The sequence below is a fragment of the Dendropsophus ebraccatus genome, chromosome 13 (genome assembly GCF_027789765.1).
Source record: "Dendropsophus ebraccatus isolate aDenEbr1 chromosome 13, aDenEbr1.pat, whole genome shotgun sequence".
Classification (NCBI taxonomy): Eukaryota; Metazoa; Chordata; class Amphibia; order Anura; family Hylidae; genus Dendropsophus; species Dendropsophus ebraccatus.
Genome location: NC_091466.1, coordinates 49,176,525 through 49,464,882, shown reverse-complemented (window position 1 = coordinate 49,464,882; position 288,358 = coordinate 49,176,525). Strand labels below are relative to the sequence as shown.

General features: G+C 44.5%; 7 protein-coding genes across 13 annotated transcripts; 3 read left to right on the top strand and 4 right to left on the bottom strand.

Moving 5' to 3' along the window:
- Window positions 1–45,860: 45,860 nt before the first annotated feature.
- Window positions 45,861–129,950, bottom strand: KTN1 (kinectin 1). 6 transcript variants are annotated; one of them, XM_069950380.1, is made up of 47 exons: window positions 129,841–129,950; window positions 106,495–107,049; window positions 104,278–104,430; window positions 103,472–103,657; window positions 101,916–102,046; window positions 99,751–99,864; window positions 98,408–98,548; window positions 94,611–94,717; window positions 94,396–94,528; window positions 93,383–93,470; window positions 90,009–90,160; window positions 88,238–88,306; window positions 87,638–87,675; window positions 87,236–87,326; window positions 84,443–84,511; window positions 83,749–83,786; window positions 82,056–82,146; window positions 80,461–80,529; window positions 79,897–79,934; window positions 78,382–78,472; window positions 78,023–78,091; window positions 77,903–77,937; window positions 76,758–76,848; window positions 75,779–75,847; window positions 74,803–74,840; window positions 73,439–73,529; window positions 72,857–72,925; window positions 72,283–72,320; window positions 72,051–72,141; window positions 70,497–70,562; window positions 69,945–69,985; window positions 69,331–69,421; window positions 69,163–69,240; window positions 68,772–68,809; window positions 67,935–68,025; window positions 60,575–60,661; window positions 57,143–57,226; window positions 55,962–56,042; window positions 55,510–55,599; window positions 55,326–55,418; window positions 53,461–53,532; window positions 52,093–52,176; window positions 49,927–50,010; window positions 49,238–49,321; window positions 48,238–48,330; window positions 47,996–48,116; window positions 45,861–46,370 (listed from the first exon to the last, which is right to left on the bottom strand). In XM_069950380.1, the coding sequence occupies exons 2-47, from the start codon at window positions 107,015–107,017 to the stop codon at window positions 46,366–46,368; spliced, it is 4,296 nt and encodes a 1,431-aa protein (XP_069806481.1). In that variant the 5' UTR covers window positions 107,018–107,049; window positions 129,841–129,950; the 3' UTR covers window positions 45,861–46,365. The 6 variants fall into 6 exon arrangements, with proteins under 6 accessions (XP_069806481.1, XP_069806482.1, XP_069806484.1 ...); XM_069950381.1 differs by having other exon boundaries at window positions 90,015–90,160; XM_069950383.1 differs by lacking the exon at window positions 49,927–50,010.
- Window positions 123,126–164,728, top strand: TBPL2 (TATA-box binding protein like 2). The gene is made up of 7 exons (XM_069950386.1): window positions 123,126–123,577; window positions 160,077–160,462; window positions 161,093–161,180; window positions 161,262–161,353; window positions 161,965–162,132; window positions 163,534–163,628; window positions 164,644–164,728. Exons 2-7 carry the CDS (start codon window positions 160,101–160,103, stop codon window positions 164,721–164,723), a joined length of 885 nt encoding a protein of 294 aa, XP_069806487.1. The 5' UTR covers window positions 123,126–123,577; window positions 160,077–160,100; the 3' UTR covers window positions 164,724–164,728.
- Window positions 164,729–166,157: 1,429 nt separating this feature from the next.
- Window positions 166,158–189,494, top strand: ATG14 (autophagy related 14). Its single transcript, XM_069949174.1, has 10 exons — window positions 166,158–166,420; window positions 176,014–176,076; window positions 177,672–177,714; window positions 178,552–178,633; window positions 182,041–182,278; window positions 183,033–183,262; window positions 183,548–183,665; window positions 184,231–184,321; window positions 186,703–186,788; window positions 187,277–189,494. The coding sequence occupies exons 1-10, from the start codon at window positions 166,191–166,193 to the stop codon at window positions 187,581–187,583; spliced, it is 1,488 nt and encodes a 495-aa protein (XP_069805275.1). The 5' UTR covers window positions 166,158–166,190; the 3' UTR covers window positions 187,584–189,494.
- Window positions 189,495–196,983: 7,489 nt separating this feature from the next.
- On the bottom strand, window positions 196,984–222,388 carry FBXO34 (F-box protein 34). 2 transcript variants are annotated; one of them, XM_069950581.1, is made up of 3 exons: window positions 222,184–222,388; window positions 201,199–201,354; window positions 196,984–199,930 (listed from the first exon to the last, which is right to left on the bottom strand). In XM_069950581.1, exons 2-3 carry the CDS (start codon window positions 201,264–201,266, stop codon window positions 197,824–197,826), a joined length of 2,175 nt encoding a protein of 724 aa, XP_069806682.1. In that variant the 5' UTR covers window positions 201,267–201,354; window positions 222,184–222,388; the 3' UTR covers window positions 196,984–197,823. The 2 variants fall into 2 exon arrangements, with proteins under 2 accessions (XP_069806682.1, XP_069806683.1); XM_069950582.1 differs by lacking the exon at window positions 222,184–222,388 and adding an exon at window positions 216,854–217,018.
- Window positions 222,389–231,175: 8,787 nt separating this feature from the next.
- On the top strand, window positions 231,176–245,190 carry DLGAP5 (DLG associated protein 5). Its single transcript, XM_069949301.1, has 20 exons — window positions 231,176–231,327; window positions 233,678–233,935; window positions 234,257–234,471; window positions 235,935–236,021; window positions 236,098–236,194; window positions 236,293–236,388; window positions 236,547–236,665; window positions 237,079–237,311; window positions 237,389–237,519; window positions 237,600–237,659; window positions 238,479–238,536; window positions 238,669–238,763; window positions 238,978–239,138; window positions 240,735–240,827; window positions 241,633–241,855; window positions 241,979–242,165; window positions 242,900–242,960; window positions 243,294–243,540; window positions 244,386–244,441; window positions 245,039–245,190. The coding sequence occupies exons 2-20, from the start codon at window positions 233,692–233,694 to the stop codon at window positions 245,114–245,116; spliced, it is 2,541 nt and encodes an 846-aa protein (XP_069805402.1). The 5' UTR covers window positions 231,176–231,327; window positions 233,678–233,691; the 3' UTR covers window positions 245,117–245,190.
- An 800-nt stretch (window positions 245,191–245,990) lies between these two features.
- LOC138770552 (galectin-3-like) lies at window positions 245,991–255,302 on the bottom strand. Its single transcript, XM_069949656.1, has 8 exons — window positions 255,295–255,302; window positions 253,888–253,955; window positions 253,659–253,711; window positions 253,228–253,245; window positions 251,144–251,563; window positions 250,658–250,740; window positions 247,926–248,091; window positions 245,991–246,284 (listed from the first exon to the last, which is right to left on the bottom strand). Exons 1-8 carry the CDS (start codon window positions 255,300–255,302, stop codon window positions 246,129–246,131), a joined length of 972 nt encoding a protein of 323 aa, XP_069805757.1. The 3' UTR covers window positions 245,991–246,128.
- An 8,395-nt stretch (window positions 255,303–263,697) lies between these two features.
- LOC138771012 (galectin-3-like) lies at window positions 263,698–280,482 on the bottom strand. Its single transcript, XM_069950413.1, has 6 exons — window positions 280,389–280,482; window positions 270,664–270,680; window positions 267,110–267,544; window positions 265,692–265,774; window positions 264,668–264,833; window positions 263,698–264,002 (listed from the first exon to the last, which is right to left on the bottom strand). The coding sequence occupies exons 2-6, from the start codon at window positions 270,676–270,678 to the stop codon at window positions 263,847–263,849; spliced, it is 855 nt and encodes a 284-aa protein (XP_069806514.1). The 5' UTR covers window positions 270,679–270,680; window positions 280,389–280,482; the 3' UTR covers window positions 263,698–263,846.
- Between the last annotated feature and the right edge of the window lie 7,876 nt (window positions 280,483–288,358).

Sequence of the window (288,358 nt, the reverse complement as noted above, 5' to 3'; positions counted from 1 at the left end):
GACATGACTGGGGGGGTTAACTAGACTACCAGGGACATCACTAGGGGTTAACTAGATTACAAGGGGCATGACTTGGGGGTTAACTAGACTACAAGAGGCATCACTGGGGGTTAACTAGACTACCAGGGACATCAGTAAGGGGTTAACTACAGCTACCAGAGGCATCACTGGAGGTTAACTCTGGTTACAGGGCATCACTAAGGATTCACATCAGGTACAAGGGGCATCAAAGAGGATTACCTACAATAGCAGGGGTACTAGAGGAACAATACTTTGCCTTGCCCCGGGTGCTGCAAACCCACGCTACTAACTGCTGCGCACGGTATGCGGCCCTCGAATGATTTTATTAATGCCCGACCGGCCCTCGACATGGAAAAGGTTCCCCACCCCTGCATTAAATGGTCAGTCATTACCACAGAAGTTGGCGAGTACATTCGACATACATCTTTAGGCCGGGTTCACGGAGTGTATGGCAGTGCAAGACATAGAACGACCGTTGTCTGTGAACCGCAGTACCAGCCGGACGAACTTCAGTTCTTTTTAATTGGAATGTGGGCGCATTCGGTTGTGCCCACATTCCAATTAACCATTGCAGACAATGTACATATATTGTGCGAACTGAGCCTTAAAAGGAGAAGTCCAGCCATAACAAATTGCTGTCAGGCAACAGGGGCAGGGGAGAAAATGAGTATGATTGATTTCTTACCTCTCCCCGTGCACGCAATGCGCCACCGGACAGACCCCAGGACCCCTGCCAGAAGGCATTCTCCCCTTGTAATGACGATGCAGGTGAAAATGACTGACCCGGTTGATGGACAGCCTGCTCAGCCAATCAGGAACTGGAATGCCTGGAATGGTGTCACTGACTGGCTGAACGGGCTGTCAATTAGCTGGTCATGACATTGACAGGAGATCACAGAGCATGGCAGGGGTCTCGGGCCGGTCAGATGGCGGATCGTGGGCACGGGGAGAGTTAGTTTAGTGCTATTTGTCCCCCCCCCCCCCCCCCCATCTCTTTAAGGCCGTTACTTTATAGGCAACCAGTCGACCTATCAGTATGTGACCTGTCATTGTGAAATTAACCTAAGTAACCAGAAAGAAACCAATGCATGTGTGTACAAATCCAACGCAGATGGTAAAGACAACATCATTCTAATCCCAGCTTGATCTTCTCCTTTTGTTGTACGTCTGGTTTGTGTTGGGGAGTTAATGGACTAGTAAATCTAATAACAATAATTTTCAGTTTGGATCAGGTCCATCTGACGCATTTGCATCTGTGCCTTTTTGTATTCTGCCAGTCACTATTTTTTCCTTCTTCACAATTAACAAATTGTCTAATTTTTAGGCACCATTGATCGGGAATCTATATGATAACATTACGCTATTGCGCGTGCATGGAAAATGCAAGGCTAGCGGTTATATAGGGAATACAGATTGTCCTGTAAAAGGTATAATTACCGAACATCCTGTAGACCATTGTTAGTTCTTGACTACTTGCTAGTTACACTCATCTCTATTCTTGACCTGTCTGTACAAAACAGTCAAGCACAGAGACTAGAACAGTGGGCTGGCAGGGAAGCGTCACGTGGAGCTCTGGTTGCAGTATTTAGAACGTTTAATTGGCTGATCAAGGAGTTCTCAATATTCAGAAGTGCAGCTGTCATTTGCTCTGATCACACGAATAACCACATTATTGCTATGCTCACATGTGTACTAACAATGGTTGTTCCCCGTGAACGGCCGCTGTTTAACTCTACCTACGGCTGGAATTAATAATCATTATAGGTTTACATTCCTCTGCCTTATATGTTGCAGTATAGGCTTGTTAAATTATAATGTAGAGGCTCTTGTGTAGGCCTTGTGCATATCTATTTTAATTGGCTACAATATTTATTCCTATTTCCCCTCTTATATGGTTTCTTTAAGAGTATTCTCATCTTAGCTAATATAGTTATACCTTTTTACTTATATTTATACTTATATATTTTTGCAAATTTGTCTGCTTCAACCCAAATGTTGGGGGTGGAACCTCATCACCTCATTTGCTTTGAGTCCTATGTAAGTGCAGTAACAGACGAATCAGTGACATAGAGGTTCTATCCAGTCACTCATTCTAAAAGAATATCATAGATAGGAGATACAGCTGCAGCCTCTCTCCTTTATTCTATTTTACTGTAGCGCCTACACTACACTCAAAAGTGCATCCATTGGTCCATTGCTCCAAAAGGGTCTGGTGCGGGTATACTGCAGCATACACTACTTATTGTAGCTTAGTGTAGTTTTAGATTTATTTTTATACCTGTTAGCATCGGGTATGGCAAAAAGCAGTCTGACAAGACACGGACAGTGAGCCCTAAGCTGACCACACCCCCTGTCCCTGCCTACCTGCCACAAGACAGCCCTAGGCAGCTAAGGACAACCACGAGAACGGTCCCTAGGTTGGTAAGGTGTGTCACAAAACAGAGACAGACAAACAAACACAATAAGGCGAGGTAAACAGTCCTGGTCGATAACAGCGGGCAGCTAAGGTACAAAAACGGAGGCAGTTGGGTAGTCAAGGTCAAGCCAAAATGGTAAGGGCAGGCGGCAAAACAGAGAAGTCAGAGAACGAGCAAAAGGATCAGGAGAACTACAAGACACAGCAAGAAAACGCTTAGGCTAGCAGGAACACTTATAGCCAGCACTGTCTGCTAGGCTTACACACTACTCAGTCCAACAGCTGATTGAACCAGCCCCTGATCCTCCACACAGCTCACCTGCACAGCAGGAGGGTTAACCCTCAAGCTGCCAAGGGATAACAAGCACGACGGGTAGGGGTTGAACAAACCTAAAATAGACCTGTGTTCAGACAGGGTTTTGGAACTGCACTGAAACAACTCAGTGTCTTCTTGGCCGCACAACCTGAACCCGAGGTGTGCCAGCGTACAATACTGACAATACCGCTTATACGCTGCAGTTGTATTTTTATCCTTTTCCCAAAAAGCAGCTCCCAAATCCACAGGCTTTATGCTGCCAGAAATCTGCACCAAAATCCACACATTTTGATGCAGCTTTTCACTGTAACGAGTTCAGTAAATAATAGTGTATAATGAGTTAATAATAATTTATCCATGGAAGCAATATATATATGGTCTCCTACAATAGTTCTTTAGGCAAGAATGTGACTGAGCTTGCCCCCATTTGAAGTCTTGTTTTGAGCTTTTTCACAGACACATTGTACTATTAGGATGTCAGAAGTGGCTGTCGGATAAATTAGGCTCCTGTGGCATTATTACAATGATTATGATCATTACAGACCTAGTGGGATTAACATTCCCTCCAGGGAGGAGATTGCTATTTTCAGACAACAATCAATTTTCTGTACATACTTTCCAATAGCAGGATGCTGTGGATTACAGAACGAAAACATTTTCCAACCAAATCAGGCAAGAACTAGAAATGTTGGCAAATTCCAAACTATGGCAAAAAAACGGATGGTAGATGTGCCAGCCCTGCATATGCTAACATCCCTTTGGCCTCTCGAAATCATAAAATCTAACCATGTGGACTAATAACATGCTAGATAGAAAGAAATTAGAGATGAGCGAATTTACAGTAATAATGAAGCAAAGTGCTTAGTTATCTCTGCAATCCGCTCATCAGCCGGCTGGCTCTTAACTCCTCCCTGGGAGCTAGGAAAAGCTGGATCCAGTCCTTTCCTTTATTATTACTGTAAATTTGCTCATCTGTAAAATAAATTATAGAAAGAAATAAAAAGAAATGATTGATAGATAAAATCTGGGGAAATTGCAACAGGATGCTCTATGTCCTATGGCTCCATACAGCAAGATACAGGCTGAATTGAAAGTAATTTGTAAACATGATTATTGTGCACAGTGCTGCACTATAATCACTTTTCATCTAACTTTATAGGTTCATTTTAAGAGCCTTACATACAGCTGGGTTGCAGTACTAGGCATAACCACACATACAAGTGCCTGTAAAAATGTTCATTCACTATAAGGCTGGTGCGGTAACCATGGATGATGAGGTGGTGTTCAGCTGTGCAAAATATTGTGTACCTCTGACTTGTCATGGTGGCCAGGAGTGGTATGTGTCCACCCCTGGGTAGACCAACAGGGTGCTCTATGTCCTATTGCTCCATACAGCAAGAATCAGGCTGAATTGAAAGCAATTTGGAAAAATGATAATTGTGCACAGTGCTGCACTATAATCACTTTTCATCTAACTTTACAGGTTCACTTTAAGATCCTTAAATATAGATAGGTACCAGGCATAACCATACATTCAAGTGCCTGCATAAATATTCATTCACTATAGGGCTGGTGCGGTAACCAGGGATTGCCAGGTGGTGTTCAGCTGAGCAAGATGTTGTGTACCACTGAGGCACTTGTCATGGTGGCCAGGAGTGGTATGTGCCCATCCTTGAGTATACCAACACACATCTTTTTAAAGTTGGAACAGGTGCAGGTGTAGTTTGCAGAGTAATCACGGAGGCTCAGGTTCAGCTGTGGCTGCTTTTATGTTTATTTTGAGTTTATCGTGAAAACAACACCAACAAATAATTATACAGCATTACAAATAATATTAAAAGGGCATGAAAAACACATTTATGATCAGATATAATGACACCCACTGATAGCTTAAAGAGGATGTACCATCAGGTACATCCTCTTTAATCTGACCCAGGGATAGAACGGCGCCGTCACGCCCCGGTTCCAGTGTACGGCGCTGCTCTATCAACGGGTCCCGGCCGGAGCTGAAGCACAGGAGGCGGGCCGGCCCTCCCCCAGTGGGAGGGAATTCCCTCCCCTCTATGACGCGGCTTCATTAGAATCAATGGAGCCGCGTCATACAGGGGAGGGGGAGTACTCCCACTGGGGCGTGCCAACCCGCCTCCTGTGCTTCCGCCCCAGCCCGGTACCCATGCATAGAACGGCGTCGTACACGGAAACCAGGCCGGGGTTCAAAATACGAACTGCAGCGCCGGCTTCCACCGTGCTATTCCTGGGTCAGATTAAAGAGGATGTACCATCAGGTACATCCTCTTTAAACTTCTATTGCAGCATAGGAATTGTGCACTGCGGCATATTTTAATATATAAGGAAAGAAAAGTCTGAGTGAGTTTGACAAGAGAGCAAACTAAACGTAATAGCATTGTAATGAAATTTAAACTAGGAAGGAACTTGCAAACAATTTTCAGAAATAAGACTTGTGCAAACAAGCATTTACTGTATTAATACAAGAGCAGATGCTAAATGCAGGAAGGAATTTTGCTGGAATGACTTCTTGTGCCCTGTTTTCACTTATCCAGATTATGTATTTGTGCTCCGCTTGTGTTTTTGATACTGATAGCGTTCTGTGTTTTCAGCAGACGGGCTTAATATGCACGTGTTATTTGGTTGTAAGCAAATGTTTCCCTATGCATGAGTCTGTTTAGGATTTACAGTTTGCTACAGAACTGTATGGAGGCCAACCTTGGCTATTACTTTGGCTGCTCATTAGATATGAAATACGATCTCTGTGATCCAAACATATGCAGAGAGGAGTAGAGAGGCAGCCTCCCCCGGAGGTCATCTTTAGTTCTTACCAAAGAGGTCAACCGAGCAGGATAACCGCCTTATATTAAAGTGTACCTGTCCTTGTGTGGGTTTTTTTTTTTCGTCATTCGTCGTTAAGGGGTTAAAAGACCATGTAGACTTGTTTGGGCAGTGTCTGCGATCCTTTTTTTATTTTTTAAATCTTTTGCTTTGGCAGCATTTATTTCCATTCCTCTGCTCGCCTTATCTGCAGTCCTCCTAAACTCTGTGGGCATGTACAGGAGGTGATGTAGCCTGCCCTTGCAGCCTGCCAACTAGGGGCGTAGCTAATGTCTCCTGGGCCCTGGTGCAAGAAGTCAACTTGGGGCCCCCCCTTCCTCGACCAAGCGATGCTATTGCTGTGTATATATATTTACCAAGACTGATATTACTACTGAGATTACTACTGATTACTTACTAATAATACCAGTACATAGGAAGGAAATATTATCACTATACATAATACCGCCATACTGTTACAGACCAAATCCAGTATACTAACACCACCGCTGCCACTGAATAACCCACTGTGCGCAGATCACTATCACCTTATCCAGTCATATAGAGGTGGACGCAGCTCTACACAGGTTCATATACACCATATACATTATAGCGCAGTTATATTTAGTGACTCACAGGGGATGTCTTCTCTCATCAGAGTTCTTCCTTTTTCATCTTCTCCATATGCCCCAGGCCATTATGAGAACTTCTCCAAGCCACAAATCCACAGAATCTGCCAGACAGACATATAAGACTCCTCACTCTGGCACCATCCTCATCTTTATACAAACTGCACATCTGTATTGGCCCCTTTACACCCTCGTTTAGTGGCTAGGATGACTCTATGTGACCCCCTTATAGTATATGCCCTCCCTCTGAGCAGACCACTATAGTACATGCATCCCTCTGTGCATGCCCTATTGTATATGCCCCCCATGTAATCCCCCTTATAGATGCCCCCTTTGCAGTCCCCCCTTATAGATGCTCCCTGTGTAGTCCAATCTCCCCTTATAGAAGCCCCCTGTGTAGTCTCCTCTCATAGATGCCCCCAGTGCAAAGCAGATTAGAAAAAAAACCAAAACCTACTCACCTAACAACACACTCCCCCTTCGGCTGTCTTCTCCTCTTCTTCCCTGGCTGGTGAGCAGCTCCCTGGGGGTGTCCCCGGGATTCCCGGGCAATGCACATACCAGGGAGCTCTGTGTGCGCTGGGGCTAGTACTTTCATCACAGGGAGCGTCTCCTGACTCGGAAGTGCTCCCGCCCCCGGCACACACAGAGCTCCCTGGTATGTGCACCGACCGGTAATCCCGGGGAGAACACCAGGGAGCCGCTCACCAGCCGGGGGCAGTCGGAAACTGCATCTTGTGATCGCAAGCAAAACACTGCTTGCGATCACAAGATTGGGTGATATGACGGGACGCCCTGCTGGCGGTCCGGATCACAGCAGCGAGCGCTGCGACCACGGTAGCTACGCCACTGCTGCCAAGTAAGGGCAGTAGAGGAGTACAGTAAGGAAAACTCCAGGAGGGACAGTAACTGCAGCACAGTAGACCAACCCTTGGCCAACAGACTGGCTCAGATTGCAGGGGCAGAGCAGAGGCTCTCTCGGGCTTCCACCCGCCCTTCCTGCACATGGCCTGCCCCCAATTCCTATTCTCTGTCCTGATCTACCCATTACTAGAGACACAATTCCCCTAAGAGGCGGTCAACAACAGATGACAAGGAAGACAGACAGTTAGGGCCCAAGAATAGAGGGAAATTTATAAAACACTGCTCTATCGTAAATTTTGTATGGGGAGGGAAATTATTTCAAATGACTGTGACCATTTAGGAGACGTTACTCTGGCCAATAATCTCAGGCCAAAGACTCATCTGTAGCGTCTATAATACCAACAAAGGAGAAAGTAGTGGGGAGACTAACAGTAACTTCTAAACTCAGAAACTTTTCTTTTTTTGGGGTGGGTGGGGGGACTTTTTTTTTTTCAGGAAAATGCAGAAGTTTACAACAAACAAGTAGCTGGTGAACGGATTCCACGTCACCCAAGTGTAGCAGCCACTTAAAAGAAGAAATGGCTCCACATGCTGAGTTAATCAGAGGTAAACATCTAGTTAGCTTTTTAAGCCATTGTGTTGCAGTCACAGCGTGAGGAGGACAAACCAGCTCCTGCCAGCTCTGCACTATGCTCTGTCCTTTTTATATAGTCTGGAAGTCTGACAGGTGAATGTCCTGGAGGTGCCATGCTGTGCCTGGGCAGGTCAAAGACATTGTTAAACTGCAGCCGAGGTACTAGTTACATGCAAATCTGGAGCACTTCCTGACGCACAGTACAAACGTATGGCAAAGTCAGAACCTAAAGTGCTTTCAATAACTCTATGTCCCCTATTATTACATATGTCAGATGGAATACTTCATCTGCAAAGGAAATGTACTTTTGGGCAGAGACAACTGGGGTAAACAATAAAAATTTACAGCATATACTTAACCCTTTCAGGACCATGGGTCATTGATGCATCAATGTCCAGGTCGTTTTTGGACATCAGCTTATGGGATCATAATGATCCCATAAGCTGATGCTCATAGCTCTGTTCCCTGCCGCTGTTAGAATATTGTAACAGCAGCAGGGGAAAGAGGGGAGGGGGCAGAGCTCATGGCCGCGAAACCGCGCTCCCAGCCTTACCTCCCTCCTGTTCCCTGCTGCAATCTGTACCTAGAAACCAGAAGAGCCCCAATGGTTACCAGACGGAGAATTCTTCCTCTGTAGAGGGAGAATTCTTTGTCTGAAGCCCTATAGATTCTGCAGTCATGCTGACTGCAGTATCTATACGGTTAACCCTCAGCACCAGAGCACGGCTCCAGTGCTGAGAGTTGCGGCAGGTCCCTAGCTATTACTGATAGCGGATGCCTCAGGCATAGACTGCAGCGACGTTAATTTACAGTGCAGCGGTAGGAGGCGTTTAAAGAGTTACTCTCGTCTATAAAATGTGCTGTTTCTGCAAGACATTCACTTGTAGAATTGTCTGACAAATCCCGAAAGTTCACAATTCTTACAATTTTTTTTAAGTATTTACCACTATCTAGGAGTAGAAAAACATGGCTGCTTTCACTGTCACATGCATTGAAAATGAAGCCAAAAATTGGCAAAAGTGAAGCTATCGGTGTCCTGTGTGGAGTTTATTCATAGATTGTGTTTATCCTAAATCGCCTGTACAAACAAAGGAAAAGTAGTAAAATTTATACTACATCTGGGATCCTTTTTAACAGTCAGGTCAATCTACCAAGTCAAGGGATTCATCCCCAGTGGGACAAAGGGCCTAAGCCGAAGTATCCCATTGGTACCTGCTTAATCTTCTTGGGTAATCTTAAGAGGTTAGCCTTGCCCAGTAGTTCAAACCTAGAACTCATACTACCCAACCTGACAGTCTCTGGGCTGGTTTGGCAAAAGGTGGTCTTCTATACAGTTCAGTTCTTCTAACCGTGAGTACAAGGATTTCTTCAGTAACAGTAAGTCACACTCTACACTATCCCAGGAGAGTATTTCACTACTTAGGCAAGGTCCCCAAGACAGCCCCAGAACCTAACTAAAGTCAAGCTATGATTCTTCTACCCTTATCGTCTACTATCAGTCACTACCTCAAGCACATCCTACACTTGTACCTGCACCTAACGAGCTGTTTTCACCTATTTTGCACTGAAGTTGGGTAAAGCCATTGATTGTTTGAGTGCTGCAGTCTGTGCTCATTTGTCCACTGCACCTGCAACCACACATTGTGCTACCCTTTACAAAGCCCAGTGCCAGTGTGTCCTGGGGTGGGTAGCACCACTCCTGGCCACCGTGACAAGTGCTCAAGTGCCCTAGTAAAACACCAGGGCACTTGGACAGGAACTGTCCAGAGAAGGAGCAAATCCCCCTAGAAAACCTCTCCTGCTCTGGACAGTTCCTGACATGGACAGAGGTGGCAGCAGAGAACACTGTGTTAGACTGGAGGAAATACAACACTTCCTGCAGGACATACAGCAGCTCATAAGTATGGGAAGACTTGAGATTTTAAAATAGAAGTAATTTACAAATCTGTATAACTTTCTGACACCAGTTGATTTGAAAACGTTTTTCTCCAGAGTACCCCTTTAAATGAGACGCAGCATAATCCATTCAGAACAACAAGACAATCTTTGATCCCACAACTCTGTCATGGCCAAAATCACCATGTATCCTTAGCCTAAGACCTAAAGTCATCTGTAAGCTGAAAGACACTAGTAGAGAGGGAGAAACAGGACAACAGCATGAATAATACCTTTATAATTATATTTAATAAATAATACTTTTTTCGGGCATTATCAGATTATCGGGGGGTGTTGGGTTGGTTTGCATCCCTGAAACTCTGCAGTATATAGCACCTGTATTGTACGTTCTGCATATGGCAATTACATATGCAAAAAAGGAGTCTGTGGAGCCTCAGTTGCGAGTCTTAAAACCCAGGAATAGCCAGATATCCCTAGCCTGTTGTCACAGGGTGCCTCCATGATGGGGAGAGCACCACACCACCCTAAAAGGTAGCCCCTTAAGTCCCACTCGGTTGCGAGTATTGGAACATAAATAGGGAAACAACAGGGTGGCCCCTTTTGTGTCAAAGTCTAACTCAAGGTGCGAGTATTGTGACACGACAAGGGCTTGCCAAGGCAGGCATCCATCCACAGACAGCTGTTTTGAGGTATTTGCCCCTCATCAGCGTGGAGCAGGATTCTGGCTGGTTGGGGCAATGACAAATCAACCAACAAAACACAGTAATCACTGAACTCAAGGAGAACAGTGAAAAAATTCCAATCAAGTACTCAATCAAGAGTCTCCACTGATGCCCCCAAAAATTTTAATATGCAAAAAAGGAGTCCGTGGAACCTCGGTTGCGAGTCTCAAAACACGGGAATATCCAGATATCCCTAGCCATATGGCAATTACAAACTGGAGCTTCACATGTATACACTTTGTATTTAGGAAAGTTCCAGGATGTGATCTCATAAGGAATGCTCTTTATTTTAGGTTACCTGCTCTAATAAATCCATGGCGGATATACATGAAGTATGGTTCCACTTTGAAATCACTAACACAAAGAAGGTCTATGTTAGCGTAGTATACCTGCTTGGAGAGTATGCAGTATGTCATTAGCAGTTGTAGAGGATACATGAAAACAGATGCAGCTTGTGCGATAGTGTGAGAACTTCCAGCAGACATGAAATACCCTGACAAGTGCCAGACATATGGCGAGCAGGTGGAGTGCACACGGCTCTGACAGCACACTTCAGCTGAATTTCATTTACGTTTCTCTTTTTCCATGGTAGAATAAATAATCCTTTAATCAACTATCTGTAACTATCTTCCTGTCCAGCTTCCCAAGAACTCCATGAATGCTTCCTACACCATGATGAGAAGAAGCAGCATCCACCATGTCAGTGATATGGCTTTGACCCTGGTGCCAGGTTTCTGAGATATGATGTCCATGGTGTCACCGATGCGCAATAGTTTCTGTAGTTGCCAACAGCTAGAAAGCCACATGCTGGAGGGGTCACATATGGCTCAGAGTCTGGCGTGAGGATACTGCTCATTTCTATAAAATGCAAGACAATGTACTCTAAAAATATTACAATGGAATTCCACCCACAATACGGAATTTCAAGTAAAGTTCAACTAATCCTGCAAGTCTAGGTCACCAATAACTGGATTATACAAAATGTCAGAAACTGTATATTTAGGCTATGTTCACACAAGGGGTTTTATCATTGGAGATCTGGAAGAGAATCTGTGACCGAAATTTAAGGAAGACCCAGCAGTGCATTTGAAGGTTAAAGGACAACTCCCACTAAAAATTTTTTTATCTTATTTAACACAAATTACAAAGTTAAATAACTTTGTAATGTGGTTAAATACCCGGTCTGGCCCCCTTCCACCACTTTCGGACCCCCGACCCCCCCCCCCCCCCCCCCGGAAGTTAAAGAATGTATACATTACCTATTACGGTCGTCACAGTCCTCTTCTCCCGGGCGGCATCTGGTGACGTTGACGCCAGAACCGGGGGGCTGTCCGGGTCTTCTACCTCCTCGGCATCTTCATAGAAAGTGAATGGGATGGAAAAGGCTGCTGGTGCACATGCGCACCAGCAGCCTTTTCATTGGCTGGAGCGCGTCACATGGCTTCCAGCTTGCTCAGCCCTGATTGGCACTGGCAGCCTTTTCCATCCCCTGGACCCGGAAGTCAGAGACATCGCTGGACGGCGGCGACGGAGAGGCGGACGGCGTGCGAATGGAGTGGGGATTGTCACCGGAGGGATGGTGAGTATGGTGTCTGTGTGTGTCTGTGTTTGTTTGGGTTTTTTTTTGGGGGGGGGGGGGTCCCGCGGGAGTTGCCCTTTAAGGCTATGTTACTACACAGTAATTTTGCTCGCTATTTTGCAACCAAAACCAGAAGTTGATTGAAAACACAGAAAGGCTATGTTCACATACTGTTGAAATTAAGTGGATGACCGTCATTTAATGGCAAATAACATCCGTTATTTCATAACAATGTTTTTAAATAACACCAATTATTTGCTATTAAATGACAGCCATCCACTTAATATCAGCAGTGTGTGAACATAGCCTTTCTGTTTTTTCAATCCACTCCTGGTTTAGGTTTCAAAATACTAAGCGAAAATACTTTGTGGGGACATAGCCATGTACTGCAGCATACTCCTGGTCTCTATGTCATGTAGAATGTCTTTTTAAGGTGACAGTAGTGCCCACTTATAAAGGGGTACTCTGGGGATTTTTTTTTCTTTCAAATCAACTGGTATAAGAAAAAATCTCAAATCTCAAGTACTTCCAGTACTTATTAGCTGTTGTATGTGCTGTGGCCCAGGTTGCTGGGACTGGTATTGAACCTGCTGGTGGGCTCTGGTGTTTTGGGGGCTACTTGTCACGGTGGCCAGGAGTGGTAACACCCACCTCCGGACACATGGCAACCAGACCTTGGTTAGGACTAATGTGAGGTGTAGGTGCAGGTGCGGTGATAGAAATGAGTTCCACTTTACAACGTACAAAAAGTACCTTTAGTGCAATAATGGTAACAAACAATGCTCAGGTACTAAAAATCAACAAAAGTGAAGTGTTTAAATAGTATCTTGAAAAAGTCCTTGTACTTACGTATAGATGAGTCTCAGTTATCTGATCTGACCGCCTTCTGCCCCTCAGTGTTGGGTTTCCATCCTGGTGGGTAGCACTAGTTCCACGCCTCTGTCACTAGGTGGAGCTAGCTAGTAGTATCCTTCCTACTCAGCCAAGCATAAGTAAATAGAAAGCGGCTAACTTGTATTGTGCTCTACTGCAGTACAGTCTTAGTGTTTCTCTACTATCTTTAGGAGGTTGACTGTCATGAGTTTAAATAAAAGCACAGAGTAGGCAAGGGGGGGGGGGTGCTCCCTTGTCTCCGGCTCCACTGGGGGTGAAGTCTAGAAACTCATGGAGGGTGAGTCACTAGTGCAGGAGAACAAGCTATACACATCCTACCTGGCCTGAAGCCAGGCACTAACTAACTGAACAAAAGGGAAGTGCACACTATAGAGGTAAAGTGTGTGGAGCTGAACCTAATTTTTGACTGCAGCTGTGCTGTGGTGGGAGTGTGACACCTAGTGGTGTGAGTATGGTACAACAGCTTAGTGCCCTACCTGTGATACCTGATAGAGACACTTTAACTTAGGTGTAAGAAAAGACAAAAACACGTAGTGGGTTGCTGCATATGTCCTGCAGGAAGTGGTGTATGCTTTACAGTCTGACAGTGCTCTCTGCTGCCACCTCTGTCCATGTCAGGAACTGTCCAGAGCAGCAGCAAATCCCCATAGAAACCCTCTTCTGCTCTGGACAGTTCCTGACATTGCCAGAGGAGGCAGCAGAGAGGACTGTCAGACTGTACTGGATAGACTTGAGGTTTTTAAATAACAATAAATTACAAATCTATATAAAACTTTATGACACCAGTTGTTTTGAAAGAAAAAAAAAAAAAAGATTTTCCTTTGGGTTCTAATCAGTCAGCAATGCTGCCATCTATGTAGGCCTCAGGGAATAATTTATGTATAGTTTTATTTAAAAAAAAAGAAATTATATATATTTGTACAAGAAAATTAAAGAATGGAAAACATAATCTAAGGCTATGTTCACACATAGTATTTCAGTCAGTCTTTTGGTCAGTATTTTTTCAACCAAAACCAGGAGTGGAACTGACAAAATTATAATGGAAAGATGTGCACAACTTTTGTGTTTTCAACCCACTCCTGGTTTCTGGTGAAAAAAGACTGACCAGAAGACTGACGAAATACTATGTGTGACCATAGCCTAAAGATGCTGATGTAAATAAAAATGGTGTCTATCTTGACATATGTTTATTGTATGTGGGAATATATTCCTAGATATCACATAATTTTAGTAGTCCATAGTGTCCCTGCATATAATGGCCACATGTCACTCACTCTGCTGCATGATAAATGGACTGCAGTGAAGTTTGACTGGGGATACAATGTTACACTCACTTCCTTTGTTTCCTGACATGATGATGGATGGTCCACACATGCCACAGACCAGATACTTTAGTACTTCAATTAGGATGAGTCCAGGAGAGTTATGGAGAAATCAACAAGTCCCTGTTGTATTTCCGGCTACTGTAAATCCATTACTACCCTCCTGGGCCTTTGTGAGAGAGAAGAAGTTCCTGTCTATCAGATGAGTTACTAGAGACAGACCCTAACAACCCCAGAGGAATAAGAATAACATCCAGCGGGCCACCGAGTGCAGTCAATATGGAGGTTGTAAATACCAGAGAGTATAGTGTATCTACATAGTCCCCCTCCAATTATGTATCTCAGGGCTGGCTCCATTTTTGCGGGCCCCTGGGACGACAGAGCCAATCATCCATCCATCCACTATGCACAATCACTTGAGAAACCACTAACATACACAAACACACATTACTGACACAGACATTTAATGACATACACATTACTGACAGACACACTGACACACACACTTACTGACAAACATCACTGAATTACTGACGCACATTACCGACTGACTGACACACATTACCCACTGACTGACACACACATACAAACACCACTTACAGCTCAGTCTTCTCCCTCTTCCTCTCTGCCCAGTCAGTCAATCTCCACACTGTAGTATTAAGGACCTGCTGGTCATGTGATCAGGTCCTTCATCCCTCTCTCTGCAGGATACTGGCAGGTCCTGCTCTTTCTCTGTCTTCTGATGTTCAGCCTGCTCCCCCTGCACTACAGTGAGAGGGCTGAACTTCAGAACACAGGGCCCCACTCCCTCTCTAGGCCCCTGAAGGCACTGAGGCCCTGGCATTTGCCAGGGTAAGCTTTGTGCTGATGCTGGCCCTATTGTATCTGTCCTGTAATACCTACAGTCTACCCTTTATATCAAGATCATAATGTTTTTAAAACTAGGGATAAGCGATTTTACAGTACTAGTGAAGCTAAGCACTTTGCTAGGCTTAGCTGCCTTGGAACTCAATACCACGCCATGTCACTCCAGGTGTTGGGAAAAGCTGGATTCGGGGCCATTTCTAGGACCGGGCGGGACGGGCCACTGCACGGGGCGCCGATATCTAGGGGGCGCCCGGCGGTGCCCATGCACTCATGGAATCATTGGCAGAAAGTGACCCCTCAGATAAAAGAAGACATTAGCTGTAAGTCCCTGAATGATGTTTTTGTATTCAGTAGAAATTTATCTGTTAGGGGTGCAACACCACTCTATGCCGTAATACACACACTGCTTCTTCCTAGTAACTCGAATCCTTATAACCCCCCCCCCCTTCCTTCCCCAGGGCTGAACTGAGTGAGGTCCAAGGGAGGTTATCAAGATTTGCCATGTTGCCAAAGTGCCCTAGAAACTGCCCTGGCTGGGTCCACTCCTGGAGAAATGGGAGAGGTTTTCCAGGCACCCAGAGTGGAACGTCATGGAGTGGCACAGAGTTCAAAGTCAACTGGCTGACAAGCCGACTGCCGAGCCTAGCGAAGCACTTCACTAGTACTGTATCCCTATGAAAACTCATAAACCATCAAACATTAGTACAGCGGTGCAAAATTCTTTCTGGGACCGCGCAAATCACTCAAATTACTGAAATGCAGACAATTGGTTCCACACCCCAAAAATAATATTTTTTTTATTCTGAATAACATGTAAAACAATTGAAAAAACATTTAAAATCAGCTGAATGTATTATTTTATAAGTTACTGTACAGTATAGCAATCAACGTGTGGAGTATAATGTAAATTAACTGCATAGACCTGATAACACAGCAACAGTTTGTAGATACAGGATGGAACTGCAGATCCCCATAGTGCAGTAGTGTAGTACAACAGGATACAATAGAGAGACAGGGCTGCTGTCAGAGGTCTGTGTGGACAGCGATGGGAAAGGGTGTGTTCAGAATGGACCAATCAGGAAGGGAGAATCACAAAGCTGTGCAGGAGGACAGTGACAGAAACTTTTCTATACAGCAGTGTGAATGGCTAAGTGTGAGTGCAGGCACATTATAGCAGGAATGGAGAGGATGGGAAACAAAGGGCTGTGGAGAGCATGAATCTGCTATGATTTGCAAGGGGAGGAAGACTTCCTGGGTCAGAGTACAGTGCTGTAGACCACGCTATGCAGATCGTGCCCCTCCCCCACTTCCCCTCCCACTCAGTACAGGGAGCTCTTAAACCAAAGCAATGCTCTTAAACCAAGTTACAATTTTGAAAACTGTGAGCTCTTCTTGCAAAACGCTCTTAATCCAAGTTAATCTTAAACCGAGGTACAGTGTTTTCGCAGAAAAAAAAAACTTCATAGACCCTACTAAGGAACCCTAACTAATAGAGGGGATTCCCTGGGCAGAATTCTCATTTCTCGGCCAAAGTCATGAATGATGAATGGACATTGTAAAATGCTTCTTTCCCATGTGGTGGCGCTACAGAAAAAATACCTCTTACTGCCAGGTTTCCCTACGGATTGTTAAAGGTCCCTTTTTTGAGATTGGCTTATTGACCCTTCTATCAAGTAGGAAATATCCAAAGCCAATAACTTCTTTAACAGTTGTAATGTCTTCCTATCAGGGCCGGCCTTAGGGTAGATGGCGCCCTGTGCGAAACTTTTTGGCGCCCCCCCCCCCCCCGTCCCGTTGATACCCCATAATAGTGACAGACTAAATCCCACAGCCTCCCACCCCTCCAGACAACCCCCTCAATCAAACCACAAATGTGGTGGGAGGCTCAAGGAATTAGATATGATCTAAACTAAATCCTACTACAATGAGCGCCACCTCTAAAGCCAAGCCCTCTAAACCACCCGACCCTGATAAAGGTACTTACCCACGCACAGGAGGACAGGTGCCTCTGTGGCCGTCCGTGGCTTTCCTGATTGGCACTCCTGCAGACAATTGTACACAGGGGCGTAGCTAGTTGTTTAGTCTAGGGAGGGGCGAGCAAGTCTGAGTGGGCCCCCAACCGATTATGTTACCCACAGAGAACATAAGCAGGTTGCCAGGCCTATCTATCTAGTTGGGTGACCTCCATCATACTGACTACAAGATGCTGTGAAATCTGGGTAACCTCCATTATACTGAGTACAAGATGCTGGAAAGCTGGGTGACCTCCATCATACTGACTACTATACAAGATGCTGGAAAGCTGGGTGACCTCCATATACTACTATACAAGATGCTAGGAAAGCTGGGTGACCTCCATTATACTGACTACAAGATGCTAGGAAAGCTGGGTGACCTCCATATACTGACTACTATACAGGATGCTGGGAAAGCTGGGTGACCTCCATTATACTGACATACAGGATGCTGAAAAAGCTGGGTGACCTCCATTACACTGACATACAGGATGCTGGGAAAGTTGTGTGACCCCCATTACACTGACATACAGGATGCTGGAAAAGCTGGGTGACCTCCATTATACTGACATACAGGATGCTGGAAAAGCTGGGTGACCTCCATTACACTGACATACAGGATGCTGGGAAAGCTGGGTGACCCCCATCATACTGACTACGATAAATCATTGCCAATCACAAATACCATATAATTTTATTAGCCCAGGCCCCAGGAAAGACTCCTTCCAGCGAGCAGCATATGGCAGTAGTATCAGTGCTGAGCACAGGCTGCTGCTGCTGGCTCTGGTTCATAGCATGGACAATGATATGTCCCAGCACACTGAGGGATGTGGCTGCTGCTATGGCTATTCTCACTTTAGGCCCACTCTCTCCTTTATCTCCCTCTCCTAACCTGATGCTTCTCAGCAGGGTAATGAAGGCTCTGTGCACTCAGTGTCCCGCCGGGACCGGGGGGCGGGACTTGTATACAGGGGGCGGAGCTTACCAGGACATACTCGGAACAGTAATTTACCGGGTCCCCGGGTAAAGCTCGGTGGGCGGGGAACGCCTCCCTACTGGCTGCACATCTAACAGACTTAGGAATCTCTAAGCTACATGTGCTGCCTGTGTGCAGAAGCGCCCCAAAGCAACCACCATGGGAGGAGGGGAGGCGGCCAGCTGGGGGGGTGCTCCGGCAGACACACAGCACATGTAACTTAGAGATTTCTATGTCTAAGTTATATGTGCAGCTTTCTGTCTGCCAGAGCGCCCCCCCAGCTGGCCGGGAGTGATGTGCCCTGTGCAATTGCACAGGTCGCACACCCCAAAGGCCGGCCCTGCTTCCTATGCTCTACCACCAGTTACCATACGTTCTATGGAGGTCCTGGAGAAAGCCTTCGTTGGCTCAACACCTTTGCCATTGGGTGGCACAGACTTGTATAGGGTTACCACCCTTAAGAGGAACTGCATTGTTATTAAATCAAAGATGGTAGCAGGCGGAGGATGACAGGAGGTGGGAATAAACACTAAGGCAATATAATGGGACACTTTTAGCTCTGTATCTCAGCACTAGAGATGAGCGAACCGGGTTCGGGTTCGAGTCCATCCGAACCCGAACGTTTGGCATTTGATTAGCTGGGGCTGCTGAACTTGGATAAAGCTCTAAGGTTGTCTGGAAAACATGGATACAGCCAATGACTATATCCATGATTTCCACATAGCCTTAGGGCTTTATCCAACCTCAGCAGCCATCGCTAATCAAATGCCGAAAGTTCGGGTTCGGATGGACTCGAGCATGCTCCAGGTTGGCTCATCTCTACTCAGCACTTTTAAGTTTTCATATGGATGTTGCATAGATCCAAATTTCCATCATCATCATTGTCTACATATTAACGTGCACTACACAAGTAAGTCAGCAATGTTCCTATATTTTCCTAGGAAAAGTCTTCATTGCTTCATCTGGGGGGATCTAGGTGCTGAGACCCCTAATAACTATTAGATGAGTGTTGTTGATCTCTATGGATCTTCAGCAGCATAGAGAACAGGGAGAAACAGCGCTCAGATTTTCTCAGCTGGCTCTAACAATGAGTGGGGGTCTTATTACTATTATTATAAACTTTGGACATGTCTCCAGGACTTGTCAATTTTTTTTTTTAAATGACAGTTACACTGTAAGTTACATTATTCCCTGATAGCAATGCAAAACCTACAGAGCACACAGGAGGAAGAGCATTCATGGGGACACCATCTAAAAGGAATCTAGTAGTTTAGGGCATCCTGACCTGCTGATAGAGCCTGATAGGGAAAGTTAGACAGAAAACAAGGCTACCTTTACGTGAAGCAACTCAAGGTCACTGCAAGGGGGTTGCCGAGTATTCATGAGATGAGAGGCCAAATGAGTGCATCGAACGGTAAAGGAACGCCCCAGCACACAGAACAACCTCATTTGCATACTAAAAAACGATTACTCAAAACAGGGCACCAGTGGTATTAATGGGGAACTCCAGATAAAGAAAACTTGTTTTTCATTAAAAGTACATTAAAAGTTATATAGATGTGTCTATACAATGTATTACCATATCTGTACGGTTCTGCCACACCGGTAGCTGATAGAAATCCAGGAAGTGAAGAAAACTGGCCTCTGTGCCAATCCACATTGTCTCCTGCTCCCACTGCTCTCCCCCTTAGGAGACAAATATTCCATGCCACTGTCTCACATTGTGTGTGTTTGCTGAGCACAGGCTGATGATGCAGACAGGGGTCAGGGCTTGATGTCACAGGTGGCTTGGGGAATGGGCAGGGTGGAAGACTGTGATGAACAGCTGAGTGTGAGCAATGCATTCTGGAATCGGTCTAGTACGGTGTAAAACTGTACAACCACACAATACAGAACAAAACCCCCCAAAATAAATGGATTTTGGGTAGTTTCAAAACTTGCTTCTGCATAAGGTTCATTTTTTACCTCTACCTGGAGTTCTGCTTTAAAGGTAGCATAGTAATTTATGTAACATGTCCTATGAGAGTCCTTACTCCAGAAAAACAGCCCTAATCTTCTGCCCATTGCCTGTTGCTAAGGTAAATGTGTCTCTAGTAACAGCTAGAGCAGGAGAAAACACAGACAGTGGGAGTGGGCTAACCATTTGCTGTGTGCAGGAGAAAAAAAAAAGCCTGGGCTGGGTGACTTTACGCTAAACCAGTATGCCTGCTTAAGATGATCCACGCTAGTCCTGAAAGATAAACCAAGGCTGCAATACAGCAATGCAGTGTAATGTCCCTCTCCCTTATTCCTTTAGCAGGGAGGGCGAAAGTGGGCGTAGCATAGCAGCAGCCCGTACATGAAGGGGTGGGCAGCAGGAGGTTAACAGGAGCAGGGCAGGTGAGATGCACGTGATGAGCACGGGACAGGGAGCAGGGACTAGGGACGCTATGCTGGGCCAAACAGTGGTTAGGCTGATTTAAAGGGGGTGTGTTTAAGGGGGCCAAATATATAGGAAAAGGGGAAGGGGTTACTCACTTGCTCCTCGTGTCTGGATAGGGAAGCGCCCGCCCTATTTCTTGTGTTGACCGGTGGGTGGTTGGCTGTATGTTGGTACTATTCGTCGCGGTAGCTGGAGGAGGGGTGGTCGTGGATGGCACCGTTTGAGGAGGTGTTACAAGTTTTAGTAAAAGGTAGCAACCCCCTCTCCTTTATATCGCAAGGAGGTTGGGGACATGGTTGGTGGTTTACCGGTTAAGCGGTGTGTTGTGAGCTTCCTTAAGAACCCGGGAAGCAGTGTGGACATATTTGCCAGCCCTGAGTCGGTGAGGTGTGACTGGTGATCTAAGGTTTTCATACTGCTGATGGGCCATCCATGACCTCCCTGATTATGTGCACTGTGTTCATCTGCTGTTAGGGAGGAGTTATTTATGGATAAGTAATGTTATTATATGTTATTTATTGTTCAATAAAAGACTGCTGTGGCCGTTATTTTCCAACGTCAAAGCAGGTGTTCTGTTGTTATTTAGGTAAGTGGGAAAGGGGGAGTAGGTTTGGTAAAGGTTACAAATACCCTGGGTATGCCATACCCCTAATCATGAAGTAGCAGCATCAGCTCTGTGCTTAATGTAACCACTTCCTCTTTGTGCTCAGATCTTTCTTTTATTTCTACTCACATAGCACATAGCCAATGCATCAGTAACCCCTTCTCCCCACACATGCCATGTATAGTACTGTACTGTATAGATCTTTAGGGCCTCAGAGCAGTTTCTTTTGGTTAAAGTCTTACCCACAGAGGGCAAAATGTTTTTCCACAATGTTCCTTTAAGCGTAAAGTCTAACACAAGAAGTATTCAGGCGACAACTTTGTCCATTTTCCAGAAAGGAAGTTCCAGTAAATACAGGTTATATCTACCAGTGAACTTTTCATCTCGCTCGCTTCTTTGGCTTTCCGTCTTGGCTGCCTTAAAGCAGAATGGAATATGACAGTAATAATCTTCAATCAATAAATACATCTTGATATTTTCTGTTTGCAGCAAACATCCCTTTCTGGCACTAGATAGCTGACTTGATATATGGCAGGAAGGACCCTCAGTATTGCACAGGGGTGGGGGAGAGCTGGTGATGTATGGCTAGGGAGACAAATGGATGGGCTGAGTATTATGGCAGGATCCCATCTATATATTCCAGGCACATTTGCATGATATATGGGTAATAGAGGGGAAATCGCATTCCACAAAGTTTACAATCATGAATAATAAGCACCTCTTTACTTGCCATTTGAATGCTTAACCATCTGAGCATTTTATGAGATGAATATGTTAAGGCTGCTGTGTGCATTTGCTGGAGACTTTCTGCCAAGTCAAATCACCAGTTATTGATCTTGTGCAGAGGAAACCTTCCGTTTTGCTGAAAGACGGGTCATTACTCTGCAGATTTTTTTTACAGCACTCCGAATAGATAGATTTCCCCCACCTCATAAATACCTGTGATTTCTCTAATAAAGGGAAACACTGCTGTTAACCTCTTAGAGGATTAGGATATCATCTTATAATGGTTTGCAGCAATAAGTTAATGAGAATGTTATGAAGAGGAAATAATAATAATTTTACACTATTTGGAATATTAAAAAGGAATATTAAAATTGACTCTTACATAGTCATAGCCACAGAGAGACTTTTTAAGAAAGTCCTATAGCGATGTGGGCGAGGGGTTGGTCATGCAATTTTACTAACAAAAAACATTGACCCTCTTCTTATTTCTCATAGACAGCCAGTGGTGTAGCCATAGCGGTCGCAACAGGGCCTGCCAGCCAGAGGCGAGTGCGGGCCCCGCCTATGTCCATTCTCTGGTCTTGTGTGTGTCTCTGTGTGCGTTTGTGTGTGTGTGTGGTGAGCCAGTGTTTACCGTTCTCTACAAGGCTGGCCCCCAAGGACAGAGTAGCTTGTGTGTAGGTGCTGGTGCAATGATCAAGGAGTCCCAGTAAAATAAATAAACTTTTTTTTTACTAGTAAGTCTTCGGTGATACAAGATAAATAGTAACTGTTGAGATACAGACTTGCGTTCACCAGATCTGTACTGAGAGATACAAAGCTAGAAAGTAAGATAGCAGTGCTGACTTGGCTGCGTGCTGAGAAGAGTAGAGAGTTCAGAGTAGTGGAGAAGAGTTTGTTTTGAGAGTCCCAACCCAATGTAGTACTGTGCTCCGCTGGAACTTTAGAAGAAGAACACTTAAGAAGAATACTTGAAAGAAGAAGTATACTTGTGCCCATGTTTCGGCCTTTGTCACTATACCACCTTTTGTTGTACAGACCCTCAGTTATAAAAGTTGTCTGGGTTTATAGGAGGAAATACAGGGTTAGCCAGACACTCCACCAATCCTCCTTGTGGGCACTAAATTATGAGTCCAGTGGGCGGTCTTAGTGATTGACAGCTATGCATGTATGCACACTCATTCAGGGAAGGTTGTTAATCACAGAGCAGGACCGCCCAGTTATAGTAAATATTCTCCTATATAGTGACATATCACTCTTCTCAGCTCCTCCTCCTATCACAGGATACTGAGAGATCAAACTGCATATTGAATATGACAGATTACCTTCACAAATATTCTTCAAACAAGCATTATATTACAGTGTTGTTTACCACCAGAACATTATACCACCCCACTTATATAATTCATAAAGTATCTCTTGTTCTCTGCTCACCCTCAGGCGTCTTAGAAGTTAGGAAGCAAAGTATAAGGAATGTTTGAATAAACCGTGCAGTATCCTAGAAGGAGAATGTGACTGTCACAAGGCAAGAGGTCAAGCACTTTTCTACATGAATAGAGTTTATGCTGTTGGCAACATGACAGGAAAGGGATCTAGATTATTCTAATGTCACATTCCTGCTTATAAAGTGTAAACATAGCCGATATCGCTGATGACAGATACTCAATAGTGACTGAGAATGTTATCGAGAACCTGTGCTGGTCTTATATCCGGTTATGTTGGATAAACAGAATATTTCTCTGTATCAAATATTTTTAAGATCTCGTTTTTGTTTTTTTTTTTATGCTCCCCCCCCCCATCCCCCCAGCCCAACTTCACCAAACCATCTGGTCTATCCAGGGTCGTCTTAACAGTATTATGGGCCCCTGGGCAGAGGTGCGAATTGGCCCCCCCCAACCGCCACCATCAAATCCCCCACATCTTTGCATATAGTGCCCACCATAGTAGCCAATCCCCCCATAGTAGCCAATCCCCCCCATATAGTGCCCCCCATAGTAGCCAATCCCCCCATATAGTGCCCCCCATAGTAGCCAGTGCCCACATAGTAGCCAGTGCCCCCCATAGTAGTCAGTGCCCCTCATAGTAGCCAGTACTCCCCATAGTAGCCAGTGCCCCCACAGTAGCCAGTGCCCCCATAGTAGCCAGTGTCCCCCATAGTAGCCAGTGCCCCCCATAGTAGCCAGTGCCCCCCACAGTAGCCAGTGCCCCCATAGTAGCCAGTGCCCCCATAATAGCCAGTGCCCCCCCACAGTAGCCAGTGCCCCCATAGTAGCCAGTGTCCCCCATAGTAGCCAGTGCCCCCCATAGTAGCCAGTGCCCCCCACAGTAGCCAGTGCCCCCCACAGTAGCCAGTGCCCCCCATAGTAGCCAGTGTCCCCCATAGTAGCCAGTGCCCCCCATAGTAGCCAGTGCCCCCCACAGTAGCCAGTGCCCCCCATAGTAGCCAGTGCCCCCCATAGTAGCCAGTGCCCCCCAAAACAACAAACCAGTTACTCACTCGTCCGGCGGCCCCAGCAGCTGATGTCTCTTGTCAGCAGGCACTCCCGACATCCTCCGGCACAGGCAGCGGGGTACAGAGAGACTGCCTGTGCCGGAAGTGACCTGCTGCATGACACATCCAGGACACAGGCAGCGTCTCTGTACCCCGCTGCCTGTGCCGGAGGATGACGGGAGTGGCGCGCTGCCGGGAGAGGAGCTGCTGGGGTCGCCGGACGGGTGAGTTCCTGGACTGCCCGCCCCTTCTATCGCCGCTTAGCTGAGTCGATCAGAAGCCCAGGAAAGTGCTGCTCATTGCACTTTCCTGGGCTTCTGATCGGCTGTCAGCTGAGAAGCGATAGAAGGGGCGGGCGGAGGGGGTGGTTCAGGGCCGCTCACTATGCATATGCTTAGTGAGCGGCAATAGAGGGGGCGGGCGGGACGGCTTCCTTGCGGTCTTCAGCACTGCTTGGGAGCCGTCTTTGCTTTATAGGACGCACTTAGTTTTATAAGTGCGTCTTATAAAGCTAAAAATACAGGTCACAGAGGGCAGGGGCCCCCTAGGATGCAAGGGCCCCCGGGCAGCCGCCTACCTTGCCCAATGGATAAGACGGCCCTGGGTCTATCACCTCCATTTTAGTCCTGCAGCATATAGACTATGCCTCACACTGGCAGTCTAAGGGTATTATTACACAGAACGATAATCGGCCCTATCCGGCCCTATCGGCTGGTCATTGATATAGTTTTGAACCTATAATTGTCGGCCATTGACCGAGCATCGCTACTTGTAATAGCGGTGCACGGCCAGCGGCTGACGATATGCAAACAGAATACTTTCCAGGATCCAGGGCTCCTCCTGCGCTCTGCTTCTCCCGTGTCCCGCACGCTCCAGCTTCAGAGCGGCCTCTCTCAGCCGACAGGCCAGGACTGCCGCGGCCTGTGATTGGCTGAGCAGCCTGTCAGCTGAGACAGGCCGCTCTGAAGAAAGGGCTGCAAGGACATCGGTAACGATGTCCATGCAGCCCTTGTTAAACGATTATCGGGCCGTGTAATGGACGTGTCTCTTAACTTGATAAAGGGGTCCTTGTACCCCGAAACGCGTTGTTTTATTTGAGATATTAAATGTACTTTAACAGAAGTACCAACATCTGCTTCCATCTGTAACTGCCGCTCAGCGCCAAGAGGGGGTAAATCCTTTCTTTCACCCTGCCACGGTAATTGAACACCTTTATCCTGAATATCCCTGTTGGAACCCAGTGGCTCTGGACCCCTCCAACAACACACGCTCCGGGCAGCTCCGGCTCTTCATTCTTCACTGATAGCGCATATAGATGTTGTGCTCTTAGTACAACATCACAAGGTGAGCGTATATAGAAAAGTACCTGTTCACCTTTGTCTCCCAGATTTCACTCTATGGCGCCCTGCTAATTTCTTTTCAGCCACTATATGATGACAGGAGCAGGGAGAGGCATCGGTGTCAAGATCCGTACTATGACCGGTCCTATTTTTTTCCTGGCAAAGATCATGGCACGAATGGTATGCATGCACACATAGGATTTAATGGGCTCTAAAATTGTCCCTGGTCGCGTCTCATATTATACTTTTTTGCAAAAACATTAAGCAAGCTTGCCTCCTTCTAATATGCTATTCTCTCTCCCACATTGTTGACAGCTCATTGTCTAGGTTACAGACTACCACTCTGAATATAAAAATATATAATATTATATATTACAGTGTATATACACTTAGGGGGACATGTAGTATGAAAAGGCATAAATGCCTTTTTTAGGCGCAGATGGGGCAGATCGGCGTAAAAATATTTGCAAATGGTATTTTTGCAAACATTTTTTTTCACATCTGCCCCATCTGAGCCACCTTCACCAGTGGGGGAAGAGAGGGGGCGTTACACGGGGGGGGGGGGGGGGGGGGGGGGGTGCGGCAGCACGCAAAGGGGGCGCAGCCTCTGCGCACGCCGCATTTATTATTTTTCCGGTGGATTTTCTCACGAACCAGCTCTGTGCGACCAGGATTTATGTAGAGGCCTCTACACAAATCCTCTGAGCTGCGGAGACATTTGTAAGCCCGGCGTAAAAAACGCTGTACTTCATAAATGTCCCCCTTAATATCTATACATCTACATTATAGAAATATATACACCAACCAGACCATTGTTTTTAGAGCAGAGCGGTGGTCTGTAACCTAGACAATGTTGTGTCAACAATGGAAGGGAAACAGGAGAAGGAGGCGAGCTTTCTAAATGAATGTTTTTGCAAAAATATATAACCTGACAAATCCTACGAGATCAACTAGATTAGTTGAGAACACCCCTGTAAGGGTATCAGCCTAATTTGATACACTGACATTCTAAAGGCTTTAGCAAAGAACAAAAGAAAAGAAGGATGGTACGAGATCTACTACAAATGGCCCTTGCCGAGGTTAACCTCGTGCCCTTTATACCAAAGGGTCAGAAATGGATATACAAAATAGAGAAAGTGGTGCAGTGAGGTCCTCAGGTGTTGGCCAATGTTGGATAATGATATTGTAAACACTAGAGTATAATTAGAAGTGGCAGAATAATAACACAATTAACCAATGTCACAGTATTAAAATCATTTAGTAGTAAGAGATCGGTAGTGTACACAATTATAGAATATAAACACAATAAATAATCATATTTAAAATGTATACGAGATATAAACAATAAATGTAAAGAAAAAATTCACAAAAATGAATATGCACTAAAAAAAAAAAAAAAATAAAAGAATGGGAAAAATAGAAAAAATAAAAATAAAAATAAAAAATGAAAAAATGAAAAATGTCAAATAAAAAATGAAATCAGGTGCGGGGATCGGATAGGTCTCAGTTGATAGGTCCTGATATAACTAAAGATTTCATCCAAATGATCACTTAATCAGTTAGTTACAGTATTTGATTAGCAGCAATGTATATACTGTATAGCTGTTATGGAGAAATTAGTTGTGAAATCGTGATGCCGTAATTGGATAATTCATCGTTTGTCGGCTTACACGTATAGTCTTTGATTATGCCGGTTCGGGTGAAGTATACAGTTTTAGCAAATAGTCAGTACCAACAGTTGGTTTATTAACTGTATTCGTGCTCTTTGTAGTTAACTGGAGAGATACGCTGTGATGCGTGTGGCGGTAAGTTATAGTATTCCAAAGCCGCTAGCTCTGTTAACTTTTGATATAAGTAGGCCACATTGGGTCCGTAATGATAGAGTTACTGGAGAGTGGTAACAAATAATAATGCAGTGTCATAGACACATCTCACCCGTCCTGTGCGGCCGCTCCGTTTCGGACTGTGGAGGTTTAGATGCGAGGTTCGTCCTGGCGGCAGTGGTCCTTGTGCTGGCTGTATAGCGCTGGGAGCGCAGGTTGGCGCTCAATAAGTAGATGAATCGTCTTGCGCTTGCGCAGATAGGACTGTTGCCCGCGGGACCTCGTGTCAGGTTTAGCGCCAAAAAATTCAATTTCTGTGCTATTATTTGTATAGATGATTTGAGTGATTCAAATGGATGATCATAGGAAATAATATATATGCAAAAAATGGGCTGTATAAAAGGTAGCTGGACGCGTTTCAAAGCTTTCTTTAGCTTTTTCCTCAGCAGCAAAGCTTTGCTGCTGAGGAAAAAGCTAAAGAAAGCTTTGAAACGCGTCCAGCTACCTTTTATACAGCCCATTTTTTGCATATATATTATTTCCTATGATCATCCATTTGAATCACTCAAATCATCTATACAAATAATAGCACAGAAATTGAATTTTTTGGCGCTAAACCTGACACGAGGTCCCGCGGGCAACAGTCCTATCTGCGCAAGCGCAAGACGATTCATCTACTTATTGAGCGCCAACCTGCGCTCCCAGCGCTATACAGCCAGCACAAGGACCACTGCCGCCAGGACGAACCTCGCATCTAAACCTCCACAGTCCGAAACGGAGCGGCCGCACAGGACGGGTGAGATGTGTCTATGACACTGCATTATTATTTGTTACCACTCTCCAGTAACTCTATCATTACGGACCCAATGTGGCCTACTTATATCAAAAGTTAACAGAGCTAGCGGCTTTGGAATACTATAACTTACCGCCACACGCATCACAGCGTATCTCTCCAGTTAACTACAAAGAGCACGAATACAGTTAATAAACCAACTGTTGGTACTGACTATTTGCTAAAACTGTATACTTCACCCGAACCGGCATAATCAAAGACTATACGTGTAAGCCGACAAACGATGAATTATCCAATTACGGCATCACGATTTCACAACTAATTTCTCCATAACAGCTATACAGTATATACATTGCTGCTAATCAAATACTGTAACTAACTGATTAAGTGATCATTTGGATGAAATCTTTAGTTATATCAGGACCTATCAACTGAGACCTATCCGATCCCCGCACCTGATTTCATTTTTTATTTGACATTTTTCATTTTTTCATTTTTTATTTTTATTTTTTCTATTTTTCCCATTCTTTTTTTTTTTTTTTTTTTTTTAGTGCATATTCATTTTTGTGAATTTTTTCTTTACATTTATTGTTTATATCTCGTATACATTTTAAATATGATTATTAATTGTGTTTATATTCTATAATTGTGTACACTACCGATCTCTTACTACTAAATGATTTTAATACTGTGACATTGGTTAATTGTGTTATTATTCTGCCACTTCTAATTATACTCTAGTGTTTACAATATCATTATCCAACATTGGCCAACACCTGAGGACCTCACTGCACCACATTCTAAAGTCTTTGTTGACCCTGTCGCTGCAACTTCATTATAGCTATAGTACTCCACTATTGCCTCGCTAAACCCCGCACCTTACAACTAGAGTTCTCCTAGTAAACAAAACTAGAAGACAATGATAGAGTATGACTCACGCCCAGCAGGCCTGTTAGTCCCTAATATAACATGCACTGGATGGTAGTAGCAAAAAAGTGGATTATTTCCATGCAAATATCCATTTTTGAAAATCTTCAGCTGGCCTATCTATGCTTCTTCCAGTTGTCAGCTGCATACAGCAAAAACAGGAAACACGGGATTTGGAGTTCTCTATCTGTAAAACAACCTCCCGACCCCAATTATACATTATACAGTTTTAGATGAAAAAAAAAAAAACGTGTTCTGTGCTGAACATCCAAGTCGGAGATATCTTTATGCCTTCAGCCAACCACAGTGAAGTTGATTCACGGAGATGAAGTGGCAGCCTGGCACTCGCCCCTGGCAGTCAGTAGTATTTCAATGGCCTGCAGTAGGCAATTTGTGGCATAATAGGCTGTGTATATGCTCTACTACATTTTATAGTCAGAAACAGTAGCAAATGCATGCGGTTTATCGGATATTATGGCCGTAATCCCAGCAAGTTTCAGAAAGCTCCTAAGTTACAAGTCACCTTCACAACCTCCTCACTCATCCTCTGACAGCTGGAACGGCTTCATTATTCCTGTGGCATATAAAAGAAAGCAAAATGCAGCTGTTCCTGCGCTCGGTGGAGAACACTAGAACATTTGTATTTGTCTGGTACTGACAACTTATATATATATATATATATATATATATACATACATATATATATATATATATATATATATATACATATACACACATACATACACACACTTCTATATATTTATGGACTATATATATATTGCTTTGATGCTTAAAGAGTCACTGTCGTATTTTTTTCTTTGGTTGTTGCAGAAATCAATAGTGCAGGCGATTTTAAGAAACTTTGTAATTGGGTTTATTAGCCAAATATGCCATTATCTGCATTTAAAAAGCCTTTTCCCAGGTGCCCCCCTACTTCCTCTTTTCCATTCACTGCAATAAATCTGTAAAAAATCTAAAAATTATGACTTGTTGCATCAGACGTACCCAGTCTGTTCTTGGGAGACGAGGAAGGAGGGAGTTAGCCGACAGCAGAAAGCAGATAACAGAGGATTACAGGCAGCTGGGTGACAGCTGTAATCAGAACTCAGAGAGGTCAGTGGTGACTGTCAGAGGAGATAGAGGGTGAGGTATTTGTACATTAACTCTTTGTTGTCCTGTTTTGGTCTTTTATTTAGCTCTCTCCATAGGAGAACAATGAAGACAGGGGGGAGAGATTCACACTGCTTTTTCATAATAAAAATGCATTTTTTGGCTAATTAACCCAATTACAAAGTTTCTTAAAATCGCCTGGACTATTGATTTCTGCAAAAAAAAAATTCACGACAGTGACACTTTAAGACTAAAATTAGAGCTTAAACGTAAGGTAAAATTTGGCTGCAAAAGTCAAACCTTCCCAATGGTTCTACTGAACTTGACAGGAATCTATGGCGATCTAAGTCCGGCGCAGTAGACCCCTAGGAGGTCCAGTTATTGTACTCACATTTTGGCCATAGGCTTATGCACATGGCTGCGTTACAGCTCTGTACAATGGTCAGACAGCTGCTCGTCTGCAGAAGTTGATTGACTATTACTTATGCTCCATCCCAGATGGCCACTTCCTTGTGTCGCTCAACAGGGGGGAGAGAGGAATAAGCCAAGACATTTAAACCCTAGAAACAATAACTAACTTACTGGTTTTATTGAGGATTCAAGACAAATGTTACATGTTTGCAGCATTTGGTAAATTCTAAATATAATGTGTGATTCACCGACTATAAATAATGGTACTGAAAAGACAATGGACGCCAATGCAACCTGGCCAAATGCGGGTTCTTGATGTTGAAAAAAAATGGGAAAGCAGCTGCAAGCATTCATTCACTTTAATAAAAATTTAGTAATTCTAGAAGTTCTCAGTAGAGCCACCAATAGGTGAGAAATATGCAACATGCCAGCCATACTTTATACAGGGATATTGGTTAGATTATTATATAGCAGTCCCTAGAACATACATTGACCTTAGGGTGTGCCCATGCTCGAAAAAGGAGAATCCAAGATTGTACTAAGGTCAATTGCATAGCAAGCAGATCAGTACCGTAGCAGGGTTTCAGGAATGGGTGTGGGTGGGTGTGGGTGTGTGGGGGGGCATTATGTCTACCTTGTAGAATATAGTACCCCAAATCTATGCATGACCACTAATTTCAGTAGTAGCTGCCTCCTCAGAATGCAGATACAGTGAAATACAATGGTTGGACAGGCCTGCTCTGCCATCCTTCTTAGATTGCTACATGTTGGCCAGTACCGAGAGCCTATTTATGCAGCTCTAGCACCGTCTGGTTTCTCTTTTTTCTATGTGGGAACTCCAGCAGAGTGGCAAAGACACAAGGGCAGTAGCAGTCTTTGGCACCAAGCACCCCAAGCAATCGCTTGGGGCCCCCAACATCCAAGGGGGGCCCTCACGCCCGGCTCTTCTCTTGTGCTCAAGACCGCTAGACAGGGCAGCTGCCCCGCTCGCTGCTGTGATCTGAACTGTAGATATAAGCACTCGTAATGAGCGCTCACAGTTACATGCAGCAGCAGCACTGACAGGGCGGGAGCCATTGGCTCCCTTCCTGTCAGTCACTCTTGTGGCCACAGGAAGTGTTTTACCTGCGGTCACAAGTGGCTGCTCTGTCCTTGTGGTGTCGTTGCTGCAGTGACTGCATCGGTTGCTGCATCGGCGCCAGGAAAGGGGGAGCGCGGCCTCTTGTGACAACCCTTGCGGCCACAAGAGTGAAGAGAAGAGGAGACGCCCGGACCCCAGTGAGTATAAGTGTTTCTTTTATTGTGTTATATACTATATGGGAGGGGAAGCACACAGGGACCTGTGTAACTAGGGGAGCTATATAACAGGGAAGACAAAGGGGGGGGGGCTATAAATAACTGGGGGAGCACACAGGGAAGCTATAGACTACTGGGGCTTCACAGAGGGGTCTATATACTACGTGGGTCAGCACACAGGGGGTCTATATACTACTTGGTGCAGCAGAATGGGGTCTATATCAAAGTGGGGGAGCACACGGGGGGGCTATATACTACTGGGGTAGCGCACAGGGGTCTACATACTACTAGTGGGGCAAACAGGGGGTCTATATACTACTGGGGGAACACACAGGAGTCTATATATTACTGGTGAGGCACACAGGGGTCTATATACTGGCAGCACACAGGGGGTCTATATATAACTGGGGGGGGGCACACAGGGGTCTATATACTACTGGGGCAGCACACAGGGGGTCTATATACTACTGGAGGAGCACACAGAGGTCTATATACTACTGGTGGGGCACACAGGGGGTCTATATACTACTGGGGGAACACACAGAGGGTCTATATACTACTGATGAGGCACACAGGGAGTCTATATTTAACTGGGGTAGCACACAAGGTGTCTATATACTGCTGGAGGAGCACATAGTGGTCTATGTACTACTGGGGGCGCACACAGGGATCTATATAATACTGGTGGAGCACACAGGGGGTCTAAATACTACTGGGGGAACCACACAGGGGTCTATATCTAAGTGGGGGAGCACACAGGAGGTCTATATCCAAGTGGGGGAGCACACACAGGGGCTATATACCACTGAGGGAGCACACAGGGAACTATATACAAGTGGGGGAGTACACAGGAGGTCTATATACTAGTGGGGGAGCACACAGGGGGTATATGCAACTGGGGGCAGCACACGGGGTATATACGACTGGGGGCAGCACACAGGGGGTTTATATACAACTGGGACAGCACATAGGGGGTCTATATACTTTTGGGGAGCACATGGGGGGCTATATATAACTAGGGGAACACACAGGCGTCTATACACTACTGGGGGAAGCACACAAGGGGTATATACTACTGGCGGCTGCGCACAAGGGGTATATACTACTGGGGGAAGCACACATCGGTCTATTGTTGTGGAGTGCGTGTCGAGGGGGGGGGCAGACATAACTTCCCTTTGGCGTGGCGTAATGCTGTGCAGCTGCCATGGCCCGGGTTGCTGGAACAGATGTTGGGCTTGCTGGTCGGTTCTGATGTTTTGAAGGCTACTTGTCACAGTGGCCAGGAGTGGTAACACCCACGCCCGGACAAACGGCATCTAGACCTTGGTTAGGACTAAGGTGAGGTGTGAGATGTAGGTGCAAGTGCTGCGGTAGAGATGACAGAGACCCACTTTAAACAACATTCAAACTTTACTTTTAAAAGGTTTCTTAGTGCATAACAGTTACAAACAGTGCTGAGGTACGCCTTCTGCCCCACAGTGTCAGGTTTCCATCCTACTGGGGTAGTACAAGTCCCAGGTCTCTGCTCTGGGTGGAGCTGGCTTGTAGAACCCTACAAAGCTGAGCATCTTGCCAGTAGAGAGTGGGTTGCTGGAACTTTGCTGTACTGCAGGTCCAGTCTTGAATAATCCGCCCCTTTTACTAAGGTGGTTGACTGTCCTATTTTAGCAGTAAAATCCACAGCGTAGGCAAGGGTGAAGACTCCCTTGTCTCCGGTTTCCCTAGGGGTCTTGTCTAGCAAATCATAGTGGTTGGGTAACTAGCTGTGGAAAAACAGGTCTGCTCTCTTCTCTCTCTGAAACCAGAATATCAAGAAAATGCAGACTAAAGAGACTAGACAGTGTGTGTAGCTACAACCTAGTGTTAATTGCAGCTGTGCTGTGAGAGTGTGACATCTAGTGGTTTAGGTAAGGAACAGCAGCCTCCTGTCCTAACCTGACACTAGAGTGAGCCACTTTTACCAAGGTGTAAGAAAAGAAAGACACGTAGTGGGACACTACACAGCAACCATTGCTGCTGCTGAACTGTGTCTGTTGGTTGGTAAGGCCCAGAGCCAGCAGGCTTAATGTGACAACAGTGGGGTGTCTAGACCACTAGGTGGCGTCCCCTTATTGGCACTGGTGTGGTGACAGTGGTAAGGACCCAGTGGTGAGGAACCAGGTGGCCATGAAGCTGCAAGTTGGCTTATACAGTGTGATTTTAAGGTATACTAACTACCTGCTAAGAATCTGTAGATCAATGTATAACCTGTAGATATGCGGCCATATCTTTACAAATTGAAGGTATATGGGTAACTTTCATGTTTACCGGTATCTATTCAAGATCAAAATACCCCTTTCCTTCTCTTATCACATACTCACAAGCTCCACAACGTAACCACGTTATCAAGCAATACCTTATATCTCAGCTTCCTAGACCTCTGCTTCTGTTCTTTGCCACTTTTGACCATTGGTTACAAATCCATTCAGCTGACTAGGGTTCAACATATCTGGAAATACACCATAAGTGCCCCAAATATTTTGAAACCTTTCATATACAGTGGTACCTTGGTTTAAGAGTAACCTGGTTTAAGAGTGTTTTCGTTTAAGAGCTCACAGTTTTCCAAAATTGTGACTTGGTTTAAGAGCTCCCTGTACTGGGTGGGAGGGTGAGTAGAGGAGGGTCTGCATAGCGGAGTCTAAAGCCCTGTACTCTGACCCAGGAAGTCTCCCTCACCTTCCAAACCATAGTAGATCCACTTTAGGCTGGGGCTTACATCAGGGGACAGGACTGTGGAGGTAATCTCTCCATAGCTGTAACCCCTCTCTCCCCGGACAGAGAATGCTGCATGTATGTGCCCACATCTGTCCTGCTTATTCCTTCATGCTCCCTGCAGTCTCCGTCAGCCCTTGTGTTTCCCATCCTCTCCACTACTGTACAGTAACTTATATTATAACATATTCTGCTGTTTCTGAATGTTTGTTTCATCTATTTTACATGTTATGCAGAATAATAAATCATTATTTTTGGGGTGTGAACCAGTTGTCTGCATTTCTATGATTTCTTATGGGAAAATTTGCTTTGGTTTAAGAGTGGATTTGGATTACAAGCGCGGCCCAGCAACGAATTATGCTCGTAATCCAAGGCACCACTGTATGGACTATAAGCTTTTATATAAGTTTAGGTCCTTTACCTTTTACATTTTTTTCATAAATATTTTTTCATTAAATTATTGCATAGGAAGTAAATTGCAGAGTACGTCATACATTCCTTCGCTTGGAGAACACTGAACAAGTGGAGGAACGGCGATAATTTACTGTTGTGGAACAAGGTTAATGATTAAGTTTGTGCAGTTGTTAACAATCAAGCCTATTGAAAAGGTCTTTGAGGACCGTGAATGGCCATGACATACAAGGCTCGTGAGAGCAAATTGTGCCGGAGACCTGCTCCGACCGATGCCGTTGTCATGGCCACAAAATCTAATACTTCTATAGCTCCTAGACTGACGCAAAAGTCTCATTAATCTGCATTAGTCGTACTTTATGCGCAACAGGTGACTCACAAGGATCAGAGTCCATTTCAGGACAAAATGTATCTGTTGACTGAGGATCCTTTGGGTAGTCTGCCATTTTTATGTCAGTGAATTGTCGTGATGCCGACAGGTCGGAGTATAACATCAACAATCATTTTGCCTTTCCCATTGGGAACCTCAATGACTACCCCCTCCTCCATGTCAGATAACAGATAGATATGAAGTTTGAGAACTTGGGCTATTTCCATGGTTTTCATAGATAATAGAGTTGTGATGCACATGCACAACAATTTTAATGGGTGACTCTGCTCCCTATCCTGGAGATTGTGTACATGTGTGTGTGTGGGGGGGGGGGGGGGGGTGCAAAGTGGAAATAGCCCTTTAAAGAGGTTATTCGGCCTTAGAAAATAGTTGGGGTATCCTTAAGATAGTCCATTGTTTTACAGTAGATTGTAACAATGTTTGGATAAATAGGTCCACCCACACAATTGCTAAGTAAATACAGATAATTTAGGATAGTAATAAAACCAAACAGCAATGCAAAAAGATACAAAGACGCTAGCAATAAGACAGCTATCCAGGTGGGAGTCTCTCCACTGGATGAATATCCAACAAACATGAGAGTCGTTGACTTGTCTCCACTGCTCTCCACCAATAGGGAGCCCCTTGTAGTGTATAAGCAGAGGTGGAGAGAGACATGTACTGAGCCTACTTTTAGTTTCTGGTCATAGTATAAGGAGAGAACAGCTCAGTAGAGTATCCTGTGTTTTCCAGGGCTTGGCCCAGCAGCCAGTGCCTAAAGTAAGTAAGAGTATGCTGTTTCCTGTCTTCAAGTTCCAGAAATCCAGGCTATGGCCTACTAAAGCTTCAAGGGTTTAATTACCACAGGTGAGGGATCTAGACCTGTCAACACTGAGGGGAATTATCGCTCTCAGGTCATACCAGTCTGTACAAGGACTTCTAAATGTATGGAGAAGTTGCTGTATGCCGACGTACCCTGCTGTTTCTTGCTCAGTTTCCTTGGCATAAGTTGAGGAGGTAGTTCTGCCCAGTCATTCAAACCTGGGGCCTGTACTACCAAGCTTACCACTCTATGTAACTGGCTAGCATTGACAGATCATTCATAGCCGCAAGTACAGGTTAATCTCCCATTGTTTTCTATGAACACTGCCCAATTTTTACTGTAGCAAGGTTTTGCTGTTAGGAAATTTCTTATGGTAGATAAAGAATTTGGCTTTACTATTGTTACGTGTTATAGAAAAGAGAAATAGTTATCTCATTCTGCCGCTTGTCACTTGGCAGATTGATCGTGTGCTTGAGCAGAAAGTCAAGAGACGTGAAGTTTGATTTTCTGTCTTAATGCTGCTCACATTCATTTGGAGAATACAGGATATAGGTAGAGCAGTGTATACACAGAGTCCTGATGTATCTCCCCTCTACAAGAACTCAATCAATTACAATGGAGCCTATTGCCCCTGAATGGTACTGCAATCCTGACAATCAATACAAAAGACAAGGAGGAGGGGGGGGGCACACATTTTGGAAAAACCGCATAAGTCCAGGCATATATTAGTCGGAAGGAACAAAGTCCTGGATGGAGCCCAGTGCTGGTGTGTCCAATATTTGCAGAATCATTTTTACAATATCTTCTATTATCATTGGAATTGTATTTATCAGATGTCATTTGTTTGTATGGAAGCCACAGCCTAAAGTAAAATGGAAGCGTTTTCTAATCTCATGTTACCCAGTCGATAGCTATGGCTTCCTTCTTGTGAAAAAAAAAGCAAACATTCCCATTCACTTAACCACAAAACAATACTCAGCTCGAGAGCAAAGCTGATTTATCGGATATTAGGCAGGATCAAAATCAGTAGTAAAGGCCTGCCATGAGGCTAGTGCAGGTGATATTTCTGTAAGGTGCCCCCTGTAATCATCCTATAGGACCTTGTTAGTTTTGTCAGTTTCTAGGGAATTTGGCCAACACAGTGAACTGTATAAACTCCACCCCACTGTGGTCTACTGAAATAAAGGCCAACAACATTAATAATTATAATGTCAATAACAAGAACAATAATAGATCAGTTATTACTAACCTCATCAAATCTGCCAATTTACCAAGTCAGGTATAGAAGTTTTTTGCCATGTAAAACTACAGCTCCGAGAGCCTCCAGAAATACATCATTAGCAGGGCCGGACTGGGGCTGAAAAGCAGCCCTGGCACACAATCCCCCCCAGCCCACATATATATCCCCGACACACACCTATTGCACCAACTATGTCAAGCAGAAATTTTTTTTAGCTTTACTACTGTCACATCATTTTCTTACTTTAAAAAAAAGTCAATCAGTGACTCACAGGTGACGTCTTCTTTGATCTGAGGTGTCACTTTCCTTTTTCTTTCCATCCGGCGCAGACCATCATGAGGATTTCTTCTAGCTACAATTCATTTCTTCTGAACCTGCGAGACAGACTTCTTAGGCTCCAAACTTTTACAACAACTTCCACTTTTTTGTGTCATGTGCAGTAAAGTTAGTAGGTATGTGGATTGCCCCCTGTATGTAGGATCCCCTGCTGTGCCCCCATATAGTAATAATGCCTCCTGCTGTACCCCCAAATATTAATAAGGCCTCCTCTGCAGGGCCCCAATAGTAATAATCCTGGCCCTGCCCCCCCCCCCCCCACACCCACACACTTCCCCACCTGACCCCCCCAAACACTCACACACTACCCCACCTGACAAATCCCCACACTCACACTACCCCACCTGACAAATCCCCACACTCACACTACCCCACCTGACAAATCCCCACCCTCTTATTACCCCACCTACCCCCCCACACACACTCACACTACCCCACTGTGACCGCACTGCAGCCTGCTCTGGCCGCCTGTCCGAATTGCCTTCTGTTACAACAGCCCGCCCCTGCCCACTGCTTCCACCGCAGCGTGCTTCTCTCCTCCCGGCCCGTCCCGTCCCACGCTCCTCTTCTCCCGGACCGCTCCTTCCACCGTAGCCGGCCCCAGCCCGCTCCTGACGTGCTCATCCAATTAATGTGCAAAACAGGAGTCCGTGGAGCCTCAGGTGCGAGTCTCAAAACATGGGATAGCCAGATATCTCTAGCCTGTTGCCACGGGGTGCCTCCATGATAGGGAGAGCACCACACCACCCTGATAAATAGCCCCTTAAGTCCCACTCGGTTGCGAGTATTGGAACATAAATAGGAAAACACAAGGGTGGCCCAGAATCCTACTCCACACTGACAAGGGGCAAAAACCCCGAAACGGCTGTCTGTGGATGGAAGCCTGCCTTGGCAAGCCCTTGTCATGATCGCAATACTCGCACCTTGAGTTAGACATTGACAAAAAGGGGCCACCCTGGTGTTTCCCTATTTATGTTCCAATACTCGCAACCGAGTGGGACTTAAGGGGCTATTTATCAGGGTGGTGTGGTGCTCTCCCTATCATGGAGACCCCCCGTGGCAACAGGCTAGAGATATCTGGCTATCCCGTGTTTTGAGACTCGCAACTGAGGCTCCACGGACTCCTGTTTTGCATATTTAAATTTTGGGGGGCATCAGTAGAGACTCTTGATTACTTCATTGGAATTTTTTTCGCTGTTCTCCTTGAGTTCAGTGATAACTGTGTTTTGTTGGGCCATCCAATTAATGTGCAGCAGGAACGTGGGGGCCGCTGCGGCCGGCTGTGATGCACGTACAACGTGTGCGCCACGCTCCTGCTCAGAGTTGATTGGAGAAGCATGTTAGGAGCGGGCCAGGGCCGGCTACGGTGGAAGGAGTGGTCCGGGAGAAGAGGAGCGCGGGGCGGGCCGGGAGGAGAGAAGCACGTTGCGGTGGAAGGAGCGGGCCACAGCGTTTTTTTTTGTTTTTTTTTAAATTGTGCAGCCCAGGCGGCCCACAGACTGGTAATCCGGCCAGCCCAGTGGGCATTTGCCCTGCTTGCCAGATTACCAGTCTGGGCCTGATCAATAGGGTACGTGCACACTACAGAATCCCGATGGAAAACCAGTTGCGGATTCTGCAGCTCACGGCCACACGCATTTCCACCTGTTCCATAGACATTCTATGCACGGGCAGATTCTGACATCTGTCCAAAGAATAAACAGGTAATTAGAGAAAGCCATTAAAAGTGCCAAAATAACTGCTGAAAAGCAGGCAGTCTTTTAAGTGTTTTTTTCCCAGCAAAATATGTATCAGAGGAAAGCCTAATACAAATGGAGGAGGCCATAGAGAGGTGCAATATGTCGCCAGTTAATTTTTTTGTTGTTGTTGTTGTTGTTGAATCATGCCCCCTAGACAAGGACGGGGAACCTGCTGCCCTCCTGTGGTTAAAAATATACAGTCCAGGCATGATGGGAATTGTAGTTCTACAACAACTGGAGAGCCAAATGTTCCCTATTCCGGTCCTAAACCAAACCACCATACAGAGCACCACTCAGGGTACACCAAGTGCGTGAAGCTCCATGTGCATGACCCTTACCCAAAAATGATTTTGGTCAGCTGCCCACACATAAAAAAAAACCAAAAAACTTTCTGTAAGTTCTACAATAAATCAAGCAGATAGAATGCGCACTCTTGGGATCCCAGAATATCCTAGTGACTTGGCCTGATGAGAGCTCAGTGCCGGCCTATAAATAACAGAAATGAGCAGTGATGCAATTTACAAAGCACCTTCTATCGATCTGGGAGGCTCAGTGTTTCCTGACAAAGCAAGCCTTGTATCAGCACAGGCCTGACAGATGGAGGAGGGTATGAAACGTGTAGTGCCCAGGAGAACCATCCTACAATGACTGTGCACGGTGGGGGACATCATCATAATCACTGACTGACCTCTCCTTGTCACTGGACTCTCCACCACAGACATGAGGTTGACTGACTGGGATCCCACTTTGTGAACACTGGTGATGTCTGGCCCGCTGACACACATTTTTTGCATGTCTGGTTAATTACAGTTACTATGGCCGAGATCATCTGAAACCAATCAAATCAGGAAGGGTATGTTCATACATTGTGACTGTGGTTTCCTACACTGTGGGAATATGCTCTCGATTTAGGATGTGACCACATGCAGCGGAAAGTAACCTACACCAAACCCTGTGGACTCCAATACAGACTGTGGCAATTAAATTAAAAAAAAAATCACTTTAAAATGTTCTCTGTTCAGTTTTTACAGCAAAACTGAAGATTTTGTGCAGATTTTGACTGCTCTATTGAAGTCAATTGGGAACATCCACAATGGATTTTAGCTGGTAGGGCTGGGTTCACACAGCAGCATATTTTTTTTTAGCATTCCCTTGACAGTATAAAATACATATATAAAAAAAACTGTGAACCCAGCCTAATGCAGCCATGTTTCTTATCATGGTGATATAGCAGCAGGACATTGTGCTCTTATATTGAAGCTATTCATTTCCCTTTATTTGCAAAACCATGATGCCATAAAAAAATCACTATATGTGCATCCAAGTGTTGCAAAAAAAAAATTCCATAGATGCAAATGCTCCAGAATCAACCATTGAAACTATATTGCTGCAGAGAATCTGTGTACGACAACAGAGTATATTTAGATGCAACAATCATGTCTTTTTTTTCCAACCACAATTCTTGTAAAATTCTTGTAGAACAATTAAAAACACATGATTTGACCGTTCTGTCTGAATATAGTCTTCTAATGACCTAATGTTATGCTTTAAAGCCTGCCCAAGAGAAAAAGTTATTAACATTGACGGTTCCTTCTATCAGGTTTCCCCCTAGTGGTAAATTTTAAAATACAGCCATGCATATTACCCCCCCCCCCCCCCCCCCCCATCCTGTGGACGGGGGATAACTTTGTCAGATGGAAAGATCCTTTTATTGGAGGACGGAAAAAAGTCGGCTGATTTTTGCAGGTGTATGGCCATCCGTAAGGCCAGTGTTAGATCTGCCAATCAGATCCCAGTAACAAGCACCGATCTAGTACATCAGGGATGTCAAACTCTGACCCACTGTGCCATTATTTTTGGCCCGACAGGAAAATCTATTGATTTCCTAGAGTCGGCCCATTGCCAGGACATGGCAACAAATTATAATATGGGTGGTCTGTATTATAATCTGTTGCGATGTCCTAACTTCTAGGGCGCAGGCACTTTCAGACCAGTGGCCTAGAACCCACCCGACACAAGGAGTGAGTGGATGAGGTTACTTATTTAATAGAAGACAGCATTGCACCCCTGCACAGGTAGCATGGTGACATCATCACATATACTTCCTGTGCCGGGCGTATTCTGCAGCCAGAGGATCTGCATCGCGGGAGTCAGGAAAGATAAATCCAGCCCACTCGGGGTAGAGGGTTGGCTACTATATGGGACACTCTTGTGGGGGCTGGCTTCTATATGGGGCACCACTTGGAAGGGGGGGGGCCTGGCTTCTATATGGAGCACCGTTATAGGAGCTACTATGTTGGACGCTATTGTGGGTATTTAGCATATCATTTATTGCAGTGCAAAGTGCTAGGTGATGCACACAACTCTGAAAGTGCCAGAAATGCTGCTCAAACACTTTAATAAATATCATGGTCAGCTTGCAACGTTATCCAAGTTTTAAATTTTGTCCCACTGTATATTTGAGTTTGAGCCCCCTGTTGTAGACCATGGCTAAGCCACCATACAGGGCTGGTTGCATGAACGATCACTGTATTGTTTGTGCGGTCCTCTTCTTCCATCATTAGTTGGCTGCACATCTCTTATTACACTGAAAGATGTGGAACAAAACAAGCAAACAAGGCGGCCTGCCATAACAATGCAACCAGCTGATGAAGAAGCACTTTCTTGTTTGTTAGCTGATCATTGGTCCAAGTAAGTGCAAGACGCCAGGCATGTGTGTAAAAAAAAAAAAAAAAAAAAAATTTGCAATGAGACCTTGCTGATTACAAGAACAAGCCAGGAGAAGTCCATGCTTACCGTCTTTGCCTCCCGTTCTGAGTATGTGACCAGGACATAATCATAATGCAAGTCTATGGGACAAGCTTGTCTTAACCCCTTTAGGACTAGAGCCAATTTTTTACAGTCCAACCTGTCTCACTTAATGCGGTTATAGCTACGTGATGCTATAACTTTTCTTTTTATTTCTGTGATTGTTTTTTTTTGTGACATATTTTACTTAAGGTTAGTGGTAAATTTTGTGAAAAATGCTATTTTTTTTATGAAAATTTTAAATGTTCTGCGGTCACCGTACAGGTTTAATTATGTAATAAATTTATTGCCAGCTGGCAATACTAAATATTTGTATTTTTTTTTTCCAACATTTATTATTGTATTGAGAGCTATGTGAGAGCTATTGAGATTATATGTGATTTTTTGTTTATTATAAAAAAAAAAAAAAATTTTCTTTATTTTATTTTCCCACCATGGGGACTTTACTGTACAATTGCCTGATTATAGGCATATTGCATTACAGTGCTGATCTGCACTGCAATACAATATGCCTGTAATAGGCAAAGTTGATCAGACTTAGCCTTAGGCTGAGCCTGATCAGCTTCCGTAGCTGTGACACCAGAAAGCTTCGGGAAAGCCCCCTGACGTCATAGCTCCATCGATGGGGGAAGGAGGGAGGCTTCTCTCTTCTTGCAGCATTATGGGTGCAGCGATCGCACTGATTGCAGCACCTATAGGGTTAACTTCTGAGATCTGGGCTCGGCCTGGATCTCGGCAGTTGCGGTGGGTGCCCAGCTATCACTGACAGCCAGGCCCCCCTGCGGGTGACATGGGTGTAGCTCCTGCGCCCGTGTCATCCCTGTGACGTGCCGGCACATCCATCTGCCAGAACAGTGTGCAGATTTGGGCGTGCTGGTACGTCCATTTGAGGGAAGGGGTTAAAAGGGTTATACAGTACTACAAAAACATGGCCACTTTCTTACAGAGACAACACGACTCTTGTGTCTCCAGGTGTGGTTTGCAATTAAGCTCAAATCACTTCAATGGAAATAAGTTGTAAAACCTGCAGCCAAACTGGAGACAAGAGTGAAGCCGTCTCTGGAAAAAAGTGGCCATGTTTTTGTAGCGCTGAATAACCCCTTTAAGCACAGAGCAGGTAGAGCAACACGGGGGCTGCAGGAGCCTCTCCCAGCTTATTATTGTGATTGGTCAAGGTCTGAACACTTTGACCAGTTAAAAACTTTTGACATGCCCCTAGAAAATGTAATATATCTATTTTTTGACGGACAAGTACCCTTAAAGTAGATGCACAGTCTCTACTAAACACTAGTGATATGGCGACTGCAAGAAAACAAAAGGTCGGCTTATAAGCAGAACCCTGTGAACGGAGGGGGATCTGCTGCAAAATGCATTACACAGTAAGCAAACAGATTATTAAGGAGGAAAGTACGGAGCTGCTTTGAGTCACACTGGTCTCAAGGGGCCAATTTAATAGGGTCATTTAAGGACAAATCTAAGTCAGGAATCCTTTTAGATGGAGGCTATAAAGGTTTGGTTAATTATTAGGGCCATTAGCTGGCACAGCCCCATTCACATTCCAGGACATTGGCACTAATAGCATCTCAATCGCTTTGTTAGGACCTTAGGCCGCTTGTTTATAACCTGATCACACGCTGGAACTATGGATTGTGTTTAGTAAGTGAATTAAAGAGGAACTCCAGGCATTGCCTTACCGGGACTGATTTAGCTCGATATATACGTGAAGTAATTACCTGGTGGTCTTGTTTTTCTCACATAGATTGCAGTCTTTCCTGTAAGAAGGCAGCTGCTTATACACAGCAGCCAACCGATAACACAAAGCCGCAGTGTAAAGTATGGGGGAGGGACACCAACACTCTTATGAAGTGACTGTAAAAAGTTGGCCGACCCCAAAGATCTCCTGATGTGTGAAAGGTTCCCCGACTATACTGAAAGAAGGAATCGGTATGTTGTAATACAGCTGCTGTACCCTTTTGTTTTACAGGAGATAAGTCACTGACGATTGTGTCAGGCAGCACTCTGTCTCCCCTTTCAGCATGTCAAATATTCATGTGTATGAGGTGAATAAGTGAGATAGTTGTAAGCCATACATACATACATTTAGCCAACAGCTATTGAAGCTGCATGGACATCTCAAAGGGTCAAAACTTTTGACTTCTGGCACAGAAAGAGACTGTCCCATAGACTTACTATAGGAATCAATTTTAAACTACTTAGCATGCGCTTCTGGCTTTGTTTTAGCAATCGGTTGGGGTCTGAACACCCAGACCTCTACCGATCAAATGTACCCATTTTATTAAAGCACATGTCAACTTTGGACAATACCTAAAAGGGCCTTTGCAGGGTGAGATCAGTCAGCTGTAATCTGGGGGAAATCTAATGGTGCGTTTACACAGACATTTATCTGACATATCTTTGAAGCCAAAGCCAGGAACAGACTATAAACGGAGAACAGGTCATAAAGAAAAAGACTATCCTCTTTTCAAATCCATTCCTGGCTTTGGCTTCAAAAATCTGTCAGATAAATCTCTCTGTGTAAATGCACCATAACAGTAATCAATTGCCCATCTAGTATGTTGGTCAGTATTTTTAGCAAAAAGCAGGAGCAAAACGGACACAGACAAAAACAATTTAAAGATCTCCTGGCTGTGGCTACAAATATTGACCAAATGTCCCTGTGTGGACCCTTGGGTAGAACGCCCCTGGATTCTGTTGATTTCTGTGCCATCCCTGGAGAAGGGTCACCTTTGAGTTAACAATTTTGTTTATATTGCCTGCTTTGAGCTCTGCCAATCCATAAAGTCGGCCGCATTTCGCTCTACAGTAGGGTGCCCTGGGCCACGTTCCAACTCTGACATATGCTTTTGGCAGACATGAGCTGGCCTGATCTTGGCCACATAGGGGAGGGGGACGACTTGTGAGCTGAATACAGCACTTGGCTATCTTCAAAAGTCCCATAAAAAATTTATAGCGTGCCACTTCCTTAGGGGACAAGGAACCTCCATCTTGATTAGTGGGGGGTCCCAGTGGTGAGAACCCCACAGATCTGCTATCCTGTGGGGAGGTGAAAACTTACTGTCAATTAAAAAAAAAACAAAAAAACTTTTGACCTATCAAATGTTTTGATCGATCAGGGTCTCAGTGCCGAGACTAAAAATAGTAAAAGTAGGAAAAGTATGCGGCAGGAAGTGAGGGAGTGAAGCGCTCAATCCCTCTCATTACAGGGGACAGTCTATGGAGCCCATGACCCGCAACAAGATGGATCGAGTGGCAAGCCTGGTAGATCAGCGGGGGGTTCGCACCCCGACCTTTCTCCAGTATTTGTCCAACATTTTAACACTTTAATCTTGGGAAACCTTTTTAACTCCATGTATATTTCAATAAGATTTATTAACAAACCCAAAGAAACCCTTTAACAATTTAATTCCCCCTTTTTGGCAATATTAAAAGAAAAACATTAGCAACAAAAAAGGAGTGTTTTATTTGAGGATGAAATTAAGATGCATCTCTACTCCCAAAGTGGATTTTAAGTAAAACAGTGTACAACGTCTGTAATAAAAGGATATATATTTCATACATCATCTTTATCATAGTTGAATCTGAATAAATCTGTATTGAACAAAAAAAAAAAAAAAAGGATAAAAAGGTACGTACACGTCTTTACTGCAGCTTCAGGAATGTAAAGAGCTAAATATCCAAATAGGATTTTTTTTTTATTCCGTTTTATTTTGCTATAAAACTAAACTGTCTGCAGAGCGTCTTTTTTTCTTTTTTTTTTCTCTTTTAATTCTTTATTATTGTCCTGGTTCAAATCAGTAGTTTAACAAGAATTAGAAAAGATGTAGCTCTCTGTTCAGTGTTTCTGACAAAGTAGAAAGGGTGAAGACATAAATAAGGCTTTAATTTTGGCAAAATTTAATTACAATGCCTCCCACTACTTCCTCAGTGGAGAAATCCCTCGGTGGCTTCATCCTGGTAAAAGAAACAAAAAGGTGTTAATTTATACAAAGTTGTATTTAAAAAAAAAAAAAAAAAAAAAAAAAAAAAAAAAAAGAGGTAATCACGTCTGAACTAGATAAAGTAGAGATCTTATTAAAGGGAAACATCTAAAAAGGGAAAAACCTTACCTGCTGATATGTTCCTATAGGGCATGGGGCACTGAGGATTAAGGTGAATTTTATACCTTCATCCCCAATGTCGTTATCCTGTTCTTTGTAGCTTATTCCATATGGTAATGAGGCTGTTTGATGCGCTGGGGGCTGAGACACAACCCTCAGTGCATCGGTCCGCCCCCTCTAATGAATATTAAGGTGGTGCTCATCATTGCAGAGCACCAAATTAATATTTATTAGAAGGGGTGGGCTGGCCAGGGCAGATCGGTGCACTGAGGGTGGTAATCCTGCCCCCAGAGCACCAAATTAGCATAAAGATTAAACTACAAAGTACACAGTGTGGAGAATGAAGGTAAAAAAAATGACCAAGCCCTTTAATATGTGTCCAATAAATCTATCAATCCTTCTCCTTCTGTGCCCCACTCAGATAAAGTCCACTGAGAACCAATGTTTTATAGAAGTTACAGATCACCCTAAGCAACAATAAACCCTTCTCTGTATCTACTGAACCGCAGTAAAAAAAAAATTTGAAAACTCTAAATGATATTGATTGCTGAGGTCAGAATCAGGTACGAGCAGTTATGAAGTAGAACAGCCTGGTCTTCTAGTATTCTTATAGGGTGATTTAAAAGGAGTACTGAGCTCGACACTGGAGATTTGAGTGCTTTAATAGGACTGAACACTTCGGATCCTATAACACTGAGCGATTTTTAACAATTAACGACTAACGATAAACAACCGCAAACGGGATTGTTTATCGTTAACCTGAAACTGTTTACCATATTACACAGAACGGTGGTCGTTAGTTACGATTGTTACTATGATCGTTATTGCGATTGTTACTATGATCGTTTACCAGATCCCAGAAAAACAATGAACAATGTGAAATTACAGTGAACAATTAGTGAACAAATTGAGCGAAAGAATGTGGAATTACAGCGAACGATTAGCGCATGATTAACAATAATTTTAGGTTCAGATCTAAATCAACGATACACGACACACAAACTATTTTTTGATCATTGCCTGAAATTACACAGAAATATTATCATTTAAATTCGAACAATATAACGATTTTTCGCATGATAATCGTCCCGTGTAATAGGGCCCTAAGTTGCAGTGCGGTAAACCTTCATGACATTGTGAACTTAGAAACATATAGGTCCATCTAAAATGACCCCATCAGGCCCCCATAACATAGGCCAATTTATGCTCGTTTATTGGCGGATCGAATTTTGATGAATGCATTAAAATAATCATTATCCCCATGTAAACGAGTGATGTGTGGCGGACATTGATGAAATAAAGGGCCGCACATATGATCCAGTAATTGTCTGTATGGATTGGCCGGCAACTGACTGAACCATGAGAAGACTTGCTAAATGAATGAGATCAGTGCTCGCCATAGGTCCTGCTTGGTCCATCTTAAAGGCCCTTCAGGGTGTAGGTTTACACAAGTGTTAATGCAATTAAGAGCTTATTTACCTATTATTTGATAGTGTTCTTGTCCCTTTGTAAGCTGCTGGTTCACCGCTTGAAGACATTGCTGTAGTTGAGTCACGGTCTGACTTAAACTTGAGGACATTTTCTGCTTCTGCTGTTCATCCTGAAGGAAACACAAGAATGTAAATTCCCAGGGAAAGATGGAGAACATGGCAGCCATAGAGGATTACATGGATATTCTCAGCCCTCTCCCATGGATCACTGCTCTGTTGACCCATGCTTACCATTTCTGGAGCGATATCACTATTCTCTATGACGTTAGAGTCTCCCGTGCCTTTTAGTATTTCTAGCTGAATGAATTCTAGAGATTTCTGAGCCTGGAGAGGACAAAATCCAGAGAGACACAATAAAGGGCACTTGTGCAAAATATCTATCTACATAGAAACGTAGGAATAGTACCAATCACAGAATGGGGAAAAAGAAAAAACAACAAAAACACACTTGAAATGAACGGTTTTGGCCTAATATACACCCAGAATCCTTATTGACCATTTCATGTTTAATAAAGGTGTTTGTTGTATATGTGTTTACTATGTGCCTCTAAATGTTCCCTGGGACTGCAGCTGTCCGTTTGCGCTGTGTTCTTGTTTTGCCAGTTTATGAGGTTGTCTCGCTCCCCCATTATGCTTCATGACTGGCTGTGTAGGTCACATTAGAAGCAAGGGGGGCCTGGGTGATGGTAAGTATACAGCCTTCTATTGTTTTACTGCACAGGGAGGCACATAGGAAATGTTTACATTTCCCTGGAAACCCCCTTTAAATCAATCCTATAAATTAGCACCATTGTTTACCAGTGCCAGAATATGAACTATTCCAGGACTTGAATTGATAAAATGGCATATACCTGGGATATAGATACATTTGAGCAGTGTGCCACTCGTACAAAAAGCTAAGCCAATATATCTCACTGGGTCCATCCTTTCTACTAATGACTATGTTTAGTCCACTTCCTGAACACATACTTTTATTATGCAGTATGCTATGGTTTTAACTTCTGCAAATTAAACATATAAACACCCAAGGCGACAGGTTGGACATAGACAATACACTAGAGCATGTTCAGTCTACTATAGTGAACAGGCCCACCGCCATATCCAAACCTATATCTATCCTGTGATAAGTAATTACTAAAAGGGGCAGACTAGATGGCCCAGGTGGGGTTTTTTTAAACCAAAAATATTCTGTGTTTCCAAACCTTACGTGACCTTTTCTTGCAGTACATACCTCGTGCAGATCACTCGCTACTTTCTGCCTCTCGGTCTGTTCTCCTTCCAACTTCTGCAAGGTTTCATTCAGTTGAGTCTTCAGCTTTTGTTATAGGCAGAAAAAAAAAGTTAATTTACTTGTTTGTGGGCATCCTGAATGCGATGGTGAACACCGAGACATGTATATTCAGTGCCCAACAAGGGTAGGGGGTCTGATACCATAGACTGTGCATGTGGACTAAATGCTGTCAATGTGTAGAGACCAAAGGATGCACAATTTTACTAGTATTATACGGTTTAACCAGTGGGATTGTGTATTCATTGGTCATCAGATGTGATCAAGGTTTTGTCCACATACACAATCCGCTCAGTGGGAGCCTACCCTAAGATCTAGGGGCTTATTAGTTTCAGGAGTTTTGCGTTGAACCCATAGTGTTAAGTATACCAGGACAATGCAAACAAATTAGAGGTAAGAGGGTTAATGCATTCTACCTGCCATCCTGCAATGTGGATGCATGCAATGTGTTAACCACCTCAGATTTATGCTGAGTAAGAGGATACGCATGGTGTTTAATAATGCATAAAGGTAACACAAGCAGAGACTGAAACCTTGACAGAGGGAGAGCTCAACAGAACACCCGACAGGATAGATGAGCGGACAGGTAGGAGTGGGGAGCTCAGATACACGGAAGAGAGACTGGGTCTTACCAAGGTCAGCTCTTCATTCTGCCTTACTGCCTCTGAATAAGAATCGTCAAGCTTTCTCTGCAACTCAGTCAACAGATCTTTCAGCTGAAACGAAGTTCAGAATTTGTAAAGGAGCTCTGTAACCGCGTGGGTCACATGGGACGATTTAAAGGGGCTGTATAGCAACTTACTTCACCACATAGGCTGTATTGCAGCTTTGTCCCATTCGAATGAATAGGCAGAAGAAAACAGCCATGTTTTTTAATCCTTTACAGAGCGGGTTTATTCAGTAGGGACACCTGAATTTTAACCAATTTTGGATATAAGGGGACTGCATATAGACCAGTTTGGTATATAAGTAAATGCTATGAGCGTTACTTATATATCCCGATGTAGTCACATGGGCGGTCTGGAGCTTCTAACTAGTCACGGCTGGGGAGAAATCTCGCCAGCAATCACGCCTCTTCATCAGCGCTAAGAGACAGCCACTGTGTGCCGCTGCTCACTCCTATATGTCGACGCTCCCAGGGAGGTCGGTTGCTAAAGAAGTTTCCATCCAGCTATGACTAGTTAGGACCCTACATAGGTAGGATTTACAAAGTAAATTTCCGGGACATATAAGTAACGCTCACATCAGTAACACCCAGGGTATATAGGAACATATTTATAGCTTTGACAGCATTTTTCTTGTTCCTTTAAACCAGTGCTTCTCAAACTGTGAGGCGCGCCCTAGTTTTTGGTGAGGCCCAGCTGAGGAGCCAGTTTTCACAAAGTAACTATAATCTTCACAGTCCTTTTTCTGTTTGCAGAATTCTCCATTTTAACAACATTATTAATTTATTTTGTACTTGCTTTATTAGTATATAGGGCTTGGGAGGTGGGTGAAACGTAGCCCTAGCATTGTTTTCAGCTTTTAAATGGACTTTCACCACAGATAGTGAGGCCCCGCCACCCTCTTGGTCAGTCTGCTTAGGCCCAGGCATTGCCTTGGTCTGTTGGGTGAGGCTCCAATAGAAAAAGTTTTGAGAAGCACTGCTTTAAACAATGACAATCCAGCAGCATCTCACAAATATCGGGAAACTGCAATCACAAGCCATGGCAGTAAGTACAGTCTGTGCCCCTTCAGCACAGGCCACATGAGGGATTCCCTATATACAGGGCAGGGTATCAGAGGGTTCTTGATTATTGCCAGACTGATTTTAGAGGGATTTTCATATAGAAAAAAAGTGTCTCCAGGAATTGCCTTATATGCAATGTCTATGATACAAGGTTAGGTTATCCTTTGGCTCCCCCCAAAGGTAAACCCACACTTCAACACCTTTGTCCAGCTTTTAAGTGATATTGAGGGCATGGAATGAAAAGTGAGACGCATAGTGTAAACAATACCTCAACACCTGAGCTCTTTGTGTAGTATTTAAAGCGACTCTGTACCCACAATCTGACCCCCCAAACCACTTTTACCTTCAGATAGCTGCTTTTAATCCAAGATCAGTCCTGGGGTTCGTTCGGCAGGGGATGCAGGTATGGTCATAAAACAACTTTTAATCCTGCAGCGCTGTGTCTAACGGCCGGGGCTTACATTTGTATATGCATAAGGCTGGCACCACCTCTCTGTAAGCCCCGGCCGTTAGACACAGCGCTGCCGGCTTAAAAGTTGTTTTTATGACAGTAACTGCATCCCCTGCTGAACGGACCCCAGGACAGATCTTGGATTAAAAGCAGCTATCCGAAGGTACAAGTGGTTTGGGGGGGGACAGTCTCGCATTAAAGGGCCTGTCCAGTTCGAAAAAACTTTTATATACAGATCTACAGAGTGTAAAGTTTTTCCAACAGCCAGGAAACCAAACTGTTCCCTTTGAATTGCAGAGACTATACAGACAATGTACAGTCACTGTATTGTTTATTGAGACATTACAGGTGCTGCCAAATAAAAAGATCATCAATGAAGAGGGTTTCCTAAATATAGAGGGATACAATACATGTGTGTCCAGGAGCTGCTTCTCAAATTCCTAAAAATTCAGTTTTGTCCTCGTCTTAGTTAATTCTGTTAAACAGCAATCATCTACCCTCCACAAGGGTCATCATACACTTTCCTATATCACCAAATCTATATATGACTATATAACAGGGACAGTAGAATTTACTGCCACGTCTCACATCTTTTTTATTTTTATTTTATCTATTTACCTCTCGCACTTCAGACACGTAAGTAGCTCTTTCACTTTCGGCCTTTTCCAGCTCTATTTCCAAATGTTCTTTCTCTTTTATGAACTAAAAATAAAAATAAAAGCCAAAATGTAAAATAAGTGGCTTAAAGCAACTCTGTACCCACAATCTGACCCCCCCAAACCACTTGTACCTTCGGATAGCTGCTTTTAATCCAAGATCTGTCCTGGGGTCCGTTCAGCAGGAGATGCAGTTATTGTCATAAAAACAACTTTTAATCCTGCAGTGCTGTGTCTTAACGGCCGGGGCTTACATTTGTATATGCATTAGGCTGGCACAACCTCTCTGTCCTTCCTCCCCACCCTCCTCATCATTAGGAATGCTCCAGACAGATTGTCTCCTATTCCCCACCTGTGTGTATAATGAACATGGGCTGGATTGTTAAGACACCTGTGCAAAGCTCAAACAGCAGTAAATGTTACTGGAGCATTCCTAATGATGAGGAGGGTGGGGAGGAAGGATGGAGAGGTGGTGCCAGCCTAATGCATATACAATTGTAAGCCCCGGCCGTTAGACACAGCGCAGCCAGATTAAAAGTTGTTTTTATGACAATAACTGCATCCCCTGCCGAACGGACCTCAGGACAGCTATTCAAAGGTACAAGTGGTTTGGGGGGGGGGGGGGGGACAGATTGTGGGTAAAGAGTCGCTTTAAAGGGACGCACCACAGACAAAGAATAGCTTAAAGGGGTTAGCCAGCTAAGAAAAACATGGCTCCTTTCTTCCAGAAACAGCAATACTCTTGTCGTCAATTTGGGTGAGGTTTTGCAACTCAATTCATTTTTAAGTGAATAAGCCTAATTACAAAACCACACCCAAACTGGAGACAGGAGTCCTGCTGCTTCTGAAAGAAAGTGGCCATGTTTTTAACAGTCCTGTAAAACTTTAAACCCCCTTAAATCCCTATTACTTCTGGGCTTATAGTGTCAATGTCGTCTTTTTTTTTTTTTTTTTTTTGCAGAAATCAATAGTACAGGCGGTTTTAAGAAACTTTGCAATGGGGTTTATTAGGCAAATATCTTCATTCAAAAAAGACTTTTCCCAGGTCCCCCTCTCCCTTCTCTCATCCACTGCTCATTATCAGGAAATCTCAACTCTTTTACAGTCGAGCCCTGTCAGTTCTATGAAGAGGGGAGGAGGGAGATTAGTCGCCAGCAGAGAACAGCGGGACCTGTGTAAAAAGCCAGCATTCAGAGGTCAGAGAGGTCAGTGCTGACTTCAGAGGAGATAGCCCAGTGATGTAGCTGTAAGTTAACTCTTTGTTGTCCTGTTTTGGGGCCTCATCTCCCTCAACCCCTCCCCTCACCATAAGAAAACCATGAAGACGTACATTTTCTGACTCATGACTCCGCCTTTTCAGCTGATCCAGCTCCTGCCCCAATGAATGAACAACTGCCTGTGCCTAAATGCAAAACATGAATCAGTATAAATCCTAAACTGGAAGCTTAAGAAATAATATTCCGTAATGGTTTAGTAGTGATCCATAACATAGTGCCAGATCTACACCTGTGACAAAAAAATGATACCCCAATGAAGGGGTAATCAATATTTGCATACTTTTCCCAGGATGCAATGCCCTCAAGACCTCCTACCAGCTGGATCTCCCTAAGAAGAACCAGAATAGGAACTATTGCTGCAAGTTGTACTGTCCAGTAACATAACCTGACGATAGAAAACCCCATGTGGCCTTCTATAATGTAAAGCAGGCCCCTCTATTGGTATAAGGCAATGTAATCTTCTTAAAAGCAGATCTTGCATTCATTTTATTAATATTGCCTTATTAGAAAATGTATTTTGTGGAGCAGAGCAGCCATTTTTAATGCACCTGTGGATTCTAAAAGGAAACATGGGGTTTATAGCAAAGCTGCAAAATGAACACATAATATAAACCAGGCAGCAAGTCTTGGACATGACATCAGATTGACAAATTAAAATAAAATAAAAAAAAAAATGAAATTTTAGTTGAGATTTTCTAGACCGACTGAGGCTCATATGGTTCTTATTTAGAACTGGCTGTAATACAGTTATTTTTATGTCATTGTCCAATGCTGAGGCTACAGCCCTGAAAGTCTTGGGTCTCCTTTACTTTGCAATGGACACGTGCTATACCGCCCTGTGATGCTTGCTAACATCAACATTTTTGCTGTATTCACAACAGTTATATATTACAAGTGGTAATTGTTTTCTACACTGTGTTGGTCCCCGATCCATGGCTCCTTAGCTGTTTAGAACTATAACTTCCATCATGTCCTACATGCCTATATAGAATCAGTCTTTAACCTGTGGCTCTGCATCTTATCCATGCATCCGTTGTGAGCCTCATGGACCTCTATTGATGAAGATCTAGTTAGGATCTCTTTAGGCTATGTTCCCACAATGTCTTTTATGTGAAAAATGTCTGTCTATGTCATAGGAATCAATGTAGTGTACGTACATTGAATCCATTTTTCTGCAGATCGATTGTAAGGGCTGCTGCAGCCGTTACCATTCGATCTGCGAGCCAGGATCAGCATCATTGCGCCCCTGAGTCCCAGCCTTACAGGTAACGCTGATCAAGCTTCCCCAATCGGATACGGGGAAGCCTGATCACCGCCACAACCACCAATGACTGTTTTTAACTGCATTTAATTGCAGCTGTCAGTGATCTAATAGCTGCTGTCCCCGGCTGCACATAACAGCCAGGAGTGGCGGGATACAGAGCGGGGTGAAGGCGTGACCCCTCTGTAAATCCCAGTAGCGGACACCAGCCATACGGGTATGGGATGTGTCCTTAAGGGGTTAAAAAGTGTACCTGCCATTAAAAAAAAAAAAAAAGTCCTAGAAACATGTCAAAAGTTTTGATCAGTCAGGGTTTGTCAAAGTGTTAATACCCTGATCAACTGAATGAGCCAGAAGAGAATCACATAACTGAGCGTTTCTCTCCCTGCTCTCTGTGTCTGCAACTGAGACATTGTGAGTCTCTGAACACCCAGATCCCAACTGATCAAAACTATCAACACGTCTCTGTAGAATGTCAAAAGTTAGTGTTTTTTGTTTTTTTTTGTGACAGTGCCTATATATACTCAAACTTTAGGGGAAAAAATGGACAAACCATTGGCTGCCTAACATATACAAGTGCCTCCCAACTCCTGCACAATAACTGATGTATTGCATTGTCTATAGACAGAAACCAGCAGCATCAATGGCTCTACAAACCTCTTTCAGTTCATTCTGAGACTCCTCTAGCTTCACCTTCCACCGTCCTTCCTCTTCCTCCACACTACGCTGCAACCTCTGTAAAATTCCTTCCTGTAATAAACACGACAGCAAGTTACACAGAACGGCAGACACGTCTACTATAGAGCAATAAAAGTCACATCACCGAAAAAAGAACACATACCGTCTCTGCTAGCACAGATTTGTATTTTTCACACTCCAGCTGCAACAACGTGTGGATTTCCTCCCCTTCCTTCAATTTCTGCTCCAACGCCTAAAAAAAAAAAAAAGTGATTTCAACAGACTGAAGGATTAAACCAGTAATTGTACTAACAGGATTTCTATCACCAGATGAATAATGGTCTTAAAGGACAACTCCGGGCAGGGCGATTTTTTTGTAAAGGTGTCGGGGAGTGGCGATACATGACTTCAGAGCTGAAGTCGGGGAGGTGAGGGCAGCACGTTATTTCTTTCGGCCTCCCCGGCACCTTCATAAAAAAAAAAAAAAAACCTGCCTGGAGTTGCCCTTTAAATAGTCTTTTTCACAAAATACATTTATCCCCTATCAAATGATGGCTGAGTGGGGTGGGGGTGGAGGGTGATATATTCCATGTTATAGGGAGTCCTGACACTCACTTTAGCCTTCTCAGCTCCGCCACTTTCAGTCAAACATACTTTTGCAGCTTTCTCGAATTCCTGGATCCATTCATAATGTCGCTAAAAGAGAAAAAGAAAAAGAAAATCCTTTAACAAAGTAAAATCTTTGGTTTCATGGTTTCCTTACTAATATACGGCAAAGCTTTTACTTTATGATAGGGTAAAGTTTATAGTAATAAGTTCATTAAAAGGGTTTTTTAAGCTAATGTAATTAATGGCCTATCCTCAAGGTAGAGGATCAATTGTTGATCAGCAGAGTGCCAACACACAAGATCCCCGCCGATCAGCTGTTTGGTGGCTATAACACAGTGAACGGGGTCAGAAGTTATAAAAGCCAACAGTTTTGAACCTGTCCCTGTGTAGAGTGGATATCCAACAGCTGATGGGCGGTTGCCGCATGTTGGCACCTTCTGATCAGCGATTGATGCTCTATGGGCCATCAATCACATAAGCCAGGAAAACCCTTTTAATAAGATATTTAATGCTGAAACTGGATCCTGGTGTCTGAGGGAAGCCCATGAATCCCTCTGCCACATAAGATGACACCAGTATTATAAATAGCGCATGCTAGGTGGGGGTCATGCAACAGTTTTTGCATTGGGTCCACACACAGAGAGGAAGTGCAAAATGGGCAGAATGACACAACCCCCTACAATGGCTCCGGAGATCAGGAGTCAGCATTTTACATGAAATAAGCAGGGATAGTTTAGTAACGTTGCCCCCTCCACCGATCTTTTTCAAGGAAAGCACATGACTTTTGAGTTCCCTAAGTGAGATCATAAATTGGAATAGCTGGACTAAGAATAACAGCGCTGTACCACAGACGACAGACACATACATTTGTATGACTGCACGTTAACAAATGTGCACCTGGACATAGCAGTATGTATTTTAGGACATTATTTTAGAACAAATTAAACTAAATGGGGGCCACATTCACAGCCCTTAAAGCTTCAATGTAATTTCACAAAACTTTTGACACGTCATAGACCCAGGCCGATCAAAACTTTAGAGTGTTTAGATCCGTACTGATAGGGAAAACGCACTGGTCTAAACATGCAGACCTGGACCGATCAAAACTTTTGACATGTCTCTATGACACGTCAAAAGGTTTGTGAAAGGACACTTTAAAATCTGTGATTAATCAGTTTAATTCTTACCAAACCGCCAGAAACTGATACATTGGGGAAGATCTTCTGCAGGATTTCCCGGGCCTCAGTCTCCCCTGTGTTCTGCTGTCTTTCCTGGAATAAAACAATATGGCACCATTGGTACGGACACATAAGGAAGCGGCATTATAACATAGATATGGGTAAAACACACAGATGTTATGTTGTAGAGGATATGAGAATCAAACATATGCATTAGCTAGGAAAAAAAATACATTATGCTTCAACATGCACATGAAACCTCCTATAATTCCTCTAAGATGTCAGTACATCCATTCCAGCACAGCAGATAAAAGAACAAGCAATCACTGGCATCACTCAATATAAAAGGTTATACCAATTTAACTACATACAGAGAATGCAACCTATGGGTTAGCATCGGTTATTGTTCTGTATGTGAGTAAGACATACAAAGTCAACCAATAAAAGCATGCTTACAATGACCATTGGCATTAAAGATTTTAGACCTGTCCTGTTTATTCTCTCGACACGTCTGTGTACCCATGTGACTGTTCTAGTCAATCACAGGCATCTGTCATATACAGCACAAGGTTGCAGAAGCCAGTGATTGGCTGCACAGGTCATGTGGTCATGCTGAATCAATAGGGCGAGCTTTTGTATTTTACAGAATTTTCTTGCTTTTGTATTTTGTCATTTGTTCTCACACATTCACCTTAAAAGTACTATCCATACCTTTATTGCAGTTGTCCGAGGCTGCAATCACCTAAAACAATACTTTTTATTTCCACACTGAAGTGTCATAGAGGTGAGGCCAGGGCACTGAAGTGTAGCTAAGTCCCCTTGGCCACGCCTCTATGACTCTTCAAAGCAAGAATAAAAAGCATTGCTTTTAGGTGATTGCAGCCTTTGACAACTACATTAGAGGGATGGATAGTCTCACGGCGTACATAGCTAGGTAACCATGTAAGCAGTTTGGGATGCCTTTTCTAGCTGAGTTTCCCTTTAAAAAGTCACTGTCACTTTTAAAATGTAAAGGGCCTATTACATGGCCTAAATTTTGGGAGCAAGAGAGTGTCGACCTGTCACAAGCACAGACAGCGAGCGGGTAAGCGGAGGAGGAGGGGGGGCAGGGGGCTACCCGTCTGGGTAGCCCATAGAAGAGAGTGGCGGTCTGTTGCCACTGCTGCCATTGCACAGAGCGACGGCCAGAGCCTTTTCACATGGGCCGGCAAGCTCTACATAATGAGTGCCGATACCCGTGATCGACCCCTGTTTACAGAGCCTTCAGACGGCTTGATGAATGGAGTGGTCGTGCCACACAAACACTTCCTAATCGTTTAAGAAGCTATTTAAACTCATTATTATCACCTGCACATCCTCTATTTACTTGGGCGATGACTTCACTGGCTGCACAAAACATGCAATCAGCTGAGAAACCACCATTTGTGTGTTGATCGCTGGCACTTTTACACAAGCAAATGTCTGGAAAAGGCTTTTGTAGAAGTGCTCATTCACCCAATATTAATCTCATGTAAGAGCCTACAGCCTAGTGGGCTTTACACTGTGTCCTCAGGTTGTGTGCGGTACTGCAGCTTGGCTCCATTAACTCATGAAAATGAGCTGCAGTATCACATACAAACTTTATTCGTGCGATTATCTGTGTAATAGGGACCTAAGCGGTCTCCTTATTAGATGTTAGTGCAATCACCAAAAGCTGAGTGGAGTCATAAGAAACTCTCAAAACAGAGAGATCTGGGTACTTAAAGGGAATCTGTCACTAGGTTTATGCTGCCTTCTGCTGAACAGATCGGTGTATTCCTTACATCATTCTGTTCCGCCATTCTCCTAATATGCAGGAGAATAGGATTCTTGCCACACCCCTCCCCCCACTGCTGACAGTTGGATGCCTATACACAGCATGGATAGATAACTGCCAATCAGCAGCTGGTAGGCGGAGTTTTGTGCTTCCTATGAATAATGAGGACTACTGGGCTCATGCACATAATGCAGAGGACTACTTTTAGTAGGATGATATCTCTGAATCAGGAATCAGCTGCACAGAACAATGTAAGTGATACATCATTCTGTTCAGCTTCTCTGTCACTAGTTTATGCTACCCTGAGATAGGACAGTCTAAACCTACTAACAATCTCTCTTTAAAGGGGTATCCCATCACAACCACAACCAAGACAGATCATTACACTCGACTCCCTAATCTCTGTATAATGCTCCTAGCTATTTTATGGGCCCCAAACTGCTTCCTATTGGGCCTAAAACCTGTGTGTATGTAAACCCTAGTTAGGACTATAGATGGAATAGTCTGACAGATCCCTTTGTAGCAACCAGTTACATCCTGTACATAGCATGCAGCAGTTGTATGTATACCGCTGTACACACACGCTTAATTCTTAATATAGAAAAAAAGTGTTAACTGTAAAGACTATCCTTGAATTTGCACAACACATATGTACACACAGACATGCCCATGAGGAAAAGAAATTACGAGGACAAAACAGATGAGCAAGTGTCAAGAAGGAAGAGAGACAGGAGGAAAAGAACATACAGTCACGATTGGAAGAATCTTGTTTGTAGCCAATCATGGCTTTGCTTTGTTACCCCCCACTATGATGAGGTGCACAGACACGACAATAAATAGTCCCTCTGCTGCCTCACCACAGTGGGGACCAATAAGAGGACACGACTGCTCTAGTGGTGGCTTTACCTGGGTATTCATGTGGGAGGGACTGCATGCCGATACTGCCGTCAGTACTCATCCTAAAAAAAACTAAATATGGCCGACACAAAGGTCCAGCAATATTGGAACCATGGGTTTTAAAAATATCAATTTTATGTTATACCCTAAAATTAGTTGGTTGCATCATGTTACTTGTCATGATCCCCCTACAAATCACTAGTCAGAATAGAGCAGAGATCATACAAACTCACTTCCGCTCCATTCATTGTCAATGGGACTGACAACCGTCGACTATGAATGAAACGCTGCTGCATACTTGTGCCCATCGCTCCATTCCTATGCACCTGTTCTTTTGATTGTGAAAAAATAGCATCAACTCCTATTATATGGTTAGGGGATAGATGAATTTGGTGGGACAACACCTTTACAGTCTCTGTCACAAAAAAAAAAAAAAAAAAACTTCTGAAATGTCACTTTTTTTTTTTTTTAAAGTGACAATGACACTAAGCTCCCACGAGCAGTGGATTTGGAACTTTATACAGGTCAGAGCTTTGTTGATCTGATGAGCAAAAAAAAAAAAAATAATTCTCTTAAAAAGGTGGAGTTTTACTTTATGAATGCAGAGCAGTTGGGTTCATCATGGCAGTATTAGCATGTAGTCTTATAAAATCCTTTCCACCATGTCAGAAACCAAGCTAAGAGTCATCAGACAGAGCAGCCGTGCCCGGGTACAATCTGCGCTATGTCCCCACCAGTAGCATTACAACCTTGGCAGTCTTGTTGACTCTCTCTTGTAGCATTTTTTCTGTTGATGCCAATGCCTCCATTGCTTTCCAGTTTTTCTCCCGAAGGTCCTAATTGTTTTTAGAAAGAGTTATTTCAGTTGACCCATGTACTAAAACGTCTTCATAGTTCAATCAGTAATTTGCATTATAAGGGGCTCATTTTACTTTTTCATGCCCAAATTCATCAGACTGTACCAGTGTATCACACACCAAGGCCAGACATATGGAATACTCCTACATGGGTAAGCTGCAAGATAGCAGCCATGACCAACGCTTCTTTGCGAGCAAAAGGTACTTACTGACATGATAGCTGAATGGAGATACGGCTTCTGAGCAACACAAGTGTGATGTCATTAGAAATGGACAAAGTTGTTAAAGGGGTTATCCAGCGCTACAAAAACATGGCCACCTTTGCCCTACTCTTGTCTCCAGCTCAGGTGTGGTTTGCAATTAAGCTCCATTTACTTGAATGGAACTAAGTTTCAAACCCCACCCAATCTGGAGACAAAAGTGGTGCCATGTTTTTGTAGCACTGGATAACCCTTAGGTATCACCACTTCTTGTGTATACAAAGTTTGTGTGCATAATATATATATATATATATATATATATATATATATATATATATATATATATATATACACACACTCACGGGCCACTTTATTAGGTACACCTGTCCAACTGCACGTTACCACTTGATTTCTAATCAGCCAATCACATGGCGGCAACTCAGTGCATTTAGGCATGTAGACATGGTCAAGACAATCTCCTGCAGTTCAAACAGAGCATCAGTATGGGGAAGAAAGGTGATTTGAGGGCCTTTGAACGTGGCATGGTTGTTGGTGCCAGAAGGGCTGGTCTTAGTATTTCAGAAACTGCTGATCTACTGGGATTTTCACGCACAACCATCTCTAGGGTTTACAGAGAATGGTCCGAAAAAGAAATAACATCCAGTGAGCGGCAGTTCTGTGGGCGGAAATGTCTTGTTGATGCCAGAGGTCAGAGGAGAATGGGCAGACTGGTTCAAGCTGATAGAAAGGCAACAGTGACTCAGATAGCCAACCGTTACAACCAAAGTAGGCAGAAGAGCATCTCTGAACGAACAGTACGTCCAACTTTGAGGCAGATGGGCTACAGCAGCAGAAGACCACACCGGGTGCCACTCCTTTCAGCTAAGAACAGGAAACTGAGGCTACAATTTGCACAAGCTCATCGAAATTGGACAGTAGAAGATTGGAAAAACGTTGCCTGGTCTGATGAGTCTCGATTTCTGCTGTGACATTCGGATGGTAGGGTCAGAATTTGGCGTCAACAACATGAAAGCATGGATCCATCCTGCCTTGTATCAACAGTTCAGGCTGGTGGTGGTGGTGTCATGGTGTGGGGAATATTTTCTTGGCACTCTTTCGGCCCCTTGGTACCAACTGAGCATCGTTGCAACGCCACAGCCTACCTGAGTATTGTTGCTGACCATGTCCATCCCTTTATGACCACAATGTACCCAACATCTGATGGCTACTTTCAGCAGGATAATGCGCCATGTCATAAAGCTAGAATCATCTCAGACTGGTTTCTTGAACATGACAATGAGTTCACTGTACTCAAATGGCCTCCACAGTCACCAGATCTCAATCCAATAGAGCATCTTTGGGATGTGGTGGAACGGGAGATTGGCATCATGGATGTGCAGCCGACAAATCTGCGGCAACTGTGTGATGCCATCATGTCAATATGGACCAAAATCTCTGAGGAAGCTTCCAGCCACCTTGTTGAATCTATGCCACGAAGAATTGAGGCAGTTCTGAAGGCAAAAGGGGGTCCAACCCGTTACTAGCATGGTGTACCTAATAAAGTGGCCGGTAAGTGTATATTATATATATATATACACACTGGTGTAAAGTAGAACAGGCTCAGTTGCCCCTAACAACCAATCAGATTCCTCCTTTCATTTTCCAAAGAATCTGTGAGGAATTAAAAGTGAAATCTGATTGGTTGCTAGGGGCAACTGAGTCAGTTCCACTTGTATACTGGAAGTGTCACATGACTTTATTAAAGGGGTTATCCAGAGTTTAAAAACATGGCCACTTTCTTCCAGAGACACCACGACTCTCGTCTCCAGTTCAGGTATGGTTTTCAATTGAGCTCCATTCCTTTCAAAAGGAACAGAGTTGAAAACCCCACCCAATCTGGAGAAAAGAGTTGTGCTGTCTCTGGAAGAAAGTGGCTTTTTTTTTAAAGGATGTTAAACGTTTACACAGGAAGTGGTCCTACACTTAGTCAAAGGAAGTGATCATACCTAATTTACCTTTGACTCTGTTCATTTCTCAGAACATCACACTAAGGCTATGTTACCACACAGTAATTTTGCTCAGTAATTTGCAACCAAAACCAAGAGTGGATTAAAAACACAGAAAAGCTATGTTCACACACTGCTGCTGAGTGGGTGGCCGTCATTTAATGGAAAATAGTTGCTGTTATTTTAAATAAGCAACCATTTATTTGAAATACTTGCCATTATTTGCCCTTAATGGCGGCCAACCACTCAGTTTCAACAGTGTGAGAACATAGCCTTTCTGTGTTTTCCATACACTCCTGGTTTTGGTTGCAAAATACTGACCAAAATACTGTGTGGGAACATAGCTTTGTATTTATTGATGCACCTTTCCACAGCATTGTAAGGCTTGACAAAGTTAAAGGGGTTATCCAAGCTTAGAAAAACATGGCCGCTTTCTTCCGGAAAGAGTAACTCTCCTGTCCTCAGTTTGGGTGAGGTTTTTGTAGCTCAGTACTATTGAAGGGAATGGAGCTGTATAGTAATACCACACGCAATCTGAAGACAGATGATGTGTTGGTTGTGCAAGAACATAGCTATGTTTCTTCTGATTCTGGATAACCCCTTTTAAGTTGACTGTAGAGATCCATGGTGTAAAAATGAGAATAGACCTGTATCTACTGCCAATACTGGAAGCTAGATCTCGTATTGTGTTGTATGGTAAAGGGAAGGGGGTCTCATTTTCATAATCCAATTTGAAACGCTACTTTGGGGGGCTACACTTGTGTGAATGGCTCTTGTGGGAAAGAAAAGTTTGAGAGAAAGAGCAGATTCCAATCCACCAAACAGGAAAAAAAAGATTAACATTCACAATACAGAACAAAACCATCAGCAGACTTCATTTACAGGTTTAGAGAACGTGTGAAAGACAAAGAAATGTAAGGGCTATGTTTCCCCCTTTGGGCACATATGGGGCAAGCGCGTCCATCTTGTTAAATAGACAGATGCTAATAATGATCATTATTAGCGACCATCTAGGTTACATGACGGACGCCTTCCCCGATAAGTTCCCAAAGTGGAAATATAGTCTAAGGCATTCGCATCTGTGCTCTCAACTTTGTTTTACTGTTCCATTGTAGGAGCAGACAAAAAGATCTCAAGCTTTCACAGACCCATTATATGACAAGCACTGGTGGCATCCCATGGATCCCACTAACTGAAAATGTGTGTTTGTTTGTTCTTTAGGGTTTTATCATGGTGTCCATTGTTTAGATGAAGAAAAAAAAAACAGGTCAGTATTAATGCAGATGTAAAAAAAAAAAAGTATTTAAAAAATTTAAGTACTGTCATTTAAGTACAGTAACTGTGTAAAAAAGACACCTGTCACAAAGCTGCTATGCATGTGTAGTTATAGGGCTCGTGCCCGGAACTTGGCTGGCATTAAACCTATCTTCCAGGGCCACTGTTTGCTCTTTGTAGCAGTACCCCCTTTTGCTTTAAGGGGATTTAGATAGTATTCCCCTTTATTCCTTCCTTACAAATGAATAAATAAACCAGTGCTTGGTTTGATCTTCATTGTTTTTCAATTTCTTACCATTTTCAAGATATCAATATTTTAACATGAGAATAACAGCGTGTGTGCATACCTAAAGCTGGCCGTACACATTAGATGGTTGGCTGGTCCCAACAAAATCGGTGGTTTCAGTCAACAATAACTAAAGGCAAACTAACCTAATAGCTCCCTATTGCAAATGGGGCACTTATGATGAAGTTAAGTCTAGAGCGGTGACTAGACACGGGTGGGAAGCCACCCAGATGACTACCTCCCGCCCCTCTCCCTGCCGCACCCCCGGGGATTAAACTTAATTTACTCCGGTATAAAGCTGCTGCTGCAGCCACGGCCGGTACGTGCCACGAGCTGCACAGGAGCTCTATACAGTACTGTAGAGAACCATATCAGCCCAATTGGGCTGATTTTTAACAAGACTGATTGATTGAATGGGTCTTGCAAACATGTCTGGCAATCCAGACCCATACCTGATGGGAACAGCAGATGCAACAGGCTGGACCTATTGCTTGGAGAACAGCACTGGCTTTATCTAGTTGCCCTCTGGTGTACCTGCTCCACATCAAAAAACATTGCATGCAATTATTTTTTTTGATCCGGTATCTGCACACAAGATGGCAAATTGACCTGATCGCTGGACATATGTGAACATAGGTGAACACATGTTCCATGTATATTGTAGACAAAATTAAAAAGGATTGGTACTCACAAGGTAGCGCTGCCTCAAAGTCCAAAACAGACCAAAAGATTAAATCAAGATAGTGCAGATAGTGGTTCATGCATGAAGTCCAGCACATGAAAAGCGGATCCCCATAGCGCCGTAGAGCTGTACAAAAGGGGAGGAGGGATCCGCTTTTCATGTGCTGGACTTCATGCATGAACCACTATCTGCAGCACCTTGACCAGCTTCATGCTGTGGACCATGCTATAGCCCCTCCTTTTTTGCACAGTGCGACGGCGCTATGGAGATTCTATATCTGCATGCATGATCAAAATACAATGGCCGCTGTTGGCGGCGCGAGTCCCGAGGCGCCCCTCACCATGCGGCACTATTTACAAGATATGCTGCGCTTTCATATAAGTTTATTTGAAATGTTAACTGTAATTACAGGTTAAACATCATACTGTTTTATATTTATTATGTATCTTTCTATGAATGCGATTGGCTACATTTTTAGTGATGTGTTCCCTCTAGTCCCCTCCCCCCTCCCCTTGAGAAAAGTGCAAGTGGAGGAGGAAAAATACCAAAAAGTCCTTTTGGGGACCAGCGCTGTTCCGGAGAATTCACAGCCACGATGCAGATGTAGGAAAAGTGGAGTTTATTGTAAAAGCACAGGTATTACGCGTTTCAGAAGACACAGCTTCCTTCATCAGAAAAAGTGCACTTTTTCTGATGAAGGAAGCTGTGTCTTCTGAAACGCGTAATACCTGTGCTTTTACAATAAACTCCACTTTTCCTACATCTGCATCGTGGCTGTGAATTCTCCGGAACAGCGCTGGTCCCCAAAAGGACTTTTTGGTATTTTTCCTCCTCCACTTGCATTCTTCCCACGGGCCCCATTTTCTTTGGGAGTATCCCGGTGAACCTATCCTAGGACTAGCTTGCAGCTCCGGCAAAGAATACAGTATCACCGTCCAAAAAACCATCGAATACCCCACACAAGGGGTGATATGCACAAAGCCCAAGGGGCGAAAAGGTGAGCCTTTAATCACTATCCTTCGCCCACGACACCACTCCTTACGGTATCACACGAGGCGCTGCCTCTTGCCCCTTTTTTTTTTTTTCCTCCTTCTCCCTTGAGAAAAGGGGTGTGTTTGCCGGGCTTTTTCCTTTTTAAACTGCATACTCACCGGACTATACATACTGCACTGTTCTGATGAAGGGAGAATGTTTTAACCTCCTGAAATGCGTAAACCTTGTGCCTTTACAATAAATCTTTTTCTTGATTTAATCTTTTGGTCTGTTTTGGACTTTGAGACAGCACTACCTTGTGAGTACCAATCCTTTTTAATTTTGTCTGCCTTGTTATACGGGCCCCACCATTGGGAGCATCCCGTTCTTTTGGTACCTGTGGCTTGCAGTCCTCTAACCGTTCCTGACCTGTATGGATTTTGAGCTACCTCATTGGGGTGATATGCATACAGCCCAAGGGGCTTAAAGGTGAGTGCAATCATCTAACTCACATACTCCTGGTTCCATCACGGTGAAACACGAGGCACCGGCGCCCTTGTTTTTTCTTTTCTTTACCATGTATATTGTGGGATTCACCATAACTTTAACCCCTATAAACTGCAGAGGTGAAATCCACAACTAAAAAGTTCACATCACAGGCCTATTCCTAAGCAGAACATTTTTTGCAACATGTCAGTAAGGTTTGTAAAAGGAGTACAGCCACAGCGTTGTAGATCACCATAAGTTTTGGCCTACTACATCTCTCCAGTGGTAATATAGGGGGAGGCGGGAGTCTTAGAATGGGCATACACCATCTAAACGTGATCAAAACCATTTCAATCAAAAGAATCGTAGATCAGGGGACATTTCCAATGAAGACTATTTAGAAAGTTGTTCCATTCTGCATTCAGTATAGTGCATAAGTGGGAAAAAAATGTGGTGCAAAGGTGCCGACAGCAGAGGAGGAAACAGCTGGATGCCGTTTGCTCCGCTGCAGTGTTAATTAGATTTTTCTAAAAATATATGTTTAGTTGAAGAACCTCCTGATTCAATAAGGGTAAATGGCTGTCCTCACAGATTGTAGCTGATCACAATGCCCACAGCAGGATTTACCAAGAACTGTCTGGTAGCTAGACACGCTTAGATGGAACATAGATCCAGGCTGTGATGGGGGAGACATGTGGGAAAACAGGAAGGAAATACATTGATGCACTTGTTTTCCATGCTTATTTTAAAGTAACTATAAAAGAACTTCTCTAACGCTCCCATTTAGTCACCTATACATGTATTGGCATTTATAGCACTCGCCTACAGCAATCACTCACCATTAAAGCCAGCCATACACAAGGTTAGCGGTCGGCCAAACACTTGTCTAGCCCATAGTTACTTCTTCCAAGGTCCGGCATACACATGAACAGTAGATATGGCTGACAGAGGAGAGGGCTATAAGCGGCTGCCAGATACTTCTGGCAGCAGCATTGGACACACTGATTCCAGGGCCACCTTGACCATGCTGTCTGAGCAGAGTTCCCATACACACAAGATTGTCACAAACATGAGAACAACGCTGGATGAATTATCTTGTGTGTGTGCATGACCAGTCTAATATGGCTAAGAGTACAAACACACACACCGTATACGCAGCAGATCTGCAGCAGATTTGATGGTGCAGATTTCATGCTGTGTTCAGTTATTTAGATCTAATCTGCTGCGTATCTGCTGCGTATCGCAGCAGAAAATACGCTGTGTATACGGTGTGTGTGTTTGTACCCTAAAGAAACATTACCTTAAAAAAAAAAAAAAAAACACGACAGAATGTCTATGTACTTACATTGTTCTTCTTCCGTTGCTGTTCTACTGCAGATTTTTGGACTTCGAGCTCTGAGAGCAGTTCTGTGATATACTTGTCTTTTGCTGCAATCCTAGAAACACCCACAATAAATCAGGTTAATAATAAAATCAAATACAGTATTATAATATTCTTCCCATTACCTTTTACAGCCGGGTCCTTTTATACTACAAGGGCCAGGTTATAACTGCATAACTCTGCATGGATTTAAAATCTGGCTGAAGCCCCTAGATGAAAGTTGTCCCTGATGGTTTTGGTGACACTGACTGATCTAATGTGTTTGTAGGTTTCCCAACTTCCCTGGATCAGATATGCTTCAATCAGCATGCATGTGTATGAGGAACTTCAGCCGTCAAGCGAAAAGAAAATTCCAATGTGTATAACCACCTCAAAGTGACGCCTAAACCACGAGTCATCCGGGTGGTCCCCTGCAGCTTCTCCCCACCAGCCGCCTTTTTTTAAAGATCTCTTCATGTTCTGATATAGAGAGAAATCTAAATCAATAATGGCTGTGGGTGCAAGAAGCCGCCTCAAGGGACCACCCCAATGACTTATGTTTCAGGCAGTATAATAGTGAGAACAGGTTCCCTTTAAATACGTTTCTTTTGCTTTAACAACTTTGCTACCTTAGCAACATATCTGTCTTCTCTGATCATCAAAAGGGTCATTCAACGTTTATACTGGGACCCCTCTAAATCAGCCAGAGCCTGTGTAAGAAGGGACTCTCGCTCTGGAGGACCTTGCATACCCCTAAAGAAATAAACGACTCTAATGTGAACATAGAGTAATGTTGATTATGGTGCTGGACACTTCACTTACGCTTCTATTAGTTCTTCCCCTTTAGCAACTGAAGAAACCTGAAATTGGTTAAAAAAATAAAAAGTTACCATAAGCAAGCACATCCATCACCTATTATTGAAACAGCCTACAAACCCTGTATAGTCTGATATTGCAGTCATGCTTTCAATAACCTTTGATATGTCCCTTACTTGCTAAAAGTAGCAACAAGTATGGAGAAAATGGATGGCAATATAACTGCAAGATCAGACTACACTGTGAGTAGTCTGTTACCATGGAGACACAAAGGTCTGCATAAAAAAAACAACAACATTTTTTAAGTTATCAATCCCAAAGACATTCCTGGCCCCTCCAAAATTCACAGTGAATAGAAAGAAATTAAAACATTGAAAAGTATGTGCACAATTCACACCTGTTGCAGCTGTTGATCGTGCTTCTTCTGTAGTTCACAGGCCTGAATTCTCAAAATTTCATTTTCTTTTTTTAGACCCTATCAAATAAAGGAAGAAAAAGTACAGTCATGGTGGTTGCCAGCATCATGGCTGCCTTCTCTCTGGCTGCTCTAGGCTTTTAAACTTACTGTTAGTTCCTGAGTTGTGAAAGTTATATTTGCTTCTTTCTCAGAAAGAGCAGTCTCCATGTTCTTGATCTTCTCGTTTTGCTGTTCCACTCTGAAGGTAGATAAAAAATTAGATTAAATTAAATTATTTTAAACCTATACATTTCACAGACATAATATGGTCTTAGACAGGGTGATTATTGTGTAAAAAATCGTTACATCGTTCAAATGTAAGTGATAATCTTTCTGTGTGTATGCAGGCAACAATCAGATGACTAACGAGAAGTCGTTTGTAGATCATTGAAGAGAAAAAAAAAAAAAGTGGCCAGTGTCAGGACTGTGTTTTTCAGCTGTGTGCCACATCGCTGCAATATGTGAACATACCCTTACAGGGGTTAGCCCAAGACCAGATTAAAAATGATCCCTATCTACAGTATAGGGAATAACCAGCAGATCGATGGGGGGTCCAACCACTGGGACCACTAACAATCACAAAAATGGAGGGCACCTGTCCCCTGAGTGTATTGGGGTGGTCCCAAACTCTCTCTCAATGGCTGATATCTTTCCTCCCATCTCTACATGTGTATGTGGGGATCAGGAGAGACTGCTGTCAGCATAAACATGGAAACACTTACATCCTTTGAAGCTCCTTCTCTCCTGTTGATGACGAATCTTTCTATGAAGGAAAAAATATAATGGTCACCAAATTGAATTGTATGTAAGATCATCATCTCAGGCATCTTTCATATGATCTGTGCGCCGTCTGTAGCCACTGACCCGTAGTTATGGACAGCACTACAGAAAAGTACCTGCACTGCACAGACCTATTCATTGAAGTGTAGTGATCTGTGCCGCAATTGTGAACCCAAACTAGAATCTGTCCGTTTTTTTGAGGCATGGACATGTAAACTGGGCCACTCAAATGTATGGGTCTGTAGTGCTGTCCGTAACTGTGGAAAGCCTAAGGAACATGCGAAAGAGGCCTCACAAGGAGGATTTAATTCCCCAGTAACAAGAATGGTAAAACAGACAGTGTATCATGATTCCCCAGCAGCAGCAGCTCTGCTTCAAGCCATGATAGAAGCAAGTTACTAAAAACACTTTCTTATTACCAGTATACACTAAATAGTCATTTCAATAGGACTTCTGTTTGCTCTCCTTAAAAAAAAGTGTACAATGTGCTGTACCTGCAGGAATTGCTGCTTAACCTCTTCTATGTGGACTTTTAGCTGTTGACTTTCCTTCTGTAGACCCTAAAAAGTATAAATCAGTTTTTAAAGAACCTTCCTCATCAGCAAGATATGAACATATATATTTTAATTGTGTAATCTTAGGCTGGGTTTACATATATAAGTTTGCATAGGGTTGCGTTTTTTGTCTAAAAACTGACCACAACTGATGTCACAACTGATGCCAAAAATGCATCAGTTGCCATCAGTTTTTCTATCCTTTTCATTAAAAACCATCAGTTGCCATCAGTTGTCACAAGTTGCTCTCATAAGTTGACATTTTTTTTCCCCAGTATGTTTTCCTGTCATTTTCAATGGGATTTGCGGGGGAGCACACGGGGGGGGGGGGGGGGGGGGGGGGGTATATACTAATTGGGGGAGCTCACAGGGGGCTATATACTACAAGGGCAGAGCGCACAGGGGGCTATATGGGAGGGGAGAGCACACAGGGGCGCTAATTGGGAGGGGGAGAGCGCACATGGGGAGCTATATACTATTGGGGGAGAGCGCACAGGGAGGCTGTATACTAATTGGGGGAGCTCACAGGGGGCCTATATGGGAGGGGGAGGGTGCACAGGGGGGCTATATGAGAGGGGGAGAGCACACAGGGGGGGCTAATTGGGAGGGGGAGAGCGCACATGGGGGGCTATATACTACTAGGGGAGAGCACACAGGGAAGCTAAATATTACTGGGGGGGGCAACAGGGGGGCGATATACTACTGGGGGACCAAGGGGGGACTAGGGGAGGGGGAGAGCACACAGGGGGAGAGATGTTTATTTTGTGCTACTATTTGCCTGAACGCCGGATGCTAGAGCGCTCTATTCGATTGAATTGGTGCAGCGCCGCATCGCCGGAGTGGCAGTCTGCCAGGACGCTGCAAGATGCGTCCTAACGCACCGACGGTCCGGCGATGCGGCGGCCACTAGTTCACCGCCGCACATTTTGAACGATCCCATTGAAAACAATGGGATCAGTTCAATGATGTGTTTCCCTCCGGCGCTTTTCTCCTGCACCGGAGGGAAACGCCGCCGCACTGCCGGACATATGTAAACCCGGCCTTACAGCTAGGAACACACTAAACTTATCCTTTTTTTTTTTTTTTTTTTTTTTAACAATTTAAATAAGTTGGACTAATAAAAAAAAAACCGCATGTCTAGACATAGATTGCTATGGCGCCCTCTGCTGTTATCATCTCATATTAAAAAACGTCATAATAATAATAATAAAACAAAAGAGGACAGAATGTGTCTGTGTTCAGGAGGGATCTGCCCTATAGGTGTGAGACAGGACTAGGCATTGCAAGCCCAGACAATCTACCTCTGATCAGAGCGGGAGCCGTCTCTCAGGAGTCATACCTATACTCAGGACAGATATATTGCAGCCTTTTTTTTATCTATACAGATGCTGCAGCACCTCCATACATGCCAGTGCCCCTGGTACTCCTGGTAGGAAGTATTAGGCACTACTTTATCTTACTCATGGCAATGGCTTAGAGAGAGATTAGTGTTACCTCAATTTGTCTTTCCTTCTCCAAGATCACCTTCTCACGTTCATTAAACCGTTCCTCTATTGCCCTTAAACTGTCCTCTTTGCCCTTTAATCTAAAAAATATCAAAGACAACATCAGACTTGGCCACATGCATCTAATTTTACATACAAAAAACTCAAACTATGGTTATATATTGCATAATTCTCTTAATTATTCCAGTGATTTGCATAAAAATAGGTGTTAATATACATACTGATTCTGAAGCTCCTGAACTTGTGTAGTAGTGGAGACCTATAAGAAAACAAAAATAGCGGCACTAAACACAAGCCTGACAGAAAATAGTGGTGCAGTGCATAAATATATATGAGAGAAAACGCAACAGACAAACTAAATACTAAATTGAGCCCTTAAAGGGGTAATCCAAGATTAGAAAAAACGATGTTCCTACAAAAACAGCAGCTCCCCTGTCCTCAGGGTGTATGTGGTATTGCAACTCAGCCTCATTCACTTTGGAGAAACTGAGGAAATGATGAATATGGTTTGTAGAAGAAAGAAGCCATGTTTTTCTAAGAATGGACAAACCCTTTAAACTGCATCAACAACATGTCAAAAGTTTAAATAAAAAGGTAAAATTACAATGGTCATTTAAGGTCAGTTAAAAAAAATATCCTGCTGCAGATCTACAACAAAGTGCAGCAAAATCTGCAACATATTAAGCATTCCTTCCCTTAAAAAAAAAAATTCTGACCCATGAGAAGTTTTGCTGGGTCAGGATCTCTTTGTGACCATGATATTTCTGAATACGGCACACTCATTTTAGGCATTACCTGTTGAGCCTTCTCAAGCTGGCTACTTGCCAACGCTTCCTTCAGGGCTTCTATCTCTTTAGTCAATTCCTTTACAATGAATGAAAACAAGACAAATGGGAGACTAGACCACAACACAATGGCATGCAATACAAAGTGGAAGTGCAGTAGCCCATTCACAAGGTTTCTTTCTTAAAATACCAAAAGTTTTCTTTTGCTTGGCAAAAAAAAAAAAAAAAAATCCACTTTTTACTATTATTAGTGACCAATGGTCTAAAGCTCATCTGATGAGACGGATGAATGAACTACAATGTGATGCACAAGAATATAAATAATTGTAGACCTGGCATTATCATAATAATATTAATGTACATGGGCGAATTAGCCAAAAAAACCAAAGACCTACATTCTTCCAGCTCCTCATGCAGGTAGGGAGTATGAATTTGTAAGAGATTATCCCAGCTCCCCACAAGATCATGGCGATTTGGTGATGTTTTCAAGGAGTTCTCTCATAGAGACAGTTAAACATAAATGCACAGGTTGGCTATATGGCAGCCAAGTGGGGCACCTCTAGAGGGCAGTAGCGTGGATGTATGATAATACCTGTACAGTTCTCCCCTCCTTGTCAGCTCGCATCTGCTCAGCTTGTAGAAGTTCTTCTACAGACTTAATCTTGCCATCCTTCTCATGGATCCTTAAAGATAAACCAACATTTTACACAATATAAAAATAACGTTTCATATCTGGTAACTACACAATTCTAGCTTTGAAGTTTCAGCTCTAACCAGTCATGTTAGTGGCAATGATTGCAGAAGGCCATTATTATACAGCAACCAAGAGAGGTCATATAGCTTTACGGACGCAAGATGTCATATATGATCTTAATACTCAGGGTCCAAATGGTTAGTTAATACAGCAAACAGAGCAGCCAACAAGAGCAGATGTCTAATTGTCACAGGTAATCAGGAGTTGCCGGTATGCAACAGCATACAGCAATATGGCTTCTTGGGATACATGTGACAGTATCAGTTATACAGATTGGTAAATTACTTCAATTTAAAAAAAACCTTAAATCTTCCAGTACTTATCATCTGCTGTATGTCCTGCAGGAAGCGGTGTATTCTTTCCAGACTGACACAGTGCTCTCTGTTTATCACAGGAACTGTCCAGAGCATTATCAAATCCTCATAGAACTCCTCTCCTGCTCTGTACAGTTTCTGACACGGACAGAGGTGGCAGCAGAGAACACCATATCAGACTGAAAAGAACACACCACCATATAAATACTGGAAGATTTGAAATTTTTAAATAGAAGTAATTTACAAACCTGTATAAGTTTCTGACACCAGTCGATTTTTTTTTTTCACTGCCGTACCCCTTTAAGGGTCATGTCATGTGGAGACATACTGTCACATGTATCCCAAGAAGCTGTGTTCATGTGGTGTGTTGAGGTTGCATAAAGGCAACTCCTGATCACACTTAGCTGTGACAATTCGAGATTAGAGATTACACACACAGTGTAAGGGCCCTATTCCACGAGACGATTATCATTCAGATTATCGTTAAGTTGTACGAATCTAAGCGATAATCGTTTGGTTGTATAGCAGTTAACAATTAACAACCGAACGAGAAATCGTTAATCGTTCAATAAGACCTGGACCTATTTTTATTGTTGCTCATTCGCAAATCGTTCGCATTGAATAAGACGTCATTCAGTCATTTGCAGTAGTGACGAACGCAATAGCGACGACAAGACGACCGCAAGAACGATCGTAAGTAATGATTATCGTTCCATGTAAATGGGTGAACGATTTCAGGTCTTTCGCAATTGTGGTCATTTGGATCATTCATCGTTAACGATTATGCGAACGATAATCGTCCCGTGGAATAGGGCCCTTAACGGCAAACTATATTCCTTTCTGACAGGTTAACGTCTACAAAAATAAACAAATAAAACAGATACTTACACATTTTTCAGATCATCAACAACAGAAGTGAGCGTTACCTAAAATAACAAACACATCACTGAATTACAGCAAAAATATACAAAGTTAAACCATAACACATGTAGTACATAGAGTTCCATATGACTCCTGTAAAACGGTTGTCCAGTGCCATAAAATAAAAAAAAAAAAAAAAAAACACACACACTTTTAAACAAAATAAATTATTTGCAAAAATTTGCCACCCTCGTATTTCTACCTTGACTCCGCCACAGTCTTGTTCTTCCACTTAAAATGAATGTACCATCGTATTATATGGTTTCCACACACAGCACCGGTCCAGCCTGAAGCACTGGAGGTGGGTCCACCCGCTACCAATATGATGAAACCCCCTCCCCTCAGTGACGCGGCTCCATTGATTGAAGCACTGGAGGTGGGTCCACCCGCTACCAATGTGATGAAACCCCCTCCCCTCAGTGACGCGGCTCCATTGATTGTAATGGAGCCCGTCACCGAGGGGAGGGGGTTTCGTCACACTGGAGGTGGGCTGGCCCGCCTCCAGTGCTTTAGGCTAGGCCGGTGCCTGGGAAAAGATCAGCACCATGCGCGGGAACCAGGTGGTGGTTCAAAAAAAAAAAAAAAGAAAAAAAAAGGACTGTGGCACCGGCATCCCTGCGACTATTCATATGAAAAACTGATGGTACTTTCACTTTAAACCTTCCTTTCACCCCTAAGCATAATAACTGTTTCCTTTACAAGGGCCAGCAATTCATTGTTGATGACAGAAGAGCTGGAGATCAGCTGTTCAATGAGAAACCTCCTTTTTGTCAGCTGCCCACACTCAAAAAATCATTAGCGGCCCGCACATCTTCGCGAACAACATTAACGTCCAACTATGGATTTTAGTTATCAGGCCACATGATCGCCCATCTGCAAGACTGCTTGAGACTTGGAAAGGCTCTACATATAAGCGCTGATGGGCCAATGTAAAAGCGATTACCTGGTCGTTGTGTTGTGCCTTGAGATTCTGCAAATCCATTCTTAAGGATGCATTTTCATCCCTCAGCAACTGCATTAAAAATAAATAAATAAAATAAATAAATAAATGAAAAAATTAATGTTGAACCCAACAAACCATTCAAAAGATCTATAGAAGTCTATGGTAAACACAGAAAGCAGTTCTGTCACATATATCTGTGTAATAAAAAAAAAAATTATATATATATATATATATATATATATATATATATATATTTATTACAGATGTCCCTGGCATTATAAAAATTTTTTTTAAATGTCACAAAGACACTAAAAGTTGTGATCAGTCGGGATCTGAGCGTTCCGACCCCCTTGATTTCCAGATATAGCCCTAAGAAGAATGCATTTCTGTGTGTTCAATCCCCGGACCTCTGCACCTGGCGAGAAAAGCCCCAGTATAAGTCTATGGAGCTTGTTTCAGTGACATTGAGGATGCAGGAGGCCAGAGAGGGAAGTCGGTGGGGCTCTAAAGCACTTTTGACATGTCTCTATGACAATTTTTTTTTTTTTTTTTTTTTTTTTTTTTAAATGAATGGGACTTTTATATTATTTATACTGTTGATTATATATAAAATAAAGATTTAAAATAAACATTTGCTTCCACATGAGAAAAGGGTATATGACTATACAGAGAAGCTTTAGAAAAAAAATAAATTAAGCTGCCATTTAATTTTTTTGTTAAACTGATTGGGAGAAATCAGATTATATATGCCAGGAACTATGGGAATTTATGACCTTCTAGATGCCGAAGTAAATTAACTGCAAGGTTATGTCCACACAAAGTACACATAGGGGGAGAATGTTTAGCCAAAACCAGAAAAGGATGCACATTCTTCTACTGTAGGTTCTCTGCGTCTGTTCCACTTCTGGTTTAGGCTTATACTGATCAAATACTACATATGAGCCCAATCTAAGTATAAAGCAATGGTCTGAAGAATTACCCGTAAATTCTCTTCTTTGTTGGCCACCTCTATGAGTCCGGCCTCCAACAGCTCCTCAACGGTCTTCAGTTTTTCATCCTTTTCTTGCACACTTTAAAGATGGAAAATATTGGGAGGTTACCATAGAATATTAGACAGTATTTAGCCTACGAATCACTACAGATCACTTCTGTAACTGCCTTTCCCTAATAAATGTATTATTGGAGATTTGATTACCGGTGGCGGAAGTTGTTGGCTGCCTGGAAAAGACGGCTATAGCCATAGGCCATATCCATGTTTACCAGGACTCCCTAGAGTTGCAAGCAATTTCTTCAGCCACCGGTAATCAAATGCCAACGAGGTTTGCTCATCTGAATTATGAGTATGACTCCATTTACATGTGACCTGTAAACTTCCCAGTACTGCCAAGTGAGATCATCAACAGCATATTACTATAATATAACTAAACAGGCTACTAAATATTACATAATACCTAAAAATTACATAATACCTAAATATTACATAAGGCTCCCATGAAAGGTGAACAATACGTTCACACAAAATGCATAAATAAATTCAAAGCTATCTCCAACTAGTTGAAAATTTCTGCTACATTTAAATAAAAGAACGTTTGACCTCTGCTTGCTGCAAGAGACAGTCTCTATTTTATAGTCTAAGGACAACTGCAGCAATACTGTAATCACAGCTAGCTGGAGAAAGAAGCCTTTAGCCAATCACTTCTCCCTCTAACAATTTCACTATAATCAAACAGGGATTGATATATGAATCATAGCTGGTAGGGTGAGCTGAAGCCACCTGTGACCGCCTCAATGACTCATGGTTCGGGCAGTAAAAGTAATAAAAGGTCCCCTTCAAGAAGAAGTCAAAAACAGGGTAACTAGTCATCTGGGATACTGCCCAGCTGTTCTGGGCTTGATTGATAGAAGTCTCCTTGTGTATAGGGCGAGTACTATCAATCAAGCCCAGTGTAGCAAGTAGAAGCCTCCTAGGACCACCAAGATTGCCAGCCTCCTGGTTCCTGACTACAACATTTCAGAGTAAATCAGTTGTAATATGGGAGTCTGTCCCATTTTATTCTCCCTGTGGTTCAGACTGCACAAAACTGATGACTGGTTCCAGTTAAGGGGGGGATAACAGAAAGTTACCTCTTCTCCAATTGAACAAGCACTTCTTTATTTGTCTGAAGAGGAAAAGACAAAACAATAAGTCAATGCTATATAAACTTACCGCAAAGTATGGAACACAAATGGCGTGTGCTCCTTTACCTGGTCTTGTGACTGCTCCTGCAGCTTCTGCACCTGTGCCTGTAATTCTTTATTAAGATCCTGCAGAGCCTGACATGAAAAGGAGATTGGTTTTACATGATTAGTCTTGAGGGCGCACTTATTACAGTGTCATGGTACTTAAAGATCAATGTGATCAATAGTAGCAAAGTTCAAACAAAAGAGACAGGTTACTGTCTCTCCTTGCCCATTGAAGTTGGGTTTATAGAAGGGGCATATGGATGTCCCCAGTCTCGGACTATCCTCTATGAGCTTCAGCAAAGACAGCAGGTAGTAGTGGCTCCCACATGATATCACTTATTCCTTGCAGTAATTGTAAGCCAGCAATATACTGCATATACCTTGTGATCCTGGATAGTGTTGGTCACTTTCCCATGTTCAGCCTCAAGTCTCTCCTCCAGAGCTTTGATCTTTTCATTCTTTTCCTTAATACTGAAAGTGGGGAAGGAACACACACATTTAGTGAAAGTTTATAAGGAACACATAGAAACACATAGAAATCCCTGCTCATTCTATGTTAAAGCAATACTGTATTTACCAACCCCCAATTGCTGGTACAGTCCGTTTGATTATAGTAAATCATTCCTGGTCCTGTCTTTTAAAATGCACCCAATGCCTTAGTTAGAGTAAGAAATTAGCCTAGAGTGTCTATGTCCTAGGCCTGCGACGCCTCTCCTTTCTTGCTGCCCACCCTAATCATTAGGGACATGGCTGGGAGTGACTTACTTATATCCAACAAAAAATACAAGCAGTTTGGGGAGGGTGGGGGGATACAGTATCACATTAAGGAGTCCAGTGGACAGTGTCACTCAATGGACTGGACCCTTCAATATGGAAAGATCAGATATTTCTAGATATTGGTTAGTGATATGAAGCTCAAATTATATTGTCATAGGTTTTGGCAACAGCTAGAGAGCCACATGTTTTGGGAAACTGAAAAAAAAATTATGTTCACAAACTGAAATTCTCAAAGCCATCTGTAGGTGGCATACCTAACCAACTTAAACTTTCTTGAAAGGGCATATATCACCTAAAACATGTACTTTTATTGTAATCTGGTTCTATTTTCAGACTATTAGTGACAAGCCTTACAGCCAGACTCATGGACATGGACTACAATAGACAGTCTGTCCCTTTCAGATAAATGTGAAAGATAACTGAGCGTACTCTGTAAGCTAGTGGTGTCACATGATGCTGTACAGATCACTTTACAGCAGCCTCCTCTTATCGCTACAGACAGAACAAGAAGTCTCAGCTAAGTTTTAGTACCACTGGTGAAAATGAAAACTACAAGATTATATATTATAATATAGAAAGTTCTTCTGAAGATGTGTTCACAAATTCAGGTTTTTAATTGCAATTAATTGCAATAAAGCCAGGAACGGATCAGAACTAAAGGACACATGTAAAGTAAATAAGACTACTCTTCTTTTCATATGAATTCCTGGATCTGTATTCGATAATTGTAAATAAAAAGCCTGAACGTGTGAACACGTCCTTAGTCAAGCTGTTAGAAATTCTAACCCACTGCTGCACTGGTTTCTGTTAAAGCTGGATAACAACCAATGGCGGACACCATTGACGCTCCCATATGGATACCACCCAGAATTCCCAGGCTCCATAATAGCAGATCAGATCTGCTTATCCCAATCCAATTATGGATATGTTGTTCAGAAATCCCATTAGGGAGTGGTACATGCGGGAGTGGTACATGCGGAAGTACTACTTGTCATCCAGAGACTTTCTTATAATCTGAGCTTCACACATTTCGGTGCCATCATCACTCATTTTTAAGGTTTCTCATGCAGAACAGAAATAAAAATATGGGTTATCATAGAAGTCTGAAAAACATATACCTCTTTTCCAATTGTTCCAGCGTCTGAGCAGCAGCAGACTGAAATAGAACATTAAGACTATTACTATATTAATAAGCTGGCAATGCAAAACACAAAGGGTAAACTAAGGTGATTATCTGAAGGTTAAAGGTCATCCCTATCCACAGGGTAGGAGAGAACTATCTGACCAGTGGTGGTCCGACCATTGTGACCCCCCCACCAATAATAAGAACAGTGGATCCTTATCCTGTAAGTAGAGTAGCAGTGCACGCATTCAGCCACCTCTACATTCAGTCTCTAGAGGGCTTTTAAATGATGACAAGTGCTGAACTCAACTATATCCTGAAGCTCCATAGAGAAGGAATAGAGTGGTGGTCAAACATGCACATTGCTGCTCCATGCATTTGGGGGGAAAAAGTTGACTGTGGTTCTCGGACCCCTGCTATGTTCAAGTACAGAGCAGGGTCCCGTCCCCTGTGTACTATATATTGTTACTAGAATGCATGTGACTATAGCACAGCATGGCAGCTTCTCCACAGGTGACCCCATTTTTCAGTATGGAGAACATATCTGAACCCTCCTGACCTGTTCACTCTTTGCAGACTGAATCTTCTGTAGCTCAGCTTTTAGTGATATGTTTTCTCTCTGTAGTGTCTGAAAGAGAATGAAATGTCAGTGACAGGTCCATCAATCATAGACAGATGACAACTATAGCATGATGAATGACCAAGGTGCCCATAGAGAATAAAGAGAACCAGCCTTCAATGGTATGGCGCCAACAACAAACTTGAGGCACTGAATGGAGAAAGGGCGGTGTAGTTATGAAAAAACATTTGCCCAAGTAGAATAGCTACGGCTTACGAAGAAGTGGGCTGCAAGCAGTGTGACGCTACAGCTTCCAGCACTTACTGATGGTTGGCAGTAAGACCATAATGGGAGTTGTAGTCTCAAATTTGAAGTTAGTGATCCTCTTAATGACCACTGATGTACCTTTCTACAGCAGTCATTAACCCCTTCAAGACCGAGCCCATTGATGCACAGATGTCCGGGTCAAATTAATGCAATGTTCCTCCTCTCCTTCTAAGAGCCATAGCGGTTTTATTTTTCCACCCACAGGGCTGGTTGGGGTGTCGTTTTTTGCGCCATTATCTCTAGTTTTTATTACTATCCCATTGGTGAAACAGAAAAATTTTGATAGCTTTTTATTATTTTTTTTCTGATATATAATATTAAAAAAATCAGCAATCCTGGTGTGCTCCCCCCCCCCATTTACGCCGTTCACCGCGCAGGAACAATAATGTAATATCTTAATAGATATGTAATATGTTTATTAAATTTTTTTATTTATTTTTATAATGGGCAAGGGAGTATATTAAACTTTTATTGGGACGGAGTTTATGAGAGGTTTTTTAATACTTTTAAAAACTTTTTTCACTACACTTTTTTTTACCCCCACTTGTTTTCACTGTAAATTATGCAATCATTAGATTGCATATACTGATCTATGCTATGCCGCAGCATAGCATAGATCAGAGTTATCGGCGATCTGTGCATAGAGCCTGCCTGAGAGCAGACTTTATACACAGATCACTGAACTGACAGGACGGAGGTAAGAGGCTTACCCCCACCCGTCGGTACATGCATTTGGAACCCATCCTGCACACATCAGTAACCCTGTCAGTGCAGGAATATATACAGTGCAGTGCATATATACATTCCTACTGCACGAGGTAAGTGCAGTAGGAACATATATAAACAGATTGCTGAGGGGAAGGGGTTAAAGATCTTTATTCTAGGTTGCTGGCTTTTTTTACAGCAAGCCTAGAATAAGGAATTGAGGGCCCCCTATGCAGAGATTGCAGGTGCTCAGCAGACGTTTCTCTGTTTATGATAGATTAACTCTATATCCCAAGATCAGATTGTGACCACGAAATGTAAAGGAACTGTAGTACTTACCCATTGGCATTCGGATGACTTTGTCTTCTATGCCAATGGGTTTCCACAGTAGACGGGGGGCCTTGTGCCATGGATGCCTATGTACCCGGCAGTGTCTGCAGTCTTCAGACCCCAACCAATCAAAACTCTACACATTTTACACAAATTTTAAAAGTTTTTTTTTTTAAATGATAGGTACACTAAGTATTAAAACGTTCTCTATTATTAGACAGCTCATACATTACCTTTAATTCCTCTCCGCTGTTTGCAAAATTAGCTTGTTCCAGGGCAACAGCATCCTTCACTTGCTTAATCTCCTTGTCTTTCTCTTCAATACTGCAAAGACAATAAGATGCCCGGATTACTGATGGAGACGTCACATATAAGAAACTCTCTTTAAAGGGCATGTGTCACTTACATTTTCTTTCAGTCAGAAACTAAAACTTCGAATCTGTATCTATTTTCTGACTATAGTTTTTATTTTTTTGTACAATGTTATGGCAGCTGCAATCTTGCCTGAACTGTTCTTAACAGCATTTAGTGACATGCTTTACAGCAAGACTCATGGACATAGACAACAATAGAGTCTGTCCTCTTGAGGTGAATGTAGAAAAATTACTGAGTGTACCCTGTGACCTCTGAAGAGGTCATTCCACAGTGAGCTGCTACTGTCTGCTAGCCTCCAACTACTGGTGTCACATGTCGCTGCAAAGCTGTACACATTACTTTACAGCAGCCTCCTCTAATCCTTACAGACACAACAGAAAGTCTTAGTTAAGTTTTAGCCCCAGTGGTTAAAATGAAAACTGCAAGATCTCAGGATTTTATAATATGGATAGAAAAATAGAAAATTAGAAAAAAAAAAACACCACAAATTCTTTAAAAATATGTTTAACATAAAAACATTATTTGAACAATAAATCATTTTCTGACAACACATTCCCTTTAATGTAAAATGGTTCCCAGTCCCTTTTGATAGTACTTTGGGTTCCATTATGGTAGTTTTGACAGGAAGAAGAGTGCTGCATGCCATGATATTCTTCCCATAAATTACTAAGTAAGGCTTCAAACAGTATTGTAAAAGCAAAATGAGTAATATGGTATCAGCATGACTACTCCTTCCAGGAAGACGTATTACTCAATGATGTGCCATACACGTTTGGCCTCCTCATCGGGTTATAAGTAACTAGACAGGAAGTAGCAAAAGGAGGAGATACATGTACAAACATAAAAGACTGACCTACTCCCCATCTCGTACAGAACACAATGCCCTGTCCTTATGAAGAGGTTCTTTATCACGCTTTAAACGGGTAGTGCGGCGGTAAAGAATTATTGACAGAATAACACACATTACAAAGTTATACAACTTTGTAATGTGTGTTATGTCTGTGAATGGCCCCCTTCCCTGTGTTCCATTTTAAGAAACTTTGTAATTGGGTTTATTAGCCGAAAAATACATTTTTATCATGAAAAAACTGTTTGAAGCCCCCCCCCCCCAACTGTCTTCATTGTTCTCTATGGAGAGGGTAGGGGTGGAGGGAAATGAGGCACCAAAACAGGACAACAAAGTTAATTTACAGCTACTACATCACTGGGCTATCTCCTCTGAGGTCAGCACTGACCTCTCTGGACTCTGAATCACAGCTTTCACACAGTTCCCTCTGTGTAATGCTTTGTTCTCTGCTGCCACTAATCTCCCTCCTCCCCCCTCCCCACTCCATAGAACAGACTGGTCGCGACTGATGTAAACCAGTCAGGATTTCCTGATAATGAGCAGTGGATGACAGAAAGGAGAGGAGGGGGAAGGGAGGGGGACTTGGGAAAGTCTTTTTGAATGCAGATAATTACAATTACAAAGTTTCCTAAAATCACCTGGACTATTGAAACATGAAACAGTGACACTTTATTCTTTACAGAAGAATCAATAGATGTACTTACGTTTTCTGCAGCTGTTCAGCAATGACTGATGCTGAAGCCTGGAAAAAAAGAAGCTTCATGTGAATCAACCCCAATGAAAGGTGCATGAAAATACAGAGATTACAGGGTAAGCAGGCTCACAAGGAAAGGCCTACCAAATGCGTAGGTTTTATGTTGCATTATTGCACAAATTAAATATTACTGTGTTCATATATATATTTTCCAATAAGAGCCAGCTTCTATTCAATGTAAAAGCAGCACAGAGGAACACATTGGACAACTCTGATACCCAATGTAAGCCTTGTATTATTACAAGTGTTATAAAAGCTTCTTCAAAATACAGCGCCACTCATGTCCATGAGGTTCTGTGTGGTACTGCAGCTCAGCGAATAGGACTAATGAGCAAAAACATATGGCAAAATTCGTCAAAGATAGCAGGTAGGCTTTTCTACTCATGTAAAACCTCTTCTATAGATAGATACGTTCACTGTACACAATGCACAGAGAAGTATCAAGTTTAGAGGCATTTTAAGATTAGAAGCAGAACCCCATAGGGAAACCATCTAGGTATCCTGTGTTCCAAAGAGTTTTACCCTCATACAACTGGAAAGGAGAAGGCTAGCTTGAGGGTGATGGATGTCTCACAAGGCAGAGTCTTCAGCAAGTCATCTCACCATGTAGAAATGTCTACATATGAATAGATTGGAATTCTTACCTGCACTTGCATTTGTGCAATGTATTTCTGTAACTGAACGTTAAGTGATTCATTCTGTTTCCTAAGATCCTGTATATATGAAAATAAATAAGAATAAAACATTCCATACAATTCTATGCAAAACAGATATCAAAACTTAAGGCTATGTTCCCACAATGTAAAAATATGGGGGGGGGGGGGGGGGGGGGGGGGGGGAAACGTCCGTTCTTGCAAAACAATGGTGGTTATTAATTATCATGGTCATTTATAACCATTATTTGCTTTTATTTTTATAGTGTGGGAACAAAGCCTAAAAGGTATATTCCCTCGAGCCTGGGCCGCAAGCACTGACCATATAAGTGCAGGTCCTACTTTTTGCAGTTCAGTCTCCAAATACACGAACATCTAGAGTCACATGCATTTGGCCAGAATAACAGAACCTATAACACTGGCGTTTGCGGATCGGCAATTGTGGACAGCAAAAGGCTCTCATATAAAGGAGATTTAAAGGGAATCTGTCAGCTCCTGGGCCCTACCTGAGGTGCTGATAGTGTGCTGTAGCTGGCAGCCCCCAGTGAGCATGGTGCCTTTTTGGTAATTTTCTGTGCAGCAGATTATGTACAATCTTATGTCTCCTACTGTACTAAAGAGTCACAGAGCAGTTGTTCCTGCCACACTCTGGCATGCATCCTCCTCCCTCTTCATGAATAATCAATGCTGCCCGGCCTCCTACTAGCTCAGCTGTCAGATTGCAGATCAGAAACACTCAGGTATAATTGAATCTCTTCTCCCTGATGTGTTGGAGCTGTGGTATAGGGGTAACTCACCTGTCTAAAAACCAGCCAGCAGTTCATTCTCTGGTTCAAATCCCCTGATGGAAATTAAATACGTCTTTTTTTTTTCTCATTATTGTAACGTTTTTAAGGCTATGTTCACACACAGTATTTTTGCTCAGTATTTTGCAACCAAAACCAGAAGTGGTTTGAAAACACAGAAAGACTATGTTCACACACTGTTGAAATTGAATAGATGGCTGCCATTTAATAGCAAATAATTACTGTTATTTTAAAACAACGTCCATTATTTGCCATTAAATGACGGCCCTCCCTTCAATTTCAACAGTGTGAGAACGTACCCTTTCTGTGTTCTCAATCCACTCCTGGTTTTGGTTGAAAAATACTGAGCAAAAATACTGTGTGTAAAGATAGCTGTAAAAATGATACAATAATGAGAAAAAAAAGACATTATTTAATTTCCATCATGGGATTCAAACAAGAGAATGAACTGCTGGCAGGTCGCTAGACAGGTGAGTTACCCCTAGACCACAGCTCCAACACATTAGGGAGAAGTAGGAGTACAGTAGTACAGTAGGAGACGTGAGATTGTACATAATCTGCTGCACGGAAATTTACCAAAAAGGCACCATGCTCACTGGGGGCTGCCAGCTACAGCACACTGTCAACACCTTAGGTATGGCCCAGGAGCTGACAGATTCCCTTTAAGAATAATAAAGGGGAGAATAGACAAGTTTAATCCTAATTATTTTTTATGTAAAAAGCAAAACCGCACACATAGTTCAGTAGAGATAACCTCGCTTTTCATTCTGATCAGTGGCAAGATAGTGGTGAAAGGCACCACCATTATATAAATAAGGGCCCTATTACATAGAGCGACAATCTGCTGAATCAGGCCGATTCAGGCAGATTTCGATCCGTGTAACAGAGATCAGCCAAAGAGCTGATCGCTGTCTTTTAGCAAGTTTAACAATCATCAGCTGCTGACTACGCATCACTACGTGTAATAGTGATGTGCGGCAGAGTTTAAAGCAAAATGATAAAGAAGTATACTTACCCGCCAATGCTCCCCAGTGTCCTGCTTCCTATTCCTCACTCACTGCAGCCGCTGTCTCTGTAGTGACAGCCCACTCAGCCAATTATTGACTGGCTGAGTGGCATGTCACTGTACAGAGCTTCAACGGCGGCTGCGGTAAATGGGAAACAGGGTGCAGGACGCCGGGCAAGCAATGACAGGTAAGTATATTTATTTTTTTCTATGTAAAGGAAGGGCTGCTCAATCATTAACGATACCTGTGCAGTCCTTGCTGCACGACAGTCAAGCTGATTAATAGGCTCTGTAAGCAAGCACCAAGCTAGCAGATCGGCGCCTGCTTACTGTGTTAATTGGGCCGTGTAATATGGCCCTAAGGAGGGATCAGGCCATTCACAATAGGTGATAGTTACAGCTCTTCTCCTGCACAGATCACAGGGCATGCCTCTCATGCAAGTCATGTCGCTGCTACACAGTAAATCTATGACTTGCTGATAACTTAGGCAAAACTGTCACCATAACATTTACAAAAAAATTTATAATTCTGCACTCAGGAAATAAAAACATATAAGAATTAATATAGATCAACCATTAATTTCACACCTTGGCCCACGCTACTATAAACACTAGATGATAGGGCAGTCTGACAAGACCCAAATCTAAGAAGTTTGGCCACTATAAATAGAACCTGTCACTATGACAGGTTCCCTTTAAGTATCCTAATAGCCTGTAAGCTCATGCATGCGAGTAGGGACCTCACTCCTCATGTACTGTATGAATAATTATATGTATATCTCTGGAATGTCTGATATTTGTCTATGTATATACCCTCAGAAATGTAAAGTGCTGCGGAATCTGTTGCCGCTATTTAAATAAAAATTATTATTATATATTATTCGAATATTATGAGTTAGTCCAAGTTTTCTCTTTGTTCTTCTTTTCACACACACCCTTTTATTACCTATAGTAAAGAGAACAATTCCCTACCTTGAGTTCTTCTCCACTGTTTGAAAAATTAGCACGTTCCAGAGCCAAGGATTCTTCCATCTGTTTTATTTCCATCTCTTTCTCCACAATCCTAAAAAAAAAGTAACAGATCGTATAAACACAAAGAAGACACAATCACAACTATTCAACAGAAGACAGGAAGGAGAGCTAGATGTCTGTAGATGCAAACAGAGCAAAATCTTTATAGGTAGCCTTGGTTCCATATAGCTCTATAGGAAAAGTAGATCTCTCTATAGATAAAGGGAGCGGAGTGAACTCCTATTGTGAAAGCTGCAACATGCGCCACATTAGATATTACAGTCTGTGGCCAGGAGGCATTTCTACACCATGTAGGTCAGGAGCCCAGACAAGTCCAATAATATTCCATCTAGCAGCACTTACTTTTTCTGTAGTTCGTCCACTAGGACTGAAGCAGTAGACTGCGAAGGAAAATAAACTTACATTAAAAACAATGATTTGGAGAAAGACCAAATAGTTACAAAAAATTCAATGAATAATAAAGGTTTTGTTTTTTTTTGTTAACTAACTTTTACTGAAAATTAAACATGACTCAGGCCTGGGGGCCCCAAATACAATGTTCATCACAAATTCCTTAAAGGGAATCCTCCACTATGTATCATCCCCAGTTGATAATAAAGGGTCTTATGATGATAAACAATGATCAGCTGTAATCTGTGGGGAAACAAAAGCACTAAGCGGCGTGCGACTGGTGTACTCGCCACCTCGTACGCCCCTAGTGTTTATTTTCTCTACAGTGCCACCAGCAGGGGAAAAAACACAGAACTAGTCAATTCAGTAGGCTGTCTATGTAATGCAGAACAGGTCAGGTCCTCCAGAGCAAGAGACACTCTTGGAGCCAAGGCATGAAATCCTGAACAGCGAACATTTCAGAATACCCAAGGATAGAATGCCTGAGTACATAACACACGTTCACAAAAATCTCACAGGATTAGGACACGTATCTATTGGTTGGTATCTTACCTGAGCCTGCATCTGTGAATGGTATTTCTGCATTTGAACATTCAGGGATTCATTTTGCTTCAATAAATCCTTAGAATGAATTGGAAAAAACATAAATGAATCTGGCTGTATACATAAAATCTCCAACGTAGATCCAGCGCAAGAGATTCATCCACATAAGACAAACAGACCAATTTTACATTGTTAGCTATGTCACCTAAAATGTACGGTTTGATTGGTTGGGGTCTTGGTGTTCAGAACCCCATGGATTTTTAGCACACATCAAAAGAAGGGCACGGTTAGACGCTTCCCTCTGTAGCTCTGTGCAGTCTTTGTCTCAGTGCAGGAGATAGAATAGAGCCTATTGCCTATAGAGCCTGCCTCATCAAGCAAGACTGAGATCGCAGAAAGCCAGGCCGTGAAGTGCACAGACACATGCTTCTCCTAGGTTGTTCGGATAAACTGTGGGTCTCTGAATACCCAAATCCCGACCAACTTTTGATGTGTCTCTGCAACACGTCAAAAAAGGTTTTTTTGCTAATGACAGGAACACTTTAATGATATCATCTACCAATTTTGTGCAAGCAGCTGCTACGCTGGCTAGATCCACTGCACCCTTCTAGATATACAGAAAGGGGGCCGTCAATCAAATCAGGCTCTTTTTCTTCATTAAAGTCTATAAAACAAACAAATCTGATCTTTGGCTGCGGGGGGTGGAGTGCACTCCCCCCGGCTGTATCTCAGGCCCAGTGCGATCAATAACTTTAGACATGTCATGTTATTACAAATGACAATATTGCTTTAAAGTTCTACTTCACTTCATTAATCCATCTATTAGAATGTTGGACCTCCTTCAGCCTCCAGGACTACAGCCATGTATCATGGCATAGATTCCACTGGGTGCTGAGAATTTCTGGGCCCCCTGGACAGCATTGCTTCTTGTTGATTAGATTAAGTATTGACATGAACAGCCTGTTCTAATACTAGAGAGGACAGTATATGACATCCTGGCCCTGGCTAGTGAAGCACTGATAAAAAGGCCTTGGCCCAAGTTGCAGCGATCACTGGATTTTCCCTGTCTAATGTAGATTTACACTGAAACTGATCGCTTCATATCCTGCTACATTCTGGGGTCACAGGTTTAATCTCCATACAGGGGAGTTCCAATTGTGAAAGGGCAGTGGGATCTAATACAAGGGTTATTCAATGTACTACTTCAAAGGACTACACCAGGACACAGAAAAGGCCCTGTGCAGTAAGTATAACATATCGACTCGCCCTGATTGCATTGTGGCAAGCCAAACCCTCCATTGGACCACCGATGAACGTATTTAAAAGTCATTTGAATGCCGCTGTCAGATTTGACACCAGCATTTACATGATTAAGTGGGCGGCACGGGCGATCGATCCATGGCGGTTACCAGCTGATAGCAGCCAGGGGCAGCCCGGTATACAGAGGTTTCAAAGTGGTGCGGAAAGGTGTTAAGTTCCTAACAGCATGGAAACAAGGATGAAGAGGACAAACTTTCTTAGAATCCTCTAATCTGCTGGTAGTTTTCCTTTAAGACTTTACACAGACACAAATTATTTCAATTTCACATTAAAAGGGAAAAACCATAAGTTAATAGATGGAAACAGGGCTATGGAGTCGGTAATCCAAAGTTCTGACTCCATAGCGCTGGACGAAAACAGACCGTGAAATAGTGAAAAGATACCATCACCATAACCTGAAGGTACAGCACATGCAAATGGGAATATGAAATGTTCTTGAGGGATCTCCATAAGACAGTACCTGCACCTGCATCTGAAGGCTGTCATCCTGCCCTTCATTCATTAGCTGCATGATTCTCTGCTCCAGCTGCTGGTTGGTCACTATGGTGTCTGTGAGTTTGCTGTGTAAGCTCTGGACCTCAGCCTCCTTGGACATGAGCTTCCCCTGAAGATCTGTCAAAATGAAGAAACATGAATCAAAGCACTAGGAATAACCTATAGAGATCACCTATAGATAACCTATAGAATAACCTATAGAGGTATGGGTATTATCAATGCACTGTGTATGGTGAATCAAAGCCAAGAAACCAGATAATTTTGCACCTTAATGGAAGGGGGTCTGCTGTGCTGGGGGAGAGAATCCTAGAAGGGGTGGAGAGGTTTTTAAACTAGGGATGTGGAGGGAGGACAATGTAGTGTGTAATGTAGTGGCAGATAGGTTAGAGAGGGGACAGAACATTGAGGAGGGAGGAGAAGGGTCCTGTGAGGGGAGGATAAGAGCAGTGGATAGGGAGATCCATATGTTGCAGATGAACAGTGAGGATGATTGTAGCCAAAGCACAGTAATAAATCCTATTTCTTATAATGAAGCGGTTAAACTCAATGGTAATATAAAGTGTATGGTTACTAATGCCAGAAGTCTAGCCAGCAAGATGGGGGAGCTGGAGGCCTTGGTTCTGGAGGAGTCCATTGATGTGGTTGGTCAATATTCAGGGATTTGCGTTATTATATTAAAGTGAGTGTAAAAGATGCAATAGTGGGCGATGACTGTGACGATGTCGAGCATTGTGGGTAGAACTACAGAAGGAGGTAAAGAGTAAAAATAATTCTTGGTGTAATCTATAGACCCCCCCAACATTACTGAGGAGGTAGATGGCCAGTTGAATAGACAAATAGAGCGGGCTGCCCGGGAGGGGACAGTAGTGGTAATGGGGGACCTCAACTACCCAGATATAGATTGGGGTCACGGTTCAGCTAAAACCACAAAGGGGAGGGAATTTCTTAACCTCCTGCAGGATAATTTTCTGGGCCAGTTTGTGGAGGAGCCAACTAGAAGTGATGCCTTGTTGGATCTGGTTATTTCTAACAACGCTGAGCTGGTTGGGGATGTCACTGTCCATGAACACCTGGGGAATAGTGACCACAATATAGTGACTTTTAGCTTAAAGTGTAGAAAAGAAAAAGATGCTGGGAGGGCAAAAACTCTTAATTTTAAAAGGGCCAATTTTCCTGGGTTAAGAGCAGAACTTCAGGGCATAGACTGGGAGCGGCTGCTGTCACATACTGATACAGCTAATAAATGGGAAATCTTCAAATCCACATTAAATAACTGTACTGCCAAACATATTCCTATGGGTAACAAATATAACCGGTTAAAATCAAATCCCACATGGCTTACAACCGAGGTTAGAAGGGCTATAAATGACAAAAAGGGGCGTTTAAAAAATACAAATCAGAGGGGTCAGCTGTAGCATTTAAACATTACAAAGAAGTCAACAAAACCTGTAAAAATGTAATAAAAGCAGCAAAAATCCACAATGAAAGGCAGGTAGCCATAGAAAGCAAAAGAAACCCCAAAAAATTCTTCAAATATCTTAATGCAAAAAAAACCAAGGTCAGAGCATGTAGGACCCCTAAATAATGGTGAAGGGGAATTAATAACTGGGGATCAGGAGAAAGCTGAGTTACTTAATGGCTTCTTCAGCTCTGTATATACAAAAGAAGAGGATGGAGCTGTTGTGGGTGGGGCCAGTACTGAGGTGGGTGGGGCCAGTGCTGCTAACACATGTAATGTACTGAACTGGTTTACTATAGATATGGTCCAAGATAAATTAAATAAACTCAATGTAACCAAAGCTTCAGGGCCTGATGGATTACACCCCAGAGTTCTGTAATTTCTCTACCCTTGTATGAAATATTCCGTGATTCTTTGTTTACTGGTATTGTGCTGAGGGACTGGCGTAAGGCAAATGTAGTGCCAATCTTCAAAAAGGGCTCTCGAACTTCCCCAGGTAACTATAGACCTGTAAGCTTAACGTCCATTGTGGGGAAACTATTTGAGGTGCTTATAAGGGACTACATCAGGAATATGTAGTGGCTAATAGTATTATAGGTGATAACCAGCATGGTTTTACTAAGGACAGAAGCTGTCAAACCAACCTAATATGTTTCTATGAAGAGCTAAGTAGAAACCTGGATGGCGGCGCGGCTGTGGATATCGTGTACCTGGATTTTGCAAAAGCGTTTGACACAGTTCCTCATGGACGTCTGATGGAAAATTTAATGTGTAACTGGATTGAAAACTGGCTTAATAATCGTACCCAGAGAGTGGTGGTCAATGATTCCTACTCCGAATGGTCCCCGGTAATAAGTGGTGTACCCCAAGGGTCAGTACTGGGCCCTCTTCTGTTTAACTTGTTTATTAATGATATTGAGAATGGAATTAACAGCAATGTTTCTATCTTTGCAGATGACACCAAGCTTTGTAGTACAGTACAGTCTATGGAAGATGTGCAGATATTACAGGATGACTTAGACACACTGAGTGTTTGGGCGTCCACTTGGCAAATGAGGTTCAATGTGGATAAATGTAAAGTTATGCACCTGGGTACTAATAACCCCCATGCATCATATGTCCTGGGGGGAGTTACTCTGAGAGAGTCGCTGATAGAGAAGGATCTGGGTGTACTTGTAGATAATAGACTACAGAACAGCACACAATGTCAGTCAGCTGCTTCTAAGGCCAGCAGGATATTGTCATGCATTAAAACAGGCATGGACTCTCGGGACAGGGATATAATATTACCGCTTTATAAAGCTTTGGTGCGGCCTCATCTGGAGTATGCTGTCCAGTTTTGGAACCCGATTCATAAAAAGGATGTTCTAAAGCTGGAGAGGGTACAAACGGGCAACTAAACTAATAAGGGGAATGGAGCATCTTAGTTATGAGGAGAGATTAAAAGAATTACATTTGTTTAGTCTGGAGAAGAGACGTTTAAGGGGAGATATGATTAATTTATTTAAATATATAAATGGCCCCTACAAGAAATATGGGGAAAAGATGTTCCAGGTAAAACCCCCTCAAAGGACAAGAGGGCACTGCCTCCGCCTGGAGAAAAAAAGGTTCAATCTCCGGAGGCGACAAGCCTTCTTTACCATGAGAACTGTGAATCTGTGGAACAGTCTACCCCAGGATCTGGTCACAGCAAAAACAGTAGAGGGCTTCAAAACCGGCATAGACAAGTTCTTAGACCAAAATAATATAAATGCATATGTATAGAACCTATCACCCCTCCCCCTTCCCTGTATCCATCCCCTCCTTGGTTGAACTTGATGGACATGTGTCTTTTTTCAACCGTATTAATTATGTAACTATGTAACTAAAACTGTACAGACCTTGCTGGCCCATTTCTACATCAGACATCCTTTTCCTTAGGTAGCTTTCAACTTCTTCCCATCTCCTCTCGGCCTCTTGCATCTGACCCTGGAACGCAAAAAAAAAAAGGAAGAGTATCACAAGAACGTGTGCCATTATTTATCCTGAAGCAGTTAATTGCAGGAACCAAGCAGCAGTCTATACTTACCAGCCATGGTGCTTGGGATCAGACACCTGGTTCTCTGGTTGCTACTGTAATATCAGGACACCGCGGCTCTTCTAAAATGATTGACAGCCAGAGAGCGCGATGCCTGAAGATACAGCCAGCGCGAGGACTGGAGAGCCAGATACCAGATCACAAGCAGGGCAGCTGGTAAGTATAGACTGCAGGATGTAATTTTCTCCCAGCTTCCTGGTACTTCATGACCCCAATAATGGATTGCCTGCTAAGCCAGTCATGGACTGCAGTAATGTCCCGCCCTAGTAAGTAATTGGCTTAAAGGGCAATGCCTCTATGTTGCAGCAGCAGGCTGGCAGCTGTATATAATCTGTAAGGCAGTGCTACGGGGGCATGGAGATGGGTAAGTATACTTTCTTTATCATGTTCCCACATGCTGGTGAATTTTTTTTAATTTTTTGCAGGACTTCTCCTTTAATGTTACCTAGAAGAGGCCAATTATTTCCTTATTCTAGACAAGCCTTCTAAGAAGCCTCCAGGCAGGGACTCAGCAGAGGTTCCCTCCACAATGTTGCCTTCTGGGGTGTCTACTATTAGAAAGTACTTTCACATAGGTGTGGCAGTGTGGGTTTTCAGCATTACACAAACAGCAATGAGAATGGAATCCAGACTGTAACAGTCCCGCAGTTCTGTGCATAGGGGATACTGAGAGTGGAATACCCACTTAAAACAGAATAACTGATCAGAATAATGATGGGGCTCTGCAATCATATACGCTATATATACCCAAGTAGGCCAGACACTGAAGCATCCTCAGTATTTAACATAAACATTCCTACGTATAATATATAGCACCTTCAGTCCGGCCACAGTCTGTTCGTGGTTCTTTTTCTGCAGCTCTTCTTGTGCCAAGCTACTGTTCTTATCATTGAGTTCTTTGACGAGTCGGGCATAGTCCTGACGCAGCTTAATAAGCTCATTGGATTGCCTTGAAAATGAAAAAAAAGAGGGTAGTAAGTATTAGCATTAGGATCATGGGCAGTATTAGGTAGTCACACAGAAGAACATACTTGCTTTCCATCTGGTTGGTGGCGGAGCTCACGGCGTCTCTCAGAATACCATTCTCCTGTTTCAGGTGGGCGATCTGATTCTCCAACTGCTCGCGGACCTGCTGAAACTAAACACATACAATATAGTTATTGCCTTTAACAGCATAAACATAAGGCAGGGTTTCCCGACCTCTAGCTTCCTAGCTGCTGCAAAACTACAACTCCAATCATGCTTCCTCTGCCTTCCAACCAGAACATGATGGGAGCTGTAGCTTTGTAACACTGCTTGGGTAACATTGATAAGGTAAAAAAAAACAAAAAAAAAACCCCAGTGCAGCATTCATTTAAAGTCCAGCCATATTTAAAATCTGGCAGCCGGCAGGAGCAGGGGGGGGGGATTTGATCAGGAGTAGGAACTTAAAGGAGTAGTGTGGTGCTAGCTAAAATAATAAAAAAACACTTATAAATTTGCTGATATGGCCTACCATTATTCAGCCACACTCCTGGCAGCCTGGTGACATTGATACCGCTATCCAGTCTGCTCCCCTGTTTTTTTTTCCAAGGTATCCCGCACTTCCTGTTTTGCTGCCGTGACGTGCGTTGCCGAATTCCCATGGTGCAGCGTGTGTCACGCATCAAAGTCCCGGCCCTCTCTAGCCTCCCACCTTATGTATATTTCGCCCACCTCATTTCCTATATCGCCCATCTCCTTATCCTAAACACTACCCCCACCCCTGCATTACCCGCCCCTCAAGCTAGTTACACTCGCTCCGTATGCTCTGGAGTCTGTGCATTCACCCTGTTACTGTGTAATGTATATTGAGGATTCCACAGTGACAGGGTGAATGTACCGAGGCCACTTCCTGGAACATTGCAATAGAAACACTTTCTGATTTGATGAATGGAATCACCGGGTGCCTCCCTCAGTATGCGCTCTCTGCGCTTGCGTGCAAAGTGTAGACAGCACATATGTAGCAGAGACACTTGGAGATTCCCTACAGGAGACACCGGGGATTCCCTTACACTAAAGTAAGCACACACAAAGGGCTGGGATAGGTTGCCAGCAGTCACGTACAGCGTAGCTTGCTTGGCCAATAGTAGCCGAGCAAGGGATGTCACATCGTGGGGGCGAGCTAGGGACGGAACTATAGGTAAGCTGAACAGGGGACGAACAGCCCGGCCACCCCCGAAAACGTCACGCAATGGCGCGTTGACACAAAATGGCTGCCAGGCCTTTGGCACCTCATGTGGTGCTAGATCCATAAAAAAGCTTATCGCTGCACTACCACTTTAACTCTCCCCGTGCCCATGGTGAGCAGTGGGACTGGCCTCGCGACCCCTACCGGAATGCCTGTCTCGGCTGACATAATAACCGCTGAGTCAATCAGTGACTGGAGTGACGTCCCGCTCCAGTCACTGACTGGCTGAGCAGCCAATCCATCAGCCGGGTCTTGACAGCTCCGGAGATCCGGAAGCCCGGTGGGGGTCCCGAGGCCGGTCCCGCCACTCACCACTGGCACAGGCAGAGGAAAGTTCCTACTCCTGATCAAATTCCCCCCATGACAGATTTTAACAAATGTCCGGACTTCTCCTTAAAGCTGGAAAGTGTACTTTGAAGAATGATGCATGAGGTTGATGACAATATAAAAGATAAATGATGATATAAAGGATGAATGATGACGATTTGACAGTTGAATAATATTAATGACGACGATATAAAGTACAAATGAAGGGAGAAGGATGAATGATAAAGACATCAGGGATAAATAATAATGATGGTGACATGAAGGATAAATCTCGGATGATGACATGAAAGATACATAATGATGGTAATGATATGAAGGATGAATGATGATTGGATGGATGAATAATGATGACGTATAAAGGTTGGCTAATGACAAAGGATGAATGATGCTGATAATATGAAGGATAATATCAAGGATGAATGAGGATGATAACGACATGAAGGATAACAATTTGAATTATGATGGACAATAATGATATAAAAGATGAAAAATCACATCAATGATAGTAATGGAGGATGGATAATGACAAAGGATGCATGATGCTCATGTCTAACGACTGAATTATCACGATGCACAATGACAGTGATAGATGATGATTATTTAGGCCACCAAAAATTGTACATTTAATTACACAGTATATCAAGTTTTAATACCAAAATAATTTTAATTTATTGCTAATTTATGATTTCAAATGACAAATCAAAATAAATAAAATTTATCAAAAAATTAGGAAACCACAAAAACATTCTGGATTACTAATATACTAATATTATACAAAGGCAAAGCTTTACTTTATAAACATCCTAGCACTAAAATCCCAACGCACCTCCCATAGACACCCCTTATTTCCTGTATCAGTCTATAAGACAACATGGAGTATCCAAGGGAGGCGTCGGGTTATTTATAAGCGCATGTCTACACACCCAGGTACGCTGAAGGATGTCTCCGGGCACCATCTGTTCTCAGCTTACATTTATAACCATGGCTCAGCTTCCTTTAATACCAAAGCAGAATGTAACATCTGTGTGTGGGGATATTTAAAGCTGCGGCGTAAGTCGTAGACTAGGGCTATGCTAACAAATGGGAAGTGCTAGACAGGAGACAATGGGAGAAAACTTCAATACTACTATGAACCCAAATTCATACTATGTATGGCAAGTGGCTTAGATACACCGTAACATTATAAATTGTACAAGTTCAACCTCTGAGACCCCAATGACCCTGACCACCCTAAGGAAACTTGCACAGAACTCTTCTCCTAAGCATAAAGATGATCTTGGAATAGTAATAGGTCTAAGTTAATGCAACATAACAAAAGACCCAGTGGGCACAAGGTCCAGCGCTCCCCAGCATTTACATAGCTTTATATGTCTGGCATGGGAAACAGACTTATTAATACCTTGGGGTGTTAAAGAGTAACGGACGTGATCTGTGAGACAGAGGTCAAGTACACAACGCACATAAAACAGGTCGAGGGCCTTAAACTGGGTTCAAACAGGGTTCAGGTTCTATGGTATGAGTATACTTTTGGGATAATAGCAGTAAGGTATGTCATTGTATACAGTGGTGTATACTAGTGACTATTCTGGACAATTCCCAACCCACATTGTGTATATACACAGAAAGATTAGCAAATTATTTTATGGTCAGCGATCAATCAACACATGAACGACTTCTTGCTAGTCGTTTGATCGTTGCCAGCATACTCACACGGGTAACGGAGATATGAGCGCCCGAAGCCCGGTGCGTGCGCTCACAGGAGAGTCCGATGCCCATAGAAAATGAAGAAGCATCGGACTCCCATTCATTCTCTATGAGCGCCGGACTCTCCTGTGAGCACGCGCGCCGGGCTTCGGGCGCTCATATCTCCGTGACCCGACCAGATCAGGAAGCGGGACCCGGCGGGATCAGGTGAGTATAGGGGGCTAAAACGGGAGGTCAGGAGCCTGTCACCCCGGCACGGGGGTGACAGGTCTCCTTTAAACTAGATTTTGCGCACAATAATCACCTCATGTAACAGGGCCCTAGTACTAGTAATGCTTACAGGTTACTTCTTTTTCCTATAGCACTACGGTACAGTAGTGAGGAACCACCTCACTTACTTAATGTTCTATATATGGCCATGATGGGAACAAGCTCGGACCAAAAGGTTTGAAATTGCACAGATCAAATGATGTTTAAATCTAGTGTAAAAATATGTGCATGCACGCATGACACGGCCACTAGACTATTATGCATTAGGATTACTTAGACTACTTGCATTTCTTATTCCAAAGACTTTTATTTTCTTACTTTATGCTGCATTTGTTGAACCTCTTGATAGCTGCTGTGTATCTTGTTCTGGAAAGCTCCATGTTCTTTCTCCAACAAGTTGATGCGTTCTCTGGCTTTTGCTTCGACCAGGTTAGATTTTTGCTTCTCCGCTACAAATTCCTAAAAAAAAAAATTAATAATATAATTATGAATCGCATCCTATTTTTCCCCATGTAGATTTGATGAAAATTTTTACTGCAGAGGGGATGGAGTCTGAAACAATGAATATTCTCAGCAAAATTGACAAAAGATTTTTTTTTTTGTAATTTCAACGCATTGATTTTTAAAATTTTGTTTGACTGACATTTTATTATATTATATATTATTAATATTTAACTGTAGAGAAAATTTATATATATTTTTTTTAATATTCCTGTCACTTTAATATATACAAAATAACAAGATTAACTGCTTTGATGAGTGGGGAAAGAAGCACATGGCTGAGTGCTTCACTCTCCACTGTCTATGAGACAGAGACTAGATGCTTCATGTGGTATACAGGTCTATCTTGACCATGTGCGATGAAAACTCTTAACCACATAAAAAAAGTTTTTACTTAAATGACAATGCCTACCTAATGGGTTTTCTGGGTATTTTACAGAATAAAATGTCCGTTTAGCAAGGTGCTGAGAGAGCCAATAAACAGTCAACAGCTCATATCCATTCATTCAGTATACGCGGCTGTACAGTTGCGGCTGTACAGAGCAGCTAAACAGCAAGGGAGCCAAGTGTCGGCACCCCACTGATGATGTGCTCTGTGCAGCCAGGCCCATGTGTAGTAGTGGTGCTGGGTTCTTGCAGCACAACTCAAATTAAAGTGAATGGGATCTGTGCTGCAATAACCCAGCACCACCACTAAACGTATATAGCCATCTACTTCCCCCTTGTCTATTGTGTACATGCGGGAGCTGTGGCTACAACATGCTCTGCCCCCCGTTTGTATCGTAAAAATACCTTGTGAGACTAGGGGTAGGAAGTGGAGCACCTGAATGCAGAACAGGTAAAACCTTTGCTGCTCTACAAATATACCCTTTAAGCCATACTACCCATAGGCATCGCATTACATTGCAATACCACTTCCTACAAGCATGGGTTCCATGAGCTTTCTTATTCAAGTTCAGAGTGAAAACCAGTCAATGTGTTGTAGGTAAAAAGCACACTATGCAATAATATAATGCACCCAGCACAACAGCTAAATAATATTTTACCATGAATAAATGTACATGTGGTGTACGGGGTAACAGCACACATGCTTTACCACTGCCGCATTCACGGAGCGGACTAGGTCTGTACCAAAAGAGCATCATGGAGGAGCAGGTTACCTGTGAGAGTTGCCGGCACTGCTCCTTTACTAAGGCAGCCTCATCTTTAGCAGCAGAAAGCAACTTTTCCTTTTCCTGTAACTGAAGTAGTGCGGCAGAATTTCCCTTATTTGCCTGAGAAAAAAAAAGAAGAATAGAAAACAGAATAAAACATTTAAGATTTTAACTAGAGTACAGTCTGTAGAGAAGCAGTCATGAGAGAAAAACTTGGGTTTTCGGTCCTTCCCATTACACTTGCCAACAATAAAAAGAAAACAATAGGAGAAGAATGTATTCTGTGAAACTTCCTACAGACATTGGCACAAGCCGATACACAAAGCTGGAGTGCGCCCAACAGAAGGGAAACCCACCCACACTAAAGAGTTCAAGTGTTATTTAAACCGGAAACACCATGTCATTGTCACTGGGGACAACGGGCTGAATGTGGAACCCAGATATTTAACTGCTCAGAGTCAGGGACGGTTTTATACCAAAAAAAAAAAAAACATACTGTAAATGCAGGACGATAAGTGTTCACTTTACATCCATCAAAACTTTTCTAGAACAAAAGTTCTAGACAGTGCCCATTTAAAGGTGTATTCCCATCTTAAAGTGATGATACATCAAAACTCTGGGGCAACCACTGATCCTAAACATGGAACCCCAGACCTTCACTGCAGCCCCTGTAGTGTCAGGATTGGTGAGCAGGAAACAATGATATACCTTAGCAGAGACATTTAGGATACATCAGTGTGTTGGAAAAGTAATACATTTCTGATCATGTTAAAACCACTAGAACCCCTGTGATTTCTAAAAGTAAATGTTCAGAAATCCACAGATGCAGATTCTGCTGTGGATGAGCAGGTACGGCTGGGTTCAAACTACATTTTTGTCAGTTTAATGGATGAACGGGTGAAAAAAAAAACATCTGAAAAAGCGCAGGCATTTGTGTGCATCTGTTTTGATCAGTTTTTCCTATTTACTTCTGTTATTAACCCTTTCACGACCTGGGGTCATTGATGCATCAATGCCCAGGTCGTTTTTGGACATCAGCTTATGGAATCATTATGATGCCATAAGCTGATGTCCCCATGTCTGCCCCCTCTCCTCTGTCCCCTGCCGCTGTTACAATCTTGTGACAGCGGCAGGGGAGAGAGGGGAGGGGGCAGAGCGCACGGCCGCGCGCCCTGCCTGTATATAAACCCGCCGCAGATAACACAGGCTCAGCTTCTGCGCCTGTGTTAAACTTCTATCGTAAATTGACGTCGCTGCAGCCTCAGGCATAGTGCAGTGGATGCGTTCTGATCCATTTTTTATCTTTTTTATAATGGAATCAAAACAAATGCAGACAAATGCATGTATTTTTCAGCAGTTTTTTCCATTAAATGGATCAGTTCAAGTTTAAACGCAGTGTGAACCCAGCATAACACACAAAAATCTGTGTGCAGATTATTGCTGCAGTTTTTAATGTCCATTGAAGTCAGTGAGGAAAATCCCCCAAAATTCCCTGCTCTCAGCAGATTTTACATGGTGCACAGATTACTTCCCATGCAGGAAATATACTAAGCAAGTAGAACAGATGTGTTACCATATATAACACTGCAGATTTTACCTGTGCAAATGCAAGTAAAATCCACAGCAATTATGTCACATGCAAAGTTACCCTAAAAGTGACACCAGACAACAGTATAAAACCCTGTACAGTAAAATATAGTTAAACTTTGAACACTACAACTTATGGGGTTATCTGGCTTTGAAAAACTGATGCAATCCACCTAGAATAGGCCATCAATATTAGACTGGCAGGGGTCCATCTCCCAGCATTCTCACTGATCAGCTGTTTCACGGGGCTACAGCACTGATGCAATCCACATCAATGCTTACAAGTACTTGTCTGTTCATCGCTGTACTATACATAGCAGTGGTGCTGCAGTGCTGTACAGTTCACTTGAATGGAAGAATACTGCCCCATTGCTGTCGCTCCTTTGAACACCTGACTGTCAGTGTTGGCTCTCCTGAGGATAAGACAATTTTTCTTTAAGGCCGCATCACCCCTTTAAGCCACAGAGACCACAGTTTAACATTGAGATATGTGAGAATATCTAGCTCACTGTTAGCTTGGCACTATTCACACTATCCTTGACAGAGCCTTTCTATCGGACTATGAATACTATACGTTTTCATACCTTGTTGACCATCTCCTGTACAGAACTGGACTTATCCTTCAGCATCTCCACCACAGACATTGCCTCGTCGTCTGAGAAAATAAGGCTCTTCATGGTAGAAATGAGATCTTTAAACTTCAGCTCTACATTTTCTTAAAAATAAAAAAGAGCAGATGTAAATGAGATGTTATGGATGGCTGACAGAAAGAAAATTTATGGAATGCTACTGCTTAAAGGGGCCATATCAAGAACACTAGCTCTACCATTAATACCAGTCACAGAGAGGTGGGGGTTCCTGTTTTAGCAAATGAAGAACAAGTTAAGAACAATGAAGGCATTCACACTTTGCAGTTTGTGCCAGGAGTTGCGTAACTTTCACAGTAGCGCATTTTTTTCTATTGTCTTCCATCTGCATCAACTTTAATGCTTATTGCTCCAGTCCCTCACTCTACAATGCACAGCAAGTGGCTCCAGGGGAATCAGAAAACAATCTGACTTCTCTGTCACGGTTGCTTTAAAAGCAATGGCAGTAGACTAAAGATATGTATATGTTGCAGTGAAATGATAGAATCAGGGATTTGATGAAATCCCGGGAAAAAATGGAGTGTCCCTAGGGAATTGATCAAATCACTGACCCCTTTCAGGGAAATGATGGAATGAACTCTATCATTTACCCCACGACACAGAATTTGCTTACCGTCTCGCCTCTCTGCTCCCCATCCGCCACTTCTCTGCTCCCCGTTCTGTTCGTTTCCTCTGCTACGCGCCTCCCGCTCCCCCGGCCTGTCTGCTCCGCTCCCCATCCGCCCCCACCGCCATATGGCTGCCAGGGAATGAGTGCCGCTCTGCTCCCCCATCCACCACGCCACCATATGCCTGCCAGGGAGGAAAACCACTCTGCTCCCCCCATCCGCCGCCGTATGCCTGCCGGGAGTTCCTGTCCGCCCCCCCCCCCCCCCCAAATGCTATACACCTGCCGGGAGTTCCTGTCCGCCCCCCCCACCCCCACTATATGCCTGCAGGGGAGGCATGCAGCTCTGCCTCCATCTGCCTCTGCTGCCAAACACAAAGCGGGGCCACTCCTCGGTTGTTCATTCCGTCATCATTTCCCTAAAAGGGGTCAGGCATTTGATCAAATCCCTAAGGAAATGATGGAACGGCACGTTCATTCCATCATTTCCCAGGTTTTGATCAAATCCCTGGATTCTATCATTTCACTGCAACATGTATAAAGGTTAGAAAAACATGGCTGCTTGTAACATTGGCAGCGTCTCAACTGGCAGTGTCTGGTACTACAGCTCAGTCCCAATCACAGAACTAATTTTTACCATAGTTAAAGGGGTTTTCCAGGATTAGAAAAGCTCAGCTACTTTCTTGCAAAATCAGCACCACCCCTGTGCTCAAATTGTGTATTACAACATGGCTCTATTCACTTGAAAGGAAATGAGCTGCAATATCTCCCCCCCCACACACACACACACACACACACACACACACAAACTGAGGACAAGAGTAGTGCTTTATCCAGAAGAAATACTAAGACTTTTTAATACTAAGACATAAAACCATGTAGTTACCTTTGCGCTCACTTTTGTCGGTGACGTTCTTCCCTTTCTTGCCGCCGCTCTTCTGAACCACTTCAGTTATCACCACTTTCTCGACACTGGCTGCTTCCTTCTTCTCCACCACAACCGGATCAGAGTTATCCATCAAGGGGATATATAATGTTGGCTGAATTAGTGGTTCATCTATCAAGGCTGGAACTAAATGGCAGAATTTTGATATAAAAAGCTATTAGCATACAGATTAATCAGGAATTGGGTCTCTATATTCACTTTACATGTATGATTTCTGGTTAACATACAGGTTAAATGGATGCCCACTATGGGTGCCATACAGTGGGCACTCAACCATAGGATCCTACAGGTTTACACTTGGGAATACTAACTATAGGGTGCAATTCAACGTTTTATTTTACTGTATAATGCTGTATGATTTTTCTAGGTCTTTTCGCATGTATTGGTCAGATGGACACTCTTTCGGCCTCCCTCAAGCTCCAAACATACCTGCCGAATGTATCGGTAGGGTGATGTAAATGGAGCCTTACATTTATAGGGGGAGATTTATCAAACATGGTGTAAAGTGAAACTGGCTCAGTTGCCCCTAGCAACCAATCAGATTCTACCTTTCATTTTCCAAAGAATCTGTGAGCAATGAAAAGTGGAATCTGATTGGTTGCTAGGGGCAACTGAGCCTGTTTCACTTTACACCATGTTAGATAAATCTCCCCCAATAGTTTCCCAAAGTTAGCAGGCACACTATTTGGGGCCCTATGTATTGTCACTCTGCCCCCTTCTACTACTTTTCCCTGGGTACTACATACCACTTTCTACTTTCTGCTTCTTTTTCTGTGCAGTCTTCTTTGCAGACACAGATTCCTGTGGCTTCACCTCCGCAAGGGGAATGACAGATTCTTGCTTCTTCGAAGGGGGTACCACTTGTTCAGTTTTCGGCTCTGGGGTGACAGGGGAGTCATCTGAGAAACACAAAAGTGACATCTTATTACTGTGCTTTGCAGGTGAGAGCAGGAAAGGCGTAAAAAAAAAAAAGTGAATTTAAGTGAACGATTGTCGCAAATTATTCTCTGGAGGGGGATATACGGTCATATTCGACAACTGCACATAGAACCTTCTCTGTTTAACAATGGACATAACAGGATTCCTGAAAGGGGATGATATTTTGCTGGCCCTTTAAAACCAGAAGGGCCATGTGAAAGTTCATGCCCTCTGTGCGCTAGTAAACTCTACCTTCCATATTTATCCATGATGCCCCTTCTTATCCTGCATAATACCACATGACACACCGTTTCCTTTCATCAGCTTAGCACTAAGGAGCAGACTTTCCTTAATGACAAGACGCGTCATAAGTGATGACGGCCTTAAAGGATTAAAGTATGAAGAACCTTGCAGTCAAAACTGTAACCCCTAAGTATGCACTTCTTTTTACATTTATACCCATTCAATTATTCTTTCAGAGGCCTTCTTAACCCTAACACCTCAATACAGAACCCTTTATTTAATGGTGCAAAACAGGCGGCCAATATTCTATGTATCTGAAGTCAAACCTTTTATGTTTGGTTGGTACACAAGTGCAGAATTACAAATTATGTTGTAACTTAAAGCTTATCAGTCCTTTCAGTATAAGCTGTTGTATGTGTACATGGGGAATAGTAATATCTCTGCTCATTATATACCTTGTTCATGGCATTTTTCACCAGATTTCATTCTGCAGACTCCATCTCTGCAATGAGGTCTCCTCTACACTGCACACATGGAAGAGGTGACTGATTCTCTAAATCCTTACAGCACATCCTTAAAAGCAGCAAGGAGGACATTATAGAACAGCACTAAGTAGTGTAAGCTGTGAATCCAGCATATGCTACAGCCCTGCCCTGCGTGTGTCTCTCTCTCTCTCTCTATCTCTCTATCTTTAGACGCTCCCTCTCCCCTCCCCACAGACTTCTATAGAAAGCTGTAATCAGATACTTTTATAGGGTGATTGACCCCAAAACACATTAAAGGGCTATATTACACAGCCTGATCCCAACTGTAAACGAGTGCCGATCTGCTAGACCAGCGCTCATTCACTGAAGCGTGAAACAAGCCGTCATCTCTCCCGCCCTGCCGGTGTTTGCCACGTGGGTATGTCCGCACGCCTGTCTTTATGTATTAATAAACAAATTGTGGTTTTGCAGGTAATGGTGAGTGGAGCTACTTTTTCTACTGCTTATTACTAAACTTGCACTGTGATTTAGCTAGCACCACTGCCACGCTCCTATATTCAGGTGTTGGTGGTGAAAAGCCTGTTCTGTTTTAGTGTTGGTATCCCCCCTCCTATCTGTACGGTCACTCTATGACTTGATTGGGGTATGAACGCCTAGACTCAGATCTATCTATTTCCTTGTTCTTGTGTTCAGGTTTTTTTTTTTTTTTTTTTTTTTTTAATTAAAAGCTCTTTCCTCCTGAACCCTTTTTAATCTTTTAAAGCTTTTGATCATGGTCCCCCCCTTTGCTCCAGACTGTACAGAATTTGAAACTGGCAGCATGGATATGCATACGAGTGCTGAGTTTCCCATTGCTGATCACATAAGTAGTCGGTATCGTCCACACTGCTCTGTGTTCCAGCGTGATCATGAAAGACAACATTTATTCCCAGGCTGACCGTGTCACAGGGCAGGAGGCTGTGCGGGCACAGACACACCTCTCTGACACTGTCAGCCGGGGAAAAAAGGTTTTTTTCCCCATGAAGACAACGAATCCCACAGCAGTGCGAGCGGTAAGTACGCACTGCTCATGTGATTGGCAATGGGTAACTGGGAGCAGGCACATATGAATTCCCATGCTGCCAGTTTACCTTTAAGTCTTTCCTGATAGATTTGATGCTTCTGACCATCCACCATTTTTGTACAGTCTTTGGACCCGTTCTATTTTATCAATATCTTTTTGTAGGTGAGGTCTCCAGATCTGGACACAGTATTCCAGATGTGGTCTCTCTATAGCTCTATACAGCAGGAACACAATATGCAGAATCAAGAGAATACCTCGTCCATTCTTCTGCTTTTTCTGTCCTTGCTTTTTCTTGGATCCAGTAGTATCAGGCGGTGGTGTCGGCTGCTTTGTTACAGGGACTGGCTCGGGTTTCTTCATCGGGACTTTTGTCCCATTGACTTCTTTCTTAACAGGCTCCTCAACCAGCAGCTTTGGCTGCTTCTTGTCTTTCTTCTTCCGCTCCCGTAGATTAGTAGTGTTGTCCACTGTAATTACAGGAGCCGGGACAACATGTTCTTCTTCGCTGGACAAAGCATCGCCAAGATCAAAGTCACGCATGGCCGTTTCAGAATCAGACTCATGAAGGTTTCCTCCATTTTGGGTTTCTTTTTTCTTATTCTTCTTTTTGTCCACTTTCTTTTTCTCAATCTTTGCGGCAGGGAGTTTTAGGTCCTTCTTCTGTTTCGCGAGAACCTCATCGTAAGAAGTCTCTTTCATGAAGAGGCAGAAGAAAAGGACACTGACCAAAATGACCACCAGTGGGACCAGGATAATAAAATGTTCGTAGAACTCCATTGTGCTTTCTTAAGGTTGTGCAGGTCTTCTTTCTGCAAGATTCAACAAAATAGAAGGAACATTTAGTTACAGTAATACGAAGACAAAAAATATAAATACAGTAATGTGGCATACAAAACTTCACACATCAGTAGATTTTGCGGACCTATGAAATGGATCGTTTCCCCACCCGGCATGATGTGTACATCAGAATACCTTTTTGATGAAATACAACTAAAATGTGATCAGAGGAGCTTCGAGTATGGAAGACATTTTGAAGGGCAAAACAAAGTGCTTTTCACTTTTACATTCAAGTAACATTGTAAGCCGGGCTGTGAAAACACCCAGGCCGATTAGCTAAGCCTTCTTATAAAGGATAACACGTTTTTACTGCACTCCATGAACTCGACAGCTCGATGAGGAGTCATAGGAAAGATGCCAGGGCATGGGAGACAAGTTTTCTTGGGCAGATCCCTACCACTCTACCATGTTTTCTCATCAGAAGTTAGAAGAGAGGCCAAAACTGAAGTTATATAAGTTGACGTAAGAGAATGAACGCAGTCAATGCCATTCTGTGCCAAATGCATATTGAATTTACGACAAATCAATATATCCGGTCCATAAAGATGGCTGAGAAATTAAAAAAAAATTAAATATCACTTCTTTATTTGTGAAAAAAGTCTTAAAGGGGTAATCCCATCTGAAAGCCACGGCAACATGCTAGCATAGGGCATCAATTTAGGTTCAGTGAAGAACCAATCTCTGTCGCCCACATTCTTTGATCTCTATAGGAGACCTATCAATCACGGACTAATGGTATAGCCTAGTGACAAGCCGTCATTTTTGGAGGAATAAATGCTCCTTAGGCCTCATACACGCGTCTGTAGTGCTGCCCGCAATCGTGCCCTTTAGGCATCCTATTTTTTGCAGCACAGATCACAGCCTATTGCGGATATGTGAAAAGGCACATAGAAACCTATATGTCAAAAGTGCTGAGACCCCCTTCGATTGTTAAACTATTGCTGGGAGAAGATGGTTTGGCAATAAGGAGAAAAGACCTAAAACCTATTAGTACCCAGGTGTCTTTTTATAGCCATTTTTCAGATCACTCTTTACACATTTTTGGTGTATCCAGCCAGAACCCATGAGGAAAACAGAAAATTGGCACTACTTTAAATTGTTGTCCCATTTTTTTTTTTTTTTACCAGCTAATAGCTCTCAAAACACACTACGTACAGTGGAGTGCAAATTTGGATTCAGTTTCCATCTAATACAGAAGCTACTACATGGTAACAGATTGTATAAGACCCGCAGGCGCCATGGCTCCACATCCCCTCCAAGCACTGCTGACTAATGTGCTAGGAAGCTCCATCCCTGTGACTGGTCTGCAGTGACTGTGCCCTCACCCCTTCTGCCCAGGCTCTGCCAGGCTCTCACTGCCTTATACAAGCAAAGCAGAGCTAAATAAAGCAAGCCCTTGTGAAGCACAATGAGCAGCAACTCAGCCATCATGAAATCCTTTTGCTCTTCACTTGATTAACCTGATCCAATCAGACTAGTTGCTGAACACCATAATCTCTGCGCTCCCAACGCCCTCTAGGTAAATACTTTTCATTCTTTCTCCACTGATGTTGGAACAGACATATGTTCCTGTACTTTCAGGGGGCCGTTCTGCTAACCTTAAAGAGACCACTATGCCCCAAAAGTAAAGGTCTTATGTCTCCTGCCCAAGGGAGGTGGAATGAGATTTTGTGACCATATTTCCAGTCCTGTATCTCACTCATATCTGGTTATATAAAAAAATGACAAGATATTAGAAATTATCTTATCATAAATTAATACTGCCTTAAAGGGATTATCCGGAATTTAGATTTTTTTATCTGCCTATTCTTAAGATAGACATTCAATATCAATTGGCAGGGGTTGGACTCTCTGTGCTCTTGCCGGTCATTTGTTTGCCAGAACAGCGGTGCCCACACAGAAAACTTAGGCAGAAGCAGACGGCTCCATTCATTGTGTGTGTGTTTTGGTCAAACTGCAGTAACCCAACTTGCCCACTACGCAATGTGTGGAGTCACAGGCTTCCAATTATGTTTCACTGTGTATGTGGGCACTGCAGACATGTCCGTAGCCAGAGCCCCACTGATCAGATAGTAAAAGGCCTATCCTGAGCATAAACATTCAGAAAGTCCGAGAATCCCCATTAAACAGGTATACAAGTCAGCTAACTACGGTGCTCCATGCATACAACAGATTTTGCATCACTCATCCTTGTCAGAAATTCATGGGTATGATCTTAAGAGTATCACTCTAAATGCTGCAGATCTGAATACATATAATAGGAGCTTATCATCCAGGCAACCCAACCCAGTTCCCACATGGAAACACATCATTAAGGGACACATCACTTTTTAACCGTGCACACTGATTTTCGAAGCACTTTATAAAATACAATACAGAATCCCATTAAAGATGATGGGATCTGCATGGAAACACAACACTTTTTTCCCCCCAGCATGCAAACTTTCAAAGCACTATATAAAACACAACATAGATTCCAATAAAGACGATGGGATGTAGTAATGGTGGTGGAATTCCCACTGAAATCTAAGTGACATTTCTATTTGTAAGCAAGAACATCACATTGATGGCAGCATCATGGGCACAATTTCCAGAGTGCAAAAACCCATCCAGCGTGGGACATAGAAGTACCAGCCAAGAAATCCCCATTCTGGAGCTGTGTCACGATTTTTCCTCATGGCGCCATGCACTCCAGTATTACAGCGTGCAACATCTGAAGATGTGCCACATACTAATGAAACTAGGCCTAGTTTACATATATCCGGCAGCGTTTCCCTACAGAGCAGTAGAAAAGTACTGGAGGGAAACGCATCTCTGAATTGTTCCTATTGTTTTCGAAAGGACAGTTCAGATGATGTGTTCTCACATTAGTACCACCGAACTGACTGCACGTGAGAACGCTGCTTGCAGACGTGCAGTCAGCTCCCTCATCCAGCACCGCATCCATTAAAGTCTATGGAGCTCCAAAAACAGCTGTCCCTGTCCCTGCCCCCCTATTAACCCTGGCCCTTGGCAGAAGGAACAGCCATCAGCTCCTTTATACAGTGCAGCACCCTTTAGGACTGGGGTAGGAAACCTTGGCTCTCCAGCTGTTGCAAAACTACAACTCTCATCATGTCTGGCATGAGGGGAATAGTAGATTTGCAACAGCTGGAGAGTCAAGGTTCCCTACCCCTGCCCATGTCCTGCTGCTCACAGTAGAGGGCTCCCGTGTGCTGTAATGCCATGGAGGAAAAAACTGATGACAACTAATGGAATAAACGTATGGCAACTGATATGAACTAATGGCAACTGATAGTTGTTACTGAAAAAAGGATCGAAAACCTGATGACAACTGATGCCTTTTTGGCATCAGTTGTGACATCAGTTGTGGTCAATTTCATACAAAAAAAAAAAATGAAACTGACGCAACTTATATATGTAAACAAGGCCTAACCTGTTTGCAAAGAAGCCCAAACCCCCTGTGGGCAGGAAGTGTTGTCATAGGGACATAAAGGATACACACTGAAATCCACCTCCCATTGATCTCAATGAGAATCTCACATCTGGTTTATAAAGTGCAGACTTCTTCCACTAATAAGGGGAAAATAGAGACGTGCTGACAGCAAGTAGTCACACAAAGATTATAACCATAGACATGCGAAACCATGCGGTAAATCTGTAGTTTTTTGTATGGAAAAAAAAAAACATATGCCCCAAAATCATTTACTAGAGCAAAAATAAAAACAGAAAAAGGTGACGCTATAGCAGGAGATTCCCCACTCAGCTTCTATATTCTTCCAGCTTCCTAAAATAAGATGCTGAATGAAATCCTGCTGAGTAATGGAGTATAATTGTGACTAGATGCCTCCTTGCAAGGCAGCTGATGACTTTAGTGGAAGTGTGAAGCCATGTTGGAAAGAGTTTCACAGGCTGTTCTATCATTCTTAGAAACCTCGCTTTGGTCAAATATAGATTTCCCTTCCTAGGGAAGTGGCCTCATCACACAAAAATAGACTGAACATGCTTCAAATGAAGTGCAGTATACATGCTTGGAAGCGACACATCTTCCCCCGGGTGTATTAGGCCCCACTCACATCATGTCTGAGCTGGACGTTCAGGGTATACAACACGGTATTATTGTAAAAAATAAAAAATATATATGCCATCAAATACCGTGAGGTATCCATGGTGGGCCTGGGATGTGGATGAAGCATACAGCACTAGAGGCTATATTCGTTCAACTTCTCGTGTGTAGACTATTTTAGTGCAGGACCTAAAGCAGGGATTGGGGAACCTTCAGCCCTCCAGCCATTACAACATTACAATTCCCAAATGGGAATTGTGGTTTTGCAACAGCTGGAGGGCCGAGGGTTCCCCATCCCTGACCTAAAGCATGGTTCAAAAAATGTTCCAAAATCCTGTGTGGATAAAGTACACATAGACTGAACATAGTAACTTGTAAACTACATTTGGTCTGTTAGTCCTGACTCCCTTTTGCCGATACCCTTATGTATAGCCTGACCATGGTGTGGATGTGGCCTTCTACACAGCCAACATACACCAGTTCACCCTTGGAGAGCTCCTGACAGATGGAACGCATTCACTTGTCAATATTAAGTATGTGGGTCTTTCAAAACTCAACCAACAGATGATATTGGTGGAGATAGGGGTTAGACATGATAGAAAATTTGTATCTGACCTCTTTGTTCTTAGACAGGTAAGCCAGGTGACTAATGGGAAAAAGGGTTAGGCGTGTTTGATTTTCACTGTTCTGGAAGGGATAAGCCAGTGACAGAGCAGTATGGTTGTGACTTTCCCTCCCCATTAAGGACATGTCAACATTTGGAAGGTCGGGAGAAAAAAAAATGCTTCCCGTACGAACAGACAAAACATCTGTAATGCGCCAACGCTACCCATAGGGCCTAGAACTGCTTCTTCAAGGGGATGTCCTATTAGAGAACATGGAAGTCTTTAGGGCTCTCGTTTTCTACATAGAACCTAATGGGATATAACGTAGCATTGAATACTTGAGGTAAAAATTACATGAATAGTGACAACTCTATTTCCTGCTGCAGTCTGATCCCAATGGGACTGACGATGACTGAGACCAAACAGCAAACACCACTCTACTACACTTTTCTTTTTTTAACAACTGAACAATAGAACACACACCTTCCTCTGTAACATCTAAAAACCTGCACAGAACAAAATGCTCAAGCTGCGAGCGGAGAAGTAAGGATGTTTTGGCTACAATATAGATAAAAAATAAGAATTCCTCTCCGGCAATGAACGCTAATGCTCGCTATGCAAAATTCCCAAAATAAGTACAATACATATGGGGCCCGGACACCAAGGCACTTACCCAACCAGACAAGAGGATAAACTTAGCCATGATCTGTTTAATTCCTAACATCCCACAAACGGACAGCTATAAAGGGAAAGGAGTCCACATTTCTTTTTTAAACCATTCTATTAAGATGAGTAAGAGACAAAAAAAAATAAATCTATGAGCTCCATGCATAAAAACCACAACATGCGATTCTTGTCTATCCTATTCAACAACTAAAGTGTCGGAAATAAGAGAAAGGCCTTCACTGATATGACTCACGAAACTCTTTTCCATTTAAAATGCCAGTTCCAAGAACATAAAATGTAGATGTACTAGAGGAAGATATTGGTGCATAGCTCCATCAGTATATTTTATACATGTTCTATCACCGCTCTATGCCAAGAAATGTGTGCATGACAAGTATACGCAATCAGAAACATCCATACAGCGGTCAGCAGAGCACTTGGCTGACAGATACCTCTCCATTCCCCCCCCCCCCCCCCCACGGCCATATGCTACCAGCTATCTCTCCGAGGACAAAAGGATCGGCATATAGAAAATGTTTGACGCCTCTACCTATTCTATCCTTAAGAGGACCCATGCATGATATTGCTAAGCGTTGGCCATTGCCTTGATAACAATCCAAGGATTTCCTCATTTTGGCCATCAGCAAGAGCCATGGTGACACGGCACTAATAACTCTTCTTCCTTTCATAAAAGATGCAAAACTACAGTGAAGCCTTATGCATTATACACCCATATTGCACATTATGCATATACTGTATAGCATCAACATTATATATATATATACACATATATATATATATATATATATATATATATATATATATATATATATCTATCATGCATCACCACGTCATTCAGGATGCCACCACACTGACCCGCATTAAAGGGGTTATCCAGCGCTACAAAAACATGGCCACTTTTCCCCCTACTGTTGTCTCCAGTTCAGGTGTGGTTTGCAATTAAGCTCCATTTACTTCAATGGAACTGAGTTTCAAAACCCCACCCAAACTGGAGACAACAGTAAGGGGAAAGTGGCCATGTTTTTGTAGCGCTGGACAACCCCTTTAACCCCCTCATGTGGCCTGACATCTTATTGCTTCTTGTTTTGAATCTATTAATGTTTTCCTAAGTGGTTGCTACTAAATGAAGTTTGCACAGAATAACAAGTGATCTGAAGACTGCTACTATACTGAGAAACACCTTCATAAAACACTGGACACCTGCCAAGACCAAGAGACGTTGGAGCCCGCAAGGAACCTTTACAAAACACCTTGAGAAGAAGAGATAATGCTCCAGATTTCTTATTCTTCAAGGAAAAAACATATAAGGAATGCACTAATACACAACTTGTGGTGAGCACCATTAACATTGTGGATAACCGGTAACGTTGTGGTTAACCACAGTAGAGGGGCCCCAGAGGTTATCTAGTATAGCTATATCAACCAAAATTAAAAAAAATGTGCAATTTATATCTCGTACAATGTCAAGAGACAAAGAGTTAAAAGCAAAACAAACGCACTGAAACAGTTGTCATAAAAATTGCTTCGTAATGGTCATCTGAGTATCTGGCAAATGTACGCAACACAATGTGGCCTATGCCAAGTAACCCAACACTCTGCCGTTGCACTTTGGGCACAACATCCACTAAGGAGGAAAAGGTTTTCTATTATTAGAATGGATCCAGTACGATTATCGGCTCAGTCATCATCCAACAGGTTACAGGGACGGAAACCAAGATGGCAGCTGGCACTGAAACTGAGCAGGGGCCGCATATATAGTACAAGAGCAGGTTAACATTAGAGCCTGGCACCATGATATAAATGGGGAGATGGGTCAGGGTTTTTCTTCACAGAGATATTGGGCTCCTTCGATGCGGGTTGCAAACTTGTGCACTTTTGGTGACCTATAACAAACTCATTCCAGGAAATCCTCCTGGGATGATGGCATGGGCGTGCTCAATAGGGTAGTAGTCAGCAACGTCTACATGGGAACATATGACTGTCACACATCCTAAGGGGCCACCCCCTTCATTAAAAAGAGGTGTGTAAAGCTATGTTCACAGGGGCATTGTCCCTTTCCATAATATCACTCAACTCCCCATAGAGAACGAAACAGTAGCTGAGCATGCAAGCTACTACTGCTTTCAATTGGGAGACATTTGGCGCCCATTTTCTTGTACAGTGGGCTTCCAAGAAGCAAGATCCTTACAAATAAACTACTTATCCCCTATACTGTCAATAGGGTATACCTTTTAAGCTGAGGATATGGACACTGTTGCCTAAAAAAAAAAAAAAAAAAACTTCTGACATGTCAGAGACATTTGAAAAGTTGTGACCATTTGGGGCCTGGGTTTTAGACCCCCCCCCCCACTAATGGCTAGAATGTGAATAGAGAAGTACATGCTAAGGCCATTCCCCCAGCTCTGTCCAATGCGACCCTGGCAGATTCCCAATTTAGGTCTAGGGGACTGACAATCAACCTCACAGAAAGCAAAAATCCTTTTCTTTCAAGAAAGTTATACAGATTTGTAATTTACTTCTATTTAAAAATCTCAAGTCTTCCCATACTTATCAGCTGCTGTATGTCCTGCAGGAAGTGGCATTTTCTTTTCAGTCTGATACAGTGCTCTCTGCTGCCACCTCTGTCCGAGACAAGAACTGTCCAGGGTAGTAGCAAATCCTCATAGAAAACCTCTCCTGCTCTGGACAGTTTCTTTCTCAGACAGAGATGGCAGTAGAGAGCACTGTGTCAGGCTTGAAATACACCCCTTGCTGCAGGACATACAGCAGCTAATAAGTATTGGAAGAGGTGAGATTTTTAAATAGAAGTAAATTACAAATTATATAAACTTTCTGAAACCAGTTGATTTGGAAAAAAAATATTTTTACTGGAGTAGCCTTTTTACACTTTCACCACCAATCCCCGATAGATCCCAATGACTTATATATGGGGTCTAGAAGGTTCCATTCTTGACTCCATCATTCTGGCATTCACAGGTGGCAGACTGGTTGCAGAAACTTCTTTGGTTTTATTCATTTGAATGAGACTTGCTGAGACACCCACATGCAGATGTATGGAGTTGAGTTTTCAGTAGCAGAATTTTTTGGAACAAGCCTACCGGGTGTGAACATACCCCCTAGGGAAAATTCACACGTGGCAGAAATGCTGCAGACTTTACCTGCAGAGCAGAACAGACGAGTAGAAGAAGTTCCCAGCATAGCTGTCAAAGCACAAATGCTGAGAGACACTGATCAATCGCCAGCACAGCTATCCTCAGGGGAGGACGGTGGGAGTTGTAGTTTTGCAACACCATAGATTGGAGTACGCTACTATATAGCATCAGGGCAGCACCAATCTTTGCAGAGAATACATTGCTTGGTATGAGGATCACACCACAGCAACATATCATCAGATCTCTGTATATTACCCAGACACAATATACAGGATTCAGATTAACTAGGTTACCTATACCGCTTTGCAGCAGGTTATGGCCTGTCTGGCCCTTCCCTGGAAATACCTTCCAGACAAGCTAGGCCTCTTCCAATCACCTCCCCACACCCATAGCAGCTGCACTCTCGGCACCACGTGCATCTCACATAGACTGGAAGGGGTTTTAAAGAGACGAATACCGGTGACTTAACAAGGAGCATGACACTCAAGGTGTATGAAGAAGCAGATTCTGCCCCAGGTTGGCGTGCTGTCAGAAAAGCCCTGCTAATAGCATGAAATAATCGAATGGACGTTAACGTAAGCAGCGGACACCATGATGTCAATGGAATTTACTGTGCATCGAAACTAAGGACGGTAACAGGCCAATATCATTGTATGTAATAGAGCCTGCGATCAGCCATCAAACAAGTAAATGCTCTAGGCCGTGGCCTAGATTGTGTATGCATTAGGCTGGCACAACCTCTCTGTCCCTCCTCCCCACTCTCCTCATCATTAGGAATGCTCCAGGCAGATTTTCTCCTATTCCTCACCTGTGTAAGCACGGCACATGGGCTGGATCGTTAAGGCACCGGTGTAATGTTCAGACAGGAGAAAATGTTCCTGTGGCATTCCTAATGATGAAGAGGGTGGGGAGGAGAGACGGAGGGGTGGTGCAAAGTTAGGGCACAGATACTGTAAGCCACGGCCGTTTGACACAATGCTGCAAGTTTAAAAGTGGCTTTTTAGGACAATAACTGCATCACCTGCTGAACGGACCCAGGAAATATCTTGGATTAAAAGCAGCTATTCGAAGGTACAAGTGGTTTGTGGGGTCAGATTGTGGGTACCGAGTCGCTTTAAACTGCTTTCAATGGCCATACATCTCCCTGTGTGGGTCCATTTACACAGAAAGATTATCTGACAGATTATCAGCCAAAGATTTGAATCCAAAGCCAGAAACAGACTATAAACACAGAACATGTCATAAAGGAAAGCCTGAGATTTTTCCTCTTTTCAAATCCATTCCTGGCTTTGGCTTCAAATCTTTGGCAGATAATCTTTCTGTGAAAATGGACCCATAGGCTACAAACCCACTTGGCGGGTCTGCAGCGAGTCCCCTTGCTGCGTATTTGCAGCAGATCCCGGCCCTATACTTTTAATGGCAGACAAACACGCAGCAGGGATGTACATCCCTGCTGCGAGTTTGTCTGCCATTAAAAGTATAGGGCCGGGATCTGCAGCGAGTCTTGCTGCAAAAACGCAGCAAGGGGACTCGCTGCAGACCCGCCAAGTGGGTTTGTAGCCTAATAGAGGAAATGATGAAAGCAAAGAGCTCCAGAGATTTATCTGGCCCTCCCCATGTGATGGTTCAGTCTTGTAACAGGGTCTTTAAAACGACCAATGATCCACAAGATTCATACAAAATACACTGTGCATCGACGCATGTAATAGGGCCCTTGGTATGAGCATTCCTGTTAACCCATTGTGATGGCAGCTTCAAAATATTTTAATTCAGAATTTACTAAATATTCTATAAGCAAATCCAAAGAAACTGCATATATTCTGAATGGGTATAGGCTGCAAGACTCCTCTGATGGCAGCTTGTCTCCCCAAGAACAATAGGATCAGTCAATGAAATCCAACATGCCCAATCCTTCTATTCTTCAATACCTTCTGTGATAGAAAATTCTGAAAGCCTTCAGTTTGGTGGCTTAGGAAGGTTTCACTGAACCTAGGGGTCAGTATTATGGCCAAAAGTCTTAACCGACTACAGGATGATGACCCAGACCTGCAGTAGGCCGGAACCTGTAGCTAAGATACAGAGTCTATACTATGCTAGTGTGAAGCTAGCCCAATGTGCACTAGCACTAGAGATGAGCGAACCAGAGCATGTGGCATTAGGATGCACCCCTAAGGCTGCTTGGAAAACATGGGTACAGCTGTATCCATGTTTTCCAGGACTCCCTAAGGCTACATCCAACTTCTTCAGCCACCAGTAATCCAATGCCAGATGAACCTGAGCATGCTCGAGGTTCGCTCATCTCTAAGGCTAAGTTCACACGTCTTTTATTGGACGTCCGTCATTTTAAGGTCAAATAACGTCAGTTATTTTGAAATTACGTCCATTATTTCGGAATAGTAGCAACTTTCAGAAAGTGCCAACCTGTACCCAGCCCCAGATTTATTCCAATATTATCCAATCCAGTTGTCTTACTCCAAATGGAAGGAATCACTGATGAATGGAGGGCTCAGGCGGAGCAGATCTACCCACATCTCCAGACCACACAAACTGTTTACTCCGTCTTACCAATGATTGCATTGTGGTTTCAGGTGTGTTGCACTTCTCCGCATTCAAAGACCTAGCCAAGCCAATGCTACTATGTACAGTACAGAGAGTGTGCCAGCTGCAAGAAAGCCACAAAGCACATGGAATGGTACAGGGCGGACTGGCTGCTATTCATCTGACTGGTAACTTTTTCCTAGCAGGAAAATATTAGCTATAATTTTCCTTACCTACTGACGCCACAATCTGGACAATAAGAAAAAGCTGAATATTTTCTACATGTTGGTCTGGAGCAATGCCATGCAAAAAATTATCCAATACCTTCAGCTGTAAAATATAAATGAGGGGAATTAGGGGAAAGTGAGCAAAGCTTACAGCAGAGGTGCAGTAGGAACTTATTAAAGGGGGATTCCTTTCTTACATCACTGGGATATGCCATTACTATATGATTGTTGAAGGTCTCTACACTAATTGTGAGACACAAGGGGCAGCAGTCCCCTCTAAGGGTATATGCACATTACAGAAATCAGGCAGACAACTTGACCCCATGCACTCCCGCCCGTCCCATAGACTCCATTCTATGGTGAGGCAGATTCTGCCGTCCGCCCAGAGAATTGACATTGATGATTGACAGAATAGGAATAGGTGGAATAGGGCCCTAAATTCTCCATGCAGTGCAGCACTCCTGGCCAACCATCCGTGCAGGACAAATACAGAAAGGGGGGCACAGCACTGCAGACCCCTTATTATCACAATCAGTGGGCATCCCAAAGGTCCAACCCCAATGATCATAAAGCATTGGCATACCCTGGTAAAATCCTATTATGTGTTTCAATGAAGGGACTATGCCCATAACCAACTGCTGCTCATGTAAACACTTGGACCTGATTCTCCTTTGAAACGCATTGTCCAAACAGACAGATACCTACTGGGGTGGGGGTAGGCTGTAGTTTTGGACCCCATTTAAGATAAGTACCACACCGAATAACCACATGGGAATTAAACAACTGGCTGCTGTATTAATTTCTATCTAAATGTGACATCAGCCCATGTAAGCAAACATCGCCAAGTATACGCATGTATGTGAGCCAATGTATATACGGTTCAGAGTGCAGAAGGAATGGGAGCAGGAATGCTCACTGACGCGTAGAGAAGTCGCCCGAGGTGTAATATTCATATGGTCCTGGCACGTGCATGCTACTCCTGTCAACTCATTCAAACCCTTGTTGAATTAACCCTTCAGTAAAGCCCCTTCGTGAACCAAAGCTTTCCACCAAACATAACCACTATTCTACTGGAATATGTTAGGGCCCTATTACACAAACAGATTATCTGGCAGATTTTAAGCCAAAGCCAGGAATGGATCTGAAGAGAGGAGAAATCTCAGTCTTTCCTTTATTACCTGCTCTCTGTTTATAGTCCATTACTGGCTTTAGTGTAATAGGGCCCTTATTCCACAGAGATGTGAAACAAATCATAAAGGGAGCTCCATACTTTACTAATGAGAATGAGGGGCCTGTGTGCCCCAGGTGGATAGGAGCCGTGGTGGGATATGTACACTATCTTCCCAGTGTATACTATAGGTCTGTCAAAGATGGCCGAGAATACATAAACTATTACACTGTCTATGGTCAGATGCTGAATTTTCTGCTTAGCTTGATCCAGTTGGATGCTGTTTGGGTTGAACAGAGCTTAAAAGTCACCCTAGGGCGACACCAGGCTGTGACCTGCAAAGTAAGGCTGTGTTCACACTACCTTTTTTTCATGCATTTTTGCAAAAAAAATGGAATAAAAATGGATGGAAAAACGGATGCATTTGTGTGCATCTGTTTTGATCCGTTTATCCGTTGACTTTCATTATATGAAAAAGAAAAAAAAAAAGGTTCAAAACACATCCTTTTTTTAACGGACACAAAAACGTAGCTGTGTGTATTTTAAAAAAAACTGATGCGTTTTGATCTGTTTTAGAATAGAAGTCAGTGGAAAAACAGATGCCCACGAATGCATCAGTTTTTTGGGTTTTTTTTTTTTGCGAAAACTGATGAAAAAAAAATGTAGTGTGAACCCACACTAACCCAGTCTCATTGTAGCATTGGAAACCAATCTGCAGGGAACACTAGGTAGACAACCAGACAAGATCACCCATCAGAATACAGGGAAAGCTTGATGACAGCTGGAAAACAATTAGGAAAAATAAAAAGAAAACAAGAACAACAGGTCGGCTAATAGTTCTGTACTTTACCCCCAGCAGACATTGCTTCCAGCAGGCACTCCTATAGGTGTGCCACACCTGGGAGTGTCAAAGTAGATAATATAAAGGGACAGGTAATGTCTATCTGTATCAGGCTTTAGAGATTACCCCGGGATGTGCCAGCGCACTGTGCTAAGGATCTGCTCCAGAAATAGGATTACACAGCAGAAGGGATTCTCTGGCAAGACATCAGTTGTATGTCAGATCTAGAATACGTCTACATCTGTCTTACATACAGTAATAAGCTCCAGCTTGGGACATGATACTAGATTTGCAATAACCCTGGTGCCAAAATATGCCAGAGATTTGTAATTTACTTCTATTAAAAAAAAACTTCCAGTATAAAAGCCTTCCAGTACTTATCAGCTACTGTATGTCCTGCAGGAGGTGGTATTCTTTCCAGTCTGGAGAGGTTTTCTATGGGGACAGAGGTGGCAGCAGAGAGCACTGTGTCAGACTGGAAAGAATACACCACTTACTGCAAGACATACAGCAGCTGATAAGTATGGGAAGACTTGATATTTTTTAATAGAAGTAATTTACACATCTTTGGCAGCAGCAGATTTGATATAATTCATTTTTTTTGCTGAACTATTATTTTAAATCTATTACAATATAGGACCCCAACTAAGCAGAGCTCCTGTTCACATCCAGTCTGAGCCTGGAATGACATCAACCATACTCACCAATTCTCAATATAAACTCTATATATAATATGAACGCTATACCCTACTATCTCAATCACTCCTATTGAGTGGCACTGTGCATGCTCAACCGCCGCTACAGGAATTAGACGCAAATTAAATCCTATGTGTGAACATAGCCATAGTAACAGTAAAAACAAAACACCATAATATCAGAAGTGTTCCTTTAATCTAGAAACTAAACCACAATCTCACGTAAGACATTGATTGTCTCGAAGGCCTTCCCGCTGACAATGTCGCTATAAAGACACATTTCCATTCCAGTTCCAGAAATGCCTCATGTTAAGAGGATAACCCGGCCTGTGGCTGTAACAGGAAGCAGCCCTACAAATACCCTAAGAGGAAGGAGGACGGTGATGCAATGGAGACGGCCGCACCGCCTCACAGTCCTGCACACACATTGTCTGGGTTCAGTAACCTTTAAAGCACCAGATGGCTGAGCGAGCACCATGGAAGACGACGCTCAAGGCCTCGAATACCCCTATTAGATCATGGCTGCCACGGCATATAAACCACAGCAATCTAATGGCATTTAGAGATTTGGTTTCTTCTCCAGCTCTCAAAGCACGTCTTGCAAGATTACATTTTCATAAGACATAGAAAATCTGTTGCAGCACGACAACTTAAAGGCGCTGTCTGCCCGCGGCGTAAGCCTATTGAGGAATAAAGAGGGGTCTTTCGTCCCGTATAGCTGACATCATGCATTATAGTGACTGCTGCAAGGGGAAATTTACTTAGTCATACCCCAGTAAGGTAACGCCAGCCCTGGGAGCCCAGGGCTTTACTAACATTACATCTATAAATCATACACATAGGCTCACATCTGTGTCCCAGGATTCATTGGGGCCTCCGTATAAGAATCCAACCAAAAGACAGCGCAAGAATTTTTTGTCCTGTCAAATAAAGTACACCATACCAGACACCTGAAAAATAAACACTAAAGGGGTTATCCAGCTATTTTTTTTTTAAATCCACTAATTTCAGTAAGTTATATAGATATGTAATTTACTTCTATTTATAAATCTCAAGTCTTCCAGTACTTATCAGCTGCTGTATGTCCTGCAGGAAGTGGTGTATTATTTCCGGTCTGACACAGTGCTCTCTGCTGCCGTCTCTGTCCATGTCAGGAACTGTCCAGAGCAGTAGCAAATTCTCATATAAAACCTTTCCTGCACTAGACAGGACATAAACATAGGTAGCAGCAGAGAGCAATTTGTCTGAAAAGAATACACAACTTCCTGCAGGACATACAGCAGCTGATAAGTATGGGAAGACTTGAGATTTTTAAATAGAAGTAGGTTACAAATCTATATAACTTTCTAAAACCAGTTGATTTGAAAGAAAAAGAGTACCCCTTTAAAGAGGTCAGTTAGTGGCCATCATCCAGTGGATCTTCTCACTCTATGTCTCATATTCTTTTGCTTTCATGTAGAACAGATAAAAAGGGGAAAAAAACAACAGCTTTTCTGAAACATGTGAATACAGCCAGAAGACCAGCAGACTGAAATGCCTTTGGGCTCGTTATAAATCAGGGCCCAAGTGCAACAGCAATTTCTCAACACCTGGTGCATTCACTAGTTAGAGCCTAACAGAATGTGGTTATCCGAGGTGGACAACCTTCAGCCCTCCAGCTGTTGCAAAACTACAACTCCCATCATGCCTGGACAGCCAAAGCTTCGCTTTGGCTGTCCAGGCATGCTGGAAATTGTAGTTTTGCAACAGATAGAAGGCTGAAGGTTCCCCATGCCTGCTATAAAGCTATTGCAACCAGCTTCTACACTGACATGTTATACTATACTACAGTCGGCAGTCTAAGTAGCTACTTTTACTTTATAGATAGGGGAACAGTGCCCTATAGAGAACCTATGCTAGAAGGCCACAGACTAAGGTGGAGATTTATCAAACTGGTGTAAAGTAGAATTGGCTCAGTTGCCCCTAGCAACCAATCAGATTCCACTTTTTCTTCATCACAAATCCTTTGTAAAATGAAAGGATGGAATTAGATTGGTTGCTAGGGGCAACTGAGCCAATTCTACCTTACACCATGTTTGATAAATCTCCCCCAAAGTGTCCAATTTATGTTTTCTCTGGGTATACATATTATAGATAGGTTCTCTATGGGGTGCTGTTCTACTATGCTGGTAGGCCATAGACTAAGTATACCATCCCATGACTGAACAGCAAGTCTTCGTCCTTCATATTTGGACCTGTTGCCCCTGTGCAAACAACATGTAAACTGGCGGCGTCATAAAAGACATCACGCAGAGCGTCCTGAACTCCAAAACTCCCAACCGGGGCCACAACCACAGAACAGCGCCGATAAATCTGCCGCGACAGGTCACCCTGAAAGATTATAACTGAACCAAAAGCTCTACGTTTTATTATGTTTCCATGACTGCACAGGTAACTGTGTCACAATACGGAATGAGGCCGCGCTGTTAACCCCTTTCCCACTGAGCGACACGACGCTAAAGTAAAGGAATGCAGTCCAAAGGTAACGCAAAGCTGAAAGCACTGCAAATGTATGCTGAGAACATGACATATACGCGAGCGGATACGGTGCTCAATGTCCTAGCATACAGGGAACGCCAGAAATGTTCGTAGCGCCAAAGAGTGCCATTTCAGAGGTATGATATTGCCAGCTTTATCCTGTTCCCCAACCTGTGGCAAAACTACAACTCCTATCATGCCCTGACACTGTACTGAAAGCCTCCAGTTGTCAGGGCATGATGGTCACTGTAGTTCTGCAACAGGTTGGAGAACGCGTCACTACAGTATAATGGCTGCATCCAGAGAACAATAGAGCAATTAAAAAAAAAAAAAAAAAATCCATCACTGCATTTTATAAGCTAGATCTAAAGGAAACATAGGTAGATCAGACAATGAAGACTTTTATAGACAGTAGTCACGTATACCTTAGTGCTGTGACATATATGACAAATGGATCCAAAGGAAAATGTCTACAGCAGGGGGTAGGGAACCTTGGCTCTCTGGGTGTTGCAAAACTACAACTCCCATCATGCCTGGACAGCCAAAGCTAAAGCTTTGGCTGTCCAGACATGATAGGAGTTGTAGTTTTGCAACACCCAGAGAGCCAAGGTTCCTTACCCGTGGTTTAAAGGATGTGTACCAATCACGCCAAGCTTATCATGGACTGGTGCCAGTCCATCAGCATGAAATACTGCTGCATTCTGCAACAATGAAAATGCAGGTCTAGTACATCACTGGCCAATATTTGGTGCAATTCCTGCCAAGTTTTACGTCCTTTAAAAAAACGTTATGGTGATGAAACTATTGATCTATATGTCATATTGGCTGCATCAGGATTATGCAGGATTTTCCATATGGGGGTCATCCTCATATCATACAGCATGTTAGGGGAACACGGATCAGCATCTGATACCAGCGTCCCGGTATAACAATTGTGTCAACCTATGTAGACTCTAGTACTATTCTTACTATCAGGAAGTTCCTGTGTGGGGGTAAAAGGACAGCGGCCCTTTGTAGTCTATTTAAGTATTGTTTTCCAATGTCTCCATACTGAACATCACTAGGGCATATCCTGCAGCAGGAATAGCATCCACCACCATCACAGGGTCGCTATATGACAACTATATCAGGGTATGTGCATACGACAGAATTTGCGCAGATTCTGTGAGGAATTGAAGAGGAAAGTTTTCTGCTTGAAATACCCTGCCTATTTAGCTGGGGCAGAACGGGACTTCTATAGGATTCCTCTAGCGGAATCCGTCCAAAGAATGGACATGTCGATTCTTTGGGCGAAACGTGGATGCGTGGCGGAATTTTCCACCCGAAAATTCCGCGATTGAGTGGAAAGTCAATGGAAAGGACAAATGTTCATATTTTACGGGCGGAATTTGGAGCGGATTCCGCATGCATTTTGATGCAGAATCCACTAGAAATTCTGCCTCTTTTCCGTAGTGTGCACATACCCTCAATGAGCAACCCACCAATGTTCCTTTACTATAGCATAGGGGTGGGAAACCTTCGGCCCTCCAGCTGTTGCAAAACTACAACTCCCATCGTGTCTGGACAACCAAAGCATTAGTTGTCCAGGCATGATGGGAGTTGTAGTTTTGCAACAGCTGGAAAGTCAAGGTTCCCCACTCCTGACATAGACTATGAAGGGAGCTTGCATTTTGTTACTCTATATATTTGGCTGACCTCCATTTTCATGGTTAGTGGGGGTGCCAGAGGTTGGACCCCTATTATTAGCTGGTTATTCACTACCCTTTGGATGGGGCGCACCTTATAGAGAACCTTATTACTTGGAGCATATGTAACATTATGGTTACCTGCACCCTACAATGTTACACTAGCCCAGTGATGGCTAACCTTGACACTCCAGCTGTTGCAAAACTACAATTCCCATCATGCCTGGACAACCAAAGATATGGCTTTGGCTGCCCAAGCATGATGGGAATTGTAGTTTTGCAACAGCAGGAGTGTCAAGGTTAGCCATCGCTGGGCTAGCCAGTCACCACCTAAACAGGCAAGTTCAGCAGGATCCGCCAGAATGTGTATGGTTTCCTCCCAACAGCAGGTGCTGGGGGAAGGAAAGATCAGGCAGATGGATTTTGACAAGCCCAATCCAGCCTTCTCCCCATTCAGAACACAAGCACACACAGCTAATCTGAGCACGCATGTGTATGGAGAGGTCTTGAGATGCTATGCCACTGTATAAAGCAGGGGTAGGGAATCTTGGCTCTCCAGCTGTGGCAAAACTACAACTCCCATCATGCATGGACAGCCAAAGGCTGTGAGGGCATGATGGGAGTAGTAGTTTTGCATGCTCAGTGTTATGGGCATGCTTGGTGTTCACTGTATGACAGTCTATGGCATTTTATTGGTGTAAGTGCCAATGGCTTACCTTGGGTTGGCCCACATGGCTGTTGAAGTATGCCAATGACCTGATTTAAAGGGGCACAAGCTATGGTGTCCAAGTACAGGGGGACAATTGTGACTGTCATCCTAATATTGATGGCATATGCTATATTGGAGGAGATATGCTATAGAGAAGACACAGGTTGGTTTATGATGACTTCCACTATGGCGCCCCCTGTAGATGATTGGGACATTCGTCACTCATTGGGAACACGTGTCTTTATAACGCGATGGGTTTGGAGACATTGCCACGTGGGTGTTGGATATGGATGGGACTGACCCTATTTGTATAAATGGTTCACCCGCCCTTCTGTTACAGTCTTAGTTATGGGTACATACACACACTGCACGATCTCTACCACATGCCCTATACCTGTTTATGGAAAAGCTGGATAGCAACACATACAGCTTCCAGTTCACACAAGCGGCTGTCACCCAGCTTTCCCAGGCTCCTGCAGGTAAATCACTGCTTAGCCTGGCAGTAGGGAGAGCTGGGTGCCAACCCCAGAATGATCAGTGCTTAGCCTCACAGTAGGGAGCACTGGGTGCCAACCCCAGGTAAATCAGTGCTCAGATTGGCAGTAAGCAGTGCTAGGTGCCATCCCCAGGATACTCACAGCTCAGTCTGGAGCACTGGGCGACACCGCCTGGGTAATTACTGCTCAGCCTGGCAGTGGGGAGTGCTGGGTGCCAACCCCAGATAAATCACTGCCCAGCTTGGTAGTCTGGAGAACTGGGTGCCAACCCCAGATAAATCACTGCTTAGCCTGGCAGTGGGGAGTGCTGGGTGCCAACCCCAGATAAATCACTGCCCAGCTTGGTAGTCTGGAGAACTGGGTGCCAACCCCAGATAAATCACTGCTTAGCCTGGCAGTGGGGAGTGCTGGGTGCCAACCCCAGATAAATCACTGCCCAGCTTGGTAGTCTGGAGAACTGGGTGCCATCCCCAGATAAATCACTGCTTAGCCTGGCAGTGGGGAGTGCTGGGTGCCATCCCCAGGGTAAATCAGTGCTCAGCCTGGCAGTATGGAGAAATGGGTGCCATCCCCAGAGTAATCAGTGCTCAGCCTGGCAGTAGTGCTAAGTGCCATCCCAGATAAATCACTGCCCAGCTTGGTAGTCTGGAGAACTGGGTGCCATCCCCAGATAAATCACTGCTTAGCCTGGCAGTGGGGAGTGCTGGGTGCCATCCCCAGGGTAAATCAGTGCTCAGCCTGGCAGTATGGAGAAATGGGTGCCATCCCCAGAGTAATCAGTGCTCAGCCTGGCAGTAGTGCTAAGTGCCATCCCAGATAAATCACTGCCCAGCCTGGTAGTCTAGAGAACTGGGTGCCATCCCCAGATAAATCACTGCTTAGCCTGGCAGTGGGGAGTGCTGGGGGCCCCAGATAAATAACTGCTCAGCCTGGCAGTATGGAGAACTGGGTGCCATCCCGGGCTGGTGGTATGAAAGAGATCGGTGCCATCACCATCTGGGCTCCCCCTGGCAGTATGGGCAGATCGGTGCCATCCGCGGCTGGGCTCCCCCTGGCAGTATGGGCAGATCGGTGCCATCCCTGGCTGGGCTCCCCCTGGCAGTATGAATAGATGGGTGCCATTCCCAGGGTAATCAGTGCTCATCCTGGCAATGGTGGAGTGCTGGGTGCCATCCCCAGGGTAATCAGTGCTTAGCCTGGCAGTATGGAGAGATGGGTGCCATCCCTAGAGTAATCAGTGCTCCCCCTGGCAGTACGGGCAGATCGGTGCCCTCCCTGGCTGGGCTCCCCCTGGCAGTACGGGCAGATCAGTGCCCTCCTCAGCTGGGCTCCCCCTGGCAGTACGGGCAGATCGGTGCCCTCCCTGGCTGGGCTCCCCCTGGCAGTACGGGCAGATCGGTGCCCTCCCCGGCTGGGCTCCCCCTGGCAGTATGGGCAGATCAGTGCCATCCCTGGCTGGGCTCCCCCTGGCAGTATGAATAGATGGGTGCCATTCCCAGGGTAATCAGTGCTCATCCCGGCAATGGTGGAGTGCTGGGTGCCATCCCCAGGGTAATCAGTGCTTAGCCTGGCAGTATGGAGAGATGGATGCCATCCCTAGAGTAATCAGTGCTCCCTCTGGCAGTACGGGCAGATCGGTGCCCTCCCCGGCTGGGCTCCCCCTGGCAGTACAGGCAGATCGGTGCCCTCCCCGGCTGGGCTCCCCCTGGCAGTACAGGCAGATCGGTGCCCTCCCCGGCTGGGCTCCCCCTGGCAGTACGGGTAGATCGGTGCCCTCCCCGGCTGGGCTCCCCCTGGCAGTACGGGCAGATCGGTGCCCTCCCCGGCTGGGCTCCCCCTGGCAGTACGGGTAGATCGGCGCCCTCCCCGGCTGGGCTCCCCCTGGCAGTACGGGCAGATCGGTGCCCACCCCGGCTGGGCTCCCCCTGGCAGTAAGGGTAGATCGGTGCCCTCCCCGGCTGGGCTCCCCCTGGCAGTACGGGCAGATCGGTGCCCTCCCCGGCTGGGCTCCCCCTGGCAGTACGGATAGATCGGTGCCCTCCCCGGCTGGGCTCCCCCTGGCAGTACAGGCAGATCGGTGCCCTCCCCGGCTGGGCTCCCCCTGGCAGTATGGGCAGATCGGTGCCCTCCCCGGCTGGGCTCCCCCTGGCAGTACGGGCAGATCGGTGCCCTCCCCGGCTGGGCTCCCCCTGGCAGTACGGATAGATCGGTGCCCTCCCCGGCTGGGCTCCCCCTGGCAGTACAGGCAGATCGGTGCCCTCCCCGGCTGGGCTCCCCCTGGCAGTACAGGCAGATCGGTGCCCTCCCCGGCTGGGCTCCCCCTGGCAGTACGGGCAGATCGGTGCCCTCCCCGGCTGGGCTCCCCCTGGCAGTACGGGTAGATCGGTGCCCACCCCGGCTGGGCTCCCCCTGGCAGTACAGGCAGATCGGTGCCCTCCCCGGCTGGGCTCCCCCTGGCAGTACAGGCAGATCGGTGCCCTCCCCGGCTGGGCTCCCCCTGGCAGTACAGGCAGATCGGTGCCCTCCCCGGCTGGGCTCCCCCTGGCAGTACGGGTAGATCGGTGCCCACCCCGGCTGGGCTCCCCCTGGCAGTACAGGCAGAACGGTGCCCTCCCCGGCTGGGCTCCCCCTGGCAGTACGGGCAGATCGGTGCCCTCCCCGGCTGGCCTCCCCCTGGCAGTACGGGCAGATCGGTGCCATCCCCGGCTCCCCCTGGCAGATCGGTGCCATCCCCGGCTGGGCTCCCCCTGGCAGTACGGGCAGATCGGTGCCCTCCCCGGCTGGGCTCCCCCTGGCAGTACAGGCAGATCGGTGCCCTCCCCGGCTGGGCTCCCCCTGGCAGTACAGGCAGATCGGTGCCCTCCCCGGCTGGGCTCCCCCTGGCAGTACGGGCAGATCGGTGCCCTCCCCGGCTGGGCTCCCCCTGGCAGTACGGGCAGATCGGTGCCCTCCCCGGCTGGGCTCCCCCTGGCAGTACGGGCAGATCGGTGCCCTCCCCGGCTGGGCTCCCCCTGGCAGTACGGGCAGATCGGTGCCCTCCCCGGCTGGGCTCCCCCTGGCAGTACGGACAGATCGGTGCCCTCCCCGGCTGGGTGCCCCCTGGCAGTACGGGCAGATCGGTGCCATCCCCCTGGCAGGAGGCCTGTGCGGGCAGCACGGAGGGGAGGGCACCGGACATCACACATGGCTCCCAGCCGCGCAGCTCAATCTCAGCCCGGCCGCCGCCTCCTCCCCCCGCAGAGGTTACACCATCCCCGGAGCAGGAGATGAGAGCGGCGCCGTGCCCTCCTCCTCCGCCCGCAGCACAGGCCGCACACGGCTCCGGGCAGGAGGCCGCTCCTATAGCCGGCACGTAGCGCCCCCACCCCCGGCTCACCTGTCCCGGGCCGCCGCCGCTGCTCACACTCCCACCGGCCTTCTGAGCGCTGGATGCGGCCGGTCCCCCCGATCACATTCAGATCCCAGCACGGGAGGAGGAGGAGGGAGAGGAGGGGGAGGGCGGCAGGGAGAGGCCGGGGAGGGGCCGCCACACGTCCGCCGCTACGTGCACCCGCTGCCGCCCCCTTAACCGAGTCACCGCCGGACTGTACGGACTACCGGAGGGAATATAGGAAACTACACAGAGCTCAGTGTACCGGATATATAGGAGGCTCCATAGAGCTGTATGTACCGGATATATAGGAGGCTCCATAGAGCTGTATGTACTGGATACATAGGATGGAATATAGGAGGCTCCATAGAGCTCTATGTACTGGATATATAGGAGGCTCCATAGAGCTGTATGTACTGGATATATAGGAGGCTCCATAGAGCTGTATGTACTGGATATATAGGAGGCAGGGCCGTATTTGTCACTAGGCACCCGTGGTCCGGTGCCTAGGGCGGCGCCCTGGGGGGGGCGGCACCCGCAGGGAACACTTTTTTTATTATTAAAAAAAAAAAAAAAAAAAACGTCCGTAGGCACCGGCCCACGGGTGCCTAGTCCGCGCCGGGGGGGGGGGAAGGTGTGACGGAGCGGCCGGGAGCAGGCTGGTGGGTAGGCTGGTTCCCTCCCCCCATGCAGCGCCGAGGTCCGGGGTGCGATGCAGGGGGTGAGCTTCCGGCACACACAGTCTGACAGAGGCCGGAAGCTCCCAGCTGCAGCCCCGCGGTCCCGGATCTTCTCTCCTGCTCGGCGGCGCTCACGTGATGTGACGTCATCGCCTAGCAGGAGAGAAGATCCAGGAACGCGGGGCTGCAGCTGGGAGCTTCCGGCCTCTGTCAGACTGTGTGTGCCGGAAGCTCAACACCAGCCCTGCACCCCGGACCTCGGACCTCGGCGCTGCATGGGGGGAGGGAACCAGCCTACCCACCAGCCTGCTCCCGGCCGCCCCGTCTCCCCCCAGCCCCACAGCGTCTGCCCGCCCCCCTGGCCCCCCTGCATCCTCAGCCTCTCCCCTGCCCCCCCAGCCTCTCACCTGCCCCTCAGCCTCTCAGCTGCTCCCCAGCCTCCCAGCCCATCCCCCTGACCCACAGCTTCTCCCTCTGACCCCCAGCCTCTCCCCCTGAATCCCAGCTTCTTCCCTGCCCCCCTACCGCTCCCCCTGACCCCCAGCCTCTCCCACTGAGCCCCAGCCCCCCCTGAACCCCAGCTTCTTCCCTGCCCCCCTACCGCTCCCCCTGACCCCCAGCCTCTCCCCCTGACCCCCAGCCTCTCCCCCTGAGCCCCAGCTTCTCCCCTGCCCCCCAGCTGCTCTCCCTTTCCCCCAGCTGCTCTCCCTTTCCCCCAGCTGCTCTCCCTTTCCCCCAGCTGCTCTCCCTTTCCCCCAGCTGCTCTCCCTTTCCCCCAGCTGCCTCCCTTCCCCAGTCACCCCCAGTTGCCTCCCTTCCTCAGTCCCCCACCAGCTGCCTCCCTTGCCCTGTCACCCCTAGCTGCCTCCCTTCCCCAGTCCCCCTGTCGCCCCAGCTGCCTCCCTTTCCCAGCCCCCCCCAGCTGCCTCCCTTTCCCAGCCCCCCCCAGCTGCCTCCCTTCCCCAGTCACCCCCAGCTGCCCCTGCAGACAAGTTGTGGTCGGAGAAGTCTTCATGATGCTGCGCCAGATGGAGAAGAAAGCAAAAAGTTAGCGACGGCAATCGGAGAAGACGTCACCTGTGAGTCATTAGTAACTGCACTGTAATCACTTCTATAGTGTACAGAGCCTGTGTACCATTGGGGTCTAAATGGGTCAGTGTATTGTTTGCGGTAGTGTACTGACACAGCCCCGCGGACACTACAGTACACTAGTGCAAACTTTTAAACTAGGACCCAACTACAAGAGCTGCAGGCACTACAACTCCCAGCATATCCTGAGGGCTCCAGACTGTCAGTACTTGCTGTGAGTTGTAGTGCCTACAGCTGTTGTAGTTGGGTCCTAGGTGCATTATACACTGTATTCTTTGTGGCATATAAGAATACATAGATCTGTGGGGGCTCAGTGCAGGGAAGTGACCCCAGAACATCACTAATAGGGGATAGAACAAAAACATCTCCCCCTATCCCTATTAGTGATGTTCTGGGGTCACTTCCCTGCACTGAGCCCCCACAGATCTATGTATTCTGATCTCCCACAACGCCTCCAGGACCCAACTACAACAGCTGCAGGCACTACAACTCCCAGAACAGTGTGCAGCCCTCAGGATATGCTGGGAGTTGTAGTGCCTGCAGCTGTTGTAGTTGGGTCCTATACACTGTATGCTTTGTAGCATATAAGAATACATAGATCTGTGGGGGCTCAGTGCAGGGAAGTGACCCCAGAACATCACTAATAGGGGATAGGGGGAGATGTTTTTGTTCTGTCCCCTATTAGTGATGTTCTGGGGTCACTTCCCTGCACTGAGCCCCCACAGATCTATGTATACTTATATGCCACAAAGCATCCAGTGTATGATGCACCTAGGACCCAACTACAACAGCTGCAGGCACTACAACTCCCAGCATATCCTGAGGGCTGCACACTGTTCTGGGAGTTGTAGTGCCTGCAGCTGTTGTAGTTGGGTCCTGGAGGCGTTGTGGGAGATCAGAATACATAGATCTGTGGGGGCTCAGTGCAGGGACGTGACCCCAGAACATCACTAATAAGATATAGGGGGAGATGTTTTGTTCTATCCCCTATTAGTGATGTTCTGGGGTCACTTCCCTGCACTGAGCCCCCACAGATCTCTTTATTCTTATATGCCACAAAGCATTCAGTGTATAGGACCCAACTACTACAGCTGCAGGCACTACAACTCCCAGCATGTACTGACAGTCTGCAGCCCTCAGGATATGCTGGGAGTTGTAGTACAGTAGTACAATCCTATGATAACTGCCGCTGTAGACAGATGTATTACTGGACCTTCAGGGCTGATGTCACCCACAGATTGCAGCCACAGGAGCCTCTGCACACAGTGATTTATTACAGGGTTGTCCTCTCAGAGACTACAACTCCCAGCATACCCTAAGAGCTGTATAAATGGAGGGTGTTCTGAAATTTGTCACAGATACAGATGAATTCAGGAAAGGAGCGGGGTCAGCATGTCGTGTCTCACTGGTTGTATATTGGTGGCTCCAGGTACCCCAGTCCAACACTGGACAGAACCAGTCCCCCGGCCTCCTTCCTTCCTCCATCACGTCTGTTTGATGAGAACAGCGGGCATCAAGCAGAGCGGCACCCAAGTGCCAGGGTATATACCATGCATGTACAGTAACGGCGGGGGGGGGGGGGGCGCCTCTGCGTGCAAAGTGCCTAGGGCAGCATGAACTCTAAATACAGGCCTGATAGGAGGCTCCATAGAGCTGTATGTACCGGATACATAGGAGGCTCCATAGAGCTCAGTGTACCGGAGGGAATATAGGAGGCTCCATAGAGCTGTATGTACTGGATATATAGGAGGCTCCATAGAGCTGTATGTACTGGATATATAGGAGGCTCCATAGAGCTGTATGTACTGGATATATAGGAGGCTCCATAGAGCTGTATGTACTGGATATATAGGAGGCTCCATAGAGCTTCATGTACTGGATACATAGGATGGAATATAGGAGGCTCCATAGAGCTGTATGTACTGGATATATAGGAGGCTCCATAGAGCTGTATGTACTGGATATATAGGAGGCTCCATAGAGCTGTATGTACTGGATATATAGGAGGCTCCATAGAGCTTCATGTACTGGATACATAGGATGGAATATAGGAGGCTCCATAGAGCTGTATGTACTGGATATATAGGAGGCTCCATAGAGCTGTATGTACTGGATATATAGGAGGCTCCATAGAGCTGTATGTACTGGATATATAGGAGGCTCCATAGAGCTGTATGTACTGGATATATAGGAGGCTCCACAGAGCTGTATGTACTGGATATATAGGAGGCTCCATAGAGCTGTATGTACTGGATATATAGGAGGCTCCATAGAGCTGTATGTACTGGATATATAGGAGGCTCCATAGAGCTGTATGTACTGGATATATAGGAGGCTCCATAGAGCTGTATGTACTGAATATATATAGGAGGCTCCACAGAGCTGTATGTACTGGATATATAGGAGGCTCCATAGAGCTGTATGTACTGGATATATAGGAGGCTCCATAGAGCTGTATGTACTGGATATATAGGAGGCTCCACAGAGCTGTATGTACTGGATATATATAGGAGGCTCAATAGAGCTGTATGTACTGGATATATAGGAGGCTCCATAGAGCTGTATGTACTTGATATATAGGAGGCTCCATAGAGCTGTATGTACTGGATATATAGGAGGCTCCATAGAGCTGTATGTACTGGATATATAGGAGGCTCCATAGAGCTTCATGTACTGGATACATAGGATGGAATATAGAAGGCTCCATAGAGCTTCATGTACTGGATACATAGGATGGAATATAGGAGGCTCCATAGAGCTGTATGTACTGGATATATAGGAGGCTCCATAGAGCTGTATGTACTGGATATATAGGAGGCTCCATAGAGCTGTATGTACTGGATATATAGGAGGCTCCATAGAGCTGTATGTACTGGATATATAGGAGGCTCCATAGAGCTGTATGTACTGGATATATAGGAGGCTCCATAGAGCTGTATGTACTGGATACATGGGAGGCCACATAGAGCTCTGGATACATAGGATGGATGAGAATGTGATTAGGGGATGGAGCTATAGAGAGAGATCCATGAGCAAAATAAAGTACTGAGGATTCTACAAATCATTGTCTAGGTTATGGTGCCTTTACACAGATTTTACAGATTTATTAAGCCAAAGTCAGGAATGGGTTCGAAAAGAGGAGAAATCTCAGTCTTTTCTTTGTGACCTGTTGTCTGTTTATAGTCTGTTCCTGGCTTTGGCTTCAAAAATCTGTCAGATAAATCTCACTGTGTTAAAGCACCCTTACCAACCACCACTAAAAGCAGTGGTCTAACTGGTGTATATGTTGCAGTGAAATGATAGAATCCAGGGATTTGATAAAATCCCGTGAAATAATGGAATGAACCCTGTTCCCTTTCAGGGAAATGACGGAGTGAACGATCGAGGAGTCGCCCGGCTCTATGTTTGGCGGCAGAGGCGGATTGGGGGAGCAGAGCGGCACACCTCCTTGGCAGGCATATGGAGGCGGGGGCAGAAAGGAACTCCCAGCAAGCATGGCGGCGGAGGGGGGAGCAGAGCTGCACACCTCCCCGGCAGGCATATGGCGGCGGGAGCAGAGCCGCACACCTCCCCGGCAGACATATGGCGGTGGTGTGGAAGGTGGAGCACAGCGGACGTTCCAGGGGAGCAGGAGGCATGTCGCGGGGCAGACGGGACCAGAGGCGGACAGGGAGCAGAGCAGCACAACTCCCGGCAGGCATATGGTGGCGGGGACAGACGGTAGCGGAGCGGACCGGCTGGGGGAGCAGGAGGCGTGTAGCAGGGGAAACTAGCGGAACGTGGAGCAGAGCGGACAGGCTGGGGGAGCAGAGAGACACTACAGTAAGCGAATTCTATGTCGCAGGGGGAAATGATAGAGTTCATTCCATCATTTCCCGGAAAAGGGATCAGTGATTTGATCAATTCCCTAGGGAAATGATGGAACAACACGGTCATTCCATCATTTCCCAGGATTTTTATGAAATCCTTGATTCTATCATTTCACTGCAACATATATACATCTTGGGAATTGTGTAGGCAAGGCTGCGTGAATGATCATTCCATTATTCAGGTAGTGCAGCCCATGAGTTTTAGACATGTCAGCTGATGAATGAGCAGGTGCTGATCACAGGCCTCATTAGGGGGCACTCGCATGGTCTGTATATATGGATAGTGTTTTAAGGAATAGATTTCGGATTTCCCAGCATCACCATTCATAATGATGCCGGGAGCTCCGGAACTCTGTGAGTTTTCTCAGTCCTCAGCAGATCGCTCTTTATTACACAGAGAGATAGCTGCCTGGTTTGGCAAATAATGCCTCCGTGTAATAGGGCCTTAACCTCTTAAGGACCCATGATGTACCGGCACCTCATGGATCCCTGTCACTTAAGGACCCATGACGTACGGGTACGCCGGCCCTTTAATGGGGCGCCGCGGCCGGGTCCTGATCGGAGGAGATAGCCTGCTATAATACATAGCAGGCCATCTATCCCTGTCGGCACGGGAGTGGTTAACACCCCCCCCCGTGCCGACGATCACTGCTATTGGCTGATCAGTTCGGATCAGCCAATAACAGTAATCTACAGCTTTTCGGGTCATTGGTAACCCGATGACCCGGTAAGCAATGGCGGTCGGTGCTGTCCGAGACAGCACCGACCGCCATTACTGTTAAAAGTAATGGTGGTCACGGTGCCACATCCCAATCGCTGTGATCGGCTGGTCGGGACCGGCCGGCCGATCACGGCAATATTAGTCTAAAAAGTGTAAAAATACCTGCTCTGATCACCTCAGCTATGTAGCTGAGGTGTTCAGAGCAGGTATTAGCCCATACTCACCTGATCCCGACTTCCGGATCGGTGTCTTCCGGGTCCCACAGTGTCTTCTTCCGGGCGGCTGTGTTCGGCTTTTTCCGGCTCCCGTCGTTTGTCTTCGGTTTTTTGCCTTCTACTGCCCCCTAGTGGCTGATAAATGTATATAATACACTTATCAGTAACTATAGGGTTGAAGACAGTTGTTTTTTTTTTCATTTTCCGCACCCTACCGCCGCTGAGTGCTGATCAGCATCGTACGAAAGTGCCCCGCTGATCAGCAACTCCTCCTTTTTGGCGTAGGTGCTTTTTTTCCCCCCTATATCCTACCGCCACTTTCTGCTGATAAGTGCCGCACATAAGTGCGGCATTTATCAGCAACTCCTTTGTTGGCGTAGGCTTTTTTTCTTACTGTTAAATAAAAAACTCAAAAAACACTACATTACACTACACGAAATAAAGTTTTACACTACACCAGTACACATTTACATACCCCATATACTAGTCCCCGTATAAAGATGGCCCCCAGGGTGTTTTCGGTGGCGGACGCATATGCTATTATTGCCTCTGACACCGAAACAGCCAGTGAGGATGAATGGGGGGATCCTTTTTCCCTCCATCCTCATCCTCATCATCCAATGACGTATCTGGGGGTAGCTTAGCGTCTTTTCCGCCAGTACCGTCCCAATAAGAGATCACGGTATGGCGTGAAATTCTCCAAACTCTGTGAGAGTACCTCAGGGTACACTTACAGATATAGGGTACGTGCACACTGCGGAATGGCGAAGGATAACCCTTTGTGCATTCCACAGCTGGCACCCGCCGGCGGACTGATGCAGGCGCGCATCTCCGCCCATGTCATAGACTCCATTCTATGCACGGGCGGATTCCATCGTCCATCCAAAGAATGAACACGTTCTCCCATCCTCGGAGTTAGTGGGGAGATCATTCGGGAACTGATCTTCCCACTGCTGGAAAGGTTACCACCTGTACGGGGATAATTCTTATACCAGCACCCCCTCTTCCGGTCCCTCGCTGCCCGAGCTACTGTAGCTTGCGGCACAATCCGAAAATATCAGAAGCAGCAATAGGTCCCTAATATTTAGCAGCCATGGAGCGGACCCAGCGCTTCTGGATATGAAGGACCCCGTATCTCCCCCGTGCAACATTTTCCAGGCGACGTCCCCCACACTGGAAAATAGGAGACCCCCAGAAGAAGTGCAGAGTGTGGCGTAACAGGGGGATCAGGAAGGACGCCATTTTCCAGTGTGACACCTGTCCTGATCACCCCGGCCTCTGCATACTGGATCGCTTCAAGGCGTACTAAACGTCATTGGAGTTCTACATTATCTAAATTCCTTCCCTTATTCCTATTTCAGGGGTCACGTTGATCCAGGGATTATTCTGATCGCCATTATGGAGTCGGGAAGGAATCTAACAAGGGGGGCAGCGGGGATATGGCCCCCTGGTGACGGCCACATTTGGGACGTGAAAATGAAAAAAATTGTATTTTTTATTTTCACACCACATATTCTACATATTTGCCTGTTACCAGTGGGGTCCATATGCTTACTGCACCCCTTGTTAGATTCCCTATGGGGTGTAATTTCCAGAATGGGGTCACTTGTGGGGGGTTTCTACTGTCCTGGCAGCACAGGAGCTTTGTAATTGCGACATGGCCTCAATCCTCCATTCCAGCCTCTAAATGGCGCTCTGTCCCTTTGGTGACTTGCCCTGTGCCCATATGGCACATTATGTCCACATGTGGGGTATTTTCGTACTCAGGGGAAATTACCCTACACGTTTTGCGTTTATTTTCTTTTTTAACCCCTTGTGGAAATGAAAAAAAATCAAGGCTAGACCAACATTTAGTGTAATTTTTTTTTTAATTTTTACTCTAAATCATTGATCTTGTCTTGATTTTTTCATTTTCACAAGGGGTTAAAAGATAAAAAAACACAAAATGTGTAGAGCAATTTCCCCTGAGTACGGAAATACCCCTCATGTGGACATAAAGCGCCATGCGGTTGCAGGGTAAGCCTCCAAAGGGAAGGAGCGCCATTTGTTTTTTTGAGGCTGGATTTCGCTGGAATGGATTTCGAGGGGCCATGTTGCATTTAAAAGGCCCCTGTGTTGCCAAGACAGTTGAAACCCCCCACAAGTGACCCCATTATGGAAACTACACCCCTCAGGGAATGTAACAAGGGGTGTAGTGAGCATATGGACCCCACTGGTGACGGGCACAAATGTGGAACAATGTGGCGTGAAAATGAAATATTACATTTTTTACACTATAATGTTGGTCTAGCCATGAATTTATCATTTTCACAAGGGGTTAAAAGAGAAAAAAAAAACACAAAATGTGTAGAGCAATTTCCCCCGAGTCCGTAAATACCCTACATGTGGACATAAAGCGCCATATGGGTGCAGGGCAAGCGCCTCAAGGGAAGGAGCGCCATTTGGATTTTGGAGGTTGGATTTGGCTAGAACGGATGATCACGTCATGTCGCATTTACAAAGCCGTCGTGCTGCCAAAACACTGGAAACCCCCCACAAGTGACCCCATTCTGGAAACTACACCCCTTAAGGAATTTAACAAGGGGTGCAGTGAGGATATGGACCCCTTGATGACTGGCACATTTGTGCCATGAAAGTGAAAAAATGAAAATTTTCACTTTCACGTCACATTTTTCCACATTTGTGCCCGTCACCAGTGGGGTCCATATCCTCACTGCACCCCTTGTTAGGTTCCTTGAGGGGTGTAGTTTCCAGAATGGGGTCACTTGTGGGGGGTTTCCAGTGTTTTGGCAGCACGAGGGCTCTGTAAATGCGACGTGGCCCTTGAAATCCATTCCAGTGAAATCCAGCTTCCAAAAGCCAATTGGCGCTCCTTCTGCACTACACGTTTTGTGTTTTTTTTTCCTTTTATCCCTTTGTGAAAATGAAAAATTGAAGGCTAGAACAACGTTTTAGTGTAAAAAATACTTTTGTCTTTTTTCACGCCATATTGTTCATAAAATCTGTGAAGCACCTGTGGGGTCCAAATGTCCCCGCACCCCTTGTTACATTCCTTGAGTTGTGTAGTTTTCTAAATAGTGTCCCTTTAGGGGTGTTTTAGGTTTTGGCACCCCAGAGCCTCTGCCAACCTGAAGTGGTACGTTCAAAAATGACCAAATGTAACGGAGCCATTGAAATTCACTAGGCGCTCCCTTATATCTGAGGCTTGTGGTTGCGTCAAATAGCGCAATAGGGCCACATATGGAGTATTTCTATAAACTGCAGAAACGGGGCAATAAATATTGGGATGCATTTCTGTGCTAATAGGTTTATAATTATTAAAAATATTGGATTACAATAAAATCTCTGCACAGAAAATTTAAATTTTCTAATTTCTTACACACTTAGCTTTTATTTCTGTGACTCCCCTAAAGGGTTAAAACACTTTCTGGATGTGCTTTTGCAGAGTGTGGGGGGTGCAGTTTCTGAAATGGGGTGCTTTGTGGGGCTTTCTAACATACAGGCCCCTCAAATACACTTTAAACCTGAACAGGTCCCTAAAAATATCTGATTTTGAAATTTTACAGAAAATTTGGAAATTTGCTGCTAATGTTTTACGCTTTCTATTGTCTAAAAAAAATTAAATATAGTTTAATAAATGCCGCCAACATAAAGTAGACATGTTGCTAATGCTATTTAATATATAATTTATGTGGCATAACCATTTTCTGTATAAGCAGAAAAGTTTTAAAGTTGGAAAAATGCATTTTTTCACAATTTTTCAAGTTATTTTGTTTTTTTTCATAAAGATTCGTTATGAGTATCGACTCCAATTTACAAGAAATGTAAAGTACAATATGTCACGAGAAAACAGTCTCAGAATCAGCCGGATAGGTAAAAGCATCCCGAAGTTATTAATGAATAAATTGACACAGGTCATATTCATACAATAGTTATACAACTTTGTAATGTATGTTATGTCTGTGAATCGCCCCGTTCCCCGTGTCCCACCACCCCCACCCGTGTACCCGGAAGTGTTGGTGCATTATACATTACCTGATCCGTGTCGAGGGCCGTCCGCCATCTTGTGCCAAACGTCATCTTCGGACGGACGGACGAGTCGCTGCCGCCCGTCCCCCCTCCGCCACTTCACAACTGTGCTCAGCAGCGATTGGCTGAGCACAGTTATGCGCAGCCAATCGCGGCTGAGTGGCTGATGACCCGGCCGCGTCATCAGCTGCTCAGCCGCGATTGGCTGAGCACAGTTATGCTCAGCCAATCGCGGCTGAGCATCGGATGACGCTGCAGAGGGCGGACGGCATTCGGGACAGTCGGAGCTGTTCTCCGGCCGCCTGAAGAAGACGTCACTCGCTGAAGATCGAAGAAGGGTGTCGGCACGTGACAGGTGAGTATAGCGCACCACACTTCCGGGTAAACGGGTGGGGGGGGTGGGACACGGGGAAGGGGGCCATTCACAGACATAACATACATTACAAAGTTGTATAACTTTGTAATGTGTGTTAGTCTGTGAATAATTCTTTACCGCCGCCCTACCCCTTTAAGGCCATTTCAGGCCCGGTCCTTAAGGGGTTAAAGTGTCACTGTCGTAAAAAAAATTTTTGCAGAAATCAATAGTCCAGGCAATTTTGAGAAACTTTGTAATTGGGTTTATTAGCCAAATCTGCCCTTATCTGCATGTAAAAAGCCTTTCCCAGGTCCCCCCTCCTCTCCTTTCTGCTGTCCACTCCTCAGAATCAGAAAATCTCTACAGTTTTTTCATCTCTTTCATCATTCGGATCCTGTCTGGTCTATGAAGAGGGGAGGGGGGAGGGGGAAGGAGTGAGATTAGCGGGCAGCTGAGAGCCGAGAACAAAGGATTGCTCAGCGGGGGAGCTATTCAGAGCCCTAATTAGAGGTCAGAGAGGTCAGTGCTGACTGTCAGAGGAGAGAGCCGATGATGTGAATGTAAATTAACTCTTTGTTGTCCTGTTTTTGCTGCCTTTACTTTCTCTCTCAATAGGAAAACCTTGAAGACAGGGGGGAGAGCTTCAAACTGCTTTTTCATGATAGAAATGCATTTTCGGCTAATAAACCCGATTACAAAGTTTCTTAAAATCGCCTGTACTATTGATTTCTGCAATAAACATTTTAACGACAGTCACACTTTAAGTATCTAGATGCCCCAGTCGGTGCCTGACATGATTACCGTATTTTTCGCTTTATAAGACGCACTTTTTTTCCTCCCAAAGTGGGAGGAAAATCTAAGTGCGTCTTATAAAGCGAAGACGGCTCCCAAGCAGTGCAGAGCACCGCATGGAAGCCGTCCCGCCCGCCCCCTGTATTGCCGCTCACTATGCATATGCATAGTGAGCGGCTCTGAGCGATCCCCTCCGCCCGCCCAGCCTGCCCTTCCATCGCCGCTCAGCTGAGCTGATCAGAAGCCCGGGAAAGTGCAATGAGCAGCACTTTCCTGGGCTCCTGATCGGCTGTCAGCTGAGCGAGCGGGCGGAGGTGGTCCCGGAACTCACCTGTCTGGCGGCCCCAGCAGCTCCTGTCTCCCGTCGGCCGTGCGCACTTCCGACATCCTCCGGGCACAGGCAGCGGGGTACAGAGACTGCCTGTGTCCTGGATGTGTTCTGCAGCCTCTATCATTCATGATAGAGGTTGCAGGACACTTCCGGCACAGGCAGCGTCTCTGTACCCCGCTGCCTGTGCCCGGAGGATGTCGGAAGTGTGCGCGGCCGACGGGAGACAGGAGCTGCTGGGGCCGCCGGACAGGTGAGTTACTGGTTTGTTGTTTTAGGGGGGGAAATGGCTGCTATGGGGGGCACAGGGTACTAAGGGGGTCACTGGCTACTATGGGGGCACTGGCTACTATGGGGGTCACTGTCTACTATGGGGGTCACTGGCTACTATGGGGGTCACTGGCTACTATGGGGGGATTGGCTATTATGAGGGGCACTGGCTACTATGGGGGGATTGGCTACTATGGGGGGCACTGGCTACTATGTGGGGCACTTTATGGGGGATTGGCTACTATGTGGGCACTATATGCTATCTCCAAACTGTGACAATGAGCAAAATATTTTTTTTTTCTATTTTTCTCCCCTAAAATCAGGGGTGCGTCTTATCAAAAGGTGCGTCCTATAAAGCGAAAAATACGGTAACTACTACTGCCTGGTACAAAGTTCAATGCAATACTATAGAATTATGAACTGTAAAAGCTAGTGGGACAAAACAGTGTTAACAAAAGGCCAAACAAGTCAATTAGACAGAACTGAGTGATCAGTCTATTGGTGCGTTTACACAGGCAGATTTATCTGACAGATTTTTTTAAGCCAAAGCCAGGAACAGACCATAAACAGGGAACGGGTCATAAAGAAAAGACTGAGATTTCTCCTCTTTTCAAATCCATTCCTGGTTTTGGCTTCCAAAATGTGCCAGATAAATCTGCCTGTGTAAATGCACCATAATAAAGATGATCACTTGTTTCTTCATCTGCTGATCACTGGCTATATTACACAGGGCAAAATCAGTCTGTTAGTTAATTTAAAAAAAAAAAAAAACTTTTTAAAAGTATAACCCACTAATAAAAACTTGCATCATTCCTGTTTTATAGTTTTATTTTTTTTTATTTTTTTTAATAAAACAACCACACTCCCAAAAAAATTAATATTTACCATATCGCCATGTCCACACTATTTTGAGGGAAAAAAAGAAAAAAAAACATTGTGGAAACATAGTCTTTTTTTATTTATTTATTTTTTTTAAAGAATTGAAACAATAGGTATATCATTGTGGTATATTTGAAATCCTGCTGACACCTAGAATAAGATAAAGAACATTTTATAACCATATGGTGAGGTCAGGAAAAAAAAAAAAATATTATTATTATTATTTATTTATTTATTTTACAATTTCCAACAACAAACAGACAGCGATGAAGATAAATCATAAACAAAAAAAAAACCTAAATTTTCTAGGAGAGGAAGGGGTTAATTAATAAAGCATTGGTCTCTATGCTCCATTAGGTCAGAGACTGCTGTGCTGATGTGAGAACCTTGCCTGAAAGTTACTTTTTCTTTCAAGCAGTTTCCATTGTTAAAGGTGAGAATAAACTTGAATGGCTGCAGACTGCAAACATCCCGACTTTACACCATTGTAGTAAGAGCCTCCTCACATGTGTACAACCATTTACTTTTCACATTGAAGGTGTCACTAGTAGTGTTTGATCAGCTGTACATCTGTGTATAATGTGGAACACAGCCAGGGGAGGTGAAATGTTCTGCTGATTAACAAGTATAAAAAGGTCAAACTAATGCTGCGTTTACACGGAACGATTATCGTGTACGATAACGATTGAATTCGAACTATAATCGTACGTGTAAACGCAGCGAACGATCGAACAACGAGCGAGAAATCGTTCGTTTTGATCTTTGAACATGTTCTCAAATCGTCGTTGGTCGTTCACAAAAAATTCGCCGATCGTTCCGTGTAAACAGTCGTTCACCGATTTAACCTATGTGCGAGATAGGCTTAAGCGATCGCAGAACGATCGTAAAACGATTTTTCCGTACGATATATCGTTCCGTCTAAATGCTGATCATTATAAAAAAAAAATCGTTACTTCGAAAACGTTAATTATACGATTGGGCGAATTATCGCTCTGTGTAAACGCAGCATAAAGGGAACCTATTCCGTTGATCATATTACCTGATTTATAGGCATCATGTTCTGGAGCAATTACACAATTACATTATCCTGTGCTTAGAAGCCCAGTGGGAGGTCCTACTAACATTTGGCAGCCTTCTCTGGGCAAGTCAGCACACAAAGATATCTGTTAGTCTCTGATTAGGACCGCCCACTGGACTCCTAAGCTCAGAAAGATTAGGAAGCACTCCATTTTTTTATTGCTCCATCTGCTAGGCTGGTATACTTACCATTGATGATCAGTTTCCTGCGGTGCTGATTCATTTCAGCGCTCTCATAGAAATGCATTGAAGACCCTGACTTCCGGCCTCTAAAAGCCGTGGAGAAAGGAGAGGGGTCAGAAGAAATGTGACATCAGAACCTGAATGGCACAATAGCACCGTAATGAAACCACGCAGTGGGAAACCAACCATCTATGGTATGTATACATGCTTCTTTAAAGGAGAAGTCGTCGTTTTGAAAATACAGGGGCAAGGGGGAATTTGATAAGTATGAACTTAAAGAAGACCTGTCACCCCCAGTGCCGGGGGACAGGCTCCTGACCCCCTGCTATAGCACCTTATACTTACCAGATCGCGCCGTGTCCCGCTTCTTCATTTGGTCCGGTGACGGAGATTTCAGCGCCCGAAGCCCGGCGCAAGCTCCTGAGATGAGTCCAACTCTCATAGAGAATGACTGGTGAGTCCGACGCTTCGGCTTTGGGCGCTGAAATCTCTGTCACTGGACCGAATCAAGAAGCGGGACCCGGCGCTATCAGGTAAGTATAAGGAGCTCTAGCGGGGGGTCAGGAGCCTGTCACCCCGGCAACGGGGGTGACAGGTTTCTTTTAACTCTCCCATGGCTGTGGTGAGCGGCAGGACCAGCCTTGGGATCCCCGCCGGGATCTCCATTACTGCACACATCATGACCCGGCTAATGGACGTGCCGCTCAGCCAGTCAGTAACTGGGACAGGACACCGCTCTATTCAATGATTGGCTAAGCTGCCAGTCCATCAGCCAGGACCTTCCAGTGAGGGTCCAGAGGTCTATTCCGCGGCTCACCAGGGGCACAGGGAGAGGTTTCAAAACGGGAGGACTTCTCAATTAAGGGTACGTTCACACATGCCCTATCCGCAGCAGAATTCTCGCTGAGAATTTGCAGCGAGACCCGCTGCGGATCCTGTACTGTAAAGCTAAATGGGTCCCATACATGCAGCGGATCCACTGCGTGTATGGAACCCGGCCCCTTTAACCCGCCCGCAGCCCCTTTAACCCCCCAGCCGCCTGCCCGCAGCCCCGGCCCCGAGCATACATTACCTGCTCGGCGCCGTGGCTGTGTGCGACGATCCCGACTCCCCGTCACACACAGCCACAGCGCCGAGCAGGTAATGTATGCTCGGGGCTGCGGCTGGGGGGGTTAAAGGAGCCAGGGCTGCGGACAGCCGGTGGCATGGGGGGGTTAAAGGGGCCTGAGCCCATAAACGCAGTGGGTCCGCTGAGTGTATGGGACCCAGTCAGCTTCACAGTACAGGATCCGCAGCAGGTCTCGCTGCGAATTTGAGCGAGAAATCCGCTGCGGATCCAGTATGTGTGAATGTACCGTAAAAGAGAAGAATACACGTTATACTGAATCTTTTTCTACTAAAATATATATCAAACTTGGCCGGTTCCCTTTAAGCTACAAGCTATAACAGTTTATAATATTGGAGCCGCATCATAGACTGGTGCTGTGAACGGGAACTGGGTGGCATTTAAAAAAAAGGGCTGTGGCATCGGCATCCCCACACCAGCAGCGGTATATTCATGTAATAAACAAAAAAGCAATGTATTGGTGGTACATTTGTTTTAAGGCTAACCCTCACGTCTGTAGAATTCCGTCCGTACATCTTTGGAAAGTTCACGCTAATGTACTGACACAGCCAAGCGGCTGTGTCAGTACACTAGTGCAAACTTTTAAAAAGTATCGGAGCTCCCTACGTGCTGGGAGCTCCAAAGGTCCAGTCTGCAGAACACCATCCGCGTACTATTGGAATTCTACGGACGTGTGCATTAGCCCTTACTGATACGGCAAATAACAGCCATTATTTCAAAACAACGACTATTGTTTTAAAGTAACAGCAATTATTTGCCATTAAATGGCGACCATTCACTCAATGTCAACAGTGTGCGAACATAGCCTTTCTGTGTTTTCGATCCACTCCTGATTTTGGTTGCTAAATACTAATCAAAATACTCAGTAAAAATACTGGGTGGGAACATAGCCCTAAGTGGTTATCTGGAGACCAGGAAATGTCCTCTTCTTCTTTCTGCCCGATACTTCCCCAGACGAGAGGGGGATGGGTGCATGTTGCGGGTGCTACAGGCATTGCATGGAGATGAAACCATGCTCACACGCATTGGCCAATAGCTACCCGATGTCGCTGCGACATCGGTAATCTGCGTCTATGACCGACATTAAAAAATGTGATAAAAAAAAAAAGTTAAATATGTGACTATGCTCTGAAATTCAACCTAGTATTACAAACATACCGTACTCAATACACTTAACATATGTGCAGGTATACGTTCCTTGTCTAAGCAACAGCATATAAGATGTGATAGGGACCCACGTGATCCACAACGCTCCTCATACATTAAGAAGAAAAGGATGCGGCCCATTGCCGAGGCTTAAAGGGGTTATCCGGCGAAAAAAAATTATTCACAGAATAACACACATTACAAAGTTATACAACTTTGTAATGTATGTTATGTCTGTGAATGGCCCCCTTCCCCGTGTTTCCCCCCACCCACGCTAGACCCGGAAGTGTGGTGCATTATACTCACCGCATGTCGTGTCGTCCACGGTCTCCGATCGTCAGCAGTGACGTCTTCTTCGGGAGTTTGTCGGATCTTCCCGAGTGCCGGCCACCCTCTGCAGCGTCATCCGAAGCTCAGCCGCGATTGGCTGAGCATAACTGTGCTCAGCCAATCGCGGCTGAGCGGCTGATGACGCGGCCACGTCATCAGCTGCTCAGCCGCGATTGGCTGAGCACAGTTATGCTCAGCCAATCGCGGCTGAGCTTCGGATGACGCTGCAGAGGGCGGCCGGCACTCGGGAAGATCCGCCAAGCTCCCGAAGAAGACGTCACTGCTGACGATCGGAGACCGTGGTCGGCACGCGACAGGTAATGTATAGCGCACCACACTTCCGGGTACACGGGTGGGGGTGGTGGGACACGGGGAAGGGGGCCATTCACAGACATAACATACATTACAAAGTTGTATAACTTTGTAATGTGTGTTATTCTGTGAATAATTTTTTTTCGCCGGACAACCCCTTTAACTCAGCTCATCGTTCTAATCCCACAAAGAGAAAGTATGCACACATACCCAATATTCATTCCCCTTAAAGGGACAGTAACATAACTTTGGTATGTGGCTTGGAACTGAGGATTTCCTAAGGAAGTGACCACAAAGAATGTGTCCAACGCATTTATATGGATAGTATACTATTTGCAATATTAAAGCCTGTCACTTAAAAAAAAAAAACTTTTGACATATCTTAGAGACATGTTTTGAATGGCCAGAGTCAGACCCTATTGGAGCACGGCGGAGACAGTTCCATTAACTCAAGTGTCCGTCTCAGTCACGTGTCATATGGAGAGAATGTGCTTAGCAAGCATTTTCCTAACTCGTTCTAGCGATCGCCCGAGGTCTGAACACCCAGAAACTGAGCGATCAGAACTTTTGACATGTTCCTACAACATATCAAAACTTTTTAAAGTGACAGTGGCCATTTAAGGTGTCCCAGAATATTTGCATCACTGATCCCTTATGAGAAACTGGTTCATAGGGACGCTGAAGTCAATACAATATCCAGCAATGTCAGCAATACCAGCATGCTCCTTCTTGTGGAACTACAAACAGGATTTTGTGGTATTTTTTACAGGATCATCTGTCTGAATTACCAGTTCTGACCCCCATGTTACCTTGCCAAATGTGTTATTACTAATGTTAAAGAACCCCCCCCCCCCCCATGCCCTCATTGTGCCCACTGCATTCAGCCCTATCTTGCTGGTACAATGGCATTTATACAGCGCAATCCTACAGCAATGTACAAAGTATGTAAAAATGGACTACTTCCAATGAAAGCATGAGCCTGGGGCAGACTTATGTCAGCAGACACAAAAGAATGCTCTATACCTTAGTATTTATTGCAGCGTGCAGACATTTAAAGGGCTTGTCTTGTTTACAGGGCATTCTGAGTCAATGTGTGTGTGGGGCAGGGGGGGGGCATCATTTGAGATTTACTTCAAACAGTCCAAACAGAGACTTGATATATAGTAAGAAGGATGAAATGGGCGATTAGCAGACTATGTAACATCTCCGTGGGACTGATCATTTTCTACTAGAGATGAGTGAACCGGGTTCGGGTTCGAGTCCATCCGAACCCGAGCGTTCGGCATTTGATTAGTGGTGGCTGCTGAACTTGGATAAAGCTCTAAGGTTGTCTGGAAAACATGGATACAGCCAATGACTATATCCATGATTTCCACATAGCCTTAGGGCTTTATCCAAGTTCAGCAGCCACCGCTAATCAAATGCGGAACATTCGAGTTCGGATGGACTCGAGCATGCTCCAGGTTCGCTCATCTCTATTTGTAATAAAACAAGGGGTTTCACACATTGGTGTATAGATGGAGTGTGCGAACTGGAGTAGACAGCATGAAGAAAGTGGAAAGTAACAAGAGAGCATTCCTGGCCTGTGTAACAAGCTACTATGGGCAGCCATGACTAGGTCTGCTGGCCATGGAGGGAGTAGAGCAATTCCCAACAGTGACAGCAAAAGCAGCAGTAGCGATGGCTACACTGCTAGAGACAGCTAGTCCAGAGGACACCTGGTGCAGAAGAGCACCATCATTGACATCCAAGTGAGTAGCACTGGTGCAGTCCTTGACAGCAGAGTGCTGTGTCCTAAATCAGGGATTGCAAGTAAAGAGACTGTGTGCATTACACCCTTGGCTCATGGGATAAAGACTGTTACCACATTAACACTGCCAGATGGATACTTTCAAAATATGATCTGTGCCTCTACCTATATATATATATATATATATATATATATATATATATATATTACCATAGCCACCAGTGGAGTAGTTACCATGGAAGCAGACCACACAACTGCTATGGGGCCCATGCAGAAGGCTCCACTGGCGAAACATGGTCTGCCTCCATGGTAGCTATGGCTCACAGCACCTACTGGCAGTGCTCCCTGTCAGTGTCTCTTGTGGCCCGAAAGGCAGCATGGCACCTGCAGCCACAAGAGCCCTCCCCCATACTTACAGTCTTGCAGCGTTCCATTCTCCCAGCTGGAAGAATCCTAGCTATGACCCTGATAACCAAAAGTTTACAGTGTCTCAACTGAGTTAAAGGGGTTATACAATATTAAAAAAAAAAACACAGCTATCTTGTAAAAATAGCACCACCCCTGTCCTTAATTTGTGTGGAATAGCAGTTTAGCTACAATCACTCTCTATTGGGAGGCCACTATAAAGTCGGATAAGCCGACTTTATTATAAGGTATAGGGGTACCTACACAACTGTATATTTCTGGGGGACCAAGCATACCCATTGCTTTCATTCTCTTTAAGTTGCACCCTTATGGTTGAGTAAGGCCTTATTCACACCTTACGTAAATTTAGAATCCATGAATTTCTATCGGGCTATTCTCACTATCCTTACTTTTACAGATCCACAATCCGTAATGGTCCTTTTAGACGGAGTGATAATTCGCCCAATCTCACGATTAACGATTTTGAATGTGTTTTTTATAACGATCAGCGTTTAGACGGAACGATACATTGTACGGAAAAATTGTTTTGCAATCGCTTAAGCCTATCTCACACATAGGTGAAATCGTTGAAAGAATGTTTACACGGAACGATCTGCAAATTTTTTGCGAATGATCAACGATGATTTGAGAACTTGTTGAAAGATCAAAATGAACGATTTCTCACTCGTCGCTTGATCGTTCGCTGTGTTTATACGGAACGATTATCACTCAAATGCGTTATCGTGCAAATTTGAACGATTATCGTTCCGTCTAAAAGGACCATTACAAAAAAAAATAGGACATGTCCTAGTGTGGACCATAATTGCAGAACAATTAGCCAATAGAAGTCTATGGGATCCAAAAAATACGGATTGCGACTGCACTACGGACAAATTTTTTGTGGATAGCAGACAACGACCGCAGACATAATATATGGTCCTGAACGTGTGAATGAGGCCTAGGAACTTCATGTCAGCATTTAGTCACATTCCTCCACGTTACTTTTACCATTCGGTGGCAGAACTAGAGATTCCTGTCTGTATGTTCTGTCAGGGAAATATTCTTAGCATGTGACAAGCCAAATCTCAATTACAATATTAAGGCAGACTATACCCGCAGGAGATCCCGTAACTTGAGAGGCTTAAAGAGCAATGCAAGAATTTAAGGTACTCTAAACATCTCGGAGACTGGATCACAGATTGAGGAGAGAACTTTACCATCATTGTTATAATATTAACTATTACTACTAGCATGCTCCAGATACCCCACGTTCTGTCTACATTTCATTTAGTGAATAATTTGTTCCTCAATTCTGGTATAAGATGGATGTCAAAGGAATTGTCCTATTATCCAATCGGGATGTAGGGAAATCCACAACCAGTGAGGCATTTCCCCTTGAGCGTTCAGCTCAGTAATACATACTTAGAGAAAAGTTGGATGATTGAATGATAAGTATTTCGCCCTCTACCAGAAGAAAGAGAAGGCTTGGGCATGTTGAATCTTTTCCTTAGGGGGCGGGACCTATGTGCTGATGACATCATCAAGGGCCGGGGCCAACAGTGACGCTGTGGGCAGGGCTAAGTGGCGCTGTTGCAGTGAAGCCCCGCACACTTAGCACAATCTGCAGTTGATAGAAGATCACCTTTTACTTAACCAAGCACCATGATATAAAATAAGGTATGAAAACTGCTAAATTTACCCGTTACACCTGTGTAGAGAAGTCATAATGCAAAAAGGGGTGACAGTGTCACTTTAGGATCCTTGGCATGGTACTAGTGGTGAGCTAGCATCGCTGGTCACATACACAGTCTGTACAAAGTCACTATAGTAATGTGAAAGATTTGGTGCTGGTTATAACTGGTGTATGTGGGGTAGGCCCCTAGAATCAAATTCCCTATTGGGTCCAAGGTACCCCAATCCGACACTGTGCGTCCCTCCTGATAACTACAAAGGTCAGACTTGGACCAGTTCAGTATATGGCAATGTTCACATTTAGTGAAACACCAGCTGTTCTGTGACCCGGACAGATTCCAGAACGGTGGGTGTTACTGAAGATCATCCGGATGATCTTTATTTCTGCTGAATTCGGATGCAGGCGCATCTGTGTGCACTCGCATCCGGATTCCCCACTGCTCACAATGGAGCGTGCAGCTGGAGCCGCACACTCCATTGTGTGAACTGACAGATTCTCTGCGGCCTCTATTCGATGAATAGTGGCCACAGAAAACTGGCATGTCAGTTTTTTGCTACGCCGCTAGCGATCCCGGCCGGAGTGTATACTATGAGGGACATTTATCAAGCCAAAAAGTTGTATTTTTTTGCGGAAAGTGGCCAGATGCAAATAAATTTATTCGCAAAAGGCCGTTTTGTGAATAAATATTCGCATCTGGCCATTTTCCGCGCGATGCACCAGGGGGGTTGGGGGGGGGGGGGGGTAAAAAATGATCAGAAAACCTCCGCCAGCTCTTAGCACCTGCGTACTGTCGGAGCTGTGGTGACATTTCTAAGCCTGGCGCAGAAACCGCCAAACTTATTAAATGTCCCCCTATGTGTATACACTCCGGACGGGATTCCATAGACGGCAGCATTACGTAAGTTTCATATTAATTACGGCCAATGTTGCAAATCGGCACAACGGCCGTGATTATTACGAAACTTACGTAGTGTGAACATAGCCTATGGCTGTTTGACAACATGATATAAACAATCCAGTGAATGGAGTACATATATATATATATATATATATATATATATATATATATTGCATCAGATCATATTCAGGAGTAATAGGAAAATGACAAACCACCAGATAGGTGCTGATCCCACTTCTGAGTTCCCCAATTCATGTTTGCCCTCTCTACTGAATTCCAGGAGAAAGCAATAGAATTGCACTGGATATGCCGTAAATGTTTAATATGGTTAAGACTCCTCTGTTGAAGAATGACGGGCCTATAGTTCTGCTTTAGAACAATGCAGACAATAGGCAGAGAACAAAGTGAGCAGGAGTGGTTATCAGGGCGGTGGCAGGGGGGACTCAATTGTAAAGCATCTTTCTCCTGCTGTGAAGACAGCGAACAAAGCATAATACTAAATAAATTAATATAAAAAGAGTGAGAAATGAACCTAGATCATGCAAAAGTAATACTTCACTTAGTGTAATAGTGCTATATTTATTTTGATTCTGGGTGGCTCACTGCCATCAATGTCTGGTTCTATTCCATTACACTAAGATGTGATGTCATCCCATTATATGTATTGTATACACATAGAATACACTGAGCATACATAAGCAGCTGAATGTCACATGGACACTGGCCATTTGCAATAGACAGGCACTAGCAGCGATGAACAGGGATGGAAGCGAAATGTAGAACTGTCAATGATCCAAACGTAACAAAGCAATTCTGTCCTGTATCAGGGGTGTAGCTATATAGAGGCAGATGTCACACCCCTGAGAACTACACCAGAATCATCGGGTTCGGATCGACTCAAACCCGAACCCGGTTCGCTCATCTCTAATCAGGACAAATTACAAACATAGGAAGTTAGAGTGGGCTTAGCCTGTGCTATGTTCAGAGAGAGAGAAAAAAAAACATGAGAAAGTGTGGGCTGAGTACCTGAGAGCTGAGGCATTCTGTCTGCTTAAGATCATCCATAAGTCACACCTCAAAGGTAAATCAAGGCTTCCCTCTCATCTCTGACAAATCCTACACGTTAGTGCAGCTGTCATTTGTGCTGTATGTCTGCAGTGCTGCAGTGAAATCTCCCCTCCCTTTATAGTCTTCAGCCTTGTCTCTAGAAGCAGATTACTGCTCAATGTAACCATGCAGCTGCTGTTTCTTTCATTTCTGCTGACAGACGTCTTGCTGAGCTGCAGCATGCATGCCTTTTACCTATTCACTCCTCCCTGCCCTGCCTTTGATTTACATAGTTTAATACTGAAGGCCAAATTCTTTACATCAATCATGCAGGGCACTGAGGAGTGGGGAGGTAGGAGGCATGCATGCTGCAGCTTAGTATGCCCTCAATTATTTGAGCTTAGAAAGAAAATAGAATTTCATAACTACGTCAGCAGCTATGAGCATTATATAGAACAGCCAGACACTATAAGTAAATTTTCATTGAAAAGTAAAGCATGCGCTGTTTGCAGAGCTTTCTTTCTAATTGGAACTCTTGAATCACTTTACAGTAGAGATGAGCGAACCTGGAGCATGCTCGAGTCGATCCGAACCCGAACTTTCGGCATTTGATTAGCGGTGGCTGCTGAAGTTGGATAAAGCCCTAAGGCTATGTGGAAAACATGGATATAGTCATTGGCTGCATCCATGTTTTCCAGACAACCTTAGAGCTTTATCCAAGTTCAGCAGCCCCAGCTAATCAAATACCGAACGTTCAGGTTCGGATTGACTCGAACCCGAACCCGGTTCGCTCATCTCTACTTTACAGATCTATCTCACCAGTACTGACTGAATAGCTATTTGGAGGGACTGTTGGAAATACCTTGGCTGCTGGTTGTGAATGATTTATCCTACGTGACTACACACTTTGAGTATAGCTGCCTCAGCGTAGAAAACTCAGTTACTTGATTTTGTCGATCAATGTTTACTCCATCTATCTATTTTGTAAGAATTGGCTGAATAAAGATCTAATCTGTCCCTCCTCCCTGTCTAACTGCTCAAATGCCATTGATATTCCCCGGTATTTTAAAGTACATGACATCAAATGTTGAGTGGTTAAAAGGGTATTGTATCCAAGAAAAATTTGACATCTGCTGGGCTGGGCGGGGGGCTTAGTAAATAATAAAAAAAATAATAATTTTGATACTCACCTACCTCAGTCCCCTGCAACTCCTTCTGCCCTGCTGCTGACCACTTGTTTCTACTTCCAAAGATGGGATGTCTGTCTGCTCCGCTAATCACTGGCCACAGCAGTGTCCTGCCTCAGTGATGGCTCAGTGGGCAAATCCTGTGGAGACATCCTATGGCAGAAGGAGTAACAAGGCATGAGTAGCAGGAGTTTTTTAAGGTGCTAGACCAAGATAGGCGAGTATCATGTATGTTTTATTTTTACCCTCCAGCAATAAATTTAACATTTCTGTATCCTCAGACACCTCTTTAATCTTGATGTCCTAACTAGAGATGAGCGAACCGGGTTCGGGTTCGAGTTGATCCGAACCCGAACGCTCGGTATTTGATTAGCTGGGGCTGCTGAACTTAGGATAAAGCTCTAAGGTTGTTTGGAAAACATGGATACAGCCAATGACTATATCCATGTTTTCCACATAGCCTTAGGGCTTTATCCTACTTCAGCAGCCACCGCTAATCAAATGCCGAAAGTTCGGGTTCGGATGGACTCGAGCATGCTCCAGGTTCGCTCATCTCTAGTCCTAACTAGACTAGCTAATCCTAGAGGTGTCAAATGTTGAACTCCCACCTGTCTTATATTGAAATATACTGAAATATCAGTAGTAAAGTCCTGACCCCCCCCCCCCCCCACCATCCCTCCAATAAAACTTTTTTGATATTTTGATCACCATCTGTATTTTTGCAGACTGTGTTTCTGATGATTGTATGTCTAGCCTCTCAGTTACCTTCACAGGGCTGAAGAATCAGATTTGGGTCAAATAAAAAATGTATTTGAAAATTCTGAGCAAATTCGATAAGTGCAGAATCAGTTTTCTCATCTCTGTCCTCTATAACAAGGTTGATTTTTAACATCTATGTATTTCTCTTATATGTCACAAGTAACACTGGCATTTAGGCTAGTGACTTTTTATATTGCTAGTTCTATGGAATCTTGTGGACTATAGCCATTGACCAATAGTTAATATCAATCTTACAGCTCTACAAAAAGTAGCAGTGTAGCTTTGGTCTTAAAGTGACTGTACCAACAGGCCCAGGCTGAAGCACTGGAGGCGGGCCGACCCACCCTTAGTGGATAGAAACCCCAGCCCCTCCATGACATGACTCCATTAGAATCAATGGAACCCTATCATAGAGGGGCTGGGGTTTCCTCCCACTAAGGGTGGGTCGGCCCACCTCCAGTGCTTCTGCCTCGGCCTGTTGGTACAGTCACTTTAAAGGGGTTATCCAGCGCTACAAAAACATGGACACTTTTCCCCCTACTCTTGTCTCTAGTTCAGGTGCGGTTTGCAATTAAGCTCCATTTACTTAAATGGAACTGAGTTAAAAACCCTGTCCAAGCTAGAGACGAAAGGGGGAAAAGTGGCCATGTTTTTGTAGCACTGGATAACCCCTTTAAATACCTCTCTAGTGACTGTAGAGATTGACCAGTGTGACAGCTTCTTCCAAACTAAAGAATATGCTGCCACCTGCTGGAGAAATATTAGTATAGCAGACAGTTGCTGGAGGTGTCTAATCATAACCATAAACTTACTAATAATTATACCTATTACAGATTGTATACAAACATAGTAAATTATATACGATCACATAAAACATACACGAGGATATAGTTTATTTTATTAATTTATACTGTTATCTGAGACGACAGCAAACCCTAAAAAAGTTGAGATGTTTAGATGCTGTGTGTGAATGAGATTTCATAAATCATTCACCATAATAGAGGTCAAAAGAGGGACACGTATAGATGGTTACAATGATTTTATGTTTATTTGTTGTATGGAATGGAGCCTATATATGATAGATGCTACAGTACCTTCAGGGGTATCTGTTGGATATGCACCTCATCTACTACATGTAAGTAAATCCACACAAGGGTCAGTTCACACATGGGGGACATTTATCAAGACAGTCTTAGATAAAGCCCCACTCCCATTCACCCCTTCGGATATACTAAGGGCCCTAATACACAGAAGGATTAAGTACGTGTTTAAATGGTTTTTTAGATGATTTTTTTTTCTACCTCATAAACCATGCAGTTTTTGCTTGAATACCACATGCCATTGATTTCAGTGATAGTGTGTGGTTCTATCCCATTGAAATAATGTCCCAAAAAACTCCTCCAAAAATGCTCACCCCCCCCCCCCAAAAAAAATGCGCTTGAAAAAAAAAGAAACTAAAACACAGCTGTGTTTTTTTGTCTGTGTAAACATGCAGTCCATTGCTGCATTTACACGGAACGATTATCGCTCGAATTTTCGCAATAACGATCGCATTTGAACGATAATCGTTCCGTGTAAACACAGCAAACGATCAAGCGATGAGCGAAAAATCGTTCATTCTGATCTTTCAACATGTTCTCAAATCGTCGTTCGTTCTTCGCTAAAAATTCGCAGATCGCTTCGTGTAAACAGTCTTTCAAAGATTCACCCTATGTAAAAGATGGGCTTAAGCGATCTTAAAAACGATCGAAATAACGATTTTTCTTACAAATCTTCTAACGATTTTTCTCCATCTAAACGCTGATCGTTATAAAAACCAAACCGTTGCTTTAAAATCGTTAATTGTTCGATTGGGCGAATTATCGTTCCGTGTAAACCCAGCATATGACCAGAGAACCCCTCGTAGAATGAGACCCATGCAGCTGCACGTGGTCAGTCACAGAGCTGGACACCAATAAAGGGGGAGAAGTGAAGGTGTGCTGTGTCAGGTGTGGGAGACAAGAAATCCCCCTTGTGTGGGCCCTTTGCATTGGTTCAAGCCCTTTACATGTGGAACTGATTGGAATGAGGAACTCTGGGAGTTTTTCTCAACCTGAGAGGACTCTTGCTGATCTCAGGAGACTTGCAAAATGGATGGAGAATCTTCATTGGAAAGATACTTGGACCAATGTGAGGCAGGGGTATGTACTGCGGAGAAAAGCAGAAATACAATCCAGTAGCTTGAGTTTCCATATTGGACATCAGCTGCAGTGACATGGCGTCCACTATATAATGTGCAGCGCAAACCTCATTATAATCTATGGGGGCTTCCTTTGTTGCCCCTGTTTACTTGGAGTGGGTGTAATGACCCACACTGATAGCGTAATGGTGCAATATACAAATGCACCTGTAATAGGTTCTTTTGAAACTGGCCTAGGCGTGTATTCACACACTGGTTGTTCAGATATGTCATTGGTTGGTCATTTTCACACCCTATTCACACAGGAGAGCTGAAGGGAGCAGTTTTCATGTGCATTTCTGCAATATGGCTTCTGCAGATGTTCTTGGTATATACCACACATGGCAAACTAAAGGTGGTATTACATGGGATGATTATTCACAAACAGGCTGATTATTGCCCAGTGTAATAGGGCCAGCAATCAGCTAATGAACATGCCACCCGTTTGTCAGCTGATCGCTCAATTCTGACTTCTTTTTCTTTTAAATTAACTGGTTTCAGAAAGTTACACAGATTTGTAATTTACTTTTATTTAAAAATCTCAAGCTTTCCCATACTTATCAGCTGCTGTATGTCCTGCAGGAAGTGTTTTCTTTTCAGTGTGACACAGTGCTCTCTGCTGACACCTCTGTCCATGACAGGAACTGTCCAGAGCAGGAAAGGTTTTCTTTGGGGATTTGCTACTGCTCTGGGCAGTTCCTGTCATGGACAGAGGTGGCAGCAGAGAGCACTGTGTCAGACTGAAAAGAAAACATCTCCTGCAGGACATAAAGCAGCTGATAAGTACAGGAAAGCTTGAGATTTTCAAAGAGAAGTAAATTACAAATCTATATAACTTTTTATTATTCCCAATCTTATGGCTAGGGGATAACAAGCAGAGACTGTGAAAAACGCCATTAGGGCTTTATTTTATGTGGAAAGCATTGAACATATTCATATGCACCTAGTATATTCCAAGGGGTTCCTTTGCATTAGAAAATTGCAGTCTGCTGTACTTCTATACCAGTATAACATATACTATACAGTATAGATAAGGATATTTAATTCATTTTTACAAAGAGTCAATAGGCATGTACTGTATGCTCATACAGTGGTGTTGGAGGTCTCCACTGGAAGTATAGGCTGGGGAATACTCCTGGAGTATGCTTCCAACAGACAAATAATATGCAATGTGAACAACGCCTGATAAGGTACGGTAATCATTTTGTATGTAATGTAGCAGTTTTGACTTTGGCAGGTGTACTGTTATGTATTGTAATGGCACCTTTCAATCTACTATAAATTTAATGATGAAATCCCCAAAATATTATTTATGGGGTGAAATTGGGGGGGGGGGGGGGGGGGAATTACAATTCCGCAAATTTTGGGGGGTTTTCCGTGTTTATGTAATGCACTTTTTTTTTTTTTTTTTGCAAATAGGTGTGATTACAATGGCCCCTATTGTGACTCCTATAACTATTTTATTTTTTCACCTATGGAGCTATATGGGGTGTAATTTTTTGCACCATGATCTCTAGTTTTTATTAGTACCGTATTTGTGTAGATTGGACGTGCTGATTACTTTTTTTAAATATATATATTATAAAATGTAATTAAAAAATTATCAATGCTGATTGCTATGCCATAGCATAGATCAGTGTTATCTGCAATCATTGCATAAAGTCTGCCTGTGGCAGACTCAATTCAGGGATTGCCGATCTGACGGCTGGAGTTAAGAGACCGCCGGCAGTCAGCTACAACGATCGGGACCCCCAAATTACACTGTGGGAGTCCCGATCAGACTCCTGTCACCGATGTAAGTGCCGCGATTGCAGCACTGCAGGGGTTAATGGTGGACTACATGCAGTGACCCGTCATTACCAGTAATGACCTGGCTGCATATAGCAGCTGGTCCCGACCTGAGCTCACTTTATAGTGCCGCCGGACCCACTGGCGTACAGGTACATGTCATGGGTCCTTAAGGGGTTAAAATTGAGCCAGGACTCCCTAGGTTGGCATCTAATATTTGCAGCCATGGGGAATCAAATGCAGAGCACTCAGGTTCAAGAACATTGCCCAAACTGAACTGTTTGACAGGTCCACTCAACACTATAGTTAAAGCTATACAGTTTCTGTGTAAAAAAACAAAAACAAAAAAAAAACCTGCAGTTTTAAGCCATTGTCCCGTTTATTTGCAGTATACAGTGGTAACTTGGGTTGAGAGCGTTTTGCAAGAAGAGCTCACAGTTTTTCAAAATTGTGACTTTGTTTAAGAGCATTGCTTTGGTTTAAGAGCTTCCTGTACTGGGTGAGTGGGGGAGGGGCATGGTCTGCATAGTGGGGTCTACAGCACTGTACTCTGACCCAGGAAGTCTCCCTCACCTTCCAAATCATAGCAGATCCACTTCAGGCTGGGGCTTGCATCAGGGGACAGGACTGTGGGGGTAGTCTCTCCATAGCTGTAACCCCTCTCTCCCCGGACAGAGAATGCTGCATGTATGTGCCCACATCTGCCCTGGTCATTCCTTCATGCTCCCTGCAGTCTCTGTCAGGCCTTGTGTTTCCCATCCTCTCCATTCCTGTACAGTAACTTATAATATCACATATTCTGCTGTTTCTAAATGTTTGTTTCATTTGTTTTACATGTTCAGAATAAAAAATCATTATTTTGGGGGTGTGGAACCAATCGTCTGCATTTTAATGATTTCTTTGCTGAAAATTTGCTTTGCTTTAAGAGTGGATTTGGATTACAAGCACGGTCCCGGAACGAATTATGCTCATAATCCAAGGCACCACTGTATTTGATTCTATTCTATTGTTACTATATGTACAATGTGAATCTGTATTAAGGTGACTCATAGTCAATGGCTTCTCTCTGTAATCTACACACTTTCTTGTTATGTAGGATGACCTCGGCTCTACACCTCACATGTTCACCCCTATGATGCCATACGATGACTTGAATATACAACCAATCGCAAACACATCCTATGGATCAGCTTTGGATCATTCCAAGGACCTCTCGACAGACTTCTCTTCAGTAGACCTAAGCTTTTTGCCTGATGACTTGAATCCTGATCATGAAGACAAGAATGGACAGCAATACTCACAACTGCAGGACAGTGGGATTTGTATGGACTCTTCAGGATTTTCCCAACCATTCACCCCATCAGAGAACAGAGATGCTTCACATGATGGATCTAACCTCTGCCCCATACCTATTACTCCTATGACACCAATGACTCCAATGACCCCGGTGTCTGAGCCTTCTGGAATTGTGCCTCAACTACAGTAAGTATCTCGTGTGAGCATTAGAGGGAAAATAAATTACATATTCAATTCAATTCTTGTGCTAATCTGCTGCGGTCTAACCCAAAGGTGCAGAAAACCAAAGTTTTTGTGGTCTCTTCAGTACGGTGAGACTGGTGTACATTGTGCCCACCCATGGCCCTGGCCCTTTTTTAAATGGTAGGCCAGTGTGGCCCATCCCTTCATACAGTGAGCATCCCCCCCCTTTAAAGGGAACCAGTCAGCACATATGGTTCCCATAATCATAGTATAGAGCTACAGTGCAGCTTGTGGCATGTACATGGCTGCAGCAGTAGCTTTAGTAAGGAGAAAAAGCACATTGATTTTGCAGCGTGAGGCCAGGAGAGGGATGGCAACTAGTCATCGTGAATGATTGACAGGCAGTGAGGCCCGTTAGTGACTAGTTGCCGCCCCTCTCCCAACCTTGCACAGCAGAATAAAACTACTTTTTCTCCTTACTAAAGCTACTGCTGCAGCCACGGCTGGTACATGCCACGAGCTGCACACTAGCTCTATACTACGATCCTGCAAACTGTAAGGTCGGAACAACAATTGTGCCGATACGATCACCTTTTGCAAATATTTAGTGTAATCCCCCATCGTCTCCCCTAGGAATATTGTATCCACTGTGAACCTGGCCTGTAAGCTTGATCTGAAGAAGATTGCTCTGCATGCAAGAAATGCAGAATACAACCCAAAGGTAAAACAAATATAATAGCACAATCTTTTTAAGATCTTGTGTGCAAAATCCTTAGCAGTTCTTGTGTTTTGGGGTTTGCAGAGATTTGCAGCAGTTATCATGAGGATCCGTGAACCCAGGACAACTGCACTGATATTCAGCTCTGGCAAAATGGTCTGCACTGGGGCAAAGAGGTAGGACTGGAGGGCGCCATATTTATTGATGGGTACCCAGGATTTCTTGGTATAAGCTCTAGCACATGGGTTTCCAAACTGCGGCCCTCCAGCTGTTTCAATACTACATTTCCCATCATGCCTGGACAGCCAAATCCAAAGCTTTAGCTGTCCGGGCATGATGGGAATTGTGGTTAGGTAACAGCTGGAGGGCTGCAGTTTGGAGACCCATGCTCTAGCTTATGGTAAAAAATTTCATTTTTTTTTTTTTTTTTTTTACTATACACACCGTATTGCAGCGGATTTGATCTAAATAACTAAACACAGCATCAAATTTGTGGCAGATCCGGTGTGTGTGAAGGCACCCCTAAGGGTGCGTTCACACGTACAGGGTCTGTAGCATATTTGATGGCCCAGAATTGATTTGCATCAAATCTGCTGCATATCCTGAACGCACCCTTAAACTGAACCTTTACCTTTTAGGGGTTTCTGATATGATTACAATGTACCTCCTGTATCCTCAACTGCTCTGTCTCCAATGCTTGGTGTTGCATGTTGTGTTATACTAATCTGCGTAATTGGGAAGGTACAATAACTTATCTTGTTTTGGTTATTTCACCATCCCTTGACAGTGAAGAGCAGTCCAGACTGGCAGCGAGGAAGTATGCCCGAGTTGTCCAAAAACTGGGGTTTCCAGCAAAATTTCTCGACTTCAAAATTCAGAACATGGTGGGAAGCTGTGACGTGAAATTCCCGATACGGCTTGAAGGTTTAGTCCTTACACATCAACAGTTCAGCAGGTAAAGACTTATCTTCCTGTAGCTCCTGTATCGTTTTACAAAACTTTTGATTGGTGTTCAGACTTCCTTTGATTGCTAGAGCAAGCTGGGAGAAGCCATAAGCTAATAGAGATTATAGGGGTCAGACCCTGACTGATTAACAGCGGCGTAACTAGGATTCATGGGTCCCCATAGCGAAAAACTGTATGCCCCACCCCCCAGAAGCCACACACTCACTTGTAGTCTGTATATTACTGTGTTGTCTGGTCACTCTGATGTATCCTCTTGTTCAGGAGGAAGGGGGTCACGGGTGGCCCTGGAACACAGTCTGCGGGGGAGGGGCTCCAGGACACTGCTCCAAGGTTGGGGGGTTGCAGAGGGGCAGCAGGGACTGGGGGGGAGGAGCTGTGGCAAAGGGGCGCTGGGGTTGATCTGACATGCTATGCCAAGGGAGGGGTACTCTGATTGGAGAGACATGGGGACAGCCCGGGCCCCATATCAACTGTGTGGCCTGCCTCTATGGTAGCTACGCCACTGCTGATCAACATACCTGTGATATGTAAAATGTTCTGTGACATAATAGGAACCCCTGGCTAATCCATACAACTGTTACTTGCCCCTGTACTGGTCATCAAACAAAAGGATGAGGATACTAACCTAAAGGTACCCATACACCTACAATAGCTGTTGGATCAACATTCGTTGGTTCCTATAATTCTTAACATTCGGCTGCCACCAGGCTATCTACCCAAAAACAAAGGGAGATCAGTTGCAATCAAACATGCCCAATCCTTCCCTCTTCTGACATTGCCTAGGGCGGGGGTAAGGAGGCCTCCATACATATTAGATGTTTGGCTCATTTTTGTACATATGCACATAGGCACCTGTAAGGTCAAATCTCCCATCTAACCTGAAGGAGAGTCCATTTCGATCTTTACTTTAGGGCCCCTTCTATGTATTAAAGGGGTTATCCAGCGAAATTTTTTTTTTTTTTTTCAAATAAACTGCTTTCAGAAAGGTTATATAGATTTGTAATTTACTTCTATTTACAAATCTCAAGTATTCCAGTACTTATCAGCTGCTGTACGTCATGTAGGAAATGTTTTTCTTTTCAGTCTGACACTGCTCTCTGCTAAAATCTCTGTCCGAGACAGGAACAGGACAGCAGCAAATCCCCATGAAAAACCTCTCCTGCTCTGGGCAGTTCCTGTCTTTGACAGAGATGGCAGCAGAGAACCCTGTGTAAGGCTGAACATTTTCTGCAGGACATAAAGCAGCTGATAAGTACTGGAAGACTTGAGATTTGTAAAGAGAAGTAAATTACAAATCAATATAACTTTCTGAAACCAGTTGATCTTGAAAGAGATTTTTTTTTGCTGGACAACCCCTTTAAAACAGTTTCCATGGTTTATTTTTCTCTAGTTATGAACCTGAATTGTTTCCAGGCCTCATATACAGGATGGTGAAACCAAGGATTGTGCTTCTTATCTTTGTTTCTGGAAAGGTTGTATTAACTGGTAAGATTCTGGGTTTTTAGTGCTTTCATGTGACTTTAAATTATTATTGCACCCCCCTGTAGGCGCTGGCACGTATACTCACTGCAGCTGATCGGTGTCCCGCGGCACAGCTTCGTTCCGGTCCTGCGGCGGCATTCAAATCCGGCACACGCTCACGTCCGCCTCTGCTGTGACTCCTATTCTGTCTCCTGTAATTATACGCCGGTACTCGCGTCTTCAATGCATTCTCTATGGAAGCATGCAACTTCCAGCGTTCAATCACAGGACAAAGAGGAGTCACTGCAGAGGCTGAACTGAGCGCGCGCCGGATTTTTAATGGCGCCACGGGACAGGAATGAAGCCGCGCCGCAGGACACCGATCAGCTGTGGTGAGTATACGTGCCAGCCCCTACCGAGTGGGTCAATAATAATTTTTTGTGAACTGCTTCTTTAAGGCCATATTTACATTGCGTATATAACACCGGCCGTTCTGGAATCCGTCTGGAGTCTTTCTGGAGTCACAGAAAGGCCGGTGTTACTGAAGATGATCTTCTTTTCTGGTGAATTTGGATGCAGACTTGCCCGTGTGCACCCGCATCCCAATTCACCACTGCACACAATGGAGTGTGCAGCCGTAGCCGCAGGCTCCATTGTGTGAACTGACATGTTCTGTGTGGTCGCTGTTCAATAAACAGTGGCTGTAGAAAACTGACTTGTCAGTTTTTTGCGCGGCCGGATGAAATCCCAGTGTATATGCTCCGGCTGGGATTCCATTCATTCCAATACAACGTATGTTTAGCATAAATCACGTCCGTTGTTGCAAACTGCAACAACGGCTGTGATTTATGCTAAACTTATGTTGTGTGAATTAAATGTATTGCCTGCCCACAGGACGGACAAGTATTTGGTCAGTGGGTCTGTGCATGCTGAGACTCCCTAATAAAGTGAATAGGGGTCCCTTGTTCCATGTGGTGTAAGCATGCACACTGCTGCCTAACCCACAAGTAATGTTTTGTGGTGATTTTTATTTTCCTAGGTGCCAAAGAACGATCAGAAATCTATGAAGCATTTGAGAACATATATCCTATTTTAAAAGGTTTCAAAAAGACCACATGAACATTCTCCGGCTTGGGAAAGGGGGGTGAAAAGTTTAATATTTATAAAATTTTGTTGTAAAAAAATGTTGTAAAATAAAGGTTTGTAAGTCAATGCGCTCCTCATTGCTGTACAGGTATTGTACTGTGTGATCAGGCGTTGTGTCCATTCACTCATGAAGGCCACCACATCAGGGTTTCCTCATAGGTCCAATCCTGGGGCATACACTCCACAAGAACTGGACTCGATGTATTGGTTCAAATGCATATACCGCAATATAACGTGTTTTAGAACAGACATAAGGAGATTCCTCCTCCGAAACGCGTTAGCCTGCTGGATACTCATTTTATAGGAGTTACCAGGATTAAACAAAGCAGCGGCCGCACCACTGTCCCCCAGGTTGTGTGTGGTATCACCTGTCATTTATTCATGTAAATCTCTGCTCATTTTAGGATAGTTAAAGTTTACAGCAATTCAGTGTACAGTAATAATACGTGTACTCTTAGTATATACTGACAGCAGCTCCCTGTGTACCTCCATACAGCTAATATCCGGCTCCCCTCCTCCAAGCTGTCCTGCCCTGCTTTGTGGTGATCTTGTCCATAAGATGGCCGACATTTACAGTAACAAGAAGCGCTTTATCTCTGAAATCTGCTCATCGGCCTGCTGCCTTTTACCTGACTGCTGCTCCGTGCCACTCCTCCTCAGGTGCTGGGAAAAGCTGGATCACTGTAGCACTCTAGGAGGAGCGGTACTGAGCAGCGAACGGCTGCTAAGTGTTTTGTTGGTACTGTAAATTTGCTCATCTCTAGGGGCTGCTATATTGCTTCGGCTATTTTAACAGCACTTAGTGATGTGCTTTACAGCCAGACTCCTAGACATAGACCGCAATAGACGGTCTGTCCCCTTGAGCTGAATGAGGAGTTACTTAGTGTACTCTGTCACCTGTGAGAAGAGAATTCCACAGGGAGCTGCTATTGTCTCCTCTATCTACTGATGTCACATGACGCTGCAATGCTGTACAGATCACTTTACTGCAGCCTCCTCTTATCACCACAGACATTTTATAATCTATAATGAGGATTATATGTAATGGAGTGAAAATTTAAGTCATCTATAATTGTTAAATATTTAACATAAAACAATATTTAAAACACGTTCCCTTTAAGTGTGCACTGAAAGCTGTCCATCACTTTTTTTTAAAATCAAATGTTTCTGCGACAAAGCTATTTATCAAGTCAAAAGTCGTGTGCGTGCGTGTCTGCGTGTGTGTGACTGCGCATGCCCCATAGGCCTTGCTATAACCACTACGACTGGCTGCGGCTCCAGCGCAACGACTATGACGCAGCGCTCCACAGGGAGAATGCGGCGGCGGGTCACGTGCTCCCAGCCTGGCAATCACTCGCTCTAGCCCCGCCCCATTTACCCAGCGTGCACCACTAGCTTGAAAACAAAATCCCACGTGACAACCGGTGAGAAGAAGCTGTCATGGCGTCTCCCAGTGAGCGGGGAGCCCCGAGCTGGCAGCACTTAGCGGCTGTGGGGAGCGGCAGCCCCCGCAGAGGGACGGAGCTGGTGGACTCTGTAGATGACGCTGAGGGGCTGTATGTCGCAGTGGAGCGCTGTCCCCTATGCAACACCACCCGCCGGAGGCTGACCTGCGCCAAGTGCGTCCAGAGCGGGGACTTCGTCTTCTTTGACGGAAGGGACACGGAGAGGTAACGGCGGGGCGGAGTCTATGAGCTCAGAGACCCTATGGGAGCACTGTGGGGGAGCTGAGGGCGCTGCGCTCTGCGACTTTTTTTTTTTTTTTTTTGTCGCAGATGATGATCGGCCATTGAAGTCGCCCATGACTTGTAGTGAGATTGCGGTTCTCTCAGGAGGGGGCATAGTAGCCTGTCCTGCCTGGCACCTCACTGCTGTGACTGTATCCCTGTGACCATGGAGGGACAATGCAAGGACTACAGCTCTCATTATTCCTCCGCTGCGGGATCATGGGAGTTGTAGTTATGCGGCTGCGTGACCTTAGTGTGCGTGCGGACCATTGGGCGCCATGTAAGTTGGATCCACCTGTAGCATTCTTGGCTTTTCTTTCATTTTTTCCTATTTTGCTTCAGAGCAGGAAATCCAGCATGGTAGGTGTCACTCCAGCCTTAAAGGGGGGGGGGGGGGGGTCTCATCTGGGCTAACATAGTTACACTTGTAGGGCTCAATAAGTTACAGAATATTTAAATATGTAAAATAATCCATTTATCTAGCAAACTTGCCGCCTCCTTCTCCTGATATGCTGCTCTATATTACCAACCACCACTCTGCTCTAAAAGCAGTGGTCTGGATGGTGTATACCGTGTTTCTCCAAAAATAAGACAGTAAGGCTGCATTCACACGTTCTGCAGGGAACACGGACGTGTAATGCCTGTAACGGACTCTCCCCCGCCTGGGCAGCATCTGTGATGAGATGCTGTGAGTGGGAGAACAGATATGCGCCGCACTCTAATGAATCAGCCACGCGGCTCTGTCATTACAGCACGGCACATATGAAACATGTGAATGCAGCCTAAGACGACCTCTCTGGAATACTCACTGGAAGAGCGGGTCAGCAGCACGGCATGTGCAATGTGCCAGTTTCGGAGGTCCACAAGGGAATAAGCTGAGAACTCTCGTGAAATGTAAAAATCCAGGGAGGGCTAGGGGAACATAGAAGCTATACTTACCTGTCCCTGCGCCCTCACAGCTCAGCCCCATCGGCTCACTATCTACCTCCGGTCTCCAGTTTTCTATCTGTGTCGTTGCCACCTGGCATGGACTACACACACAGCTAGTCAGTGACTGCAGGGATGTCCCACCCCAGTCACTGATTGGCTGAGCGGGCATTTCTTAGCTGGGTTGTGACATCACCGGACCTGGAGATCATGAGCGGTGACACTGGGCATGGGGATTGGTAAGTATAGCTTCTTTTCTATGTTTCCACACCCCTTGCCTTCCCTGATTTTTTTTTTTTTACATTTCGGTGGAGTTCTCCTTTAAAGAGGCGTTCCTCCTTAAAACACTTATTTCCTATCCTGAGGCAGCTCCATAGACAATGGATGGAGTGGTGACAGCCTGAACTTGGGTTGGACCCATCTGATCCAAAACTTAAAATACCCTTTTAAGAATTCTTTACACTTTCACTATCTGTTACCTAGCAGGAAAGGGGATAACAAGATGATTGATGGGAGAGTCAGACCCCTGAGAACTTACGAATCATGAGAATAGGGGAAAACTGTGCCCCTAATAAACAGAGTGATGTGTGACCTACGCCCCATTCATGCTCTATGCAACCCCCATATGGTGCGCTCCATTCAGTCCGTGGTCCCCGCTGCTGCCACGTTGGATCCTGTAACATGTTTCCTGGCAGGACTGGTCACTCAGCCAGTCACTGACCACAGCGCTGACCCACCTCAGCCAGGCAGTATGTTACAGGGTCGGCTGTTGGGGGCCCAGAGCTGTCAGAACAGCAGCAATGCGAGATCGGGGCAGGTGTGTTGGGGGGGGGCTAATCGGATATCAATGATATATCCTGAGGATAAACTACGAAAAAGTCCCAGAAGTTGCTACACGCATAACATGCATGAAATGATGGAAAACTGTAGTGGAAGAGATCTGCGAGACTGCGCTGCCTATGTTACTGATGGAACCTTCCAGGTGCATAACTGTAGCAGTGAGAGGCGGCGCTCAGCAATGTGTTGTGACTGGAGGCCACAGTGATGATTGGTGCTGGATTGTGTAGCCAGGCTGAATGTCATCTTGCTCATAGTGCCATCTGGTGGCAGGGGTGTGCTATTGGTAATAAACTACAGGCACGTGCCAGTGTTCACGTTTGACATGGACGCAGCTCTTAGGCATGATGCATTACTTGCTCTGTACGTGCTGCACATAGTCCCCATTGACTTACATGTCACAATCTGAATGGAGCTTTATTGTTGCAGATCTGCAGGAAAATCTACAACTTCACATATTATTTATAAACGTTAAGCCTTAAAATATACAGCAGCAAAACGGCATGATATTCAGATTTACCTGCAGGTGGGGATTCACCCCAAAGATTCACCAAATCCCAGGAGAAGCCTGGACTGACAACCCAGTGAATACAGATTTATTTTCCTTATTCACCTATTCTCTACCCCATGATGAATTTTGATAAAACCCAGGATCAGCCCCTCAGATTCTATGTTTGTACTACTGTCCCTCTCTGCTCTGTGTACAGTGGCATAGAGATGACTAAGAGCCGGAAGAGTGCTCCTACACGGTCCTCCTACAGCGCTCCTTACGTGCCGGACCCGTGGCTCTATTCATAACCGAGTGGGCGGGGCCCAATATAGAGATTGGTGGGGGTTACAGGGGTCAGACTACCTGCGACCACATACTTTGTCACTATCCTGTGGATAGGGTAAAAGTAAATTTTCCTGAACAGCCTCTTCAAGTTCTCTAGGAGATAAGCTGTCACCAGATGCCTGACAGCGGCTTTCTTACCTTTCCTAGCTCAGAATTCATGTACACTCAGCTAAACAGAATGTGCATGTATATGGGGGGGGGGGTCAGGAGAGAGAGAGCTTTGTATGTATGTATGTGTGTGTGTCAGTAGATAAAGCAGCCTTCTCCCTGGACAATCCCTTTAAAGTTATATTTAGATTAGGAAAAACCTACAACTCTTAAATTCTTAGTAGATGAGGATGATTTTGCTGTAACCAGGAAGTATATGTTGTTCTGGTGATGTCATGTATGTTGTATAGATGGGGCCTGGAGGACGTGTGCTCGGCCAGCAGACAGGATGTGATGTGTAGACACGTATGATGTGTATGTTATGTTGATGCCAGCCTGCTGAACCTCATTCCTTTCTGTCTGTGCCCTGCCCTCTGGGACAGTCGCTGCACCAACCAAGATGCTGTTTCCATAAACTATTGAATCAGCTGATAAGGAATGTAAGAATGTAAGCCATGTGTGTTCACTAGCATGTGAGATGTTGCTTCCAGACGGGAGCTTTATAGGAGTAGAAAAAACCCTACACTCCATGTATCCATGCAGTGTCTAGCATTTAGTCTGGGCAGTGGTCATTAAAGGAGAAGTCCGGCCAAAATTAATTTTTGATATGTTGTTACTTATGAAAAGTTATACAAATTTCTAATGTACATTAATTATGGGAAATGCACATATAGAGCTATTTCCCTTAATTTAGTAGATCAGGAAGTGTTAGAAATATCTCTGAAGAAGTGACGTCACGACCCAGGGTGTAATTCCTATGGAGTGTCCAGCAGGGGGCGCTCTCTATATAGAAGTCTATGGGACTTTATTGTTTCTATGGGTTTCTATGTAATGTAATGTAATGTAATGTAGTGTACAGTGCTTTATTGAATGAATACATCTATGGAATACTTTGGGGAGCAAGTGTCCTTGCTCCCCAAAGTATTGCATAAATGTATTCATTCAATACACAGTAAGCCCGCCGATCCGCCGCATTTCCGCCGCATTCCCGCCGATCCGCCACACGCTGATCCGCCGCATTCCCGCCGATCCGGAGCATATACATTGAACTACAGCTCCCATCATCTGCTTCTAGTATAAACAGGTGATGGGAGCTGTAGTTGGGTAAGGGATATCACATGCCGCCGGGCGCAGGGGGGAGCCGCTCAGTACACAGGAGCGCTCCCCCCTCCTCCTCCTCCTTCCGTGATAACTTCCGCCTATACCAATGCTGACTCCCTGCCTGGCCGCCGCTCTCCGCTCTCCCCCCCATACATACCGGCTCCCGATGCATCCTGGTGTCCGCGCTGATGCCGGGAGCCGGTATATGAGAGCGGAGAGCGGCGGCCAGGCAGGGAGTCAGCATTGGTATAGGCGGAAGTTATCACGGAAGGAGGAGGAGGAGGGGGGAGCGCTCCTGTGTACTGAGCGGCTCCCCCCTGCGCCCGGCGGCATGTCATATCCATTACCCAGCTACAGCTCCCATCACCTGTTCATACTAGAAGCAGATGATGGGAGCTGTAGTTCAATGTATATGGTCCGGATCGGCGGGAATGCGGCGGATCAGCGTGTGGCGGATCGGCGGGAATGCGGCGGAAATTCGGCGGAAATGCGGCGGATCGGCGGGCTTACTGTGTATTGAATGTATTGAATGAATACATTTATGCAATACTTTGGGGAGCAAGGACACTTGCTCCCCAAAGTATTCCATAGATGTATTCATTCAATAAAGCACTGTACACTACATTACATTACATTACATAGAAACCCATAGAAACAATAAAGTCCCATAGACTTCTATATAGAGAGCGCCCCCTGCTGGACACTCCATAGGAATTACACCCTGGGTCGTGACGTCACTTCTTCAGAGATATTTCTAACACTTCCTGATCTACTAAATTAAGGGAAATAGCTCTATATGTGCATTTCCCATAATTAATGTACATTAGAAATTTGTATAACTTTTCATAAGTAACAACATATCAAAAATTAATTTTGGCCGGACTTCTCCTTTAAGTGCTCTCGATGGAAAGAGAAAGCAGACGATGGCCGAGCCCTCCCCCAGCATCGATCTCTGTTAGGGTGGATCAATACACGAATATGAAGTGTCATAAAGCAGACAGGACTGGATTTGGCAGTGCAATGCAGCTTTCTGACAGCAGAGGGCATAATGTGGGAGCATTTACCAGACTAATAAAGGTGCTCCTGATGGTGTGGGGGTTGTTACTCGGCAGCTATTGCTGCTACCAATGGGGGTTAATGCTGGTGCAAGAGGGGGTACCACTACCATATCAGTACTGGGAAGAGGAGGAAATAGATATCAGGGTCTCCTTATACTCCCTCCTTGGTCTGATGGGCGCTGTGCAGAATCAGGCCATGTTCCCACACAGTAATTTTGCTTGGTATTTTGCAACCAAAACCAGGAGTGGATTAAAAACACAGAAAGGCTATGTTTCCACACTGTTGAAATTGAATGGATGGCCATCATTTAGTGGCAAATAACAGGCATTTTAAAATAATGGCAATTTCCACATAGCCTTCTGTGTTTTCAGTTCACTCCTGGTTTTGGTTGGAAAATACTGTGTTGGAACATGGCTTCAAGCTGTATATAGATCATGTCACCAGTGGGCTTTGTATTGGTGTCTGCAGATTGTGCCACTGCTGGCTGATAACTGTCCGGTGTAAAGGTGGCCATACACGTTAGGGAAATGTACGTTGATGGTTGAACAACAGTCTCCCTAGTGAACTGACAGACAGATTTGGTCCCTGTGCTGAGGGCTCTGTGGGGTCAGGCAAAATATTCTTTTTGGACATATTCACACTTATAGCACTTTTTTTCTGGGTCTGAAAAATGCTATTTAGGGTGCGTTCACACCTACAGGATCCGCAGCAGATTTGATGGTGCAGATTTGATGCTGTGTTCAGTTATTTAAATGAAATACGCTGCAGATCCGGTAAGTGTGAACGTACCCTAAAAAAGTGTTTGTAAAGTAAGCTGCTAAGTGTGTATGTAAAAAAAATATAAAAATAATACATTGATCAGTTGGGACCTCAGTGTTCTGACTCCTCACCAGAATGATATGGGAGAGAAGCACACTGTTGAGTACTTCTCTGTCTGTTCTCTAAGCCCCTGACTTGGGGTCCTATTAGAAAAAGCAATCAACGACATACGAACACATTTTCGTTAGTCATTTGATCGTTGCCCTCATATACATGGGAATATTATCGCTTAAAGTGTCACTATCGTTTCAAAAAACTCTTGACATAGAAACATTTCAATCGGCCTGAGTGTTCAGACACTGTACCGATCGGGAGAACATACTCTACCCACTCTCTGTCTTAGAAAAAAAGAGTCAGGCTTATTATGGAGCTCTTTGGAGCCCAACTTTTTTTTTTTTCTTACTCAGAGTGGAGAGAGGATGCGCTCCCAATTGGCATGGGTCTGAACACTCAGACCCGGACCAATCAAAACATTTGACATGTCTGTCATGTCAAAAGTTTTTTGCAACGACAGTGACACTTCAACTCCAAAAATGTAAATTTTTTGCATGATAATCTTTGTGTAGTATGCCCCTAAGACTTTGGGAATCCTACTTAGAAGACCTTACTGCTTAATGCTCACTTCTCATGGCTCTGTCTAATGGCGGGGTCTGAACACCCAGACCAAAACTTTGTTGTGTGTATTTTGAGGTGACAGTACCCAATTAAACACCTGTGTCATGTTGGAAGTACTATGGCAATTGCAGTTTGGGGAGGAATTATCCTTTAATCCTAACATTGATGACACTTCAGGAAACCTATCCAGGGTGCTCCTATTGGTAACATAAGTATAATGCCGGCTGTACCAGCTGTCGGCCTGCTCTCTCCTCCAGTGCTCAGCACCTGGCTTGTTTTGTATGTGGACATTGTCTTTTTATCAATTGTAGTGTGATATATATATATATATATATATATATATATATATATATATATATATATATATACAGAACAAAGCAAGTAAAACATAAGGGAGCATGAATCATTAAAGAGCAGGTAAAGCTGCAGATATATACACCGGCTACATCTGCACTTGTCCCCCCCACCCCTGGCTATTGATAATATTACAGTGGCTATCCAATCCTCAGTCATGACTGACAGCCATTGGTTGGCTAGGGCTGCATTCACACTGCGGTTTTGTAACCGTTTCAGTACATTTATTTTTAATGTACAGAAAAATATGACCAAAAAAAAAAAAACAGAAATGGATCTGGTCATCTACTTTTATTCTAGTGTGTTTGGGTATCTCTTATACTTAGGCTGGGTTCACACTGCTTTTTTCCTATCCTTATTTGGATATCCATTTTTAATTGGTTACTTTAAACGGACCAAAAAACATAGTCAACACTATTTTTGTGTACTTTAACCCCTAGACGACCCAGGGCGTATAGTTACGCCATGGAAGTCTGTCCCCAGACGACCTAGGGCGTAACTGTACGCCCTGGGTGTTTCTCCCGCTATGAAGCGCGCTCCGGAGCGGAGCGCGCTTCATAGCAGGTGGGGGCCGGCTGCAGTGAGCAGCCGGGACCTCACCGGTAATGACACGCCACCGCGGTGTTTAAGTGTAAGTGACAGGGGGAGTCCCCTGTCACTTACCGATCGGGGCCCCCGCAGTGTGACTGCGGGGGTCCCGATCGGTAAAACGGGCCGCCGGAGGTCTCTCACCTGCCTCCGTGCGGTCCGATCGGCGATCTGCTACACTAAGCCTGCACAGGCAGGCTCAATGAGCAGATCGCCGATAACACTGATCAATGCTATGCCTATGGCATAGCATTCATCAGTGTAGAAATCAGACTAATCTATGTACAAGTCCCCCAAAGGGACTTCAAATGTGTAAAAAAAAAAAAGTTAAAAACACTAACACACTACCCCAAAACCCCTCCCCCAATAAAAGTTGAAATCACCCCCCTTTCCCATTATATATATAACATATAAAAATAAATAAACAAATAAACATATAATATACCGTAGCGTGTGTAATTGTCCGATCTATTAAAATATAACAAGTGTCATTGCGAACGGTAAACGGCGTACACGAAAAGAGGGAAAAAAGTGCGCGGATTACCGATTTTATGTTACATTATATATTAAAAAAAATTAATAAAAAGTGATCAAAACGTCCGATCTTCACAAATATGGTATTAATAAAAACTAGAGATCATGGCGGGAAAAATGACACCCCATACAGCCCCGTAGGTGAAAAAATAAAACTGTTATAAGCGTCACAATAGGCCCATTTTATTTATAATTAATTGCCAAAAAAAAGGATTTCATTTAAAAAAAATATATAACATTAGAGAATCTCCGTAAACCTGCATATGGTTGTGTTCGGACTGACCTATAGAATAATAGTGTCATGTCGCTGTTACCATATAGTGCATTACGTAGACACAGGAACCCCCCAAACGTTACCATATTGCATTCTTTTTTGCGATTTCACCAATTTATATCTTCATAAATAATATATTTGGAATTCCGTCATACATGTTATGGTAAAATGAATGACGCCATTACAAAGTACAACTATTCCTGTAAAAAACAAGCATTTACATGGCTTGTAGATAGAAAACTGAGAGTGCTAGAGCTCTTAGAAGGGGAGGACGGAAAAACGGAAACACTAAGATCAAAATTTGTGCGGTCCACTGGGTCATTTTGGGCCTGGTCCTCAAAGGGTTAAAAAAAGGTATCTTTTTTTTTTCTTTCTTTTTTTCAGTGGAAAAACATATGGCACACAATTGCATCCGTTTTTTTTCCATAAAACGTATATATTAAACGGATAGAAAAAGCACAGTGTGAACCCAGCTTTACTGGGAATTCTTATAGTTAAATCAATCTGTAGCCCTTAAAGCATTTCTTATGGCACCTTACACCTGATCGGTCGTGGTTTCTGTGCTGAGATCTAAAAGGGATCGCTACTCCTCAGCTTAGTGCTAAATCCCATGGATTATGTATCCTGTAAGCAGGCCAGTGACGAGTAAAGCGCACCTCTGCGAGCTTCACCCAGTTGTAACTAAAGATCAAGGGGGAGCTTGGCACTGACCTGATCTTTATTTTGTACATGTCTGTGTAACGTTAAGTTAATTGATCCACTGACCATTTGATAGAGTTGAGAACTCGCTTTGCACCCTATTTCTTCACATGACATGATCTCCATAGACTTATGAACCTGTTACATGAAGTCCGTGCAGCCCTTGCCCAAACAGTTAATACTTTACCTGTCCATGTTCCCGGTCGTCACCTGCGCCCTGTTTGCACCCTGGCACCGTCCGCTGCAGCTTCAGTGCCATGGCGGTCCAGCTCAGACAGGCCGCTCTGGAGCGCAGTGCCGTGACGCATGCAGAGCGCAGGAGCACAGACAGGTAAAGTATTAACTGTTTGGGTAATTGTCGGCCACACATTGCTATTACACGTAGCGATGCACGGTCAGCACCTGATCATTTTAGGTCTGGAAATAAATGATCAGCCAATGATTGTTTCATTGTCCGATTATTGTCTCTATTACATGGAGCGATAATTGGCCAAATTGGGTCGTTTCGGCCGATCATCGCTCCGCATAATAAGGCCCTTACAGGTCATGAAGCAATGTACATCAAGCCAATAATGTTCCTAAACCAGAGATAAGCGTCATCAGATCTGTCCCATTACTGCTTATCTTTATCTAGAGGTTTGGGCGGCAGTCATGACAGGTTCCCCTTCTAATCTGAAAAGCCATTGATCATAGACATAATGCAGTCACTTGGTAAACAGCTTTTTTTTTTTCTTCTCCTTTTCTCAGGTTTGCAGACAAGAGGGAGAGATTAAATCGCTTAAGGGAAACACAGCTGGATTTTCAGAAACAGTAAGTGGCCCTTCACATAAAACCTCGCACTCGAAATAATAACTGCAAACTGCGGCTATTAACATTCCTGCCTAGGGTGGCTGCGTCTCTGATCAGTCACCTTCTCTCATTGTGTCCAACAAGAAGCGACTCGATCAGTCAATTTCTTCCACTGCAAAATGGAGACAGAGCTGCAAGCTAACCTAGGAGCCCCCGATCCTGTGAGATGAAAGGATAGAGGCCTGTCATAGGCAGGGTGTGTTATTACTTTACAGGGAAACGGCTCCACTTATAATTGATACTAAATTGGTTGAGCAGTCACTTACAGAATGGATAATACACTAAGAAAATATTTTCCTAGTTGTAAATTGCAGATGTGTCATTCATGGGCGTGGAGCACCTCTATCAGATTCTTCATACCATGGCAGCTTGTCCATGATATACATCAATCATCCGTAACATTGAGGGGCTGTCGTGCTTTCTAAACCACTGGCAGGCATGATCCTGACATGCTTGGGTCCTTCAGAGAATTCATAGTATTTAAAAGCTACTAGAAATGGGGCAAGTAGTCGTTGGGATGGTTCCCATTGCCTGCTCTCCAGCCTGTTGGCCTTGAGTGAGGCGTCTCTCCCTGTGTGTGTATTGGAGGAGATGTCATCCAAGTTGGAAAATAGCTGTGGGGACTGTCCTTGTGACTACTTATTACGTTCCTGTCAGCTTTTTGAAATGGACGACATCCCACTTCTCCAGCCGCCAGGAGTCAGATGCAGAGTGTTTAGAGAACTGTGCTGAACCCCAACAGTTCAGCAAGTTCGCTCAACACTAATTGGCAGGTTAGAAGCATCTAACCTGCTGATATGTCCCTATAGGGCACATGGCGCTGAGGATGGGCACATGGCGCTTACCTTCATCCTCAACGCTGTTCTTGTGTAGTTTAATCCGCATACTAATGAGGCAGTTTGGTGGACTGGGGGCGGGACTATCACCCTGAGTTCACCGATCCGATCTACCACTTATAATGGATATTCATCTGGTGCTCTGCAGTGACATCAGTGCTGCGCTCCTTCCTGTGGTGGATAAGTATCCATTAGAAGGGACAGGCCGGTTGGGGCGGAACTGGTGCACTGAGGGTGGCAGTATCACCCCCAGTGTGCCAAACCCACTCAATAGGTTATGGATTAGTCTACAAAGTACCTGAGAACTGCACGGAGAATGAAGTTCTCGCCTGTGTCCTTTGTCATATAGGGACATATAAGCAGGTTAGATGCTTCTAACCTGCTGATAGTTTCCCTTTGCACTCATTTAGGGTATGCTCACACTGAGCAAATGGGGCAGAACTCTCCGCTGCGGAATCCTGCCTGCTTAAGTGTCAGACCACATCTCTATAGGAGGGCTTGCGTGCTTCCCCACCTCCTCTGCTCTAAAAATTGACTTGTCAATTCTTTGTGTGGAGGCGTGTGAGCACTCCCATAGACATGTGGTCTGACACTGAAGCACTGATTCTGCCCCATTTTCTCAGTGTGAGCTTACCCTTACAGTTGGATAGATATAGACTTGTATATTTTATTGACTGTATTGGCATCTGAAGAATACTGTATACTTTTTCCTTTTTATAGAGTGGCATCGGTCGTAGAGGGCAAGCTGGCCGCAGATAAGCTGGTGAGTTTTGTGGGCCCTTCCCATAGCATTAAATGGGTTATATGGGTACATAAAATTATCAGTATTTTGGAAGTCTGGGCATTATTTCCATTGCTGTGTGTGGGTAGTAGTATACTGGTTTCTTCAAAGATATTTAAACAATTGTTGATCTCAAAACTGAGCAAACACTTGAGTTGTGCGGCCACTAAAAGATAGCAGTGAATACCACTTTTCATGTTAGAGAGCTTTGATCCCATCCTTGATGTAAAAGGCAGCGTTAGATTGCATAGATAACATTTGATTCCCCCCCCCCCCAACATCTTTATTGAAACTTTTTTGACCAAATTTCTTTTTGTATTACGGTATATCGCCCTAATGGCGTTTAATAGCTGTCATATGCTAGTGCAATGTTATTGTCTATCGGGACTGCCAATGATGGTAGAGCACAGCACGGCTATCTTTAGCAGTCACGTACATGGGGAATGTAGTGGTAATCCTAGTTCTTCTCTTGGGAAACATCTATCCTAAATAAGTGTTAATGGGGGCATCCTTTGGCTTTCCTTTGGGGGCTGTTTGGGTAGCGTTCTTTTTTTCTAGGCCATCACACCAGTTCTAAGGTGACCTGTCATAGTCGTGGGTCCTCTTTCAATTTGTTTCCAGTGAAAATGAAAACGTAATTTCTGAATCGATATATATTGGTGTCATCATTTATTGCTTCATCCAACAGCATCCAATCTTGAGACTCACAATGAGTCTTTGACATCTATTGGTGTCCTCCATTGGTGGATTGGTTGGTTATTGTGTGTGGTTTTTTTCTGAGCTATAGTCCTGTTGTGACTGGAAAATCTTCTCTTTCAGAAATGGAAGATCATGTCTTGCAAGATGAGGATTGAACAGCTAAAGCAAAGCATATGGAATGGGAATGAGGAGATAGCAAAGAGTAAGTAGCTTTAGGCCGTACAGCAGATCATCCAAGGGAGTCTGGGCTGCATCCAACTGGTATTCAAATGCTGAACAATTGGAGCATGCTCAGGTTCTGCTCCTCTCTAGTAGCGATGTCTATCCAGCATTTTAATATCAGCAAACTCAACCTCATTTCACTCTACAAATAGGGAGCGCAATGCAAACACGCCTGAAATAAAGTTTTTACAGCTCTAGAAGTCTGAAGGGTGGAGGTTACAAGTAGACTCCTGTCCTTTTTATTTTTAGCCCTTTTAATCTTAGACATAAAATGACTATTTGTAGATGGGCTTCTGAATTTGTGGAAATTTCCGAGGACGATGAATGAGCGGAAAATGTCTTTTTATAAATGTAAATTGGTTTAACCCAAGATTCAACTTCAATATTTATCTGAGCTAAAAGAAACATCAGATCTGTTCTGTTTAACTAGGAATTCACATAGCATCACATTAGAATGGATCAGGCTGCTCATAGGATGATGATGAGCAGCTTCTCTCTGTTTCATAATGTGTGTGTGTGTGAGAGATATATATATATATTTCACCCAACTATGACACACCGCTGGTTTTGACAAGTGAAAACAGGAAAAAAAGGTTTTCATGCTAATTAAATTTGGTGGTCTAAGGGATTCAAAATTTATTTTTATTGAAATCAGTACCTGTAGTGCATTCACTAAAGGTCCGTCAGGTCCTTCAACTCTGTTCTAGGTAAGTTCCCAGGGGTTCTTATATGCCGGAATCTGGAGGTGATTAATTATTTCTTATTTCTAAAATTGCCCCATACACATTATGCTCTTCTATAGGCTCCCATACAGGAAATGGCCCCCTAAGAAGTTGTGCCACTGGAAAAATCAAACAATACCTAGTTCTGTAACTACAAAGCTCTCAAACCTACTTGTGCTGGATGCAGCAGCTGCGATGATGTCATTGTGCGGGCATCATCGCGCCTATCAGGGGAGCCCAAATTGCGAGGATGGAGCTGATCGCTCTATGTTGCCCATTATGTTCGTGTTTTGTGTTCTTCCTAGGAAGCCTGAAAACATAGTACTAATCTGCAAACTAAGAGGAAGGGCGTGAAAGACAACACAATAGTCATGTAACCCACCACATGCTAGAACATGTCATGACTGAGAAGTCTTCCCTCAATTATTGATGACACAGTAACCTAATTTTTGTGTTTGCAGTGTGATTACTTGATACATGAGGGCTATTTTGGTATCCTGTATAATTATTATTATACAGAAACCACAGTATAACATTTTGTTCTCTTCTGGACAATCCATTTTTGTTAGACCTAAGCCCTGACAAAAAGCTGAAACATTCTGTCCTGCTACCAGTTCCCCCAGTGATCAGCTTTAAGCATCACTGTCATTTAATTTTTTTTGCAGAAATCAATAGTACAGGCGATTTTTAAGAAACTTTTTGTAATTGGGTTTATTAGCAGAAAAATGCATTTTTGTCATGAAAAAGCAGTTTGAAGCTCTCCCCCCATCTTCATGGTTTTCTTATAGAGAGGGGAAGGGTTAAGGGAGATGAGGCACCAAAACAGAACAACAAAGCGTTAATTAACAGCTATATCACCAGGCTATCTCCCCTGAAGTCAGCACTGACCTCTCTGACCCCTGAATAGGGCTTTCACACAGGTCCTGCTGTGTAATCCTTTGTTCTCTGCTGGCGACTCATTTCCCCCCTCCCCTCTCCATAGGTTACACAGGGCACGACTGATGCAAAAGAGTCAAGATTTCCTGATAATGAGCAGTGGATGAGAGGGGGGGGGGGGGCGGTGAAAGTCTTTTTGAATGCAGATAATGGCATATTTGCCTAATAAACCCAATTACAAAGTTTCTTAAAATAGCCTGTACTGATTTCTGCAAAAAAGGAAAAAAAACGACAGTGACACTTTAACCCTTAGGCGACCCTGGACGTACCCGTTTGTCCAGGGCCGCCCACAGGTGTTCAGAGCAGGGCCGTGCTCTAGACCGCCGCGGTCCCGGTTGCCGCATGTAGCCCGGGACAGCGGCTATTAGTGGGCACGGTCCAATCGCCGTGCCCGCTAATAAGATAATCGGATGCAGCTGTCAAAGATTACATCTGCATCCAATTACCTGATGCAGCCGTTCCCTGGTGTCTACTTTTGTAAAAGTAAAAAAAAAAAAAAAAAAAGTGTTAATAAAAAAGCCCCCTCCCCTAATAAGTGTGAAACCCCCCTTTTCCCATGTTATAAATAAAAAATAAATAAATGAACATGTTTGGTAGCGCTGAGTGTAAAATCGCCCGAACTATTATTTCCTCACGTTCCTGATCGACGTAAGCGCAAAAAAATCCCAAAGTGCAAAATTGCGCATTTTTGGTTGCATCAAATCCCGAAAAATTGTAATAAAAACCAATCAAAAAGTCACATGCGCAATCAATGTACCGAACACATCATGGCGGAAAAAAAGACACCTGACACAGCCGCATAGACCAAAGGATAAAAGCGCTATAAGCCTGGTAATAAAGCGATTTTAAGGAACGTTTATTTGCTAACAATGGTTTTACCCCAGGGCGAATGGCACAAAAAAAACCTCCAAATAAAAGAAATGCGTTTTTTTTCAATTTCACCACACATTGAATTTTTTTCTGGTTTCGCCGTGTACTTTATGAAAACATTCTGCCTGTTATTGCAAAGTACAATTAGTGACGCAAAAATAAGGGCTCATGTGGGTTTCTAAGTGGAAAAATGCAAGTGCTATGGCCTTTTAAGCACAAGGAGGAAAAAACAAAAACGCAAAAATTTTAAATTGGCCCGGTCCTCTAAGGGTTAAGGCTATGTACACACAGTGGAATAAAACCCAGCACATTTGCACACGGCAGAACACACTAGATTTTACATGTATATTGACATGGAAAACGCAAAAAAATCAGTGTAAAAAAAGTTGTGTGAACATACTCTTGAGATAAGATGGAATGGTAGACTATGGGGGAGATTTATCAAACTTGTGTAGAGTAGAATTGTCTTAGTTGCCCCTAGCAACCAATCAGATTCCACCTTTTATTTTTCAAGGACTCTGTGAGGAATTAAAGGTGGAATCTGATTGGTTGCTAGGGGCAACTAAGACAATTCTACTATACACCAGTTTGATAAATCTCCCCCTATGTCTGTATATGAGGAGAGCGCTATTATATTCAATCAGTGGCGGCGGCTGTAGAAGTTGGATGCAGCCCTAAGGCTGCATGATAAACATGGATACAGCCTATGGCATCCAACTTCTTCAGTATTCAAATGCCAGTCGGATTTGAGCATGTCCGAGTGGTGCTTCTCTCTACGCTACTTTTTGCTCTGTGTTGCTGATCTTTGTGTGAACAGAAAACTTCCATGTGCCCATATACTTTTTATTTTTCTTAAAAGATTCTGAACTTCTTTCCAAGTCCAAAAAATACAACCAAGAACTTTACCTCAGGGGTCAAAGGCATCAGGAAAAGAAGGAGAAGATACAGAGGAGGAACCAAAGGTTCAGCGGGATAGTGGAGAAGAGAAACAAAGATCTGAAGAGTCGGCACGCTGAGCTGGCCAGTCTTCGACGATCACATATACTGGAGCTGACTTCAGTTATATTCCCCATAGGTGAAGTGAGAAATGTTACAAGGTAACTCCAGGCTTTTTCACTGGTACTTTAAGTTGTAGGGTTTTAGTGTCTCTATTCGACGACATGTTCTTCATTATCCGCTTTTTTGGGTTCTATCTGGTGTCAGCACTTATATGGATTTTTCAGTCCTTCTGCCCCTGCTGTGCTGAAGAACTATCACTCCATTGCCATGTAACCATAGACCTTCATAGTCCCTCTTTAACAATAGAGGGGGGTCCCTGGTCTCAATTAGGGCTCTTGCGCTCTGTACTACAGTAAATGGAGGCTATATAGCGCCTCTTTATTGACTTCCTATACCTGCATGGCAATGCAGAGATATTAAGGAGAAGCCATGTTTTTTTTTTTTTTAGAGAATATCTCTGCACTCATGCAATCTGATAGGGAAAAAACTTTTCATGTTCCGATCGGCACAGGATATAACTGAAAGAACCCCTGTATGCTTCTTAATGGAATTATACAGTAGATACTCTGTATACCCACTTCTTATAGTTACGTGCAAGATCTGTAATACAGCTGTGTGAATTATTATTTTTACTGCAATCCGTGGTATTATTAATGCATGTTAACGGGGTAGCCCGACACCACATATGCTCATCACTGACTTAAAGGAGAAGTCCGGCTCTGTAAAAAATGCTTTAAACGGCAGGGGGGCAACATAATAAACCATCACTTCTCACTTCTCCCCGTGCCGACTGTGAATTATTTATAATCACTGGTCTTCTTTTGAATACATTTTGTGTTTCTTAATTGACAGGGATCCTGCTGATGTTTCTTTTGAGAATGACAATGCAATGACCTCCAGCACTGTGAGCAAGTTGGCTGAAGCCCGCAGAACCACTTACCTTTCGGGAAGATGGGTGTGTGATGATCACAATGGAGATACCAGCATTAGTATTGCTGGGCCCTGGATCACTCTGCCCAATAATGGGGATTACTCTGCCTACTACAACTGGGTAGAGGAAAAGAAGACAACGCCAGGACCTGGTAAGGGCTGCAATGGGAGCGGGTGTACCTATGTTGTTCATTCATCACCTTAAACATTTTGGGGACAGAATTTCTGAATGTAAGCTAGGCATTCCCATGGGGCCACATGGTTTCCAAATAAGCAAACCTGCACCTATATCAGTGGTGGGAAACATTCAAAGAGCCAAAGCTCTTAAACTGCTTATCCCTCCTACCCTATTGAATTGACATGTTATTGGGGAACTATGGACTTTTAAAAGAAGAGCTTCTATAATATATTGCTCATTTTGTGTTTTTCTTTTCCAGACATGGAACACAACAACCCAGCGTACACGATCAGTGCTGCATTATGCTATGCAACTCAGCTGGTTAACACTCTGTCTCATATATTAAATGTCAACCTTCCAAGAAAGATTTATAATAGGCAAGTATATACTGTGCAGTACCAAACACATGTGCTCTGGGTCTAATATGGTTTAACAGCTGTTTTATTTTTAAGAAATGCCCAGTATATACCCTTAGTGTAAACAGCGTCTTAAGGTGGCCATACACCTTCAATTACCATCCAGCACTCGTCCTCCCCATACACAGAAGCATTTAGCACGGCCAAGCGTTTCTATGTTCTCTATACTAGAGAACTCTGGCTGCCGCTTATCTCTCCTAGAACAAAGGGGTCGAGCGGATAATGGCTGTGGTGATAGGGGTCGGACATGATGGAAAATTACTGTCTAACCCCTGTCACCACTGCCATCATCTGTAAGTGGTCGTTCAGAAAAGTCCCATATACCTTTTACATGCTGATTTTTAAGACATAAAATGTGGCCCCATATACCTTTTACATGCTGATTTTTAAGACATAAAATGTGGCCTCTGATTTCAGAAAGTTTATTATCTCTGATGGTGGGAGGAAAGATTAGGCGATCACCTATTGTTACTAACCAAGCATCATTGTTAACGCTAAAACCAAACAAATTGTCACTTTTTCACAGTGAATTTTGCGGAGAGAATTTGAATCGGTGGAAATTTAATCGTGCAGTGAATAAGTTGAACTCCAACATTCTCTATCTGTGTTTTTCTCAGGTCTGTATCCTCCTTTGTGTTATAGTAAGTAGAATAGCAAATCAATAACTAAACAAACATGAAAGCATTGTGAGATGTATTTAGCGACCGCTAGGTTATAGATCAGAACCCACCGCGTAGCACAGCGCGTATCCTATTATATCATGTACTTCTGCATCTAAATCTAGCCAGGCTGCATACTGTTATACTGCTGTCTGATGTGCTACAGCCAAACCTCATTCACTCTATAGACCAAGCTGTTTTATTGGAAATAGAGTTAGGAGACCCTAAACTGTAATCTCAGGGCCCATGTCTACATGGAGGGATAAAATGTGGTTGTAGACGGCATTCTGCAGGTCTGGTGGTGCTCTTGGTAGGAATAATCCCAGGGCAGTAGAAAGTTGAATCCCGGCAAACACCAGGCAGTGGAATGCTAACTTTATTGGCGCAAAACAGACAGGAGGATGTGTTTCGGCTCTGTAGCCTTTATCAGCTGATGAACGCTACTGAGCCAAAATGTGTTTTCCTGTCTGTTTTGCACGAATAAAGTAAGCATTCCACTGCTTTGGCTGTCCTGGCATGATGGGAATTGTAGTTTTGCTACAGCTGGAGGGCCTGAGTTTGACACTGTGTTTTAGAGGAAGTCAGCATATGTTAGCCTAATAAACCTTGCCTTTGCGTGACCTAGTCAGCAATAGTGAAATTCAAGCTTACATAGTGTGTCAATGCTGCCAGCCCGATACCCTCCAACTTGGGATGTCACGATACCAGAATTTTGAGTTCGATACCAATACCAGTTATTTTATTTCGATGCTCGATACTTATTAAAGTTTGAAAACATGCTTAAAAATACAAATATAATGCCCCCTTCCCCACTCAGACTGCGCCTATGATGCTGGGAGTTGTAGTGCACAAGGAGGTATGCTGGGAGTTGTTGTTGTGTGGGGAGGCTACTGCTGCAGAACTGCAACTCCCAGCATACCTCCTTGTGCACTACAACTCCTAGCATACCTTCTTATGCACAAGAAGGTATTCAGGGAGTTGTAGTGCACAAGGAGGTATGCTGGGAGTTGTTCAAAAGAAGATATGTTATGAGTTTTAGTGCACAAGGTGGTATACTGGGAGTTGTTATGCACAAAGAGGTATGATGGGAGTTGTAGTTTTGGGAGGCTACTGCTGCAGAACTGCAACTCCCAGCATACCTTGTTGTGCACCACAACTCCCAGCATACCTCCTTGTGCACTACAACTCCCAGCATACCTTCTTGTGCACAAGGAGGTATGCTGGGAGTTGTTGTGCACAAGGAGGTATGCTGGAAGTTGCAGCTCTGCCACAGTAGCCTCTCCACACAACAACTCCCAGCATACCTTGTGCACTACAACTCTCGGCATATCTTATTGGGCACAAGGAGGTATGCTGGGAGTTGTAGTGCAAAAGAAGGTGTGCTGAGAGATGTGCACAAGGAGGTATGCTGGGAGTTGCAGTTGTGCTGCAGCAGCCTTGTCCACTAAAACTCTCAGCATACCCACTTGTGCACAAGTGGGTATGCTGGGAGCTTTAGTGCACAAGGAGATATGGCAGTTGCAGCAGCCGCTATGGAGTGGCTCGGGAGGGGGTAAATGTTGCTGTCAGGTGTGACAGAAGCATGTACACCATTGGTCTCCAAACTGCGGCCCTGCAGCTGCTGCGAAACTACAACTCCCATCATGCCTGGACAGCTAAAGCTTTGGATTTGGCTGTCCAGGCATGCAGTTTGGCCGCAGTTTGGAGACCCATGATGTACACCGTAAAATTGCCGGCACTAGCGATTGCTATGTGCCTGCTATTTGAATATGGTGCCGCCTGGAGCTCTGTGCGCGGGCAGAGGAGGTGACACTAGGGGGCGACACACAGAACATGACCGGCGCTCAGGTAGCTGCTGGCCGTGTTTTCTGCTCTATACTTTATGTTAAGCTGCTCTATTACGCAGCTTAACATAAAGTATAGATACCAGGAAATCCTGGTACCAAACCAACATGATGTATTATTGTGTTACACTAGTATCCTGGAGACATGGCCCAGTCACTGTTCCCTATCAAAGTTGATCCCTTCCACTTTCATCTTGACTGAAAGGTCTGGTGTTGCTAAGATAATTATGGAATCCCACACCAGACCTATGCTATGCTATCAGCCATTATGGAAGGGAAGCTGTGGCACTTCAGTGGCTTGGCCACACTTTCTGGACACTTGTGTAACCCATTAAAAGGTCATGTTTGTATTAATGACTATGAACAGCGCCCTAGGTATGTATGAACTTTCATTTGTGACCTTTCCAGTACATTTAGGTTATAAATGGAGTCGGTGGTGTGAGGTTTCATGTTTCCTTCGCTGCTGTAATACAATACTGTTTGTCTCTTCTACAGCACGTGGACTTGGATCTGCTGCATCCACTACATACGCTCAGGAATCTCATGTACTTGGTCAGTGCAGACAGTGAAAACTTGGGCAGGTGAGTTGTAGTTTTCATCAATGTGCTTGAGAACTTTTTCTAATGTTCTCGTTGTACACCAGTAACAGCACGTAGCATTGTGTTAGCACAGTGTCCATTGTTTCACCGTGCATGAACCTTTGTGTACTAGAACCTAAACTAATTCATAGCTCGCCCACTCTGTAACAACTTGTATTTCACGTCAATGAATGAAGGCACAGCAGCTCTCAGATGTCTATGAAGATGTGTACTATAGGAAGGTGTCATTTCAACTTGTGTTAAACTGTAAGAGCAAGGGTTTTAAAGTGCCCCTGTCCATAGAGTGAAGTTTTAAACAGTCGGATTGATCATTCAATTTAGCGTGTGTGTTCGTTCTCCGTTTTGCTATTGGGGAGAGGCTTCACAGACTTGCTATAGAGTATTTATAAGCACTCAGACCCTGATCAATATAAAACTTTTGACATGTTTGTGACTGACAGAGGTAAGATTGTCCATTTTCCGTCCTATAGGTCCGGACCATTTGAAATTAGTGCCGATCTTGAAGACTCCATGGAATTTGTAGATCCCAGTGGCGCAGGCGAGAGTGATGACAGTGGAGACGAACACATAAGCGACGAAGAAACCGACCTTGGCACTGACTGGGAAAATCTGCCAAGTCCCAAATTCTGTGACATTCCCTCCCAACCACTGGAGATGCAGGACAGCCAGAGCACCATGATGTCTCAGCCTATTGCCAGCAGCAGTGCCGGAGGCATGATCTCCTCCGCTGCTGCCTCCGTCACCTCCTGGTTTAAGGCATACACTGGACATCGCTGACATGCCTCCGAAGGACACACATGGCATTACCTCTCCTGTCACTAACTTTTTACACAGGCAAGATAAGTAGTTTGACTTATGGCAGTGAACAAACTTTCTATAGGCATTTTTTTTTTCTTTTTGTGCACGGATGGAATTTTCTAACGTTAACACTGCTAGGTTTTATGATCGGTGATAAATCTTTCTGGACAGATGTGCTGCCTACCTGCACCAGGCCCTGGAGTGATACAGTTTCCTTTTAACTGATATATACTTACAGATTTGCACTAAATATATGAGAAAGTCATGATCTTATTTTGCCACATATGATGGTGCCATGATCTAAGGCTCCCCTCCCCCAGTGGCACTTTTTAGAATAAGCCCAGGTTAAAAGGACTGATACAAATATGGCAGCCATCCTAAGGGAAATAAGTGGATTGATACTTCTCAGCCAGTAGCTGATATTACTTAATACACAAAGGAAAAGCAGTTTACATCTGGCTACGAATTGAAGAAGACCTGTGGTCATTGAGACAATGTTGGGCCCATATACTGGTGGTACAGCTACTGTCTAAATGTTTTCTATGAGAAATAAAAGGGATACATAGTATAACCACAGTTAGGTGCGTGGATATGTCTGTGCCATCTATCTATACTCTGTAACACACACATCTCCTGTGGTTCTACTGGACAGAAACAGTAGTAGGTCCAGGTGTTATGGATTTTCCATGATGTTGCATGATACTGAGCAAATCTGATAATCGCAAGAGCTCAGTATTTCCCCCATAAATCGGCCAAAATATTGTATAGGGTCAGAATATGGCCTCCTCTAATTTCCATGCACCGCATTAACCTTACCTCCACTGCAGGTCTTGTATTCACCACAGCCATTTGTGGGATTCTCTTACATGGGACCCACTTTTTGGTCAATGTTGGCTGCTTCAAGCATTTCTTTTTATATGTATATTGTTGCTGTTTGATTTTTTTTTTTTTTACACTTCATGCTGTCTTTAATATGTACTGTATACTGGAGAATGCTTTTATGGTTGTTGTTGGAAACTACAATGGGATTGTAGTGGAATGAGGAAAGTCATGAAAGATTTTATTGATATTTAAAAGATTTTAATTGTATAGCCCTCCTTCCCCTAAATCCTCATAACCTTCCCCAGTCTTGAGTAATAAGCCTGACATGCATGCCACAATAAATTGGTGTCTCTCTTCCCCTAGTGGGAGGAGTCACATGCCAAATCATTGCAGATGATCAGTTGTCCCGCCCACGAGGACTGGTGCCTTACTCCCAGCTCATTGTAATAGCGGAGGGATGAGGAGTGGGGGGATGGCAGATATTAATTTTTAATTTCTGTAGAGGGATTTTTTTTTATCTCTCTCCTCTAGTATGTAAATACTTGTAGAGGATCTGATTTTATTTTTATAGTTGTCCTTTAATTTGCAACTAGCACCATGCTTCACAGCGATGGGAGGATTGTTCTCTATAGTAAACCTGTAGATACCTTCTTTGTCCCTGTCCTCTGAAACCATAGGTAAGTTGTAGCATATGGTGCAGAATGCTAAGGCTGCACCACTTCAATCTTCTGCCTTAGGTACAGCACTCAGGGTTGTGAACATCAGCCAAGTGTCAGTCAGGGGCTAGGCTCGGGTTTGAAGCTTTGTAACACGCCATCTGTTGCTGAACTACATTGCAAATTGTATTTTTTTGTGCATCACAGCAAATGTAGTCCGACCACAGCTGGAGTATTGAAGTGTGAGAGGCCTAGCGCTAGCTCTATACTACAAATCTGGCTTGTAGGTGCTATGTAAAATGCTAGTATGTCTTATGCACATTGGTTGTTGTCCTGATACTGTGTGACATGGGCACATCATGCCTCTGCTTGTTTAACTGGGCAATAAAGTATTTATTTCCACCTTCAATAAGAGGCAACGTGACTATGGCTTTGTGATGTTATTTAAGAGTGACTGCATTTTCGTGGATTATTGTAATGTTATTACAAAGGGAGCAGTCACTATGAGATAGACACCAGGAACTAGTGACATCACTGACGCAGCAGGTACCAGGGCAGGTGTCTCGTGCCTCAGCAATGCCAACTTCCTGGGGAGCTGATCGGCAGCATTCTCTATCACTTGCTGACTGCAGGATGGATGGAGGTGGGGTTAAAGGGGTTATCCAGCGCTTCTCTCCTGTTTGGGTGGGGTTTTGAAACTCTGTTCCATTGAAGTAAATGGAGCGTAATTGCAAACTGCACCTGTACTGGAGACAACAGTATGGGGAAAAGTGGGCATGTTTTTGTAGCGCTGGATAACCCCTTTAAGCTTATCGGACTACAGAATATGGCACAATGAGGTTAGAGGAATGCATCCATCTGAAAAGAACACATGAGAAAGACCCTTTGAATAAGTTTTCCTGTGACTAGAATTTCTCCATCTGGCATGTAGCACACAGCATAATACACATGGCTGAAAAAGTTTGAGGCTGTGTTCACACAACAAATTTCAATTAATCACGGCTGTTGTTGCAAATTTTGCTACATTGGCCTTGAGTATTTAAAAATTTACATTGCACTGAAGTCTATGGAATCCCGGCCGGATCTTATACGGGATTCCAAGCAGCTGCAGCGAAAACGGACTTGTTAGTTTTGTGTGGCCGCTATTTATTGAATAGCGGCCGCACAACACTGAAAGCTCACCCAATGTAGAGTGTGACTCCGGCCGCACTTTACATTGTGTGCTTTGGGTAATTGAGATGCACAAATACTCCCACATCCCAATTCTAAAGAAATGAAGTTCATCTCTACCGGTTGTTCTGTGACCCAGGCATGTCACAGAACAGCCAGTGTCATACTGTGTGTGAACCCGGCCCTAGGCTGTATTCATGTTTTCCTGGTAGCCCTAGGGCGGCATCCAATTTCTCTAGACATCAGCAGTTGAATGCCGAATGTTTGGGTTCAGGCTGGACCTGGACAACTTTCTGACGTTGCTAATCACTACTCCTTACCATCCAGATCCACAAAGCAGCCTTGTGCATATAAACAGGACATGCCCTATTTTCATCAGAAATTCCGACACTGATGCTCCATAGAATCCTATGGGAGCATCCAGAAACAGTCCAGAATTCAAGATGCACTGCTTACTAGCCTGAACAATTACAGCTGGGTGCTGTGCCTGGCTCTTTAAACATAACCTCTTTATAATCAGGAGTGCATACATTTAAATGCAGCGCAGTCCATGAGCCATTGTCTCCCAGCCCTATCATGTCTCTGGCCACAAGAGGCTATTCTCCACACCCCAGCATTTCAGCATAAGAGTCCTATTACACAGCCCGATAATAAACAGTTTACTGAGCTATTACACAGCGGATTATCAGGCAGCAAGAGCTGCGCAGACATCATTTGCGATGTCTGTGCAGCCCTTGCATTTAGTGTAAAATAATGAAAAAAGTTTTTTTTTTTTTTTGTACTTAAAAAGCGCTGCCTATATTATATTGTTTGCACAACCCAATATAGATGTTAATTTAGGTTGTTGAAGCTGAGTGTCAGTTTACTGTTACCTGTAATCAGTAAATTGGAGATAATCTGTGTAAAAATGTGGCTGATCGCGCTCCTGTGTGAGTGCAGCAACTAGAGGAATAGATTACTCTGCTAGATGGATACCCTGTCTAGCCGGATGAAACAAACAGTTGTATTAGTATACACTAATGTCTCTGTTTGCTGGCCCTCTTCCTATGTTATGTGATGGTATATATACAAGTGGACTGTCAAGCAGTCCAAAAACGTTCCTCTGCCCTGTTTGAATCCACGCAGCGATGGTCGGTGTTTAAAAATAATACGATATATGGGTATCACTCACCCAGCAGTGTGGTTTGTCTTAATGTTCTCCACATTGGGTGAAATCAGCTCCCGGATATCCGAGTAGTATTCGGCTGTCTGAGTCCTCGAAAATATAGTATGGGGGGGGTCGCGTTCCGGCCGGTAACGCTCCTCTCTCCCACTGCAGAACTTTGAATAGAGTCCTTCAGATTCCAACGTGACGTCACGTCTCCTAAGGAAGCCTGGAATGGTCAAACAACCTTCGACCTCGTTGTTTGACCATTCCAGGCTTCCCCACGCTTCCGTGGACTCTGAAGGACTCTATTCAAAGATCTGCTTCGGGGGTGGGGGCCGGGTGCAGTTACCGGCCCGAACGCGACCCCCCCCTTATACTATATTTTCGAGGTCTCAGACAGCCGAATACTACTCGGATATCCGGGAGCTGATTTCACCCAATGTGGAGAACATTAAGACAAACCACACTGCTGGGTGAGTGATACCCATATATCGTATTATTTTTAAACACCGACCATCGCTGCGTGGATTCAAACAGGGCAGAGGAACGTTTTTGGACTGCTTGACAGTCCACTTGCATATATACTATCACATGACATAGGAAGAGGGCCAGCAAACATAGAGAGACATTAGTGTATACTAATACAACTGTTTGTTTCATCTGGCTAGACAGGGTATCCATCTAGCAGAGTAATCTATTCCTCTAGTTGCTGCACTCACACAGGAGCGCGATCAGCCACATTTTTACATAGTGTAAAATAATATTAACTCACTTTACCGTCATCCCAAGCGTCCTTGGAGACCTTCCACGCTGTGTTCAGCTCTGCCTCTGCTCCGGTCTTTGCAGTGACAGGCCGCTGGCCGCGACAAGCCGCAGCCAGCGAGTGGCCACGGCCTGTCACTGCAAAGACCGGAGCAGAAGCAGAGCTGCACACATCTCAGAAGGCCTTTGAGGACACCCTGAACGTGGTGGGGCGAGTTATTTATTATTTTACACTATAATCATCAGCTGTTGGCCGCCTATTGCTATTACATGTAGCGATGTGTGGTTGGCGCTAACCAGCCTGATTCAGCCTGTGCACTCACAGAGCAGGGAGGAAGAAACCAGAGGAGGGCACCATAGAAGCAGGTGAGTAGGTTTTGTTTTTCAGTCAAGAAATATTGATGGCTTCCTGATAATTCCGGACCATAAAAACAGCCACAGGAGTGTGCAGGAGGCCTTCATTTGGTGTCGCATAACTGCAATATAGACACATTTTTGCATCTGTCTTATGGCCATAAACCCGGTCCTTACTGTGAATCTGATTAACTAAACTTCCAGCTTGCATCATTAGACCTGCAATCAGGCCAGAACTTGCAGATGTAAAGTGAGCAAAGTTGTGTATGTGAATTTGCCCTAAAGCATTAGGAACCAGAAGTTCATGTATTGAAATCACAAGACCTTTCTTTTGAATGTACAGGACAGATAAATCATTAAAGGTAATTTCTTGATTATCTGTCACCAGACATTTCCTCATATGTGTAACTTTCCATGTACATTATCATGTCATTCCTTTGCGTGTCATTGTCTTCATGGAAAGCTGAGCTAGAAAGGAACAAGTCTACTCCCTCAGTAGCACCAAATTATACGTTGCTGTCTTAATGATAGTAAAATTATAGCAAGTGACATCTGAAAGAAAACTAGAGCCTGATCTGCAATCTGATGTATTCCTTATGTCATTAGAATTTGGGGGTGATAAGAAAAAGAGAACATAACCTGGCCATATCATTTATACTACACAGAAGCAAAGTGAAGATGTCCTTGCTCCCTAAATTATTCCATAAACCTTGTCCATCAATAAAGGGTAGTTTTTACATTACATACTCTTCCATAGAATTCTACATATACTGCGCCCGCCCCTGGACACTCCATAGGAATTACACCCGATTTGTGACATCACAGTTTTTGAGATAATTTGAAGACTCCCTGATCTACTAAATTAAGGGAAATAGCTCTATGTGCATTTCCCATAATTAATGTACATTAAGAATGTCCAACTTTCCATAAGTAATAACATATAAAAAAAAAAAAAAAAAACATTTGGCCAGAGTTGTCCTTTAATGGTAGAAGAATCCCATTAAATGTGACACCCAGACCCTACATATTATTCACATCTATTTCCTTTATCATTGCACAAAGTTAGGAAGACATTGTGGAGGTATGGCACCTGTCCACCCTCAGGTCATACCCAGCATTTGGTGACTACTTATGTAATCCAACCTGAGCGGGACAGGATAAGAAAAGCTGCAAGAACATTGACAGGAGCAGATACAAAGTGAACCAGTTCCATGGTGGTGAATTATTCATGGGAACACTAGACTTTGGATGTCTTCTCAGTGTCACATAGTAAATTATTAACGTGCTCATATTTGGAAGTCTAAGAAAAAGCTCTTAAAGTGACTAGTGGTGTGTGGAAGACCATCAAAGCAGCAGGTTATAGTGTACACAACTCACAGCCCATATACAAGTGAATCATGTTTAGGGTATATTTACACAGCACATCTGTTGTAGAAAGGTCTGCCATTGGGGCCAACAGAATTATTTCATTGCAGGTACTTTGGCAGCAGACATATCCTTTAGGCAAGGTCTACACAGCAATTTCAGTTCAACAGTCAGGTTCCCCGATGCCACAGTGAATGTGTAAAGTCCTACTACATACACAGTGGTGCTCAATGGACCAGATCTGCATCATTCCCACACAGCAGGTTCCTTTTCGCTGCAGTTCTAAATATAAGAACGCTCTTGCCCAATGTAGGGTGTTTATTCCTGACAATGAGCTCTTACAGGGGGAATGCCGCAGTTCTATTCCTAGACAAAATGTTCTGCGTAAGCAGCAGGAAATACACAAAGTATTCTGGAGACATCACTGACTGACGTGCGGTCACCTTCATACGCAGCCGTACATACAAAAGTCACTTCTAAGATACCTGTTTTATTAACACACTTTAATGTACGTAAAGAGTCCTAGTGAAATTGATGGACTTACCATACACCAGGTATGGGTTGTTTATTGCACTCTGATTTGTAATGCTATCATAATGGTCTCCAGATACTTAGGTTCAGGGCAATTTGCCCTTTCAACAATTGAAGTTTGTAGCTTCATAAAGTTACTAAAAAAAAACAACCTTTTAAGCCAATTCCCTTGTACAGATAAGCAGACCCAATGTACATTTTAAGGAGTTACTCTATTAGTCAGTGAATGGAAGGATTGTTTCCACCTAAAACAACGAAGAGGAACCTGCGGCGCCTCTACCTGTCTTCAAACTACAATGTCCAGGTATCATGGGCAGTGCAGTTTTACAACAGCTAGAAGGCTGCAGGTTCCCCTTCCCTGCTCAGGCACTATCCCAAAGTCCCTCTCTTTTCTATAGAACCACCTATGTCTGTTGCATAAGATCAGGATAAGGTTTTAGTCACCGTCAACGAAGAGGGGGCCTTCTACATGGGTTGATTATTGGCCAGGAGCGTTTCTCATTCGGCCAATAATCTGCCAGTGTAAGGGTCCATTTACACAGAAAGATTATCTGACAGATTATCCTCCAAAGATTTGAAGCCAAAGCCAGGAGTGGATTTGAAAAGAGGAAAAATCTCAGGCTTTTCTTTATGACCTAATCTCTGTTTATGGTCTGTTTCTGGTTTTGGCTTCAAATCTTGGCAGATAATCTGTCAGATAATCTTTCTGTGTAAATGGACCCTAAGGGTACTATTACACGGAACGATAATCGGCCGAATTGGCCCGATTCGGCCGATTATCGCTCCATGTAATAAATGCAACGATCAGCCGATGACAACGATCATCGGCTGATTGTTGATATAGGTTAGACCCTATTTTTGTCGGGCGCCGACCGCACACCGCTACGTGTAATAGCGGTGCGTGGCCGGCGACTAACGATATACATTACCCATCCACGTTCCAGGGCTTCTCCTGCCGTCCGCTTCTCCCGGGGTCCCGTGCGCGCTCTAGCTTCACAGCGGCCTGTCAGCCGATAGGCCGCTCAGCCAATCACAGGCCGCAGCGGTCCCGGCCTGTGATTGGCTCAGCAGCCTACCAGCTGACAGGACGCTGTGAAGCTAGAGCGCGCACGGGACCCCGGGAGAAGCGGACGGCAGGAGCAGCCCTGGAACGTGGATGGGTAATGTATGCCAGTTTAGCAAGGGCTGCAAGGACATCGGTAACTATGTCCTTGCAGCTCTTGTCAAACGATTATCGGACCGTGTAATAAAGCCAGTAAACGAGCAACGATCTAGCAGATCGGCGCTCGTTTACAGGTATTATCGGGCCCTGCTCGGCCCGTGTAATACCACCCTAACAGTAACAAGCACAGGAGTAAGAAAACTCCAGACCCTTGGCTGATCGCATCTTTTGGAGCTGCGGCAAAAGTAATTGCTATCAGCTGCACATCTCCTTGTACAAAGAGGGCCGACTGCAATATATATTTAAATAGTCGCACCGGACCAGTAGCACAACTGATTTTGCCTTCTGAAGGCGCTGCTAATGAACACCCATCAACACTCATCTGTAGTCTTGCATGTCACCATATTGGGCCAAGAAAAAAAGGACCCTAAGGGTGCGTTCACACGTTCAGGATCTGCAGCAGATTTGATGGCGCAGATTTGAAGCTGCAGATTCAATGCAAAGTAACTCTGGGCCATCAAATCTGCTGCAGATCCTGTACGCGAAGTAAGCTAGCACTGACCCCTCGTTGCCCGCCCGCTGCCTGTGCTACTACACAAAAAAAGGCAAGCGGAGAGCTGCCTGTGACTATCCTTTGGGTCCTATTCCACAGAGCGATAATTGGCCCCATTTGGCCGATCATCACTCAGTGGAATAGAGAAAACGATCAGCAGATAATCGTGTCATCGGCTAATCATTTATTTAGGTTTAAACCTAAAATCATCGGGCACCGACCACGCATCGCTGTGTGAAATAGTGATGCGTGGCGGGCGACCGACGATTTCACAAGCACCATGCTTTACCTAAGCATGTTGCAGGTCTCCACCTGCACTCCTTCTGCCTCCCGGTCCCGCACACAGCAGCAGCTTCGGTGCGGCCTGTCTTAGCTGACAGACCGCTGAGCAAATCACTGGCCGAAGCTGCTGCTGTGTGCGGGACCGGGAGGCAGAAGGAGCGCAGGAGAAGACCTGCAACATGGTTAGGTAAAGTACGATGTTTAAACAAGGGCTGCAAGGACTTCGGTAACAATGTCCCTGCAGCCCTCGCTAAACTATTATCAGGACGTGTAATAGGCCCAGTAAACGCTTGTTTACATTATTGATCGGGCCCCCATCGACCCATAGAATAGGGTCTGCTGCTGCCACTCCTATTGCATGGAGCGACGTGCAGCAGTCACAATTGGATTTTTCAACCTGCTGAAAGACCACCATCAGCAGACATTGTGCGTGTCGGCTGATTGTGGACTTAACAGGCGCTATTATACCAAATGATTATCGTCCGGATAATAAATAGGAAAAAATAAATAAATAAATAAAATAAACAACCTACTATGAGTCCATTGGGTGTTTTTGCAGTAAATGTCAGACAAGGTGACAAGTTATTATATATTTAATTTTCACCAGATCTGCCAATAAAAAAATGGCTTCAACATTTCCATAAATTGTACATCTATGAATGCTACTAATAACATTGCAGCTTATAAAGAAAACCACACGCAACAGAAAATGATAGGAATACTGCATATTACACGTTATATAAAAAAGTGCAAAGTAAAACAAACAAGTAAAAAAAACCAAACCAAAACAGTAGGAAAAACTCCAAAAAGGCCAATGCGTTCAGCGAGATTCAGGATGCACATTTTTATTGAAGTAAAGCCAGACAATATCCTCCTCATATAGTTTGTCACTATACAATAGTCACCTCCTGTATTTACTTGTCACAGTATTTTAGACACTTGTGCCGGTTCAGAGTACAACTCTCTCCAGTTAAACCAATGATAAACACTTTAAATGCTTCAAGCCCTATATATTTTAGAGTTTCTTTTTTAGAAACGTCGTACAGGATATACAGATTTAACAAGACACTTAAAATGGGGGGATGGGAGACAAGAAAATCCACACACATCCACACAAAAATACTTCATCCGTACATACGCACACCTATAGCCACGACAACTTCCATAGCTGCATTGTAAAGATTGGGTGGCATCAGCTAGCAATAGATTTTATATGTACATCTATTAGGCGTTATTTACATAGACGGGCTAAATATCCAGTTGAAGAAATGAAAAAGTAAAGGCTCTTGTGTTAAAGAATGTGCAGTTTCGCGTCCCCATGAAAAAAAAACCTCATGATTATGTACAATGTAAACAGCATGGGGCATGAAAAAAAATCTTTATCTTCGAGACCAGTACAATTCCCACCCGCGTTGTCAGTCGTCTTCGAACTCTGACTCTTTAGATTTCTTGCAAACTGTTCGGTTAAAGCTGTGAAATGCGGGCACCCAGCGATTGTCGTGCAGCCCCACCTTACAGCCACGGCTCTCTTTTTGAGACATGTGACAGCACATCCAAAAACCCGGGCCGTAAGGTAAAGCTTGGCAGTATGGTTTGGGATGCCACAGGCATAAAGAAACGTCGCCTCTCGCGTACTTTTTCTTGCACTGCTTGCAAGGGTCGTCCTTGTAGCGCGGATCCCGCACCCACAGCGAGTCACACGGTCGGATGTCATAATGTTCGATGATGAATTTGAAATAGCAGGAAGTGCATTTTAGGGCAGCCAGAGATCGGGTGGGAAGATACTTGAAGATCTTCACCAGGATGTGATGGGGTAAGAAAGCCATGTACTGCTGAGGCTCCAAGAGCTGCTGGATCTTAAACCTGGTCTCAAGAAAATCTTGAGACACCTGCCTCTTCACGGAGGACGTGCCAAGTACCTGAGTTACGTTTCCAAGTGAAGAGATAGCAACGGCGTATTGTGCAATCATCGAGCTATTCTGCATACAGAGGGCATTGTCAAAGGAGAGTTTCTCTGGGTCATCTGCCTGTGACTTTACTTCAGGGCTAATCCGTACATGTGCATGATTTGCATCGCTTTGATCACTTTGAAAAAATAAGACCCCCGGTGAAGGGTCACCTAATAAAGCTTTGTCCTGTGTGTGCCCTATAGCCTCTGTGTGCATGAATACATCGGCAGTCTTATGGGAGGGATCAGGGATCCTATCTGAACACTCCACCTTTTCATCAGCTGCACCATCATTCACCGTCTGACTCTCGTAAGAATCAGGGACACATTCAACAGCTTTTATACAGACAGAAATAGATAATTTACAAGGATCCACAGTTATCGCAATATCCCCCCTACACCTCATTTTCAGATAAGTCTCCCTCACAAGTTCAAGGTCTACATTGGCCACAAAGAAGTCTTCCATAGGTGGCAAAGACTCGGAATCTTGAGGCTTGGGTGAAGCACAGTTTTCCCACGATTTCACAGAAGAAAGGTCTTCCTCATTTTGCGAGACATTTTTCTCTGCCGCAGATGCGGCTGAGTGTTCTTCAGGATCGGACAAGTCCGCGTGAGGACGACTGGCTTCTTGCTGCGAGCCGCTGGCAAGCAGCATCCGGCCAACATTCCTCCTAAAGCTGTTGTTCCTGGAGAGTCCTCCCGATTCCCGATCATTTTGGCGCCTCAAACATTCAGACTCCAGTTTAGCCACCATCTCCAAGACGCACACAGACTCCAGTTCGCCCTTCTCTAAATTGTCTCTGTCAGAAGGGTTTTCGCTAGCTCCGAGTGCCATCAAGGATACAGGCGGAAGGGCACATTTAGAAGTTCCAGTAGGTTTTGAAGGATGGGAATTGGAAAAGGGTTTAGCACAATCAGAAAGTAACGCACTTGCTCTTTGCTCTAGAAAAGCTACCATCTCGATCACAGAAGGGGGTCTTCCAGGAAGAATCCCATCATTATCAGTGACAAAGTTAATTGAACAGTCTTCAACTCCATTTGGGAAAGCCTCTGAGAGGAGGCACTTTTTCTGCGCTTCCTGCACCTTCTCCAGATGGTTCTTGACGCGTTTCAGGTCCACTGATTTCTTTCGCCTTTTAGCAGCTCTCCCGCTCATATCCCCAGTGTTTTTAATCTTCATTGAGCTGTTCCTATTGTTACTGCAGTGATGAGAGGCAAAGAAGGCAATCTTCTCCTTGGTGTTCCCAGGCTTGATAAGTGCACAGCTATCCAATGGGGCCTCGCCGTCCTCACCCTGATGGATTGTTGCAGGTGGAACATTCTTCACTTTGACCTCAAAGCTGCTGGACGTGCTCATCCCTGCTGTATTGCACATGGTGTTCTGGGACAGAGTGCCCAATGGCCTGCGGGGAGGATTGTCCGTACAGGGTAAACAATTCTTGGTGGCAACATTACACTTTTCTTCTTTTGCAGAGCTTTGGTTGTTCAGATGCATGCCTTTGTTTGATCTTGGTTCTAGAGGAGATTCTTTTTTCTGTATCTTGTGATATGGCTTTAAATGCATTCCAGAAGCCCTGAGGAAGATACAGACACCAGTTAGCATCATGCAGGAGATGTGGAAAATGCACAAGATCTGCCGTGCATAAAAGATAGCTGTTGGCCAGCATTCATTTCCCCCAATACCTCTATACACATGCACTCTCAACTAAGTCTGCATGTATTCTTAATAGAAAGAAAAAAAGAAAGCCACTGACAGACTACTTTGATAGTGAGTTATCTCCCTCAGGCCAAAAGGATCAGCAGGGTAAAATCTAACACGTCTTATGCTTCTCTCTTCACATATGATCAAAGGAGAATCAGGAAGCAACAATACGCGAATTGGACAATACTATCTAATGTGAGTCCAACAGAGATAAGACAGCATTGTCGCTCCACAAACAGGTAACCAAGGTTTTGCAGTACAAACTACTTCTTCCAGTCGTTGTTGGTTTGTGGAGCGTCCTGTGCTATGTTCTTATCCCACTGCTGTATTGCCACATGGACCAAAATAAAGCTTATGTAAAAGAAATCACCGGGTTAAGTGCTGCCATCATCTACCTCTTTTGGACTTCTTGAATATCAGCTGCCGTTTTTAGCATTAGGCCCTATTCACACATATGTGGTCCTATGTTCTGTCCACAATTACAGGTCTGCAACTGTGGACAGAACCAATGGATTTCAATGGCCCCCTTCACTTGTCTGTGGCATGGATCATGGCCCCCTACACATGTACAAAGTGTGGACCCGAATTTGCGGTACAGACCGTTATCTTCTATGTAATGATCTGTAAAGCATGGAACACTACTGATGCGCAATACACAGTCGCTCACTACAGACATGTGACTGACCCAAAAGGTATCAGGGTGCAGTTATGAGAGGGTGAGCAGTGCCAGTCATTCATTTCTATTGGGACTGCACTTATCTAATATGTATAGCCAGCTTAGGTTGTTCACTACTTTTCGCAGGACTTTTGTGGTCATGTAAGCCATCAGATGGGGCCCAACAACCTGATGAAACCATTCTGAGGGATGCCCATTTGTAGAAGCTTTACTTATTATAGGTTATATAATGCACACGCACGTCCACCTTTGGGGGGAGGATGGAAGGCTGGCAGCCTAACAGTTTCCCAACTCCCCTAAAAGGGCGGCCTATTGGACACTCGTGATGTAACACGGACGCTGCATATCTCCTGCCTGCAATAGACAACGCTCTAAGATTACGTTTGTATAATCTCTTCATGCTGATTGACAACACATGTCGATAAAGCATCCAGTCCCGCACAGACTACTCTGGTGACACTTACCGCTTGACATGTTGATGTGAGTGGAATTTCAGTGGTTCCCTGTGGAGGCTGGCTCGGCTGGAACTCATCCTAGCTGCCTGCACACAAGGCGTGTCGTCACAGCCAGTCCATGTTGGTTATAGGCGCATGCAGCGGCCGTCACAATGTTGCACTAAACTGCGGAAAGACAAAAAACAAATAGAACAGTTAACAGGGCTGATCTGTGCTGCTACTCCCCATCACAGGTAATGGTCCAACATGAACAAGATGGAAAGGTATGTTACATCAATTGTAGAGCCTATTACACTGCTCCATAATCGTGCACATCTCTTATTACACTGCGGACAGTAGATTACTTTCCAATCACAAGCTTATAGCAGATCCCTATTATATGGGGTGATGGGGTTTCTGGCCCATGTTCCATTGAAGAGAATTGTAATACCACACACAACCTGAGGACAGAAGTGGTGCTGTTTTTGCAAGGTCACAGGATCTAGACAGGATTTGAAGGATTTCATGAATATCCTTTTACCTGGGCAAATCTGCAGGATGTGTGAATGCAGCCTTATAATACATTGAGGTGTCCAATCAAGGGGAAAACAGAATGTCTCCTGGCACTACTTCCTCCTAGGCTTGGTGAATTAAATTCAGAATAGCCGCTATCAGATTCCCTCTGTACTGCTATGGGTGTTGCTCAACAACCAGGGTAAACATGTCCAGAATATGTGTAAAAAAGAATTGTGGCACTCACCCGTAAAGCAGAATAAAATAGCTTTTATTGCATGGCGGCTCTGTAAAGATGCCAACAAGTGACTGGGCCCAGTCAGCGTCTTCACTGAGCTACTATGCAATAAAGGCGATTTTATTCTCCTTTACGGGTGAGTGCCACAATTCTTTTTTGCACATATTATAATATATTGACCCATTCCCCCATAGATATGCCCACCCTCACTGCACCAGCACCTACATAATGGCTTTCCCATACATTTTTCATGACTACGTCCAATACGTCCTCAGATGAGAGTGCACCCTTTCTAGAAGAAACATTTGCTCAGCAAGGCTTCTCGTGAAATGACAGCGTATAGAGGGAAGTGTAAGTGGCGAGTACTATCCTCCGCCTCTGTGTTTACTCCTCAGGATCTATTTTAGGAAAAAACTGCAGAAAACAGGTTTATAAATATCCTCGCTGAAGATTTCCACAACTCAACACTTGTGACTGCAAGGAATCCATGGCCAGACTAAATGCAGTAACTGAGGCTGACGCTTCACATTCCTGGCCGTGACACTTACTGGGGGCTGCCAGATCACACGTATGAGGGTCCTGACACGGAGGATCGGGGGGCAACCGCATACAGAGCCATTATACCGCCCTGTGCACAATACCTTATTCCCTGAACCAATGTACACAAGCAGGACTACTCCAGAGACAATGGCTCCATGTACTGTGCAACACAATGCATCACTAGGACTGAATGAATAGGGCAAACACACAACAACTCGGCAAATAGAAAGTCCAGGAATCAAGGCTGAAAGCAATAGGTCCAACACTATAAAGGATGAAAGGAATGGGGATCAGATGTGGGTCACACATGGATCTGTGGATGCCAGCTCTGCAGCATCTCCAGTGTTAACAGGGCCCTTGCATCTAAAGCAAAGGTTGGCTGTATACGGCCGGGGTCACACACCGCAGGGTGATATTGAGCTGGATGTTAGAGGATAAAATGGTAAAACTGCACGTGGCAAGTAAAGCACATGCAGAACTGTGACAACACAGGGCACACAATGTAACATATACATGAGAGAGCTGCTGGTCACATATTCATCTAGCACCACCATACACATGACCACTTGGCTGGGTGCTATGAATGGGGAGAAGAGGGGTAAGCCACTGCCAGACAGCGCCTTATATCTCCAAGCAGATAAAGTCCAACATGGCCGACACCAAGAGTCAGGAGGCCCCTATACACAGACAGTCAGCCGTGCCATCAAAATAGGCGTGACGACTTGTCTATGTGAGGTTTAAAGTGTACCTATCATTTTCACAAACTTCTCACTTGTGGCTTTAACAACGAGTATAGGTGGGGGTCCAGGTGCTGACCCCCCCCCCCCCCTGTGCTAAGAAAAAAACTCCAATACTTAACAGCTGCTGTATGTCCTGCAGGAAGTGGTGTATTGTTTCCAGTCTGACACAGTGCTCTCTGCTGCCACCTTTGTGCGTGACAGGAATTGTCCAGAGCGGGTACAAATCCACATAGAAAACCTCTCCTGCTCTGGACAGCTCCTATTACAGAAAGAGGTGGCAAAAATACATCACTTCGTGCAGGACATGCAGCAGCTGATAAGTACTGGAACACTCGAGATTTTTTAAAATAAAAGCAATTTACAAATCTGTGTAAATTTCTGACACCAGTTATTTGGGGGGGGGGGGGGGTGTCACCTGAGTACCCCTTTAGAATGTTACTGTCACTCACTAAAAGACTAATAGAATCCTGCAATGAGTCAAGGACATAAGCGCTGCACGCTTCTATATCTAACAATTAGTGAGGGGCGCCGAAAACCTAGCCCACAAACAATGGCCACCTGACATTTGTGTGACTTATTGAATGTTATTTAAAGTGACAGTAACACTTAGGCCAGTGCCACACGAACATAATACAGTCACATTTCTGGGTCCGTACTATAGCAGAACTGACCACATCATAGATCATGCAAAGAGTGGGATCGAGAGGGATCGGCAGCCCATGTGAGAACATGGAGAGGCTGGGTGTATTATAAAGATGGGGAATTCACAAGAAGACTCGTCATCAGACGATGGTTCAGGTGTATTATATAGGAGGGAGGGGTCCAGGTGACGGGGAAGTCATCATCGAGAGGTGTTTCAACCAATGAGGGAGAGACTATGAAACGTGACCATATAAGGGCTGAAAACAGAGGACAGATTCTTAAAGGGACAGAAGACATGATGGTTTGGAGAATCCCTTAGCGGATAAGTACTCCTTGTGAGGAGCAGGCCGGCTTGTAAACTAATATAAGAAGTTCTCGATGGTGGCCTACTATAATGCGCCTTTTTTTATAGAGGGATTAACAGCGGGAGTCACTACCGCACCCTGATGATGACGACTTTCACCTTAACTCTCATCTCAGTTTTACAGAAGAAAACTGGCAGGACATCCGAGGGCAGGACGGGTTTTATGGCCTTTCATCTTATATTAGAAAGTAAATGGTGACAGAGCTTCCTGGTTTGATGGACAATGACAAAGCATGGAAGGAATACGCATTTGCATGCGCCATCGATCCAACTAATAGGAGGGTCCTAGAGCCCAGCATATCACGGCAAAAAAATAAATAAAAATAAAATGTCTTTAGATACACTGGCTTTAGAAAGCTTCACAGATGTGTAAATTATTCCTATAAAAAAAAATAAAAAATGATCTATCTATAGTCTACCAGTACTTATCAACTGCTGCATGTCCTGCAGAAAGTGGTGGATTCTTTCCAATCTGACAGTGCTCTCTGCTGCCACCTCTGTCTGTGTAAGGAACTGTCCAGAGAAGTTCGCTATTGGGATTTAACACTGCTCTGCACAGTTCTTGTTACAGACAGAAGTGGCAGGACGTACAGCGGCTAATGAGTACTGGAAGACTTTTTTTTTTTTTTTTTTTTAAAGATGTAATCTACAAATCTGTATAACTTTCTGACACCAACAATTTTTTTCTCTGGGGTACCTAATTAAAAAAAACCAAGTCTCAGACTGGTTCCTGTTTAATACCCCTTTACATGGCTCCACTATCATTCACACAAGGCCACATGAACAACTGCAGGATGATTTGTGGGGCCCTCGGCTTCTATCATTTATTTGCCGCCTATCCACCACTGCACAGGAGGATGTGCGGACAATGAATGACAAATTTTTTAGTCTTTATTTATTTTAAGTTATAATACACTGGAGTATGATGGAGTTGTAGTTATCAGCTACTTTTACAGGGAGCGATAATCTACCAAATTAGGCCGATTCGGCAGATCATCACTTTGTAATAAAGACAACGATTTTAGCTGATAACAAGCGTCGGGTGATCGTGTCTTTAGGTTCTGACCTAAAATCATCAGCCACTGAATGTGAATCACTCCGTGTAATGGTGATGCGCAGCAAACACCTGATGAATCTGTAAATAAAATAAAGTATAAACGTTACCTCTTCCTGCAGAAGCGGATTCAACATTGGAGCCGATCTCTGAAGTGACTGACTGCTCAGCCAATCACTGACTGGGACAGGGCCGCCGAGGCCAGTGATTGGTTGAGCAGTCTGTCCCTTAAGAGACCGCCTTTGAAGTTGCACTGGCAGATGCATGGAGCGAGGAGAGGTCATGAAGACACCGGGGAGCGTGGAGAGGTAAGTATACACTTTGTTATCTTACAGCAAGAGCTGACTACAGACAATCGAGCCACGTAACTGGCTCAGTAAATAAGCGCTGATCTAGCAGATCGGTGTACTATAGTGAATAGGCTGTGTAATACAGCCTTTAGTCCCTGAGAGAAGGTAAAGTCTGTGGCACTTACTGCATATAAGGATTTAGAGGTAGAGTCTGGTTATTTAGGTCACCCCCTATAGCAGATCCCTACAGGAGCTGAAATCATGCGCCCGGCCTCATTTACTGCTCGGTATCAATTATAAAGAATTACTAACTAGGTTTATACACATCCAAAGGTCACACAGTCTAGACGGAGCGGTAACAATGTCAGAAGACAAGGCCCTTCTAATATCAGGCCTCTTATGTGACGACAGAGAAGGACTTGTTTTCAGACTACCATGAAGAGGGAAAGGGACCAGCAATCTGTATACAGAATACCTTACATTTATGTACACTGTTACCCAGGTTCTTTTTACTGAGTAAGCGTGCATGTACACATACAGTACTTGAGCGTCCTCAATTGTGCCAGTATAATACTACCATGCCTGATACCCCATACAGTACCCACATAATACTGAAATATTTCCCACATATAATAGTGCCAATTAACACCTAAACTCGGCAAGGTTAATAGTAAATCCATAATAGTAGAGGTCAAGTTGCTATATCGCATACCTGAACTTTCTAACATGGATTGACATGCTGAACTTTCCACATCTGTTCTGTGTTCTTAAAGGGAACCAATCACGCCGAAAATCCATCTTAAGATAAGGAAACGTGCTGGCACATCACCCAGCACGTTTCCTAAACATCCCCCTGTAACCTCCGTGCCCCCCTCCATCAGTCAGTAATCTTACTTTGAAGAAGTCCTGCGCTGTATGTAAATTTCTGGCAAGTAGTCACGGTGGGCGGATTTAGTCAAGGTGGGCAGGATCGGGTCACAGGTCCTGGGCGTCTGTAATGGCTGTAATCACGGCCAGAGGGGCGTGCTTGAGGTCTGCCTTCCATCCACATAACCTGGGGGCTTGCGTTTCACGTCGGCGGCGCGCTGACATCATCCGCACGCAGCGCCGTCATCTTCCAGAGTCCGCGCATGCGCAGTAAGTCGGCGGCGTCTCCCGCAGTGCCGCGCATGCGCGGACTACAAAAGACGTCTGCGCTGCGTGCAGATGATGTCAGCGCGCCGCCGACGTGATACGCAAGCCGCCGGGTCACGTGGATGGAAGGCAGACGTCAAGCACGCCCCTCTGGGCATGGTTACAGCCATTACAGACGCCCAGGACCTGTGACTGATCCTGCCCACCTTGACTAAATCCGCCCACCGTGACTACTTGCCAGAAATTTACATACAGCGCGGGATTTCTTCAAAGTAAGATTACTGACTGATGGAGGGGGGCACGGAGGTTACAGGGGGATGTTTAGGAAATGTGCTGGGTGATGTGTCAGCACGTTTCCTTATCTTAAGATGGATCTTCGGCGTGATTGGTTCCCTTTAAGAGGCTCTGAAATTACTGAGTTGCAATACCAGAAACAGACAATGGACAAGAGTGGCGCTGTTTCTAGGGAAGGAAAACGGGGAATACATTTTGCATGTTGTTCATTCCGTCATTCAGACACTATGACAAAGAGGCCAAAAGACCACGGCCATATTATTGTAGGCACTTCTGTACTCTGCCAAAGAACACACACACACACACACACACACACACACACTGATGAGAACAATCCACTTTATTTTCATGGCAGCAGAGGAGCCGGCCAAATAAAATGGGTGTATACCACATTAAACAATCTTGGAATCTGCTACTAGGATATAGGAAAAAATGAGTAATGGAGACTTTCCCTTTGCTTTCAATACTGTAAATGTACACAGATCCCGGGGACACGTTCACATGATTGTTTGCTGTAGAGAACACGAGTTACAACGGTTACTGATGCCGAAAAGCTAATTTACCGCAACATTCATCCGGGGACAAAGAAATTATACTATAGCATTCGTGTCACACTCGACACCCATGGTGGCAGGATTTCTGGCCCGCTGAGGAAACCAATAGATTTCATTAAAGGTGTTATCCAGCGCTACAAAATCATGGTCACTTCCTTCCAGAGACAGCACCACTCTTGTCTCCAGCTTGGGCAGGGTTTTGCTGCTCAGTTCTATTGAAGTGAATGGAGCTTTTGTAGCACTGGATAACCCCTTTAAACTGGGCTGCAGGATGTTGAAGCTGATTATAATATGGGCGGTCTGGACGGACGGTAGTTGTGAGCCTGCGGCATAGAAGTGAATGAGACGTATCCTGGCACAGCCAGTGTGGTGACATGATAACATATAATCCTCAGTCCTGTGCCAGGAGCATCCTGCAGCCGGGGAGCCAGGATAGGTAAAGCCCAGTGCAGTCTCCTGCAAGGGGGTGGGGGGCTTGGGCGGAATGTCTAACTGGGGCACTTCTAGGGAAACTATTGGGGGGAATTAACTACTATATAAATCACTACTGGGGGATTACCTACTGTGTGGGGAAAATAATGGGGTAACTACTGTGTGAAGGCTACTACTTGATGGAGCAGTATTAGGGGGTTTTATTAAAGCGTAACAGTCATTTCAGCGTAACACCCTGCAATCCTCTCTCAGTAAATTCATAGATAAGCACTGACCTTTCTAACCCCAGAATCCAGCGTTTTAGGTGCCCAGAGAGTCTACAAACAGCTGACCTTCATGTCACCTCTTCTTGCTCCCTCATCTCCCTCGGTCCCTCCCCCCTTCATAGGCTTACAATGGAGAGAGCAGAGCCCGTCTTCACTGCCTTCTCTGTAATGAAGACGTGTTTGCCTGATAATGCACAGATAAGAATTCAGGGGGGGAGGCTGGGAGATTGCTTCTTGAGTACAGAAGGAGGCTTTTTTGGCTGATGAAACCTATTACAGAGTTTCTTAAAATTGCTTATACTACTGATTTCTGCAATAAAAATAATATGACGCTTTAATAGTTACGCTTTAACCCTTAGACGACCCAGGGCGTAACTGTACGCCCTGGGTGTTTCTCCCGCTATGAAGCGTGCTCTGGAGCGGAGCGCACTTCATAGCAGGTGGGGGCCGGCTGCAATCAGCAGCCGGGACCTCAGCGGTAATGACACGCTGCAGCGATCGCGCTGCCGCGTGTCATTAACTCCCCTGTCACTTACTTAACTCCCCTGTCACTTACCGATCGGGACACACTGCGGGGGTCCCGATCGGTAAAACGGACCGCCGGAGGTCTCTTATCTGCCTCCGTGCTGTCCGATCGGCGATCTGCTGCACTAATCAGCCGCGTCATCAGCCGCTGAGCCGCGATTGGCCGAGCACAGTTATGCTCAGCCAATCGCGGCTGAGCAGCTGATGACGCGGCCGGCACTCGGGAAGATCGAAGGTGTTCGGGCCGGCCGGCCGAAGATGACGTTTTGCACAAGATGGCGGACGCGTGTCGGCACGGATCAGGTATGTATAAAGCACTACACTTCCGGGTACATGGGTGGGGGTGGTGGGACACGGGGAAGGGGGCCATTCACAGACATAACATACATTACAAAGTTGTATAACTTTGTAATGCGTGTTATTCTGTGAATAATTTTTTGCCGCCGCACTACCCCTTTAATCCACCACTGGCTTCTACGTCACTGCTGTAGGTACCGCCCATAGAGCTGGATCCTGGATAGGCTTGGCGGTATGTGCAGCAGTAATGTGGTCACTTCCTTCACCCTGCCCTTTACCTGCCTTTCCTTTACTTGTTGTAGCAATTTATTAAGCATTTCTGAGTGCGCAGAGCTAGGAGATGCCCACTGCTTTCACAGTGCAAGGAACGCTGTACGCACGCTTCAATACATATCAAGGTTGGCCCACAACTTTAGGCTAGGCTTACACGTAACGGTGCCGCAATGGATTTCACACTGCAACTTTTCAGCAAAATCCGCTACGAATCCCTTACTGACATTCTGAATCCGGTTATTTACTCGCAGCAGAACTTTCATTCCGTTGTGAGTATGTAAACGCCGCCCCCCCCAAACCTATGGTGGCCCAGTGCATACATTACCTGGTCCACACTCCGGCTTGTTCTGTGGCTCCTGGCATCCTGACGTCCCGCTCAGCCAATATCAGTGGCTGTGTCAGGACAGCGCATTGATTGGCTTACCAGGATGTCAGGATGACTGAGCGTGGTCCAGGTAATGAATGCACTGGGCCATCGTGTTTTAAGGGGGATGAAGTTTACATACTCACAACAGAATAAAAGTTCCGCTGCAAGTATGTAACCCTATTCCGAATGATCGTAAAGGAGTTGCAGCAGATCAGATAGATCAGCCGGATCTATTATGTGTGAATCTAGTCTTATAATTTTAGCCCACTTTGTATTTGAGTTTGACACCCCTGTTCTATAGGGAAAAGACTCTGGGGGAGATTTATCAAACTGGTGTAAAGCGAAACTGGCTCAGCTGCCCCTAGCACTTCACACCATGTTTGATAAATCTCCCCCTATGTTCCCTAATGATTATACACACACTTACACAAGGAGTCAAATACTACAGTGTAAGGAGTGCCCCCAGATTCCTCAGAATACATTACAGCCGCTCGCTGGCAATGTTTCCCCTATGGGAAAGATCTCAAAGCCCAAAAAATAAAATATCTGCAAAAAATCTAATGGCCCAGGAATTTTGGGAATCAGGTAAACGATGAATCCTCCAAGGAGCTGAGGTAATGCCAGAGTCTTCCAGCACATCCCGGCCATGGCTGCTAGATTGGCTTGGTTTCTATCTTGTTATTTTTGCAAATCTCATTTATAGAAATTTTGATCTCTAATAACTGGACCCTGCTGTGACGAAACGCCCACACACTGCTGCGACTGGATGCAGATCTGTCACCTGACATGAACTTTTTTTTTTTTTTTAATTCACAAATCTATAACTTTTTGACACCAGTTGATTTAAACTTTCCCTCCGTGTACCCTTTTAAAAGGAGGATATAACTCAACTAGTTAATATATTCTATATATCCTATACATTAGGCAAATAAAGAAATAATTATAGGCCACTGGGGGACACATTTTGAACAACAGTCAGTAATCTCAGTGGCAAACAGGATTATGTGCCCATTATACGGCTGGCATAAGAACCAATACAAAAACAAAGTGTGTGTGGTGCCACTCCTCCAGGGGGGCTGCTCACTTTCTAAGGCCAGTCTCCATGGCATGACTGGGACGTTAGTAGTGTGATCGGCCCGCAGCAGCAGCTGGGTGTGGTGGCAGTGCTTGTTATCTGTAACCAGAGCTCCAGACGACTATGGAGGAATGACACCAATGTACATTGTGTAATCTGATTTAGGTGTGGCATCAGGTCCGAGGGCTTCACTGGAACATTTCACCCCATGGATAAAATACAAAAACAAAAATCTTCATGACATAACAGTCAACTTTACTCAAGCCATCAGAAAAAGAGGAATAAGCCACCCAATGCCTTACAGCAGAGGCCGGGCAACCTGCAGCGCCCTGGCTGTTACATAAGATGGCTCCACAGTCAGGAGATGGCAATAAATTATATTGTGTGCTTTACAATCTCCCTATAACCTAGTATTATACCGCGCCAACCCAAACTCTGCATTCAGCATACACATTACCTGTGGGCGCGGTGCCCGACCCATCACCTGCACAGGATCACACCACTATAACACGCCAAGCCTGAGCTTACTGCGGGACAGAATATCAGTGACTATTGCAGGAACCCCCATAGATGAGAGGCACAAAAATATGTATTATGATGAACGCTGGGCGACTCTAAGGACCCCATACACATTGGAAAAAAGTGGTCGCCCAAACCCCTCAATTTCAGCAGGACTCAAGAAGTAGGTTCAGCAACAAGGTGTTCTCCAATCCAATCAACTTTATTGCATTAAAAAATAATCCATGTCACAAGCAACGTATTTCAGGTACGGTTAACCCTAAGGGCCCTATTCCACCGGACGATTATCGTTCAGATTATCATTAAATCGTTCGAATCTAAACGATAATCGTTCGGTTGAAATGCAGTTAACGATTAACGAATGAACGAGAAATCATTGATCGCTTTATAAGACCTGGACCTATTTTTATCGTTGCTTGTTCGCAAAACGTTCGCATTGAATAAGACATCGTTCGGTCGTTCGCAATAGATACGAACGCAATAGCGAATAAATACCGAAGAAAAACTATCGCAATTACGATCATAAGTAACGATTATCGTTCCATGGAAATGAGTGAACGCTTTCAGGTCTTTCGCAATAGCGGTCGTTTGAGATCGTAAACGATTATGAAAACGATTATCATCCAGTGGAATAGGGCCCTTAATCATGGTATCAATCAATCAATTTGAGCAGGACCAGCAAACTGTCTATGGGGCCTCCCAACTCACCCACTATGTCAGATGTTGAGGGACATAAGGATCAGGCATGTTAAAATTCAACTGCTAGACCTTAAAGGGGTTATTCAGCCCTACAAAAACATGGCCACTTTTGCACCACTCTTGTCTCCAGTTTGGGTGCAGATTTTGAAACTAGTTCGATTAAAGTAAATAGAGCTTAAAGGGGTGCTCCAGCGTGGGGGAACTTTTTTGGGGGGACCGGGGAGGAGGTGGCTGAAATAAAAGACATCCACTTACCTCCCCGGTTCCAGCGGCGGGTCCCGCATCCTGGTGCTCCGGTCCCCGGCTGCTTCCGGGTGTCTGACGCCGCCCGAGACGCTACGTCTCAGGGCCACTCAGCCACTCAGTGAAGGAGGCGGGATCCGTGCGGACTTCAAACGGATCCCGCCTCCTTCACTGAGTGGCTGAGCGGACCTGAGACTTCACGTCTCGGGCCCGCGTCAGACACCCGGAAGCGGTCGGGAACCAGAGCGCCGTCAAGTGGGACCCGCCGCTGGAACCAGGGCGGTAAGTGGACGTCTTTTATTTCAGCCACCTCCTCCCCGAACCCCCCAAAAAAGTGCCCCCCCCCCCCGCCGGAGCACCCCTTTAATTGCAAACCACACCCGAGATGGAGACAAGAGTGGTGCAAAAGGGGCCATGTAATGCTGCGTTTACACGGAACGATTATCGTGCAAATTTGCACAATAACGATCGTATTCGAACGATAATCGCACATGTAAACGCAGCGAGCGAGCGATCGAACGACGAGCGAGAAATCGTTCATTTTGATCTTTGAACAGGTTCTTAAATCGCCGTTCATCGTTTGCAAAAAATTTGCAGATCGTTCTGTGTAAACAGTCGTTCACTGATTTTACCTATGTGCGAGATAGGCTTAAGCAATCGCAAAACTAATTTTTACAATATATCGTTCCGTCTAAACGCTGATAGTTATAAAAAAAAAAATTAGTTACTTCGAAATCGTTAATCGTACGATCGGGCGAATTATCGCTGTAAACGCAGCATAACCGCATCTACAACCGCCGGTAATGCAATGTAGAGGTCCTCACACTGTACCCAGTTCCGGGGTAAGCCTTTCTCTGAATGTCGGTATTTTGAAGAAAAGCTACTTTATTGCCGCAGGCCCAGGGCACGGACACTCTAGGCCATGAGAGATTGACTCCCCACAATAATAAAGTAGTTGTTCTTTAAAATTACCAGCACTGTAAGAAAGACCAATCCCCATATGGGACGCGGTGTGACGCTCTACGAGATACCGGCTTGGGGTTTGGGGGGCAGCCACATGCCAGTTCAGTTTAAATGGAACAGAGTTACAAAAACCCACTCAAACTGGAGACAAGAGTGGTGCTGTCTCTGGAAGAAAGTGGCCATGTTTTTGTATAGCTGAAAAACCTCTTGAGGGTGCGTTCACACCTACAGGATCCGCAGCAGATCTGCAGCAGATTTGATGGTGCAGATTTGATGCTGTGTTCAGTTATTTAAATGAAATCTGCTGCAGATCTGCTGTGGATCCGCAGCAGAAAATCAGCTGTGAACGTACCCTAATGGTACCCTAATGGTGCGTTCACACCTACAGGATCTGCAGCTGATTTTCTGCAGCAGATTTCATTTAAATAACTGAACACAGCATCAAATCTGCTGCAGATCCTGTAGGTGTGAACTCACCCTAAGGCTGCGTTCACACTACGTATATTTCAGTCAGTATATTTCAGTCAGTATTGCAACCAAAACCAGGAGTGGATTAAAAACACAGAAAGGATCTATTCACACAATGTTTAAATTGAGTGGATGGCCGCCATATAACAGTAAATAACGGCCATTATTTCAATATAACAGCCGTTGTTTGAAAATAACAGCAAATATTTGCCATTAAATGGCGGCCATCCACTCAATTTCAACATTGTGTGAACAGATCCTTTCTGTGTTGTCAACCCACTCCCGGTTTTGGTTGCAATATGAGGACCACAATACTGACTGAAATATACGTAGTGTGAACCCAGCCTAAGGGTGCATTCACACGTACAGGATCTGCAGCAGATTTGATGGCCCAGAATTTATTTGCTTTGAATCTGCAGCTTCAAATCTGCACCATCAAATCTGCTGCAGATCCTGTACGTGTGAACGCACACTTAGGGTAGCTTCACACGTACCGAATCACAGTGGATTTTCTGCTGCGGATCCGCAGCGCATCTGCAACAGATTTGACCACATGAATGAACACCGCATCAAATCTGCACCATCAAATCTGCTGCAGATCCGCAGCAGATTTTACAGTGCGGATTTGATGCTGTGTTCATTCATTTAGTCAAATCTGCTGCAGATCTGCTGCGGATCCGTAGCAGAAAATCCACTGTGATACGGTACATGTAAACTACCCTTAAGCTGCCATCAGAGGCCTATTCCCCTCTTCTCACGGACAGTACATGCATACTCAGCCTAGCAGAGTTCTGAGGAGAGAGCCGGAAAGTCCAGCTGAAATGCATCTAAGGTGTATGACCACCCTAAGTACAGGTGACCTCGATAACTCACATCTGGAGAACAATGATTGCCCGGGTCACCATTCCTGCTGGAGACATGCCAGAAGTACACTGTCAGCATCCATGATAAGCTATGAGAGTTATGACAGCAGCTGACTGATACGTTGAATAAGCAGGCATTATGCACATGGCCATGCGCGCTATGTTTTTTTAGTATTGTGTGTCATGTATCACACCATATGTACTCTGTAAGTTATAATACAGCTGTATACAGAAGCCCTTAGGCCCAGGCTACGTGTGCTCTGCCTTGCTTCAATAATCTCTGCACAATTCTGTCTATCATGTGAGAGTCACATTGCTCAAGGGGAACGGAACGGTATCAGGACGTAAATATTTGCAGAGACTAACCTCCGGGGTCTGTCGTGTTACAGCTCTGCTACATCACACAGGCTGTGGTTGTATGTAGGCACAGCCAGCAGATAACATTGGGCACCCTATGTATAAGGTATAACTGAGCAGTATAAGAGCCTGGCTGTTAGTCCATGGACCGCACAATATATCCATTTAATAAATGATCCTGTATACTCCGTCCCCAGCTCTATATCTAGTTACACAACTCATGGGTGTAGTTTCCTTGTAAGATTAAAGATGCCAAAGTAAAGCGCTGGTATACTCGATTCAGATCTCCTGTTCCTTGCCAAAGACGGATCTGTTTAGCGTGTTTCTATGCAGAGTGACCACGGCTTATGCAACATGGGCTCGTGCCAAACCGTACATCTATGTTACATATTACATCTCTCTGTGACCAGGAGCTCCAACAAACAAAGCTATAGATTTCCCTTCTATATGGAACAGCGACAGCCCTATACAATACTCTATAATAGCACCTAGAATGCCAACTATATAGCCTAGGGCAGTGAGCGCCAACCTCTGGCAAACTACAACTCCCAGCATGTCCAGAAGTTGTCTCCAACCTGCTTCATAACTATCTGACAGCAAACATATACAGTGGTACCTTGGTTTAAGAGTATCTTGGACTGAGAGCGTTTTGCAAGAAGAGCTCACAGTTTTTTTAAATTGTAACTTGGTTTAAGAGCATTGCTTTGGTTTAAGAGCTCCCTGTGCTGGGTGGGAGGGAGAGTGGGGGAGGGGCATGGCCTGCATATGCGGAGTCTACAGCCCTGTACTCTGACCCAGGAAGTCTCCCTCACCTTCCAAATCATAGCAGATCCACTTCAGGCTGGGGCTTACATCAGGGGAAAGGATGTGGGGGTAATCTCTCCATAGCTGTAACCCCTCTCTCCCCAGACAGAAAGTGCTGCATGTATGTGCCCACATCTGCCCTGCTCATTCCTTCATGCTCCCTGCAGTCTCTGTCAGCCCTTGTGTTTCCCATTCTCTCCATTTCTGCTATAATGTGTCTGCACGTACACTTCGCTATACACACTGCTGCTATAATGTGTTTGCACTTACACTCGGCTATACACACTGCTGCTATAATGTGTCTGCAGAGAGGTTTCTGTCACTGTCCTCCTGTACAGCTCTATGATTCTCAGGTCTTGACTGGTCCAGGCTGAACACACACCCCTTCTCCATTGCCGTCATGCAACCACACAGACTTCTGACAGCAGCCCTGCTTCTCTATTCTAGCCTGTTGTACTGCACTACAGGGATCTGCAGTTCCATACTATCTACAAACTGCTGCTGTTTTTCAGGTTTATGCACTTACTTTACATTATACTCCACATGCTGATTGCTGTACTGTACAGCAACTTATAATATGACATATTCTGCTGTTTCTAAATGTTTGTTTCATTAGTTTTACATGTTATTCAGAATAAAAAATGATTTTTGGGGGGTGGAACCAACTGTCAGCATTTCAATGATTTCTTATGAGAAAATTTGCTTTGGTTTAAGAGTGATTTGGAATTACAAGCACGGGCCCAGAACGAATTATGCTTGTAATCCAAGGAACCACTGTACATATATGTGCACATACATGGATGTCAGAGATCAAAAGACTTTTCTTCTATATATAAAAGTTGATCTCCTGTACTATGGAAACTTGACCAACCCATCAGCCCGCTTCAGATGCTGCTGTAAACTTCCTCTGTTACACCACAACAACATTACATTTCCTGCATGAACTGTGCACAGACATCACATGGGGCAGCGGCGTCCTGGCAGACATCACACGGGGCAGCAGCGTCCCGGTAGTAGTCATCACCTAGCACTTACCTATGGTGGCGGGGGTCTGGGTTATGAGCACACTTCAGCAGGAATGCTGGGGGGTTGTAAATAATTTTAGTGCTCTACTTCTTCACATGCACAGACACGCTCTACACCGCGGGGAACACAAGCTGCTTATACTTACAAGACGTGTAGCACAATGTCAGACCTTATCTTCTACAGCCCGACCAAAGAATTTGATTTTTGATGACCAGAGAATAACAGGCATGTGAAATATCATGTAAGCACGCAACCATCTCTTGCCCCAATGGGGTGACACTGGCAGCAATAATGTACACTGATCTGGGCAAAGATCAGATCTCATCCATACTTGGAATTTAGCCTTAATAAAATAAGGTTGCGTTTGTTTCCCAGCTCATTTCAGCAGAGGGTTCAGCCCATTCAGTCCTAAAATGCAAATGCCGCAATGAAAAGGTAAAAGTCCAGGTTGATCATTTGCCAGATCCAAGCTAAGGTCCAGAGAGCTCACATGTACTCCTGGAAACATTGCCACTCTTGTGCAGAGTGTCTGAGCTGCAATACCTAACTCAGCCCATGGCAGAGAGTGGCGCTGTTTCAAGAAAATAAAACACCTTCTCCCTGTCTCTGATCTGTTTGCAGAAAAGTGATTGTATGGCTAGACAAGTTTGGATAATACAGGAACTGTGTGTGTGTGCGCTGGACATGTCAGACCAGTGATCCCCAACCTGTGGCTGCAAAACTACAACCAGAGAGCCTCAAGTTGTGTTCATCACTGGTCCAGAATACCTGACTAATCTTCTATGCAGCAGGGCCTGCTGGGCTTTGTAGTTCTGTAACTCCTGGAGAGCCACAGCTTGGGGATGACTGGTCTAGACAAACTATGCAACCTTCTATGAAGCCATAAACTGACAGGACATAGTGGGAGTTGTAGTGCCATAGGTTGGGGAACCCTATTTTAGGCCAAGCAATTGACCCTCTGTGCAGATGCACAGTGAGGGCATGCTGGGAGATCGAACAGGTTGGGGACCACTGGCTTAACCCTTTATGAAAAGTGTTATTACATGATGAAAGGAAGTGCCTGCTCCCTTAGAAGGTGATGTGATGTGGCACATATCTATGATGTGTGAGTCACCTATATACCCAGACGTGAAGGTCACAGGTACAGCGGCTCAGCAATGTGACAGCCTCCCTGCAGCTTTGCTCTGAATTCTTGACCTGCTAATAGTTAAGGCTGGAAGGAAGGAAAAAAAATATACAACAAGGGAACAAACATGAAGAACAAAGGTAAAGGCGGCGCGTTTGTAGATATCCGAGGTGGAAATGTATGCCACTGACCAATGTACTTTTCCACAAATAGAAAAGCTGGCACTGCTCAGCGGGCTGGCACTTACTAAGCACTCATTAAGAACCCAGACGAGTATAAAGCTGTGTTCCCATGAGTCTCAGTGCAGTAAATACGCCAAATACAGAGCGTCTCATAATCTCACTAATAATTGGCACATATAGGGCAAGGCTGGATTTGTGCACTACCCCATTTCCTACTGGGCTGTAACTTTTTCCATTGCAGGATGACTATGGGTTTGAGCATATGCTAGAACGACCCCTCTGGTTGTGCCCTAGGCTCTCCATATGCCACTGTATTTTGCCTCCACAAGACGACATATCCTCCCATAGGAATGGATAGAACAGACATATTCCATAAGAAGTTTGAGGCATTGCAAGGTAAAGGGGGCCCCATATTACAGATCCATAGTATGGATGTAAGTTTGAGCCCTTAAAGAGGTATTACCACCAAGTCATTAAGCCATGGAAAAAGTTACTGTTAAAAAAACTTCTGACGTCAGACACGTAAAAAGTTTTGTTCGGTCCAGGTCCGAGTGGTCAGACCCTGACCGATCATGAGAACGAGCGGGAGAGGACGACGCTGCAGTGCAGTCCACTCCCCGCAGGGTCAGTGAGAGTCGGGCTCCATAGACTAAGGTCTCTATTACACAGTACGATTACTATACAAAAAAAATGATATGGTCCAAATTTAAACGATAATTTCGTGTGTATGCAGGCAGCAACCGAAAAAGCGATCGCATTTTAAACTCTAAAACCACCGCTAACGGTTTGCTAAATGTACACATCGTTCCTTCTTTTGCTGGGATCAGAAGGAATAAATCATCTTAGTTAGGGTCCATTTACACAGAAAGATTATCTGCCAAAGATTTGAAGCCAAAACCAGGAACAGACTATAAACAGGGAACAGGTCATAAAGAAAAGCCTGAGATTTCTCCTCTTTTCAAATCCATTCCTGGCTTTGGCTTCAAATCTTTGGCAGATAATCTTTCTGTGTAAATGGACCCCAACAATAGTAACTAACGACTATTGATCTGTGTGGTAGGGTGAACTTCAGGTGGTTCCCAAAAGCGCTTGTTTGTGATCATTTACCGGTAATTGTTAAAAATCGCTTAGTCCAATAGGCCCCTTACATTATGAGCCTGACTCATCACATGACACAGAGGCGGGAGAGGACCGCTCTGAGCGCAGTTTTCACCCATCTTGTCGGTATGATTCTAAACACTCGAACCCAAAACGATCAAAACCTGTTAGACGTCTCTCTGACACGTCAAAGGTTTTTTTAAACAGGTACACTTCAAAGCATTGCTGTCATTTGAGGGAAAAAAAACTTGACAGGTCAACGCAAACACTTTAAAAGTTCTAATGGGTCAGAATCTCACTGCTGAGACCCCCACTGATCTTTAGATATAACTGGGAGAAACATGTAGCATAGTGCTTTAGTGCCAGACTCAGCACTCTCATATAATGGTCTGTTTACACAAAGTGATAATTCGCCCAATCGATCGTTTAACGATTTTTGAAGCAACAATTTGGTTTTTAGACAAATAAATTGTTAGAAAAAAACGTTATTGTGATCGTTTTTAAAATCACCTAAGCCCATCTCACACATAGGGTGAATCTTTGAAAGACTGTTTACACAAAGCGATCTGCAAGTTTTTAGCGAACGACCAACGACCATTTGAGAACATGTTGAGAGATCACAATGAACGATTTCTCGCTCGTCGCTTGATCGTTCACTGTGTTTACACGAACCGATTATCTCTCAAATGCAATCGTTATTCGAACGATAATCCTGTGTAAACGCACCATGAGTCTCCTGCAACAAGTAGGAACTAATGATGAGCTGGTGAGTGAAGAGCGCTGCTGTGTGCTTCTCTCAGCTATAAAAATCCTGACACCCCCAACTAATCAAAAATTTTCACAGGTCTGTGTGATGTGTTGGGCAGTTACAGAAACACTGTAAATAACTGCAATTCTGCTAGATGGCCACTGTTATAGAGCATGGTTCTGGTGCACAATACTGGATTCACCTCGCTGTGCCTGATGTCAGACCGGATAGTATAGTATACATGGACAGCCCCTTTTAGGTTTCCATACACTTTAGATCAGGGGTGTCAGACCCCCTGAATGACTAGACCACCTAAATATGAAGTGATACCACCCTTGCGTCATAACACAACTAAGTATATAGGGTGACAGCTTCAGTCAGGGTTGTATATAGTCATCACACTTTCCCCAGACACAACTAAGTAACTGCTGAATAGGATTTTTGCTCCGATGACTGACTACAGACTACTCTATGGCTCCAGTATGGACACAGGTTAACAAAACTGAATGCGGCTGCACCAGAACCGGGCAGTTTCCAGAAATCCATCCAGAATGACTAAAACAATGAAAAAAGGCAGCACTCCATAGTGCGGATATACCTCCAATAAAAGATCACCATACACGAGTCACATGCAGGTCACCATGCGGACAAATCATGTGATCTTGTGTAAAACAATTAAAGAGTAAAAAATTAAAGAGTACCTGTCACTACAAATAACCTGACGTGTCAGCATTATTGAGAGCACTGCCGAGACCCACTCTGATCAGGTGACAAAGGCAGGGAGCGTGATCCACTAACCGATCGCCTGTTAATTCCGTCTACATAGTGTCACAGACTTCCATCCATAACATAGATGCGGCCGGGGACTGAATGGTGTGGCTGCCGTGCTCACACTTCACGGCTATATCTTCTGGCCACAGCGAGTGACACCCACTGTGATCAGTAAGTTCTCACATGCCTGATGTCACCTCAAAAGTGGTTTGTAAAAAAAAAAAATTCTCAAAATGAAATAAAAAGCAGAATGCATTTCGAAGCTGCTCTGGAGCATCTGAGTTTTCTGCAAGCTGAGAGAACGTCCATCAGTTGCTCTATAGCAACAGGCTACAAACTAGTCAGTGGTCTGCAACCTGCTGCGAAAAACCAGCCATGCTAGGAGTTGTAGTTCCTAAACACATGGCAAGCACCGGGCTGCAGATCAGAGGCGTAGATGGCAGACCTCTTCTCAGCACATCCATAGGTTGGCAATACTCAGCAATGCATGCTGGGAGATCTAGTTCCCCAAAATCTGGAAACAAAGATTGCAGACCAATGCTGTGGACCAGCCTCCCCCAAGCTGCAGCTCTCCAGGGGTCTCCAGCTCTCCGCATAGCAGTTGTGGTAGTTCTGTAACAGGTCTGGACAACTGCCTAGATATAACACAAACTGTACAGCGACCTACAACCTGCAGAAAACTACAACTCCCAGCATGCCCAACCTGTTGCAAAACTGCAACCCCTATCATGCTTGGTAGTAATCTCCAACTTGTAGTTCTCCAAAGCGCTTGCAAAACTACAACTCCCAGCATGCTGTCCAGCAGCTTTCCATCTGTTGTAAAACTACAACCTGTAATTCTCCAGAGCTCTTCCACAACTACAACTCCCAGCAAGCCCTGACAGCCAAAGACTACAATGGCATTCTGGGGCCATCAGCTGCAGAACCACCATTAGAGCCAGGCATGCTGGGAGTTGTAGTCCTGCAAAGGTTGTAGATGGATATGCTGGGAGTTGTAGTCCTGCAAAGGTTGCAGTTGGACATGCTGGGAGTTGTAGTCCTGCAAAGGTTGCAGTTGGACATGCTGGGAGTTGTAGTCCTGCAAAGGTTGCAGTTGGACATGCTGGGAGTTGTAGTCCTGCAAAGGTTGCAGTTGGACATGCTGGGAGTTGTAGTCCTGCAAAGGTTGCAGTTGGACATGCTGGGAGTTGTAGTCCTGCAAAGGTTGTAGTTGGACATGCTGGGAGTTGTAGTGCCACAGGTTGCAGTACACTGGAGTATGGGAGGGCCAATCCCCCATCTTACCCCTGGACTGTGATCCCCATCAGATCAATGCATTATAACCTGGATGGTGGCAATAACCCTGTATACAGATATATGAAGAAAATACATAGAAAACCAGCATCGTGCAGCCCCAGCACCGGGGAGGGCGACAGGCTGGAAGCCGCATAGGTGCAGCCGTCCCCGGCCAGACGTTCAGGAAAGTCCGAGGCTTCGGCCCATCCCGGTCCTCGCCATAGAGAAGCGTTATACCGGCGGACGGGCCCGCTCCTCTCCTGAGCGGCTCTTACCTTGTCTGTAGACGGCGGCGGCGGCCCCGGCTGGGCGGGAGAGGGGCTCACGGAGGGTAGCGGCTCTCCTTCCCCACCGGCTCCGTTTTCTGTCCGTCCTACCCTCGCTATGACAGGGGTGGGGGTGGGGGGGGGTAAACCGTGATCCTCGGAGGAGACAGACAACAATATAATCGCGACCCAGCGACACCGAAACCAGAGGAATGGGGTGGAAAGGAGATAAGCGCTACGTCACCGCAAGAAACCAGGCTGCTGCCTCTCATTGGTCCGGAGAAGCTGCCCGTCAATACATTGTCCCGCCCCTTTCCATCGCCCTCTTGACTTGAGCGGTACCTGTCAGCGGGAGCGCGCATTGCTCCCATAGCTATACACAGCGGCAGGGGGCGCGCCTCCCGGGACTGGCAGCTCCGAGGACACACTGACACCTGGCGGCGGACCTGTGCCCTGCTCACCAACCTGTTGCAGAACTAAAACTCCCATTCGGCTGTCAGCGCATGATGGGAGCTGTAGTTTTTCAATGTTGACAAACACCAATTAATTGCATAGAGTAGTGGCCAATGCAGCTCCACTCTGGCAATCGGTGGGATCCCAGTGGTCAGACCCCTCTTATCTGTATTGCGTAGCTATAATCTGTTGGGAAACCTCATTCAATTACCTCAGGAGAAACTAAGTACAGTGGTACTTTGGTTTAAGAGCGTTTTGGTTTAAGAGCTCACAGTTCTTTTACAATTGTGACTTGGTTTAAGAGCATTGCTTTGGTTTAAGAGCTCCGTGTACTAGGTGGGAGGGGGAATGGAGGGGATGGTCTGCATAGCGGGGTCTACAGCCCTGTACTCTGACCCAGGAAGTCCCCCTAACCTTCTAAATCATAGCAGACCCACTTCAGGCTGGGGCTTACATCAGGGGACAGGACTGTGGAGGTAATCTCTTTATAGATGTAACCCCTCTCTTCCCGAACAGAGACAGTGCTGCATGTATGTGCTCACATCTGCCCTGCTCATTCCTTCCTGCAGTCTCTGTCATCCCTTGTGTTTCCCATACTCCATTTCTACTATAATGTGCCTGCACTCACACTCAGCTATATACACTGCTGCTATAATGTGCCTGCGCTTACACTCAGCTATACACACTGCTGCGATAATGTGTCTGCACTCACACTCAGCTATATACACTGCTGTTATAATGTGCCTGCACTTACACTCAGCTATACACACTGCTGCTATAATGTGTCTGCACTCACACTCAGCTATATACACTGCTGCTATAATGTGCCTGCACTTACACTCAGCTATACACACTGCTGCTATAATGTGTCTGCACTCACACTCAGCTATACACACTGCTGCTATTATGTGTCTGCACTTACACTCACTATTCTCACTACTGTATAGAAATGTTTCTGTCACTGTCCTCCTGCACCGACCTGTGACTCTTACTTCCTGATTGGTCTATGTTGAACACACGCCCCTTCCCCAATGGTGTCATGTGACCACACAGACCTCTGACAGCAGCCCTGCTTCTCTATTGTAGCCTGTTGTACTACACTACTGCATTATGGGGATCTGCAGTTCTATCCTGTATCTACAAACTGCTGCTGTGTTATCAGGTTTAATATACATTATACTCCACAGGCTGATTGCTATACAGTAACTTATAATATCACATATTCAGCTGTTTCTAAATGTTTGTTTACTTGTTATTCAGAATTTAAAAAAAATCAATATTTTTGGGGTGTGGAACTATTTGTCTGCATTTCAATTATTTCTGGTAAAATTTGCTTTGCTTTAAGAGTGGATTTGGATTACAAGCAGGGTCCCAGAACAAATTATTGTAGCAATCCAAGGCACCACTGTATTACATCAATGGGTTGTAATCGAGGACAAGACAGAAATTAGATTGTTTATCGTTAACCTGAAGTCGTTCACCATATTACACAGAACAATAATCGTTAGTTACGATCGTTACTACGATCGTTATTGCGATCGTTATTATGATCGTTTCCTCCTTCTGATCCCAGCAAAACAATGAACAATGTTCTATTATGCTGCGTTTACACGGCACGATTATTGTGCAAATCGTACGTGTAAACGCAGCGAGCGATCAAGCGACGAGCGAGAAATCGTTCATTTTGATCTTAGGCCCTATTCCACCGGACGATTATCACTCAGATTATTGTTAAATCGTTTGAATCTAAACGATAATCGTTTGGTTGAAATGCAGTTAACGATTAACGACCAAACGAGAAATCGTTGGGTCCTATTCCACCGGCCTATTCCACGGCCCCGATGATCGTGAAACAAGGGCTGCAGGGACATCGTTACCGTTGTCCTTGCAGCCCTTGCTTCATACATTACCTGTCCGGGCTGCAGGTCTTCTTCTCTCGATCCCGCTCCCGCGAGCCACAGCAGCTTCGGAGCGGGGCTGTCTGAACTGACAGACCGCTCAGCCAATCACTGGCCGCGGCCGTCCTGGCCAGTGATTGGCTTAGCGGTCTGTCAGTTCAGACAGCCCCGCTCCGAAGCCGATGCTGCCGCGCGGAACCGGGAGAAGAAGACCTGCAGCCCGGACAGGTAATGTATGGTTCTGCTGAAATTGCCGGTCACTGCCGCGAACCACTATTCAACCGTAGCAATGCGCTGGTGGCGAACAACGATTTTAGGTCTGAACCTAAATGAACTATCAGCGTATGACACGATCATCGGCTGATCGTTCTCTCTATTCCACAGAGCGAAAATCGGCCGAATGGGGCCTATCCGGCCGATTATCGCTCCTGTGGAATAGGGCCTTAAGACCTGGACCTATTTTTATCGTTACTCGTTCACAGAACGGTCGCACATCGTTCCCATTGAAAGACGTTGTTCACAGTAGATACGAACGCAATAGAAATAGAAATAGCGAAGAAAAAACTATCGCAAATACGATCATAAGTAACGATTATCGTTCCATGGAAATGAGTGAACTTTTTCAGGTCTTTCGCAATAGCGGTCGTTTGAGATCGTTAACGATAATCGTCCGGTGGAATAGGGCCCTTACAACATGTTCTAAAATTGCCGTTCGATGTTCGCAAAAAATTCCCAGATCGTTCCGTGTAAACAGTCGTTCACCGATTTTACCTATGTGCGAGATAGGCTTAAGCTATCGCAAAACGATCGCAAAACGATTTTTCTGTACGATATATCGTTCCATCTAAACGCTGATCGTTCTAATAAAAACATCGTTTTTTTCGATATTGTTAAACGTACGATCGGGCGAATTATCGCTACACTGAACGATTAGTGAAAAAATGCAGAATTTGAGCGAACCAATGTGGAATTACAGCGAACGATTAGCGAACGATTAACGATAATTTTAGGTTTAGATCTTATGCTAAAAAAAATTATACTTCGAAATTGTTAATCGTACGATAGGGCGAATTATCGCTCCGTGTAAACGTAGCATTGGGGTCCTATTACACATAGCGATTTTTAACGATTAACGATCGCAAACTAGATTGTTTATCGTTAACCTGAAATCGTTCACCATATTACACAGAACAATAAGATCGTTACTATGATTGTTTATTCCTTCTAATCTCAGAAAAACAATGAACAATGTGCTATTACACTGAACGATTAGTGAAAATACGCGGAACTTGAGCAAACGAATGTGTAAAGGTGGTATTCCACGGGTCGATCAGCTAGATCGGCGCTCGTTTACTGGACCTATTCCACGGCCCGATGATTGTTAAACAAGGGCTGCAAGGACATCGTTACCGATGTCCTTGCAGCTCTTGCTTAACTAGTATACATTACCTATGCATGGTGCAGGGCTCCTCTTCTCCTGCTTCTCCCAGGTCCTGCGCGCTCCTCCAGCTTCAGGGCGGCCTGTGTCAGCTGACAAGCTGCTCAGCCAATCACTGGCCGGGAAACTATTTACTTATGGGCCAGGAAGCTGAAAACAGTCAAGCAGGCTGTTTTATGCAATCTGTGTAACCCCAATTGATGTGAGTGGGAAGCTCCGCGGAGTCCCTGGGGGACTAGAGGATCAATACTGGTGAGGTGAGTATAGCTTTTTTTTTTTTTAAATACAGATGAAGAGACAAGAGGATGCTGAAGGGGGTACTGGTATGATGATGAAGGGACAGGAGGAGGATGAAGGGGGAAGTAGTATGATGATAGAGGGGCAGGAGGATGAGAGGGGTAGTACTATGATGATGGAAGGGCAAAAGGATGAAGTGGGTAGTAGTAGTATGATGATGGAAGGGCAGGAGGATGAAGGGGGAAGTAGTATGATGATGGAGGGGGAAGGAGGATGAGAGGGGTAGTACTATGATGATGGAAGGGCAGGAGGATGAAGGGGGTTGTAGTATGATGATGAAAGGGCAGGTGGATGAAGGGGGTAGTAGTATGATGATGGAGGGGAAAGGAGGATTAGAGGGGTAGTACTATGATGATGGAAGGGCAGGAGGATGAAGGGGGTTGTAGTATGATGATGGAGGGGCTGGAGAATGATGAAGGGGTAGTAATATGATGATGGAGGGGCGGGAGGATGAAGGGGGTAGTAGCATGATGATATGGGGTGCAGCTGCATCATATGGGTACAAACTAGGAGTATGTATAGTCAGTCAGTAGAATGCTATCTCTGAGTCTCAGCCTGCTGTGACTGAGTGTGTAATATACTGGGGACCTGAAACTGGGGTGTGTAATATACTGGGGACCTGACACTGGGGTGTGTAATATATTGGGGACCTAATACTGGGGTGTGTAATATACTGGGGACCTGATACTGAGGTGTGTAATATACTGGGGACCTGACACTGGGGTGTGTAATATACTGGGGACCTAATACTGGGGTGTGTAATATACTGGGGACCTGATACTCTGGTGTGTAATATACTGGGGACCTAATATTGGGGTGTGTAATATACTGGGACCTAATACTGGGGTGTGTAAAATACAGGGGACCTAATACTGGGGTGTGTAATATACAGGCGACCTAATACTGGGGTGTGTAATATACTGGGGACCTAATACTGGGGTGTGTAATATACTGGGGACCTAATACTGGGGTGTGTAATATACTGGAGACCTAATACTGGGGTGTGTAATATACAGGGGACCTAATATTGGGGTGTGTTATGCTCCTTTTGTGTTGTTCTGACTGTAAATTCTAACTGGAAAATTTTGAACCCACACCCATGATAGGCCACACCCCACCGAGACCACACCCACAATGAGCCCCACCCCTTTTTAACGCTAAAGTGTCCCTGGAACAAAATTTCAAATGTTGGCAACTACGAGAGTGGCATTGTGTTTCCATAACTCCCATTGAAGGCAATGAGCAGGCTGAGATTGCCTTTCCTTATATAAAAGTGACAGGTCTTGTTGTGTTATGGGTTCTAGAAATCTTTGGTTGGGGAACAGGGATCTACAGGAAGTTTGATGTCTGAAGGTCAGTGACAACAGCAGAATACACAGGATTATGCAGAGTTGCAGGTGTCAGGGCATGCAGGGCTTGTTGATGACATAGTGATTACTGCCATGGGAATGTTTATTGATCAGAATCTCCATTGAAGCTGCCAATACACGTTGACCTATACATATACATTCCCCATTGCCTGGATCAGCTGAATGTATATGTATCAGACTGGAGAGCTGATGCATGGCTGCCAGAAACCTCTGACATTGCTTCTCTCCATCACTGGTATCATATTACAGAGATACTGAGGCAGGAACATACATGGGCCGCCACTTGGCCACTATGGAATTTACTGTAGATATGTGAGCGGAGTTACACAGCAGTCAGATGGATCCAGATCTCTGTGGCACCATACTAATGGGAAGATCACACTGCGGCCCAAGCAGCAGGAATCCATAAACCCCTTCCTGTCAGATGAGAACAGTTCAGGCTGGTAGAGGTGGTGTAATGGTGGTGGAGATAACAGTGTGTGTGTGCGGGGGAACGTTTTCTTGGCACGCCCTGGGTCCTCTGATACCTGTACATTTGGATAGAAGGCACAAGAGTTATAAAACTGAAGGGCAGCACAAACCATCCAGTGATTGTTCTTACAGCCGGGTCTGTAGGATAATTGAGACATGTAAGGGACCCTTAAAGGGGTAGTGCGGCGTTTAACTTTTATTCACTAAATAACACACATTACAAAGTCATATAACTTTGTAATGTGTGTTATTTAAGTGAATGGCCCCCTTCCCAGTGTTCCCCCCACCCCGGAAGTGTTGGTGCATTATACTTACGTGTTCGCTGTTGACCTCTAGCCGCCATCTTGTGTCGACGACGTCATCTTCGGGAGGCCGGCCAAAGTGCTCCAGCGGTCCCTCATATCGCCCCCCCAACCCCCCCCAGCGAACACGTAAGTATAATGCACCAACACTTCCGGGGTGGGGGGAACACGGGGAAGGGGGCCATTCACTTAAATAACACACATTACAAAGTTGACCTTGTAATGTGTGTTATTTTGTGAATAAAAGTTAAAGCCGCACTACCCCTTTGACAGAATAGAGCTCAAATCAGAGTATGGGTTGTCCTAGGGCCCCAAGCACCCATTCAGCTTTTACAGTCAGAAACTCTTTCCGGAGGCTTCAGGAAACCATCAGTATTTCCTGACTTCTTAGGGAATATTTCGATTGCGGAATACGCGCTGAGACGTCAAACGGATTCTGACGCACTGCCTCTGCTTGAAGTTCCGTCCGTCTATGGGCAAACAGTGGAATCTGCCTGACCATAGGATAGGGTAGGGGTCCTCAACTGGCGGACCATGGTCCAAACGCAGACCGCAGGGCCAGCTGTCCGGACCCCTGTATACCACCTACAGGTATAATGAGCTGCGCTCTGCACAGTAACTATTAGCGCTCGTAACGAGCGCTCATAGTTACCGTGCAGCAGCCGCAGCAGTCACTGGCCGCAGCAGTCACAAGAGGCCGCTCTCACCATCTGGCGTCGGCAATCGAGTGACGTCACTGCAGTGTCAGCGCAAGGACAAGGGGAGGGTGGAATCTTGTGGCCGCTGCAGTGCAGCCACAAGAGGGGAAGAGAAGAGAAGACGCCCGGACCCAGAAGTGTTTGTTTGTTATTTATGTTATATGCTAAATAGGAGGGGGGAGCACAGGGAATCTATATAATTAAGGGAGCACACAGTGGGGGTCTATATACTACTGGGGGAGCGCACATGGGGGCTATATACTACTGGGGAGTGCACAGGGGCTATATACTACTGGTGGAGTGCACAGGAGGGCTATATACTACTGGGGGAGAGCACAGGGTTTCTATATACTACTGGTGAGCCCACAGGCGTCTATATACTACTGGGGGAGAGCACAGGGGGCTATATACTACTGGGGGAGCGCACAGGGGGGTTATATACTACTGGGGAGTGCACAGGGGGCTATGTACTACTGGGGGAGCACACAGGGGGGCTATATACTACTGGGGGAGAACACAGGGAGGCTATATACTACTGGGGGAGAGAACAGGGTTTCTATATACTACTGGGGGAGCGCACAGGAGGCTATATACTACTGGGGGAGAGCACAGGGGGCTATATACTACTGGATGAGCGCACAGGGAGGCTATATACTACTGGGGAGTGCACAGGGAGCTATATACTACTGGGGGAGCGCACAGGGGGCTATATAATACCTGGGGGAGTGCACAGAGGGGCTATATACTACTGGAGAGTGCACAGGAGGCTATATACTACTGGGGAGAACACAGGGGGCCTATATACTACTGGGGGAGCACACAGGGGGGCTATATACTACTGGGGGAGCGCACAGGGGGGCTATATACTACTGGGGGAGTGCACAGGGGGGCTATATACTACTGGAGGAGCACACAGGGGTCTATATACTACTGGGGAAGCAACAGGGGGGCTTTATACTACTGGAGGCAGGCACCCCTTTGTACCTTTCAAAGAGCCGGTGAGAGGGAAAAAAATGCCAGTTTTCCCACTAAGCATCAATTCTGTATGTAAATAGTTCAACGTTTGTGAACAGTAACAAAACACATTTACTACTGATGTTCAGCTCAGACCCTCACCTGACAAAAGACCCCGGTAAGTGGACCTTCACTAAAAGTTGTTGAGTACTCCTGGGATAGGGGAAAAGTTATTTTTTCCTGGAATACCCCTTTAGGGTACGTTCACACATATCGGATCCTTGCCCAGTAAACTCTATGGGCAGACAAACTCACAGCAGGATGCACATCTCGCTGCGAGTTTGTCCGCAGCCCGCCCCATTAATCCCCTTCACGTCCCGCTCTGCCAATCAGCGCGCTGTGGCGGGGCAGCGCACTGATTGGCTGAGCGGGACATGCCGAGAACCCCCGAAGCAAGCCGGAACGGGACCAGGTGATGTATAGGCTCCGGCGGCCGGAGGGTTAAGGGGGCAGGCTGCGGACAAACTGCGGACAAACATCCAGTAGGTGTGAACATGCCCTAAATGACTCCAAGCCCAATTAATTTTAAAGGGTGAGGGCTTGTTCTCATGGGCAAAAAAAAACGCACACAAAATCATTGTTGGTGCACATTTTCATGTGGCTTTTCATGCGGTTTTGTATTGCTCCCATTAATTTTAAACTTACTGAAAATTGACTTATTTTTCAGCATGAAAAGAGAAGAACAAGTCCTTCTTGCTCAATCCATTAGCTGTGAGGAAGGATACTCAGGTACAATAACCACTCTGTACCCGGATACCTCGGTAACGTTTCGTAGTGTTTAGTGATGGCGTCACAGATGGATTTTTATTATCATAACCTGCGCCACCAGACCGCCCCTTCAATATACATAGCGTCATAACCTATTGACTGCCATGACGTGTACTGCGGCACCGGGCCGTACCGGACGTCAGTGAGAAGAACGCGTAATAGTCACAGCTACATCTAGTTCCCACTCACAGTGCATCGGTACTTTATAGACTGTCACTTCTGAGGCGCATGCGTACTATCAGCACCAACAGGACGCATGCGTAGTACAAATGAGACTCCACCCCCTACAGCCGTGACGCATTTTAAAAAGCAAATAGCCGCCTAGGGGTGGTCGCGTCTCAGCCAATCAGCGCGCTGTAAACTGACCAATCAGGGAGAGTTTCCGCTGGTTTGAATTTTGAGAGTGCGGGAGCCGCGAAGAAGGAATCGGTGTCAGGGTGTCCGGTGAGTTCTGATCCGGTGTACGGCCGCTCGCATCTGTCCTATTGTCATCAGTGTATTGGAGAGCAGTAGCTGCTGATCACTGAGCTCCATTAGGTTCTGATACTACTGAGCTGATTTTGTTGTCATGTGATGCAGTTTATGTTAGTATGCCGGACTATCAGCTTCTGAGTTAGTGGGTGAGGCTGTCCCGGCCCTCCAGCTGTTACAAAACTACAAATCCCATCATGCCTGGCTAAAGCTTTGTCTGCCCAGGTATGATGGGAGTTGTAGTTTTGTAACAGCTGCAGGCCCTGAGTTTGATGCTATTCCCTACATTACAGTCTGACTGCTGTCAGAATTCTCTCTGATATATGATTGATCTCTGTGTAGATCCTGGGGTCCGGGCTGCTGGGGGTGTAGGGGTGCTGGGCTGTTTACATGCACCCATGGTCAATAGGAGCAGGTAACAAGTCTGTGCTATGTCTATAAAGCCGTGGTAATACCTGTAAACAAGCAGCGATCGTTGCTCGTTTACTGGGCCTATTACACGGCCCGATAATCGTTTGACAAGAGCTGCAAGGACATCGTTACCGATGTCCTTGCAGCCCTTGCTAAACTGGCATACATTACCCATCCACGTTCCAGGGCTGCTCCTGCCGTCCGCTTCTCCCGGGGTCCCGTGCGCGCTCTAGCTTCACAGCGGCCTGTCAGCAGCTGACAGGCCGATGTGAAGCTAGAGCGCGCACGGGACCCCGGGAGAAGCGGATGGCAGGAGCAGCCCTGGAACATGGATGGGTAATGTATATCGTTAGTCGCCGGCCACGCACCGCTATTAAGGCCCTATTCCAGGGGTCGTTTAGAGGAGCAATATCGTTCGTATTCGGCCGATAACGGCCGCTACGAACAATATTCGTCCCGTGGAATAGAGTGCAACGATCAGCCGACATCGTTCATGTCGGCTGATCGTTGCAGTCGCGTGTTTTTCAACATGTTGAAAAACAAGCGACTGATATAGCAGCGATCTGCTGCCGTCGCTCCGTTGAATAGGACCGTCGGCAGCAGATGCTGCTATATCCTATGGGCTGCCCGGACGATCAGCGATCACCCGGGCAGCCCCCCTGCAGCTCCCCCAGACTCTCCCGCACTCACCCGCTCGCTGACGCCGTGTTGAATAGCGGCGGCAGCGAGCGTTTGCTCCTACAAACGACTCGTGGAATAGGGGCATTACACGCAGCGGTGCGCGGTCGGCGCCCGACGTAAATAGGGTCTAACCTATATCAACGATCAGCCGATGATCGTTGTCATCGGCTGATCGTTGCATTTATTACACAGAGCGATAATCGGCCAATTCGGCCGATGTATCGTTCCGTGTAATAGTACCCTTAGTGGGTAGAAACCCCAGCCCCTCTATGATAGGGTTCCATTACAATCAATGGAACCCTATCATAGAAGGGCGGGGGTCTCCTCCCACTAAGGGTGGGTCAGCCCGCCTCCAGTGCTTCAGCCTGGGCCTGCTGGTACAGTCACTTTAAATTGGCCATGCACCCGCTCTTAGCTCTGGCTGTGGCTTAGTTCTCCCTGAACAAAGAGGTAAAGTGATCTTCCATCACACCCATTCCCTATCTCCATTGACCCAATCTATCGGTGGTCTTCATAAGAACCTTATACACAGTAATATTGATGGCCGAACCTGTGGCAAAGAGCTGGTACGGCTGTCAAAAGTATAGGGTGTATTGGGGACCTTAAAGGGAACCTGTCACCCCCCGTGCCGGGGTGACAGGCTCCCGACCCCCAGTTAGAGCCCCCTATACTCACCTAATCCCGCCGGGTCCCGCTTCTGGAGGTGGTCGGGTGATGAAGATCTCAGCCGCTGCAGCCCGGCGCGCGCGCTGAGAGATGATTCCAACACCCATAGAGAATGACAGGAGAGTCCAGCGCTCCGTCATTCTCTATGAGCGTTGGACTCATCTCTCAGCGCGCGCGCCGGGCTGCAGCGGCTGAGATCTTCATCACCCGACCACCTCCAGAAGCGGGACCCGGCGGGATTAGGTGAGTATAGGGGGCTCTAACGGGGGGTCGGGAACCTGTCACCCCGGCACGTGGGGTGACAGGTTCCCTTTAAGTTTCCTGATCTCGGACAGTAACATGACCACTGCAGTTAGTCATAGACTTCACTGCTCACATCATCACTGGGGCCAGAAATACAGCCATCAGCCAGGGAACCAACAATGCCTCAGCACTTCATAGAGTTCAGACGGATACATGATCACAGTGGATAGGCCCAGGGGCAGTTTCCAGAAAGACACTTTAGTTGCTTTTTTTTTTGTTTTTGCTACTCCTGAATATCTTAAGCGTGTTCTTTCTCTTTTAGGTGACAAAACAAAAATGGATGTCCGTTCCCAGTTTGCAGACCGATATAAAAAAGACATGAGCATAGATAACTTAAGGGCCAAAGTGGCCCGACGTAAATCCATAACGCAGAAGGAGAACAGACACAAGGAGTTTAGAAAGAGCAGGGGTCTGTCGCTGGCCGATGTCAATGTGTGTCTTATGCGGGAGCAGGACCTGACTGCTGTAATAGAGGAGGGGAACGAGTCTGGGCTGCTTAAAGGACATGAAAGTAAGCCAGGTAAGAGAGCCATCTATATTCAGGCGGTGCTTAAAGGGGTTGTCCAGAGTTAGAAAAACATGACCACTTTCTTCCAGAGACAGCACCACTCTTGTCTCCAGTTTGGGTGGGGTTTTCAACTTGGTTCCATTGTAGTGAATGGAGCCTTCCACTAGTTTTTGAGTAACGCAGACCTCTAAGTAACTGGTTGGTTTCTCCCTTTCCTTAGTTAACATTGGTTAATCACCTGGTCACCCTATAGACCAGCGTAGTTATATTTTTATATGCCTTGTTTAGGAGTTTTCAGGCTTGAAACTGTATGTTCTGTTTTCTCCAATGCAGCAAATCAAAGCAGAACTAAAGAGCAGATCATCAAGGATGAACGACGTGCAAAGCTGCTGCGCTTCAAGGAAGAAAAGCAGCTGCGGAAACTGAAGGAGCAGCGGGAAAAAGCCAGTAAAGGCATCTTCAAGTGTGGAATCTACAAACCGGAAACCTCGCTTTTACCTGTGCCTGCAACACAGACTGCTGCTAAAGTGAAGCAAAAAGAGAAGAAGGTAATGGCTTGATGTACATTAGATGGAACTAAATTTCCCATCGTGCAGTGCTTTTGCCTGATTGGTCCATGTTACAGCTGAGCTGCTACCCACATGATACAGCAGAGATGAGGTAGCAAAGGTGAGATGGTGAGGTAGCAGGAACAGTCAGGGGATGATGTCCGGGTGGGTGGATTGCTACGGTGGCTGAGGGGATAAGGAGGCGGAGGGAATGTGACTAACACGATTCCTGGGGGTTACATTAAACCTGGAACAACCGGATCCTGCTCGTGTATGTGTGTGTGCAGGTAGAGGGTGCACACTTACAGGGCAGGTGTCCTCCCCCTCCTCAGTGGGCAGGGTTATAATCGCTAACTCGGCCCATTGAAGAGACAGGACACGTGATAACAGACACGGAGGGTGGGGGCCAGGAGAAAGGAGCAGTGTCGGAGTGGACTCTGTTTACATCCTTTTATTTTTTTTGCCTCCAGAGGGGGTGAGTCTGCAGAAAAAGCACCAAACTGCTCAAAGTACATAATAACTAGCTTTGGCCAATATGTAAAGCTATGGGTGGGCTATTACATAGTGTAAAAAAGATTTTTTGGGGGTAATACCCTTTTAAAAGTGTTCAAGCTCTGTACCATGTGACTAAGGTGTCTTAGTCCCATACACAGAAAGTAGGGAGAGTAGTGGTCTGCCCCATGCTCACCCGTTCTAGGGACTAGTTGGGTCTGACCACAAAGATCCTGACTGATTTCAAAAGTTTCAACACATCTCTAGAACGTGTAAAAAGTTACCTGCGTACCTAGCATTCCACTCACATGGCAAGATACCTTCTCAAAACTGGCAGGTATGCAGCACCTAAAGCAGGTGGTACATGCATCTGCAGAGAGCAAGATAGACTGCATTATAATAAACTTACAACCACTTGCTTTATGAGCGGGCTGCACACCTGCCAGAGTTTTGAGAGGGTATCCTGCTGCATTGGACTGAATAATGGCTACCACTTTAAGTAGTATTCCAATATGTGCATGTTATCCCCCTATCAATAGCTGGCGGGCTGATGCAATCACCCTGCAGTGAATAGCGCACTTGGCGTTCCTGCACGTCTACTGCTCTATTCATTGTCTATGGAGACGTTGAATGCTTCCACATTCGCCTCAAGGCGATTGCATCCCCATTCTCAGGATTGATAGGTATCCAGGCGGTCGGACCCCCATAGATCAGCTTCTATAAGTCTCTATCCTCTACGCTTTCATTAAATATTTACACTACTCTTCTGCTGGGCAGAATGCTTGTGCCCATTGTTTTAGCAATTGGTAGAGGGTCCTAGCACTCTGACCACCACTTAAAATTTTGATCAAAGCATAATAGAAATACCCTTGTGTTTTTGTGTGCCGCTATAGTGTCCTCACACAGTAGCTTGCAATGTAATGCCGGCTGGTAAAAACAATATAAATGTATGCTTCTTTCTCCCACCCTAGCCCCCTGCACCCATTGTAACAAGAGTTACACGATCTACAGTGAAGACAGAACAGTGTGTGAATGAGACCCGGAATCGGACCATTCCGGTAAGACTCTTTCTTGGCCTTATGATTTCTGTCCCTTTTTATATAACTATGATTAAGGTGACACTGATATTGACAGGTGAGGGTGTTGAAAAATGAAGTCCCCGTCAATCGTGCAGGTCCGAAAGGCCGAGGACAGGCGTTGGTTGTGAAAAAGAATGAAAGGGAAAACAAAGGTAAAATCCATGTAAAGAAATACATAGATATTCATATTTTTATAATGGCGAATGACTATATATATTGATAAGTGACTTTATACTTTGCTGTTTTTAAGTTTCTGCTATTCCAACTACAAGAACAACAAGATCCACCGTAAATGCAGTCTCCAAACTTCCAACTGCTGTTAAAGCACCAGCAAAAAATATCGCAGGTAGTTACTTAGTTCTTGAAGATAGATGGAGGGGTGAATGAGGGGTTTGACCTAATACCATATTTATGAAGCACTCACAACACTTCTGATGTACAGTGGGGAAAATAAGTATCTGATACACTGCTGATCTCCCTCCGTATTCATGTTTATTTCTGCAGCTACGAAGCCTCAAAAGAAGTCTACAAGAGAGAGCAGTCCAGAAGAAGGAACAGGCACACATAAAAGCCCTGGACATGGCTCTCCTCACAGTCCGGAAATGGTCATTGACAAACCTGAGGTGAGGCTACAATGTGTGTATGTATAGAATAGATAATCTGTCTCTTTGCAAATCTACAACTCGACAAAAGGCTGTGCTGAGAGTTGTAGTTCTGCAGCAGCAGAAGAATTGCAGGCTGAAACATTGTTAAAATGCATAAAAATATTACTTTGGGGATGTCCTATTCAGATGTGTCTACAGCACCCAGACAGATGTACATATTCACATGGCTGCAGACTACAAACAGTCCTGTGTACTGTGATCCTATAGTCGTGCTCCAGTCTGTCCCACGTGTACTTGAGTAGTATAAAAATGGCTGCCGAGGTCCTCATTGCCTTTGTTGGTCATTCCATTGTAACAGTTCTCTAATAGTGTCATCTAAGACATACTTGGCCACTGGTGAACCAGTAACTTGTAGCTTTATCTGTCCATAGGTTCCTGTCATTAAAGAGCCGGAGCACATCCTCAAAGACTCCTGCGTAGAAAGTGAGAGCGTACCAGAGACGTTGCCTGGCGAACATGAAAGAAAGCCGTCCTTTGCCCCACAGAACTTTGTATTCCAACCTTTAGATGGCCTGTCTACATTCACGTTTCATCCCATGACCCCTAAAAGGGCTAATGCATTTTTAACCCCTACTTTTACGTTTAGCCCCTTGGACAGTATAAGGTAAGCAGGAGCCTATATATTTGGGTTTTTATAGTTGTTGGCCGTCGCTGTTAGTGACCTATTGTCTTTTGTTGTAGAAACATTGTGGTTACCCGAGGACATATCGCAGAAGATCAAGAGGCTGATGCAGTGTTTCTAACTGAGCCGTCACCGATGGCCACAGAAGTGAAGCTGGAAGTCAGCCTTAGTGCTTCACCCCAGGATGATGGTACTTCAGTACACAAGATATGCTGATAGGCCAGACATGCCAGGACTTTTCTTCTCAAACTCCTGTTTTGTTTATTTTAGAATGTGCAAGCGATGCCAGTCCTGCAGTAACACCTCCATGGTGTGAGCCATTTGCAGAGGGTATCGAGACCCCTTTAGCGGAGGATATCGAGACCCCTCCAGCAGAGGCTATGGTTCTAGCAGAGGATATCAAGATTACTCCAGCAGAGGATATCAAGACCCCTCCAGCAGAGGCTATGGTTCCAGCAGAGGATATCAAGATGACTCCAGCAGATGCTATGGTTCCAGCAGAGGATATCAAGACCCCTCCAGCAGAGGCTATGATTCCAGCAGAGGATATCAAGATGACTCCAGCAGAGGCTATGATTCCAGCAGGGGATATCGAGAGCCCACCAGCAGAGGCTATGATTCCAGCAGGGGATATCGAGACCCCACCAGCAGAGGCTATGATTCCAGCAGGGGATATCGAGAGCCCACCAGCAGAGGCTATGATTCCAGCAGGGGATATCGAGACCCCACCAGCAGAGGCTATGGTTCCAGCAGAGGATATCGAGACCAGTCCAGCAGAGGCTATGGTTCCAGCAGAGGATATCAAGATGACTCCAACAGAGCATATAGAGACCCCTCCAGCAGAGGCTATGACTTCAGCAGGGGATAGCAAGACCCCACCAGCAGAAGATATAAAGACCCTACCAGTAGAGGCTAAGCCTCAAGTAGAGGATATCAAGATGACTCCAGCAGAGGATTTTGAGACCTCTTCAGCAGAGGATGTTAAGATGATTCCAGCAGAGGATATCGAGACCCCTCCAGCAGACGTTATGACTTCAGCAGAGGATATAGAAACCCCACCAGCAGAGGATAGGACTCCAGCAGGGGCTATCGAGACCCCACCAGCAGAGGATATCAAGACCCCTTCAGCAAAGGCTATGACTTCAGCAGAGGGTATCAAGACCCCTCCAGCAGAGGAGCCTGCTCACGATGTGCCTTACTTCCGGTTAGTCACTAGTCAAAAACCCAATACATGCCTTGTGTTGGTTTTATATGTGAATGCAACTTTATCCACATAGATCTTTACTTATACACAATTTTGTACCATTGCGTAATCTCTTTATAATTGGGCTTGCAATTCTTATTGTAGGAACACCTTAAAGTCCGAGATTAAGAGACTGACGTTGTTGTGTAGCGATTGGGATAGAAGAATTGACCTGGATATTCCAGAGGATGGTAAAGACCAAAAACGATTATAATAGAAAACTATAACTTGTGAGAGGTGGGAAAATTGTATCACCACGATGGACGCAAAGTCACTAGAGAAACACAGTATTTGTGGCAATGCTGTGATCTTCAGGGACTGTAGCATTAGCAGCTCTCTAATTCATATCCATCACCTCTGTATGGGAGAGGTATTATAGCAATGTCTCCGTTTTATTTCCTCAAGCCAAAGACCTGATCAGAACCACCGTTGGACAGACGAGACTTCTGATCTCTGAGCGCTTTAAGCAGTTTGAGGGACTGGTTAACAACTGTGAATTTAAGCTGGGGGAGAAGGAAACCACGTGCTCGGATCTTGATGGATTTTGGGATATGATCTATTTTCAGGTAAGCTTCTGCAAAAATCGCCCAATTTATTTCTAAACAAATAAGCTTGTCCTCTGTATTCCTTTTTCCATGATGGTCGCAATTGATTCTTGTCAAAGGCAGAAATGACTGCTAGGATACTTGCAGAATACTCTTGGGATATGCCATAGGAGTCCCCTAGATGTGGGACCCGATCGATCTACACATCTACACCTGCGATTTACGCTGTTTACAGGGTGCAAACAGTGTAGCTTGCAATTGTGTAACTCTCTTGCCTTGGCTTTCGTCAGGCACCCAGAAGCCCGCAATCTAAAGGTCAGTGTGGGCTTTGCATCTAGGGGACCCTTAGGGTACTATTACACGGAATGATAATCGGCCGAATCAGCCCGATTTCGGCCGATTGTCGTTCTCTGTAATAAGGACAACGATCAGCCGATTGTTGTCATCGGCTGATCGTTGATATAGGTTCTGACCTATAATTGTCGGCCACTGGCCGCGCACCGCTACGTGTGATAGCTGTGTGCGACTGACGATATACATTACCTGTCCAGGTTGCAGGGCTCCTCTTCCTCTGTGCTTCTCCCCGGGTCCCACGCGCTCCAGCTTCAGAGTGGCCTGTCAGCTGACAGGCCGCTCAGCCAATCACAGGCCGGGACCACCGTGGCCATTGATTGGCTGAGTGGACTGTCAGCTGAGACAGGCCACTCTGAAGCTGGAGCGCATGGGACCCAGTGAGAAGCACAGAGGAAGAGGAGCCCTGCAACCTGGAAAGGTAATGTATAACGTTTAAACAAGGGCTGCAAGGACATCGGTAACTATGTCCCTGCAGCCCTTGTTAAGCGATTATCGGGCCGTGTAATAGGCCTAGTAAACGAGCGCCGATCTAGCAGATCGGTGCTCGTTTACATTTATTATCTTGCCCCTATCGGCCCGTCTAATAGTACCCTTATTGTCATGTGTCCTGTTATGTCATAAGCATCCAAGATGGATATACCCCTTTAACTACAGGATTCTATTTAATACGTTTTTTTTTTTTTTTTTTCTTTTTTTACACTTTTTTATTTAGATAATATTGTACTATATCTTTATAAAAAACTGTATCTGCCAAGAGGGCGCATGTGTGTATAGCATATACAAGTTATATATAGAGATGAGCGAACAGAGTTTGGGTTCGAGTCAATCCGAACCCGAACGGTCGGCATTTGATTGGCGGGGGCTGCTGAACTTGGATAAAGCTCTAAGGTTGTCTGGAAAACATGGATACAGCCAATAACTATATTCATGTTTTCCACATAGCCTTAGGGCTTTATCCAACTTCAGCAGCCACCGCTAATCAAATGCCGAAAGTTTGGGTTCGGATCGACTCGAGCATGCTCGAGGTTTGCTCATCTCTAGTTATATACTTTTTTTTTTAAAGGGGGTTTTCCTGGCAAAAAGGACTGATGAGCTGTCCACAGGAACATAGACACTGAACAGAGAAAATCTCTGTTCACTGTGTGCAGGCTCAGATCCTGTCGATATTGGCAGGCCTTTTTGCCTGGAAAATCACTTAATAAAATAAGAGTATAAAAGATAGTCACAATGTGAAGGCAAGCTTACAACTTTATTTTCTATTAGATTGAAGATGTAACTAAAAAGTTTGTCAATCTTGGAAAACTGGAAGAAAACTCCTGGCAGCAGAATACAGTCCAGGCTAAGAAGGTTATAAGGGTAAGTTATGTTTGCCTTGCAGTTCTAGCTGCATTTTGTATCTTCATTGACCTCCCAGATTAATTTGTTAGGGAGTATCACATTGGTGGACGTTGTTTGAAGCAACAGTAACCATTTAAAGGGGTTGGCCACTTTATTATAATATTTTCCAGTGTACAGTATTAGTAACTGTACGCACTGACAGGATCTCCCTGTGTACCTCACAGAGCTAAAATCAGACTCTCCTCCTCCAGGCTGTGCTGCTCTGTGCTATTTCTGTCCAACATGTGACCATGCCCCACCCCCAGTGTCCACCACTCAGCCTCTATATGCCTATAGAGGACACTGGAGGTGGGGCATGGTCACATGCTCCTCCATGTCAGCCATTTTATGGACAGAATCACCTCAGAGCAGGACAGCACAGCCAGAAGGAGGGGAGTCTGGTTTTAGCTCTGAGGTACACAGGGAGCTGCTTTCAGTAAGAAACGTGAATACACTTATACTACACACAAAACAATTTTCCTATAAAAGTGGCCAACCCCTTTTTAATTACCTGTTTTCTACAGGATTAGAAAGTGTTATTTTAATAGCATCTGGTTAGATGCTATTAGGAAAAAGTAGAACCTAACCAGCAGTTAAAGCTTCAGTTGCAGATTGATTAAAGTGATTATCCGAACTGTCCTGTGTGTGTATGGCATTGCGGCTCAGTTCCACTGAAGTCGATAGAGTCCAAATATAATACCATACACAACCTGTGGATAAGTGTGACACTTAAATTATGTAATCCTGAACAACCCCTTTTAATTAAATTTTTTACTGTGTGCAGAAAAAAGTAGTGCCAGCTGCAAGTGGGAAACAGAACCACGGAGACACTGGGAGATCTGCTGCCAGGAGTCGCCTTGCTTCCATTAAAGCTGCGATGAGAAATAGGATCAAAGTAGATGAGCCACTGACCGAAGGAGAAGCCCCAGTAATCCCCATGCAAGTGGATCCAGTGGTGTTTGATGCCGGATTCTTTAGGATTGAGAGTCCTGCTAAGTTACCTGGAAGTAAGTGTATTCCTCATCTCTGGAAGTCATCACTCAGTAATGTGTATTGTCTGTGTTTGCTTGCATATACCTAGGTTATTGTAAGCCAATGCAAAGAAAAATAAATCTCTATTTCATTTCTAGGTCTTAGAACAAGTCAAAGTTCTTCCCAGACAAACACACCAAAATCAACCAAAAAAGTTGTACGGAACTCAGGAACACCAATCCCTAATGGGATAGAAGAAGCAGCCGAGAGCGTAAAACCTGAGAAGTCGCCGAGCCCTGACAGACTCCTTGTAAGAAAATCTCTCTTCGCTATGCCAGAAGAAAGGTATTGTCTACATTCTGTATCTTCTGTGTGCTAGATCTAGGGCTCTGTATATCCAGGATATCTCTATAAATGTTTAAAAGGACATATAATGGCGCTTGGTTACACTACAACGGAAAAGAAAAGAGTATCACTATTTCACTTCTTGATCATAGTTTACAATGTCTTACCCTGACCTGTGCCTGCCTTGTTAACTGGCATACGAGTAACATATTGCTGTCACTTTAACTCTTGTTATTTGTTGGAAACAAGTGTAAATTTCTAATTTGTCATGTTCTGTGCCAAGACCCCCACCAATCATTAGAGCAAGCCATGAGAAGTAGAGATGAGCGCAACGCATGCTCAAGTCCGATCGTTCAGCTGCACATCAGCCATAGATTGTATACGTGTAAGTGCTGAACGATCAGACTCGACATGCTCTTACTTTCATCTCTAATGAGAAGCTTTCAGCTTAGTGCCTCTCCCTAGCTTGCTGCAGGAGGTTGCTATAAACTTGCTATAGAATGTCTCCTGCAGCAACACTGGTAGAGAAGCTCTCAGCTAAGCACTTCTCCCAGTTCTGTAAAGTAACAGTTGCTTCTCTGAGAGTGTGCTAAATGCGCCTCTGCTCATAGTTATAGCAGCTACTCCTCAGTTTGGAACTGTACTATTATATGTCCCATAGATGCCCTAATCCCTGACTACAATGAGATCAATGTTCATAGTGACATATTGGTAACTTATTTCACCTACTTCAGGTTGCAGAACCAAGAACCCGATCTTGTAGAGCAGTATTCAGAACCTACAGAGACAGATTCCGTAAGTTTTGATGTTTATAACAACCAATAGAGAAAAGTTAGTAAGTTAGTCTCGGTTCACACTACGTTTTTGCAATCTTTTTTTTTTTAATCCACTTTTTGCAAAAAAGGGAGAAAAAAAGGGTACATCCGTTTTTCCATTGACCTCCATTATTAAAGATTTTTTTTTTTTTTTTTTTTTTTTTTTTATATAACTTACACAAAAACCGTATTCTACCTCATTTTTGCGTCCGTTAAAAAACAAACATTATCAAGTTTTTTCCAAAAAAAACCTTGTGTGAACCTAGCCTTATTTGTAGAGTGACTGTAATTTTGTCTTTTGTGCCTGATACAGGTTCCAGTAGCGGTTGACCTCACTAAGTATTTGGTTCCGACTCATGCTGCCAGCTTTGGAGTGGAAGAGTCTCCAGGACTCGCAAAATGTTTAGGCCTTGAAGCAAGTGAAGCACAGGATGATAGTGACACAGAGGTGGATATTGAGACCAGCGTGACTGATGACGTCTTCATGTGCAGTCCAGAGAAAGTTATGCCAACAGATGCTGCCTCTTTACTGGAGACTTCTCAACCTGCTCCAGGAGACGGTATGTGTCTTCTATACCCTTTTACTTTCTAAGTTTGTCCCTGCGTTTTATTAAATGGTCTAGTTTAGAACTGACCAGCATTGTATGCTTGATGGCCTCGGCCAAGTATTCCCCAACCTCTGGTTCTACAGATGCTTGGGAATTATGTGGGCAGCTCTTACAACAGTTTAGGCCTAGGTATAGAGGCTATGACCTCTTAGCTACTCTGGTAAAGGTGGTACTAATGTGTTAAACACTGGAGAATGCTGTTCTGCTTTTACCCAGGCTGAATGGTTCTATAGCGATAAGACTTATGATGACTGTAAAAAACAAAAACTTCATATTGTGAAATCTTCCCATCAATTGTGTGTTTTATATGGCTGAATTGATATGTCTGTATACTCAGTCTCTGCAGTAGCCAATTGCTGGTCCCAGTGGCCCTGTACTATGGATTAGAGGCCAGTACTTGGCTACTGTAGTGATAAGGGTATATGCATACCTTTTACCTTACACTTAAAGGGGTTATCCAGCGCTACAAAAACATGGACTTTTCCCCCTACTGTTGTCTCCAGTTCAGGTGCGGTTTGCAATTAATCTCTGTTTACTTCAATGGAACTGAATTTCAAAACCCCACCCAAACTGGAGACAAGAGAGGGGGAAAGTGGCCACGTTTTGTAGCGCTGGATAACCCCTTTAACCTTTGTTTAGCACATGTTTGCCAAAAACTGATGCCAACCTACAGTACTTTCTCTGGTCATACGCTAGGTATGACATAGTATCCATTTTGGCAGTAGTGCTCCTTTAGTCTATGTATTAACACAATTCTGCAGCAAGTGACTATACTGTTTCTTTTTCTGCTTTTTTAGATCTGAAAATCACCAGCGATCCACTTGACTTCCTTGGAAGCGGCAGCCCGATCATGGTAGAGAAATGATTTATGCTCACAGTATATATTTGTCATCTGTTTGAGAAGAGAATGATACAGATGGCTTAACTACACAAACAGAATCAGTCTTGTAAAGTCTTGTAAAGTGTTATGTATGTGTTCAGTGTATTACTCGGAGCTTGTCCTAATATTTATTATGTGCTACATTAAAAGTTTATATCTGTTAATAATGTGTGGGTTTTTATTTCTTCCCCACCTGACCTAAATACCAATAATGCATAGTAAACTGCATGAGCGGACATATCACTGATGGCGGAACTACTTACCTATTTCTGTAACTTCTATAGACAGTCATCTGTATGCACCTTTTCCTAAATCTGAGGCTCCCATTGGTCAACATACTATAACTGTCTACTTAAAAGCATATTAAATATGATGAAGGGGCAAACTTTTTTTTTTTCTGTTTTGTATTATGGCCACAGATCAGATACAACATACACATTAGATGAGTGGAGACCTATTGTAGAAAGAAGTGAATATGATGTGCTCTTATAAACGAGGAAGGTTCTGACTTGAGCTTATAACCCTTCTATAACTTAAGGAATATTTCTAAACTGAGGTCTTTCTTTGCAGGTAGCGCACTCGCCTATGAGGGTCCAGCCTGATCCAGCATTAACAGACTTAATAGTGTTCTCACCAATGGAGATCTGATCCGCTTTGCTATGAAGAATGCAGCGACATCTGAACTGTACAGACTGCGAGTTGGGGAGTCTTTCTTTCCAAACCTCACTGTTACTTTTTTTATATACAAGTATTTTATTATTTTAGTGAATGTATGGTTTAAGTGCTAAACTCCATTGAGGGCTATGGTTGTATAGTGTGAGTTGTGCTGATCTGTTATTATAAGCTGTTAATGTACATTTGGACATGTTGCAAGCTCTGCCTATTACTATTCTGGTCACAATCTGTAAGACTGTATATAATCTTTTAGAAACCTTTAAAAATGGCTGTTTTATTACCCATGGACATCTAGTACAGTGTTTTTGTATAGTTCCTAATCGTATACACTTGTAAGATTATTGAAAATGTATTTGTGAAACAAGCTGTAAGAAAAGCTGCAGTAAACTATTTCAAACCTTTTTATCTTTTATTCTTGTCTATTTTTATAACCTGGGGGCAGGGTTGTGTTTTATATAGGCTCCTATTCAGAATGGTGATAGCTTACCTCTTTAGAAACTGCATGATATCTAGATTCAGTATTGGTGCTTATCTGAGCTCACATGGACAAGACTGAAGCTGTTCTTAGAGGTAAAGAGGAGATTGTAGCTGCCCTATAGTGGTATAGTGAATGATCAATTATGTGACACTACTTTTAGCGTATGGCTTATACTCTTATGACACTTGTGCAATTGTCCCTCAAGGACCTGACTCGGCAAACACTAACTTAGCTGTGAAATGTGTGTTAGGTGTAGTCGCAATAATGCTTTCTCCTGCTCATATAATTGAGTATCCCACCGTATATGCTGGGGAAAGGGGGGGGGGGCACATTATTTGCCTGACACTGTAAAGGAGAATAGATGCAAACTTTTTCATGTCTACAGATTTTATTTGAAAGTTTAAGCTTTACGAAATGTTCATAAAACTTGTGTAACAGCAGAGCTGTGTGTCCTTGGGGTTCACTTGGAAGTTTCCTTTCCGGATACCTTATGGAAGTCTTCACCTATTACACCATCGTCATCCGCACCCCTGAGATGGTGAGGTCTCCACGAATGCATATACATTTAATCCCTGCAAAGTTGGTCAGCCTGTGCTTGTACTGAAAGAGGTTCTCATTGTTCACAGCCACTCTATAGCAGTCTGGTTGAAAGAGAATTTGAAGCTAAGGGAAAGAAAAAAAATGTTATAAAACCTGAACCTCTAAGAAGAGACTTTCATTAGGATAGGTTATCCATTTCATATTAATGGGAGCACACTTGTAGCACTAATAATTTACTGGTTGAGGAGTCTCTATTTAAAGGGAACCAATCATGTAGGCAGTGAGGTTGGTAATTGGTGGCCACAACTGCTGGGAAACCTCTCCGGTAACCTTAAGATGCACCCACATGCCATTTTCACTGCAGTTTCATCTGAGGTCGGTAAAGAACCACTTTGTTTCGGTATATGCAGTGAGTGCTAGATTCTGTTTCTTACCTCCATCTCTTCGGTAACTGCGCCTCTTCTTGGCATAGAAGCCAGTAGCGTCAACACTCCCATAGAGGCGCGATTAACAAAGATTTTTCACGTTAGCCATGACCACTGATTATCACCCTCGTGCCTACATAAGTATAATTTAAATATGGCACAATACAAGTACATTTGAGTCATATGAATAATGCTGATAATATACACACGGTAGCTATAACTACAGGCACAATTTTCTCTTGATTGGTTCCATTTAAAGTGTCACTGTCATTATAACATTCAAAAACAGTAAATGTGATACAGCACGTTTGCAATTCATTATTTAATTTTAGTTATCATGGAAAAGACAGCACTTCCTGTTTTCGGGCTTCTCAAAAATCAGGAAAGTCAGAAAACAGGAGGTGCTTTGTATCCCGTCTGAGCACTCACAGAGGAGGCAGTCATGTGATTGACGGACACATTGAACCGTGTCTCTCTGTACTGGCCGGAATTCCTGTTTTTATTTATTTTTTTTATTTTTTTTTCTTTCAACTAGCACAAGTTAGAAAATCTGCCTTCAGGAGACTGGACCTGCATTTCTGGTAAGTACAACTTTGTTTTACAGCATAACTAAAAAAATAATGTATATGGTAAACTTGCTTTATCACATCTACAGTTTTAGATTTTGAAAGTTATAACAATAGTGACACTTTAAGAGGACCTATCACCCCCCGTGCCGGGGTGACAGGCTCCCGACCCCCTGTTAGATCCCCCTATACTTACCTCATCGCGCCGGGTCCAGCTTCCTGAGCCGGTCGGGTGACTGAAGCCCGGTGCGCACTCACAGTAGAGTCAGATGCTCATAGAGAATGAATGGGGAGTCCGATGCTCCGTCATTCTCTATGGGCATGGGCGCTGAAATCTCAGTCACCCAAAGGGCTCAGGAAGCGGGACCCAGCGCGATGAGGTAAGTATAGGGGGATCTAACAGGGGGTTGGGAGCCTGTCACCCCGGCACGGGGGATGACAGGTTTCCTTTAAGGTTTTAGGAGGCTGGTGATTGGTTCTGCAGCTCCATCCCATTCACATGGGACTGAGCCACAGCAAATTGCAGGACCAGGAAAAGCTGCTATTAACTGTATGGGGTTTGCCTTTACGCCTTTATGTTAATTCTTCAGTATCACAAGCCTAAGAACTCCCTTTTACTTTTCTCAAAGCTATAAGATTGAGCCTGCTTGCAATCCCCAACAGTGGATAAATCATACGTAGGATAGATTACATATTAGCAAGTAGGATAATGCAACAACTCTAAAAAAAAGTTGTTTTAGAGCAGAAGAAGAAGAGAAGTTTTTATTTCTTACCTTAAATGCTTTTCCTTGCTGAAATGGAAACTTTGGACATTCACGCTCCTCAAGTCCCCAACCGTCACTGATACATGTATTGCGCACAATGACATGAGGGTGTTCATCAAAACGGGGATTTACGTGTAAAGCAATGTCATTTCCTATTGTATAGTCAACAGCAAACCTGAAAGAAAAAAAAAAAAAACCTAGTTGTTTACATCAATAATAAATCAGGGTCAATATCTGTAGTAGAGTATTCGGATTGTGAAAGGGAACCAGCATTGCATTTGGGACATTTCTTCTAGAAACGCTACTGCACCTTTCTAGAGGTTGTCTGTTACAGCTCAGCTTTTATCAAGTAAATGAGGCTGAGTTGCAAAATCACAAATGACCTGTAGACAGGTGTGGCATGGCCTGTTCAGTGTGCTCAGTCTTGTATCCCCCTTATTTCCACCTTTTCTGGCATTAAGTTTTCCCTGTCCTAGCAAATTGCATTTACTTTGGGCTAGATTTATCAAACATGGAGTAAAGTGAAACTGGCTCAGCTGCCTCTAGCAACCAATCAGATTCCACCTTTCATTTTCCAAAGAGTCTGAGGAAGGAAAAATGGAATCTGATTGGTTGCTAGGGGCAACTGAGCCAGTTTCACTTTACACAATGTTAGATAAATCTCCATCTTTGTGTCTACTATGAAAGGGTACGTGCACACTAAGGAATGGCGACAGAAAACCCGCTGCGCGTTCCACAGCTCGCATCTGCTCCCAGACTGTGGCAGATGCCCGTGTCAGACTCCATTCTATGCATGGGCGGATTCCATCCTCTGTGCAAAGAATGAACAGGTTCATTGAATGGCCTTGCTCTCCCCTCCTCAATTGCCTCTTATATCCTCAACTCTGGTTTGTCCACACTGCCGGACAATTCCATTTCCTCCTTAGAGGCCCCCCCCATGACCTCCTCGGAATGGGCCATTAAGTTATCTCCCTCTGGTAAGGCTCCCAGCTGTGATAGCTGCATGCTACCCTATTATAAGACTTTTGCCGCCCTCCTCTGTCCATTTCCTCTCAGTTTTAATTCTCTCACCAGTGGTTCCCGGCTACCTCATTCTCTCTGCACACACGTTACAGTGATCCTCAAAGATGGTAAATACATCTCGCTGTTGAACCTGGACCTCAAACTATTAAAATTTTGCCTTCACATCTGACTCCCCTCTTTCAAGATGTTATTAATCTTGACCAACTTGGCTTCATGCCCACCCATGAGGCCAGGGCAACAACAAGGACTATTAATATCATACATCATGTCTCCAATTCCTCTCTGGAAGATGTCACAGCTGTATCACCGTTCCGCCTGCTTATTCCAGACGTTGTACTACTAGGACCAGTTTACTGATACTTCTGAGTTGAAAACCCTACTAGCTCAACAGTCCAGCACTGGCGCTCTCCCACCCCCTCTTTTTTTTACCTTTCGTCTCCTTCTGCTGCGTGGGCTGGGGCCCTGTTCGTTACTGCACTTTAGGAGGTCACATATTATGCCAATTATCGGCTGTTTTACTGATATATCTTTCATGTCATGTCAACCCAACATCAGTATCTTTGACCACACCTTACCTGGTGCCTGTTTTTATTATACATAAAAATTCTGAAAAGTTTATTATACATGAAAAGTTGAGAATTAAAGAAAAAACAAAACACAGGTGTGGCACAGTTTGTAGAAGAAAACAACTTAAAGAGGTACTCCGGCAAATAAAAAAAAATTCAAATCAACTGGTCACAGAAAGTGGCAGAGATTTGTAATTTACTCTATTAATAAATTTCAAATCTTCCGTTTTTTATCAGCTGCTGTATGTCCTGCAGGAAGTGGGGTATTCTTTCAAGTCTGACGCATGGTTTTCTGCTGCCACCTTTGTCTGTGACAGGAACTGTCCAGAGCAGCAGCAAATCCCCATAAAAAACCTCTCCTGCGCTCCAGACTGCAGGGCATACAGCAGCTGATTTGCTGCTGCTCTGGACAGTTCCTGTCACAGATGGAGGTGGCAGCAGAAAACTACACCACTATCTGTAGGACATACAGAAGCTAATAAGTACTGGAAGACTTGAAATTTATTAATAGAAGTAAATTACAATTCTTTTGATTTGCAAGAATTATTTGCGGGAGTACCCCTTTAAATAATAATTCCAAAATGCTTCAACAGGGAGACATGACACCTAAATGCACCACTGTATATCATCTTAGCTGTGTAATCTGACCACACAAACACCTTGATGTAATAGTAAGTACTATGTAGGATCCCTGTGATACTTTAATGACACGGTGTGGTAAGGGGTAACCCCTAAATGTTGCAGCTAATTTTGGTTTTTCTTCCCAAGACCATTTAATCTTCTATTTACTTACTGACAGAGCCATATGGGGGTTTGTTTTTGGCATGGCCAGTACATTTAAATAGCATATTTGATTCTACTATATACTGTATTGTGGACCAATGTATTGTGGTATGCTTGGATGAAAAAGATGCCTATAGCAAGAGGCATCCGGCTGATAAGGTGAGAAGTATGTATCTGGAGTTCACAAGGGGTCTAGGAGAAGAGAAGAAGGCCTTACACCAGATGTAAGGTAACAAGATGATTGAACATTTTTCACAGAGATACCGTGAGTGGCTTTGTAGCTCAGGAACCCACTGAAGGATACACATGCTCCCCTGTAGGTCGGTCTGAGGCTATGTATTAGGTGCGTAGACATAACCACTATTTTACCTATCGCCAGTCGGCGTGCCTTCAAGTTCAAAGCACATCCCTGCTACACATCCTGCAGGCAAAGGTATCTCACATGGCACTTTCTACAAGGAAAAGAAAGATGAATTAAACATAACTGTGCATGATACTTTCTACTAGAGATGAGTGTAATCCCAGCATGCTCGAGCCTCATCGTTTGGTATTTAATTACCAGTGGCTGAAGAAGTTGGGAGCGCTAGAGGGTTTTAGAAAACATGGATACAGCCATAGGCTGCCATAGCCGTAAGCTGTATTCCGAACTCCCTAGGTCTGCATCAAACTTCTTCAACCACCGGTATTTAAATGCTGGATGATAAGACTCGAGCATGTTTGAATTGCGCTCATCTCTACCTTCTACCATTATACCCTAAAACAAAGCATTTTGCTAACGCACTACCAGCTGTTGTGTCAGAGGAAGATATGAATGGTATATATAAACACTTATGTTATTTTTTTATAGTTACTCACCTGTGGACCAGAAGGTACGTTAGGTACTGTTTGTTGAGGAGCTCCTGGGTATGGCTGCCCTGGCCCTGGGAAACCAGGGTACTGTTGGCCAGCAGCTGGAGGAAATCCTGGGTATTGCTGGCCTCCAGGTGGGAATCCTGGGTACTGTTGGCCTTGTCCTGGTGCAGGGTATCCTGGGTACTGTTGTCCTTGTCCTGGTGCTGGATATCCTGGATACTGCGGGCCTTGTCCTGGTGCTGGATATCCTGGATACTGCTGTCCTTGTCCCTGTCCTGGTGCTGGGAAACCTGGGAATGGCTGACCTGGAAAGCCCTGTTGTCCAGGGTTTTGGCCTCCCCAGGGGTTATAGTTTTGGCCTTGATCACCTTGATCTGCTTTCACAGTGCTTGCATTGGCTTGTCCAGATACGGCATCATCGAGCTGTTTAAGGGGGAAAAAATTTAAGAGGGATACTATCATGGTGGACTTGTGTTGTGGCAGATTTTTTTTTCGATAAGCAACACTAATGCTGCGTTTACACGTAACGATTATTGGCCCGATCGTACGATTAGCGATGTCGGATTTACGATTTTTTTTAATAACGATCAGCGTTTAGACGGTACGATATATCGTACGAAAATTCGCACTGCGATCGTTTTGCGATCGTTTAAGCCTATCTCACACATTGGTTAAATCGGCGAACGACTGTTCACACGGAACGATTTGCGAATTTTTTGCGTACGATGAACGACGATTTGCTGACCTGATGAAAGATCACGATGTAAGATTTATCGTGTGTCCTTCGATCGTTCGCTGCGTTTACACGTAGGAATTATCGTTCCAATTCGACCGTTATCGCGCAAATTCGCACGATAATCGTTACGTGTAAACGCAGCATAAATACAGCCAATTCCCACCCAATCTTCTCTTTTAACTGTAAGTGTAATAGTGCCTTTCAATCTAGTATAAAATGAATGACAAAATCCTCAAAATTTTATGGGGGGGTTTTGGTGTTCACGTAATGCACTTTACGGTAAAAGTGACATGTTAAAGGGGCTATCCAGCGCTACAAAAACATGGCCACCTTCCCCCTACTGTTGTCTCCAGTTTGGGTGGGGTTTTAAAACTCAGTTCCATTGAAGTGAATGGAGTTTAATTGCAAACTGCACCTGAACTAGAGACAACAGTAGGGGGAAAAGTGGCCATGTTTTTGTAGCGCTGGATAACCCCTTTAACTTTATTCTATAGGTCAGTCTGAATACAACGATATGCATGTTTACATAACTTTTTTTTAACAGTAAAACTTTTTTGGGTTGCAAATAGGTGTAATTAAAATGTGGATGTGTTGATGCATGAACAATATTGTTTTATTTTAATAGATTGGACATATACGCCCTTTTGTGTTAAATCCCAGGCACTGAGGGAGTACATGTATGTCCTCTGTCGTTAAGGGGTTAAATAACACAAGCCAATCACAAAAGAATAACATAATACATAATAAAAAGTAAGCTTTGCATTTACAGATTGTGGACTGACTGGGGGCAACAGTTATACTAGATTGTGCACTGAATGGAAGCTATATATATATGGCACTCTAATTGTTACAAAACTACAATTCCCATCATGCCTGTTTAGCCAAAGCATAAAAAACCTGCAGCACTCTAGATATCTTCCACTCCTTTCATTTACAGAGCCCAGGCCCAAAGCGTTGTGTCTTACATTTCTCTCACTGCAATGGTTTGGTTAAAGGGACATGGTGGTTTGGGGGCAACAGCTCTAGCAGAGAATGGTATGGAGGTGTCGTCGATGATTATAATTCCTATGTATTTGCTGACTATTGCTTACAATATTATGGGGATCCGTGATTGAGGCACAGTGTGTGACTATGTGCCCCCCACTAGCAACCTTGATAAAACCAGGACTACAGCCCTATCAGTCAAGCCCCAGTAGGGAAAATGCAGGTTGAGTGTAGTTCTTGGAAAGCATTGAGACATATAAAAAGAAGCGTATAAGGGTAACCTAGTCAATGTTGCTTGTAAATTATAAATCCATGCAATGATATTTCATTAACAAGCAGTAAGTCACAGGAACATGTTCACACTTACCGAAAAATCGGACATTTTCTGAAATAAAAGAAAAAAAAAAGTTTTAATAACATGATCTAGATGAAGTCATGACAAATTTACAAGGCCATAGTAGGCCTGAAAGATATTATAAATAGGGATGGTCCAATGGTGCCGAGGTTCGGGTTCGTAAGAACCCGAACTCTCGGCAATGATTCCCACTGTCTTCCACCTCCGTGCAGCGGGTGGATACAGCGGGAGGACAGCCTGGAAAACTGAGATACAGCCACAGCCATAGGCTGTATCCCAGTTTTCCAGGCATTCCTCCCACTGTATCCACCCGATGCACGGAGCTGGCAGACAGCGGAATCAGACGTCGAGAGTTCAGGTTCATACGGACCCGAACCTCGGCAGGTTCGGACCATCCCTAATTTTAAAGAAAAGTTTAGCTATAGACATAAATTTATTTATACCTTTCCAGGAGGAATAACAATGGAAGGGCACAAAACAGTTCTAAGAAACCATTCTGTAGAATTGGAATTTAATGGGTTTGCTAAGCCAGACAGGTCAGAAGAAAAGAGCTGTCCTCTTTAGGTTATATTCACACATACTGTATACACTGCAGATTTTATGGTGAGTCAGTATAAACAAATAATTGAATAAAGCATAAAATCCGTAGCGCATACAGTAATATGAACATACCCTTGAAGTAATCCAAGGACCTTTGGAGGAAATAAGGAGAGGACCTGCTGGAAAAACTGGTTCCTACTCTGTAGGACAAAAGAACAAATTGACACTTAGGGGGAGATTTATCAAACTGGTGTAAAATAGAATTGTCTTAGTTGCCCCTAGCAACCAATCAGATTCCACTTTTAATTTCTCACAGTCTCTTTGAAAAATGAAAGATGAAATCCGATTGGTTGCTAGGGGCAACTAAAACAATTGTACTTTACACCAGTTTGATAAATCTCCCCCTTAGAGTCCAGTTTCCCTGACACCATCTGATTAAGGTAGTGGGAATACCTGCAATACGCTAGTACAGAAAACATAAAATGTACAGAACATGAGTCATTCTAACCTGCAGAGAATTTAGCCTGAGGGGTAGGATGGGGCCTGTAGCATTTAACCCGTTACACCCATAAACATTCAGCGACAAAAGAAGCTTGAGCTTCTGTATTGATAAAGGCACTGTCGACCCTATAAAGTATGTTTATGTATATCTTACTTTTAAAGGTGACATAAATTTGCACTGTCCGTTCAAAAAGCTTTTGACATGTCCTAGGAACATACAAAAATTGCAAGATCTTACTGTACATACTCCCCCCGGTGTACACACGATAAAAACCTGCTCTGTAGATATTGAAAAATGAGGATCTTAGCGAACTATTTGATCAAACAGAGTGTACTTTTTGTTTTTGTCTGTATTTTAGCCACCTGCAGTGTGAACAGAGGCATAGAGGTGCTGACAATTTTTCCCTTTTTCCCCCCCGTTGAATAGGGGTGTGTGTGTGTGTGGCTACCTCCTTTAGGCTTGCACCACACCCATGTCCCAAGGGTGCTATAAAAAGAGATCATTTAAAAGATCCTATCTTCCCAGTTTTAGGCTTATTCAGCCAACCATGTCTCTGAGGACATCTTAACGTGGTGACATGGTACACTCTGATCAAATAGTTCACCAAGATCCTAATTTTTTAATATCTACAGAGCAGGTTTTTATCATGTGTACATCTGGGGGAGTATATACAGTAAGATCTTGCATCTGTGGGTTGCTGTTGCACTTTTTGTATTTTTGTCTGTACTTTAGCTACATCCAGCAAGCAACTTGTAGTGTGAACAGAGGCATAGAGCTGCTGCCAATTTTTCCCTTTTTTTCTAAATCCTAGGAAGATGTCAAAATTTTTGGGTGACTGTTCAGAGTCAGGAGATGCTTCTCTTCCCAGCTTGCTGCAGGAGACAAACCCTATAGACCTAGTTCCCCTAACAACTAGTAAACTTTGGGCTGATCAGTCTCCAAAACTGTTTTTAAAGTCTCTGGGGGACATTTACAAAGGCTGCGCCACTGAGGGGGCGGCGAGGCAGGGAAGAGGTGTGGCCTCCTCCCCAGCTTACTTTATCATGATTTAGGCCTGCTCACAGGCGTGCAGCTCATATGCTGCATTTACACGAAACGATAATTGGCCCGATCGAACGATTAACGATGTCGGAGTAACGTTTTTTTTCATAATGGTCAGCGTTTAGACGGCACAATATATATCGTACGGAAATTCGTTCTGCGATCGCTTAAGCCTATCTCACACATTGGTTAAATCGGCAAACTACTGTTTACACGAAACGATTTGCTAATTTTTTGCAAACGGCGAACAACGATTTTGGAACACTTTGTAAGATCAAAATGAACGACTTCTCGCTCGTCGCTTGATCGTTCGCTGCGTTTACACGTACGATTATCGTTCGAATTCGATCGTTATTGTGCGAATTCGCACGATAATCGTTCAGTGTAAACGCAGCATTAGTAAATCTAGCTGGGGAAAAAAGTACGAGTTCGCTGATCTTTGTAAATGTCCCCCCATAAATGTTTTGACAGTGCCTACAGCAACTATGTTGACCTCTGTTATTCAATATTTCTATAATTTAGTAGGTTAGCAAGGAAACAGTTGGTTTTGTTTGTAGTCTGTTACCATGGAGACACAGCACTGCATGGAGGCACATATCTATTGGCTCAAGATTATATGATCTTTTCAGTGAGACTATTATACTTTTTCTTTTTTACTTTAGATAATTTGGAGCAATAAAAAAAAAAGTTACAGAAATACCTGTTAAACCCACCATAACAAGCCTGTGTTTTGCATTGAACCAATATCTAGACTATGAATACAGTCCATGTTTTATATATAATCAGTGATTATTCTCGCCAGCACATCTGTTATGTAATCAGTCAGGACTCCGAGATGGTTATCAGATCCATCCCAGCGAAAGACAGGCAACGCATGGGAGGAATACACATACACATGTCCCTGCCTTGTGGGGGTGACACTATGTAGCTGTAGGTCAGATGTAACACATTGTCTGCCACACCCCAGCCTAGTTGCATTGTTGTAAGTAGCAGAGTATAGCAATTGCATTTTTTTTTGTTTTTCTTTTACAACTCACTCTACATTGAAAGACCACCACTGCTATTACTTCCATCATTATGTATGAAGAGGTGGCTACATATGGCTTGGTAACTTACTAAAGAAACAAGAATCACTGTCTTGATGTTGGTGGGAGTACAGGTAGTAGCATGTACATGTAAACCAACCATTAAACCATTTGCACACATCCTCATACATTTAAAGGAACACTGCCAAAGAAAAAAAAAAAAAACATGCACATTGCCACGAAGAGCCGGAGGGGCAGTACATCAGATAGAGTCTGTCTCAGGTCTCTTTTTCCCTAAATTATGCAGAATCCCCTTGGGCTTTAAGTCTACAAGTAAAAGAACACACCTGCCCTCCTTCAGTTTCATAGCTTGACATTCACACCTCCCATTCTGATGCATTAAATTACTTGTCCCCCATCATTTGTATATAGGGGTCACTGTGACCCCCATGTCGGTTCCCTTTTCCCTGTTTAATAATAAGGAGATCGGTTGCAACGATTACAGTTATATTACTGTCTACAGAGAAGTAATTACAGGCTAATAGCAAGATATGTTGCAATAATTAATTTGCTAATCTGAATACAGTGCAATTTAAGAAAGAACGAATCTGTCATTACCATACAGTGGTTGCAGGACTTAAAGAGCAAGCAGAGTTACAGGGCAGTAAATACTCACTGATGGATGCAGGAGCCACAAGCAGAGGGTCTGGAAAAAAAAATCAGCACAGGCTACGCAGCAGGAACAGCTCCGACATTAAGAGGGCTTTCAGTGCAGGGGGTGGGGTGGTACACGCCCTGTAATACCACACCTATCCAGGCTTTTCTACCCAAAACCTGAAGAGCAACACACCCATATTGTCTTTACAAGGCACCGTTTAAAATGTTACATTCGTTTAGGGGACGATACATATTTGAGAAAACCTTAAGTTATGCAGGAAGTAGGAGTAAACCTGGACAGATTTAAAGGGGCACAAAGCAAAAAGTCTATAATGCTTACATTTTCTGTGCAGTTTAATATAATCTATTTCTCTCTGTAAAAGTGCCTAGCCTAAATGTCATTTAAAAAAAAAGATTGTATATCAGGTTACAGCAAATCATGTGGCATCATTATTAGAGAGTCTTAGCAGACCCTTACTACTAAGCAAGATGATTGAAAAGCCGGGTGACCTTCATTGTACTGACTACTATACAAGATGCTAGGAAAGCTGGGTGCCCACCATTATACTGCCTACTATACTGCTATACAAGCAGGGAGGGGCTGGGCCAGGGGGAAGTGGGGCATATGCCCCCTGGGTCGGTCCCCTCCCCCGTGCCGTTAAAGGGCCATGGCCGCCGGGTCTCTTGTAAGTTCAGTGAGCTTCCGACACAGACAGCCTGCTACACACCAGCCCCGGAAGCTCACTGCTGCAGTCCCACGGTGCCCTGACTTCTCCTCTCTCCTGTTCGGCGGCAGACATGTGACGTCATCATGTCACATGTCCCCTGCCGAGCAGGAACAGAGACGTCCGGGCACCGCGGTTCTGCAGCAGTGAGATCAGCTTACAAGATCAGCTGCCAGACCAGAGGGAGACACTGTTGCTGCACCCGGGAGAGGTGAGTGTGTTTTGTTTTTTTTTTCATTTTTCACATAAATGCTGCAAGGTGGGAGCTACAAAAGGGCTTATACTATGGGGGGGGGGGCTACACAGGGGGTCTATATTATGGGGGGCTAGACAGGGACCCATACTATATATAGGGGGGCTGCAAAGAGACCTATACTATGGGTGGCTACACAGAAGGTGTATACTATGGTAATCTACACAGGGGCCTTTATTATAGGGGCTACACAGGGGGTCTGTACTATGGGTGGCTACAAAGGGGCCTATACTATGGGGTACTATAAAGGGGCCTATACTACTGGGGGGCTACACAGGGGGTCTATCCTATGGGGGGCTACAAAGGGGCCTATACTATTGGGGGCTACACAGGGGGGTCTATACTTAGGGGGGCTACACAGGGGGGTCTATACTATGGGGGGCTACAAAGGGGCTGGGCAGGGCAGGCCCTCCCCCCCCCTCCCATTGCAGCTTCGGGTCTGGGGTGAGCTTCTGGCACAGACAGCCTGTATCACAGGCCGGAAGCTCACAGCTGCAGCCCCGCAATCCCAAACTTCTCCCCTGCACGGCAGCACGCACATGTGACGTCATTGCCGAGCAGGAGAGGAGTTTGGGCATCACAGGGCTGCGGCTGTGAGCTTCCGGCCTGTGATACAGGCTGTCTGGCCCCAAAGCTACATCCCGGCGGACCCATCAATTTCCCCCCCCCCCGCCGGGGACTAGGCACCCGTAGGCCAGTGCCTATGGCGGCGGAGGGGGTAAAGAAATAAAAAAAATAATTAAAAAAATTGTTCCCTGCGGGTGCCGCCCTGGGCGCCGGACCACGGGTGCCTGGATACATAATACGAGTAACTATTCTAATCTTGTGAAGCAGTCGGTCTGGCTGCTCCATGGTCCCTTCTTTCCTGCCTCCATACTAGAATCCCTGCCCTCCCGCCTCCTTTACGGAGATCTCTCATTATATGTGACATGGTGTTGGCATGGAAAGCAGTCCGCAAGACCTTTGGCCTCCCATTCCTTGTCTAAGAGGCTATTGTTATGGCAACACCTAGAATTCCTTCAGGGCCAAGACAATCCCCTGTTTAGGGAATGGAGGGAAAAAGGCATTGTCACAGCACATTGTCACTAAACTGAAAATACAAGCGAAATATTCTTTGGATAGACGTCACTTCTTGGCCATTAAACAGGTCACTTCCTTCTGTAAAAAGCGACTTACTGACCTATCGAATGACTTTGATAATTATGTGGGCCCTGCTCCTAGGGGAGTGACTCTCTCTGGTACCTACAGGGCTTTAAATGATAGTTTCTTGTCTATTAATAAAAGACTATCTTTGCTAAATGGGCCTGTAAATTAGGCGACAAGGAAATATGTGACAAGATTCTGGAGGGCTGGGACAGAGTCTGGAAGTCATGCATCACACTGATTTCGGTTTCAACCTGCCAGCATCCCAACTTTTTCCTGACATGATTCTGCACTGTCCCAAATGCCGGACTTCGGCGACTGATTTCTGGAATGGCATATGGTCCTGGAATCTGTCCCAGTCCTTCTGGCAAGAAATAACTACCTATCTGACTAAACACTGGAAGCAGACCCTACCAATTGAGCCTTAGCCTCTAATTTTCCAATCTATAGGCGGGTTACATGTTAAGACCATGGGTTTGAAATCGGTCCCGCCTCTAATTCATGCCGTCCTTTTAATTGCCAAACCTGTGTTGCTACGTGAGTGGCTGAACCCCACTATACCTGTGGTGTGCCCCCGAAGGTGTTATATCGGAGGGACGGACGGTCACTTGCTAAGTGTTGTAGTGTGAAACCACTCCGGTGGTGGATGGTCGAGATACAGCCGGACCTTAATGGGTTGTCACGTGACGCCAGTGCCTGGTGGGCACACAGGTGTGATGGCACGCCTGCTTTTAGTGTGTAAGGCTGCATTCCTACGTTCCGTGATCCTGACGGATCACGGACGTGGAATGCATGTACCGGAGTCCCCCTGCGCCCGGACAGCATCTGCTATTAGATGCTGGGAGCGGGGGAGACTGTATTCATAAGCGCCGCGCTGTAGTAACAGCACCGTGCGGCTGATTCAGTACAGCGTGGCGCTTATGAATACAGTCTCCCCCGCTCCCAGCATCTAATAGCAGATGCTGTCCGGGCGCAGGGGGACTCCGGTAAATGCATTCCACGTCCGTGATCCGCCAGGATCACGGAAAGTGGGAATGCAGCCTTAGACCGTAAGCTGGTACCCTTTTTCCCTGTGGTCAGTGTCCTGCCGGGTTGCAACCGGGTCCCTTGGGATAGTGTCACAGATGATGTAGTCACAGGTGGCCAGAGTAGTGTAATGACCCTCCCGGAAAGGGGAAGTGTCCCAAGGTTGCGTTGCGTATGCTGTGTAGGTGGTGATTAATGACCACAGACTCTTGGAGTTGGTTTACTACTTGTAAATATCCAACAGGTAATACAAAAGGTCTCTGATATACACTTGACAAAGTTCCAATAAAGACTTGAACATAGGACAACCAGATCTGTAGGATAAGTGCAATGTAGGAGATAGTCGTGTCGGTAGAGTTGTGTTGAGGTAGAGTAGCAAAGAGGAGGATGCCGGGAGAGTCTCAACCCATGTAGTAATGTGCTCTACCGGGATGTTGGAGGATAAAATCAAATACTTGTAGAAGGAGAAGAACACCTGTGCCTGTATATTGACCTTTGCTTTTATTCTTCACACCACCTTATGCCCACTAGCGTTAGCCGAACCGTACTAATGGGTGACACAGGCCCCAGACCTTCTTACCTGGGTTGAGCAGAATGCTGAGGGTTCCCTGCTGACACCCGCGCTGCGAGATGGAGTTCATAGGCTACTGCAACTTTGCTCCTCCCGGATCTGTTCCTAGCTCTGTGGCTCTATAGTGGATACTGTCCTGCTCTGTGACTTCTCATTGTCCGCGGCGTGGGTTGAGGTTATCTTTTGGCTAGACCTCTCCTGAGAGGTTTAACACTGCATAGTGCTTGGTGTAGGTACTTGTAAGAAGGTTGGTAACAGTGTGCTGTCTTGCGTCCTACCAATGCGGGGTACTGACTAAGACTGACTACTCTTCCTGTCTCCCCCATGACTCCCTTCCTCTACAGCGTGTAGGGTGCGTTGTGATTGGGTGAAAAGAGTGCAACAGAAGATCAGAGAGGAGAGGTGATAGGAAAGAAGAAAGCAGAAATTCTACTGGTCCACAGATTCTGGTAACACATAAACACAATAAGGGTCCTATTCCACGGGCCGAGGAGGGCCCAATCAACGATGTAAATGAGCGGCGATCTGCTAGATCGCCGCTCGTTTACTGGGCCTATTCCCCGGCCCGATGATCGTTGAGCGAGGGCTGCAAGGACATCGTTACCGATGCCCTTGCAGCATCATACATTACCTGGCTGCAGGGCTTGTCCTCCGCTCCGTCTCCTCCCCGGGTCCCCCGCGCTCTATCTTCTGAACGGCCGGTCAGCTGACAGGCCACACTCAGCCAATCACAGGCCGCGGCGGTCCTGGCCTGTGATTGGCTGAGCGCTCCGTCAGCTGACCGGCCATTCAGAAGATAGAGCGCACGGGACTCGGGGATGAAGACAGCGCAGAGAAGGTATGTATGATGATGCTGCTGTTTCTTCTCAAATCGTCGGTCGCCCGCTGCGCACCGCTATTCAACCGTAGCGATGCGCGGTGGGGGAACGATGATTTTAGGTCTGGCCCTAAATGAACGATCAGCCGATGACACAATCATTGGCTGGTCGTTCTCTCTATTTCACCGAATGATAATCGGCCCAAATGGGGCCGATCTGGCCGATTATCGTTACTGTGGAATAGGGCCCTTACCCTATGCAATCCTTCAGCTGTGCAGCTTCCACACACTAATACACAATACAGCAACATTTAGTGGCAAACTCTTAATACTACATTCATCATAATAAGACCACAAAAAGTACAGACTTTTGCGAAGGGTGTATGTAACGGCGGGTTGTTGGGTTTGTGGGGTTAAAGGGGCCTGGGTCACAGTGGCTGATCAGGCTCAGTCCTGGGGTTGAGTCTGATCAGCAATGCCTATTAAATAGAGCAACGATTCCTCCAACCACAAACACACGGGTGTGAGGGCGCAGGTCCAACAAAAAAATAATAAAAAATAATAAAATAATAAAAAAATATATAAAAATCTCTGACATGACACTATGACATGTCAGAAGTTTGTTTGAATGATAGGTACCCTAGAAGGAACAGGTCACTGTATTACCCATAGGACAAACAAATAGTTTTCTGTGGACATAGGACATTGCAAACTAAATGCAAATACTAGGAAGCTAATTTGCATCATGGATTCTTGGGTTAATGTTGGTTTTAAAATGAAGCAAATGACTGATACTTAGAGACATATTGCCCTGATGAATAGAAATTTTGAAGATATAGGAGGGGTTCTTATCAAACTACTGGAGGATCAGGAAGGTCTCAAAGTTAGGAACTTCACTAGCAGAGGAAGAGACATGTAAGTGGGGTACTCGGCCACTTCTGTGATAACTGGTGATGCTAGTTCTGTGGTGTTGTGCCGGTCTTGTTTTGGCCTGGCTCGGCTAGCTACCTCCAGTGTAGGTGTGTACAGGTGTGATGTTGATACCTGTTTGGCCGGTCTGCTGTGTCCAAATGGTCGGTAACCTGCCAGGGAGAGTTCAGGGTCCCTTGGGCACTTGTCACGGTAACCTGGAGTGGTAGTAGACCCACCCGGTATGTCGGTACCGCCACCCACAGAAAGGGGAAAAATAAACCAAGGATGTGGTGGTGTGCATAGGTGCAGGTGCAGATAGACAAGACAGAGTCCCGTGCGTTTAGTAGAAAAAATAGAACACTTTACTGAACAAGGCTTGAGGTGGACAGTACAAGTAATGCCATTAGTGCGAATCTTGACACTAAAAAAGAAGTTACTGACAGTAAGGTAGAACCAGTGCTTTGTTATAGTAAGTGCTTTGCAAAGAGAAGGAAGAGGGGAGTTGCCAGAGGAGCTCTGCCCAATGTAGTATATGTGCTCTGCCTAAACAAGAGTGTAGAGAAAAGAGATAAGTGATACTCTTACTCACAGATGCCGACTTGTGGCTGTGAACCGCCTATGCCCCCTAGTTGCATAGAACCCATCCTTGGTGGGTAATACTAGCCCCAGTCATCAGTTATCTGGGTGTAGCAGGTTCCCGAGACTTCCCAGTAGCACTGCAGGGTGAAAGTAGTTGTTTTTATAACTTGAAGGGCAATGTTGTATTATATAGGCTCCTATTGAGAATAGTGATAGCTTACCCCTTTAGAAACTGCATGATGTCTAGATTCTGGATCTAGTATTGGTGCTTATCTGAGCTCACATGGACAAGCTGTTCTTAGAGGTAAAGAGGACATTGTAGCTGCCCTTTAGTAGTATAGGGCATGATCAAGTAGGTGACAGCAGTTTTAGGGTATGGTGAGGGCCTGCGTCAGCACAGGGCTTACCCAGGCAAGTGCTTGGGCCCACAGTGCCTCTAGGGGCCTGGTGTTCTAATCTGAGCGCTGAACATCAGGAGACCAAGCAGGACCTGCTCAGAGAGAAAAGGGTGAAGGACCTGATCACATGGAGAGCAGCCCGACAGAGAAAAGAGGGAGAAGAGTTGTAAGTGCTGTGTGTCAGTCAGTCATTGTCTGCGTGAATGTGTGTTTTTGTATGTTGGTGGCATCTCAAGGGGGGGGGACAACACATCTCTAACTTGACACTGTATAAAGGAGCAGAGATGCAAACCTTTTCATGTGTACAGATTTTTATTTAAACGTTCAAAAAATGTTTAAGCTTTACAAAATGTTCATAAAACTTGTGTAACAGCAGAGCTGTGTGTCCCTGGGGTTCACTTGAGAATTTCCTTTCCGGATACCTTATGGAAATCTTCACCTATTACACCATCGTCACCCGCACCCCTGAGATGGTGAGGTCTCCTTGAATGCGAATACATTTAATCCCTGCAAAGTTGGTCAGCCTGTGCTTGTACTGAAAGAGGTTCTCATTGTTCACAGCCACTCTATAGCAGTCTGGTTGAAAGTGAATTTGAAGCTAAGGGAAAGAAAAAAAAATGTTATAATAAAACATATGAACACCTAAGAAGAGGTCCATTTCATATTAGTGGGGGCACACTCATAGCACTACTAATAATTAACTGGTTGGTTCCCTTTAAAGAAGAGACTCCTCAATCGTGAGAAAATTGCGCCTCCAGCTATAAACCTCCAGCACTGCTTCCAGCCATATAAGTAATCATCAGCGCTAGGGTATGTGCACACTAAGGAATTCTCGCGGATTCCGCCACACGCTCCCGCTTAACACTCTGCCCATCCCATAGACTCCATTCTATGGTCAGTACATGTCCATTGTTTGGACAGACGACGGAATCGGCCTGACCATAGAATGGAGTCTATAGGATGGGCAGAGAGTGAAGCAGGAGCGAGTGGTGGAATCCGCGGCAAGTTATCAGAGAATTCCATAGTCTGCCCATACCCCAACTCATATGGGCCAAAAAGGTCCATAGTCTTATGCAAACTATACTTATGTAGGCATTGGGGTGGTAATTGGTGGCCAGGTAGTCACAGTTGCTGGGAAACCTCTCCGGTAATCACTGAGATGTACCCACATGCCATCGTCCCTCTTCCCTGTCTCGTCATCTGACGTCTGTAATAAACAACTTGGACCAATGAACCAGAATAAAAAGAAACATCTTCTCTTACCTTGAATGGTTTTCCTTGTTGAAATGGAAACTTTGGACATTGTCGCTCCTCAGGTCCCCATTTGCCACCAACACATGAATTGCGCACAAGTACATGAGGGTGTTCATGAAAACGGGGATTTACGTGTAAAGCAATGTCATTTCCTATTTTATAGTCAACACCAAACCTGAAAGAAAAAGAGAACCTCATCATTTACTTTAGTAAATCAAGGTCAATATCTATAATAGAGTAGTCTCATTATAAAAGGGAACAAAATAAAAATAGCATTTGGGGAGTTTGTTCCCCTTTTATATGTGGGTTCAAAAAGGGGGTTATCTGAGATCAGAAAAACATGGCAGTTTTCTCATAGAAACATTACTGCACCTTTCTATAGGTTGTGCCTGTTACAGCTTAACATTTATGAAGTAAAGGGGACTGAGCTGCAATACCACACATGAACTGTAGACAGATGTGGCGCTGTTTCTAGAAGAAAACAACCAAATCTGTTATCCCAGACAACTTAAAGGAGAAGTCCGGCGAAAATTTTTATTAAAGTACTGAATTGCCCCTCAAAAATTATACAAATTACCAATATACACTTATTACGGGAAATGCTTTTAAAGCGCTTCACTTCCTGGATAAAATGGTGATGTCACGACCCGACTTCCAGAGCTGTGCAGGCTGTGGTTGCTGGAGTGGATGATGACAGGGGGACACTGAGGGACACAGGGCACTGGAGGGACACTGAGCATTCCTCTGCCATCATCCTCTCCAGCAGCCACAGCCCGCACAGCTCTGGGAGTTGGGTCTTATGTCAAGGTTTGGTAAGGGGTAACCCCTCAATTTACTCTCTCATTTAGTTACTGACAAGAGCCATATGGGGGCTTGTTTTGGCTTGCAAGGTCAGTTGCACATTTGAATGGTATCTTGTTAAACACAAAAGGTGGACCGCTGCAGCTCAGGAACCCAATGGGGGCTTTACATGCTCTCCTGTAGGTCAGTCTGAGGCTATGTATTTGGTGCATAGACATTACCACTATTTTACCCTTTTCCAGTCGGCGTGCCTTCAAGTTCAAAGCACATCCCTGCTACACATCCTGCAGGCAAAGGTATGTCACATGGCACTTTCTACAAGGAAAAGAAAGATGAATTAAACATAATAACCCTGCATGATACTTTCTACAAGAGATTAGCGTAACTCAAGCATGCTTGTGTCCAATCATTTGGTATTGGATTACCGGTGGCTTAAAGGGAACCAATCTCTAGGAATTAGGGTCTAAAGCTAGTCACGGCTCTCTGCCTTTCGGTATGGTCTACAGCGGTGATTGACAGGTAAGGAAGCCCGTTAGAAGTTGAGTACCAAACTCCCTAGCGCCATATCCAACTTCTTCAGCCACTGGTATTCAAATGCTGAACGATCGGACGCATGCTCAATTTGCAATTTCTACCATTATAACTAGACATGAGCGAACCTCGAGCATGCTCGAGTCTATCCGAACTGCTGAAGTTGGATAAAGCCCTAAGGCTATGCAGAAAACATGGATATAGTCATTGGCTGTATCCATGTTTTCCAGACAACCTTAGAGCTTTATCCAACTTCAGCAGCCACCGCTAATCAAAAAACAGAACGATCGGGAACAGATGGACTCGAGCATGCTCGAGGTTCGCTCATCTCTAATTTAACCTAAAAAACAAAGCATTTCGCTAACACGCTAGCTTGTGTGTCAGAGAAAGGTATGAATGGTAAATATATACAGTGGTACCTTGGTTTAAGAGTAACTTGGTTTAAGAGCGTTTTGATTTAAGAGCTCACAGTTTTTCAAAATTGTAACCTAGTTTAAGAGCATTGCTTTGGTTTAAGAGCTCCCTGTACTGGGTGGGAGGGGGAGTGGAGGAGGGGCATGGTCTGCATAGCGGGGTCTACAGCACTGTACTCTGACCCAGGAAGTCTCCCTCAACTTCCAACTCATAGCAGATCCACTTCAGGCTGGGGCTTGCATCAGGGGACAGGACTGTGGAGGTAATCTCTTCATAGCTGTAACCACTCTCTCCCCAGACAGAGAGTGCTGCATGTATGTGCCCTCATCTGTCCTGCTCATTCCTTTATGCTCCCTGCAGTCTCTGTGTTTCCTATCCTCTCCATTACTGTACAGTAACTTATAATATCACATATTCTGCTGTTTCTGAATGTTTGTTTCATCTGTTTTACATGTTATTCAGAATAATAAATCATTATTTTAGGGGTGTGGAACCAATTGTCTGCATGTCAGTGATTTCTTATGGGAAAATTAGCTTTGGTTTAAGAGTGGATTTGAATTACAAGCTCGGTCCGAAACGAATTATGCTCGAAATCCAAGGCACCACTGAATATTTACTTATATGTGAGTGTTTATAGATACACATACAAAGCACATATGTATTGCAGCTATAGAATTGTATGTTGTATTTTTTTTAGTTACACACCTGTGGACCAGAAGGTACGTTAGGTACTGTTTGTTTAGGAACAGAAGGCCCTTGTCCTGGGGTAGGAGCTCCTGGGGTAGGAGCTCCTGGGTATGGCTGCCCTGGCCCTGGGAAACCTGGATATCCTGGGTACTGTTGGCCAGCAGCTGGAGGAAATCCTGGGTATTGCTGGCCTCCAGGTGGGAATCCTGGGTACTGTGGGCCTTGTCCTGGTGCTGGATATCCTGGATACTGCGGGCCTTGTCCTGGTGCTGGATATCCTGGATTCTGCTGTCCTTGTCCCTGTCCTGGTGCTGGGAATCCTGGGAATGGCTGACCTGGAAAGCCCTGTTGTCCAGGGTTTTGGCCTCCCCAGGGGTTATAGTTTTGGCCTTGATTACCTTGATCTGCTTTCACAGTGCTTGCATTGGCTTGTCCAGATAAGGCATCATCGAGCTGGTTAAGAAATGGAAAAATAAGTCATTGCACAACACCATATGCCACAACATTCAATAAAAGGAAAGAGGAATACTTCAGGTGGTGGAATTAGCATGTTGTGGAAGATTTATTTGTAAGCCTCTAAATACAGCCATTTCCACTCAAACAACTAATTCTAACCCAATCTCCTTTCAAATAACATAAACCAAAAGAGTAACATGGAAGCATAAATAATAATAATTAATAAAAAGTGAGCTTTATATTTACAGATTGTGGACTGACTGGGGGCAGCATTAATATTAGACTGCAATGATCAGGGGCAGTAGCTACACTAGACTGTGCAATGATCAGTGGCAGTACTTACACCAGACTGTGCAATGATCAGGGGCAGTAGTAACACTACACTGTGCAATGATCAGGGGCAGTAGTTACACCAGACTGTGCAATGATAAGGGGGAGTAGTTACACCAGACTGTGAAATGATCAGGGGGAGTAGTTACACTTACTGTGCAATGATCAGGGGCAGTAGTAACACTACACTGTGCAATGATCAGGGGCAGTAGTTACACCAGACTGTGAAATGATCAGGGAGAGTAGTTACACTTACTGTGCAATGATCAGGGGCAGTAGTTACACCAGACTGTGCAATGATAAGGGGGAGTAGTTACACCAGACTGTGCAATGATCAGGGGCAGTAGTTACACCAGACTGTGCAATGATAAGGGGAAGTAGTTACACCAGACTGTGCAATGATTAGGGGCAGTAGTTACACCAGACTGTGCAATGATTAGGGGCAGTAGTTACACTAGACTGTGCAATGATCAGGGGCAGTAGTTACACCAGACTGTGCAATGATTAGGGGCAGTAGTTACACTAGACTGTGCAATGATCAGGGGCAATAGCTACACCAGACTGTGCAATGATAAGGGGGAGTAGTTACACTAGACTGTGCAATGATCAGGGGCAGTAGCTACACCAGACTGTGCAATGATAGGGGGAAGTAGTTACACCAGACTGTGCAATGATCAGGGGGAGTAGTTACACTTACTGTGCAATGATCAGGGGCAGCAGTTACACTAGACTGTGCAATGATAAGGGGGAGTAGCTACACTAGACTGTGCAATGATCAGTGGCAGTAGTTACACCAGACTGTGCAATGATCAGGGGCAGTAGTAACACTACACTGTGCAATGATCAGGGGCAGTAGTTACACCAGACTGTGCAATGATCAGGGAGAGTAGTTACACTAGACTGTGCAATGATCAGGGGCAGTAGTAACACTACACTGTGCAATGATCAGGGGCAGTAGTTACACCAGACTGTGCAATGATAAGGGGGAGTAGTTACACCAGACTGTGAAATGATCAGGGGGAGTAGTTACACTTACTGTGCAATGATCAGGGGGAGTAGTTACACTTACTGTGCAATGATCAGGGGCAGTAGTTACACCAGACTGTGCAATGATAAGGGGGAGTAGTTACACCAGACTGTGCAATGATCAGGGGCAGTAGTTACACCAGACTGTGCAATGATAAGGGGGAGTAGTTACACCAGACTGTGCAATGATTAGGGGCAGTAGTTACACTAGACTGTGCAATGATCAGGGGCAATAGCTACACCAGACTGTGCAATGATAAGGGGGAGTAGTTACACTAGACTGTGCAATGATCAGGGGCAGTAGCTACACCAGACTGTGCAATGATAGGGGGAAGTAGTTACACTAGACTGTGCAATGATCAGGGGCAGTAGTTACACCAGACTGTGCAATGATAAGGGGGAGTAGTTACACTAGACTGTGCAATGATCAGGGGCAGTAGTTACACCAGACTGTGCAATGATCAGGGGCAGTAGTTACACTAGACTGTGCAATGATCAGGGGCAGTAGTAACACTACACTGTGCAATGATCAGGGGCAGTAGTAACACTACACTGTGCAATGATCAGGGGCAGTAGTTACACCAGACTGTGCAATGATCAGGGGCAGTAGTAACACTACACTGTGCAATGATCAGGGGCAGTAGTAACACTACACTGTGCAATGATCAGGGGCAGTAGTAACACTACACTGTGCAATGATCAGGGGCAGTAGTAACACTACACTGTGCAATGATCAGGGGGAGTAGTAACACTAGACTGAACAGACTGGGAGCAATGTTTAATGGGAACTATCAGCAAGTTGGGGGGGGGGCGGCTGGGGGTGGACCGTCACATGGGGCTATGGCCCCTGACCGGCCTGCATGATTATCAATACAGGGGGCCGGACGTATCTGTGCTCGGAGGGACGGTAGCCACGCCCCCAGCAATCCTAATAGTTTATCGGGTACAACTAACAGCATAGGCATGGCAGTGAGGATGAAAGTAAGAAACATACATTCATCACCAGTGCACACACCCACTAGCTATCAGCAGGTAAGATACGTCAGTGCTCGCTTCCTCCTTGTCCTATGCCAGACAGAGAGCAGGGAGCCACAGGAGGGGCTGCCTGGACAATCCTTTGATCGTCCAGGCTGCTTATAGAAGTCAACGGCAATCTGCTGCTGCCACTTTTCTTACACCTGTTGAAAGACATTGTGCATGTCGGCTTATCGTTGCCTTTTAACATGACCTACTACACCAAACTGTTATGGCTGATAATCATATAATAGGCTGTGCACAAACTTGGGTGGTGTTCAGACTGTGCACTGACTGCAAGCAATATTTACATTAGGCTGCTAACAAATTGGGGGCAGTGTTTACACTAGACTGTGGACTAACCGTGGACATTTGCATGTAGACTTTACTTCTGGTGTATGAGAACTTGTCTGTACAGTGCAGACCAATCCATGTCCTATACCAGGGATGGTGAACCTTGGCAACCGGTTGTTGGAATACTTATTTAATTGCTGACAATATTATGAGGATCTGTAACTGATATATAGGCACAGTGTGTGACTCTGTGCCACCCACCACCAACCATGATAAAACCAGGACTACAGCCAGTCCCAGTAGGGAAAAAGCAGGTTGACTGTAGTTCTCGGAGACATATGTAAAGTAGCATGTAAGGGTAACCTAGTGAATGTTGCAAGTAAATTCTCATCCATCCATCCAGTAATATTAAGTTAATAAGCAGTAAGTCCCAGGAACATGTTCACACTTACCGAAAACTCTGACATTTCTGAAATAAAAGAAAGAAAAAAGTTTCAATAACGTGATCTAAATGAAGTCATGATAGGTTTACAGGGCCAAAGTAAGCCGGAAAAGTATTATAAATATAAATTGCTACAGACATTGTAATTCCCAGTTGTCAATTTATTTATACCTTTCTAGGGGGAGTAACAGAAGAACAGCACAAAACAGTTCTAAGGGGTCATTCACACGTCCGGACAGTGTTTTGCGGACTGAACCATAATAATCGTCCCGTGGAATAAAAGGCAATGATCAGCCGACATCGTTCATGTTGGCTGATCGTTGCAGTCATTTGTTTGTCAACATGTTGCAAAACAATCGATTCATACAGCAACGATCTGCTGCTGTCGCTCCGCGGAATAGGAGCTACGTCAGCAGACCGCTGTTATATGCTATGGGCTGCCCGGACGATCTAGGGATCACCCGGGCAGCCCCCCCCCCCCCCCCCGCAGCACTCTGCAGCCCCCCCTGTACTCACCCACTCGCTGCCGCCACGTGTAATGGCGGTGGCACGAGCAGGGAACGAGGAGCAAACACAGTCGGTCTGTGGAATAGGCAGGGTGCTTGGCTTCCTATTGGTCTCCCAGTGTGAGAGCTCCTACATCATCAGTTTATGCTTATCTATTTAAATAATATTGAAGGTTCTATTAGCAAATAAGAAAAATGCTAGTGTGAACCGAGTCTAAGTTGTTCATACATATTTTTGTTTCACTTCTTTAGTGCTAAATTCAATGGACCTTAAAAAAAACACACACACCCAAAAGAGTCTGAACTAGACTAGAATAAGGTACTAACAGCAGTCATTGTAATGTACTCAAAATGACAGACGTCATTTTGAGAAAGAAAATAAAAAACAAATTGAAAAAACTTCACGTGAACATAGCCAAATTTTTAGTTATTATTAGAGTCTCGTTTTCCTAATATCATCTGATCAAGGTAGGAGAGGAAAAACTGCAAATAATTAAGGAAGGATAAAATGTAAAGAACATGAGTCATTCTAACCTGCAGAGAATTCAGCCTGAGGGGTAGGATGGGACCTGTAGTATTTAACCTGTAACACCCATAAACATTCAGCGACAACAGAAGCTTGATCTGTCTTGTTCATGTTAAAAAGATGGCTTCTGTATAGTATGTTTATCTATATCTTACTTTTTAAGGTGACATTTAAATTTGTATTGTCAGTTCAGAAAGCTTTTGACATGTCCTAGGGACAGTCAGAGTCTGATCATTTAGAGTCAGGAGATGCACTCACCTGAGCGCTTCTCTTCCCAGCTTGCTGCAGGAGATGAATCCTATAGACTTACTATAGACTACATCTCGCAACTTGTTCTAGTGAAAGATTTGGAGCTGAACACCAAGACTGACTGATTAAAACATTTGCCATGTCTTCTGGACAGGGACACTTTAACCCATAGTTCAACCCAAACACAGGATTACAGCAAAACTGTTCAATACACTAAATAACACTTTTAATAAGTAGAACTAAAAAAAAAAGTTTAACCCCTTAAGGTCAAAGCCTATTTTCGTTTTTGCGCTTTTGCTTATTCCATTTTAAGTTTAAAAGTCCATAGCGCTTGCATTTTTTCACCTAGAGACGTATATGAGCGCTTATTTTTTGCGAAACCAATTGTACTTTGCAATGACAGGCATTATTTTTCCATAACATATGCTGCGAAACCGGAAAAAAATCATTTGTGCTGTCAAATTGAAAAAAAAACGAATTTGTTTTGATTTCGGGGAGTTTTGCATTTACGCCGTCCGTCCTATGGTAAAACTGACTTGTTATGCATGTTCCTCAAGTCGTTCCGATTACTATGATATATAACATGTATAACTTATATTGTATCGGATGGCCTGTCAAAAATTCAAACCATTGTTAACAAATATACGTTCCTTAAAATCGCTCCATTCCCAGGCTTATAGCGCTTTTATCCTTTGGTCTATGGGGCTGTGTGAGGTGTCAGTTTTTGCGCCATGATGTGTTCTTTCTATCGGTACCTTGATTGCGCATATACGACTTTTTGATCGTTTTTTATTACATTTTTTCTGGATTTGATGCGACCAAAAATGCGCAATTTTGCACTTTGGAATTTTTTTGCGCTGACGCCGTTTACCGTGCGAGATCAGGAACGTGATTAATTAATAGTTCGGGCGATTACGCGCGCGGCGATACTAAATATGTTTATTTATTTATTTATTAATTTATATTTATAAAATGGGAAAAGGGGGGTGATTTGGACTTTTATTAGGGGAGGGGATTTTTTATTAATAAAAACACTTTTTTACTTTTTTTTTTACTGTAACTAGAAGCCCCCCTGGGGGACTTGTATATAGACAGCACTGATCTCTCATAGAGATCAATGCTGTGTATATACACAGCAAAGATCGATTAGATCGGTCATAGATTACTATGGCCTGCTGCAGGCCATAGCAATCTATTGCTGAGTCGGGATCAGCGTCATTCCGACGCTGAGGCCCGGCACGGGCAGAAGATCCGTCCCACTAGACACCAGGGACGTGAGGTCTGAAGCCTCTAAGTGCATCTGTCAGGTTTGACAGCTGCACTTAGAGGCTTAATTAGCCGGCGCGGCAACGGGACCCGCGCCGGCTAATAGAGGCACTGCCCGGCTGCACGTGTCAGCCGGGATCAGCGCCGTTCAGAGCGGGGTCCCGGCAGGACCCCGCTCTGAACACCCCGAGCGGCACCATGACGTATCAGATACGTCATGGGTCGCTAAGGGGTTAAAAATTAGCCTTTGGAAAAAAAAGTTAGTGTTATTAGTGCCCCTAATAATTAATAAACTTTGGAGTGATCAGTCTCCAGAACTGTTTTTAAAGACTCTGGGGGACACTTACAAAGGCTGCACCACAGGCATACGCCAGGGAGAAGGTGCAGATTTGCCCCTTCTTCCGTGTGTGCGTCTGCCGTATTCCCCGTTCGCTCAATGGACAGGGGCTTGTGCTAAGGCTGGAAAGAGACGTGGCTTCCTCCCACACCTGATTTATCATGCTTTACCTGCACCTCTTAGAAAATCTTGCCGGGAAAAAGATGCCGGGGCCTAATTTAGGATCAGCGTTGGTCTTTGTAAATTTCCCCCTCTATGTTTAGGCAGGGCCTACAGCAACTATGTTGACCTCAGTGTCTCAATGGCTATAGACTATAGAAAAAAACAAGTGATACTCTAATTGTTCCATATTCCTTGCAATTCTATAATTTAGTAGGTTAGCAAGGAAAAGGAACAGTTGGAAAGGGAGTAAAACAAAAGACTGTAGGAACAGACTACACAGGTTTTGTTTGTAGTCTGTTACCATGGAGACACAGCACTGCATGGAGGCACATATCAGTTGGCTCAAGATGGTATGATCTTTTCAATGAGACTATTATACTTTTTTTTTTACTTTAGATAATTTGAAGCAATAAAAAAGGTTACAGAAAACAGAAATACCTGTCAAACTCGCCATAATAAGCCTGTGTTTTGCATTGAACCAAGATCTAGGCTATGAATACAGTCCATGTTTTATGTATACTCAGTGATTATTCTCACCAGCACATCTGTTATGTAACCAGTCAGGACTCCAAAATGGTTATCAGATCCGACCCAGTGAAAGACAGGCAATGCATGGGAGGAATACACATACACGTCCCTGCCTTGTGGGGGTGACACTATGTAGCTGTAGGTGTTATGTCACATGTAACATAGGCTAGGCTTAAGGCTATGTTCACACACAGTATTTTAGCTTAGTATTTTTCAACCAGGAGTGGATTGGAAACACAGAAAGGCTATGTTTACACACTATTGAAACTGAGTGGATGGCCATCATTTAATGGCAAATAACAAATAATAAAATAATAAACGGCCATTGTTTTAAAATAACGGTAATTATTTGCCATTAAATGAGGGCCATCAACTCAATTTCAACAGTGTGTGAACATAGCCTTTTTTGCATTTTCAATCCACTCTGGTTTTGTTTGAAAAATACTGACCAAAAATACTGTGTGTGAACATAGCCTAAAGCTGCATTGTTGTAAGTGGCTGAACATAGCCGTTCCATATACATTGTTTTTATCACAACTACTCTACATTGGAAGCCCACCACTGCTATTACCTCCACTAACATGTATGAAGAGGTGGCCACATATGGCTTGGTAACAGAAACAAGTATCTTGTTATTGTTGGCGATCACAGCCGCTTATTGACCTGACTATAAACCTAACCTTACCCTAAATAAGCTACATGCACGAGGCTGAAGTTGGTTTCTTATTCGGCCAGTTTCTTATTCGGGGCTGAAGTTGGTTTCTTATTCGGCAGTTTCTTATTCAGAGGATTTTTCTTTTTCCTGTTTAGCTATTATTCTTACAGAAAATGTATAATATTCATACCCTACCGTAAGTGAGGGGCCCTGAGGGGACTGGTGATAAAAATGGCAAAAAAGACCCCACGGTTGGCATAAAAATGGGCATGAAAGTAAAACCACAAAATTATTATTTAAAAATAAAATTGACCTTGGGCCACTGATCTCACACTGATAATACACAGAGAGGGATGCCCCGCATCACACCCAAGAGAGTCCAGCCTGGCCCAAAGTGGTTCTGGGTATAAAAACTGGCATCAAAGTGGGCAGATTGGCATTTTTCCCAATTTGAATAAGTAACAGGTATTTTCAAAGGGTTAAATAAGTTTGGGCCACGGATCTCACATTGATATTACACAGATAGGGATGCCCCGCATCACATCCAAGAGAGTCCAGCCTGGCCCAAAGTGGTTCTGGGTATAAAAACTGGCATCAAAGTGGGCAGATGGGCATTTTTTCCTAATTTGAATAAGTAACAGCTGTTTTCAAAGGGTTAAATGAGTTTGGGCCACTGATCTCACACTGATAATACACAGAGAGGGATGCCCCGCATCATACCCAAGAGAGTCCAGCCTGGCCCAAAGTGGTTCTGGGTATAAAAACTGGCATCAAAGTGGGCAGATTGGAATTTTTTCCTGATTTGAATAAGTAACAGCTATTTTCAAAGGGTTAAATGAGTTTGGGCCACTGATCTCACATTGATATTACACAGAGAGGGATGCCCCGCATCATTCCCAAGAGAGTCCAGCCTGGCCCAAAGTGGTTCTGGGTATAAAAACTGGCATCAAAGTGGGCACATAGCCATTTTTCATGATTTGAATAAGTAACAGCTATGTTCAAAGGGTTAAATGAGTTTGGGCCACTGATCTCACACTACATACACACAGATAGGCATGCCCCGCATCACATCCAATAGAGTCCAGCCTGGCCCAAAGTGGTTCTGAGTATAAAAACTGGCATCAAAGTGGGCAGATGGGCATTTTTGTCCTATTTTGAATAAGTAACAGCTGTTTTCAAAGGGTTAAATGAGTTTGGGCCACTGATCTCACACTGATACTACACAGAGAGGGATGCCCCGCATCACATCCAAGAGAGTCCAGCCTGGCCCAAAGTGGTTCTGGGTATAAAAACTGGCATCAAAGTGGGCACATAGCCATTTTTCCCAATTTGAATAAGTAACAGGTATTTTCAAAGGGTTAAATGAGTTTGGGCCACTGATCTCACACTGATAATACACAGAGAGGGATGCCCCGCATCACAACCAAGAGAGTCCAGCCTGGTCCAAAGTGGTTCTGGGTATAAAAACTGGCATCAAAGTGGGCACATAGCCATTTTTCATGATTTGAATAAGTAACAGCTATTTTCAAAGGGTTAAATGAGTTTGGGCCACTGATCTCACACTGATAATACACAGACAGGCATGCCCCGCATCACATCCAAGAGAGTCCAGCCTGGCCCAAAGTGGTTCTGGGTATAAAAACTGGCATCAAAATGGTTCTGGGTATTTTGTGAATAAATGTTTAGCGCCGCACTATCCCTTTAAGCAAACAGGGCTAAAGTACTCAGGAGGCATTTGTCAGCATAACAGGATCCTAGAATTAGCTGTCCCATCTCTTCTTATTAAACATTTCTCGGCTAACCCTGAATACATTTCTATAATAACAATGTTTTCTGCTGACAGGTCTGCTTTAGGCTATGTTAGGCCTCATTCACACATCCATAGTTCAGCCAGTGAATACGGACCTGTAATGGTGGACCGCACTATGAATGTGCAGTAACAGTGCTACGCAGTTTACGGAGCACTATGTAGAAGACAATGATTCGTGCCGCAAATGCAAGTCCGCACTATAATCTATCCTTTATTTTTTTGTAGCGCGGGACGTGGACCTGAACACTTGTACAGATGTGTGAACAGGGCCATTGAAATATATTTGTCCTATGTGTTGCCTGCAATGTCAGGGTCCCCTTGTAGCCATATAGGACCCCTTTGTAGCCAGTAAGACCGCCGTTGTAGCCAGCAGAACCTGATTACGGGAGCATTGATGTCCCTGTACCCAGTGGGATTAGCAGATGCATTCTGCAATACTAATGATCGCACTGCGCACGTGTAGGAAGGCCATTCTGGGTACGAGAGATGGCTTTGCCCCCAAGTGCTGACGTCACCATACCCAAGAAGATGAAAGGAAGTAGGACATCACTGTAAGAAAGGTTGCATCATGTGACTGGACCAGCAATCTCCGAGTAAAGCCAACAAGGAATATATAAGTTCTTTAGTTAAGGGTTAATTTTGCTTCTTTTTTTTTTTCAATTTTTCCAGGAATACCCCTTTAGGCTATGTTTAAACAAAGTAAAAATAAGGGCAAATAATGACCATTATTACAGGGGAACTGTCAGCCAGTTAGATTAATCTAAACTGCTGATAGCTCCTTATTGCACCAAAAACACCATGGATAAAGGTGTGTTTTACCTTAATCCTCATTACCGTTTCAGTAAAGTTTGGCATTTGCTCCAAAGTCTGGTAAGGACCCACAGGGCATCCCTCTCTGTGTATTATCAGTGTGAGATCAGTGGCCCAAACTCATTTAACCCTTTGAAAATAGCTGTTACTTATTCAAATCAGGAAAAAATGCCAATCTGCCAACTTTGATGCCAGTTTTTATACCCAGAACCACTTTGGGCCAGGCTGGACTCTGTTGGATGTGATGCGGGGCATCCCTCTCTGTGTATTATCAGTGTGAGATCAGTGGCCCGAACTCATTTAACCCTTTGAAAATAGCTGTTACTTATTCAAATCATGAAAAATGGCTATGTGCCCACTTTGATGCCAGTTTTTATACCCAGAACCACTTTGGGCCAGGCTGGACTCTCTTGGATGTGATGCGGGGCATGCCTGTCTGTGTATTATCAGTGTGAGATCAGTGGCCCAAACTCATTTAACCCTTTGAAAACACCTGTTACTTATTCAAAATAGGACAAAAATGCCAATCTGCCCACTTTGATGCCAGTTTTTATACCCAGAACCACTTTGGGCCAGGCTGGACTCTCTTGGATGTGATGCGGGGCATGGCTATCTGTGTGTACGTAGTGTGAGATCAGTGGCCCAAACTCATTTAACCCTTTGAAAACAGCTGTTACTTATTCAAATCATGAAAAATGGCTATGTGCCCACTTTGATGCCAGTTTTTATACCCAGAACCACTTTGGGCCAGGCTGGACTCTGTTGGATGTGATGCGGGGGATCCCTCTCTGTGTATTATCAGTGTGAGATCAGTGGCCCAAACTCATTTAACCCTTTGAAAACACCTGTTACTTATTCAAATCATGAAAAATGGCTATGTGCCCACTTTGATGCCAGTTTTTATACCCAGAACCACTTTGGGCCAGGCTGGACTCTCTTGGATGTGATGCGGGGCATGCCTATCTGTGTGTATGTAGTGTGAGATCAGTGGCCCAAACTCATTTAACCCTTTGAAAACAGCTGTTACTTATTCAAATCATGAAAAATGGCTATGTGCCCACTTTGATGCCAGTTTTTATACCCAGAACCACTTTGGGCCAGGCTGGACTCTCTTGGATGTGATGCGGGGCATCCCTCTCTGTGTATTATCAGTGTGAGATCCGTGGCCCAAACTCATTTAACCCTTTGAAAACAGCTGTTACTTATTCAAATCATGAAAAATGGCTATGTGCCCACTTTGATGCCAGTTTTTATACCCAGAACCACTTTGGGCCAGGCTGGACTCTCTTGGATGTGATGCGGGGCATCCCTCTCTGTGTATTATCAGTGTGAGATCCGTGGCCCAAACTCATTTAACCCTTTGAAAACAGCTGTTACTTATTCAAATCATGAAAAATGCCTATGTGCCCACTTTGATGCCAGTTTTTATACCCAGAACCACTTTGGGCCAGGCTGGACTCTCTTGGTTGTGATGCGGGGCATCCCTCTCTGTGTATTATCAGTGTGAGATCAGTGGCCCAAACTCATTTAACCCTTTGAAAACACCTGTTACTTATTCAAAATAGGACAAAAATGCCCATCTGCCCACTTTGATGCCAGTTTTTATACCCAGAACCACTTTGGGCCAGGCTGGACTCTCTTGGATGTGATGCGGGGCATGCCTATCTGTGTGTACGTAGTGTGAGATCAGTGGCCCAAACTCATTTAACCCTTTGAAAACAGCTGTTACTTATTCAAATCATGAAAAATGGCTATGTGCCCACTTTGATGCCAGTTTTTATACCCAGAACCACTTTGGGCCAGGCTGTACTCTCTTGGATGTGATGCGGGGGATCCCTCTCTGTGTATTATCAGTGTGAGATCAGTGGCCCAAACTCATTTAACCCTTTGAAAATAGCTGTTACTTATTCAAATCAGGAAAAAATTCCAATCTGCCCACTTTGATGCCAGTTTTTATACCCAGAACCACTTTGGGCCAGGCTGGACTCTGTTGGATGTGATGCAGGGCATCCCTCTCTGTGTATTATCAGTGTGATGTGGGGGATCCCTCTCTGTGTATTATCAGTGTGAGATCAGTGGCCCAAAGTCAATTTTATTTTTAAATAATAATTTTGTGGTTTTACTTTCATGCCCATTTTTATGCCAACCGTGGGGTCTTTTTTGCCATTTTTATCACCAGTCCCCTCAGGGCCCCTCACTTACGGTAGGGTATGAATATTATACATTTTCTGTAAGAATAATAGCTAAAACAGGAAAAAGAAAAATCCTCTGAATAAGAAACTGCCGAATAAGAAACCAACTTCAGCCCCGAATAAGAAACTGGCCGAATAAGAAACCAACTTCAGCCTCGTGCTACATGCTGCCTAGCTGTTTTCTTTTCAGACTGCTGGGCTATCATCCCCTGGAAGCAATGCTAATGGGCAGAAAAACCTTGTACATTAAGTGTGCCACAAAAAAACTTTGTCTTTGTACAGGATACGCATACATAGGTACAGTAATCTGAATGGTAGCCTTATTATGACCTATTCCAACTAGAGCGGTAGTACAGTAAAACTGCTCAAAAGTACAAACTATAATAATGTAATAAGAAGGTAACAATCACAGGTGATTTTTTTACCCTCCTAATTGCAAAGCAGAACAAGCAGTAGCATGTACATATAAACTAACCATTGAACCAGTTGCACACATCCTCATACATTTAAAAGGAACACTGCAAATAAAACACACACAATGTAATGAAGAGCCGGAGGGGCAGTACATCAAGCAGAGTCTTTCTTTCTCTCTTTCCCTTAATTATACAGCATCACCTTGGGCCTTACACTAGGCTTAGTTTAAGTCTACAGGTAAAAGAATAATATATATTATATATATATAGTAAATACTCACTGATGGATGCAGGAGCCACAAGCAGAAGGTCTGGAAAAAAATTTGGACGGGCTACGCAGCAGGAACAGCTCTGATATAAAGAGGGTTTTCAGTGGAGAGGGTAGGGTAGTGCACGCCCTGTAATACCACACCTATGCAGGCTCTTCTACCCAAAACTTGAACAGCAACACACCCATATTGTCAATACAAGGCAGGGTTCATGCTTAAAGCTGAAAATGTTACATTCTTTTAGGGGGAGGATACATATTTGTGGAAACTTCAAGTTATGCAGGGAGGAAGAGTAAACCTGGACAAATTTAAAGGGGCACAAAGCAAAAAGTCTATCATCAAAAGATCATACATCAGGTTAAATTTAGTAATGAAATCAGTTTAGCTGACAGAGGATAGGCTGTTCTCATCTGAAAATGTCAATGTACATAGCCATTATGGATGAAAATTTTATGTCTGTTCTATTGTATCCATGTTTCATCAAATGGTCATTTGTTCATCACTTTTTCACAATCAACCCCCTACTATCTTATATGTATGGCCACCTAGGGGTACCTTTACACAGATAAATTTATCTGAAGCACCTGTTTTTGAAGCCAAAGCCAGGAACAGACTATAAACAGAACAGGTCATAAAGGAAAGACTGAGATTTCTCCTCTTTTGAAATCCATTCCTGGCTTTATCTTCAAAGATCTGTCAGTTAAATCTTTCTGTGTAAAGGCACCCTTAAAGGGATTATCCACATAAAAAAAATGAAATGCTCCCAAACCTAGTCTTACTCACCAAGTCCCCCTGAGTATTTTCTTCTGTCTCCTGTCTTTCTAGCTGCTGCCATTCCTGAGTTACAAGTTTTTGTTTTTTTAAAAAACTGATCTATATCCAAGATGGCGCAGGAAAGGAAACTACATTTTCCATCATGCATCTCCCTGATTGGTCCATTTGCGTACTTACCACCTTAGCTTACTTTCCTGCCCGCTGCTTTCATTACTATTGCACAGTAAACACAGGACTATTTTTGCACTGATTTTGCATCACATCAAACCAGTATGTATTCCATACTAGCTGATGATGTAGCAAAGCTGATGCACGCATGGTGTAGTAGAGCTGACGCGTGCATGGGGTAGCCATGTGCTGCATAACAGGCAAATGTTTACTGGGGGTGAGGGTGTAGTGTAGGTTTAGATCTCTGCTTGCTGACTGTGAATAAAAACATTCAAGTTCTATCCAGACTCTAAGAACATCTATAAAACTTACAATATACAGAGCTGTGACAGGTACATATGCCTGCATTTACTGACAGCAAGCAGATATAGAACTATAACTTTTCATATTACAGACACCTAGGCTCAGGGACACATGTAAGGGTCCATATACACAGAAAGATTATCTGCCAAAGATTTGAAGCCAAAGCCAGGAATGGATTTGAAAAGAGGAGAAATCTCAGGCTTTCCTTTAAAGGGGTAGTGCGGCGCTCAGAAATTATTCACAGAATAACACACATTACAAAGTTAAACAACTTTGTAATGTATGTTATGTCTGTGAATCGCCCCGTTCCCCGTGTCCCCCCACCCCCACCCGTGTACCCGGAAGTGTGGTGCATTATACATTACCTGATCCGTGTCGAGGGTCGTCCGCCATCGTGTGCCAAACGTCATCTTCGGACGGACCGCCGAGTCGCTGCCGCCCGTCCCCCCTCCGCCGCGTCACAACTGTGCTCAGCCGCGATTGGCTGAGCACAGTTATGCTCAGCCAATCGCGGCTGACGCTGCAGAGGGCGGCCGGCATTCGGGACAGTTGGAGCTGTTCGCCGTCCGCCCGAAGACGTCACTCGCTGAAGATCGAAGAAGGGTGTGGGCACGTGACAGGTGAGTATAGCGCACCACACTTCCGGGTACACGGGTGGGGGTGGTGGGACACGGGGAAGGGGGCCATTCACAGACATAACATACATTACAAAGTTGTATAACTTTGTAATGTGTGTTAGTCTGTGAATAATTCTTTACCGCCGCACTACCCCTTTAAGACCTGATCTCTCTTTATAGGTTGTTTCTGGCTTTGGCTTCAAATTTTTGGCAGATAATCTTTCTGTGTAAATGGACCCTTGGTCTACGTAAGCAGCACAGGTGCATGGAGATAATACAGATGATGTCTCCTGGGGGCTGTGTTACCAAGGTAATAGACAGCTAACCTGGCCCCCAGAGAGGAGATCACATGTCCTGTGTGTAAAAAGAGAGAGGGGAAGAGGGAGCAGTGCATTGTCAGACAGGACACAGAGATGATTTTAGACATCCAGAGCGGTAAATGGAGCAATAAATAGTGTAGTTTTGCAGCTCAGTTCTACTGAAGTGAATGTAGCTGAATCACAATGCTACATACTAGCTAAGGGTGGGATGGTGTATTAGCAAGAAAGTAGCTTTTCTAATTCTGTATAATCCTTTTAACCTCTTCATGATGGATGGCGGGTATGCCGCCATGGCGCTGTTAAGAGGGTACAGAGAGGGCTCATGACAGGAGACCTCTGTGAACTGCGATGCTCCCTGATGCTATCAACAGCTGGGGGCTGCAGCTCATAGCCGGCATGAACCGATTGTTCGTGTCAGCTATTTAAAGGACAACTCTGGCGCTTGAGAGAGAAAAAAAACCTGCATTTTTCATACTCCCCATCATTCCTGGGTCCATCGTTTAAATCTCCCACCGATCATGGGTCCCCAGAGCTCCCATCAGTGTCTTCATTTCTTCGCCACTTCCTTCTTCTGCGGCTGGCAGCTAGAGAGTGTCAGATGACTGACCGCTTGGTCAGCCAATTGGAGCAGAAGGGGACAGAAGGGTAATTAAAGCTTTATAATGTGTTTTAAATTCCCTAAAAAAAAAAAAATCACCACAGTTGTCCTTTAAAGGATACCTCTCACCCCCCGTGCCTGGGTGACAGGCTCCCGACCCCCGTTAGAGCGCCCTATACTTACCTAATCGCGCCGGGTCCCGCTTCCTGATCCGGTCGGGTCACGGAGATTTCAGCTCCCGAAGCCCGGCGCGCACGCTCACAGGAGAGTCCGATGCCCATAGAGAATGACGGAGCATCGGACTCCCCATTCATTCTCTATGAGCGTCGGACTCTGCTGTGTGCTGAAATCTCTGTGACCCAACCGCATCAGGACCCGGCGCGATTAGGTGACTATAGGGGGAATCTAGCAGGGGGTCAGGAGCCTGTCACCCCGGCACACGGGGTGACAGGTCCTCTTTAACCATTTAAATGCCACTGACCCATGGCTCTATTCATTCCTATGGAGCTATTCATTACACAGAAGTCAGGGCCCGATACCGAGATCAGCAGGGGGTACAAAGATCGCACTCCCCGTGATCTCCTTATAGGACCAAAAGTTGATTTTTCCTGGAATACTTCTTTAAAGGGGTTATCTAGCACTACAAAAACATGGCCGCTTTTCCCCCTTTCTTGTCTCCAGTTCAGGTGCAGTTTGCAATTAAGCTCCATTTACTTACATGGAACTGAGTTTGAAACCCCACCCAATCTGGAGACAAGAGAGGGGGAAAGGTGACCATGTTTTTGTAGCGCTGGATAACTCCTTTAAGGCACTTTCAGGATTGGTTCCCTTTAAGGGGTTAAGGAACTGTATTACCCATAGGACAAACAATTTTTTTCTGTGGACACTGCAAGGTAAATGCAAATACTAGGAAGCTGATTTGCATAATGAATTATTGGGTTAATGTTTGGTTTAAAATAAAGCAAATGACTGATACTTTATAGGCATACTTGCCTATTTGCCCTGACATATACAAATTTTCCAGATGTAGGAGGGGTTGTTATCAGACTATTTGAAGACCAGGAAGGTCTTTCTCAAAGCTAGGAACTTCAACAGCAGGAGAAGAGACATGTAAGGAGCTTCATGTTAAATCCAATATTATAAAAAAACAAATCTGCTTTTAAAATCTTTAACCAACCAGTACTTCTGGTGGTGAGTCGGGTCGTGGCGTCACCATTTTATCCAGGAAGTGACATCACCATGTTACCCAGGAAGTTAAGCCTTGATGCAGTAGTAAGTGCAGGAAAAAAAGCAATTTATAAGCATTTCCCGTAATAAGTGTATATTGGGGATTTGTATAACTTTTGGGTGGCAATGTAATACTTTAATAACATTTTTTGCCAGAATTCTCCTTTAAAGTGGTTATCCAGCCGTGTGTGTGCGCTGCACCTTGCTTAAAGGGGTTATCCAGGGCTACAAAAACATGGCCACTTTTCCCTCTACTGTTGTCTCCAGTTCAGGTGCGGTTTGCAATTAAGCTCCATTTACTTAAATAGAACTGAGTTTCAAAACCCCACCGAACCTGGAGACAACAGTAGGGGGAAAGTGGCCATGTTTTTGTAGAGCTGGATAACCCCTTTAATGTTTACTGACCCTAATCCTTGTATCCACATATTAGTAGAATGCAGCATATTAATGGGGCAATGCAGAGTGTGTGTGTGTAGTTTCCACAGGTATTCTCCACTTCTAAGGGAATTATCAAAAGTGTCCGCAAGAATAAATTGCCAATGACCCTGTGACTGATAACCCGCAGGACATGTTGAAGTTTTTTTAGCAGTTTGTTATTTTCCAAAATTGTGTCAAAAACTTTTTTAATTCGTGAATACCGCCTAAAGCCAAAATTGTTTATATCTGGTCCGCCGTATTTTGCCAATATCGGCCATTATGGTCGATAATCATTTAGTGTAATAGAAGACAACGATCAGCTGACATGTACAATGTGCTGTCATCGCCCCATGTAATAGGAGTGGCGGCAGCAGACCGCCGCTGTCTCCTATGGGCTGCCCAGACGATCTGACGATCGCCAGGGTAGCCCTCCTGGCTCTTACCTGCTCCTCCACGTTTGCTGTCGGCCCGTGTAATAGGTCAGGTCAGCACTAGCTTGCTCTTCACATGGCCCCGTGTAATAGGGGCTTTAGAAAACAGAGCTTCCAGTCCCTGTTTTATTTTAAAGGGGTATTTTGGTAAAATTAAAATTTTATATGTTGATGGGCATGTTGCAGAAATGAAAATTAAGTGATTTCTATTCTTTTGTTTTACAATTTTTATCCAATCAAAACAATACTATTTGGGATACTTTTAATTCTTTTTTTTTATATTTTTTTTTTTTACAATATTTATTAGTCCCACTAGGGGACAAGAAAATATGATACTTAGATAACATACATAATAGAGTGGTTCCTCAACATACAATATTAATTGGTTTCAGGACGACCATTGTATGTTGAAACTATTGTATGTTGAGACCAAAATTCTATGGAAAACTGGTCCAGGTAAAGAGCAGCACAGAACATGTAGTATCACACTATACTTACTATTAGACAGCCAACCAGCGCATGCATTTCAGTAATACTGGGGTTTTACCAGTAAAATTGCCAGATTAATATGTTGATCATCTGGTTATTTACATATGCTGCAGATCTGGACTGTCTGTAGCATTGTACAGTCATGGGCAAAAGTTTTGAGAATGACACAAATATTTTCATGATCTGCTGCCCTCTGGTTTTTATGTGTGTTTTTCAGATGTTTTTATCACATACAGGAATATGAGTAACAAAAGCTTATATTGACCCTTCTTCTTCAGGACCTCTGCAATTCTCCCTGGCATGCTCTAAATCAACTTCTGGACCAAATCCTGACTGATAGCAGTCCATTCTTGCACAATCAATGCTTGCATTTTGTCAGAATTTGTTGGTTTTTGTTTTTCCACCCGTCTCTTGATGATTGATCACAAGTTCTCAATGGGATTAAGATCTGGGGAGTTTCAAGGCCATGGAGCCCAAAATCTCTGTTTTGTAGCCTGAGCCATTTAGTTATCACCTTTGCTTTGATAAGGTGCTCCATCATGCTGGAAAAGGCATTGATCAACCAAACTGCTCTTGGATGATTGGGAGAAGTTGCTCTTGGAGGACATTCTGGTACAATTCTTTATTCATGGCTGTGTGTTTAGGCAAGACATGAGAGATCCGATTCCCTTGGCAAAGTTAGGGCACAGATACGCCGTAAGGCACGGGGCTGCAATTTTAAAAGTAATATTTTATGACATCACCTGCCGAACGAATCACAGGACAGATCTTGGATTAAAAGCAGCTATCTAAAGGTACAAGTGGTTTGGGGGGGGGGTCAGATTATGGGTTCAGAGTCGCTTTAATCATGACAGATTGATCTCCAGCCCTGTCCTCATCAACACCCACACCTGTGTTAATGGAGCAATCACTGAAACGATGTTAGCTGGTCCTTTTAAGGCAGGGCTGCAATGATGTTGAAATGTTTTTGGGGGGATAAAGTTCATTTTCTTGGCAAATATTGACTTTGCAAGTAATTGCTGTTATGCTGATCACTCTTTATAACATTCTGGAGTATATGCAAATTGACATTTTAAAAACGGAAGCAGTAGACTTTGTAAAAATTAATATTTGTATCATTCTCAAAACTTTTGGCCATGATTGTATGTTGAGTCTGGTCTCAAGTTACAATAGTCCAGAAAGGACCATTGTATGTTAAAAATATTGTATCTTGAGGACATTGTAAGTTGAGGGATCACTGTACTCTGTATTACTGTGTGGCCTGTCTGTAAGTGTTCAACCCACAGGTAGACTGAAGGGTCTTTGGCTCACATATATGGCAGACATGGGTCTTTTGTTACACCCCCACATCCCATGACAAGCCATAAATTTCTTCTCTCTGCTGTGTACCCAGGCATCATTATCTCATATTTGATAGGGAATAATATCTCTAAATTACAGGTGCTTCTATGGGGGGATAAGGCTGCATTTTCACCATCACATTGTTGAAAAGATGGTATATTTGCAAGCCAGATAATTGTATTACTACATCTTTTATGTGGTACGTCAGGTACATAGACAACCTAATTTTCATTTGGGGGTTGGATGTAGTAACCATATTTTGTTTCCAAATATAAAGAGATCTCATTTTTAGATTTAAAGAGGAAGTCCATGGATTTTGAAAATCCGGCAGCCAGCAGGGGCAAATTTGATTACAAGTACGAACTTACCTCTCCCCGTGCCCGCGGTGAGCAGCGGGACTGGCTGCTCTGGGGTTTACGCGTCACGACCCGGCTAATGGACTGGCCGCTCTGGGGTGTATGCATCACGACCCAGCTAATGGACTGGCCGCTGAGCCAGTCAGTAACTGGCACAGGACATACTCCAGTCACTGATTGGCTGAGCGGTCACTCCATCAGCCAAGACAGGCATTTCCCCCCGAGTCATGACATTGTCACAACTGAAGGAAAAATGACTTCCAGTGGGGGTCCCGCCAATCACAGTGGGCACGGGAAAAGGTGAGTGCCTACTCCTTATCAAATTCCCCCCTGCCGGATTTTCAAAATCCCCAGACTTTTCCTTTCATCATTGTGGGAGGTATTAATATTCCTGCCGCTAAATCTATATATTACATTGCGGGAAATATTGATATTCATATTACCAAAACTATATTTGGGAAGGGTACAGCTGGGAACAATATCTTACATGTCTTATCATGCCACTGTACAGTATAACTTATTCCTGTGGTTGAAATTTTATGAGCCAAGAGGGATTGCTCAATACCAGAAAATTTTCATACGGAAGCACAGAATGTCTCCCTCCTTGCAAATATCCAATATGAATGTTTAACAGAGCAGTGTAACATGCAATAAGGGCTGAAATCTACTTGTATCTTTTATATCTTAATCTGCAAGCTTGATACCAAAACAGTCAGCGATTCTCTCCACCCCTTATATCATCAGATTTTAGGACATTTGCCACATTTTGCACATTCAGGCTTGGCAAAAAAATCATGTCGGCATGTTGTAGCAATTAAATGTGACTCACTGTGTTCAGCAGTGAAAAGCATGGTTTTGCAAATGGAGGATTATGTTAAAAACCAAAAGGGACATACTTAAAAGGATATTCCACTTTTCATATGTTGCTGCCCATGGTGAGA

Coding starts and splice junctions, on each gene's coding strand:
- KTN1 (XM_069950380.1), bottom strand. CDS start 107,017: ATGGAGTTCTACGAACATTTTATTATCCTGGTCCCACTGGTGGTCATT. Junction 90,161..93,382: donor TGTAGAAATGGGCCAGCAAG/GTCTGTACAGTT, acceptor TCATTTTGACAG/ATCTTCAGGGGAAGCTCATG. Junction 70,563..72,050: donor AGAAGGAAAGACAAATTGAG/GTAACACTAATC, acceptor TATACTTTTTAG/GGTCTACAGAAGGAAAGTCA.
- LOC138770552 (XM_069949656.1), bottom strand. Junction 253,712..253,887: donor GTCCTTGGATTACTTCAAGG/GTATGTTCATAT, acceptor CCAATTCTACAG/AATGGTTTCTTAGAACTGTT. Junction 246,285..247,925: donor AGCAAGGAAAAGCATTTAAG/GTAAGAAATAAA, acceptor TCTTTCCCTTAG/CTTCAAATTCTCTTTCAACC.
- ATG14 (XM_069949174.1), top strand. CDS start 166,191: ATGGCGTCTCCCAGTGAGCGGGGAGCCCCGAGCTGGCAGCACTTAGCG. Junction 178,634..182,040: donor GAATGAGGAGATAGCAAAGA/GTAAGTAGCTTT, acceptor TTTTCTTAAAAG/ATTCTGAACTTCTTTCCAAG. Junction 184,322..186,702: donor TCTATCTGTGTTTTTCTCAG/GTCTGTATCCTC, acceptor TCTCTTCTACAG/CACGTGGACTTGGATCTGCT.
- LOC138771012 (XM_069950413.1), bottom strand. Junction 265,775..267,109: donor ACGTACCTTCTGGTCCACAG/GTGTGTAACTAA, acceptor TTTTCCTTGTAG/AAAGTGCCATGTGACATACC. Junction 264,003..264,667: donor AACAAGGAAAACCATTCAAG/GTAAGAGAAGAT, acceptor TCTTTCCCTTAG/CTTCAAATTCACTTTCAACC.
- FBXO34 (XM_069950581.1), bottom strand. CDS start 201,266: ATGAGTTCCAGCCGAGCCAGCCTCCACAGGGAACCACTGAAATTCCAC. Junction 199,931..201,198: donor TCACATCAACATGTCAAGCG/GTAAGTGTCACC, acceptor TATCTTCCTCAG/GGCTTCTGGAATGCATTTAA.
- TBPL2 (XM_069950386.1), top strand. CDS start 160,101: ATGTTCACCCCTATGATGCCATACGATGACTTGAATATACAACCAATC. Junction 161,181..161,261: donor ATGCAGAATACAACCCAAAG/GTAAAACAAATA, acceptor TGGGGTTTGCAG/AGATTTGCAGCAGTTATCAT. Junction 163,629..164,643: donor TGGAAAGGTTGTATTAACTG/GTAAGATTCTGG, acceptor TTATTTTCCTAG/GTGCCAAAGAACGATCAGAA.
- DLGAP5 (XM_069949301.1), top strand. CDS start 233,692: ATGGATGTCCGTTCCCAGTTTGCAGACCGATATAAAAAAGACATGAGC. Junction 237,660..238,478: donor GTGTGAGCCATTTGCAGAGG/GTATCGAGACCC, acceptor TGACTTCAGCAG/AGGGTATCAAGACCCCTCCA. Junction 244,442..245,038: donor GAAGCGGCAGCCCGATCATG/GTAGAGAAATGA, acceptor CTTTCTTTGCAG/GTAGCGCACTCGCCTATGAG.